Source organism: Hordeum vulgare, chromosome 7H, assembly GCF_904849725.1.
Source record: "Hordeum vulgare subsp. vulgare chromosome 7H, MorexV3_pseudomolecules_assembly, whole genome shotgun sequence".
Taxonomy (NCBI): Eukaryota; Viridiplantae; Streptophyta; class Magnoliopsida; order Poales; family Poaceae; genus Hordeum; species Hordeum vulgare.
Genome location: NC_058524.1, coordinates 340,381,464 through 340,669,821, shown reverse-complemented (window position 1 = coordinate 340,669,821; position 288,358 = coordinate 340,381,464).

Genomic DNA, 288,358 nt, shown 5'->3' with positions numbered 1-288,358 from the left:
CGAGAGCAGCATGCAGTTCCACGGGGTCGTCCCTGGACGAAAGGCCAAGTCACTCGGCCAGATCGCATTGGACGTCGTTTTCGGCTCCGACAAGAACTTCCGCAAGGAAAAGCTGACATTCGAGGTGGTGGACTTCCAGAGTGCGTACCATGCGATTCTGGGACGTCCGGTGTATGCGCGTTTCATGGACCGTCCATGTTACGTGTATCTGAACCTGAAGATGTCGGGTCCCAAAGGTGTGATCACTGTCACAGGCAATCGACAGCGGGCCGAGGAGTGTCTGCACTAGGGGTCGAGGATTGCCGATCAGCAGATCGCTATCCTCGAGCTCGATGAGTACAAGAAGACAGCCGACCCCGCTAACGAGAAGACCTCGATGACGCCTAGAGGGGGGTGAATAGGCTATTTAAAAACTTCTTCAGATTTGGCTTGAACCTAATGCGGAAATAAACTAAGAGGGTACTTGTCAAGCACAAATCCTAAATGCACTAGGCACTGCAACGTGTATCAACAAGACGATCTACTAAGATGGGCACAATGCAGTTACTAACAAGCACAAGTAAGTTACACAAACTTACTTGAGCTATATCACACGAGAAGTAGGTAAATAACACAAGATACTAGATCACACTATATCACACGATATATCAAGGGCTGCAAGTATGTACGTGTGGATATAGAGGGTATGCTTGAATGATTAATCTTGTACAAGAAATGGCCAACACAATATAATGAGCACAAGCAATATGCAATGTATGTATGCTCAAATAACACAAGTAAACCACAAGTAAGGAGTTAGGGTTAAGGATAACCAAGGTCACTGAGACGAAGATGTATCCCGATGTTCACTTCCTTGGAGGGAAGCTAGTCACCGTTAGAGAGGTGGATGTTACCACGAAGGCACACCAATGCCACGAAGGCTCACCCTATTCTCCCTTTGAGATAACTCCACGAAGGCGTTTCTCAACCACTAGTGGTAAGCCTTTGAAGTGGCTTCCAAACCCTCACAAACTTTTCCGGGGGAAATCACACGGATTGATTCCTCTCCGAAGAACTCCTACCGCCTAGGAGTCTCCAACCTCCAAGAGTAACAAGATCACGGGGAATGCTCAAAACTTGCTCAAATCACAAATAGCTTGGGTTGAGAGAAGGAGAGGAAGAAGATCTATCTTTTGATTGGAACAACTCTCACAGGGACTCACAAATGCTCTTGGGATCTAAGATTTGAAGTGAGCAAATGTGTGTGAGGTGGAAATGTGTTCTTATGAGGATAAGGCTGTGTTGGGCAACCCTCTCACGAAGTGGGAGGGGGTATTTATAGAGTGGAGAGAAAAAGAGCCGTTGGGGACACTTTAAGTCACACAGGGTCCGGACGTCCGATAGTTGTCGGAGGTCCGGGCGTCTGTGAGGGTCCGGACGTCCGATAGGGGTCGGACGTCCGAGACCTGTAGGCATGACTGGAACTCTTCTGAATTCATCAGCGGCTGGACGTCCGACAGGGGTCGGTCGTCCGAGGCCTGTAGGTGTGCCAGAACATATTTGAATTCATCAGCATACGGACGTCCGGAGTGGCCTGGAAGTCCGTGTTATACAGCACAAGTTCTACTGGTGGTGGCTTCCGGATTTCCGATGGGTGTCGGACATCCTGTGCTCGGGCATCCGGAGGAAGCCGGATTTCCGAGATATAGTGCACACATTCTACTGGTGTTGACCTCCGGATTTCCGAAGCTTGGCCGGACGTCCGGCCCTCGGACGTCCGGAGGAAGTCGGATTACCGAGATATAGAACTCAACTTCTACTGGTGCAGACTTCCGGATTTCCGGGACTTGGCCGGACATCCGGGCCTCGGACGTCCGAAGGGAGCCGGAAATCCGAGTTAAATGGCTCTGAATTCGCTGGTATAGGATTCCGGATTTGCGAGGTAGTCGGTCGTCCGGTCCTCGGACGTCCGGAGGAGGCCGGATGTCCGAGGCACTGGTTCTGTTTACAGATAACAGCAGAGCAGTGGAGATGTGCACTGAACAGAAAGTGAAGATGTAGTTTGAGCAAGTTCATCGCAAAACCTGTGATCCCCTCTTAATAGTGTGGGATCCCTAAGGACTCAAGAATCATAAAAGAGTACTAATGATCCATACTTGAGTGTATACTTTTATTCGCTGATCATTACTCCGCACCACTAACGTCAAAGGAACTGATACCTTTGAGTTAGCCCTTTCACGTGAGCTTGATGTTGTTGTTCCTTCTTGGCTCAAGTTCAAAGCAAGACATGATGAAGTCTTCAAGTAGCTTTCCCATACACAATGTGGAAAGCCTAGCTTATGTATTCATCTTCATTTGTCCACCATGTGAACATCCACAAGAATCAAGCATGAAGTTCTCAAGAATGCTTATCTTGATCTTGTCCTTGTTAGCACATGAGGTTGTCCTTGTCAACACATGATCATTGACAATAGTTTCAATGATATATTCGTCTTGATCCGCTTGAACTTGCACACCACAATCTTGATGACGATCACCACTTGACGTCATCCTTCATGGGTTGTATGAGATCTTCCTTTTGACGCAAGCCCAATGGAAGCACACCTAACCCCCACATAGGAGTCTCACAAAGACCATGGGTTAGTACACAAACACGTAATGGACAATGCTTACCATACCATGGGATCACTTGATCGCTCTCGGTACATCTTGTACGCTTTGTGTGTTGATCATCTTGATTTACTCTTTGTCTGAGATCTTGATCAACCTAGTGTTTCTATGACCATTCTTTGGATAATACCTTGAATAACATCTTGGTCATCATATAAACTCCTTGAACCCAACAGATGGACTTCAACAAGTGCCTATGGACAAGTCCTATAAATATAACTTAAAGCAACCATTAGTCCATAGGAGTTGTCATCAATTACCAAAACCACATATGGAGATATATGCTCTAACAATCTCCCCCATTTTGGTAATTGAAGACAACACTGCAAGAGAGTTTATATAAGGAGATAAGCATAACCAAGCACACACATACAAGGTAATAATGCATGTGTGCAAGATGTAAATGCTTACGCAATAAAAGCAAAACCCTCTAAACATATCCAAAGTAAACTCTCTAAACTTCTCCCCCATTGGCATCGATTGCCAAAATGGACGACAAGTTTAGAAAGCCAAAATAGTAGGTGGTCCTCCAAAAAGTGTGTACTTCTCAGCAAATGAGTGCAGAAAAATACACAAATACAATGATAAGTAGTTGGAGGAAAACAAACTATATTGAGGACCCAAAGATTGCAAATAAAAGGATCGTATGCCACAAAGACATAGAAAGATGGAGGCAAGCAATCAAAGAATTCCAGATGGAACAAACAATCATATGGTCCTTCGAACCACATGAATAAAATATATTATGATAGAGGCAACATAGTGATTTATCAAAAACTAGAGAAGCTCCCCATGATTTGTGCACTAATATGAGATTTTTGTATTTGACACAGGTGCACAAAATAGGATCGTTGCTCCCCCAGAATTAATAGACACACACAACGAGTGCAAGAAGATAGATGAGACAATAGGAATATCAATTGCACAAAACTAATGGTTGAGCAACATGTAAAGGAAGCAACTTAAGAATAAGCTCAACCAAAGTAATGTGTGTGAGTCATGGCAAAGCACTTGAGAAGACTTAAGATAAGGATGAGCATTGGTCATCAACATAGTCTTGATGAATATGAGATACAAAGTGCAAGACATATCATTCCCACACACACATACTAGAAAATGGGTTCACAAGCTTACTAATAAACAAAATAAGAACCAACGCTTGTGACAACCCATTGTGAAGATAGGAAGTAAGAATCTTGTCAAGAGGAGGGATACTAATTGAAAATGGCAAAACCCTCATCAAGACAAGCATGAGGAAAAATAATCTTCACGGCCAAAGAGTGCACCAAGATGTAGGAAAATAAGATACGCACTCAAAACAAATCCTTTCACGTTGCCACCAAAACCGAAAAAGGAAATGCAGCGGTGGACGTGAAAGAAAAGAGGATATCAATTAGAGATGTAACTTCTCTCATGTGACCAAGATTCTAAGTAGAAGACAATCATGATGATATATATATCCACAAAGAAGGATGTACACACGAAATGGTTACAAGAAGGAAGAACACTAGATATCCAAAAAGGGAAGTCATAAATATATCAATGAGATCTTTTGCTTGGAAGCATAGCACATGGCCTAGTATTTTCTTATTGTATAATATGAACTTCCAACATACGAACATCAAAGACATCCCAACTAGCAGTAAGACATCATTGTTCGGATGCTTTCAGAAAGCAAACAAGTACTACGAGAACAAATCAAGAGATTCATGCCATGATGCAACCTGGAAAAGAAATGACAGGTTGGGTCCTTTGCAAGAAAAGAATGCATGAAGTGGATACTTGTTACCGAGACAACATTGGATTGATGTAGTAGATAGTTGTTCTTTGATCATCCTAACTTGGCTCCAATCAGCACATGGTCTCAACATCTTCCTTATAGGTGAGCCGAGCATCCAATGCATCTACAGTTGTTCCTGGAACAACAAAACAAACAAAATGGTGCCCAAACTCATTGGGACCAAAGAGTTAGAAAACCAGCAATACATAGGACAAACTCCACACACATATGTGCATATAGATATGAATTTGAATTTCATGCACACTTTAGCCAATTTATGACAGGGTGGAGTTTCCCTTATATATTGGGTCAAAGGAGGAAAGCAAGCAAAAGAAGTTGTCTATAGTAGCTAGATATGCAAGCTCAAGACTCTCAAGAATCAACTCAACACAAAGTTGATAAGTCATCAAAAGACAAGATATCAAGTGACAATAAGATCCTAAAACAAAAGAACTATCACTTGAAAGATATCAATTAAAAGATACATCAAGGAATGAGATATCCATTGACACATGTCAAATAGAAGGCAACAAGAAACCATTTGAAGGAAAACAAACAGAGGTATCTAGTTTCTAAGAGAGAGCTAGGTTCCAACAAACAAAGCCCTCTACAAATTTTCATGATGGCACAAAGCATCATAAAGAGCAAGACTTGCCTCCCATCAACACACACGTGATGGGGATCAAATGATTTTATGATGGGTGAATAAAGAGAGTGTTTTTAAAGGGAATAGGATAGCTCCCCCAAGGGACGTGCATTATATAGAATTTGCATTAGAATACAAAATGCACATGATGGGATCATCACTTTCTCTATATCTATAACCACACTAGACATGTTAAAAATAGATTCATAAGAGGCAACAAAGACAAACGAAACACAAAATCCTATGTAAAGATGATTATCAATTCCGATCATATGATGGGAATACCAATTGTCAAGGACAAGAAGTATTTTTGAAATGATACTCATTGGTAGCTCACAAATATATCCAAGATCATTTTTACCCATAGAACGCAAGCGAATGACACTTGTAGAGCTAACATGCCACCTAGGAACAAGATAGTTTACAATATCAACGCTAAGTGGCAATACGTCAAATGTACACATTTTCTAGGTTTGTAATATGCACATAGCATATTACTCCCCCATAATGTGATAAACCAATAACATTAACAAGTGGCAAATTAAAACCAACAAGAGATACTTAATGGACCATATAGAATTTGAATTTCTCATGAGTAAGACATACCACATAGACACTAGATAATCTTGAAACATCAAAACTAAGTGGTATTCCCCATGTATACACATTTATAGGATTGTGAGGTGTGCAAAGCACATCACTCCCCCATAATGGGATAATCCATTAATCTCTCACAAGAGCCAACAAAAATACAAACAAGACACAAAAGGATCAATACAAGACTCATATGTACATGATATGCGAACCAACATACCCATACTCGATTACTCAAGATAAGCAAGTTGGAAGCACAACATATACAAACGCATGCAAGGTACAAAACCACAACATGCAAAGGGGCAAGCACCTAACAATGTAAATAGTTTAAGTATAAGTTACCGTAAGGAGGCACATTGGATATAAGATAGAAACTCGATAATCCAAATGACTTGGCTTGAGATAATATGAATGATGAAGACCCCTTAATTCTTCATTATGTATCCAAGTCTCTAATGTCCTCCATAGACACTTATTGATCAAGTTTGAGCTTGTTGGTCCCCAACTACGTTGGGTCCTAAGAGGTTAATCACAATAGGCTTGGCAACCCAAATGGTTCTTTTCTTGACACCATTGTGAGTACCAACAAACTTGGCAAACACATTGCCAACCTTATCCTTCCCAAGGGAATATGTATCATCAATAGTGATTGGATTGGATAAGTTACCTTTCGTGCAAGACGAAGCGACGTGACCCTTCTCACGACATAAGCAGCAACATCTACCCTTTGTTTTCTTCCCAGTTGATTTCTCACCTTGGGGAGTGTTGGCTTGGGTCTTATTGGGAAGAGGCCTTCCTTCAACTTGTAGTTGAATATGTGATTGAGTTTGTGGCCGCTTCCCTTGTTGCTTGTGACTTTGAGACTTCGTCTTCAGAGGGCAAGATCTAACATGGTGCCCTTTAACTTTGCACTTGAAGCAAATGATTTTGGCCGAATTCTTGACTTGTTCTAGGCCCCTCTTGTTCTTGTTTGAGTTTACTCCAAACTCATTTTTGTCATTCGGAGATGTTTGCTCACACAGGACGTTGTTGAGTGTGGGAATCCCTTCATGACACTGTTCCAAGTCTTTCTTCAAAGAAGTGACTCGGGCCTTGAGCTCTTTGATTTCCTCTGCACGGTTAGTATCAATGAAAGTACTAGAGGAAGTGTAAGCTTCAATGTTAGAGCAACAAGGCAAGGAAAGTAATTCATCACACGAGGTAGCAACATTATGAGTAGACGAATTACGAGGACTAGCACATGGAAATATAGTACTTTGACTAGAAGTAGTGCCACTGTCCACATGAGGCTCTCTTGATGTTACCTTGGTGATGATAGCCTCATAAGCCAACTTTTGCACATTATGGGATGTTAGAAGATCGGCATGAGAGCTTGTGAGCATTACATGGTTTTCTTCCAACTTCCCATAATTGCTAGTTAGTAAATCAAGTTGAGCACGTAGCTCAACATTCTCCTTCAATGTTGATACTTCAAATGAGGTAGAGTTAGATGTACAAGTATCATCAACAATATGAGAGGAGTAAGTAGCAAATAGAGACTTCTCATGAGTAGATTGAAGCTCCTCATAGATCTTAGAGGTTTTGATGAGCTCTCCCTTGACATTATTGCATTCAAGGAGAAGGACCTCAAAATCCTTTTTAAGTTTATCATGAGCAACTTCAATCTCTCCTTTTGAAGATCTTAAGTCTCTACATGCTTGATGACTCTTCTCAAGTTCATGTTCAAGTTGTTCACTTTTAGCTTGTTCATGATTAAGTGAATCATTACAATTTTCAAAGTAAGCAAGAACATCTTGGAATCTTTGAAGAGCGTTATTTTTAGCTTTATGAAGAATTTTACTGATCACATAGATATTTTCAGTCAACTCATCATCATCATCCTCATCGCAAATATCATCGTTATTGCACAGGGAAGATGATACCTCATTATTACCTCTTGCCATGAGGCACATGTGAACTAGAGGAGTTGATGATGATTATTTTGGTGAATCAGATTCTTCATTAGTCAAAAGTACTTCATATTTCTTGATATCCCCTAAATGATTAGTCATAGAGCAACTAGGGAGAAACAAGATATTTTGATCAAGAGGACACGAGGAAGCAGGCATATCACCACAGACATTTGTCAAGGAATCTTTAGGTGAAATGCATGACCTATCAGCACAATAATTTACACTATGTGCGGTGCTAGATATGCTCGTGTCCATAGAGGCTATGACATTTTCATCAACATATATTTCTTCACTCACCATGTCATTACCTTGTGAGATTGAAGATGCTGAGGTGTGCAAGCAATCGGATATGGAAGTAGTGGTGGACTCTTTAAGATCGAAAAGAGTGAAGAGTTCATGCACCAACTCCTTCATCAGAATACCGTCTTCATCAAGATTGGACCCACCATATATATCTTCAAGTTTAGTCCAAACTTCATGAGCTGACTTGCAAGTCGAGATAGACTTAAACACTTCAGGACTTATGGTTCGATGAATGGCAAGAAAGGCCTCACAATCAAGATACATTTCATTAGTAGATGAAGATGCAGCATCCTTTTTGTCGGCAATCCCTACAAGAACAATTCGTAAAGTATTTGGGCCCATGGCCCGAAAGTGATGAAGCATACGAATTCTCCATAGGTTATAATTTCTGCCATCAAAGTCAAAGATGCCATTGTGCAGTAATCCAATAGTCGACATCGATACTCTCTAGGTCGTGAAACCTAATTAAAGAGAGACCTAGCTCTGATACCAATTGAGAAGACCTCGATGACGCCTAGAGGGGGGTGTGAATAGGCTATTTAAAAACTTCTTCAGATTTGGCTTGAACCTGATGCGGAAATAAACTAAGAGGGTACTTGTCAAGCACAAATCCTAAATGCACTAGGCACTGCAACGTGTATCAACAACACGATCTACTAAGATGGGCACAATGCAGTTACTAACAAGCACAAGTAAGTTACACAAACTTACTTGAGCTATATCACACGACAAATAGGTAAATAACACAAGATACTAGATCACACTATATCACACGATATATCAAGGGCTGCAAGTATGTATGTGTGGATATAGAGGGTATGCTTGAATGATTAATCTTGTACAAGAAATGGCCAACACAATATAATGAGCACAAGCAATATGCAATGTATGTATGCTCAAATAACACAAGTAAACCACAAGTAAGGAGTTAGGGTTAAGGATAACCAAGGTCACTGAGACGAAGATGTATCCCGATGTTCACTTCCTTGGAGGGAAGCTAGTCACCGTTAGAGAGGTGGCTGTTACCACGAAGGCACACCAACGCCACGAAGGCTCACCCTATTCTCCCTTTCAGATAACTCCACGAAGGCGTTTCTCAATCACTAGTGGTAAGCCTTTGAGGTGGCTTCCAAACCCTCACAAACTTTTCTGGGGGAAATCACACGGATTGATTCCTCTCCGAAGAACTCCTACCACCTAGGAGTCTCCAACCTCCAAGAGTAACAAGATCATGGGGAATGCTCAAAACTTGCTCAAGTCACAAATAGCTTGGGTTGAGAGAAGGAGAGGAAGAAGATCTATCTTTTGATTGGAACAACTCTCAAAGGGACTCACAAATGCTCTTGGGATCTAAGATTTGAAGTGAGCAAATGTGTGTGAGGTGGAAATGTGTTCCTATGAGGATAAGGCTGTGTTGGGCAACCCTCTGACGAAGTGGGAGGGGGGTATTTATAGAGTGGAGAGAAAAAGAGCTGTTGGGGACACTTTAAGTCACATAGGGTCCGACGTCCGACAGTTGTCGGAAGTCCGGGCGTCCGTGAGGGTCCGGACATCCGACAGGGGTCGGACGTCCGAGACCTGTAGGGATGACTGGAACTCTTCTTAATTCATCAGCGGCCGGACGTCCGGCAGGGGTCGGTCGTCCGAGGCATGTAGGTGTGCCAGAACATATTTGAATTCATCAGCATACGGACATCTGGAGTGGCCCGGAAGTCCGTGTTATACAGCACAAGTTCTACTGGTGGTGGCTTCCAGATTTCCGATGGGTGTCGGACATTCGATGCTCGGGCATCCGGAGGAAGCCGGATTTCCGAGATATAGTGCACACATTCTACTGGTGTTGACCTCCGGATTTCCGGAGCTTGGCCGGACGTCCGGCCCTCGGACGTCCGGAGGAAGTCGGATTACCGAGATATAGAACTCAACTTCTACTGGTGCATACTTCCGGATTTCCAGGACTTGGCGAACGTCCGGAGGGAGCCGGAAGTCCGAGTTAAATGGCTCTGAATTCACAGGTATAGGATTCCGAATTTCCGAGGTAGTCGGTCGTCCGGTCCTCGGACGTCCGGAGGAGGCCGGATGTCCGACGCACTAATTCTGTTTACAAATAACAGCAGATCAGTGGAGATGTGGACTGAACAGAAAGTGAAGATGTAGTTTGAGAAGTTCATCGCAAAACCTGTGATCCCCTCTTAATAGTGCGGGATCCCTAAGGACTCAAGAATCATAAAAGAGTACTAATGATCCATACTTGAGTGTATACTTTTATTCGCTGATCATTACTCCGCACCACTAACGTCAAAGGAGCTGATACCTTTGAGTTAGCCCTTTCACGTGAGCTTGATGTTGTTGTTACTTCTTGGCTCAAGTTGAAAGCAAGACATGATGAAGTCTTCAAGTAGCTTTCCCATACACAATGCGGAAAGCCTAGCTTATGTATTCATCTTCATTTGTCCACCATGTGAACATCCACAAGAATCAAGCATGAAGTTCACAAGAATGCTTATCTTGATCTTGTCCTTGTTAGCACATGAGGTTGTCCTTGTCAGCACATGATCATTGACAATAGTTTCAATGATATATTCGTGTTGATCCTCTTGAACTTGCACACCACAATCTTGATGACGATCACCACTTGACGTCATCCTTCACGGGTTGTATGAGATCTTCCTTTTGACGCAAGCCCAATGGAAGCACACCTAACCCCCACATAGGAGTCTCACAAAGACCATGGGTTAGTACACAAACACGTAATGGACAATGCTTACCATACCATGGGATCACTTGATCGCTCTCGGTACATCTTGTACGCTTTGTGTGTTGATCATCTTGATTTACTCTTTATCTGAGATCTTGATCAACCTAGTGTTTCTATGACCATTCTTTGGATAATACCTTGAATAACATCTTGGTCATCATATAAACTCCTTGAACCCAACAGATGGACTTCAAGAAGTGCCTATGGACAAGTCCTATAAATATAACTTAAAGCAATCATTAGTCCATAGGAGTTGTCATCAATTACCAAAACCACATATGGAGATATATGCTCTAACAACTAACTTGATGCATTCGAAGAAATCAGCTTCAGAGTCCGCATTCCAGTCAGCGGGAGACACGAAGAAAGTCAGCATCCACCCAACGGACGACACCGCCGCCCCGACGAACAACTCCACCACCCTTGATCCAAAATAGGAAGACGAGCTCATCCAATTCCTCCGTGAGAACTGGGACATTTTCGCATGGAAGCCCGCTGACATGCCAGGTGTACCCAGGGAGTTAGCTGAGCACCGACTGCATGTGGATCCTGCTGCTCGGCCCGTCCGAGAACGCGTGCGTCGGTCCGCCGCGCACAAGAGGAAGGCAATCGGAGAGGAGGTGGCTAAACTTTTGGCGGCCAACTTCATTCGCGAGGTACACCACTCCGAGTGGCTCGCCAATGTTGTCATGGTGCCCAAGAAGGACAAGTCTCTCCGAATGGGCATCGACTTCAAGCGTCTCAATAAGGTCTGCCCGAAAGACCATTTCCCGCTCCCCCGCATTGATCAAATTGTTGATTCGACTGTGGGTTGCGAGCGTAAGTCATTCCTTGATGCCTACTCGGGCTATCATCAGATCCGTCTGTATGGTCCTGATGAATTAAAAACAGCCTTCATCACCCCATTCGGGTGCTTCTGCTACATCACTATGCCATTCGGTTTGAAGAATGCAGGAGCAACTTTTATGCGCATGATCCAAAAATGCCTCCTTGACCAGATCGGTCGAAATGTGGAGGCGTATATGGATGATATCGTAGTCAAGTCACGCAAAGGTTCCGACCTGCTGACTGACTTGGCAGAAACATTCGCCAACCTTCGTAGGTACGATATCAAGCTCAACCCTGCCAAGTGTTCATTCGGTGTTCCCAGCGGAAAGTTACTCGGTTTCTTCGTTTCCGAACGAGGAATCGATGTTAACCCCGAAAAGATCGGGACCACCGTCCGAATGGAGCAGCCGGTCAGAATACATGATGTTCAAAGGCTCACAGGTTGCCTAGCGGATTTGAGCAGGTTTATCGCTCGACTCGGCGAGAAGGCGTTACCTCTGTACCGACTCATGAAGAAATCAGATACTTTCGAGTGGACAGACGAAGCCCAAATTGCATTCGACGACCTCAAAGCCCTGCTTTCCACCCAGGCGGTTCTTACTGCCCCGCTCAGTAAAGAACCCCTTCTTCTGTACATCGCGGCTACAAATCAAGTCGTCAGCATTGTTCTCACAGTCGAACGCGAAGAAGAAGGCAAAGCGTACAAGGTTCTGCGGCCAGTATATTATGTCTCCGAAGTCCTGACTCCTTCCAAGTAGAGGTATCCCCATTATCAAAAGCTTATTTATGGGATCTACATGACTGCAAAGAAGGTGACTCATTATTTCCAAGACCACTCGGTGTCTGTCATTTCTGATGCTCCATTGTCGGAAATCCTCCACAATCGAGACGCATCAGGCCGAGTGGCGAAGTGGGCAATGGAGATGTTATACTGCGACATCAAGTTCGAAGCCAAGAAGGCTATAAAGTCTCAAGCTCTGGCTGACTTCATAGCAGAATGGGTAGAAAAACAGCAACCGACTTACATCTACTCGGCTCATTGGACCATGTTCTTCGATGGGTCCAAGATGTTGAATGGCTCTGGCGCTGGCGTAGTGATCATATCGCCAAAAGGTGATAAACTTAAGTATGTGTTGCAGATACATTTCGATTCTTCCAACAATGAGGCAGAGTACGAAGCTCTCCTTTATGGATTGCGCATGGCCATCACACTCGGCGTCCGTCGCCTGATGGTCTATGGCGATTCAGATTTGGTGGTTAATCAAGTGATGAAGGAGTGGGATGTAAGGAACCCCACCATGACTACATACTGCAACGCAGTAAGGAAGCTCGAGAAGAAGTTTGAAGGTTTGGAACTTCACCATGTTCCGCGACTGAAAAACCAAGCAGTTGATGAATTGGCGAAACTTGGATCCACTCGGAGACAAGTCCTGAGTGATGTCTGCCTCGAGCACCTACATCTCCCCTCAGTAAAAGAGGATCCTTTCACAGAGGAACCAGTACAACCGAAGAGCTCAACAGATCCAACTGAAGTCGAGGTCCCTGCAGTGGTTGATTTGATCATGGAGATTCTTGCTCTCATCCCCGATTGGACTGTGCCATTCATTGCGTACATCCTGAGACAAGAATTACTAGAAGACGAAATCCAAGCTAGGCAGATCGTCCATAGGTCGAAGTCCTTCACCATCATTGATGGCCAGTTGTACAAGGAAAGTGTTTCAGGCGTCCTTCAGCGATGCATCTCCCCTGAGGAGGGACAGTTAATCCTGGAAGAAATTCATTCGGGAACTTGCAGCCATCATGCCTCCTCAAGAGCAATCGTCGCCAAAGCATTCAGAGCTGGCTTCTTCTGGTTGCAGGCGAATGAAATGGCAAAAGATATGGTCGACCGATCTGAAGGCTGTCAGTTCTATTCGAACAAGTCCCACAAGCCAACGTCTGCGCTGAAGACAATCCCTCTTGTTTGGCCGTTCGTAGTGTGGGGATTAGATATAGTCGAACCCTTCAGAATAGGCCAAGGGGGATTCACTCATCTGTTGGTAGCAGTCGACAAGTTCACCAAGTGGATTGAAGCCAAGACCATCAAGAAGCTCGACGCCCTTACGGCCATCAAATTTGTCACAGACATCATCGCCAGATTTGGGGTTCCACACAGCATAATCACCGACAATGGCACAAACTTTGACTCGGACAGATTCAAAGGTTTTTGCACAGGCCAAGGTATCCGAGTGGATTTTGCATCCGTGGCGCATCCCCAAACAAACGGGCAAGCAGAGCGGGCGAATGGACTTATTCTTCAAGGGTTGAAGCCTCGACTCCTGCGAGAAGTTGGACATGCTGCCGGCGCATGGGTCACCAAGCTGCCTTCGGTGCTGTGGGCCTCCGCACAACTCCAACTAGATCTACAGGGCGATCCCCGTTCTTCCTCGTTTATGGAGCAGAGGCAGTCCTTCCGAGTGACTTGCTTCACAACTCTCCACGAGTCGAACTCTTCTCCGAAGCCGAAGCAGAGCTAGCCAGGCAAGATGGAGTGGATCTACTAGAAGAAGAGCGCGAGATGGCACTGACTCGCTCAACGATTTATCAACAAGATCTCCGACGATTTCACGCGCGGCATGTCAGGAGTCGCACATTCCAAGCAGGTGACCTGGTGCTCCGAGTGGACCAGCAGAGGCCTCACAAGTTGGCTCCCGCCTGGGAAGGACCCTTCATCATCTCTAAGGTGCTGAACAAAAGAGCATATCGACTCTACAACCTCGACAGGGAAACGGACGAGCCGCGAGCATGGAACGGAGATCTCCTGAAGCGCTTCTACACGTGACCGCCGACGGAGGCAATGTAAAGAACAAGTATCATTGAAGTAATACAAAGTAGATTGATTTCTTGCAGGTTCAAAGTTCTTCCGCGTTTGCAGACTCCGGTCTAAAAAATTCGTTCCGAGTGCGTACTAAAAGCCGCACTCGGGGGCTTACCTGCGACCCAGAGTCGCCTAAGTAAAAACTCTCTCTCCGAGTGTGCACCAAAAGTTGCACTCGGGGACTTAGCTGCGACCCAGAGTCGCCTAAGTAAAAAAACTCGCTCCGAGTGTGCACTACAAGCCGCACTCGGGGACTTAGCTGCGACCCAGAATCGCCTAAGTACAAACTCTCTCCGAGTGTGCACTAAAAGTCGCACTCGGGGACTTAGCTGCGACCCAGAGTCGCCTAAGTAAAAAAAACTCTCTCTCCGAGTGTGCACTAAAAGTCGCACTCGGGGACTTAGCTTCGACCCAGAATTGCCTAAGTAAAAAACTCGCTCCGACTGCGCACTAAAAGGCGCACTCGGGGACTTAGCTGCGACCCAGAGTCGCCTAAGTACAAACTCGCTCTGAGGGCGCACTAAAAGCCGCACTCGGGGACTTAGCTGCGACCCAGAATTGCCTAAGTATAAACTCTCTCCGAGTGTGCACTAAAAGTTGCACTCGAGGACTTAGTTGCGACCCAGAGTCGCCTAAGTACAAACTCGCTCCGAGTGCGCACTAAAAAACGCACTCGGGGACTTAGCTGCGACCCAGAATCGCCTAAGTACAATCTCTCTCCCAATGTGCAGTAAAAGTCGCACTCGGGCACTTAGCTGCGACCGAGAGTCGCCTAAGTACAAACTCGCTCCGAGTGCGCACTAAAATTCGCACTCGGGGACTTAGCTGCGACCCAGAATCGCCTAAGTACAAACTCGCTCCGAGTGCGCACTAAAAACGCACTCGGGGACTTAGCTGCGATCCAGAATTGCCTAAGTAAAAAGCTTCCTTCGAGTGTATCCTAGAGATCCACTCGGAGGCTTAGCAGATCCATATTGAGGCTCATGTGGATGTGAAGACAACTGACAACTACATGAGTAGCAACTCGCTCCGAGTGCGAGCTTACAGTCGCGCTCGGGGACTTAGCTGCGATCCAGAATCGCCTAAGTAAAAAGCTGCCTTCGAGTGTATCCTAGAGATCCACTCGGAGGCTTAGCAGACCCTCATTGAGGCTCATGTGGATGTGAAGACAACTTACAACTACATGAGTAACAACTCGCTCCGAGTATGCACTAAAAGTCGCACTCGGAGACTTAGCCCCGATGAAGAGTCGCCTAAGTAAAAGCTCGCTCCGAGTACGCACTCGGAGACTTTGCACACCCTCATTGAGGCTCATGTGGATGTGAAGACAACTGACAACTACATGCTCCGCATGTTTGCCACTGGCTTCACCAAGAAACGCCAAACAAAAACCACGAGCCAAAATCGTGTCAACAAATTTTTTGGCGAAAGAAGAGCATAATATTCGATTCGAATTCAAAGTTGGATCTACGATAGTCGGCCCAGTGTGGATCAAGCTTATCCACACTGAACCACGAATGTGACGGCCAACAGCAGTGGCCAAAGTTTGATACAAATACCACTCGGCATACCGAGGTAAAGTTTTTCAAGCGTCACCAGGACTAGCACCGGGACTGGTAGGCTCCACAAAGGTGTCAAGGTCGATCCCGTCTGTGATGCGAGTGGCTGTCTCAAGGAAGGTCTCCATGAAATCTTCGAATCGAAGCTTCTTGGTGTTGGCGACCTACAATGCCTTCAGCTTTTCTTCGTGAGCTTCCTTGCAGTGCACTCGGACCAGCGATAGCGCCACGTCCGCACCACAACGAGCGGCAGACTTCTTCCATGCCTGCACTCTGTTCGGGATGTCCTCCAGCCGAGTCATCAACCCTTCTATTTCCCGTCGGGAATCGTCTTCGGGCCACAGCTCCTTGTCGACCCGGCCGATGACTTCTCTCAGGCGGCCAATGAAAGGTCCCACTCTGCCAAGGCGAATATGCGCCCGAAGCAAGTCCCGATTGGCTTCGTCACCGAGTGGAACGTTCGGAATAACCGACCGCTCAATGTCAGCTTCTTCAGCCTCAGCGTCCAGACAAAAATCTGCAAAGAAAAGACGAGCAGAAAGTAAGCGCAGAATGAACTACAAAGTCAAGAAGCACTCGGCAAAAAGCTTACCACCGAGCAGTGCAATCATCTTCCTTGCCCAGTCGCTGACGTACTTCTCCTGCGAAATGCACCGACTGTTCATCAACTTCATCTGACCCATCAGTTCAGTTCTTTGCTTTCCCATTTTCTCAATTTCGGCCAACAATGCCTTGTTGGTCTCTCGGGACTCCTCCAAAGACTTCTCTCAGTCAGCAAGATCCCCCTTCACACCAGCCAAGTCATTCACAGCCGCCTCCAATTCCGCGGCAAGCTGAATCTTTTCAGCCTTTAGAGCATTGTACGCGGATCCCATTTCGCAAGTCTTCTGCCAAATTAGGGCAAAGGGAAGATCAGACACATTCAACAAGGAAAACAATAAAAGCTCAAAGTTCTTCAGACCCCTGCCGACGCAAGCAGTCGACAGCGGTCCCGGGGACTACACCCAGTGGGTTCACTAAGAGTGACCCCACTGGCATGAAGCTCGAACAGGTCGGCCCTATTGAGCTACATGACAAACAGACAAGCCTATGAGACTACTATTACCCGACCTGAGTAAAACTACTCTCGGGGACTACATCCAGTGGGTGCACTCGGAGTGCCCCCAATGGTACCATTCGGGCAGATCAGCTCTGATCCGATCAAGTCACGGAAAATGCATATAAAGACAACTGCCGGTGCAAGCACTCGACAGAAGTCTCGGGGACTACACCCACTGGGTTCACTCGGAGTGAACCCACTACAAAATAATCCTACTTTATCCGAGTATATCACTTAAACCCCCAGTGGGTTACAAGAGGAAAGTAAACACTTACTAGCGCACTTACTCGGATATCGTCCCGGAGCTCCAAGCTTCTCTTGTACAAAGACGCGATGGAGTCGTACGCTCCCTTGGCATCACCCACCATCAACTCCACCTGCACCATGGCCTCCTTGGCGGCTCTCACTTGGTCTTCCGGGAGGTGTCGGACGTCGTACTGGACGGTCGACGGACCCGGCACGACAGAAGACTCCTTGGGCATCCCAAGTTCCGCTCCAGTCGGTTCCGCCGTGAGGGGCACCGCCTCAGTCAACGGCATCGTCTCGGTCGGTGGTGCATCCATGGTGGGAGCAGCAGTAGATGGAACAGCCTCAAGGACAGGCGCCAAAGTTGGCCCTGACCCCTTTTGGTCGTCCTCCTCGAGATGAATCACCTCCAAAGGAAGCCCGACTGAACAACATGAGATTAAAGAAAAAGGGCAAGATTAAAGACAGCACTCGCGAAACAATAATGCAAACTCTCGGAGTCGTCACAATGTACCTTGCTGGGATGTGGCAGCGTTATCCGTATCCATGGGATCATCGTCCTGGCGTGGCAGAGAGGTGGCGGAGGTGGCAGCTCTGTCGAGTAAAATCCACTCGACCAATAAGCATGAGTTCAATCAAATACTGAAAGAAGATAGGAGAACAAGACACTTACGCTGAGGCAACTGGAACAGCGATCCTCATCCGAGGCAAAGCTTTCCGAGGCTTGGACCCACTCGGTTTGGCCACCTTGGACGGTTGGTCCGTGGGCTCAGCAGCAGCGTCCCTAGTCCTCTTCACGCTCCGAGCACTCGGAGCCACGGGAGGAGCTGGCGGGGCACTCGGGGCCGCTGGAGGAGCCGAGGGAGTCGCGGGTTCGTGACGGCGCTTAGTTCGAGGCTCAGATGGTGGAGGTAGCGAGCTCTGCTCCCCAACCTCCCCCTCCTCCTCTTCGGTCTCCTCCTCCGTCTCCCCACTGTCGGAGACGTACTCGGCGATGTCCATGCTGCCCTCCTGGCTGCCCTCCTCTTCCTCAGCTGGATTCCCGTTCGAGACGGGAGAATACCAGTTGGTCCACTCCTGCACAAAATACAGTCGACAACGTCAGACGTCAGGCGGTGGTACAAGAAAAAGCGATAAATCTAAGAAGATTGAAAGCACTCGACAAGATGTGCTCACCTCATTCGGAGGAGGATTGTCAGCGCGGAAGGGCTTCACCCGCCGGGCTCCTCTGGGGTTATCGCAGGCGCCTGTGATGCCGCGGACCCACGCCGTCACAACCTCCCCGGTCACGCATTCTGGATGAGTCCGAGTGAAGTCCTCAGGCCCCGTGTAGTGCCACATGGCGTGGTGTCGGGATTGCAGCGGCTGGATGCGCCGACCCAGAAAAGTGTCCAGCAAATCCGTGTCGGTGACCCCCTTGCGGACGACAACAATCAGTGCGTCGACCAGAGGTTGGATCTGGATCTTCTCCACCTTTGTGAGTGCAAGCTGCCTGGGAGGGGCCGGACGGTCTAGGCTAAAGGGTGGCAACCCAGTCGTGGCATTCGGACAAGCTATGTCCTGGTAGTAGAAGCAGGTCGACTGCCAGTTCCTAACTGACTCGGACAACTGGAGAGAGGGGTAGCTACTCTTCGTTTTCTTCTGGAAGCCTAAGCCCCCGCAGAGCTGGAGGAGATGGGTTTTATCGTCCAACTGGCTAAGCTTTTTGATAGTCTGGGACCTAGCGGAGAAGATGTACTTAAAGAGCCCCCAATGGGGGGAACATCCGATAAAGCACTTGCAAAGGGTGACGAATGCGGCAAGATGGACTATCGCGTTTGGAGGAAAATGATGGAGTTGCGCCCCGAAGTGATTCATAATACCTTTGAAGAAGGGGTGGGGAGGCAAGGAGAAGCCCATGTACACGTGGCTGAGCAGCAAGACGCGCTCTCCCTCCTGCAGCGCCGGCTCCGTCTCGCCCTCCGCTGGCAACCTCCACGACTTGTTGGCAATCATGCCTTGCTCCACTAGCTCCAGCAAGTCACCCGCCGTCACCGTGGAGGGGAGGAAATCCCCCTGGATCCAACCCGCCGGCAGTGCCCGCTGTCGCCGCTGAGCAGGGGCCGCCGCCTTCTTCTTCTTCTTCTGCGACTCGAGCTTGCTCGTCTGCCCCTTCGTCATGGTGAAGGCAGCAGATCCGCAGAGGAGGAGAGGAAGGAGGAGGCTTGGAGCACGCGGAGAGCTACGGGAGAAGCAAGGCGAGTGCGAGTAACAAGGGTAGTGCAACAAGAAACCCCCGCCGGAGAGGCTTAAATAAGCTTCCGACTAGGTCACTAACAGGTGGCCCCGAAATCTTATCCCCCGACCGGCTGCTGCGATATTAGTGGAGAAGATAAAGGCACGGTAATCGAGGCGGCAGAAACTGCTCGATGACGATGTCTTCATCCCCGCTGAGCGCGCGGCAACCGAAATTTGAGGATCCCAGAAAATCTGCCGCTGTCAGTTGACCGGTCACATCGAAAGATTTCGCGAAAGCACTCGGTCCACCGGGCCGTTGTGAAGGGCAGCGCACTCTATATAAGCCGCCCTTCCCGACTGGTGCAGGGGCTGGCATTTACTGTAACCCTATATTCCACTCGACACTAAGCTCCCAAGAGCACTGAGACGTAGGGCTTTTACCTCCACCGTAGAGGGGCCTGAACTCATAAAACCTCGCCGTAGCTAAGTCTCTGCCCATCCTTTCGTACCCTACACATCTATTGTCACACTTATACCCACGACAGTGTATGTAATCCAAGACGAGACATTACCACATGCTGCGCCCTGAAACATGACCCCGCTCGACTTATTAATCGCTTAGTACTCGGTCCAGGAGTTGCAATTAGTTTCTGGTGTTTATAGTCATGCTGGAGGCCGTGCATAGTGCTGACCTGAGAGCTGGGTTGTGATGCGGTAGGCAGTGGCACGGTGTACCAAGTGGCACCCGGATGGTGGGCTTGGGAACCCTGCGCACATCGTTTGGGGCCGTGGCGGAAACCTCAGCCAGACTTCCGTGCGGGTTACCCTCAGATAGGCGATAAACCTGGACTAATTATTAGTGTGGTTAACGGTCGTGGCCGACTCCCTCGCTGGGCTTCCGCTTGAAGGTTGCCGAGGTGCATGACGTGCACATGGCGATAAGTGGCAAGAGCATGTGTGAAGAAGTACACCCCTGCAGGGTCATGATCTATTCGAATAGCCGCGTCCGCGGATATGGACTACTTGGAGACATATGTTGTTCATAGATAACTTCAATGGCTACTCATAAAATTGCCAAGATAAGCGTGAGTGTCGTGGACGGCATTTCCGTATGGAGACGGAATGATTGCACGATGGAGTATTGTTGTGGTGTTAGTGGACTCGTGTGCGAGAAATCAAGTTGTCAAAAAAAATTTAAAATGCAAGTTGTCTAGCCACGAGTCAAATGCTCGCTTTCCGCATGAAACCCCACAATACCGTATTGACACATAACATGAGTAGATAGTTATACTAAAGTCTTGCTGAGTACCTCCGTACTCATGTTTGCTTAATAATTGTTGCAGAGGTTGCTAATGACCCTAACGGAGGGTTCTTCCTAGACATCGACGACGACGAGTAGCTGGTGTCCTAGCTACGATCTGGCCCAAGGGTGGGTCTGTAGTATAGTCAGGCCACGTGCCTTCTAGTTTCATCTGTCTGTACTCAGACAGTTTAAACACTTCCGCTGGCTTGTAACTGAATGACTGTTATGATGGGTCGTGAGACCCTTACTGTGTAATAATATGTGTGTGACTCTTCTGAGCCTTTTAAATAAAGGTTGTATGTTTATGGTTATGTTGTGATGCCATCGATGTATCTATACATATTGGTATGCCATGCATACGTGTGTCGTACTTGATATGTATGGGGTTCGATTACCTAGCCGTAGACTTTAGTAGCATTCTTTACAGGGAAATGCCCATTTATGATCCAACGAGCCATGGTAGCTCGCTACTGCTCCAGACACATTGGTTGACCGGCGTGTGTCCTTCTTAGCTGTTGTGTCTGTCCCCTTTGGGGAAATGTCACGCGATGTAATGGAGTCCTTGTAGCTTGCTATGACTCATCTATATTCGGTGGTGACCGACACCTGCTTTGCTGGGCCATGTATGCATGTCCCTGTGCAGAACTGCCACTTTGGTTTATGACTAGACATGTCGATCCGGGTTCTTTGTCATTGGATTGCTAGCGACACAATTGCATACGTGAGTCAAAAGGCACAAACGGTCCCTGCTAAGGTAAGGCTGCAGCCGTGGGGTTAACCGTGCGTGAGACCGCAAAGAGATGCGATGTGTTACAGGCTGGATTCCTATGGCTTAGGATCGGGGTCCCGACATGGAGGTATGGACTCGTCAAGGGTAGGCACATAGTCATGTATGAGACCTTGCACCAAAGAAGAAGACACAATAGGAGTAGAGGTTAAGTTGTTAGAAATCATAGTGGCCTCATATGCCGTCTCAACTACCTCACTCACTATGTGTTGCGGCTGACTCGGTCCCTAAAGGATGCTCTCACTCATATGGTTAGTTGATTCACTCAAAGGGTGGTAATGGCTCTCAACCTCACATAGGATATTTGGCATATTTTCATGTATGGGGCTAGTGGTGCTCACTCTCATCCGATTTGGTAAAGGTAGCGATGAGAGGCCATGTAGGAGTACATGACGGGTTGTCTCATGGGGACCATCTTTAAGAACTAAATTTTCTGTATGTGATCCAAGACAGCTACTACCACACGTTGGGCCATGAAATATGACCCCATTTGACTTATTAATCACCTTGATCTCTCTCCAGGAGTTGCAACTATTTTTTGGTGTTTGTAGGAAAAGTGTTGGTGGCTGTGTTTAGTGTTGGCCGATGGGGTGGGCTTTTGTATGGTAGATGCACAGTGGCACGATGTACCAAGTGGCACCCGAATGGTGGGCTTGTGGAACCTTGTGCATCTCATTTGGGTCCATGGAGAAAACTTCGGTCGGACTTCCTCGTGTGTTCATGATAACCCACAAGTATAGGGTATCACAACATCTTCACGGGTAGTATGTCACCCTAATTTATTCATTCGACACAAGGGGAGCCAAAGAATATTTATTGGCCATAAAAGTTGAGTTGCCAATTCAACCGCACGTGGGATATCTCTCTGCAGCAAGGATTTAGTACAATAACAAATGATAATAGTAACTGTAACAGTGATAGCAGCAATTCTGGTAAAAGTAGTAATGGTAGTAATAGTAGAAATTGAGTAGCAGGTCTGGGAGCATCAATAACAGTAGTAACTTAGCAAGATTCAGTATATGTAAAACGTAGGCACGCGGATCAGTGATGAATAATGATTTAGATGACATTGATCATGTAACGGGTACACACTAGGGCGACGTAGAACTAACTCCAATTCATGAATCTAATGTAGGCATGTATTATGTATATAGTCATACGTGCTTATGATCAGGACTTGCATGACATCTTCTATCCTACCCTCCCATGGCAGCAGCGTCCTATTGGAAACTAAGGGATACTAAGGCCTCCTTCAATAGAGAACTGGAACAAAGCATTAATACATGGTGAATACATGAAAAACTACGGCAATCACCAGAAAGAATCAAAATTATTGATACCTTGGGGTATGCGGATCAAGACACATAATAGGTAACTACAACTTGCAAGATAGGATCCAAATCACACTCATATTCATGAAAACATAATAGGTTCAGATCTGAAATCATGGCACTCGGGCCCTAGTGACAAGCATTAAGCATAGCAAAGTCATAGTAACATTAATGTGAGAACATAGTAGACACTAGGGATCAAGCCCTATCAAACTTAACTCGATTACACGATCAATCTCATCCAATACCACTCCCATCCAGCAAGCCTACAAAGGAATTAGTCACTCCTGATGATGAGCATCATGGCGGTTTTTATGAAGAAGGGTTGGTGATGACGATGGCGACGAATCCCCCTCTCTGAAGCCCCGAACGGACTCCAGATCAGCCCTCCGGAGGAAGAACAGGAGGTGGCAGCGGCTCCGTCTCGTGACACATTATGAAAACTTTTCTCTATTTTTTTCTCCAAAGATGTGATTTTATAGGACTAGAATTAGTGTTGGAGGAGCCACGCGGGCTCCACAAGCCATCAGGGCGTGACCAGGGGCGCGCCCTGTTGGCTTGTGGCCCCTTGGCAACGTTTATCCGGCAGGTCTTCGCTCCATAAATCCTTACAAATGCCATAAATAATTCACAAAAAGTTTCGCCCGATTCTGTGCACTTTTTCTGCACAAAAATAACACCAAGGTAGTTCTACTAAAAACAACTTTAGTCCGTGTGAGTTTTCCTCAAATCATGCAACTTAGAGGTCAAAACCAGAGCAAAAGTTTTTTTAAAGTAGACACGTTGGCGACGTATCAACTCCCCCAAGCTTAACTCATTGCTTGTCTTTAAGAAATTCAGTTGATAAACTGAAAGTGGTAAAGAAAACGTGTACAAGCTCTTTGGTTCTCGTCATCATATATATGCTTAGCCGGTGTTCAGGTTTTCAACATAAATCATAAGTAAACACATCCATGATAATAATCCAAGCATCATATCCAACCATGGCAATACATAACCAACTAGTAAGCAATAATAAGATATCCCACATGCCAACAATTTGTCAAAACAATCACGATATAATACGGTGACATGGTATCTCGCTAGCCCTTTCTGAGACTGCAAAACATAAATGCAAAGCACCTTTGTGTTTCAAGTAGTGACTAAATATTATAATTTAGAATAGAAAGGATTGTAGTCATACTCATAACCAACATTGACTAGACTCAATGCATAAAAATGACAATATTGCACTCCGGTCTCGTGTTGTAAGTAAGAGGGTGATGACTCAACATAAAAGTAAATAGATAGGCCCTTCGCACAGGGAAGCATTGACTTGTAGAGGTGCCAGAGCTCCTCTTTTAAAGCAGGATTGAAAATATGATTTTGAGTGGTGTTCTTTAGTGTCAATGTTACAACAAAGGTTTTCAGTATACTCCATGCTAAACTCATCATCGGTGGTTCCCAAACATAATTGTAAAGTTTTACTCCCATCCACCATCCATACACAACCATGGCTATCTGAATTCACGCGTGCCCTCCAACATATCAACTTTCCCAAGGAGTTTTGTCTTAATTTAATTTTGATTAAGCAGGACTGGGAATCCTTGTTACCAACGTCTCTCGTGCAATAACTACAAATAAATGCCAGTCGTGAGAGTAACTTACTTAGCATGGAAGATACCGATTGACCCGTCGCTCCATGAGCGGTACGAGTGCACAAAACAAATGTTTTTTGAATATTTAGATGTGGCACATGCAAATTTACTTGGAATGTGATGAGGACATCAATACCATTGCTACACCCACAGCTCCAGCTGCTATACATACTGGACCAGTTACTAGAGCTCGTGCACGCCAATTGAATTACCAGGTACTTTCGTTTATTGGGAATACTTCTAATGTTCATGAACATATGATGCTGCCTAAGTTAGATACTTTTGTTGTTCTCATGAATGAAGGACCTAGCATGGACAAGAAGGATATCCGTTGGAGCGGGATGAAGCATGGCAAACAAGGGGCACGCGCGGGAGAGAACAATGGAGCTTCCCTTGGTGATTTCCGCACTTTAAAGCCACCATAAGGAGAGCATGAAGACTTTGGACGAAATATTCAAGACCCCACTTTATTAATTTCGTCCATAGGCTATTATAGGTGTTGCGCCACCTTATTTTTGGGCCAGGCCCATGTAATTTCGAAATACCATAATATAGGCTATTTTTAGAGTCCGTATGTGTGGGGAAACCGAGACTAGGGCTGTTTTCGGAACCCTTCCCCAAGGGTTACGAAATTGCCTCTCTTTTCCCTCATATATACAGCCCTTAGGGCACCGTTTAGACTTGGGTTTTGTTTAGATTTCAAGTTCGCCATAGCTGCAACTTCGCGTTCTTCGTTTGTGTTCTACGACCAGACAAAGACGTCACAGAACCCCACCTTCATCAATAAAGCTTCTCTCTTATATTCGCAATATCCTGATTGCAATCTTGGTTTCTTGCTTGTTCTTCGTTTGCGTGCAGGAAACAGACCCTCGTGGTCAGGTTGATCGTGCTCCGGCGTGATCAATAACCTCTCAGAGTTGGTTTAGCGATTGCTAAGGCGCGACGTCCTCACACGTTCGTAGTCGGATCGTCAAAGTCTATTCCATCTAAACGATATCCACGATCTCATCGAAAGACAGGGACAACTTCGCCTCTATCAAGTGGTATCAGATTTTCAGGTTGCTCGGTGAGATTCTACCAGTTTATCATCTTTAGATCGGATCTGTTCTTCATACCTATCGTCCACGAAACAGCCAAAAAAAATAGTAGGCTTAGATCTTCATATCCGAACCAATCTGAGCCTTTGCATAATCTTTTCAGTAGTTTGCTTAGTTGAATTTGCGGTTACATCGTCGTGTCGAGTTGCTGGTCTTAGTGTCTAGTTCTTTAGAGTTTCGAGTTCTGTTCATAGTTTGTCACGCCGTCACCGCATCGTATTTCATCATATACCACCACCACGCCACCATTATCCTTGCTGCCATATACCACCACCACGCCACCATTATCCTTGCTCCCATATACCACCACCGTATATCCATTACCATCCTAGTCTGTTTCGGTTTAGGTTAATTTCGAGATCTATTTGATTTCGATTTCGCGTTTCCTTACCTGAGTAGGTCTCGGGAAAAAAAAAAAAAAAAAAAAAAAAAGAGTCTGGCACGCTTTCCAGAGCACTTTTTAGGCCAAAATTTCGAGGGGTGAAAATTTTTTTTCCCTATCGTTTTGTTAGGTTTTTTAAAGAGTTTTGAGACCCTCGCCATCATAGTGATTTTTTCGCATTTTTTTGGCCGCCGCAGCCCCGCACCGCTACAAAAAAAAAAAAAAAAAGTGTCCACAAAAAATTTCGTCCTTATCCTGTTTTTAGTCCTTGGGAAGAGTTTTGAGCCACTCGCCATTATAGTGATTTCCTGAAGAAAAAAAAAAAAAAAAAAAACAGAGTGGCTCTTCCCTTGATTAGTACGTGTCGTCGTGACTTCGTTGGTGTTCTAGGCTCGCGTCTCTAGTACGATCTAGCCTAGGACCAGCACGGTACCGTCGTTGAGCGTCTTTTCAATTTTGCATCTCTGAACTGATTATAGCTGACCCTTCTTGCTACCATATTATAAGCCTTCCCAGCTCCACATACATCTACATCGTGTGTTTGACACCACCTGGCAATCGCTATATCCAACCTTCGAGAGTTTTGACTACACCGGTTGCCGATCGCCACCTGCTGCTGGGTAAGAATTTGTAAGAAATTGAGATTTGCTTGACAGATTTGTGACACACCACCACCACTTCCTAGTAGTCTGTAGGGTCATATTTTGCTGTGTTCCTATTGCTGCTAACCATGCCAGGATCACACGACGAGGAGATCGACTGGGAGAACCTGACCAACCAGGAGCTTTATGATAAATTTCAGCAAATGATGTCTCAGCAGGTACAGGGTTTCCTAACAACCTTTGGAGAGGCCATGGAAAAGCTGGACGGTATGGAGCAGAAATTCGACACCAAGATGAATGCCAAGTTCAATGAGGTGCTTGCCAGATTACCACCACCAGCTATAGCTTCTGTTCCCCTTCAACCACAACAACGGCGACGACCGGGACGCGTGCCTCTCGGCCACGTGCAGCCTTTTATTGGTCTTGATCCTCCCACTGCTGCTGCTGGTGCTGGTGCTGGTGCTGCTGCTGCTGCTGCTGAGGTTTCTACGGCTGAGCAGCATGATGATTATGATGATGATTACGATGGTGATTACGATGCTGAGGGAGAGCATGCTCCAGTTCAGCACGGGGAACAACAACCACCACCACGACAAGCCGCCGGTCGTCCACATGGATACAACCGCAACGGTAGGGATGCACCACACCCTCAGGTACGGGATCACGACCATCTCCCTAAAGTTAAATTGAATATTCCTAGTTTTGATGGTCGCTATGTTCCTGATCTATATCTTACTTGGGAGTTAGAAACAGAACAACGTTTTACATGCTTGCAATTTCCTGAAGATAGACGTGTGGCTGCTGCTGTTTGTTCTTTCACTAGTTTTGCTTGTATTTGGTGGTCTGAATATTGTCGAATACATCATGCTAATATTCCAGCTACTTGGGCTGCTTTGAAAACTGCTATGCGTACTCGTTGGGTTCCACCATATTATCAACGAGACTTACTTCAAAACTTGCAGCGTTTAAGACAAGGAAAAAAGTCTGTAGAAGAATATTATCAGGAATTACAAACTGGCATGATTAGATGTGGTATTGTTGAGGACAATGAAGCTATGCTTGCACGTTTTATGGGTGGACTAAATAGAGATATTCAGACTATTCTAGAATATAAGGATTATAACACTATCACTCGTTTATTCCATCTTGCTTGCAAAGCTGAACGTGAAGTGCAGGATCGACAGGCTTTGGCAAGAACTAACTTTTCTGTAGGTCGCACTTCCTCATGGACGCCACGAACCACGTCTACTTCAACACGTCCTCCTGCATCCGCACCACCTGTTTCAGCCGCCAATTCCACCAGAGATACCAGGAAACAGGCCCCTGCACCATCGTTCGCCAAGAGTACACCTTCTGGGCCCGCACAGAGTTCTTCTTCATCCACTGCATCTACAGGGCAAACACATGAGGTTATCTGTCGTCGTTGCAAGGGTGGAGGTCATTATGCGAGAGAGTGTCCATCCAAGCGTGTGATGATTATTACTGAGGATGGTGGATATGACTCCGCTAGTGATTATGACGAGGAGACTCTGGCTCTTATTGCAAGTGAAGAACGGGGTGTAGATGATACTGCACAAGAGACACAATACATGGCTGCTGACTACGCTGACAGGTATGAAAGCTTAGTTGCTCAACGTGTTTTAAGTGTGCAGGTAACACAGGTTGAACAAAATCAGAGGCACAACTTGTTCCATACTAAGGGAGTGGTAAAGGAACGTTCTGTTCGCGTAATCATCGATGGAGGGAGTTGCAACAACTTAGCTAGCATGGAGATGGTGGAGAAGCTATCTCTCACCACCAGACCACATCCTCATCCTTATTATATCCAGTGGTTCAACAACAGTGGCAAGGTTAAGGTAACACGTACTGTTCGTGTGCATTTTAGCATTGCTACATATTCTGATTTTGTTGATTGTGATGTGGTACCCATGCAAGCATGCTCCGTTTTACTTGGTAGACCATGGCAATTTGATAAAAATTCTGTACACCATGGTAGAACAAATCAGTATACTCTTGTTCATAAGGATCAAAATATAACTTTGCTTCCTATGTCTCCTGAACATATTATGAAAGATGACATTGCTAGAGCTAGTAAAGCAAAGCAAGACCTACATAAGAGTGAAAATCAGATTGTAGCAAAAGAATTTGAGCAACACAATAAGCCTAATAAATCATCATCTAGTGTTGCCTCTGAAATAAAACTGAACAGTGGTTGTTTACTTGCCACTAAATCCGATATTACTGATTTGGATATCACTACATCTGTTTGCTATGCTTTCGTCTGCAAAGAGGTATTATTTTCCTTTGAGGACATGCCATCCTCTTTGCCTCCTGCTGTCATTAACATTTTGCAGGAGTTCGCTGACGTCTTTCCACAAGACGTGCCGCCGGGATTACCACCTATTAGAGGGATTGAGCATCAGATTGATTTACTTCCCGGTGCATCGCTACCAAACCGTGCACCATACCGTACCAATCCAGAGGAGACGAAGGAGATTATGCGTCAAGTACAAGAGCTACTCGACAAAGGTTATATACGTGAATCTCTTAGTCCTTGTGTTGTGCCTATTATTCTAGTGCCGAAAAAGGATGGTACATCGCGTATGTGTGTTGATTGTAGAGGCATTAATAATATTACTATTCGTTATCGTCATCCTATTCCTAGGCTAGATGATATGCTTGATGAATTAAGTGGCTCTATAATTTTCTCTAAAGTTGATTTGCGTAGTGGATACCATCAAATTCGCATGAAATTGGGAGATGAATGGAAAACGGCATTTAAAACTAAGTTTGGATTATATGAGTGGTTAGTTATGCCTTTTGGTTTGACTAATGCACCTAGCACTTTCATGAGATTAATGAATGAGGTTTTACGTGCTTTCATTGGACGCTTTGTGGTAGTCTACTTTGATGATATATTAATTTATAGTAGATCTTTGGAGGACCACTTGGATCATTTGCGTGCTGTTTTTACTGCTCTCCGTGATGCACGTTTGTTTGGTAACCTTGGGAAGTGCACCTTTTGCACGGACCGAGTATCTTTTCTTGGCTATGTTGTTACTCCACAGGGAATTGAAGTTGATAAAGCTAAGATTGAAGCTATTGAGAGTTGGCCGCAACCCAAAACGGTCACACAAGTGCGGAGTTTCCTTGGACTCGCTGGGTTTTATAGGCGTTTTGTGAGAGATTTTAGCACCATTGCTGCACCTCTCAATGAGCTTACAAAGAAAGATGTGCCTTATTCTTGGGGTACTGCACAGGAAGAAGCCTTCACAGTTTTGAAAGATAAGTTAACTCATGCTCCCTTACTCCAACTTCCTGATTTTAATAAGACTTTCGAGCTTGAATGTGATGCTAGTGGAATTGGATTAGGAGGTGTGTTATTACAAGATGGTAAACCTGTTGCATACTTTTCTGAAAAACTAAGTGGGCCTAGTCTGAATTATTCTACTTATGATAAGGAATTATATGCTCTTGTTCGGACTTTGGAAACATGGCAACATTATTTATGGCCCAAAGAATTTGTCATACATTCTGATCATGAATCTTTGAAACATATTAAAAGTCAAGCAAAACTGAACCGTAGACATGCTAAATGGGTTGAATTCATTGAGACTTTCCCGTACGTCATTAAACACAAGAAGGGTAAAGATAATGTTATTGCTGATGCTTTGTCTCGTCGTTATACTATGCTTTCACAACTTGACTTTAAAATATTTGGTTTGGAAACCATCAAAGATCAATATGTGCATGATGCTGATTTCAAAGATGTGTTGGAGAATTGTAGAGAAGGGAGAACATGGAACAAGTTCATCATTAATAATGGCTTTGTGTTTCGTGCTAACAAGCTATGCATTCCAGCTAGCTCTATTCGTCTTTTGTTGTTACAGGAGGCGCATGGAGGAGGATTGATGGGACACTTTGGCGTAAAGAAGACGGAGGACGTACTTGCTACACATTTCTTTTGGCCAAGGATGCGACGGGATGTTGAGCGTTTCGTTGCTCGCTGCACGACATGTCAAAAAGCTAAGTCACGACTGAATCCTCATGGTTTATATATGCCTTTGCCTGTACCTAGTGTTCCTTGGGAGGATATATCTATGGACTTTGTTTTAGGTTTACCTCGAACAAAGAAGGGGAGGGATAGCATATTTGTTGTCGTGGATAGATTTTCAAAAATGGCACACTTTATACCATGTCATAAAAGTGATGATGCCGCTAATGTGGCTGATTTGTTCTTTCGTGAAATTATTCGCTTACATGGTGTGCCAAATACGATTGTTTCAGATCGTGATGCTAAATTTCTTAGCCACTTTTGGCGATGTTTATGGGCTAAGTTGGGGACAAAATTGCTTTTTAGTACTACATGTCACCCCCAAACTGATGGACAAACTGAAGTAGTCAATAGATCTTTGTCTACTATGCTTAGGGCTGTTTTGAAGAACAATCTAAAACTGTGGGAAGAATGCTTGCCTCATATTGAATTTGCTTATAATCGTTCGCTGCATTCTACTACAAAGATGTGCCCTTTTGAAATTGTGTATGGTTTCCTACCTCGTGCACCTATTGATTTGTTACCTATTCCATCTTCGGAGAAGGTTAATTTTGATGCTAAAGAACGTGCTGAATTGATATTGAAGATGCATGAGTTAACTAAGGAAAACATTGAGCGCATGAATGCTAGATATAAACTTGCTGGAGATAAGGGTAGAAAACATGTTGTCTTTGCACCTGGAGATCTTGTTTGGTTGCATTTGCGTAAGGATAGGTTTCCGGATTTGCGTAAGTCAAAGCTAATGCCGCGTGCTGGTGGTCCTTTCAAAGTGTTAGAAAAAATAAATGATAACGCATATCGACTTGAGCTGCCTGCAGATTTTGGGGTTAGTCCCACTTTTAACATTGCAGATTTGAAGCCATATTTGGGTGAGGAAGATGAGCTTCCGTCGAGGACGACTTCAGTTCAAGAAGGGGAGGATGATGAGGACATCAATACCATTGCTACACCCACAGCTCCAGCTGCTATACATACTGGACCAGTTACTAGAGCTCGTGCACGCCAATTGAATTACCAGGTACTTTCGTTTATTGGGAATACTTCTAATGTTCATGAACATATGATGCTGCCTAAGTTAGATACTTTTGTTGTTCTCATGAATGAAGGACCTAGCATGGACAAGAAGGATATCCGTTGGAGCGGGATGAAGCATGGCAAACAAGGGGCACGCGCGGGAGAGAACAATGGAGCTTCCCTTGGTGATTTCCGCACTTTAAAGCCACCATAAGGAGAGCATGAAGACTTTGGACGAAATATTCAAGACCCCACTTTATTAATTTCGTCCATAGGCTATTATAGGTGTTGCGCCACCTTATTTTTGGGCCAGGCCCATGTAATTTCGAAATACCATAATATAGGCTATTTTTAGAGTCCGTATGTGTGGGGAAACCGAGACTAGGGCTGTTTTCGGAACCCTTCCCCAAGGGTTACGAAATTGCCTCTCTTTTCCCTCATATATACAGCCCTTAGGGCACCGTTTAGACTTGGGTTTTGTTTAGATTTCAAGTTCGCCATAGCTGCAACTTCGCGTTCTTCGTTTGTGTTCTACGACCAGACAAAGACGTCACAGAACCCCACCTTCATCAATAAAGCTTCTCTCTTATATTCGCAATATCCTGATTGCAATCTTGGTTTCTTGCTTGTTCTTCGTTTGCGTGCAGGAAACAGACCCTCGTGGTCAGGTTGATCGTGCTCCGGTGTGATCAATAACCTCTCGGAGTTGGTTTAGCGATTGCTAAGGCGCGACGTCCTCACACGTTCGTAGTCGGATCGTCAAAGTCTATTCCATCTAAACGATATCCACGATCTCATCGAAAGACAGGGACAACTTCGCCTCTATCAGAATGGCAGTGCAATACCATATATAGGTAGGTATGGTGGAACCATGTGGAATAACTTGGCTTTAAGGATATTGGATGCACAAGCAACATTCCCGCTTAGTACACGTGAAAGCTAGCAAAAGATTGGAAGCGGCCATCTAGAGAGCAACAACGGTCATGAAAATGCATTGAAAATAATCAACTTTGTACAAAGCATAAGTAGGATATAAACACTCTGAATTTAAATATCATGAAGGCCGCATTGGTTTTGAATCAACTACATGTTTGCACATGGGCCAAGTCAAACCACTCGAATTTCTCTGAGGAAAATACCATACTACCATATCACATTGTAACCATTTGAATGCATGTTGACATGCAAGGTAAATCATTATAAACTCTCAGATATTTAAGAATGGCATGAAAAGCTGTGATCTCTAATTGCCATCACAAACATGTTCAGTCATGATATACTGAATCAAGGTTGAACGAGCCAACATATTTACAAAAACGAAAAGCAAGAAGAGTTCATACTCGTTTCCTTTGCCACTGTCACTTCATCAAATATCGTCATTATTGCCTTTCACTTGCATGATCGACTGTTGTGATAATAATAAAGTTGCAGTGGTGCCATGGACTAAGCTGGAACCTGCAAGGAAGTTTTAAAAGAGAAGACATGGTAATATTGGCTCTTCGTTAGATTAGCAACAAAGCATATGGGAGCCACTCATCATTTTCATCGTGGTCTTCCCTTTTCAAGACTCGTCGACAGGAAAAGAAATTCAAAGAAACACACTCAAATATTTTTGGAGTTTTTGTTTTTCTTGAGCAAGCAAAATAAACTAAGGGAATACAAAAAGGAGAAAAACTATTTACATGGGGAAGCTCCCGACAAGCAAAAGGAAAACTTTTGGGTCTTCTTCTAATACTATAGCTAACTAAACGGGAAAGAAATACCAAAAAGAAGCGAGAAATATTATTGGATTTTCAAAAGTTTTTCTAATGCATAAGAAGAAAGCAGAAAATATATAGCTAACATGGATATACAATGAAAGAGGATGAACACTGATAATTTATACGAAGTGTGTGAACATGAATGTAATGTCGGTGAGAAATACGTACTCCCCCAAGCTTAGGCTTTTTCCTAGCTTGGTAATCACTAGTGGTATTAACCATCAAGTCCATAAAAGTGCTCATGTGGTGGCACCTGAGTGTCCCAATCTTGGGCCTCGGCCTCCGCAGCAGCTAACTCATTTCGGTGTGCAATTATGTCCTCTGGCATGATGGTGTATCTGTTCCTGGCATGAAAGTTAAACAAATAGGGTGCATCCAACACAATAATATTGCGAGTAATCTTGTTGCGAAGTTATAATGAATGCCCTGCGGTATATGAGTTGCACGAGTGAAATGATGTTCTATCATAGATTGGTGGTCGAAATAGACTGGGGCACAAATAATTAGTGGGGCGTATAGCCACTTCAAAATACTTAGCCACGCGTGTGCCATAAATACAACCATGAATCTTGCATTTGCTTCGATTAAGATGCAAGCGGCGTGCGACAATAGCTCCTAGGATGTAGGTTTTATCACCATAAAGTGCGCATGGCAAAATAGGGAGAGTTGTGGCACCGATACCACCATGATGCTCCATAGCAGTTATGCACTTTCCTATAAATAGAGCAAAATAATGCACAGAAGGAAAATGCAAACTAGTGGCCCTGGCGTTTGATACGCCCCTAGTTTCCCTCACAGTTAAGGCGAGGAGGAAACCCTCAGATTCCTTAGGCTTAGGATTGTGTATCCCCCTGACAGAGGGAAGCAAACATATTTCACAAAATCTATCAAGAGGCAATTCATAGGTTGTTGCATACAGGTCAAAACATAATGTGGGAGCATCAGGCGTGTTTATAAAATAAAAGGGTTGTACAAATGAATTAGTAAGTAGCTAGTATTGATCACACTTATCTGTGAGGAAGTTAGTAAGCCCGGCATTTGCAACGAATTGCATGAATTCTTCATAAAAACCATCTTCACTCATGAAGGGTATATGTGGCCATTCACAAGGCCTAAACTATGTGTTTCGAGAGATCTTGACGGCACTATCCCGAGTCCTTCCTGCAACTCTCTTGGGACTCCATCTCGGAGATCCCTTCCTTGAGGAACATCTCCTTAAGAAGTTCATTTTCGTACACACAATTTCTAAAAAAATTGGTCCACAAAATTATGTCAATAAAACTTTATAAGAAAGATGGCAACTACTCATATGGGTACTTAGAAGCTATATCAAGCATTCTTGCTACTTGGAACTAAAATATTTTAACATGCAAGCTCATTTTCGGTAGCACCAAGTGCAGCAATTTATGCCAAATATAAAGCACTAAGGCAAAAACTAATTGGGGAGATGGAGGAGTCACGTACCAAGTAGAGATTTCCTCAAAATAGTTTCGGAAACACGTTTCCAAGCAAATAGATCAAAAGTTTCAGTTTCTGGAGGAAGAACACAAGAGAGAGAGCTAGGAAAATTTTACTACACGTAGGAGATGATGTGAGCTAAAGTGATAAGGAAGGGGGTTGTGGGTCCCACAAGCTATCAGGGCGTGACCAGGAGGGTCTTGCCTTGTTGGCTTGTGGCCCACAAGTGTGTCTCCCTATTGTTATTTTTATGCCAAAAATTCCCATCTATTCTAGAAAAAAATCAGGTTAAAATTTTATAGCATTCTGAGACTTTTTATTTCTCGATCATTTTTCTATGGTTCGAAAACTCAGAAAACAGGGTAATCATGGCATTCTATTTTTCTATAGCTAAGAGAACGGAGAATAAACTTGGGTTATAGAGAGTTCTGAATACTCAATTCATCAATCAAGTGTCTTTCGAAAAGGATTCCTTAATAAGGTTGATCAAGCCTTATTAATAATCGTTTTCGATTAGCATGAAATCAAGGAATTTTTGTATATCACTAGATTACCTCAATGGGGATTTGCATCTCCCCTACAGTAAGATTATAGTATTTCTTTTTCTTGGGAGTAGGTAGAGGGATTGCAAAATCTCCAATGATGACCGTGGGAATAAGCTCAATGACATTAGTATTGTTAACCATAGTTTGCTTCCTCGGAAAATGCTCCGTATGTTGCTTGCCATTAGGATGAAATGTGACCTTGCTTTTGTTGCAATCAATAACAGCCCCTGCAGTATTTAGAAAAGGTCTACCAAGGATGATCGACATATTGTCGTCCTCGGGCATATCAAGAATAACAAAGTCTTTTAAGTTAGTAACATTTGCAACCACGGGGACGTCCTCTAAAATTCTAATAGGTAAGGCAATTGATTTTTCAGCCATTTGCAAAGATATCTCAGCAGGCGCAAACTTATACAATTCAAGTCTTTTGTAAAGGGAGAAAGGCGTAACACTAACACCAACTCCTAATCACAGAAAGCAGTTTTAACATAATTTCTTCTAATAGAGCAAAGTACTGTGGGTATGTCCGGGTCTCCCAACTTCTTAGGTATTCCACCATAAAAAGAGTAATTAGCAAGCAGAGTAGCAATTTCAGTTTTGGGTATGTTTCTTTTATTGGTAATAATATCCTTCATGTATTTAGCACACATAGGCATTTTCAATATACGAGTCAAGCGAGTGCGTAAAAAGACGGGTCTAATCATTTCAGCAAAGCGTTCAAAATCTTCATCATCTCTACTTTTAGAAGACTTTTGAGGGAATGGCATGGGGTTTTGAACCCATGGCTCTCTTTCCTTTCCATGTTTTCTAGCAAAAAAGTATCTCTTATCATAACGTTTATTTTTAGGAGGTAGGCTATCAACACCCTCAACAGGTTCTATCTCAACATCATTATGATGATCCTTATTACTACGTGGTGGATCTTCTACCTAAACATCATTATTATCTTTATCATTATCATTATGTTCATGTTCAGTACTAGATTGTGTCTCAGTACCAGAAATAGAAACATCATTATGATTCTCAACACGCTTTTCAATAGCAGGTTCACTAGGGGCATGCAAAGTCCTATCATTTTCATTTTCTTTTCTTCTTAGTGGGACTCGGAGTTTCATCATTAATTCTCTAAGAATCCTATTCTATTCTTTTAGGATGACCTTCATGATAAATAGGATCCTGAGTCATTCTACCTCCTCTAGTCATCACTCTAACATCCTGATCATTACTATTATTCATCTCAACAAACAGAACATTTTGTGACTTAGCTACTTGATCTAGTTGGGTGTGAACCATAGAGGCATGTTTACCTAGACCTTTCATATCATTAGCAATTCTAAACATCAAGTCACTTAAGCGATCTACCACCATGGCATTTTTCTTCTATTGAGGCTTAACATAGTTATTGAAGTGTTCTTGTTTAACAATGTAATTATCAAATTCATCCATGCATTGATCACGAGTCTTAGCATAAGGCATATCATTTTTAGTGAAGGAACGGAGAGAGTTTACCTCGACTACCTGTGTCTGGCATCAAGTCCATGTGTTTCTTCAATCAGTGGTAATTTCTTGACATCCTCAATTTTAATACATTTCTATTTCATAGACCTTTTCGCTTCTTGCATATCTTCAGGGCCAAGGAATAAAATACCTCTCTTCTTTTGAATAGGTTCCGGTAGTAATTCCGGGAGTGTCTAGTCATCGACATTTTGCAATATATCATTTAATAACTTTCCAACTTGTGCAACTATTCTTTCCGTGAAAACACAACCAGCACAACTATCTAGGAAATTCTTAGAAGCATCGATTAGTGCATTATAAAATCAACAATTTCATTCTTCTCAAGTGGACAATCACGCAAATCTCTAAGTAGCTGGAGAAGCCTCCCGCAAGCTTGAAGGAGATTCTCTTCTTCCATTTGCACCAAGTTAAATATTTGTTGTAAGGTAGCTTGTTTCTTGTGAGCAGTAAAATATTTTTAGAGAAGTAATAAAGCATATCCTAGGGACTATGCATACAACCAGGAGCAAGAGAAAGAAACCATTCCTTGGCCTTGCCTTCCAGAGAGAAAGGAAAAAAGCTTAAGGATATAATAGCAGCGTATCTTTTCAACACTGGTGAACAAAGCAACAATATCATGTTGTTTCACAAGGTGTTCAACTACAGTTTGAATTTCATAACCATGAAAAGGATCACACTCAAATATAGGAATTAATTCAGGGTCTATATCGAATTCATTATCTTTGTCAGTGAAGAACATATGATAAGTAGCAAATTTAGGATCATGTTTCATTTTCTTCATCATCGATTTTTTTTCTTCTAGTTTGCATAGTAACCTTTTCAAGTCATCTCTATCATTGCAAGCAGGAAAGTCTCTAGCTACCTCACCATCCATAACATAACCTTCAGGTACATAAGATAATTCATATATATTAGGAGGACAAGGTGTAACAGGTAATTAAAGATCTTCATCAGCTTCAACATTTTCAAGTTCACTCTGGAAATATGAGCATGAAGTAATTCTCTTATTGGCACAGTTTCAGTTTCAGCATGTGTAGGAATAGTATCATGATTAATTTGAGAACTAGCATCATCAACATCAAGTTCATGCGACATTAGGATGATCAATAGGTGGTGGTGTAACAAGCTGGTTCAAAACAGTAGGTGAATCAAAAGCAGAGCTACATGGTAGTTCCTTACCTCCTATCGTGCAAGAGGGAATGATCTTAGTTTCATTATCTTTCAGATCCTCAATTCAACACAATAAATAGAGCTATGCTCCCCGACAACGGTGCGAGAAAAAAGTTTTGATAACCAACAAGTATAGGGGAGCGTGACATTCTTCACCGGTAGTATTTCACCATAATCTATTGATTCGACAAAAGGGGAGCCAAAGAATATTTGTTGGCTGTAGCAGTTGAATTGTCAATTCAACCGCACCTGGGATATCTCCCTGTAGCAAGGATTTAGTTGTGGGGACCCCGACTTATGAGTCGAGATCGCCGAATGATCGCGCTCAGTGATCCCAGAGATCAATGCTCATCGAACACACAGAAACTGAATAATAAGAGTCTTACATCCATACATACCGTTTGATACAGTAAATGACCATTGCGGTCGAGTCTTACATTTATAGGCCTTAAAGGCCAACACACCAAATTGGACCAATAGCGGAATTATTGGTTGAAAGCATGAACCCATGCCATTAGCCTTAACCTACATGCATTCTGATTGGGAAGCGTCCTAGCTCGCAAGAACGTCACCGAGTTACTCTTCACCATATCCTGTTCTTTTATACCTGGTCAATGAAATAACCAGTGGCAAGCCAATAAGTACTTTTGATTGTACTCACAAACATCCCATGACATGAACAATGAAAGTGAAGCATAACAATAACATGCATCTTTGGTGGAATTCAGCTTGGAGGATTGATCATGAAATATGCATCAAGTTAAAGAATTACTTTTGAAGAACAGGTTACAGATATCAATATATCTGTCGAGGGTTCAACCATCCGGGTTCACCATATATGCCAAGTCACCAAACTTGGTCATATCATTACTTCCATAATAACACCTTTTTCGTCACAACTCACTCACACTTGGTTTATGCGGAAACGACTGGACGTAGTTTAAGCAGCACCACCCAATTGTCCTTGACCGTGGACATGGCTATTCGAATAGTTTTACACTCTGCAGAGGTAGTATACTGGACCCATGAGAACCGGGAAACTTCCGTGTCAACCACGACTCGCGGTATATAACATACCCGAGGTAAGTACCCGATCAAATGCCTTTCCCCTAACGATACTAGACAAAGAGGTCCACTCGATTGGTACACAGCCCACATGTTGTACGTCTTACGAGCACCGACTCTGGACAGCATCAACCATGTGGGGACCAACGGTGTGCCTGGACCTCATAAAAATGGCATAGTCGTCCTACCTGGCACGACCCCATCACGAGAGTGAATACACATCACTCCCACTACTAGTAATGTGGCTCTTTGCTAGCACCGACCAGAGTAATCAACATAGCCCCGTCCCATAAGGGGTAACGTGGTCATACTGGTAAGGTTGGGATGGTCGACACATCATAAATCTATTCCCATTTCCGAAACCATACTCACTCAAAATACCCGGTACACCACTTCACCAAAAGTGGCCACCTAACTCATCACCACCCTCTGGCATTAGTGGCACCCGACGGGGTTTTCATAAACTCTTGATTAATACCAACAACATGCTCATGCTATTTACTCTAGCATTACTTGTCAATCATGATACTAACATGATCCTCAAGGCGTAGGATCAAGCTTAATTCATGTGCTCCGGAGGAGCCATCAGTAACATCACATCAAATGATTTACCAGCACTTATGATCATATGCAGCGGAAATACTTGCTATCTTAACATGCAATATAACATATGCTCAGTCATGGTCAAAGGGCTGCTTGCCTTTGCTCACATAAGTCCTCGGGTCTTTGAGTTCTTCCGCTCCAACTCTGAGTACTCCGTCTACCCGTCAACTATCGTCGGATACAACCACGATACGCCACACAGCAGGTAGAAATAAAAGTGCTACAAAGATAGAAGTTATATTTTCTTGGACCTCTCCGGTCATAAGAAAAATACCTGAAGCTTGCAATAGGAGGTTTGGATCATCAGGGATTTCTGAATGGAGGAAAGGAGGAGTAGGGGATTCTTTATGAATCCCACAGAAATTATTATGATATAAATGAGTGGAGGCACTCATTTAACAGAGAACAACCTTATAATTATATAAGAAGTTGTTTCACTGGATTTGGAGTTGAGATAAATATTCTAGGAATTTTCTAATGTGGAATAAATAGCAATAGGAAGCTATTTATTTGTTGCAACAGAAGTAAGTCACACAATTTTTTTGACCAAGGCTTCAAAAGGAGGGCATGATATTAGATGGCTCTAGAAATTCGAATCACTCCATTTGGAGTTGATTTGAACCCTATAGGATTTTACAAAGTGGAGGTTTAAATTATCCAGAATTGTATTTAAATAAAAACACCATGGAAATATTGCCTGGAAAAATGTGGAAGGCACATATTTGGATAGGTTTTAAATTTAGGAACCTGTAGAAATTTGAATCATTAGAATCAGAGCTAAAAATTCACTATAGATTTACTATAGATTTTTGAAGTTTCACAGAAAAATAAAGAAATCAAAAGGAGGGTCTACCAGGGAGACTATATCGCGCTCACGGCGATAGATGGCCACTGGGCCGACCCATCTGCTCGGTTCGCTAGAGAAAGGCCACGCCGAAGGCGTAATACGCCGGATACGGTTTCGCCTTACGGAAGCGGGTCTGGTTGGAGTTGCCTCCACTTACCCGAGCCTGGACCCACCCGTCAGTGCCCCGTTCCAGATGGTTGGCCGACAGGCGGGCCCTGGAGACAGGGCCTTCTTCATGCTCCCGACGAGGGGAGGCAGCGGGGTCTGGCGGTGGTTGCTGGTGCCTCCAGCCACCACTTCGGGCGGGCTGCCGACCGGGGTGCTTAGGGCGGAGAGCCTCACCCATCCTGGTGTCGTTTGCCCACCGGGTAGAGCCGCCATGGCGAGGGCTCCGATGGCGATGGGAATGGCCGTCGGACTCCGTGGTTGCACGCGCTAGGCGCCTTGCGCAGGAGCTGCAGCGAGGGGAAAAGCTTCGAGGTGACGAGGTGAAGGTGACAGGCAGTCCCTTAGGGAGAAGAACCCTGGGGGTTGAGAGAATTTAGGAAGGGGGCGAACGGTGACACGGCGACCATGCAAGAAATTCGAGCTTGGGAGCTCCAACTGCTGGGTCACAGGGGCCTCTGGGAGAGAGGAGGAGTTGCCGGGAGCCAGAGAGGGTTTGGATAGAAGAGATAAGAGAGGGGGAGGGTGAGAGAGCTCGGGAGCTCGAGAGCTGGGGATATTTGGCCGCTTCTGGGCGTCGGGGGTAGCTTGGACTGGTCAAGGGAAATCCAGTGGCGTGCTGAGACAAGCTGCAACGGTCGGATGATGTTTGGAAGGAGAAAACAATGAGCAGAGCACTAGGTTTGCAGGTCAGGGTGGTGGTCACCATGGCCACCTATGCCTACACGGCCCTAATGACCAGTCAAAGTTGTCTAGGAGGTGGGGCATGCTATTTAGAAGATGAGTGAGGAGTTTGGGTCTCTAGTGGAGTTGATTTGAATGGCTGTTGACTGAAGTTATGTTTGCAGCACCAAACTTAGGGCTAATGGTGAGAGCACTCACAGGAGAGATAATGGGGAAAAGACATGTGTAGCAGCCTTATGCATGGAAGGACCACATTTCTGCAAAGTTTTAGTTCAAGCAAGGAAGTGTAGCTAGCATTTGCTGTACAAAGCTACCTTTCAGCCAGAAATCAATATGAGGATGTGATGCTCATTTTATCCACATGAGCATGCCATCTCTTGGCTTGAAACGATGCCTTGGGGTGCTAGGAACCCTGTGGCAAGAGGTGGAGGCTTTGGCTTAAGAAGAAGTGGGGCAAGAGGGGTGAAGATGGTGATTCCAAAGGTAAAATGAGGAATAGTTACATGGAGCCTCTCTCCAATAATTAACCAGTGGCCATGGAAATGTTACTGGAGGTAAAATATAACTATATGAAGCAGTGGTAGAAAGTTGAGCTCAAGGGTTAAAGTGGAAGGGACCAAAGTAGCCAATAAAGTGAATGCACACAAGGTGTTTGAGAATTGGCAGAGCAATCAGATGGACTTCAATGGATATGAAACTTAACAAGATCAAATAATATATGAAAATAAGCTTGGACACCAAAATTGGGATTTGGTGGAGAAGGTTTCCAATGTAAACATGGAAAACCCTTGAAATGGGCAGAAATAGCTTTCTGCTTACAATTCCATTCAAATCAATTCCCACAAATCCAATATTTGGTGTGGGGGCATTATTTGAGCATTAAGGCATGCACAAAAAGTTTGGGGTCAATTGGAGAAACTTTATAATGTAAAGTTTCCCAAAGTCAAAAATCAACAAAGAGGGTTTTGAGGGGCTTGGGACAAGTTCTTATGTTTTCCTTGATGCACCACTTGGTGTGGATGTATTATTGGAGTATTAGAACATGTCCACCAAATTTGAGCACAATTGGAGGCACTTCACAATGTAGAGTTCCTCAAATTTGAATCTGGACAAATAGGGTTTTAGAATAATTAGGGGAGTCAAATCAACTTGTATTGAGATGAAACTTCGCAAGATCATCAAACCTATCATAGGTGACATGCTGTAATTTTACTGGATTTTATTGAGAATATTTCTTATAGAAATATTTCAAAAGCTTCAAATAGGCAGGAAGGGTTTTGGAGGGGTTTGCCCAATATTTTGAACATGACCATGTGTTGAAACTCATATATATGGAATAATTATATCCACTGAGTTTCCCTAAATTTTCTTAAATATTTTGAAGGCAATAAAAATAACTTTCCTTCATAAGAGACCATTTTTGGCCTCACAGAAAGGCACTTAAATAAATTAATAAACTAACTTTAAAATAATAATATTGTGATTTTTGGAAGACATTTTGATAATAGGTTTTAAATAAAATAATTGGTGCAAAATAAATTCCATAATTGGAGGACTTGTAGTACAAATCTCATCTCAAGGGTTTGAAAGTTTAATTCAAAGAAATGCTTTTTGGTGAAAATAATATTTGGTAAAAACAGATACTAGTCCTAAACACATGGCATGATAATTAGGCAGGAGAACATGGGCTAATGTGGTGAGTCTGGAGAATCGCAAAAATTATTGAGAATCAACACAAACATACGAGCAAGCAAGCAAACAACAGTAACTTCAAGCATCACAAGCATTCTCAAAAAAATTAAATTGGTCCTAATTTTTGAAATAAGTTAATTAACCAGGAAAGCTAAACACATGGTGTTACATTAGTAGAACAACAAATGATAGTAGTAACATTAATAGTGAGAGCAACAATTTCGGTAACAGTAGTAATGGTAGTAAAAGTAGCAATTGAGTAGCAAGTGTGGTAGGAGTAGTAATAGTAGTAACTTGGTAAGATTCAGTATATGTAAAACTTTGTCACGTGGATCAGTCATGGATAATGATTTAGATGACATTGATCATGTCACAGTTACACACTAGGGACACATATAACTAGCTCCAATTCATCACTATAATGCAGACATGTATTCCGTATATAGTCATACATGCTTGCGATAAGAACTTGCATGACATGTTTTGTTCTACCCTCCTGTGGCAGTGGGGTCCTATTGGAAACTAAGGGATATTAAGGCCTACTCTTAAAAGAGAACCGAAACAAAGCATTAACACATGGTGAATACATGAACTCCTCAAACTACGACAATCATCGGAAAGAATCCCAATTATTGTCACCTTAGGGTATGCGGATCAAGACACGTAACACGTAAATACAACTTTCAAGATAGGATCCAAATCACTCTCATAGTCATGAAAAAATAATAGGTTCAGATATAAAATCATGGCACTCGGGCCCTAGTGATAAGCATTAAGAATATCAAAGTCATAGTAACATCAATCTCAAAACATAGTAGACACTAAGGATCAAGCCCTATCAAACTTAACTCGATTACATGATCAATCTCATCCAATCCCACCGCTTTCCAGGAAGCCTACAAAGGAATTACTAACGCCCGATAGTGAGCATCATGGCGGCACTGATGAAGAAGGGTTGATGACGACGACGACGATGAATCCCCCTCTATGGAGCCCCAAACGGACTCCAAATCGGTCCTCCGGAGGAAGAACAAGATGTGGCGGCGGATCCGTTTCATGAAACGCGATGAAAAATTATCTCTAATGTTTTTTCTCCGGAGATATGATTTTATAGGACTCGAATTAGGGTCGGAGTAGCCACGTGGGCCCCATAAACCATCACGGCGAAGCTAGGGGGTGCCATGTTGGCTTGTGGCCCCCGACAATGTTTCACCGGCACATCTTTGCCACATAAATACTTATAGATGCTAGAAATAATTCACAACAAGTTTCGTTCGATTCTGAGAACTTTTATTTCTGCACAAAAATAACACGAAGGTAGTTCCGACGAAAACAACGTTAATCCAGGTTACTTTCACTCAAATCTTGCGAATTAGAGGTCAAAACTAGAGCAAAAGTGTTTGGAAAAGAGATATGTTGGAGACGTACATGTTTAGTCTCAAATATGCTATAAATAGGCGATAAACCTGGACTAAGGTCTTTTGTGGTTAATGGTCGTGGTCTACATCCACGCGACGCTTCCGCTTGAACGTTGCTGAGATACATGACGTGTATTTGGTGCTAAGTGGTGGAGACATGTGTGAACAAGTATACCCCTTCATGGTTAATTCATTTATTCAAATAGTCGTGTGTGTAGATATGGACTAATTGGAAAATTTATATGGTTAATAGATAACTTGAAATGGATACTCTAAAATGCATGAGATAAGTGTGAGTTCTATGGATGGCCTTCTCGTAGGGAGATGGGAGAGGATCCATAGTGGTGTACTATTGTGGTCAATATGTGGACTCGTGTGCACTCTCTCACTGCAAAGGAAGTACTCGTAGTCATAGTACAGGTTAGCCAAGAGTCAAAGCTACCTTGATGCAATAAACTCTACAACCTCCTTGTTGTTAATGATGCATTGTTGAGTACCTTTTTACTCATGGTTGTTAACTATGTTTTTGTAGATGAGACCTTAGTCTCACTAATGGTTTTCTATGCGAAGTTCGACATTAACCGGATTAGCTTGGGCGTCCCAGATAGACACTGGTGCAGCGACGTGTTATGCAGACAGTTTTTAACCCCGTTCCATGACGGCATTTTAAATCACCGCCTAATGAGTGTGAGAGATAGGGGGTCCTTTCCACACGTCCCAAAAACCGTCGGGGATAGGGAGGCATGATGGAGACGCGTTGCCAAATGTAATCGTATGCGATGCAGCAAAACATCGCACACACCACATTCTCGCATACGTGTGGGATTGGCTAACAAACATTTCTCAGGATGTAGTGAAACCAAACCGTGTTTCATACTGAACCGTTTGGGAAACAATATCTAAGGCACACAATATAACTTATAAACTGTGTGCGATATGTGCCCCATCGCACACGAGTTTTGTGCAGAACTCATGTGCCATGCATGACGCTATCGCACATGTATTTCGACAATCACCGTGTGCAATAATGTGTCATCACAAATGGTTCAACAACCCCTTTGCACACATACAAGTGCTACAGATCGTTTGTGATTTGTTGAGTATCGCCAACGGTTGCGGTATGAGTGACATGTGCTTTCCATTTGGGATCCCACACGTTTGCTAAAACATTTATGAGGGGATTCTATTTTACATTGGGCACAGTTTACTCTGAGCTCTCGTGTGCAATAATGTGGTATTGCAAAACGGTCCGGAACCCACCGACCACCCCCACTCCTAATCTCGACCTGCACATCCACCCACTCACATTCTTCGTCGCCCCCTCTACCGCCACAGCACCACCTCCATTCCCAACCACCGCACCACCTCCCTACCTTACCCCAGAGCCACATGTGGCGCCATTCTCCTGCACCCCCGCCCTTCACATGACCTTCCTCCCCTCGCGAGTGACCCACCTCTCCTCCAGCTGTCTCCCATGATGAGCCAGCATCGGATCCACACCAAGACTGCCCCGGGGACGTTCCTGCGTCGGATCCAGGCCACGGTCCCCCCCCCCCCCCGCGCGATGCACCATTGTTGGAGCGAGGTCGCGGTAGTGTCCTGCAACGCCGCAACCAACACCACGCTGATTTGCCTGCCTCTGCACTGCCCAAGCGATAGATCCGAGCTCTACCGCAACCCTACGACCTGTCGGTGACGCATTCGAGCTCCCTCGCCACCCCATGCAGAGCCGGCAACGGATCCGAGATCTGTGCCACCCTGCACCTAGCCAGCAACGGATCCAACCTCTCCCGCCACCCTGGGCCTAGTCAGCAATGGATCCGAGCTCTCCCGCCAACTCCAGCGACGGATCCAAGCATGCTCGGACACACCCCGCGGCCACATTCGCTGCAAGCGAGGGATCCCGAGCGGCTGTGCCTCATGCTCCGCCTAGCATCTTCGTCTCTTCTTTGGAAAAGGGCCACCCCATCGTATGGATCCTAGTCAGCGATCTCCTCTCCGATGAGGTAAACAACATTGACCCGCTGATGTTTGTTTTGGTCATCGTCTACCCCGTCCACAACATAGTGTGCTTCATCGGAGAGTGTAGCTCACTCCCTCTGGTGTTTTTTTGTTCAAATGCAAGTCACTTTGTCCACATCATCGGTTCTTTGACGCGTGACCTGTGGTTCACCCCCTTCCCTCGGCGGCCCAGTGGCCACCAAGAGCCGGCGACGCCTTATATGGTGCAGTTCATTTGGATTGATGTTGAAGCTCACATCCCTGGGTCTTGCATCCCTAGACGTACGATGGCCAGGCAGCGATCCAGATTGAGGTGGCTGGGCGAAGGTGATGCTAACACGAAGTTGTTTCACCTTGTAGCCAATGGCAGGAAGTTGAGGAATTTCATCCCTGCGCTGCATTGTAGAGACTCCATCATCACCGAGGAACGAGGCAAGGAGGATGCTTTCTTTCAGGCATACAAGGAGCTACTCGGCATGTAGCACACGTGGAACCAAACCATGGACCTTGAGTTCTTGGGAATCACCCCTATCGATCTAAGTGAGCTTGATGCCATATATACCGAGGAAGAGGTCCGAAAGGTTATCTATGACATGTGTGCTGACCGAGCACCTGGCCCGGATGGGTTCATTGGACTTTTCTTTCGCAAGGCTACGGAGGTAATCAAGGAGGACATCATGACAGCGATTCACAAATTTCACATTGGAAACGGCAGAGGATTTGGCAGGCTCAACCAGGCACTCATCACTCTCATTCCTAAAAAACAAGATGCCTGCCTTCTTGGAGACTTTCAACCCATCAACTTACAACATAGCATCCCAAAATCAGCTCGAAGCTGATGGCCTCGAGGCTGTGTCTATGCATGGGAGAGCTGGTGAATTCGAACCAGTCGACTTATATTAGAGGGAGAAGTATACATGACAACTTCATGCTGGTCCGTCAGGTAGCTCGAAACCTACATAAGAGTAAAGCCAAAGGCGTCATGGTCAAGTTGGACATCTTGCGGGCTTTTGATTCTATATCCTCGTCCTTCTGGTTTGAGGTGCTTCGAGCCAAAGGGTTCTCGGAGCTTTGGTGCTCGAGACTGGCGATACTCCTCGCCACTGCTAGCTCACGCATCACAGTCAATGATCGCCAAGGAAAGAAATGTATGCATGCGAAAGGGCTGCGCCAGGGAGATTCTCTATCCCACATGATGTTCTTCATTGCTATGGACACTCTCACAGCGTTGTTGATTAAGGCACAGCAGATGGAAGCGATCAGTGCACTGCGAGGATGCACACCGCTTCAGCGACTATCTAGATACGTGAATGATGTTATTCCTTTCATCAGACCAACGATCAGCGATCTGCAGTTTGTCAGGGAGGCCTTGCAGATTTTTGGAGCTGCCTCGGGACTTTATGTCAACTATGTTAAGTTTGCGGCAATCATGATTCGTGTGGACGATTTGGACAAGTCAGGGTTGCCCAGGCCTTGCCTTAGAGGCTGGAAACCTTCCCCTGCAAGTACCTGGGATTGCAACTGTCGATCAAGCAGCTTACTAGAGCACAATGCTAGCCGATGTTCGACCAAGTGCTCAACTTACTTCCGGGATGGCAAAGAGGGTTGATTACTAGACCGGGAAGATTGATTTTGGTCAACCACGTGGTTCGGGCTCGGCCAATCCATCATCTCATGGTTGCGTATGCACCCAAGTGGGTGATTAATCGCGTGGACAAGAGCTGTCGTGCTTTCTTTTGGGCTAGGTCAGACCACATCCACGGCGGTAATTGTCTGATTTCTTGGCAAAGAGTTTGTCGTCCGAAAAGCCTGGGAGGGCTCGAAATCCTGGATCTTAACAAGCAAGGTTTGGCCCTTAGACTGCGATGGGAATGGCTTATTCGCACCGACAGCTCGAGGCCATGGCAGGGTCTCTCAATGGTTATGGATGATGGTCGGCAAATCCTGTTTTGGAAAGACAGATGGCTTAATGGCTCGACAGTAACGGAGATTGCGCCAACTGTGAGATCGCAGGTGCGCACGCAAGTGGCAAACAAAAGGACGGTATCGGATGCACTCTCTTTGCATCATTGGGCAAATGACATTATAGGTGACATGTCGGCCGAGGGGATGGTGCAGCTAGTGCGACTCTAGGAGATTGTGATCACGATTCAGCTTGACCCCACACTTTCAGACACCCCTATGTGGAAGTGGAACAATCTTGGTTCCTACACCTCGCCTCCACCTATGCCATGCTATGCGAGGGCAGCATCCGGTTTGCTCCGGCACACGCCATTTGGAAATGTTGGGCACCTCTTTCTTGCAAGTTGTTCATGTGGCTGGCCACCCAGTATCGTCTATGGACCGCGGATTGTCAATTTAGGAATGGTCTCTAAGATCATAAATCACCATGCTACATTTGTTTGCACAAGGAGTACATGGTCGATCACATCCTACTGCAATGCGTCTTTGCGCGTCATGCATGGCACAACTGCTTTGCACAGGCCGGAATTGATCTCACCTCGATTCTGTCAGCGAAGGACTGCTTGGTAGAATGCTGGACGGAGCGGCGTGTTCGGGTGGTGTCAAAACAACGAAAAGGTTTCGACTCCTTGGTCCTTTTGATCTACTAGCAACTATGGAAGAACCGCAACGGTCTAGTTTTTGGCCGCCACACCCAGTGCACAATACCACAGTTTACCTCGGTGGTGTTTGACACGCTTCGTTCTTGGGTGTTGGTGGGATGTGATACGTCTCCAACGTATCTATAATTTTTTATGGTTTCATGCTATTATCTTGTCAAACTTTGGATGTTTTGCATGCCTTTTATTTATTTTCTAGGACTAACTTATTAACTCAGTGCCAAGTGCCAGTTCCTGTTTTTTCCATGTTTTTGACCCCTTTCAGAGGAGATTTTGAAAAAGAGTCCAAACGGAAGAAAATCCCCGAAATGATTTTTTCTCGAACAGAAGAAGATCGGAGGACTTGGGAGCCAAGCTACAAGAGCCCCAGGGGCCCCACAAGCCCCCACCCCGCGGCCAGGGGGGTCGCGCCATCCAGGCTTGTGGGCCCCCTAGAGGTCCTCTCACCTAGATCTTGCGCCTATATATTCCCAAATATTCCCAAAAAAATCAATAGACAATCGCAATTACTTTTCCGCCACCGCAAGCTTCTGTCTCCGCCAGATCCCATCTGGGGCACGTTCTGGTGCCCTGCCGGAAGGGGGATTCGGATAAGGAGGGCTTCTTCATCAACACCATGACCTCTCCGATGATGCGTGAGTAGTTCACCATAGACCTACGGGTCCATAGCTAGTAACTAGATGGCTTCTTCTCTCTCTTGGATCTTCAATACAAATTTCTCCATGATCTTCATTGAGATCTATCCGATGTAATCTTCTTTTGCGGTGTGTTTGTCGAGATCCGATGAATTGTGGATTTATGATGAGATTATCTACGAATCTTATTTGGGTTTCCTCTGATCTCTCTTATGCATGATTTCATATCCTTGTAATTCTCTTCGAGTTGTGGGTTTTGTTTGGCCAACTAGATTATCTACTCTGGACTTGACGAGATTCTCCTACTGGATTGATACCTTGGTTCTCAAAGTGAGGGAAATACTTACTGCTCCTGTGCTGCATCACCCTTTCCTCTTCAAGGGAAAAACCAACGCAAACAAGAGAAGTAGCAAGAAGAATTCCTGGCGTTGCCGGGGAAGGACTTTTGTTGCCATAGCAGAAGAATTTCTGGCGCCATTGCCGGGGAGGATCAAGTCAAGAACTCATCCAAGTAGGTGTCGCAAACTCATCTCTTGCATTTACTTTGTTTGCCAGTTGCCTCTTGTTTTCCTCTCCCCCACTTCACAATTTGCCTTTTTCGTTTGCCTTTTCGTTCGCCCTTTTTCTTGCTTGCTCTTTGTTCGCTTTTGTGCTTGCTTGCTTGCTGAAGTCACCATGAATGAAAACACCAAACTCTCTGGGTTCTCGAATACTAATAATAATGATTTTATTAGTACTCCGATTGCTCCCGCCACTAGTGCGGAGTCATACGAAATCAATTCCGCTTTGCTGAATCTTGTTATGAAAGAGCAATTCTCCGGCCTTCCTAGTGAAGATGCCGCATCCCATCTCAATACCTTCATTGAGCTTTGCGATATGCAAAAGAAGAGAGATGTGGATAATGATGTGATTAAATTGAAGCTTTTTCCTTTCTCGTTGCGAGATCGCGCAAAAACTTGGTTTTCTTCTTTGCCCAAAAATAGTATCGATTCTTGGGATAATTGCAAAGATGCTTATATATCCAAGTATTTTCAGCCGGCTAAGATCATCTCTCTCCGTAATGATATCATGAATTTCAAGCAACTTGATCATGAACATGTTTTACAATCTTGGGAGAGAATGAAATTGATTATTAGAAATTGTCCCGCTCATGGCTTGAGTCTTTGGATGATTATACAAATCTTCTACGCTGGCTTGAATTTCGCTTCTAGAAATATCTTGGACTCCGCCTCAGGTGGAACGTTCATGGAAATCACGTTAGGGGAAGCCACAAAGCTCCTAGACAACATCATGACGAACTACTCTCAGTGGCACACCGAAAGGACACATGCTAGTAAGAAGGTACACGCTATAGTAGAAATTAACTCGTTGAGTGCTAAGATGGCTGAGTTAATGAATTTGGTTGCTAGTAGAAGTGCTCCTTTAGATCCTATTGATATGCCTTTGTCTTCCTTGATTGAGAGTAGCAACGCTAGCTTGGACGTTAATTTTGTTGGTAGGAATAATTTTGGCAACAACAATGCTTTTAGAGGAAACTATGTTCCTAGGCCTTTTCCTAGTAACTCCTCTAATAACTTTGGCAACTCCTACAACAATACTCATGGAAATTACAATAGATTACCCTCTAATCTAGAGAGTAATATCAAAGAGTTCATCAACTCTCAAAAGATTTTCAATACGTCCATAGAGGAAAAGCTACTCAAAATTGATGATTTGGCTAAGAGCGTTGATAGAATGTCTAGTGATGTTGATGCTTTGAAAGTTAGATGTGCTCCTCCCAAGATCAATATGGATGAAACTATGAAAGCTATGTGTGTTTCCATGATTGAGAGCAAAGAAAGAACCGCCCAAATTCGTGCTAGACATGAATGCCTTAAAAGGCGTGTTCTCGTGATAAGAATCACGAAGATATTAAAGTGCTTGGTGTGACTCCCATTGAATCTTTGTTTTCTTGTGTCAAACCTAATGATGATGGGGCTGGATATGAATCCACTTTGGTTGAAAAGTGCCTCAATGATTCGGAGTCCATCTATCTTGATGCTAAAAGCATTGAAAGTGGAGTAGAAGATATTAAAACTTTGAGTAGTAATGAAATTACTACCATGGATTTCAAGGAATTCAATTATGATAGTTGCTCCTTGATTGAATGCATTTCCTTGATGCAATCCATGTTAAACTCTCCACACACTTATAGCCAAAACAAGGCCTTTACCGATCATATCGTCGAAGCTATGGTAAAATATCTTGAAGAGAAACTTGAATTGGAAGTATCTATCCGTAGAAAGCTTCGTGATGAGTGGGAACCTACCATCAAAATCAAAATCAAAAACTATGAATGCAATGCTTTGTGTGATTTGGGTGCTAGTGTTTCCGCGATTCCAAAGTCTTTATGTCATGTTCTGGGTTTTAATGAGATTGAAGAGTGTTCTCTTAATTTGCATCTTGTGGATTCTACTATCAAGAAACCCATGGGAAGGATCAATGATGTTCTTATTATTGCAAATAGGAACTATGTACCCGTGGATTTCATTGTGCTTGACATTGATTGCAATCCTACATGCCCTATTATTCTTGGTAGACCTTTCCTAAGGACTATCGGTGCTATCATCGATATGAATGAAGGGAATATTAGATTTCAATTTCCTTTAAGGAAGGGCATGGAACAATTTCCTAGAAAGAAAATAAGATTGCCTTATGAATCCATGATGAGGGCCACTTATGGTTTGAGCACCAAAGACGACGATACGTGATTCTATCGCTTTTATGCCTAGCAAAGGGCGCTAAACAATTGTGCTTGTTGGGAGGCAACCCAATGAATTTATCTTTTTTACTTTCTGTTTTGTTGCGTCCACACCATCGTAATTCTGTTGTGATTGTTTTTTTGTGTTTCCTTTTGTGTTTGAGCCAAGCAAAACCTTTATGACTAGGCTTGGTGATGGTTGTTTTATCCTGCTGGAAAAAGACAGAAACTTTTCGCTCACGAGATGATTTTTCATTTTTATTCCAAAAGAGCTTTTGAGTTGATTCGTTTTGCTGCTGGTTTATATGCCTTTTGCCCATGCATTCGTAATTTTTCAGAATTTGTGAGGTACGAGAAGTATCCGAAGTATACATATTACTACAGACTGGTGTGTTTTTGACAGATTCTGTTTTTGTTGAGTTGGTTGCTTGTTTTGATGAAACCATGGTTAGTATCGGGGGGACTAGCCATGGAAAAGTGAGAATACATTAGCCCAACACCAATATAGATAGAATTCAAGTTTGCTACAGTACCAAAAGAGGTGGTAGTTTGTTTTCTTGTGCTAATGTTATCACGAGTTTCTGTTTAAGTTTTGTGTTGTGAAGTTTTCAAGTTTTGGGTGATGTTCTCATGGAAAAAGAGATAAGGAGTGGAAAGAGCTCAAGCTTGGGGACACCCAAGGCATCCCAAGCCAAATTCAAGGACACCAAAAATCCTAAGCTTGGGAATGCCCCGGGAAGGCATCCCCTCTTTCGTCTTCAATCCATCGGTAACATTACTTGGAGCTATATTTTTATTCACCATATGATATGTGTTTTGCTTGGAGCGTCTTGTATCGTAGGAGTCTTTTCTTTTTGTTGTGTCACAATCATCCTTGACGCACAGCTTTTTGAGAGAGATAGACATGCACTCATCGTGATTTTGCTAGAATGCTCATAGTGCTTCACTTATATCTTTTGAGCTCGATAATTTTCCTCTATGTGCTTGACTTATATCTTTTAGAGCACGGCGGTGCGTGACTTGGTAGTTGGATTATGCTATGAAAGTAGTCCCAAAGGTGATAGGTACCCAAAGAGGATACACAAACCTCCATCTTCATGTGCATTGAGTAGAAAGAGAAGTCTTGATTCCTCTCAATTAGTTTTGAGACATGGATTCGGTAATATTAAGAGTTATGTTAGTAGGGTGTTGAGAATCTAGAAATACTTGTGTTGAAGTTAGTGATTCCCGTAGAATGCAAGTATGGTGAATCGCTATGTTAGGAAGTAGGAGCATAATTGATCTATTGATTGTCATCCTTTGTGTTGAGGTCGGGATCGCGCGATGGTTAACACCTATCAACCCTTCCCCTAGGAGTATGCGTTTAGCACTTTGTTTCGATTACTAATAAAAACTTTCGCAACAAGTATGTGAGTTTTTCATGACTAATGTGAGTCCATGGTATAGATGCACTTTCACCTTCCACCTTTGCTAGCCTCTCTAGTGCCGGCAACTTTCCACGGTACACAAACCCACCATATGCCTTCCTCAAAATAGCCACCATACCTACCTACTATGGCATTTTCTTAGCCATTCCGAGATATATTGCCATGCAACTCCCACCGTTCCGTCTCATGACTTGTGATGTCACTCTCATATTGCCATTGCATGATCGTAAGATAGCTAGCGAGATGTTTTCAACGTCATACTCCATGCTAGATCGTTGCACATCCTGGTACACTATTGGAGGCATTTCCTATAAAGTCATCATCATTTTGAGCTTTGAGCTGTGAGTAAATAAAAGTGTGATGATCATCATTATTAGAGCATTGTTCCATGTGAGGAAATAAATAAATAAAAAGAGCCCAAAGAGCCCAAACAAAAAAAGAGAAAAAAGAGAGGCCTAAGAGCCCAAATGAAAAAAAAAGAGAAGGGACAATGCTACTATCTTTTTCCACACTTGTTCTTCATAATAGCACCATGTTCTTCATGATTGAGAGCTTCTTGCTTTGTCACTACCTTATGCTAGTGGGAATCTTCATTATATAACTTGGCTTGTATATTCCAATGATGGGCTTCCTCAAAATTGCCCTAGGTCTTCATGAGCAAGCAAGTTGGATGCACACCCACTAGTTTTCGTTTTGAGCTTTCACATACTTATAGCTCTAGTGCATCCCTTGTATGGAAATCCCTACTCATTCACATTGATATCTATTAATGGGCATCTCCATAGCCCTTTGATACGCCGAGTCAATGTGACCATCTCCTCCTTTTTGTCTCACAACCACCACCATACTCTATTCCACTTATAGTGCTATATACATGGTTCGCGCTCATGTATTGCGTGATAGTTATAAATTTTTTGAGAAAGTAAAAGTGCGAAAACAATTACTTGGCCAATACCGGGGTTGTGCATGATTTACATTAGTTGTGTGAGGATGATGGAGCATAGCCAGACTATATGATTTTGTAGGGATAACTTTCCTTGGCCTTGTTATTTTGAAAGTTCATGATTACCTTGCTAGTTTGCTTGAAGTATTATTGTTTTCATGTCAATAGCAAACTATTGTTTCGAATCTTACGGATCTGAACATTCATGTCACGTGAAAGAAGTTGCAAAGGAAAACTATGCTAGGTAGCATTCCACATCAAAAATTCAGTCTTTATCACTTCCCTACTCGAGGACGAGTAGGAGTTAAGCTTGGGGATGCTTGATACGTCTCCAACGTATCTATAATTTTTGATGGTTTCATGCTATTGTCTTGTCAAACTTTGGATGTTTTGCATGACTTTTATATATATTTTGGGACTAACTTATTAACTAAGTGCCAAGTGCCAGTTCCTGTTTTTTCCATGTTTTTGACCCCTTTCAGAGGAGGATTTTGAACGGAGTCCAAACGGAATGAAACTGCCAAAAAGATTTTTTTTCGGAACAGAAAAAGATCGGGAAGCCGGAGAATCAGGGCAGGGGGCCACCAGGGACCCCACAAGCCCTCATGGCGCGGCCAGGAGGGCCCGTGCCCCCCTGGCTTGTGGGCTCCCTGAGGCTCATTTGCCCTAGGCTTTGCGCCTATATATTCCCATAAAACCCATAAAAATCAGGAGATCATCGAAAGTACTTTTCCGCCGCCGCAAGTTCCCATCTTGGGCACGTTCTGGTGCCCTGTCGGATGGGAGATTCGGATACGGAGGGCTTCTTCATCAACAACATGACCTCTTCGATGATGCGTGAGTAGTTCACCATACACCTACGGTCCATAGCTAGTAACTAGTGGCTTCTTCTCTCTCTTGGATCTTCAATACAAAGTTCTCCATGATCTTCATGGAGATCTATCCGATGTAATCTTCTTTTGCGGTGTGTTTGTCGAGATCCGATGAATTGTGGATTTATGATCAGATTATCTATGAATCGTATTTGAGTTTCTTCTGATCTCTCTTATGCATGATTTCATATCCTTGTAATTCTCTTCGAGTTGTGAGTTTTATTTGTCCAACTAGATCTATGATTCTTGCAATGGGACAAGTGCTTGGTTTTGGGTTCATACCGTGCGGTGACCTCACCCAGTGACAGAAGGGGTAGCGAGGCACGCATCGTGTTGTTGCCATCAAGGGTAAAAAGATGGGGTTTTCATCATTGGTTTGAGATTATCCCTCTACATCATGTCATCTTGCTTAAGGCGTTACTCTGTTTGTCATGAACTCAATACACTAGATGCATGTTGTATAGTGGTCGATGTGTGGAGTAATAGTAGTAGATGCAGAAAGTATCGGTCTACTTGTCTCGGACGTGTTGCCTATATGTTTGATCATTGCCTTAGATATCGTCATGACTTTGCGCGGTTCTATCAATTTCTCGACGGTAATTTGTTCACCCACCGTGATATTTGCTATTTTGAGAGAAGCCTCTAGTGAACACTATGGCCCACGGGTCTACTCCACACCATATTTTCAGCCTTACACTTTTTCTTCGTTGCACTTTCCGCCTTCAGATCTCACTTTGCAACCAATCTTGAAGGGATTGACAACCCCTTTATAGCGTTGGGTGCAAGCTATTTTGTGTTTGCACAGGTACTCTGGACTTGACGAGATTCTCCTACTGGATCGATACCTTGGTTCTCAAACTGAGGGAAATACTTATTGCTCCTGTGCAGCATCACCCTTTCTTCTTCAAGGGAAAAACCGACGCAGACAAGAGAAGTAGCAAGAAGAATTCCTGGCGTTGCCGGGGAAGGACTTGTGTTGCCGTAGCAGACCTCGGAGGCATGTCTTATCCATGCCTTGTGTTGTAACTCTCTGTAAATACATCTGCTTTCCATAAAGCTAAGGTACGCGATTGCGTACTCTCAAAAGAAAAAAAGAATTGATTAGCCCGTCCAGCCCTCTGTAAGGATGTGGGTTCCTTTTTTCACGCATCATCTCATAGTGCACTGCGTGGGTGTGTTGTGCATCTTGCGTTCTGATCCGGTTCACTAATGAGCCAGTGTACCTCGCATGGTTGTCCGATGCGGTTAATTTTCTTTTGTACTAGCTGATTTTGTATAAGTTATGTAGTGTTGCTAAATGGTTGTGTTGAAAGAGTTCTTTGTCAAAACATTTGTTTTTCACTATATGAGAAAAAAGCAACGATATAGTTTAGTGTGTATACGCTATGATTGGAGAAATATATAAAAAATAGGGCGATTCACTCATATCGTTCTTGAAGTGCAAAACATAATAAAAGATACACATATACAAAAGAAAAATATTAATGAAGCTTGGTAGAATGGATAAGGAGGTTCACTATCCGTAATGTCATGGTTCACTTATTCATAGTGCGTAATGCAGAAAAAAATATTACGAAAACATCAAAAAAGGTGATGTGGTTCACTTCTTGATACTATCACGGTTCAACTTCACCTTATATGAAATGCACTCCACTTCCCCATGTTGGAAAACTTACGTCTGACAAAAAATAATGAAGTTTGCTTGTCGGTCTGATGCGGTACGTTCTCTAGTCTTAAGCAGTGCGTTCTTCTGTCTCACGCTGTTCACGCGTCGATTTTGGTGTCGCGAAAAACAAAGGGTCCGCATTTTGGTAAATTGAAAATTGTTCTCAAACCGTAAGGAATTAGAGAGAGTGCTCTACATGAAAAAGTTGCGCCTTATCAATATCTTGTCAAAGTCATATCATTTGCATTATTTCGACGAGTGGTTTGGAAAAATTCACGAAAATACGTTCACTGCAACTCGTTGGCAGCGACCCCGTTTTCAAAATTCCTTTAAAACAACGAGGAATCTCAAGAAATAACCAAAATATCAAAGTTGCACCTATACCATAGCTTTCCAACGCCATATCACATGCCTCGCTCCAACAAACGGTTGAAAAACAACATCAAAATACGTACTGAAAAAATTGAAAAGTTGAATAACAAAATTTCGTGCTTTCGTAAATTTAAAATGTGCTCTTAAACCGTAAAGAATTAGAGAGAGTAATATACAAAAAAAAAGTTGTGCCTCGATGATATCTTTGCAACATAGTATCATTTTCTTCATTCCAAACTGCCCTTAAATCACGACGAATCTCAAAAAGTGTTCAACATGACGAAGTTGCACATTTTCTGTAGCCATCCAACGTTATATTATACGCCACGTTCCGACAAATGGTTTAGAAAATGGAGTGAAAATAGTGCCAAAAAATGTCTGCAGTTTTTTCTGATGACATTGCACTACTCCCTTGATAGGGATGGAGTGCACTCGTGTTAAACATGCAGCTCGGAAGTGGTGTCTGAATTGTTATTATGCACCCACTCTTAGAATAGACGGTCTATATATATTTTTCCATGGATAAATTTTTCCTACCACCCCGTGGTAGTTACCACCACTTCAATTTTTTTATGCTGTATGTAGTATCTATTAAATCGGAGAGTATGTACGTGTAGTATGTAATATATATAAGAATGTTGAAGGAGTATTTATACTACTTTTTTGGTAGTACGTTTGGTATTTTGAGTATGCTCCTTTTTACATACAAATATATACATATTTTGGAAATGTAATAAAACCATGTGCCAAGTTGCGATTTTTTCATGTAACTCACTTGAAAGTATGTTATATATATTATATAAACATACTTACAATTATAAATTAGTATATATAATATCAGATGATAGTATATGAAGCATGTGGGATAACTACCCCTAGGTGGTAGGATATATATATATACCGTCTATTCTGCTAATATAAGCAGAATAGTTATTCTGCACACACTCCCCAACTGCACACTCAATGTTAGTGTACTGCATCTCTATCAAACGAAACACTGCAATGTCACCAGAAAAAACTCCACGTGCTTTTTCGACACCGTTTTGCCTCCAGTTTTTAAATAGTTTGTCATAATGAGGCGTATAATATAACGTTGGATTGCTACAGAAAATTCCCAACTCCATCATGTCTAACATTTTTCTCGATTGCTCGCGGTTTGAGAGTAGTTCCGAAAATGGTGGGCGCATGACGGGCTACATCGAGCGTATTTTCACGATTTTTTTCTAAACTGCTCGTCTGAATGAAGCAAATGATATTTTTGTAAATTTTTCCAATCCGCTTGTCGAAATAATACAAACGATACGGCTTTGGAAAGATATCGACAATGCACATCTTTTTCATATACAACACTTTCTCTAATTCCTTACGATTTAAGAGCAGTTTTAAAATTACCGAAATGTGGACGCTGTTTTTTCGCGACACCCAAATCAACCCGTGAATCACATTGAATAGAATAGCGCACTGCTTTTTGATGGAAAACCTCACTGCATCGGACGGACAAGCGCACTTCATGTTTTTTCTTTTGTTGGACGTGAATTTTGCAAACAAGAAGTACAATGCACTTCACATCGGGCATAAGTGGACTGCGGCGGTATGGAGAAGTGAACCTCATTTTTTTCTCGTTATGTACACTTACGAGCTAAACAACATCAGACGTCCGACCGCACTGCTTCAAACTAAAAATTGCACTGCATTAAACGGCCAAGTGGACTACAAGATATTGTTTGTCCTTTCTCTAATTTATATTTTGTGAATGAGAGTCAACCATAGAGACGAGGACAAATGAACCGCATCAATTTTCAAAGGGCACCGCCAAGGGTTTCTCAATGAACTACATCAATATTTATCAATTTATAAACTATTCCATACAATTTTGCAAAAAAAATCCTCCAACAAATAATAAAATGTGGACTCCTCTTTACATACTTCACAATAAACCTCATTGAAACTGAAATCGGACTACACTACAAATAAGGCAAGTGGGCAGCATTAAAAATTACATTGCATCAAAAGACTGTCACCTTCGACCAACATTATTTTGAATAATTTGACAAACAAGTGAACCGCACAATGCATCCATCTCTTCTTTTACACAGCCACACCCACAAAAATTGCTAGGAGAAATGAACTGCAAAGAAGAATGCTCCAAATCGAAGTGTAGTGAGCAAAACTGAAAAAATGTATAGTCAGCCACCTGACTGGACGCACGAATTGAATAGCACCGCACTGCATTGGCCCTCGTCATGGACCGTGCATCACCCACCGATGGACTGCATCCCCTGGTGGACATGCCACTCCAACCCTCTATTTTTCCTATTCCTGCGTTTTTAAAACCTACAAATCAAAGAGGCCCTTAACTGGGCAGCTATGGCGGACTCATGCTCTGTTTGAGATTGCAATCTCTGAGGATTTTCACCGAGCAGCTATAGCCATATCTTTGCATTTGCAGCTGAATTCACCGGAGGAGGCGTTTTGGCTCTTTTGTCACTTGAGCCTCCCAATGCAAGTTGAAGCTCTTTCAGTAAAAATCGAGAATCATGACAAGAAGTATACTTTAAAACTATATCCGACCAGGATTTAGAGTACAATTATATTGGATTGGGCATTTTCTATGCCAGAGGTCTATTTCTCACTTGGAGGAGTCTTCAAGTTGAAGTCAGGAACAAGTAAAATTCAGTTCCAAGCATCAATTAGGAGCTCACTCAAAAATATGAAAAACTAGGAACAACAATATACTGTCAGGAAGGGACCTTATATGATCAGAAAGCAATGGCAATAAGCTTCACCATTTCTTGGATTGCATATGTACCAAAACTGGCGATTACTAAAAGCCATGGAGAAATGCAAGCCTCGCGAAGAAATAGGATCGCCCTCCTGTGGGGCTCCCGTGGGCGACAAAGGAGGCCACCAGACTCCATCGGCCCCGAGCCATCCTTGTCCTCCTCTCCCCTCACCGGCGCGTCGGTGGGCGAAACCTTCCTGGAGTGGGTGACGGTGGGGAGCCTTCTCCCTCTCGCGCGGCAAGATCGATGACCGGGCTTGGGCGGAGGCGTGGAGGGGAAATGCGGGGCATCGGCCAGAAGAAGGAGGATGCGCGACGGCCCCGGTCAGGACAAGGAGGCGGCGCGACGGCCCCGACCAGCGGGAGAAGTGGACGCGGCGGCCCTGGCCAGGGGAAGAAGGAGGTGTCATCGCAGATGAGGCATTTCGTGGGTGGATCCGATGCTGGGTAGGTATGGGAGGTCGACGATCGGATAGATCCGGCGGTTGGTCGACGCGACGGTGCAGGGAGGGAGGTGGGTGGCGCCGTCGCTGTAGGTGGTTCGTCGGGGTAGGAAGAAGGTGAGGAGCGGGGTGGTATGGCGCGTCACAGGGTGGAGTGGCCACGCGCGGGGTGGGGCGGGGCTTCGGCGGTGCGTGGTGGGGCGGGACTTCGGGCACATCAGGGGCAGGAGGAAGAAGGTGGAGTGGATCAGGAGGCGTTGGAGGGGATGGGTGGCTCGTGTGGTGGTGGGCTGGGATTTTTTCTTTTTTAATGCAGCTCGGGTGGGTTTGAGAAGTAGGTTCGGAGGATGAGTGTTTGAAGTGCGCAACTGTTAGCAGAATAAGGTTTAGTGTTAGTGGAATAAGGGTCTTAAGGGGAGTTAGCAGAATAGACTCATCCTCTATATATAAATTTTATATATTATCAGTGGTAGTTACCACCACTTGCATTTTGTATGTTGTATGTCGTATATATCAAATCAGAGAGTATGTACTCGTAATATGTAGTACTTCCTCTGTTTCAAAATAATTGACTCAACTTTGTACTAACTTTAGTACAAAGTTAGTACAAAGTCGGGTCACTCAATTTGGGACGGTGGGAGTATATAATAATGTTTAGATAGTATATATATTATTTTTAGTAGTATGTATCATATTTTTTGTATTCTCTTTTTTACGTACAAATATATATATATATATATATATATATATATAATAAAAACTATGTGTTAACTTGTAATTTTTTCTGGTAACTCGCTTTAAAAAATCTTATATATAGTATATGACATAATTAAAATAATAAATTAGTATATATAGTACCGCATGATAGTATATGGAACATGTGGGGTAACTATCCCTCAATGGAGACCTGAAACCGTGTCGCAACTACACGTGGGTGTTAGCAAGATCATTAATGTGTCGCTTTGCAAGTTTTCATTCATTGTCCAAGAAACGGGAAAGAAATTCAAACATTCTTTCGAAGAGTGCGGCCAGAGGCGTAGGCCTTGTTGATATTTTAATTACACGAAATACATATAGCGTTGGAATATCACGAAAATCGGTGTGTAACCCTCGCATGCCCTCTCGACCCCATGGAAAAAAATTGCTAAACTTCAGCACAAGTTTTAAAGCTCGCACCTTGGAAACGGGAGCATCTCACGATAAGGATCATAATTTTCAAAAGGAGACGCGGCACTTCAAAGTCCAATCGTCGGTGACTTCATCATTTCGCCTCGAAAAAGAATCATGGTAAACAGTCATCGATATATCCTTGGTTTGATTTTCTCACCCATTTCAGGTCTCGTCTGCTATATTTAAGAAATTTTTGCATTTACCTTGCATTTAGTGTATATAAAATAAGAACCCTTCTAGAACTACATGTGGGTGTTGGCAAAGAAGGTATAAAAATCATTTGTGTGTCGCTCTGCGAGTGTTCATCCATTGTCCGAGAAGCAGGGAGAAGTTTCAAACATTTTCGGCCGCAAGGTGCGGCAACCGATGCAGTCTTAGTTGATATTTTAATTTAGGCAATTTTGATGGATTCTAGAACATTACGAAATTGGTGTGTCACTCTGGCGTGCTCTCACGACCTTGCGGAATTTTTTTGGTAAAGTTTGGCACAAGTTTTGATGATTGCTCCTTGGAAACCACAACATCTCAGAAGAAGGATCACAGTTTTCTAAAGGAGACGTGTCAATTCAAATTCCAGTGGCGGGTGACTTCATCGTTTGGGCTCATAAAAATTTCCACGATACGCAATCACCATTATACGACGGGTTTGATTTTCTGGCGCATTTCATGTATCTTTTGTTATATTTAAGACATTTTTTAAATTTATCATGCATTTTATGCATATAAATCAAATCCCAACCGCAACTGCATGTGCTAATGAAAGGGATGAGGATTGTCGTTCAATGTGGGATCATCCAATGGTGGAGACGTACAGTTTGTGGGGTTTGGGTTCTCGCCAATCAGAACACACAACTACATCGCGCGCGCAACAGGGGAAGGGGGCATCAGCCACGGTTTTGTAGGCACGCGACTTTCGTGAATAAACCGTATGCTATTTGAAAACATGTGCAACAACTAACAACTTATTTTCGTTTCAATGAAAACATGAGTTCATTGTTTCGTCTCGAGTTGTTTTCCACGGTAAGCAATCACCATTGTATCCTGAGGTTCGATTTTCTGATGCATTTGGGACCTAGGCGCCGAGACTCTTCCTTTCCACCATTAGATTGCATTTAGATGCGTGTTGTTATATGGATAGTGAAGTTAATGGGTATATTTATTTGGAAACAGTTATAATGTTAATCATAAATGGATATTATGATCCCACGCCATGCATGGCAATAAATTTGTGGCATGCAAAATAAATGACATACATTCCATTCTTCCTTATATATAATTATGAGAGAGAAAAACTAGAAATTACTGCTTTATTATTGTATTCTAAACAGTTTGTATGTTTCTGATTTGCGATATGTCAATATACTTGGATATCTACAACATTTCCGTACCATTTATATAGTCGGGTATATATTAAAAAATGTAATCATACTTATAAGGGTAATTGAGTACATCAGTTTAAGTTTGTTATATATAGATAAGCTAATAATATGTACGTACTAATAAGTTTTTTTGCATGGACGTACTACTAAGTCGCATATACCCAAAAATATATTGGGTATAAGTATACCTGAGAATATGTTGGGTACTAAAAAATCACATATTCGTAAATATTATATTTATCAAAAATATACTCTTATACGAATATGTTATCAAGCATATACTTGTTCTCAAAATGAATATTAGATTTGTATACGGGTATTCAGATACTTATGGATGCCATAATTCACGTTGTCGGGTATGTATGTAGCCACATTTTATTTTATATACGTGTATGAAATACCTATAATAGTCTTCTACCTTTTTTTCATATAGCCGGGTATATATATGTGCACACACATTGGTTATATTGTTTTATTTTTTAGTTCATTGGGTATATACTAAAAGATTTATGTGAGCATGTCGTATAACATATTTTGGTATACTAAGAGTTCATTAGGTATATTTAACATAGCCAAGTATATGTGTAGCCATATATTATATGGCCTGGTATATACGTACCTGTGTATATACATAATTTTGTTACCAGATACCGAATACCAATATTAGGTAGTTAGGAAATAAATAAATTATTCGCTACATACAAACCCACGTATATACATTATTTCATTAATGGGTCTTCAATGCCCATATTAGATAGTTAGGAAAAAATGAAATAGTTCAAAAATATATTGAGTATATACGTTGGTAGGTATTAGATACTTGCATGTATTAGATATTTAGAAAACCAAACTATGCGTATTAGATAACCATAGCAGCTTAATAAAATAGAATATTAATACTATTTATTGTATGACAAGTCTTGCATGCCTAATAGTTAGGAAACAAAAACACAATCATAAGTATGGAAAGTCTTGCATGAGGAATAATTAGAAAATTATTAAATATACCACGGTTTCTCAAACAATCAAGGTGCCCACACACCTAGGTGTCCCTAAAATTTACGAGGGTTCAAAATAGTTTATTCTTCATCCGACATAATTCTACAATCAATTTACAAATAACTTACATTTAAAAGACAAATATTTACATTTTATAGTGAATCAACACGTAAAGTTTCACAACAGAAAAACAAAAATATAGGTCACAAGACAAGAAAAAAATTGAATTTATTTTATTTTTTGCATTATTTTTGTATGCTCATAATTTTATGTAACATAAAATATTTTTACGTTCATTATATTTTTATGATCTTTTTTGACGTATAAAATAAAATAAATTTTACGGAACATAAAATTACGGTGCATTGATGTTAAAATAGAGGGAGTGAAGAATATATATGTATATTATATATATATATATATATATATAGGGATTGACTATTCGTCACCCTCGGTTAGGAATAATAATTATTCTTCACCATGGATCAGGAATAATTATTCTTCACCCCCTCTATTTTCATATCAATGCACCATAATTTTACATTCAGTAAATTGTCTTATTTCATATAAAAAAAGAGACCGTAAAAATATATAGTCGCCGTAAAAAATATTTTATGTCACGTAAAATTACAAACACAAAAACATAGTGTAAAATATACATAAAACGACATTTTTCTAGTCTTATGACCTATATTTTTGTTTTTTATGTGAATCTTTATGTAGTAAATAAATATAAATTTAACTATTAGCATTTCAAATGTAATTTATTTATGAAACGTTTGTAAGATTATCTTTGGTGAAGAATAACTTATTCTGCATCATGGGTGATGAATAGACTTTATATGTATATATATATATATCACCCCGTCTATTCTGCTAATATTAGCAGAATAGTTATTCCGCACACACTTCCCAACTGCATTCTCAACGCTAGTGCACTCCTTCCCTATCAAAGGAAACAATACAATGTCATGAGAAAAAACTCCACGCGCTTTTTCGACACTATTTTGACTTTAGTTTTTAATTCGTTTGTCGGAATGAGGCGTATAATATATCGTTGGATCACTACAGAAAATCCCCAACTCCCCATGTTGAGCATTTTTCGCGATTCCTCGCGGTTTGACAACAGTTTTGAAAATGGTGTGCGCATGATGGGCAACAGCAACCCTATTTTCGCGATTTTTTCTAAACCACTCATAGGAATGAAGAAAACGATATGGCGTTGAAAATATATCATCGAGCTGCATCTTTTTCATTTAGATTACTCTCTCTAATTTCTTACGGTTTGAGAGTAATTTCAAATTTAATAAAAAAAGAATTCAATTTTTCAAAATTTTCGATTTTTCCGTGCGTTTTTTGCTCTAGTTTTTAAACGGTTCATTGAAACGAGGTGTATGTACAGTGTTGAAGAGCTATGGAATAGGAGCAACTTTCATATGTTGGTCATTTGTTGAGATTCTTCGTGGTTTCAAATAAATTTTGAAAACGGTGTCGCTCTCTACGAGTTGCAGCGAACGCATTTTCGTAAATTATTCCAAACCACTCGTCCGAAGAATGCAACTGATATGGCGTTGGAAAGATATCAACGATGCACATAGTTTTCATGTAGAAAACTCTCTCTAAATCCTTACAGTTTAAGAGCAGTTTCAAAATTACCACAACAAGCACACTCTGTTTTTCGCGACACCAAAATCGACACGTGAACCGTATTAGGCAAAATAACGCTCTGCATCGGACTGAAGACCACACTCCATCCTACACGCAAGCGAACTTCATGATTTTTTATCCGTTATCACACTATTTTTTGTGATGCATGATACGTCCATTTTACATCATGTTTTTATGTCGATAGTTATCGCTTTATGGGCTGTTATTACACTTCACGGTATAATACTTATGCCTTTTCTCTCTTATTTTATAAGGTTTACATGAAGAGGGAGAATGCCGGCAGCTGGAATTCTGGTCTGGAAAGGCAGCAAGTTTGAGATACCTATTCTGCGCAACTCCAAAATCCGTGAAAATCAACGGGGAATTATTTTGGATTTTATGAAAAATACTGGGCGGAAGAAGTACCAGAGGGGCACCACCAAGAAGCCACAAGCCTGCCAAGCCCGGCCTACCCCCCTGGCCGGGCCTGGGTGGCTTGTGGGCCCCCTGTTGCCCCTCCGGCGCTCATCTTTTGCTATATGGAGGGTTTCGTCCCAAAAAATCATAAGGAAGCTTTCCGGAGGAGCCGCCGCCGCCACGAGGCGGAACTTGAGCAGAACCAATCTAGAGCTCCGGCAGGGCCGTCGTGCCGGGAAAATTTCCCTCCCGAAGGGGGAAATCTTCACCATCGTCATCACCAACACTCCTCTCGCCGGAGGGGACTCATCTCCATCAACATCTTCATCAACACCATCTCCTCTCCAAACCCTAGTTAATCTCTTGTAACCAATCTCCGTCTCACGAATCCGATTTGTACTTGTAAGGTTGCTAGTAGTGTTAATTACTCTTTGTAGTTGATGCTAGTTGGATTACTCGGTGGAAGATTATATGTTCAGATCTTTGATGCTATTCATTACCTCTCTCGTCATGAATATAATTATGCTTTGTCAGTAGTCACTTTTGTTTCTGAGGACATGGGATAAGTCTTGCTATAAGTAGTCATGTGAATTTGGTATTCGTTCGATATTTTGATGTGTTGTATGTTGTTTTTCCTCTAGTGGTGTTATGTGAACGTCAACTACATAACACTTCACCATTATTTGGGCCTAGAGGAAGTCATTGGGAAGTAATAAATAGATGATGGGTTGCTAGAGTGACAGAAGCTTAAACCCTAGTTTATGCGTTGCTTCGTAAGGGGCTGATTTGGATCCACTAGTTTAATGCTATGGTTAGATTTGTCTTAATTCTTCTTTCGTAGTTGCGGATGCTTGCGAGAGGGGTTAATCATAAGTGGGAGGTTTTTCCAAGTAAGGGCAGCACCCAAGCACCGGTCCACCCACATATCAAACTATCAAAGTAGCGAATGCGAATCACATGAACATGATGAAAACTAGCTTGACAGAAATTCCCGTGTGTCCTCGGGAGCGCTTTACCTCCTATAAGAGTTTGTCCAGGCTTGTCCCTTGCTACAAAAGGGATTGAGCCATCTTGCTGCACCTTTGTTACTATTGTTACTTGCTACACGCTACGAATCATCTTACCACACAACTATCTGTTACCGATAATTTCAGTGCTTGCAGAGAATACCTTGGTGAAAACCACTTGTCAGATCCTTCTGCTCCTCGTTGGGTTCGACACTCTTACTTATCGAAAGGACTACGATAGATCCCCTACACTTGTGGGTCATCAAGACTCTTTTCTGGCGCCGTTGCCGGGGTGTGAAGCGCCTTTGGTAAGTGGAATTTGGTAAGGAAACATTTATATAGTGTGCTGAAATTTATTGTCACTTGTCACTATGGAAACTAATCCTTTGAGGAGCTTGTTCGAGGTATCTTCACCTCGAATGGAAGCACAAGGATTCTCTCCTCAACCTGTTGCACATACTGAAAATATTTGCTATGAAATTCATTCGGGTATGCTAGAGAAACCGTTGGCTAATCCTTTTACAGGAGATGGAACATCACATCCCGACTTTCATCTAATCTATGTAGATGAAGTTTGTGGTTTATTTAAGCTTGCAGGTTTGCCCGAGGATGAGGTCAAGAATAAGGTATTTCTCTTATCTTTGGGGGATAAGGCATTGACATGGTATAGGCTATGTGATGATACTGGATCATGGAACTACAACCGGTTGAAATTGGAATTTCATCAAAAAAATTATCCTATGCATCTAGTACATCGTGATTGGAATTATATTTATAATTTTTGGCCTCGTGACAGAGAAAGTGTAGCTCAAGCTTGGGGGAGGCTTAAGTCAATGTTATATTCATGCTCCAACCATGAGCTCTCGAGAGAAATTATTATTTAGAACTTCTATGCTCGGCTTTCTCATGATAATCGCACCATGCTGGACACTTCTTGTACCGGTTCTTTTATGAAGAGAGATATTGACTTCAAATGGAATTTATTGGAAAGAATTAAATGCAACTCTGAAGATTGGGAGTTTGATGAAAGTAAGGAGTCAGGTATGAATCTCAAGTTTGATTGCGTTAAATCCTTTGTTGAAACAAATACTTTTTGGGATTTTAGCGCCAAATATGGACTTGACTATAAGATAGTACCTTCATTGTGTGAATCATTTGCTGCTCATATTGATCTCCCTAAAGAGAAGTGGTTTAAATATCATCCTTCCTTAGAAGTCAATGTAGTTAAACCCAATCCAGTTGAAGAGAAAATCATTGCTTATAATGATCCTATTGTTCCTAGTGCTTACATTGAGAGACCACCTTTCCCTGTTAGAATAAAGGATCATTCTAAAGCTTCAACTGTGATACGTAGGTGCTACATTAGAACACCTACACCCCCTGAGCAAATTAGAGTTGAACCTAGCATTGCTATTATCAAAGATCTCCTGTACGACAATGTTGATGTCCATGATATTCACTTCTATGAAGATGCTGCTAGAATTGCTAAACCTCATGCTAGAGACAAACATAGGCCTGTTGTTAGCAAGCCTGTTGTTTCTGTTAAGATAGGAGATCATTGTTATCATGGTTTATGTGACGTGGGTGCTAGTGTTAGTGCAATACCTCAATCCTTATATGATGATATTAAAGACGATATTGCACCTATCGAGATGGAACCTATTGATGTCACTATTCAGCTTGCCAACAGAGATACTATCTGCCCTTTGGGAATTGTTAGAGATGTTAAAGTCTTGTGTGGTAAAACTAAGTATCCTGTTGATTTTCTCATTCTTGCTACCACACAAGATAGCTTTTGTCCCATCATATTTGGCAGACCTTTGCTCAATACCGTCAATGCTCATATTGACTGTGAGAAGCAAACTGTCACTGTTGGCTTTGAAGGTGTGTCATATGAATTCAATTTCTCCAAGTTTGGTAGACAACCTCATGAAAAGGAATCGTCTAGTAAGGATGAAACTACTTCCCTAGCTTCTATTGATGTGCCTCCTACTGATCCTTAAGAGCAATACTTGCTTGAGCATGAAAATGATATGCATATGGATGAAAGAAATGAGATAGATAGAGTTATCTTTAAACAACATCCTATCCTTAAGAATAATTTGCCTGTTGAACTGCTTGGAGATCCACCCCCACCAAAAGGTGATCCTGTGTTCGAGCTTAAACAGTTACCTGATACTCTTAAGTATGCTTATCTCGATGAAAAATAGATATATCCTGTTATAATTAGTGCTAGCCTCTCAGAGCATGAAGAAAAGAAATTATTGAAAACTCTGAGAAAGCACCGTGCTGCTATTGGATATACTCTTGATGATCTTAAGGGCATTAGTCCCACTCTATGCGAGCACAAAATTAAAACCGATCCTGATTCCAAACCAGTTGCTGATCATCAACGGAGATTAAATCCTAAGATGAAAGAGGTAGTATGAAAATAAATACTAAAGCTCCTGGAAGCACGTATTATCTATCTTAGGAAGGGAGGTATTACCGTTGCTCATAGTGATTGGGTGATTCCGGTGCATTGCGTCCCTAAGAAGGGAGGTATTACCGTTGTCCCTAATGACAAAGATGAATTGATCCCACAGAGGATTATTACTGGTTATAGGATGGTGATCGATTTTAGAAAATTGAATAAGGCCATTAGGAAAGATCATTACCCTTTTCCTTTTATTGACCAAATGCTAGAAAGATTGTCCAAACGCACACACTTCTGCTTTCTAGACGGTTATTCTGGTTTCTCCCAAATACGTGTTGCACAATCTGATCAGGAGAAAACCACTTTTACCTGCCCTTTCGGTACCTTTGCTTACAGACGTATGCCTTTTGGCTTATGTAATGCAACTACTACCTTCCAAAGATGTATGATGGCTATCTTCTCTAACTTCTGTGAAAAGATTGTTGAGGTTTTCATGGATGACTTCTCCGTTTACGGGTCTTCTTTTGATGATTGCCTCAGCAACCTTGATCAAGTTTTGCAGAGATGTAAAGATACCAACCTTGTCTTGAATTGGGAGAAGTGCCACTTTATGGTTAATTAAGGCATCGTCTTAGGACATAAAATTTCTGAAAGAGGTATTGAAGTCGATAAGGCTCAGGTTGACGCGATCGAGAAAATGCCATGCCCTACAGACATTAAAGGTATAAGAAGTTTCCTTGCTCATGCTGGTTTCTATAGAAGGTTCATTAAGGACTTTTCTAAGATTTATAGGCCTCTTACCAATCTCTTGTAAAAGGATGTTCCTATTGTTTTTGACGATGATTGTGAGGAAGCCCTAGAAATACTTAAAAAGGCTTTGATAACTGCGCCTATTGTTCAACCACCTGATTGGAACTTACCTTTTGAAATCATGTGTGATGCTAGTGATTATGCTGATAAGAAGTTGAATGTTATTCACTATGTTAGTAAAACTCTAGACAGTGCCCAAAGAAACTATGCTACTACTGAAAGGGAATTTTTAGCAGTCGTGTTTGCATGTGAAAATTTCAAGTCTTACATTGTTGATTCCAAAATCACTATTCACACTGATCATGCTGCTATTAAGTATCTCATGGAAAATAAAGATGCTAAACCTAGACTTATCAGATGGGTTCTCTTGCTACAAGAATTTGATTTGCATGTTGTTGATAGGAAGGGTGCTGAGAACCCCGTAGCAGATAACTTGTCTAGGTTGGAGAATGTTCTTGATGACCCACAACCTATTGATGATAGCTTTCATGATGAGCAATTGAATGTCATCAATGCTTCACGTAGTGCACCGTGGTTTGCTAATTATGCAAATTATATCGTTGCCAAATATGTACCACCTAGTTTCACATACGAGCAAAAGAAGAAATTCTTCTTTGATTTGAGACATTACTTTTGGGATGATCCTCACCTTTATAAAGAAGGAGTAGATGGTGTTATTAGACGTTGTGTACCTGAGCATGAAGAGGGATAGATCCTACAGAAGTGTAACTCCGAGGCTTACAGAGGACACCATGCGGAGATAGAATTGCACACAAGGTATTGCAATCAGGTTTCTATTGTCCCACTCTCTTCAAGGATGCTCGTAAGTTTGTCTTGTCTTGTAATGAATGCCAAAGAATAGGTAATATCAGTAAATGTCAGGAAATGCCTATGAATTACTCACTTGTTATTGAACCATTTGATGTTTGGGGTTTTATTATATGAGACCTTTTCCAAAATCCAACGGGTATACTCATACCCTAGTTGGTGTTGATTACGTTACTAAGTGGGTAGAAGATATCCCAACTAGTAGTGCTGATCACAACACCTCTATTAGGATGCTTAAAGAAGTTATTTTCCCTAGATTTGGAGTCCCTAGATATCTAATGACCGATGGTGGTTCACATTTTATTCATGGCGATTTCCGTAAAACGCTTTCTAAGTACGATGTCAACCATACAATTGCATTACCCTATCATCCTCAGTCCAGTGGTCAAGTAGAGCTAAGTAATAGAGAGATTAAACTAATTCTGCAAAAGACTGTTAATAGGTCTAGAAAGAATTGGTCTAAGAAGCTTGATGATGCACTGTGGGCCTATAGAACTGCTTATAAGAATCCCATGGGCATGTCTCCGTACAAAATGGTTTACGGTAAAGCATGTCAGTTACTGCTTATAAGCATCCCTAGAGCATAAGGCTTATTGGGCAATCAAAGAGATCAACTTTGATTTCAAACTTGCTGGTGAGAAGAGGTTATTCGATATTAGCTCACTCGATGAATGGAGAACTCAAGCATATGAAAATGCCAAGTTGTTCAAAAAAAAGTTAAGAGGTGGCTGCTATCCCACCGACAACAGCGCCAGAAATTGACACGTTGACAGAGGCTGGGCTTGCGTTGGTTCTTTCCTTGAAGAGGAAAGGGTGATGCAGCACAGGAGCAGAAAGTATTTTCCTCAGTTTGAGAACCAAGGTATCGATCCAGAAGGAGGGTCTCGTCAAGTCCAGAGTACCTGCGCAAACACAAACAAGCTTGCACCCAACACTACAAAGGGGTTGTCAATCCCTTCAAGATTGTTTGCAAAGTGAGATCTGCAACGAAGGAAAAAGTGTAAGGCTGAAAATATGGTGTGGAGTAGACCCTGGGGGCCATAGTGTTCACTAGAGGCTTCTCTCGAAATAGCAAGTATTATGGTGGGTGAACAAATTACTGTCGAACAATTGATAGAACAACACAAAGTCATGACGATATCTAAGGCAATGATCATGCATATATGTATCACGTCCGAGACAAGTAGACCGATACTTTCTGCATCTACTACTATTACTCCACAAATCGACCGCTATCCAGCATGCATCTAGTGTATTCAGTTCATGATGAACAGAGTAACGCTTTAAGCAAGATGACATGATGTAGAGGGATAATATCAAACCAATGATGAAAACGCCATCTTTCCCTTGATAACAACAACACGATGCGTGCCTCGCTACCCCTTCTGTCACTGGGTGAGGTCATCGCACAGTATCAACCCAAAACCAAGCACTTCTCCCATTGCAAGAATCATAGATGTAGTTGGCCAAACAAAACCCACAACTCGAAGAGAATTACAAGGATATGAAATCATGCATAAGAGAGATCAGAAGAAACTCAAATAAGATGCATAGATAATCTGATCATAAATCCACAATTCATCGGATCTCGACGAACACACCGCAAAAGAAGATTACATCGGATAGATCTCCATGAAGATCATGGAGAACTTTGTATTGAAGATCCAAGAGAGAGAAGAAGCCATCTAGTTACTAGCTATGGACTCGTAGGTCTATGGTGAACTACTCACGCATCACCGGAGAGGTCATGATGTTGATGAAGAAGCCCTCCGTGTCCGAATCCCCCCTCCGGCAGCGCACCAGAATGTGCCCAAATGGGATCTTGTGGAGACAGAAGCTTAGAGTGGCAGAAAAGTACTTTCGATGATCTCCTGATTTTTTCTCGAATTTATGGGAATATATAGGCGAAAGTCCTAGGGCAAAGGGCGTCCAGGGGGCGCCTGGATGGCGCGCCCCCTAGCCATGGGGTGGGGGCTTGTGGGTCCCCTGGGGCTCCCTTGCCTTGGCTCCCAAGCTCCCCGGTCTTCTTCCGTTCCAAAAAAAATCTTTTCGGGGATTTTCTTCCGTTTGGACTCCGTTTAAAAATCTCCTCTGATAGGGGTCAAAAACATGGAAAAAACAGGAACTCGCACTTGGCACTGAGTTAATAAGTTAGTCCCAAAAAATATATAAAAGGCATGCAAAACATCCAAAGTTTGACAAGATAATAGCATGAAACCATCAAAAATTATAGATACGTTGGTGACGTATCAGTGGCATGATAAAAGGATACACAAACGCGAGTTTAATGTAGGTGATTATGTCTTGCTATACAATTCTCGTTTAAGATTTTTTGCAGGCAAGCTTCTCTCTAAATGGGAAGGTCCTTACATTGTTGAGGAAGTGTATCATTCCGGTGCCATCAAGATCAACAACACGGAAGGTAATTTTCCGAGAGTTGTAAATGGGCAAAGAATCAAGCATTATATCACACGTACTCCGATAAATGTTGAAAGCAATATCATTAATACCATAACTCCGGAGGAGTACATAAGGGATATTTATCAGCCTGTTTCAGACTCCGAAAACGAAGAGGTATGTGATTCGATAAGTAAACCGACTCCAAAAGTTTTCCAGTAGCAATTTTCGCACGAGGAGGCGACAAGCCTGCCAGGCCCGGCCTACCCCCCTAGCCAGGCCTGGGTGGCTTGTGGGCACCTCTTGCGCCTCCCGGACTTTGTTTTCTTGCAGAGTACTCCGTTTGGTCGGGAAAATTTCATTATATATTCTCCCGAAAGGTCTGACCCTTGTATCATGCAAATTTCCTCTGTTTTCGTTTCGAGCTGTTGTGCACACATATCTAGATCGCTATGGCGTCCCCAAAAGCTTCGAAGGACAAGTTCTTCGAGAAGGTCATCAATCCCTACCTCGCGGGAGTGCTGCAACACCCTCAATCTATCGAGATGCGTGAGGGGGTGCTTCACATCTGTGATGTTGAGGGGCCCAAGAAGATCGGAAGCGTGGAGGCGAGGCTCGAAGCAATGGAGCAGCAAGTCTTCAAGTGCCAAGGGATGGTAGAACGTAGACTCAACGCCAACCACATGATGATCACGGAGTTCACCAACAAGCACAAGATCGATGCCAATGACATCGGGAAACACCTCTCCAGGCTCTATGACATAATTGATCACCTTCAAGCCCAGATCTATGACCTACAGAACCAAAACTGTGAGTATGAGTATAGATTTAAATCAATATGGTTGGCTGCAGATTTGAGGATTCCGGAGACTCGATCATCTTTCCATGATGGAGCACCTATGCCTTGGAAGACGGAGGATCAAACCCAGGTTGCAACAACTCCACCACCGTCACCTCTGAAGGAAGATAACTAAGCATGGGTATGGGCAATCCCCTTGGCTTGTGCCAAGCTTGGGGGAGTTCCCGGTATTGTATCACCATCACATCTTTTGCTTTTACCCTTTTCTTAGTTCAATCCTTTTTGTTTTTATCCTTTTCTAGTAGAATAAAAGTTCTTAGTATGATCTAGGCTTGGGTTTTGCTTTGTGTCACTCCTGATGTAATCGAGCTCGTGAGTCATATAATAGAGAGTGCTTTTAGTTAAGGGCCTTGACTATTGCCATGATCTAAAGAAAAGAATAACAAAAGAACAAGAGCATGAAAGATCATGTATTGATCTTATGGGAAGTGATGGCTTCACATATAAAAACAATGTTGATTGAAACTTGTTGCGGCTGGACAAACGTAGACCTTGGTCATTGTTGCAATTAATAGGAAGTAATAAAGAAAGAGAGGTTCACACATAAATATATCATCTTGGGCACCATCTATGATTGTGAACACTCATTAAACTATTACATGCTTAGAAGTAGATGTTGGACAAGGAAGACAACATAATGAATTATGTTTGCTTGGTTCCGAACAATGTTATATGACTAGAGATCCCTTAGCATGTGACGCTTGCTTCCACCTCATATAAGCCAAAACTTCTGCACTAAGTAGAGATACTACTTGTGCATCCATAAACCCTCAACCCAGTTTTGCCATGAGAGTCCACCATACCTACCTATGGATTGAAGAAGATCCTTCAAGTAAGTTGTCATCGGTGCAAGCAATAAAAATTGCTCCCTAAATAAGTATGATCTATTAGTGTGCGGAAAATAAGCTTTGTACGAACCTGTGATGAGGGAGACATAAAACCGATAGACTGCATAATAAAGTTCTTTATCACAGGAGGCAATATAAAGTGACGTTCCTTCACACTAAGAGGCCACACATCCAAACCTCAAAAGCGCATGACAACCTCTGCTTCCCTCTGTGAAGGGCCTATCTTGTACCTTTACTTTTTGTCCCTAAAAGAGTTATGGTGATCGACACCAATTCCTTATTTCGCCTTTATCTTGGCTAACGTCATGTGCTAGGGAAAGATCTATATTCATATGTAAACTTGGAAGTAAGTACTCATGAATTATTATTGTTGACATTACCCTTGAGGTAAGTAGTTGGGAGGCGAAACTATAAGCCCCTATCTTTCTCTGTGTCCAACTGAAACTTTGATCTCATGAGTACAATGTGAGTTTTAGCAATTGTAGATAACGGAAGGATGATTGAGTATGTGGATTTGCTTTACAAGCTTTTATTTGACTCTTTCCGATGTTATGATAAATTGCAAGTGCTTCAATGATTAAAGGCTATTGGATGTTAATTCTCAATAAGGTTCTTGATCCATACTTTACTTTGTGAAGGAATTGTCACTTTAGCATCAGAGATTATATGATGATATTGTTGTTCCAATTATGATCATGATGCATGCATGTCCGTGATACGTCCATTTTGCATCATGCTTTTATGTTAATATTTATCGCTTTATGGGTTGTTATTACACTTCATGGTACAATACTTATGCCTTTTCTCTCTTATTTTACAAGGTTTACTTGAAGAGGGAGAATGCCGACACCTAGAATTCTGGCCTGAAAAAGGAGCAAGTTTGAGATACCTATTCTGCGCAACTCCAAAAGCCGTGAAAATCAACAAGGAATTATTTTAGAATTTATAAAAAATACTGGGCGGAAAAAGAATCAGAGGGGAGCCACCAGGAGGCCACAAGCCTGCTAGGCGCGACCTACCCCCTGGTCGCGCCTAGGGGGTTTGTGGGCTCCCTGTTGGCCCTCTGGCTCCCCTCCTTTGCTATAAGGAGGGTTTCGTTCCAGAAAAAATTAAGAGGATGCTTTCGGGAGGAATCGCCGCCGCCACAAGGCGGAACTTGAGCAGAACCAATCTAGAGCTCCGGCAGGGTCGTCCTGCTGGGGAAACTTCCCTCCCGAGGGGGAAATCATCGCCATCGTCATCACCAACACTCATCTCATTGGAGGGGACTCGTCACCATCAACATCTTCATCAGAACCATCTCATCTCCAAACCCTAGTTCATCTCTTGTAACCAATCTCCGTCTCGCGACTCCGATTGGTCCTTGTAAGGTTGCTAGTAGTGTTAATTACTCTTTGTCGTTGATGCTAGTTGGATTACTCGGTGGAAGATTATATGTTCAGATCGTTGATCCTATTCAATACCTCTCTGGTTGTGAACATAATTATGCTTTGTGAGTAGTTACTTTTGTTCCTGAGGACATGGGATAAGTCATGCTATAAGTAGTCATGTGAATTTGGTATTCGTTCAATATTTTGATGTATTGTATGTTGTTTTTCCTCTAGTGGTGTTATGTGAACGTCGACTACATAACACTTCACCATTATTTGGGCCTAGAGGAAGGCATTGGGAAGTAGTAAGTAGATGATGGGTTGCTAGAGTGACAGAAGCTTAAACCCTAGTTTATGCGTTGCTTCGTAAGGGGCTAATTTGGATCCACTAGTTTAATGCTATGGTTAGAATTTGTCTTAATTCTTCTTTCGTAGTTGCGGATGCTTGCGAGAGGGGTTAATCATAAGTGGGATGTTTGTCCAAATAAGGGCAGCACCCAAGCACCGGTCCACCCACATATCAAACTATCAAAGTAGCGAACGTGAATCATATGAACATGATGAAAACTAGCTTGACAGAAATTCCCATGTGTCCTCGGGAGTGCTTTACCTCCTATAAGAGTTTGTCCAGGCTTGTCCCTTGCTACAAAATGGATTGGGCCACTTTGCTGCACCATTGTTACTATTCTTACTTGCTACTTGCTACGAATCATCTTATCACACAACTATCTGTTACCGATAATTTCAGTGCTTGCAAAGAATACCTTGCTGAAAACCACTTGTGAGATCCTTCTGCTCCTCGTTGGGTTCGACACTCTTACTTATCGAAAGGACTATGATAGATCCCCTACACTTGTGGGTCATCAGTTCGTACTTTGTTTTGTCGACACCTCTATCTCCAAACATGTGGGCATTTTTGTTGATCTCGGCTTCCGCTTGAGGACAAGCGAGGTCGAAGCTTGGGGAAGTTGATACGTCCATTTTGCATCATGCTTTTATGTTGATATTTATCGCTTTATGCGTTGTTATTACACTTCACATCACAATACTTATGCCTTTTCTCTCTTATTTTATAAGGTTTACATGATGAGGAGAATGCCGGTAGCTGGAATTCTGGTCTGAAAAGGGAGCAAGTTTGAGATACCTATTCTGCACAACTCCAATAGCCGTGAAAATCAACGGGGAATTATTTTGGATTTTATGAAAAATACTGGCGGAAGAAGTACGAGAGGGGCGCCACAAGGAGGCCCCAAGCCTGCCAGGCCCGGCCTACCCCCCTGGCCGGGCCTGGGTGGCTTGTGGGCCCCTGTTGCCCCTCCAGCGCTCATCTTTTGCTATATGGAGGGTTTCGTCCGAGAAAAAACATAAGGAAGCTTTTGGGAGGAGCCGCTGCCGCCACGAGGCGGAACTTGAGCAGAACCAATCTAGAGCTCCGGCAGGGCCGTCGTGCCGGGGAAATTTCCCTCCCGAAGGGGGAAATCATCGCCATCGTCATCACCAACACTCCTCTCGTCGGAGGGGACTCGTCTCCATCAATATCTTCATCATCACCATCTCCTCTCCAAACCCTAGTTCATCTCTTGTAACCAATCTCCGTCTCACGACTCCGATTGGTACTTGTAAGGTTGCTAGTAGTGTTAATTACTCTTTGTAGTTGATGCTAGTTGGATTACTCGGTGGAAGATTATATGTTCAGATCTTTGATGCTATTCATTACCTCTCTGGTCATGAAAATAATTATGCTTTGTGAGTAGTCACTTTTGTTTCTGAGGACATGGGATAAGTCTTGCTATAAGTAGTCATGTGAATTTGATATTCGTTCGATATTTTGATGTGTTGTATGTTGTTTTTCCTCTAGTGGTTTTATGTGAACGTCGACTACATAACACTTCACCATTATTTGGGCCTAGAGGAAGGCATTGGGAAGTAATAAGTAGATGATGGGTTGCTAGAGTGACAGAAGCTTAAACCCTAGTTTATGCGTTGCTTCGTAAGGGGCTGATTTGGATCCACTAGTTTAATGCTATGGTTAGATTTGTCTTAATTGTTCTTTCGTAGTTGCGGATGCTTGCGAGAGGGGTTAATCATAAGTGGGAGGTTTGTCCAAGTAAGGGCAGCACCCAAGCACCGGTCCACCCACATATCAAACTATCAAAGTAGCGAACGTGAATCATATGAACATGATGAAAATAGCTTGACAGAAATTCCCGTGTGTCCTCGGGAGCGCTTTACCTCCTATAAGAGTTTGTTTGGGCTTGTCCCTTGCTACAAAAGGGATTGGGACATCTTGCTGCACCTTTGTTACTATTGTTACTTGCTACCCGGTAGGAATCATCTTACCACACAACTATCTGTTACCGATAATTTCAATGCTTGCAGAGAATACCTTGCTGAAAACCACTTGTCACATCCTTCTGCTCCTCATTGGGTTCGACACTGTTATTTATCGAAAGGACTACGATAGATCTCCTACACTTGTGGGTCATCAATGCACGAGTCCGTAAATTTTACTTCTTCAGATGAAAAACAACACTGGATGCAACATGCGAGCGAACTTCATTTTTTTTGTCCTTTATCACTCTCTTTTGATGATGCATGAGTCACAACATACTGCATCATACTAAAAACATATTGCTTCATACTAAAAATTGCACTGCATCGGGGACTACTGAATTGCACAACCATGTTCCAACGCACTACATGGGCACATAAGTGCACTTCACGAATAATGCAATAATATTGAAAACACACACATAAGTGTACCGCAGTGCATGAAATTGGTCAAACAGAGAAATGAGCTTTACAAAATAAAACACATGCCGAAGTGCATGAAATTGGACAAACAAACAGATGATGCTTTCGGAACGAACATGCCAACGCACTGCACGAACACACATGCCGCACTGCAAGAAGATGCCTACGCACTACACAAAACGTGCACGCTGAACCAAACCGCACCCACCCCAATATGCCATGCAAGCGGAGTCATGGTGCACTACATCACCATGATTGTGCTGATTTAGAGGAGAAGGGATGGTGGAAGTGGGTTGTCAACGCTGGCAGCTTCGTCTCTGCGAGCACATCGAGGTTGTGGCTGCTCGCGTCGTGCCTCTGTTGTGGTAGTCCCGACGAAGTTGAATTGCCAGTCTGCTTGAACCACGCGCCACGAGCCTAATAATCACACGACGTCCGTACAACGTGCCGGATGGCGGATCTGGCTGTGGGAGGCAAGATCTGACGATAGAAGCATGGTGATGGATGGATCCAGAGCAACGACAAGGTAAGACATGGCCATGGCAGCACCTGTAGCATGAGCGCGGTGAGAGGGTGAGGTGAGGAGGAAGAAGAAGGAAAGCACAGAGAGGAGGGCGGATCGGATCCGACACTGCTTTGGCCGTCCGACGAGGTGGCGAGGCAGATCGGCGTCGGGTGTGGTGGGAGGTGTTGGCCAGGCGGTGGGCAGCGCAACCGGCGGTGGTAGCTATGCAGCGTTGTGGGAGGTGGTGTCGAGGCGGCGGGCTGCGTTGAGTGAGGTTGCGTCTAGCGGTATGGTGGGAGGTGGCCACCGGGCGACGGGCGGTGTGTTGGCTTCCGTTGGCTGCAATTGGGGTAGCCGCTGAAGCAGGGGGGTGTAGCGGGGATTGGGGCGGCGCGAGCCCAGGGCCGATGGCAGGGTGGGATCTGACGGTGGGGGGCCAAACACGGCCGGATCTGGTGGTGCTGGGCGTCACGGGTGGCGGCATGGGAGAAGATGAGGTGATCGGGGGTTTGGACGTGGAGGAGATAAAAGTGGGAGAGAGGTGGGGTTGACTCACGAAGAAGGTGGGTTAGGTGGGGCGGGGCGGCGGTGCTGCGCGGTGCGGGTCGGGTGGACGGTTATGAGAATAAGTTTCGTGTGTGTAGAATATGACTCTTAGGGGGTGTTTGTAGAATAGACCCACCCTATATATAGATATATATGGGAAAATACATCCTACCACCCAAGGGTAGTTACCACACATGTTCCATATACTATCATACGGTAGTATATATAGTAATTTATCATTTTAATTATATTCATAGACTATATATAAGATTTTTTTCAAAGTGAGTTACATGAAAAAATTACAAGTTAACCCATAGTTTTATTATATTTGTGAAATACACATATATTTGTACGTAAAAAACATAGAAAAAATATGATACATACTATCAAAAAATAGTATATATATACTACCTAATTATTATTATATACTACATACTACACGTACATATTCTCGGATTTGATAAATATTACATGCATCATACAAAATACAAGTGGGGGTAATTACCACCGGTGATAGATATAGGACATATTTTTTGTACAACCGGGTGTAGTTATGTAACGCCCAAGATGCGATCCTATCCTTATTTTGGCACGAAGGCCTCGACAAGGATAGAAGCGCATCTCGTCGTTTCGCAAGAATGGATATCGTTACAAGTACATGTACTGAAGAGAAGAGTATATGGAATTGGCTTACACTCGCCACAAGCTACATCAGTCACATCAGTACAATGCATAAATATCACGAAGAAGAGCGGGGTCCGACTACGGACAAAAACAAACAAGAAAAGAATGACGTCCATCCTTTCTATCCCAGGCTGTCGGCCTGGAACCCATCCTAGATTGATGATGAAGAAGAAGAAACTCCAAATTAACAATCATCGCGCTCACGTCAAAGTAACCTTTACCTATACCTGCAACTGGTGTTGTAGTAATCTATGAACCACAGGGGACTCAACAATCTCATTTCCAAAGGTATCAAGACTAGCAAAGATTAATGGGTGAGGTAAGATTAAGTGGTGAGGTTGCAGCAGCGACTAAGCATATATTTGGTGGCTAACTTACGAGTACAAGAATAAAGAGGGGGATGATCTACGCATAGCGGACTTGAACTACTGATGATCAAATGAATGATCCTGAACACCTACCTACGTCAGACATAACCCCACCGTGTCCTCGATCGAAGAAGGAGCTCGCGAAAGAGACAGTCATGATTACGCACTCAGTTGGCAAGTTTTAATTAAGCTTACTTCAACTTATCTAGAACCGGATGTTAAACAAAGTTTCCACGTTGCCACATAACCGCGGGCATGACTTTCCGAAAGATTGAACCCTGAAGGGGTGCTCCAACTAGTCCATCACAAACTACCACACGCTGCGACGGAATGACCTCGATCAGGGATAACCCATGATCTCCTCGGGTTCCTATTGAAAAAACTCAACCTCGAGTTAGCTCAAAGCATCCTCGGAATCCCTCGCACAAGACGCTCGATAAAGGTAAAACAAGTCCAGCAAGGCCGCCCGGCGTGTTGACAATCCCGATAGGAGCCGCGTATCTCATTCTCAGGACACGACGAATAAGCGAAGCGTACGGTAACCTCATAGACATCACTCGAGTTGCCCCGGGTTGGCCCGCACGGTGCTCTGTTTTGGACCAGCACCATCAGCACTGGCCCTCCCTGTATTATGTAGAATTACTCCTCAGGTAGCGCTAACTCCCTATGTTTTTAAGTATTAACAGAATTATTATGTTGGGCAAATATAGTACCAATGTTGGGCCTTGCCAGACGAGCTTTATCCTAGAACGAGAATCTAGGGGGTCCCCATAACAACCCCAAGCATGTTAGGAGCGCTCATTTATGGAACATAACACGAGTAGACGAAACTAAGGCGGCAAAGGTGGAACAAAACACCAGGCTAGAAAGGCCAAGCCTTCCACCTTTTACCAAGTATATAGATGCATTAAATTAAATAGCAATTAATAGGGTGATATAACAAGGAACCCATGTTATCACATGGAAGCAACTACACCTGCAACTAGCAATGCTACACATAGTTAAGCAAGCGATAACATAGCAAATCAGTGGTTTGCTAGGTTGTAGAAGGTTGAAGGTTTTCATGGCAATGTTGAGAGGCTGATATTTAACAGGTGGTAGGCAGCGAGACATAACGATAGAATCAAAAACAACTAGCATGGCAATGATAGTAATGGTATCTAGGGAAATGGTCATCTTGCCCGAGATCCCGCTTGGAAGAAGAACGACTCTGTGAAGCAGACGAACCGACGTAGTCGAACGGGTCCTCACTTTCCGACACGCATTGCGGAACTCTATTGAGACGAAGGAAGCTGGAAACAAGAATGAACACACGATATTCACCACATGATGCGCAACACATATGATGCAAGAACAGTTTCATTTACGCACGGTATGACATGGCAATTCACACAATCAACCACTACACATTAAGTGAAGTTCAATATGCAACGAGTTGCATATCAATGAAACTCCATCTTTAATTATTTAATTTAAACCCGATTAGGTACACGGTGATACGTCTCCGTCGTATCTACTTTCCGAACTCTTTTGCCCTTGTTTTGGACTCTAATTTGCATGATTTGAATGGAACTAACCCCGACTAATGTTGTTTTTCAGCAGAATTGCCATGGTGTTGTTTTTGTGCAGAAATAAAAGATCTCGGAATGACCTGAAAATTTATGTAGAATTTTTCTGGAATTAATGAAAAATACCTGCGCAAAGATCCACCGGAGGGGGTGAACCAGTGGGCCACAATCCCACTGGCCGCGGCCACCCCCCCCAGGACGCACCAACCAGGCTTGTGGAGCCCACGAGGCTCCACCGCCTCCAAACTCAGCTCTATATATTCTGTTTCGCCCGGAAAAAAATCAGGGAGAAGGATTCATCCCGTTTTACGATACGGAGGCGCCGCCACCTCCTGTTCTTCACCTGGAGGATAGATCTGGAGTCTGTTCTGGGCTCCGGAGAGGGGAAATCGTCGCCATCGTCATCATCAAGCTTCCTCCATCGCCAATTCCATGATGCTCTTCACCGTTCGTGAGTAATCTCATCGTAGGCTTGCTGGACGGTGATGAGTTGGATGAGATCTATCATGTAATCGAGTTAGTTTTGACGGGGATTCATCCCTAGTATCCACTATGTTCTGAGATTGATGTTGCTACTACTTGGCTATGCTTAATGCTTGTCACTAGGGCCCGAGTGCCATGATTTCAGATCTGAACCTATTATGTTGTCGCCAATATATGTGTGTTTTAGATCCTATCTTGCAAGTTGTAGTCACCTGCTATGTGTTATGACCCGGCAACCCCGGAGTGACAATAGTCGGAACCACTCCCGGAGATGACCATAGTATGAGGAGTTCATGTATTCACCAAGTGTTAATGCGTTGGTCCGGTTCTTTATTAAAAGGAGAACCTTAATATCATGTAGTTTCCATTAGGACCCCGCTGCCACGGAAGGGATGGACAATAGACGTCATGCAAGTTCTTTTACCTAAGCACGTATGACTACATACGGAATACATGCCTACATTAGATTGACGAACGGGAGCTAGTTACTTATCTCTCTGTGTTATAGCTGTTACATGATGAATCACATCCGGCATACTCATCCATCACCGATCCACTGCCTACGAGTCTTTTACTATTGGTCCTTTCTACGTTACTTTAGCGCTACTGCTATTACTGCTACTGTTGTTACTCTGTTGCAACTGTTGTTACCCTGCTGCTACTGCTGTTCCTTGCTACTGCTGTCGCTGTTGTTGTCACTACTGCTGTTACTTGCTACTTTGTTGTTACCTGCTGCAATACTTTTACTGGCGCCATTGATACAACAAGTCAGGAATAGTATGCCGTCAACACACCTTTTTCTGGCACCGTTGCTATCATACCACTTTGCTACTGATACTTTGCTTGCAGACACTAATCTTTTAGGTGTGGTCGAATTGACAACTCAGCTGCTAATACTTGAGAATATTCTTTCGCTTCCCCTTGTGTTGAATCAATAAATTTGGGTTGAATACTCTACCCTCGAAAATTGCTGCGATCCCATACGCTTGTGGGTTATCACACAGCAATATTAAATGTGGTTAAACATGGCAAGCGGTGAAGCGTAATTGAGCTACCTATCTAGGCATTTTAAATGAGGTCGGAAACGACTTATAACATCTCCGAACTGACCTTGTACATTAATTTATAATTCTGTACAGATCTGAACTAACATGTTTTAATATTTTTTAAATAGCAAAATAAGTAGGTTCACATGATTCTACACGTCGTTCCAATCAATTTACACATAGAGAACATTGCAAACGGAGCTACGGTTCAAAAGATATGATCACCTCAAGATATGATGCCATGAATGTAAAATGTATGCAATGGCAGTCACAAGCATTCCAATGCAAGAAGGCAGCAACATAATATGAACCTACACGAGATTCTAAGCAAGTTTCATGTAGGACACGATCAAAACGGAGCAACGGTTCAACAACTACAAGCTAAACAAGAAATAGCTACAATCTCCTCAAAACAGCAACATGTCATTTTCTACACCCCAAAACAACAAGCTACATAAATCTAAAATGCTCAAACAAGGCATGAGACAGTAGTAGTCAATATGCACTACAAAATCCTACTAATAACATTTATCATGGCAGAATGGATCACTAGGAAAAGAACTCGCAAAATTGTTGGGGAGCGTCGCATGGGAAACAAAAATTTCCTACGCGCACGAAGACCTATCATGGTGATGTCCATCTACGAGAGGGGATGAGTGATCTACGTACCCTTGTAGATCGTACAGCAGAAGCGTTAGAGAACGCGGTTGATGTAGTGGAACGTCCTCACGTCCCTCGATCCGCCCCGCGAACAATCCCACGATCAGTCCCACGATCTAGTACCGAACGGACGGCACCTCCGCGTTCAGCACACGTACAGCTCGACGATGATCTCGGCCTTCTTGATCCAGCAAGAGAGACGGAGAGGTAGAAGAGTTCTCCGGCAGCGTGACGGCGCTCCGGAGGTTGGTGATGACCTTGTCTCAGCAGGGCTCCGCCCGAGCTCCGCAGAAACACGATCTAGAGGAAAAACTATGGAGGTATGTGGTCGGGCAGCCGTGAGAAAGTCGTCTCAAATCTGCCCTAAAAGACCCATATATATAGGAGGAGGGAGGGGGACCTTGCCTTGGGGTCCAAGGGATCCCCAAGGGGTCGGCCGAGCCAGGGGGGAGGACTCTCCCCCCCCCCAAACCGAGTCCTACTTGGTTTGGTGGGAGGGAGTCCTTCCCCCTTCCCACTTCTTCCTTTTTTTTTTCTTTCCTTTGATTTTTTCTCTCTTGGCGCATAGGGGATTGGTGGGCTGTCCCACCAGCCCACTAATGGCTGGTGTGACCCCCCCAAATGCCTATGGGCTTCCCCGGAGTGGGTTGCCCCCCTCAGGTGAACTCCCGGAACCCATTCGTCATTCCCGGTACATTCCCGGTAACTCCGAAAACCTTCCGGTAATCAAATTAGGTCATCCTATATATCAATCTTCGTTTCCGGACTATTCCGGAAACCCTCGTGACGTCCGTGATCTCATCCGGGACTCCGAACAACATTCGGTAACCAACCATATAACTCAAATACGCATAAAACAACGTCGAACCTTAAGTGTGCAGACCCTGCGGGTTCGAGAACTATGTAGACATGACCCGAGAGACTCCTCGGTCAATATCCAACAGCGGGACCTGGATGCCCATATTGGATCCTACATATTCTACGAAGATCTTATCGTTTGAACCTCAGTGCCAAGGATTCGTATAATCCCGTATGTCATTCCCTTTGTCCTTCGGTATGTTACTTGCCCGAGATTCGATCGTCAGTATCCGTATACCTATTTCAACCTCGTTCACCGGCAAGTCTCTTTACTCGTTCCGTAATACAAGATCCCGCAACTTACACTAAGTTACATTGCTTGCAAGGCTTATGTGTGATGTTGTATTACCGAGTGGGCCCCGAGATACCTCTCCGTCACACGGAGTGACAAATCCCAGTCTTGATCCATACTAACTCAACGAACACCTTCGGAGATACCTGTAGAGCATCTTTATAGTCACCCAGTTACGTTGCGACGTTTGATACACACAAAGCATTCCTCCGGTGTCCGTGAGTTATATGATCTCATGGTCATAGGAACAAATACTTGACACGCAGAAAACAGTAGCAACAAAATGACACGATCAACATGCTACGTCTATTAGTTTGGGTCTAGTCCATCACATGATTCTCCTAATGATGTGATCCCGTTATCAAGTGACAACACTTGCCTATGGCCAGGAAACCTTGACCATCTTTGATCAACGAGCTAGTCAACTAGAGGCTTACTAGGGACAGTGTTTTGTCTATGTATCCACACAAGTATTGTGTTTCCAATCAATACAATTATAGCATGGATAATAAACGATTATCATGAACTAAGAAATATAATAATAACTAATTTATTATTGCCTCTAGGGCATATTTCCAACAGTCTCCCACTTGCACTAGAGTCAATAATCTAGTTCACATCACCATGTGATTCCAACGAATTCAACACCCATATAGTTATGGGGTCTGATCACGTCTTGCTCGTGAGAGAGGTTTTAGTCAACGGTTCTGAAACTTTCAGATTCGTGCGTTCTTTACAAATCTTTATGTCATCTTATAGATGCTGCTACTACGTGCTATTCGGAAATGCTCCAAATATCTACTCTACTATACGAATCCGTTTCACTACTCATAGTTCTCCGGATTAGTGTCAAAGCTTGCATTGATGTAACCCTTTACGACAAACTCTTTAACCACCTCCATAATCGAGAAAAATTCCTTAGTCCATTAGTTACTAAGGATAAATTTCGACCGCTGCTAGTGATTCAATCATGGATCACTCTCTGTACCTCTCAACATACTTTGAGTCAAGGCACACTTCAGGTGCGGTACACAGCATGGCATACTTTAGATTCTACGGCTAAGGCATAGAAGACGACCTTCATCTATTCTCTTTATTCTGCCGTGGTCGGGTTTTGAGTCTTACTCAAATTCACACCTCACAACGTAACCAAGAACTCCTTCTTTGCTGGTCTATTTTGAACTCTTCCAAAAACTTGTCAAGGCATGCATCTTGTTGAAACTTCTATTAAGCGCTTTCAATCTATCTCCATAGATCTTTGATGCTCAACGTTCAAGTAGCGTAATCCAGGTACTCCTTTGAAAACTTCTTTCAAACAACCTTGTATGCTTTACAGAAATTCTACATTACTTCTGATCCACAATATGTCAACCACATATTCCCATCAGAAATTCTATAGTGCTCCCACTCACTTCTTTGGAAATACAAGTTTCTCATAAACCTTGTACACACCCAAAATCTTTGATCATCTCATCAAAGTGTATATTCCAACTCCGAGATGCTTGCACCAGTCCATTGAAGGATCACTGGAGCTTGCATACTTGCTAGTATCTTTAGGATCGACAAAACCTTCTGGTTGTATCACATACAATGTTTGCTCAAGGAAACCATCGAGAAAACAATGTTTTGACATCCTACGTGCAATATTTCATAAATAATGCATCAACAACTAACATAATTCTAACAGACTTTTAGCATCGCTACGAGTGAGAAAGTCTCATAATAGTCAACTGTTTGATCTTATCGAAAACATCTTTGCGACAAGTCGAGCTTTTCTTAATAGTGACTTATCACCATCATCGTCTGTCTTCTTTTAAAGATCCATTTTTATTCAATAGTCTTATGACCATCAAGTAGTTCTTCCAAAGTCTACACTTTGTTTTCATACATGGATCCTCTCTCGGATTTCATGGCTTCCAGCCATTTGTCGGAATCTGGGCCCACCATCGCTTTCTCCATAACTCGTAGGTTCACTGTTGCTCAACAACATGACCTCCAAGACAGGGTTACCGTACTACTCTGCAGCAGTACGCGACCTTGTCGACCTACGAGGTTTGTAGTAACTTGATTCGAAGCTCAATGATCACCATCATCAGCTTCCACTTCAATTGGTGTAGGCGCCACAGGAACAACTTCCTATGCCGTGCTACACACTGGTTGAAGTGATGGTTCAATAACCTCATCAAGTTCTACTACCCTCCCACTCAATTCTTTCGAGAGAAACCTTTCCTCGAGAAAGGATCTGTTTCTAGAAACAAACACTTTGCTTTCGGATCTGAGATAGGAGATGTACCCAACTGTTTTGGATATCCTATGAAGATGCATTTATCCGCTTTGGGTTCGAGCTTATCAGACTGAAACTTTTTCACATAAGTGTCGAAGCCCCAAACTTTCAAGAAACGACAGTTTAGATTTCTCTAAACCTCAGTCTATACTGTGTCATCTCAACGGAAATACGCGGTGCCCTATTTAAAGTGAATGCGGTTGTCTCTAATGCATAACCCATAAACGATAGTGGTAATTCGATAAGAGACATCACAGCATGCACCATACTAAATAGTGCGTGGCTTATGACGTTCAGACACATCATCACACTATGATGTTCCAGGTGGCATGAACTGTGAAACAATTTCCACATTGTCTTAACTGTGTACCAAAAACTCGTAACTCAGATATTCATTTCTATGATCATATCGTAGACAGTTCATCCTCTTGTTATGACGAACTTCACTCTGAAACGGAATTGAACTTTTCAGTATTTCAGACTTGTGATTCATTAAGTAAATACTCCTGTATCTACTCAAGTCGTCAGTGAAGTAAGAACATAATGATATCCACTGCGTGCCTCAGCACTCATTGGACTGCATACATCAAAATGTATCACTTCCAACAAGTTACTATCTTGTTTCATCTCAATGAAAACAAGGCCTTGCTCATGTGGTATGATTTGCATGTCACTAGTGATTCGCAATCAGGTGAGTAAAGATCCATCAGCATGGACCCTCTTCATGCAATTTATACTAACATGACTCAAGCGGCAGTGCCACAAGTAAGTGGTACTATCATCATTAACTCGTATCTTTTGGCACCAATGTGTAACACTACAATCGAGATTCAATAAACCATTGAAGGTGATTATTCAAGCAAATAGAGTAACCATTATTCTCTTTGAATGAATAATCGTATTGCAATAAACACGATCCAATCATGTTCATGCCTAACGCAAGCACCAAATAACAATTATTTAGGTTCAACACCAATCCCGATGGTAGAGGGAGCGTGCGACGTTTGATCATATCAACCTTGGAAACACTTCCAACACGTATCGTCACCTCGCCTTTAGCTAGTCTCCGTTTATGTCGTAGCTTTCATTTCGCGTTACTAATCACTTAGCAACCGAACCAGTATCCAATACCCTCGTGCTACTAGGAGTACTAGTAAAGTACACATCAACATTATGTATATCAAATATACTTCTCTCGACTTTTGCCAGCCTTCTTATCTACCAAGTATTTAGAGTTGCTCCGCCTCAGTGACTGTTCCCCTCATTACAGAAGCACTTAGTCTCGGGTTTGGGTTTAATCTTGGGTCTCTTCATTAGCGCAGCAACTGTTTTGCCGTTTCACGAAGTATCCCTTCTAGCCCTCGCCTTTCTTGAAACTTAGTGGTTTTTCAAACCATCAACTATTGATGCTCCTTCTTGATTTCTACTTTCGCAGTGTCAAACGTCGCGAATCGCTCAAGGATCATTGTATCTATCCTTGATATGTTATAGTTCATCACGAAGCTCTCAAAGCTTGGTGGCAGTGACTTTTGGAGAACCATCACTATTTCATCTGGAAGATTAACTCCCACTTGATTCAAGTGATTGTCGTACTCAGACAATCTGAGCACACGCTCAACGATTGAGCTTTTCTCCTTTACTTTGTGGTCAAAGAATCTTGTTGGAGGTCTCGTACCTCTTAACAAGGGCACAACCATGAAATCACAATTTCATCTCTTTAGAACATCACTTATGTTCCGTGACGTTTTACAACGTTTTAGGCGCCTTGCTTCTAAGCCATTAAGTATTTTTGTACTAAACTATCGTGTAGTCATCATAAACGTGTATGTCGGATGTTCACAGCATCCACAGACGACGCTCGAGGTGCAGCACACCGAGTGGTGCATTAAGGACATAAGCCTTTTGTGCAGCAACGAGGACAATCCTCAGTTTTACAGACTCAGTCTGCAAAGTTTGCTACTATCAACTTTCAACTAAATTTTCTCTAGGAACATATAAAACAGTAGAGCTATAGCGCAAGCTACATCGTAATTCGCAAAGACCATTAGACTATGTTCATGACAATTAGTTCGATTAATCATATTACTTAAGAACTCCCACTCAAAAAGTACATCTCTCTAGTCATTTGAGTGGTACATGATCCAAATCCACTATCTCAAGTCCGATCATCACGTGAGTCGAGAATAGTTTCAGTGGTAAGCATCTCTATGCTAATCATATCAACTATACGATTCATGCTCGACCTTTCGGTCTCATGTGTTCCGAGGCCATGTCTGCACATGCTAGGCTCGTCAAGCTTAACCCGAGTGTTCCGCGTGCGCAACTATTTTGCACCCGTTGTATGTGAACGTTGAGTCTATCACACCCAATCATCACGTGGTGTCTCGAAACGACGAACTGTAGCAACGGTGCACAGTCGGGGAGAACACAATTTCGTCTTGAAATTTTAGTGAGAGATCACCTCATAATGCTACCGTCGTTCTAAGCAAAATAAGGTGCATAAAAGGATTAACATCACATGCAATTCATAAGTGACATGATATGCCATCATCACGTGCTTCTTGATCTCCATCACCAAAGCACCGGCACGATCTTCCTGTCACCGGCGCCATACCATGATCATCCATCAACGTGTTGCCATCGTGGTTGTCGTGCTACTTATGCTATTACTACTAAAACTACGTCCTAGCAAAATAGTAAACGCATCTGCAAGCACAAACGTTAGTTATAAAGACAACCCTATGGCTCCTGCCGGTTGCCGTACCATCGACGTGCAAGTCGATATTAACTATTACAATATGATCATCTCATACATCCAATATATCACATCACATCGTTGGCCATATCACATCACAAGCATACCCTGCAAAAACAAGTTAGACGTCCTCTAATTTTGTTGTTGCATGTTTTACGTGGTGACCATGGGTATCTAGTAGGATCGCATCTTACTTACGCAAACACCACAACAGAGATATATGAGTTGCTATTTAACCTCATCCAAGGACCTCCTCGGTCAAATCCGATTCAACTAAAGTTGGAGAAACCGACACTTGCCAGTCATCTTTGAGCAACGGGGTTACTCGTAGCGATGAAACCAGTCTCTCGTAAGCGTACGAGTAATGTCGGTCCAAGCCGCTTCAATCCAACAATACCGCGGAATCAAGAAAAGACTAAGGAGGGCAGCAAAACGCACATCACCGCCCACAAAAACTTTTGTGTTCTACTCGAGAAGACATCTACGCATGAACCTAGCTCATGATGCCACTGTTGGGGAGCGTCGCATGGGAAACAAAAATTTCCTACGCGCACGAAGACCTATCATGGTGATGTCCATCTACGAGAGGGGATGAGTGATCTACGTACCCTTGTAGATCGTACAGCAGAAGCGTTAGAGAACGCGGTTGATGTAGTGGAACGTCCTCACGTCCCTCGATCCGCCCCGCGAACAATCCCACGATCAGTCCCACGATCTAGTACCGAACGGACGGCACCTCCGCGTTCAGCACACGTACAACTCGACGATGATCTCGGCCTTCTTGATCCAGCAAGAGAGACGGAGAGGTAGAAGAGTTCTCCGGCAGCGTGACGGCGCTCCGGAGGTTGGTGATGACCTTGTCTCAGCAGGGCTCCGCCCGAGCTCCGCAGAAACACGATCTAGAGGAAAAACTATGGAGGTATGTGGTCGGGCAGCCGTGAGAAAGTCGTCTCAAATCTGCCCTAAAAGACCCATATATATAGGAGGAGGGAGGGGGACCTTGCCTTGGGGTCCAAGGGATCCCCAAGGGGTCGGCCGAGCCAGGGGGGAGGACTCTCCCCCCCCCCAAACCGAGTCCTACTTGGTTTGGTGGGAGGGAGTCCTTCCCCCTTCCCACTTCTTCCTTTTTTTTCTTTCCTTTGATTTTTTCTCTCTTGGCGCATAGGGGATTGGTGGGCTGTCCCACCAGCCCACTAATGGCTGGTGTGACCCCCCCAAATGCCTATGGGCTTCCCCGGAGTGGGTTGCCCCCCTCAGGTGAACTCCCGGAACCCATTCGTCATTCCCGGTACATTCCCGGTAACTCCGAAAACCTTCCGGTAATCAAATTAGGTCATCCTATATATCAATCTTCGTTTCCGGACTATTCCGGAAACCCTCGTGACGTCCGTGATCTCATCCGGGACTCCGAACAACATTCGGTAACCAACCATATAACTCAAATACGCATAAAACAACGTCGAACCTTAAGTGTGCAGACCCTGCGGGTTCGAGAACTATGTAGACATGACCCGAGAGACTCCTCGGTCAATATCCAACAGCGGGACCTGGATGCCCATATTGGATCCTACATATTCTACGAAGATCTTATCGTTTGAACCTCAGTGCCAAGGATTCGTATAATCCCGTATGTCATTCCCTTTGTCCTTCGGTATGTTACTTGCCCGAGATTCGATCGTCAGTATCCGTATACCTATTTCAACCTCGTTCACCGGCAAGTCTCTTTACTCGTTCCGTAATACAAGATCCCGCAACTTACACTAAGTTACATTGCTTGCAAGGCTTATGTGTGATGTTGTATTACCGAGTGGGCCCCGAGATACCTCTCCGTCACACGGAGTGACAAATCCCAGTCTTGATCCATACTAACTCAACGAACACCTTCGGAGATACCTGTAGAGCATCTTTATAGTCACCCAGTTACGTTGCGACGTTTGATACACACAAAGCATTCCTCCGGTGTCCGTGAGTTATATGATCTCATGGTCATAGGAACAAATACTTGACACGCAGAAAACAGTAGCAACAAAATGACACGATCAACATGCTACGTCTATTAGTTTGGGTCTAGTCCATCACATGATTCTCCTAATGATGTGATCCCGTTATCAAGTGACAACACTTGCCTATGGCCAGGAAACCTTGACCATCTTTGATCAACGAGCTAGTCAACTAGAGGCTTACTAGGGACAGTGTTTTGTCTATGTATCCACACAAGTATTGTGTTTCCAATCAATACAATTATAGCATGGATAATAAACGATTATCATGAACTAAGAAATATAATAATAACTAATTTATTATTGCCTCTAGGGCATATTTCCAACAAAAATGGCATCTCACACACAATTTCAGACTTAAAGAAAATAACAGTTTTTGACATTGCAGTTTTTGATCTGACGGCATACTGACAGCAGCAAAACTATATGCTACGGGGCACCGAATGACATGAAAATTTACAGGATGTTGGAGAATATTAAGGACTACAACTAACTCCATTCCACCAACCCCAAGGGAGTTGTAGATCACTAGCAAAACTCATGACAAGACAACAAAAAGAATAACAGATTTCAGACTTAGAAACATTACATCATCTCCAAATCAGCACTATATATGCGAGAATAAGTCCTAAACACGATATAGCAAACTAGGGACGGAACCTACATGCAAAAATGCGAAAAACTACTCTAAAATACATGGCAAAGTGTCACGCACATCGTGAACGTTTTATCTATGGGATTTGAACAATCCGGGCGCGCACCAAAATAACTACGCAACAAATAACCTATTAGGACAACACGCTATTCTAGGCAAACGATGGGTCAAACTACTTCAAACATGCATGCAGGTTGTAAAATATGAATATACGCAAAAAACTACACAAGATACATATTTAAATCATCGCGATCCGACGCACGGTTAATTATCTACGGGCATTTGAAAATTGGATCTAATCCTGAAATTAATAAATCCGAAAATCCTAGAAAAAATACTACCGGACATAATTTGACATTGGGCTGAATCTCGCAATGAGCGCAAGATACTATATAGTGCACCGGGAGCAAGATAGTGGGGTTGACGGGGTGGCTCACCTTGGGTCGGTTGGGCCGGATCTGGGAGGAGAGGAGGCAAGCCTGGCCGGAGGCCGAGCTGGGCCTTGGGGTCACGAGCTGGGCTGGGGCAGGCCGGTCCAGGTGAGTGGCCTGGTCAACGCGGCACTGGGTTGCTGACCATCGTCTTCCTCCTGTGCTCCTGCACGAGCACGAGGCATGGCGGCGGCGCTGTCGGGGTCCGGCACGACCTGCGACGAGGAGGCAAACGGAGGCTCGGAACGAGGAGATCGGGGCCGGGGCACTCCATTCCCGCGGACGAGGTGCTTGTCGGTGCTGGGGTCGAGGAGATCAGGGCAAGAGCGACGAGCACTGGCCTGGATCTATTGGTTGGCGGTGGCGGCGGCTCACCGGCGAGGACCGAAGGTGGCGGCAGATTGGGGCAGCTCCCCGTCGGCCTCGGGCACGATGTGCCATGGCTGCAGGCGGCTCCGGGGCGTTGCTGGCTGTGGCTACAACTGCTCGGCGGCTGGCTCCTTGGGACCGACGCGGGCAGAGACCCGCGGGAGGAGGCAGGGGCGGCTGCGGGCGAGCGGCGGCGCGATCGGCCCGGGGAGGGCCGGCGATGGGCTCAAGCGGGCCCTATCGACGGCTGAGAGGAGAAGGGAGGCTGAGAGGATTAGGGTTTCGCATGGGAAACGAGGGGGATTAGGTATCTAGCTGGCTATTTATAGAAAACGGGCTAGGGTTATCCGAATCCGGCTCCGTTTTCGACCACAGGATCGCGATCGGACGGCCACGGTCGCGGGAATGGCTAGGTGGGGTTGTGTAGAGTGGCTAGCCGGAGATGAGAGGGAAAATGGGCACCCGAAAACGTATTTTTTAAACACCAAAAAACGTCCGACGATAACCGAATACGGTGCCGCTACAGTCGACCGTTCGGATATCAAACGGACTCAGATTGCGACGAAAATTGGTAGGCGGCCTACCTATATTAAAATAAGACCGCACGCTAAGTTTCAACCCAATCGGAGAAAGTTTTATACACACTTTTAAAAACAAGGTTTGACAATGCCGCGGGTGCATGCGTGTGTGGTCGGAATCAAACGGCAACGACGAGAACGGAGAGAACCGGCAACTAATAACGGATGCAAGTTTTAAAAACTGGCGGCAAGGGGATGCCGATCCAATGCGGATGATGCGAATGATTCGATGATGAACGCAGCAAACAAAATAATAACACGGCGACAACGTAATAAAAGGGGAATCTTCTGGGGCGTCGGTCTCGGGTTGTTACAAGTTACCCCTGCCTATATGGCTGCCATCTGTCCACTGGCCTATTGGGTCAGTGGATAGGAAACTATCCATTACGTCCACAGCTTTCATGAGCTAAAGTAATGGGCGGTTAGTTCACCAGCTTTGCTATTTTCTTGGCCATGTGCATTCGGTCATTGCAAGGTTAAGTAGTACTCCCTCCGTCCTAAAATTCTTGTTCTAGATTTATTTAGAAATGAATATATCTAAATACTAAAATGTGACTATATACATTCATATTTAGACAAACATAAAACAAGAATTTTGGGACGGAGGGAGTAGTTACCAAGCCTAATCATGTACCTTCATATATTACTTGAGCAAGTCGTGCTATGCATGGTCCGTGGTTTCAAAAAAAAAATAGTATTTCTTTTTTTCATGCTTCCAAAACAATCATAATATACATACGTAGATTGCAGTAGTATGTAGATTGCAGTAGTATGTTTCTGGATGTGTGAGGTATAGAGTATGCAGTACATACTAGTTTTGATTGAAGTATATAACATTTTTATTTTCCTTTCCGGGTAGAGTATGGAGTATGTTGTATGTAGTATGTAATGTTTTTCGAATCTGATGATGTACATATTAGTTTTGATTAAAGTATGAAGTATTTTCTTGACAGGTGGAGTATGAAATATGGAGTATGAAGTATGTACTTCTTTTTAAACTTGACTATGGAGTATATGTAGGTATATCATGACCTTTAGCGTCTAGAGTATATGTAAGTCTGCACATAATTAATATTGTACTCCCTCCGTTCCTAAATATAAGTCTTTGTAGAGATTTTACTAGTGGACTATATAGACATATTTTAGAGTGTACATTCAATCATTTTGTTTCATATGTAGACACCTATTGAAATCGCTTAAAAGACTTATATTTAGAAACGGAGGGAGTATATAGTATGGGGTATAGTAGACATGGGTCGCAGGTGGCCGGGTCACCTTTCTGCAATAGATCGCGATTAATCTAGCTGCCGTGCTATTAGCCAGGTCACCTTTCTGCAATAGATCGCGATTAATCTAGCTGCCGTGCTATTAGCCAGGTCATTAGAGATGAGGTAGATTTTTTGAACCGGGCTTCTCCCCTTTCCATTAAATGCATAACGGAAATACATAGATTTGTTCCGAGACCAGAGAGAAGAAGAAGGAAAAGAGAGAGAAGCGAGCTCGGAGCAATGCTAGGAAACCCACCGCCTTGCGCCTGTCATCAGGAACACAAGGCTATGGGGTGAAAACCTAGCATCACCCAAAACCCCGCCACGACTCTAGGGAGGATAGAGCAACATCCAGTACCGCGATCAGTTCGACCAAAACATGAACCAAAAAGGCGCTAGAACTACGACATGCCACGCAGGGACGAATTAGGGGTAAACACCACATCACCAGAATTTTCACACCCCGAGCGCATCGCCATTCGTCCCAGTTGTCGTCCCCCTCATCCTGCTTGCTGGTATCTGGCATTGGAGGCCCACAGAGTAGCAACATCTACGAAGCATTTGCTTTCAGCATCTCAGCACCTTTTTTCATCACCTCAGCCATCTCCGGCTTCTGCAACCCTATCGAGTATAATATAAAAGCACAAGCTGTGAACACGATTTCAAACGGATTATTAATCCATTTCTTTTCAAATGTAGCACGATTGCGTGCAAGCCATATTGCCCAGCATATAGCAGCCAGTCCAATAGTATATACATGAGGACAAGAAGGTAAGAAAGAGTTGATCCAAGCATAATATTGCCACATAGAATTAGGGACATATTCAGTGCCCAGCATCGAACCCACTGTCCTCTAGACAACTCTAGCAACAGGACAAAGAAACATAATATGTTGAGCAGATTCCTTCTGATCACAGAAAGAACATGTAGGATCCCCTTGCCAGTTTCTCTTTTTGAGATTGTCTCTCGTTAAGATAGCATCTTGGCACATCTGCCACATAAAGATTTGAATTTTTAAGGGCATCCTAGATTTCCAAATCCATTTATGATTAGACCCAGCCAAGTTTCTTTCTAACCAACGATACATAGATTTGGTAGTATATTCATGAGTACTATCTAATTTCCAGAATATTTCATCACTTTTCTCCCTGTCCAACTTACTTACAACATAATTTTTTAGCTCATCCCACCTCATTTGCATATCACTATTAAACCTTCTACGAAAGGAATTGCAAGGATTCATCGATTCAATTTTATCCAAAGTATTATTTTGCTCAATGCAAATCTCAAAAAGATCAGGAAACTTATCTTTCATACTAAAATTGTCACCCAGATCACCACACCAAAGACTGGCAACATCACCCTTATTAACCCTGATTCCCCTCCCAGCTATATAGTTTTCTCTAACTTTCAAAACAGCTTTCCAACAGGGGGAATCATTTGCTTTCTGTTTAACCATCATAGCAGGTGATTTTTTGAGATATTCAGCTCTCACTATGTCTTGCCATAGCCCCTCTTTTTTCTCTAATTTCCACCACCACTTAGTCAACAAACTAATATTTTCTTTTCTCAGATCTTTAACACCAAGACCTCCTTTATTTTTTGATCTACAGATTTTCCCCCATTTTACCATATGATAACCTTTTTTGTTACCATTACGATGCCAGAAAAATTTCCTTCTGGGCTTATCCCATCTCTCGAGGGTAGATTTATTGATAAAAAACATAGACATATAATAAGAAGGGATATGTGAAAGTACAACATTAACTTTGATAGGTCTACCCCCACTAGACAGTGTTTCACTGATCCATGATTCACCATGACTAACAAATTTATCATCCACAAACATTGAGTCACAACTTTTGAGACCAACATAGCTAACAGGAACTCCCAAGTATTTAATAGGAAAACTACCAATCTCACAATTGAACATCTCAGAGTATTTCCTCACAGTATCATCATCAGCCCCTATTGAGAAGATTTCACTTTTTAAGAAATTAATCTTCAAACGTGACATGATCTCAAAGAGATATAACAGGAGTTTAATGTTCAGCACTTCCCTAGAGTTATCTTCAAAGCAAAGAATAGTATCATCTGCATATTGCAAAATAGCAACCCCATGTTCAACCAGATCAGATGCCAGCCTTTAAAAAGGCCATTTTCCTGTGCATTAAGGACCATCTTGGTCAGGCAATCAACAGCTAGGTTAAACAAAAAAGGGGAGAGGGGATCCCCCTGCCTCACACCTTTAGCACTTTGAAAATATTCGCTCACTTCATCATTCAGTTTCACACTAACAGTCCCTCCTACCAAAATGTTTTTAATCCAGCCCACCCATTTGGGATTAAAGTTTCTCTTAACATGACATTCAAACAAGAAGTCCCAGTTGACTTTATCATAGGCCTTTTCAAAATCGAGTTTAAGCACTATCCTAGGTTTCTTATGACTATAAGAATAGTGTAGAATTTCATGGAGGGACATAATTTCATCCATAATATCTTTACCCTTAATAAAAGCATTCTGGTTTCTGCTGAACATCGTATCAACAAAAGGTTCAAGCCTGATGGTAAGCACTTTGGTGATCAGTTTATAAATGCATCTGAGCAAACAGATCGGCCTAAACTGCTGAATCTTATCAGCCCCAACCACTTTGGGCAACAAAGTAATAATCCCATAGTTGAGTCTTTCCACATCTATTTCATCTTTATAAAACCAATCAAAAAGCATTTTCACATCATCCTTAACTATACCCCAGTAGCTTTGGAAGAATTCAATTGGAATATTATCAGGACCTGGAGCTTTATTATGTTTCATAGAAAATAAAGCATCCCTGATCTCTAGCTCTGAAAAAGGTCTAAGTAATATGAAATTGTCAATATCTCTTAGCTTTTCCTGCTCTTTCCACATATTACTATCATTCCCACACATGTTCCCAGGGGCAGGGCCAAAAAGCTCCCTGTAAAAGTTTGTGGCATGTTTCAATAGATTCTTGTTCCCCTCAATAACAACCCCATCACAACAAAGAGATACAATAGTATTTCTTCTCCTCCTCCCATTCACCATTCTATAAAAATAACTAGTATTATTGTCCCCCTTCAATAACCAGTTTTCATGAGATTTCTGTATTCAGGAAATTTCTTCTTCCATCAAGAGATTATTCAGTTCTACCTGAAAATCTACTTTCTTCATATATAACTCTCGTGATAAAGTATCCGTCTCTTGCAACATTTCCAAGTAGCCAAGTTCCTCTCTCAGCCATTTCCTTCCCAGTCTTGCTTTATAAAAGATATTTGAGCCCCAACCTCTGAATTTTTTCTTAAACCTCTTCAGTTTGATATTAATGATATCAATAGGATTTTTAGAATGAACAGGTTGCATCCAAATTTGAGAGATGAGGTAGATATATGTTTATGCCTAAAAATTGGAAGAATCATTTTGTTAACAGACAGAGGAGATAAATCAGCTATTTCCAACCCACGGGGACACGTGGAGACCAACGAGGGCTGGGGTAATTACTCCGGGTAGTAATAAGTTTCCTATATATATTCTGATCGTAGGATCAGAATAACTCTGATGGCCGGCGCGCGGAGGTCCTCCCGAACCCACGGAGAAAAAAAAGTCCACGCCCACTCCCACTCCCACTCGTCCACCACCTCCTCCCCGATCTCCAACCGCTCCCGATCCAACGCCATCGAGCTCATGCCCCCTGCCACATCCTCCGCGCCGCGGCTTGGCTTCCGATCACCGTAGCGGCACCATCCCACCTGACGCGCCGCCGTCCCAGCTCCTCACCACCTCCCCTCGATGCGTCGCTCCGCCTCCCACAGAGATCCCCTCGCTCCGGATCCCGCCTAGTACCGCTGCCGTGCTCCGCCCCACCCGCCACGGTGCCACCGCAGTCGGCGAGCACCGCACCACCGAAGCCACACGAGCTTGCCTCCAAAGCTCGCGGTCTACAGAGCCACAGATAGCATCGGCCATCGACGTGGCTGGTCATGTGGATCGGACGCCTCCAGGGCCGACGCACCCTGAACCCTGAGAACGCGCCATGGATGCCCACACCAACCCACGTCCACACAAGGGGGCTCGTAGCAGAACCGTCGATGTGGATTGGGCGCTACCTGCAGCTGAAGGAGGCATCGACCTGCAGCTGGTGGAGGCATCGACCTGCAGCTGGTGGAGGTGTTGACTGGTCGCGGACACCACTACGACCAACTGCCATCGCGGTCCACCACCTACAGGGCTACAGCCAGCGCCGAAGCACGTAGGCCGTTCAACTATGCCACCTCAGGCCGTTCAACCCCACCATGTGCTCATCATTGATGACCCCGCCGTCGTCGACTCCATAACTTCCTTCCGTTGTACGCGGCCAGATCCATGAGCTACTCGCCTCTACTCTGTCAAGGGAACGCCTTGAGCTCGTCAGACTACGAGGCTCCTTGGATCCAATAGACTAAAACTAGTCTCTTTAAAACGCTAAAGTTCCAAGCACCGCTGACTAAAGAGAGGTTAAAACTAGTCTTGAAGCTAAAATCTTTTAGTCAGGGGTACCCCTACTAAAATGTGCATTAGTCCTCTCTCTCCTCATTTAACTCCTCATGTAAGTTCTGGATTGGAAGGTTTTGAGGATAATAAATGCTTATTAACTTGATTTTCGTCTCTTTAGTACTTGGATCCAAGCATGGATGAGGCTAGCAAGTTTTAGTCTCGTTACTTTTAGTCATAGGACTAAAACGTATCCAAGCACCCTCTATGGCTGCTTCTCTGCCGGTATATACTTCTCAGACCATGGTTAATAGTATAGCCAAATGTTGGCTATAAGCTATCTTATAGCCCATCTTATAGCAAACTTGTACAATAGTTAGCTATAAAAGAGTACTATTTTTATCTTATATGTCTCACCTTTCATTCTTGCAAAGCACCTAGGAGCATGTGCTAGAGCTGGCTCTTCACGAACAGCCCGTTTCTGTTCTCTCTCATCCAACTCAGCAGAAATATAGTATTTTAATTCTTAAAGCCTGTTGACTATACCTTAGGGTGTGTTTGGTTTGAGGATCAAAAGTCATGGAATGTCATGGTTCCATCCCAAAGTCATGGATTGGTTCCATCCTTGTATTCAGTTGATGATAAAAAATGTCATGTGTTGGTTACGTCCCGGTGTTTAGTTGAAGAGATGAAATGAGAAGAATCTGATGCCACTCACCTCTTCAATATAAATGGTGAGATTACATCTTCCAATAAATAGAGTTATTTGCATTTAACAAACCTATAATTTAAATTTTCAGCAACATTTTCTTTCTATTTTCAACACATGCAAATAAAAATATATGATCATAAGTACATATCAAATATTTACGAAAAATAATCACGAAAATGAAAAAATAACCATGAAAAATAATAATCACGAAACCGAGAAAAATAACCACGAAAAAATAACCACAAAAACTTTTGTTCGGGTGCGGGGGTGAGCGCGGTGAGAATTGCTTGGTTAATTCTTTTTTTTCTTTGCTTTTACGGACGAATAACGAGTCGATTCCTCCAAATCGATGGAATCAGTTGGTGAAGCATCTGGAGGGAATATTTTCTGCATGCGGATAACCCAATTCCTATTCCTAGGCCAACTAAACACGAGAACGGCTGCTAGGGATGGAACCAACCCGTGCGATTCCACCTCATCCTGAAACCAAACACACCCTTATTATACTTGCTCTTAGTTGTTCAGCTTAGTACGATGTTAAAAAAAGAATACGTAATGATTGGGTGTGCATTTGCATTAAAGAGAGTCCCTTCAGAGTTTTGATTCGTTAGTTCATTTCATATCTTTTTAAAAAGAATTAACCGTGTAGAATGTGAGGACTTGAGGTTAGTGTTCCTTTTTTGCTAAAATAAATAGGAGTCGTTCTTTATGTCAGCATGCATACCACTTGTTTATACTACAATATACTATTTATAGATAATACACAATATTTCACCATGTTTCTCGGTTATCAAAAATAAGTGTTCTCAATCGTTTTCATGAATGGCTTAATTAATGAAAAGCATGATGCTACTCCCTTCCGGTGCTATGTGTGTGGAAGAACATCTGTGTGCCTCACCTGTCTTAGTTGTTCACCTGCTCTTTAAGATATTATTTTAAATTTGTACTCCCTCTATAAAGAAATATAAGAGTGTTTAGATCACTACTTTAGTGATCTAAACACTCTTATATTTGTTTACGGAAGGAATACAACTTGTCAGAACAAATGAAATGATACTAATCTGAAGTTCAGAGATGATAAAGGAAGAAGGTGTGGATCTAGGATCTAGTTATTTCCAGTGAGATAAATTGCAGCAAAAACTCTACTTTGATTTAAAAGTTGTGAAGTATCACACCAGAACATTTGTTATCTCATAATGCATACAGTAAGGCTGCGTTTGGGACGTCCTATTTCTACCAAAACCGCTCCGTAAAAGTTATACCTGTAAAAAAATAAGGGCCGATGTCAAATCGTGTTTGGAACGTCGTTTTGCACAGTAAAAATTACACCGGTTTTCTCGGATACATCCGTATTACAACGGTATTTGACACACCACCCAGCACATATGTATTTTTCCTCTGTATTCTCTGTGCATAAGAAAAGTTGGCGAGGGAGCGAGGCGCCGGCGACTGCGACGGCGAGGAGGCGAGGCATCGTCGCCGGCGACCGCGACGGCGAGGAGGCGAGGAGCCGTCGCCGGCGACCTCGACGTCGAGGAGGCACGGCCGCGACGGGGAGGAGGCGAGGAGCCGTCGCCGGCGACCGCGACGGCGAGGAGGCACGGCCGCGACGGGGAGAAGGCGAGGAGCCGTCGCCGGCGACCGCGACGGCGAGGGGGCACGGCCGCGACGGGGAGGAGGCGAGGAGCCCTCGCCGGCGACCGCGAAGGCGAGGAGGCGAGGAGCCGTCGCCGGCGACTGCGACGGCGAGGAGACACGGCCGCGACAGCGAGGAGGCGAGGCGCCGTCGCCGGCGGCTGCGACGGGGAGGAGGCGAGGCGTTGTCACCGGCGAAGTCTCTTCCTCCAGCCTCCTCCCGACGGTGTTGAGCTGGCTCATCCTTCCAAACAGCTTTCGGTGGGATGAAGTTTACGGGCATAAACCACCTGTCATCAGTAAATTACGGATGTAAACTATTACAGCTGGAAATTTTTTATACTCCTAAGTTACAAGACGCTTCTAAATATTACTTTCTCACCCCGCAGGCTCGGATGACCTCCCGACACCGTACCTCCAGCCTGCGACTTCCCCTTCTACCACGTGTGCCACATCAGCAGGACGCCTCCTCCAGGTTCTGCCATTCGCCCTTCTTCCACCGACCGCGGTCGCCATCGCCATTAGTAAAGTTGTATTCCATGATCCATTTGTTTGTTGGACGCGCTTGATGCATTTGAGCGCCTCATGCTGCGCTTCAGGGAAGTAGCTGGGGCAGCAGCTGGCTGTGCACTCGCTGCTTTTGGCATTGCTTAGTGGTGGTTAACCAAGCTAGGCAGGCCATGTTTGTGTGAGCTAGAAGTAAGAGTGTGATTACTCAAAAAAGAAGCAAGTGTTTTACGTGGTACAGTGAGTGAGATGTACATGGATGGGACATGCCAGTGTGCTTTACTTATGAAGTACTCCGTATGTTAGTTGTGTCACCGTGTCATGTATGGTAACTACAAGCAAAACACTGATATTAGTCGTACGAGAACCTCCACGCTTGCGAGGTAAAACTTTACCCACTCGCACGGTGGTGATGTTGCATGATTGCTGATTCGTGTCCATGCATGTGCGCAAAACTGGCTGCCGAGGCAGGTGATGAGCGCGTGGCGCGCGGCGGGGATCGTGCACGCATTGGAGAAGTGGCCCGGGCACGAGTTCGGACGTCCAGATGGACGGTGACGTTGAGATGGCGTTGATGATGGAACTGGGTGGCTACTTCAGCTTCAGCTAGCCCGTGTACTGAACATGTTAAAAAGATATCTCATGTAACGGCAGCGGATGCATATGCTCGTTGTGATTGCTCTGCTCTACTTCCGGCCTTCAGATTATTGCAATGGCCCAGGTTGTGTGTTCAGAGATTGCGTCTTGTGTTGTGTCTTGTGTTGTGTATCTTTTGCAGAATATGTGATGAAATGTTGACGGTCCCTGTGTATTTTTGATTCCACACTTCTAACCCCTACTTAGCAAAACAGCATATGCGCAAGCTCTAAAGTTTTACAAGTTAAAAGTTCAGGAAAAACATAATTGTGGAAGTGCAGATACGAGACTGCATGATGTTCAGATATAGAAAAAATGACCTTTTTTTTCTTCGAAAATATTACTTGACATGCTTTGACCAGATGATTCTGGTGTTCTGTAGAAGACTTAGACAAAAGTAATGAAATATGTTTGCAAACCATCCTGTTTTAAAAAATGCATGCAACATGCGTAATGAAAAAAGCAAAATGTGAGATGAGTGATTTTGTTATCTTCAATCTTAGCTAAAATGAGAAAGAAAATTTTCAATCACTCTCTTTCTAAAGTTTACATATGAAATGTCATGAGAAGTTTAAGTATAAAATAAGCATAAGTTCATATATAGTAAAAAAATGGTGCAATTAAAAGCAAAATAGAGCATGGAATTGTTACAAAAAATAGAGCATGGAAGTTCAAATTAAAAGCAAAAAAGCGAACATCTTGAAGACAAAAAAAAGTTAGATGTTTATAAAAAAAATGAGAATTTTCTCGTTTAAAAATAATTTAAAAATCAATAAGTTCGGATTTTAAATAGAGGAGTTCAATATTTTCTAACAAAACATATTTTCGCAGTTCTAAAAAAAGGTCAATTTTAGAAAATAGAGAAGTTCAAGGAAATTTATAATGTGAACTAGATTTCGCAGTTTATAAAAAGGGAGTAGAAGTTCAATTTTAAATTACATGGCGGTTCAATTAAAATAAAGGGCCAACTAAAAAAACTTCTAAACCGCCAAGAATTAGAAAAACTTCTCAACACATAAAGTTGTGCCTTTTTGATGGATTCTAATGGTTATTTTAAATAGTGTTTTAGAAGTTCAAATTGAAAACAACCAGCGGTAACTACTACATAAAGTGTGTTTCATATAAGAAATAGAAATAAAAAGGCGAAGGCTAATAGAGTTTTGCTAGAAGTTCACATGGTCCGCCTAGGAAGTTCACAAATTCTTGTGAAGGAGGTTCACATTGTATTTACTTGTGCAAATAAACACGAAAATGGTGAATAAAAATGCAAGGTTCAAATTTTTTGTTGTTATAAGTTCAAGTCCTCGGTCGGAGAAAGTTAAAAAATTATTGTGAGAGAGGTTTGTTCAACAAGGAATATCATTTGTGTAACACCCACGAATTGGTGAGAAATTACAAACGAAAATACGTGACAGAAGGTCAACGCGAAAACAACGGGAAGGTCAACTACTACACTGCATGAATATGAGCCAAAAATCTTTTAAATGGTCGCGACTATGAAAAAAAAGCATCAACACGGAAAAGTTGCATGTTTACAGCGGCTATTCATCGATATATCATTTGCTCAATTCCGTTGAGTGGGTGGAGTGTTACTAGTAAGAACAGCACGTGAAAAAAAGTGAAGCTCAAGTGGGCATGGCGAGAAGGTCAAGTTCACGCGGTGCATTTTCGAAAATCTGTTTCGCGATAAAAGCAGAACACATGATCTTGTTGTTTTCGAGATTGCTTGAAAACGGCTAGGAATCAAAGAAAACTATCTACATGAAGAAGTTTCGCATTTTCCATAGCTTTTGAAAAGTATATTATTCACCACATTCCGATAAAGTTTGTAAAAACTACAGCCAAAAAACATTTTTAGCCATTTTTAAAACTGACTTGAAACTGTAAGGAATCAGAAAAAACAATCTACATATAAAAGTTCACATTTTTCAAGTTTTTGAACGCCATATCATTTGCTCCATTCCGAGTAACCATTAAGAAATTAACGCAAAAATACGAACTCGGTACAACTTCTACCGTTTTCGAAATAACTTTTAAACCGTAAATAGTTGGAAGATTTTTTTATGAAAACTGCGCATTTTCATAAGCTTTCCAACACCATATCATTTGCGTCGATCGGACTAGCCGTTTTCAAATTAACCCCGGAATACGAACCCAGCTGTTCGGTTTCAGAAATTATGCTACTTTTGAAATTCCTCCAGAACCGTAGGGAATTTGGAAGAACTTTGAACGTATGAAATGAGGGGATTTGCAGCAGCTATTCAATGCCATCTCATTTGCCTCATTCCGACAAACGGTTTAAAAACAGGATCAAAAACACGATTCACGTTTTTTGTATGAACAAAACGGTTTTCAAAACTGCTCTTAAAACGTGAACATTTTGACAAAAATTCACCCTAGGCTGTTACCACGATATCCATAGCTTTCAAACGGTATATCGCAAGCCCGATTTGGACAATATTAGCGGAAGTTTAACCTAGCAGTCGGGGAAGGTCAACTACACTGCATGACTGTCGGATGAAAATCTTTTAAACCATTGCGGGTATGAAAAAAAGCATCAACACGGAAAATTTGCATGTTTACAGTGGCTTTTGTAGGTATATCATTTGCTCAATTCCCATGAGTGGATGGAGTGTTACGAGCAAAAAAAGCACGTGCAAAACACAGTGAAGTTCAAGTGGACATGGCGAGAAGGTCAAGTTCTTCACACGTTGCATTTTCGAAGGATGTGTTCGCGATAAAGGCACAACACATGATCTTGTTGTTTTTGAGATTGCTCGAAAACGGCTAGAAATGAGAGATACCTATCTACATGGAAAAGTTCCACATTTTCCGTAGCTTTTGAACGATATATTATTTGCCCCATTGTGATAAAGTTTGTAAAAACTATGGCCGAAAAATGTTATAGCCATTTTTAAAACTGACTTAAAACCGTAAGGAACTGAAAAAAACAATCTACATATAAAAGTTTCGCATTTTCTCAAGCTTTCCAACGCCATATCATTTGCTCCATTCCGAAAACCATTGAGAAATTAAAGAGAAAATATGAACTTGGTACAACTTCTGCCGTTTCCAAAATTACTTTTATACCGTTAATAGTTGGAAGAAATTTTTTATATGAAAAACTGCGCATTTTCATAAGATTTCAAATGCCATATCATTTGCATCGATTGGACTAGCAGTTTTGATATTAACCCCGAAATACGAATCTGGTTGTTCGATTTGAGAAATTCTGCCTCATTTGATATTAACCATAGGGAATTCGGAAAAACTTTGAACATATGAAATGAGTGGACTTGTATTAGCTATCCAACGCCATCTCATTTGCCTCATTCCGATAAACGGTTTAGAAATACGATAAAAAATGTTTCACTTTTTTTGTATGAACAAAAACGATTTTCAAAACTTCTCTTAAGACATCAATATTTTGATAAAAAATCAACATAGGTCGTTACCAGGGTGTCTATAGCTTTCAAACGGTATATTGCAAGCCCCATTTGGACAGTTTTCACGGAAGTTCAACCAAGCACCCCGGGAAGTTCAAGTGCTACCACTCGAACGAGTCAGCGTGGGATCAGAATAGTGTTTATATATATATATATATATATATATATATATATATATATAGACACACACACACGTCATTTTTTCAAGCAACAACACAACACTACAAATGCGAGTGCACTTCCCGTCGCCAAAAAACTGCACGCATGTTTTCGACACCGTTTTCGCTCTAATTTTTAAAAAGTTTGTCGTAATGAGGCGTACAATATACCGCTCGATAGCTACGGAAAATTTCCAACTTTATCATGATAAAATCATTTCGAGATTCCTCACGGTTTGAGACCAGTTTCGAAAATGGTGGGCGCATGACGGGATACGGCGAGCGTATCTCTTGATTTTTTCTAAGCTGCTCGTTGGAATGAAGCAATGATATGGCGTTGGAAAGATATCATTGAGCCCCAACTTTTTCATGTAAATTACACTCTCTAATTCCTTACATTTTGAGAGTAATTACAAATTTACTAAAAACAAAATTGTGTTTTTCAAATATTTTGTTTTTTTTGTTATGTTTCCGCTTCAGTTTTTAAACCGGTCATGAGAACGAGGCGTATGATACAACATTGAAAAGCTTTGGAATAGGCACAACTTTCATATGTTGGCCATTTGTTGAGATTAGTCGCGGTGCTAAATGAATTTTGAAAATGGTGTGGCTGCATACGAGTGGCAGCAAGCGTATTTTCATATTTTTTTCCAAACGACTTGTAGGAACAATGAAAATGATGCGGTTTTGGAAATATATTTACGAGGTGCGTCTTTTTCATGTAGAACACTTTCTCTAATTCCTTACGATGTAAGAACATCTTTGAAATTACCAAAATGCGGATACTTTATTTTTCACGACACCAAAATCGACGCGTGAACCACATTAGAGAGAAGACCGCACTCCTTCAAACGAAAAACTACACTACATCAAACGGACAAGTGAACTTCATTTTTTGTTGTTAAACATAAAATTTACCACACGAAGTGAAGTGCGCTTCAAATTGGACGTTAGTGAACCACGACACTATTGAAAAGTAAACTATAACTCTCTCAAAAGTGAACTGCATTATTTTCTTTTCTAGTGACCTTCTCAGCATTTGTTTCAATCATGCCACAAATGAAACAAACTGCATTTGAAAAAGAAGCGAACCTCTCATGGGAATTTTTTCTGTTTTTTACAAGAGTGAACCACCAACAATGACAATATGGACAACAACATATTTTTTCTCAAAGTATATAGCCTGAAAAGTCATGGAAGGAACTGCACAATAGTCTGGAACATTTTTTCTAGACCAAATATGTACTGCAAAAAGAGCTATAGTGGCTGATTGTACTTCACGTCCGCGCAAACTATACTTCATTTTGTACCGCAACATACAACAAGAAGATGTAACTAAAAAAAGTATAAGTCCAGCAACCCTAGTGCAGTCTACTTCTCTCCCATGGCCGATGAACATCAATTATCTAAGGAGAGGGCAGCTTCTGGAATCTGGAGGCTCGTTGACGCCGGTCGATGCAACAGCAAATGACACTTCACACACTAGGGAGAGAACTGCACCAACTAGGTGTGGTTAACATTTTTGCTTTTTGATGATAACCCCTCCTTCACAAGGAGCAAAACTACATCGCTAAAATTGCACACATAAGCTTCCCATCGAGTGGATCACATCGGCGCCGCCACCGACTATACCAAGGAGTGCTCGCATCGCATGGCATTTGTCGAAAACTGCACAAACTTCATTGGTGGGCTGGCCACGACACCTCCAAGGCTGGTACATGATAGAGGAGTAAAGGCCCTTAAGCTATGTGAGGTGAGGTAGCATGACCTACATCTGGTTCTATGGTCGATGCAGTTTTAGGGTTGCATGCTCGCTCGTTCCGAGCTGCAAACCGCACACAACGGACTGCACTACCCATGGAATCGACCTGCATCGAGAGCCTCGACCGTGTTCAAGCCAGCTCGTGATACGTCCCAAACGTATCTATAATTTCTGCTTGTTCCATGATCTTTTGGGTGACATTGTTATATGTTTTGCTACACTTTTCTATCTTTTTACACATATTTGGACTAACCTACTAACTCAGTGCACCCAGTGTAAGTTCCTGTCTGCTGATGTCTTCTTTTTTGCTCGGGCTTTTACCCGATTTTCCGAAGTCCCAAAAATCCCGAGAAAAATATATAACAAATCAGCATACCGGAAGCTTCCAGATCACCGAAGATGGGCCAGGGGCCGTCCAGGCGACCTCCTGGCGCGGCCTACCCCCTAGTCGCGCCCACAGGCCATCTGGGTGGGTCCCACCTCCTCCGGTGCCCTCCTTCGGCCTATATTGACCTCTCCGAGAGGAAACCCTTCGAGGAGATCCAGAATTGTGAATTTCTCCATCGTTCCACCATCGCAGCGCTTCTGAGATCGGGAGCGTCAGGAGACTTCTTCCCGGCACCCTACTGGAGGGAGGATTGACCTCCGGGAGCTTCTCCACCGCCATGGACGCTTCCCGGACATGTCGTGAGTAGTCGTCCTTGGACCATGAGTCCATGACTAGTAGCTATGTGATGTCTTCTCTCCAATCTTGTGCTTCAATGGTTAGTCCTTGTGAGTTGCCCTATATGATCAAGGCATCTATGTAATTCTCTTGCTATTGCTATGCTCGGTTTGTTGGGATCCGATGGATTCTGAGATTATGTTCAGATTGTTATGAGTTATATATTTCATTATCCTTTTATATTACGTTCCTTAGTGATTCATGCATGTTCTCTGTTGCTATTTATTGCTTTGGCCGAGTAGTAGATTGTAACTCCAAGAGGGAACCTTATGCATGATTGTGGGTTCATGCCCCTCGATGTCTAGCTTGAGTGACAAAAACATGAGACTAGGGGATGTGCTATTGCCACCAGGGAGAAAACAACGGTGCTTGTGACCACGGTTGCAAGGATTGTTTACCTTACGCATGGTTCATTAATGCAGTTGTCTGTTGCTTTAAGTTTACACTTTGGGTGGGGCTCACAACTTACCGGCGAGATGTTCTGGATAGATATCTCAAGGTGTATGATTAGTAATTAGATGCTGATGAATAAATGATCTACTTGTTTTGGCGTACTTCCCATTAGTATTGAGCCTCTAACTTTCAAGCAGCATAATTAGCATTGCGGTGCGTTCATAATTCCGTCAATTGCCCAACTATAATTTGTTTACCCAGGCATAGTTGTTTATCGTCTTTTGGGAGAGAGACATCACTAGTGAACATCATGTGACTCCGATCCATATCACCACCATTGCGTACACCTCCATCATTTACCACTTTATTTACTTTTCCGTTGCAATCACTATTACTATTCCCGCTTGTGTTTTGATCCTTTGCAAATTACAAGGCCGGAGAGATTGAAAACCTCTCTGTACTCGTTGGGAGCAAAGTTATTTGTGTGTGTGCAGGTCCACGTCTTCTGCTAGCGCCAGGGTGGGAGACACCTACTTGTTGATCCTAGGAGTCCTCCTGGTTCGATAAACCTTACAATCTTCGTGTAAGGGAAAACTTGATGCTGACTACATCTCAACCTTCCACGTGGGGTAACCAACGAGGAGCATGAAGTATATACATCATATCGTCATCAAGCAAAGTTTTCTGGCGCCGTTGCTGAGGACTCCAGTCTTCAAGATAGGGGAGTTGCACGCTATCCTTTACCTTTGCCTTTTAGTCTTGTTAGTTTGCTTTCTTGGTTTTGCTTTAGAATCTTATACCAAAAACCACAAAAAAATAGTTACTTTGCTTTGTTTAGTCCGTATGTCTAAGTCTTGTGCCTTTTGTGTTGCACCCGAAGGACATATTCTCACCTTCAAACAAAGGGTGGGAGAAAGTTTGAAAGATGCTTGGTATAGAATTAAATATTCTCTAGATAGAGCCACCAAGAAGCAATCCATCACTATTTTGCTTAGAAATGTTTATGTTGGTATTACTTCTTGGAATAGGTTTGTTCTAGACATGACAATAGGGGGGAATTTCTTAGAAGCTCCCGTCTGGGAGGCTCTTAACGTTATGGAAAATCTTGTTGGAATCCCACCTATTGTTAACATAAAGGATGGTATCACTTTAGCTCACATTATGAGTAAACTTGAGAATATAGAGCTAAATATGCCAAGCATGGGTAAAATAAATTAAGTAGACTCAATAGCTCCATGAACAAAATTCACAAAACTTTGGAGACCCTTAAATCCCATGATGTGGATCCTTCTAGGATTGATAAGATCGAGGATATTATTGAAATTCTAGGAACTACTCTATCATCCATGAAGACTAAAAAGTTAGAGAACCCCGCAAGGAAGGGACCTAAGTTCCTTCATGAACCCAAGGTTCCTCAACCCAAAACAAATATACCTATTGCTAGGGGTGTTGAAACTGTGAAGACCTTGGAAGAGATACCTCTCTTAAATAGAATTAGAAATGAAATTCCAATTGGTCTTACTACCTCTGCTTTTGTTCCCAGAAGTGTTGCCACTAAGCCTCTCTTTGAGAGTCCTGTTAAGACTAGTTGTACTATTGAAGAGCTTTTTGATGATTTTTGTGATGGTCCAATTGATAAAACTTGATCTTCTTGCATTATGCCTAGCTCAAAGGCATAAAAGAAAGCGCTTGTTGGGAGGCAACCCAATTTGGTTTACTTCCAGTTTTAGTGGTCTTGATGCTTGTTACTACGGTAGCAACATCATTGTATCTTTATTTTTAAGCTTTGTGCCAAGTTATAGCCTCTGATTGCAAGAAAGTTCAAAAATTGTAACATGTTGTCCAGAAATAGATTATGTTTGCTTGACGGAACAATTCGCCAAAAATCACTAGATCATCATTTTGATATGAATTTGTTTGATAGAATTCTCTATATAATTGCCTTTCTCGCATCTGTTCTAAGTTTTTTGATTTGGATTCCAGAAGCACCCCGAATAAATTATTTACTACATGTTGTTCTATTCTTCATAGATTCTACCATGTTTTGCGTTTTCATCATTTTGTGAATCTTAAGCTTGCTTTTCCTCTGCAAAAACCTTTTGGCAATCATGATAAACAGTATCTATTCATGAAAATCATTATTTCCAGTAGGAGATGAATTATTTTATCATGGGTACTAACCACTCTAATTAGCTTATAATGAGTTTCGTATGAAGGGAGTTTTCAAGTATGCGATGAGAGATGATGAAAGAAGATATAGGAGTGTCAAGCGCTCAAGCTTGGGAATGCCCCCATGCACCCCAAGAAATATTCAAGGAGACTCAAGCGTCTAAGCTTGGGGTTGCCCCCGTGCATCCCCTTCTTTATCAACAATCATCAGTTCGTCCATCTCCATGCTATATTTTTATGTTATATGCTATGCTTGGAGCGTCCCGCTCTTTACATTTTAGTTTGTTTTAGTTTTTCTTTCTGTTCATAACAAGACGGAACCTAGACTACCTTGTTTGGGAGAGAAACACGCTCCATTCCACTCTAGAACACAACATAGGTTTTCATGCTTATCATTTTGGTGTGTTCTTTATCTTTTCATAGCTGTTGGCATGCTTATCTATTAGTTTTCATGCTATATCTTTTTAAGAGCTTTATTTAGGTTGATTTTGGAACTCTCTTGAGTTATCATGCTTATCTTGTCTAGAGAGTTGGCTTGTTGCACTGAGTTGTGTGTCTTGCATGAGTAGGTAATTAAGATTGCTATTTAAGTATAGTAGTAGCTTGCAATAGTTTTGAGGTATTGATTTGAGTAATGTTTGGACTATCGATGACAAGAGCTTGATCCTATTAGTGATAGGTGTCGTATTTTGGGAAACCCGTGTGTTTTTCAAAAACTAAAAAGGAGTTGAGACTCTAGCTACTATATTGATCGCTAACCTCTGGAGGGGTTAGAATATATAGAGTACCCTCACGTTACCATGGGTCGAGGATGCGCAAGGATAATCAAACCCCAAAACACTCCTCCTCGGGGTACTTGTCTCTTTGTGAATTTCCTAATTAGATAGAGAGTTACAGATAATAAGCGTATGAGTTCTTCGGACTAATGTGAGTATTCGATTGTTGGCACTTCCACCATCCATATTTTGCTAGCCTCTTCGGTATCGTGCATTTCCCTTTCTCATCTTGAGAGTTTGTGCAAACTTCGCCGATGCATCCAAACCCATGACATGATACGCTCTGTCATACATAAGCCTCATTATATCTTTCCTCAAAACAGCCACCATACCTACCTATTAAGGCTTTTCCATAGCCTTTCCGAGATACATTGCCATGCAACATCCACCATCTCATGACTTGATCTTCATGTAATCCATGATTTTTCTTGATCATAGAGCCGCGTGCTAGTTGGGCCTTGCCCTTATTATTGCTACATGCCACGCTAGTATCATTGCATATCTTGCTACACTGGCAGAGCCGTACATTTGCATACATTATGATAATTTTCACTAGTCTTTATGTTGAGTACTTCTTATAAAGTGTGATGGTCTTCTTTTTATTCATGTAAAACATAGAGTGTTGCCCTTAAGTGAGGGAAAGATCCCAAAGAGGACAAAACAAAAGATCCCAAAGAGGACAAATGAGAGATAAACAGAAATAGCCAAAGAGGCCACAAAAAATAAAAAAATAAAAAGAAAAGAAAAGAAAAATAAAAAGAGAGAAGGGGGCAACACTACTATTCCTTTGAAAGATCCACACTCGTACTCCATTGCTATATTTGTACTACATAGAGATTATAATTCATGCATAACTATGTGGGGACCCTTACACTATACAACTTGGTTTGCATATTCCAACGATGAGCCTCCTCAAATGAGCTCTAGGTCTTCATGAGCAAACAAGTTGGATGCACCCCACTAGTTCCATCAGAGAGCTTACCTTAGCTCATATGTGCATCAGTTACATGGCAATCCCTACTCCTCACATCATATCTATCATTTGGCTTTCTCTCGCCTATGGTTCTCCTCATTGATGTGAGCCTTTCACACCTTTTTGTCTTCCTTCCCCATCATTATTCTATTTTCCATCCTAAGTGCGAACATATCTTGCTTACGCTCATCCATTGCATGAGTGCTCAAAGTCGAAAGCGAGAGGATCATTTTGACTTGTGCCTGACTAGTGGTCTGGGGATGAGTCAAAATAAGATTTTGAAGGAGACCAAGTGTGAATTTTAGTAGATTGAGTTCTCAATTGAAAAAACATTTTATGATCTCAACCCTTCTCCAACTTCTTGCATGCAAACACCATTTGGAGACATTTGAGTCACGGACAGCGAGAGCTCTTGCACCTTTATGTTCTTACTTTGCTAATTCAATACTAGATATAGAATCTTGCTTGTTATTGTCTTGACTTGAATTGCATATCTTACTTGCTTTACTTTGAAGTTCTTATATGTGTGTTAGTATGTCACCACAGAAATTATTTGTGTTATCATTTATCTAATCGAGGAGGAGCAGGAATTAAGCTTGGCGATCTTGATATGTCCCAAACGTATCTATAATTTCTGCTTGTTCCATGATCTTTTGGATGACATTGTTATATGTTTTGCAACACTTTTATATCTTTTTACACATATTTGGACTAACCTACTAACTCAGTGCACCAAGTGCCAGTTCCTGTCTGCTGATGTCTTTTTTTTGCAGGGGCTTTTACCCAATTTTCCGAAGTCCCAAAAATAGCGAGAAAAATATAGAAAAAATCGGTGTACCGGAAGCTTCCAAATCACCGAAGATGGGCCAGAGGGGGCCACAGGCTGTCCAGGCGACCTCCTGGCGCGGCCTATCCCCTCGCCGCGCCCACAGGCTGCCTGGGTGGGTTCCACCTCCTTCGGTGCCCTCCTTTGGCCTATATTTACGTCTCCGAGAGGAAACCCTTCGAGGAGATCCAGAATCGCGAATTTCTCCATCGTTCCGCCGCCATAGCGCTTCTGAGATCAGGAGCGTCAGGAGACCTCTTACCGGCACCCTGCCGGAGGGAGGATTGACCTCCTGGAGCTTCTCCACCGCCATGGACGCTTCCCAGACGTGTCGTGAGTAGTCCTCCTTGGACCATGAGTCCATGACCAGTAGCTATGTGATGTCTTCTCTCCAATCGTGTGCTTCAATGGTTAGTCCTTGTGAGCTGCCCTACATGATCAAGGCATCTATGTAATTCTATTGCTATTGCTATGCTCGGTTTGTTGGGATCCGATGGATTATGAGATTATGTTCAGATTGTTATGAGTTATATATTTGATTATCCTTTTATATTATGTTACTTAGTGATTCATGCATGTTCTCCGTTGCTATTTATTGCTTTGGCCGAGTAGTAGATTGTAACTCCGAGAGGGAACATTATGCATGATTGTGGGTTCATGCCCCTCGATGTCTAGCTTGAGTGACAGAAACATGAGACTAGGGGATGTGCTGTTGCCACCAGGGAGAAAACAACGGTGCTTGTGACCACGGTTGCAATGATTGTTTACCTTACACATAGTTCGTTAATGTAGTTCTCTGTTGCTTTGAGTTTTCACTTTGGGTGGGGCTCGCAACTTACCAGCGAGATGTTCTGGATAGATATCTCAAGGTGGATGATTAGTAAGTAGATCTTGATAAATAAACGGTCTACTTGTTTTGGCGTACTACCCATTACTATTGAGCCTCTAACTTTCAAGTAGCATAATTAGCATTGCTGTTCGTTCATAATTCTGTCAATTGCCCAACTGTAATTTTTTTACCCACGCATAGTTGTTTATCGTCTTTTGGGAGAGAGACATCACTAGTGAACATCATGTGACTCCGGCCCATATCACCACAGTTGCTTACACCTCCATCATTGACCGCTTTTATTTACTTTTCTGTTGCAATCACTATTACTATTCCCGCTTGTGTTTTGATCCTTTGCAAACTACAAGGCCGGAGAGATTGACAACCTCTCTGTGCTCGTTGGGAGCAAAGTTATTTGTGTGTGTGCAGGTCCACGTCTTCTGCTAGCGCCAGGGTAGGAGACACCTACTTGTTGATCCTAGGAGTCCTCCTGGTTCGATAAACCTTACAGTCTCAGTGTAAGCGAAAACATTTGCTACTGACTACATCTCAACCTTCCACTTGGGGTAACCAATGAGGAGCAAGAACTATATACATCATCTCGTCATCAGCTTGTAGTAGGGAAGGGGATGCTGGAGAGCTCGTCGAAGGGGAGGAGAGGCAGGAGAACATGCCAGAGGGGATCCAGTAAAGGAAACCGATATACCACCCGATCCCCCGACATCTTGTGATGGCGGTGCTATCCAGCAGCAATGGTGGACATCGGGGTGCATGTGCAGGAGATTCGGCGACCTAGGTATGAAGGCCACCGACATCACCACCGTGGAGATCGGAACCCGTGGCCCCCTGTCCTTGCTTCATCCGCCAAATTGTGTCATCTCCGACGAGTGTATGAGATGGAAGGGGTGGAGGTCGGATCTATCGTGGGTGGAGCACGTGTGTTGGCGTCAAAACCGGCGGATCTTGGGTAGGGTCCCCCGAGCTTTGTCCTTTGATCTATGGGTTGCACGAGGCAAAGGAGATGATGTTTACCCATGTTCAGGCCCTCTTGATAGAGGTAAAATCCTACGTCCTTGTAACGCCCAAGATGCGGTCCTATCCTTATCTTGGCACGAGGCCTCGAGAGGGATAGAAATGCATCTCGTCGTTTCGCAAGAATAGATATTGTTACAAGTACATGTACTAATAAGATGAGTATAAGGAGTTGGCTTACATTCGCCACAAGCTACATCAGAGTACAACACATACAATCATCATGAAGAAGAGCAAGGTCCGTCTACAAACAAAAACAAACGATAAAAGAACGACGTCCATCCTTGCTATCCCAGGTTGCCGGCCTGGAACCCATCCTAGATCGACGACGAGGAACAAGAAACTCCAAATAACAACAATCATGCTCATGTCTTAATATCCTTTACATGTACCCGCAACTGGTGTTGTAGTAATCTGTGAGCCAAAGGGACTCAACAATCTCATTTCCGAAGGTATCAAGACTAGCAAAAGCTTAATGGATGAGGTATGGTTAAGTGGTGTGGCTGCAGCAAGCGACTAAGCATTTATTTAGTGGCTAACTTAGGAGTACAAGAATAAGAGGGGGGTGATCTACGCATAGCGGACGTGAACTACCGATGATCAAATAAATGATCCTAAACACCTACTTACGTGAGACATAACCCCACTGTGTCCTCGATCGGGAAGGACCTCACGAAAGAGACAAACACGGTTACACACTCAGTTGGCAAGATTTAATTAAGTTTACTTCAAGTTTTCTAGAATCGATGTTAAACGAAGTTTCCACGTTGCCACTTAACCGCGGGCACGACTTTCCAAAAGATTTAACCCTGCAGGGGTGCTCCAACTAGTCCATCACAAACTACCACACGCTGCGACGGAACGACCTCGATCAGGGAAACCTGTGATCTCCTCGGTTTCCTTTTGGAAAACTTCAACCTCGAGATTGTTGGAAATATGCCCTAGAGGCAATAATAAATTAGTTATTATTATATTTCTTAGTTCATGATAATCGTTTATTATCCATGCTATAATTGTATTGATTGGAAACACAATACTTGTGTGGATACATAGACAAACCACTGTCCCTAGTAAGCCTCTAGTTGACTAGCTCGTTAATCAAAGATGGTCAAGGTTTCCTGGCCATAGGCAAGTGTTGTCACTTGATAACGGGATCACATCATTAGGAGAATCATGTGATGGACTAGACCCAAACTAATAGACGTAGCATGTTGATCGTGTCATTTTGTTGCTACTATTTTCTGCGTGTCAAGTATTTATTCCTATGACCATGAGATCATATAACTCACTGACACCGGAGGAATGCTTTGTGTGTATCAAACGTCGCAACGTAACTGGGTGACTATAAAGATGCTCTACAGGTATCTCCGAAGGTGTTAGTTGAGTTAGTATGGATCAAGACTGGGATTTGTCACTCCGTGTGAACGGAGAGGTATCTCGGGGCCCACTCGGTAATACAACATCACACACAAGCCTTGCAAGCAATGTAACTTAGTGTAAGTTGCGGGATCTTGTATTACGGAACGAGTAAAGAGACTTGCCAGTAAACGAGATTGAAATAGGTATACGGATACTGACGATCGAATCTCGGGCAAGTAACATACCGAAGGACAAAGGGAATGACATACGGGATTATATGAATCCTTGGCACTGAGGTTCAAACGATAAGATCTTCGTAGAATATGTAGGATCCAATATGGGCATCCAGGTCCCGCTATTGGATATTGACCGAGGAGTCTCTCGGGTCATGTCTACATAGTTCTCGAACCCGCAGGGTCTGCACACTTAAGGTTCGACGTTGTTTTATGCGTATTTGAGTTATATGGTTGGTTACCGAATGTTGTTCGGAGTCCCGGATGAGATCACGGACGTCACGAGGGTTTCCGGAATGGTCCGGAAACGAAGATTGATATATAGGATGACCTCATTTGGTTACCGGAAGGTTTTCGTGCATTACCGGAAAAGTTTCGGGCTCATCGGTAGTGTACCGGGAGTGCCGGGAGGGGTGCCGGGGACCATCGGGAGGGGTGTCACGCCCCAAGGGGTCTCATGGGCTATGGGAAGAGATAAACCAGCCCCTAGTGGGCTGGAATAAGTTCCCACTAAGGCCCATAAGGTTTGAGAAGGAAAAAACACAAGGTGGAAAGAGTTTCCAAGTGGGAAGGTGGAATCCTACTCCAAGTAGGATTGGAGTAGGACTCCTCCACCTCCAATTTCGGCCAAACCTTTAGGTTTTGAGGCTGCCTCCTCCCCTCCCTCCCACCTATATATACGGAGGTTTTAGGGCTGATTTGAGACGACTTTCTCACGGCTGCCCGACCACATATCTCCATAGTTTTTCCTCTAGATCGCGTTTCTGCGGAGCTCGGGCGGATCCCTGCTGAGACAAGATCATCACCAACCTCCGGAGCGCCGTCACGCTGCCGGAGAACTCTTCTACCTCTCCGTCTCTCTTGCTGGATCAAGAAGGCCGAGATCATCGTCGAGTTGTACGTGTGCTGAACGCGGAGGTGCCGTCCGTTCGGTACTAGATCGTGGGACTGATCGCGGGATTGTTCGCGGGGCGGATCGAGGGACGTGAGGACGTTCCACTACATCAACCGCGTTCACTAACGCTTCTGCTGTACGATCTACAAGGGTACGTAGATCACTCATCCCCTCTCGTAGATGGACATCACCATGATAGGTCTTCGTGCGCGTAGGAAATTTTTTGTTTCCCTTGCGACGTTCCCCAACAGTGGCATCATGAGCTAGATTCATGCGTAGATGTCTTCTCGAGTAGAACACAAAAGTTTTTGTGGGCGGTGATGTGCGTTTTGCTGCCCTCCTTAGTCTTTTCTTGATTCCGCGGTATTGTTGGATTGAAGCGGCTTGGACCGACATTACTCGTACGCTTACGAGAGACTGGTTTCATCGTTACGAGTAACCCCCTTTGCTCAAAGATGACTGGCAAGTGACTGTTTCTCCAACTTTAGTTGAATTGGATTTGACCGAGGAGGTCCTTGGATGAGGTTAAATAGCAACTCATATATCTCCGTTGTGGTGTTTGCGTAAGTAAGATGCGATCCTACTAGATACCCTCGGTCACCACGTAAAACATGCAACAACAAAATTAGAGGACGTCTAACTTGTTTTTGCAGGGTATGATTGTGATGTGATATGGCCAACGATGTGATGTGATATATTGGATGTATGAGATGATCATGTTGTAATAGAAATATCGACTTGCACGTCGATGGTACGGCAACCGGCAGGAGCCATAGGGTTGTCTTTATACTAACGTTTGTGCTTGCAGATGCGTTTACTATTTTGCTAGGATGTAGCTTTAGTAGTAATAGCATAAGTAGCACGACAACCCCGATGGCAACACGTTGATGGATGATCATGGTGTGGCGCCGGTGACAAGAAGATCGTGCCGGTGCTTTGGTGATGGAGATCAAGAAGCACGTGATGATGGCCATATCATGTCACTTATGAATTGCATGTGATGTTAATCCTTTTATGCACCTTATTTTGCTTAGAACGACGGTAGCATTATGAGGTGATCTCTCACTAAAATTTCAAGACGAAGTTGTGTTCTCCCCGACTGTGCACCGTTGCGACAGTTCTTCGTTTCGAGACACCACGTGATGATCGGGTGTGATAGACTCAACGTTCACATACAACAGGTGCAAAACAGTTGCACACGCAGAACACTCGGGTTAAGCTTGACGAGCCTAGCATGTGCAGACATGGCCTCGGAACACATGAGACCGAAAGGTCGAGCATGAATCGTATAGTTGATATGATTAGCATAGGGATGCTTACCACTGAAACTATTCTCGACTCACGTGATGATCGGACTTGAGATAGTGGATTTGGATCATGTACCACTCAAATGACTAGAGAGATGTACTTTTTGAGTGGGAGTTCTTAAGTAATATGATTAATTGAACTAATTGTCATGAACGTAGTCTAATGGTCTTTGCGAATTACGATGTAGCTTGCGCTATAGCTCTACTATTTTTTTATGTTCCTAGAGAAAATTTAGTTGAAAATTGATAGTAGCAAACTTTGCAGACTGAGTCTGTAAAACCGAGGATTGTCCTCGTTGCTGCGCAGAAGGCTTATGTCCTTAATGCACCACTCGGTGTGCTGCACCTCGAGCGTCGTCTGTGGATGCAGTGAACATCCGACATACACGTTTCTGATGACTACACGATAGTTCAGTGCAAAGTACTTAATGGCTTAGAAGCAAGGCACCGAAAACGTTTTAAACGTCACGGAACATAAGTGATGTTCTAAAGAGATGAAATTGTGATTTCATGCTTGTGCCCTTGTTAAGAGGTACGAGACCTCCAACAAAATTCTTTGACCACAAAGTAAAGGAGAAAAGCTCAATCGTTGAGCGTGTGCTCAGATTGTCTGAGTACGACAATCACTTGAATCAAGTGGGAGCTAATCTTCCAGATGAGATAGTGATGGTTCTCCAAAAGTCACTGCCACCAAGCTTTGAGAGCTTCGTGATGAACTATAACATATCAAGGATAGATACAATGATCTTTGAGAGATTCGCGACGTTTGACACTGCGAAAGTAGAAATCAAGAAGGAGCATCAATAGTTGATGGTTTGAAAAACCACTAAGTTTCAAGAAAGGCGAGGGCTAGAAGGGATACTTCGTGAAACGGCAAAACAGTTGCTGCACTAATGAAGAGACCCAAGATTAAACCCAAACCCGAGCCTAAGTGCTTCTGTAATAAGGGGAACAGTCACTGAGGTGGAGCAACTCTAGATACTTGGTAGATAAGAAGGCTGGCAAAAGTCGAGAGAAGTATATTTGATATACATAATGTTGATGTGTACTTTACTAGTACTCCTAGTAGCACGAGGGTATTGGATACTAGTTCGGTTGCTAAGTGATTAGTAACGCGAAATGAAAGCTACGGCATAAACGGAGACTAGCTAAAGGCGAGGTGACGATACGTGTTGGAAGTGTTTCCAAGGTTGATATGATCAAACGTCACACGCCCCCTTTACCATCGGGATTGGTGTTGAACCTAAATAATTGTTATTTGGTGCTTGCGTTAAGCATGAACATGATTGGATCGTGTTTATTGCAATACGATTATTCATTCAAAAGGAATAATGGTTACTCTATTTGCTTGAATAATCACCTTCAATGGTTTATTGAATCTCGATTGTAGTGTTACACATTGGTGCCAAAAGATACGAGTTAAATGATGATAGTACCACTTACTTGTGGCACTGCCGCTTGAGTCATGTTAGTATAAATTGCATGAAGAGGCTCCATGCTGATGGATCTTTACTCACCTGATTTCGAATCACTAGTGACATGCAAATCATACCACATGAGCAAGGCCTTGTTTTCATTGAGATGAAACAAGATAGTAACTTGTTGGAAGTGATACATTTTGATGTATGCAGTCCAGTGAGTGTTGAGGCACGTAGTGGATATCATTATGTTCTTACTTCACTGACGACTTGAGTAGATAAAGGAGTATTTACTTAATGAATCACAAGTCTGAAATATTGAAAAGTTCAATTCTGTTTCAGAGTGAAGTTCGTCGTAACAAGAGGATGAACTGTCTACGATATGATCATAGAAATGAATATCTGAGTTACGAATTTTTGGTACACAGTTAAGACAATGTGGAAATTGTTTCACAGTTCATGCCACCTGGAACATCATGGTGTGATGATGTGTCTGAACGTCATAGCCACGCACTATTTAGTATGGTGCATGTTGGGATGTCTCTTATCGAATTACCACTATCGTTTATGGGTTATGCATTAGAGACAACCACATTCACTTTAAATGGGGCACCGCGTATTTCCGTTGAGATGACACAGTATAGAGTGAGGTTTAGAGAAATCTAAACTGTCGTTTCTTGAAAGTTTGGGGCTTCAAAACTTATGTGAAAAAGTTTCAGTCTGATAAGCTCGAACCCAAAGCGGATAAATGCATCTTCACAGGATATCCAAAATAGTTGGGTACATCTCCTATCTCAGATCCGAAAGCAAAGTGTTTGTTTCTAGAAACGGATCCTTTCTCGAGAAAAGGTTTCTCTCGAAAGAATTGAGTGGGAGGGTAGTAGAACTTGATGAGGTTATTGAACCATCACTTCAACCAGTGTGTAGCAGGGCGTAGGAAGTTGTTCCTGTGGCGCCTACACCAATTGAAGTGGAAGCTGATGATGGTGATCATTAAGCTTCGAATCAAGTTACTACAAACCTCGTAGGTCGACAAGGTCGCGTACTGCTGCAGAGTAGTACGGTAACCCTGTCTTGGAGGTCATGTTGTTGAGCAACAGTGAACCTACGAGTTATGGAGAAAGCGATGGTGGGCCCAGATTCCGACAAATGGCTGGAAGCCATAAAATCCGAGAGAGGATCCATGTGTGAAAACAAAGTGTAGACTTTGGTAGAACTACTTGATGGTCATGGGACTATTGGGTAAAATGGATCTTTAAAAGAAGATAGACGATGATGGTGATAAGTCACTATTAAGAAAAGCTCGACTTGTCGCAAAGATGTTTTCGACAAGATCAAACAGTTGACTATGATGAGTCTTTCTCACTCGTAGCGATGCTAAAGGTCTGTTAGAATTATGTTAGTAGTTGCTGCATTATTTATGAAATATTGCACGTAGGATGTCAAAACATTGTTTCCTCGACGGTTTCCTTGAGAAAACATTGTATGTGATACAACCAGAAGGTTTTGTCGATCCTAAAGATACTAGCAAGTATGCAAGCTCCAGTGATCCTTCAATGGACTGGTGCAAGCATCTCGGAGTTGGAATAAGCACTTTGATGAGATGATCAAAGATTTTGGGTGTGTACAAGGTTTATGAGAAACTTGTATTTCCAAAGAAGTGAGTGGGAGCACTATAGAATTTCTGATAGGTATATGTGGTTGACATATTGTGGATCAGAAGTAATGTAGAATTTCTGTAAATCATACAAGGTTGTTTGAAAGAAGTTTTCAAAGGAGTACCTGGATTATGCTACTTGAAGGTTGAGCATCAAAGATCTATGGAGATAGATCGAAAGCGCTTAATAGAAGTTTCAACAAGATGCATGCCTTGACAAGTTTTTGAAAGAGTTCAAAATAGACCAGCAAAGAAGGAGTTCTTGGTTGCGTTGTGAGGTGTGAATTTGAGTAAGACTCAAAACCCAACCACGGCAGAATAAAGAGAATAGATGAAGGTCGTCTTCTATGCCTTAGCCGTAGAATCTAAAGTATGCCATGCTGTGTACCGCACCTGAAGTGTGCCTTGACTCAAAGTATGTTGAGAGGTACAGAGAGTGATCCATGTTTGAATCACTAGCAGCGGCCAAAATTTATCCTTAGTAACAAATGGACTAAGGAATTTTTCTCGATTATGGAGGTGGTTAAAGAGTTCGTCGTAAAGGGTAACGTCGATGCAAGCTTTGACACTAATCTGAATAACTATGAGTAGTGAAACGGATTCATATAGTAGAGTGGATATTTGGAGCATTTCCGAATAGCACGTAGTAGCAGCATCTATAAGATGACATAAAGATTTGTAAAGAACGCACGGATCAGAAAGTTTCAGAACCGTTGACTAAAACCTCTCTCACAAGCAAGACATGATCAGACCCCATAACTATATGGGTGTTGGATTCGTTGGAATCACATGGTGATGTGAACTAGATTATTGACTCTAGTGCAAGTGGGAGACTGTTGGAAATATGCCCTAGAGGCAATAATAAATTAGTTATTATTATATTTCTTAGTTCATGATAATCGTTTATTATCCATGCTATAATTGTATTGATTGGAAACACAATACTTGTGTGGATACATAGACAAAACACTGTCCCTAGTAAGCCTCTAGTTGACTAGCTCGTTAATCAAAGATGGTCAAGGTTTCCTGGCCATAGGCAAGTGTTGTCACTTGATAACGGGATCACATCATTAGGAGAATCATGTGATGGACTAGACCCAAACTAATAGACGTAGCATGTTGATCGTGTCATTTGTTGCTACTGTTTTCTGCGTGTCAAGTATTTATTCCTATGACCATGAGATCATATAACTCACTGACACCGGAGGAATGCTTTGTGTGTATCAAACGTCGCAACGTAACTGGGTGACTATAAAGATGCTCTACAGGTATCTCCGAAGGTGTTAGTTGAGTTAGTATGGATCAAGACTGGGATTTGTCACTCCGTGTGAACGGAGAGGTATCTCGGGGCCCACTCGGTAATACAACATCACACACAAGCCTTGCAAGCAATGTAACTTAGTGTAAGTTGCGGGATCTTGTATTACGGAACGAGTAAAGAGACTTGCCAGTAAACGAGATTGAAATAGGTATACGGATACTGACGATCGAATCTCGGGCAAGTAACATACCGAAGGACAAAGGGAATGACATACGGGATTATATGAATCCTTGGCACTGAGGTTCAAACGATAAGATCTTCGTAGAATATGTAGGATCCAATATGGGCATCCAGGTCCCGCTATTGGATATTGACCGAGGAGTCTCTCGGGTCATGTCTACATAGTTCTCGAACCCGCAGGGTCTGCACACTTAAGGTTCGACGTTGTTTTATGCGTATTTGAGTTATATGGTTGGTTACCGAATGTTGTTCGGAGTCCCGGATGAGATCACGGACGTCACGAGGGTTTCCGGAATGGTCCGGAAACGAAGATTGATATATAGGATGACCTCATTTGGTTACCGGAAGGTTTTCGTGCATTACCGGAAAAGTTTCGGGCTCATCGGTAGTGTACCGGGAGTGCCGGGAGGGGTGCCGGGGACCATCGGGAGGGGTGTCACGCCCCAAGGGGTCTCATGGGCTATGGGAAGAGATAAACCAGCCCCTAGTGGGCTGGAATAAGTTCCCACTAAGGCCCATAAGGTTTGAGAAGGAAAAAACACAAGGTGGAAAGAGTTTCCAAGTGGGAAGGTGGAATCCTACTCCAAGTAGGATTGGAGTAGGACTCCTCCACCTCCAATTTCGGCCAAACCTTTAGGTTTTGAGGCTGCCTCCTCCCCTCCCTCCCACCTATATATACGGAGGTTTTAGGGCTGATTTGAGACGACTTTCTCACGGCTGCCCGACCACATATCTCCATAGTTTTTCCTCTAGATCGCGTTTCTGCGGAGCTCGGGCGGAGCCCTGCTGAGACAAGATCATCACCAACCTCCGGAGCGCCGTCACGCTGCCGGAGAACTCTTCTACCTCTCCGTCTCTCTTGCTGGATCAAGAAGGCCGAGATCATCGTCGAGTTGTACGTGTGTTGAACGCGGAGGTGCCGTCCGTTCGGTACTAGATCGTGGGACTGATCGCGGGATTGTTCGCGGGGCGGATCGAGGGACGTGAGGACGTTCCACTACATCAACCGCGTTCACTAACGCTTCTGCTGTACGATCTACAAGGGTACGTAGATCACTCATCCCCTCTCGTAGATGGACATCACCATGATAGGTCTTCGTGCGCGTAGGAAAATTTTTGTTTCCCTTGCGACGTTCCCCAACAGAGATAACCCAAAGCATTCCCGGAATTCCTCGCACAAGACTCTCGAGAAAGGTAAAACAAGTCCAGCAAGGTCGCCCGACGTGTCGACGAACCCGATAGGAGCCGCGTATCTCGTTCTCAGGACACGACCGGATGGGAAAGCCTACAAGTAAAACTAAACCTCGACTTTCCTCGCGGTGGCCCCGTAGTCTGCCCGTTTGGGACCAACACCATCAGCACTGCCCCCTGTATTATGTTGAGTTACTCCTCGGGTAGCGCTATCTCCCTTTGTTTTTCAGTATTAACATAATTATTATGGTGGGCAAATATAGTACCAATGTTGGGCCTTGCCAGACGAGTTTTATCCCAAAACAAGAATCTAGGGGGTCCCCATAACAACCCCAAGCATGTTAGGAGCGCTCATTTATGGAACATAACACCGTAGCCGAAACTAAGGCGACAAAGGTGGAACAAAACACCAGGCTAGAAGGCCGAGCCTTCCACCTTTTACCAAGTATATAGGTGCATTAAATTAATTAGCAATAATATGGTGATATAACAAGGAACCCAGGTTTTTCACATGGAAGCAACTGCACCTGCAACTAGCAACGCTAACACAAGGTTAAGAAAGCGGCAACATAGCCAATCAGTGGTTTGGTAGGTTGTGAGAAGGTTGAAGGTTTCCATGGTAATGTTGGGAAACTGATATTTAACAGGTGGTAGGCAACGAGACATAGTGGTAGAAACGATATAACTAGCATGGCAATGATAGTAATAGTATCTAGGGAAATGATCATCTTGCCTGAGATCCATCTTGGAAGAAGAACGACTCCGTGAAGCAGATGAACCGACGTAGTCGAACGGATCCTCACATTCCGACACGCTTGCAGAACTCTATCGAGACGAAGCACCAGAAAAAAGAATCAACACACGATGCACTTCACATATGATGCATGACCAGTTCAATTATGCAAGGCATGGCATGGCAATTCACAGACTCAAACGCTACACATTAAATGAAGCTCAATATGCAACGAGTTGCATATTGACGGAACTTCACGTTTAATTATTTAGTTCACTCCTGTTTATTAACACGACAATATTAAATGTTGATAAACATGGAAAGGGGTGAAGCACAAATTAAACTAGCTATCTAGGCATTTTAAATGAGGCCGGAAACAACATATAGCATCTCCGAACTGATCCCATGTGTTAACTCCTAAATCTGTCCATATTTGTCATCATCATATTTTATGTTTCTTCACGTGAAAATACATGTCATTCTAGTCCATTTACATATATGGCTCGTCTCCACCGGAGCTACGCTTAATTAACTACGACCTAAACCATTTTTTGTCGCGTCGACACACAAACCGATGCAAACAACATGCTAAATAGCTTTCGTTATGCATGAGAGTTCAAAAATATTAATCTACGCGAAATTCTAGCCAAGTTACATATACAACTTGTCGCGAACCGACGCGCGGATTAAAAGCTACGACGTTTTTAAAATAATGCTATTTTTCTGAAAAAGAATAAATAGCGGGTACTAAAAAATAGCATTGGGCCAAATCTGACTGGACCAATAGTGCTCAGCTGGCGGCATTTAACTATACTGCGCCACGGGCGGGAATTAGAGGCTCGGGGTGCTCACCTAACTGGGCTCGGCCAAGGTGGAGGAGGTGGCTCGGGGCAGAGGCGGGGCTGGGCCGGCTCTGCTCGGGAGGCCGGCTAGGCCACGCGCTGGCGGTGGGCCTTGGCGAGGCCTGGAGTGCGGTGGGCCGTGCACTGGACCAGCTGGGCCGGTGGCGCTTGGCCGGTCGCTGGCATCCACGGCGGCCAACGGGGCGCATATCCATCCTCTCGCAGGGACAACATGAACCACGTCCATGGCGGGATCAACGACGGAGCTGACGATATGGGGAGACCTTGGGGAGGATCCTACGAGGCGGCCCCGGAGCTGGCCAGATCCAGCGGGGTCGAGGCTCCGGCGGGGTGAGGAACCGACGAGACGGCTGCGCAGGGCTGGCTCGGGAAGTCAGCTGCTCGGACAACGGCTGCCACGGTGTGCGGCGGCGGCTCTGGTGGTGGGCACGGCTGGCGGGGCTCCGGCGAGCTTCCTCCGGCGAGGAGGCAGGGGCTCCAGCTGCACGGACGCAGCTGGCTCGTGGGCTCCTCCCCTCGAGCTGCTGGCTTGCGGCGGCGGCTGCGTGGCCCGGATCGGGCCCGGGCGGGCCAGATCTAGGCTCGCGGGCCCGGCGGCTGGGGTAGGTGGAGCTGGTGGGATAGCTGTGGGGCTAGGGTTTGGTCTGTGCGCGTCCCGAGGCAGGGACTCGTTGTCCAAATTGGGCACAGAGGGGCTGTTTAAATAGGGAAAGGGTGGGTCAGGGTTAGGGGATTTAGACTATTTTCGAGCCGTTGGATTGCGATCCGACGGTCCGAAATAGAGGAGTGGCTAGGTGGGAGATGATGGGCTTTGTAGAATAGGTTAGGTGGGAAGAGAGGGAAGACAACACCCGGCAACAGAGTTTTTAAAACACCGAAAACGTCCGACGATAAACCAACGAGGGTGCCACTGCCGTCGACCGTTCGGGTATCAGACGGACTCCGACTGCGACGACATTTGGCAGGCGGCCTACCTACACTAAAATAAGACCGCACGCCAAATTTCGATCCAATCCGAGAATATTTTATGAACACTTTTAAAAACAAATATTTTAATGATGCCACGGGCGCGTGCGTGTGTGGTAGGTCTCAAAACGGTCAACAACGATAACGAAGAGAACCGACAACTAATAACGAATGCAAGTTTTGAAAACTGGCGGCAATAGAGTGCTGATGCAATGCTGATGATGCGAATGATGCGATGATGAGTGCGACAAACAACTAATCGCACGGCGGCAACAGAATAAAAGGGGAATCTTCTGGAGCGTCGGTCTCGGGCTGTCACAACTCTCCTACGCTACAAGAGGATCTCGACCCGAGATCCAAGAAGGATATGGGGAAGAGGATGAGAAAGAGCGAGAGGTAAAACTTAATTGCTTCTTTGACAAACGAGTGAAGCAAACGAATCTTGAAGGTTGCAAGGATATGAAGAATGATAAGAGAAACAAGCGAGAATTCAAACAAAATTTCGGCAGCACTTCGGTAGGAAATTGAGGACAAAAATTGATAAAATAGAAAGATCTTGAGAAGATTCACAACAAACTACTAGATTGAATAAGCAAGGCGAGAACATGATCTTGAGAGAACAAGATAATAGATTGAACAGAGCAACATCACCACAACTCCGGAACAAGAGAATAGAAACTAGATATTCGAGAAGAATAGAATGAAGAAGAGAATGATAACTTCCATGACAATTGAATTTGACAAGCAGCCTTCCAAGAAGAACTGAACGGAGTTGTTGGCAAACCAACAATGGAAAGAATAAGCTTGTAGTGGACTTATGAAAACCATCTCAAATAATGAGGTGACAACCAGCCACTAACAGAAACAAGGATTGATTGCTTGGGAGCAACAAGAGAGGCAAACCTTCTTACACCAAGAGGACATATTGAGAACTTGGATCAACGATAATCACCATAATAGCTAGAATCCTCAGAAAAGCTTTAGGCGAAATGTAATCCAAGATAACTCAATGAAGAAATCATGGGTTAAAATAACTCATGATCAAGGAATTGGTGGATTTAAATATCTCTTTCTTGAAACAACTTGTTTCCAAGGCTCCTCCACTAACAAGAATGTTATAACACCACCTCAAAGGATAAGGAAAGAAAAGATGGAGCAGTTGGGAAAACAATTGATATCATGAGCCACTCCGGAAGAAGAATTGAAATCACTATGAAACAAGAATAAGGATTATGTTATACCTATCCTTCATCAAGTTAAATTGATGACAAACAACAGATTTCGCATACCACTTATTCTTCTTGAAATGACTGAGGGGAGATATGAGCACAAACTTGAAGAAGTCTTGAAGAAGACACCAAAAAGAATTGGAATGAATGGGGATACCAAGAATGAATGAATATACATGGAAACGAAGAGATGATGAGCCACATAAGATAAAAACTTGAACAAGGCACCAGAATAATTGAGAGATGAACGAAGAGACAACAATTTAGGAGAATTTGAGAATGAAAGCTGAAAGCTGAGAACAAAGAAATCTTCTGAAATGACGGCCTTCGAAGGATCAAGAAATGAAAAAACTCAGAAATGCACCGGATAGCAAGAAATGGATTACTTATGATTGAGAACAATTCAAGATGATAACACAAAGCTGAAATGATGATTCTTCAAAAGAATGGACAAGATTTGAGAGAAACACTCCTTCAGTCTTCCAAGCTGCAAAAGATGAGGAGAACACCACCAAGAATAACTAAGACACTCCGGAATAAGAAGATGAAAAGTTGAGTCAATGATGAAATAATTCAGATGGGCATTGAGGTAGGAATATGACTGATGGAATTCATTCTTATGTCATACTTAAAAAGAAATAGAGATCTCCGGGAAAAGATTAGAATAGCCAGGAAGATCCGAGGAAAGAACCTGTGGGTTATGGCCCCACTGAAAAAGAACACTTGATGAATGAATTGCTAAGAAAGAGAGATATTGCACCAGTACAGATAAGAACTAGATGAGGTGGGACCTCGAAATAATTGAAATGATTGAAAACAGAAGCTTCTGAGACATCTTCAGCACTCCGGATAGAATGGAGAGAGATGAAAGAAAAACAAGAAAGACTTGAATACAAATTTTCAACATGGGAAAGAATTAACAGGATGAAAAGGATATGAAGGACACCGAGAGCTAGAATTGAATCCACCGGGTAAGAAAAACAAGAACAAAGCATGATGAACTCAAAACTCCTGAGAATCTTCACAATGAATCACCAGATAAGAGAAAAAGAAAAGACAGAGAAAGCACCAATGCACTTGGACGATAACTGAAACATTGAAGAAAAAGGGAGGCATGGCGGGGAAAACAAAGACAACTTGGGACAGATGAGATGAACTCCGGAAAGAAATGAGAGATTGATCTTACAAATTTTTTTAAAAGGATAGACTTGACTTGAGGAGAAACACAACGGATGAAAAAGAATTGACATGACCACTCCGGTTTGAAGAGAATTGAAAAGACAACTTGATTGAACAGAAGATTTAGCATTCCCATCAAAATATGAGAACACCTCTTAGAAAAGATATGAAATCACCACTTGACATCGAAGCAACTCGAATTACCATACTCCATCAAAACAAAGGGTGCGGCTTACGAAACAAGCCAGAACAAATTCATGACAGAGATTTCGTTTGATATTTTCGTGGATAGGGTCGCACGGGCTCGATCTTACAGTACCATCTTGTACAAGGAAGTGCACACGACATATGAAGTGTCCCCGAGTCGTTGCAAGCTACAAGGACTCTTTAAGACACAACGAGAACCGCTGTAAGATGACCATGAACAAACGAACCCACTAGATGTCAAACCCCAACCTCACATCATGCAACTATTGGAAGATTGTCCTATAGGCGACTACTTGAATTCCCACCTAAGAACTCCCGAAATTTTCTGGTCATGCAATTGGGTCCACGGATACAAGAAGTAAAATCCATCACTCAACTCCTAGCAATAACACTACCCATCCAGTGTATCACACCCGTCAGCACATAACCAGAGATCTCGGAAACTCATCTATTTCAGAACCTCGTAATCACAATGATACTAAGTATGGCGATACATCCGGACCTATCTGCACAAGTACTGGGGAAGCCGGACTCCTCTCGCCACTACTAGTATTGAAGCAATTTTGAACATCCTCCATCCCGAGATACTAAGAAATCTGAATGATAACGACGTGCTCTAGAATCCCTTGGAGCTCAACTCCCCGGAAGAAATCAAGTTAGACAGGAGGCACCAAGACAGAACTCCGTCACATCGACATCATATAGATTCCAAAAATATCTCCATGATCCTAAAAAAATTGAGTGAGAAGAGGAATAGAATTGAAATTATTACGTCAAGATTCCTCACCACAACATATAAGAGGAGAAAAAAGAATCCTACTCTCTAATATATAACTAGACTCAAAGAAGATTTTTACTAGACTCGACTCGGCCAAGTTTGATCAATCAAGGGGGCTCCTAGGTTGGTACTGCTCTGGTACCAACTTGTAACGCCCAAGATGCGGTTCTATCCTTATTTTGGCACGAGGGCCTCGACAGGGATAGAAACGCATCTCGTCGTTTCGCAAGAATGGATATCGTTACAAGTACATGTACTAATAAGATGAGTATAAGGAGTTGGCTTACACTCGCCATAAGCTACATGAGAGTCACACCAGTACAATACATACAATCATCATGAAGAAGAGCAGGGTTTGTCTACAGACAAAAGTAAACGATAAAAGAATGACATCCATCCTGTTGGGGAACGTTGCATGGGAAACAAAAAAATTTCTACGCACACGAAGACCTATCATGGTGATGTCCATCTACGAGAGGAGATTCAGATCTACGTACCCTTGTAGATCGCACAACAAGAAGCGTTTAAGAAAAGAGGTTGATGTAGTGGAACGTCTTCACTTCCCTCGATCCGCCCCACAAACCGTCCCACGAACCGTCTTGCGATCCGTTCCGATCTAGCGCCGAACGGACGACACCTCCGTGTTCAGCACAAGTACAGCTCGACGATGATCTCGGCCATCTTGATCCAGCAAGCAAGACGGAGAACTAGATGAGTTCTCTGGAAGCGTGATGGCGCGCCGGTGGTGGTGACGATCTACTCCTGCAGGGCTCCGCCCGAGCTCCGCGGAAATCCGATCTAGAGGTAGAACTATGTGGTCTAGGGTTGAGTTGCACGTGGCAAAAGCTGTCTCAAATCAGCCCTAAAACACCACTATATATAGGAGGGAGGGAGGAGGAGGCTTGCCTTGAGGGCCAAGCCCTCAAGGGGTGCGTCGGCCAAGGAGGAGGAGGACTCCTCCTCCAATTCGGTTTGGGGAAGGAGGAGTCCTCCTCTTCCTTCCCACCTCCCAATTTCCCCTTTTGTTTTTATTTTCTTTTGGAATTTCTTTAAGTGGCACCATGGGCTCTGTGGGCTGACTCCACCAGCCCACCGGGGACTTGTGGCGCCACCCTATGACCTTGGGCTCACTCCCGGGTGGGTGGGCCCCTCCCGGTGAACTCCCGGAACCCATTCGCCACTCCCGGTACACTCCCGGAATTGCCCGAAACTTTCCGGTAACCAATGAAACCATCCTATATATCAATCTTCATTTTCGTACCATTTCAGAAACCCTCGTGACATCCGTGATCTCATCCAGGACTCCGAACAACATTCGGTAACCACACATATAACTAAACTATACTAAAACATCATCAAACCTTAAGTGTGCAGACCCTGCGGGTTCAAGAACTATGCAGACATGCCCCGAGGCACTCCTCGGTCAATATCCAATAACGGGACCTAGATGCCCATATTGGATCCTACATATTCTCCGAAGATCTTATCGGTTGAACCTCAGTGTCAAGGATTCGTATAATCCCGTATGTCATTCCCTTTGTCCTTTGGTATGTTACTTGCCCGAGATTCGATCGTCGGCATCCGCATACCTATTTCAATCTTGTTACCGACAAATCTCTTTACTCGTTTCTTAATACAAGATCCCATGACTTACACTTAGTCACATTGCTTGCAAGCCTTGTGTGTGATGTTGTATTACCGAGTGGGCCCCGAGATACCTCTCCGTCACACGGAGTGACAAATCCCAGTCTTGATCCATATTAACTCAACGGACACCTTCGGAGATACCTGTAGAGCACCTTTATAGTCAGCCAGTTATGTTGTGAAGTTTGATGCACACAAGGTATTCCTCCGGTTCCAGTGAGTTATATGATCCCATGGTTATAGGAACAAATACTTGACACGTAGAAAACAATAGCAATAAAACGACACGATAAAGATGCTATGTTCATAGTTTGGGTCTAGTCCATCACATGATTCTCCTAATGATGTGATCGAGTTATCAAGTGACAACACTTGCATATAGCCAGAAAACCTTGACTATCTTTGATCAACTGGCTAGCCAACTAGAGGCTTGCTAGGGACATTGTTTTGTCTATGTATCCACACATGTATCTATGTTTTCATTCAATACAATTATAGCATGGATAATAAACGATTATCTTTAAACAGGAAATATAATAATAACTATTTATTATTGCCTCCAGGGCATATTTCCAACAGTCTCCCACTTGCACTAGAGTCAATAATCTAGTCCTCACATCGCCATGCGATTTACATTGTAATAAATCAAACACCCATACAGTTCTGGTGTTGATCATGTTTTGCCCATGGAAGAGGTTTAGTCAGCGGGTCTGCTACATTCAGATCCGTGTGCACTTTGCAAATATTCACGTCCTCTCCTTCAACGTAGTCGCGGATGAGGTTGAAGCGTCGTTTTTATGTGTCTCGTCTTCTTGTGAAACCTTGGTTCCTCTGCTAAGGCAATGGCACCAGTGTTGTCACATAACAGAGTTATTGGATTTAGTGCGCTCGGCACAACTCCAAGATCTATCATGAACTGCATCATCCAGACACCCTCCTTTGCTGCCTCCGAGGCAGCCATGTACTCTGCTTCACATGTAGAATCTGTGACGACGCTCTTCTTGGAACTGCACCATCTTACTGCACCCTTTTAAGAATAAATACGTATCCGGTTTGCGACTTAGAGTTATCCGGAACTTGCGTCGATGTAACCTTTTACGACGAGCTCTTTGTCACCTCCATAAACGAGAAACATTTCCTTAGTCCTTTTCAGGTACTTCAGAATATTCTTGACCGCCGTCCAGTGATCCACTCCTGGATTACTGTGAAACCTACCTTCCATACTTATGGCCAAGCTGACGTCTCGTCTAGTGCACATCATTGCATACATGATAGAACCTACGGCTGAAGCGTAGGGGACGGAAGTCATTTGTCATCTATCTTCCGCAGTTGCTGGGCACTGAGTCTTACTCAATTTTATACCTTGTAACACTGGCAAGAACCCCTTCTTGGACTGATCCATTTTGAACTTCTTCAAAACTTTATCAAGGTATGTGCTTTGTGAAAGTCCTATCAGGCGTTTCGAGCTATCCCCATAGATCTTAATGCCTAGAATGTAAGCAGCTTCTCCGAGGTCCTTCATAGAGAAACTTTTATTCAAGTAATCCTTTATGATCTCCAAAAGCTCCATGTTGTTTCCAATCAGCAATATGTCATCCACATATAATATTAGAAACGCCACAGAGCTCCCACTCATTTTCTTGTAAATACAAGATTCTCCAACCACTTGTATAAACCCAAATGCTTTGATCACCTCATCAAAGCGCTTATTCCAACTCCGAGATGCTAGCACCAATCCATAAATGGATAGCTGGAGCTTGCACACTTTGTTAGCATTCTTTGGATCGACAAAACCTTCGGGTTGCATCATATACAACTCTTCCTTAAGAAAACTATTACGGAACGCCGTTTTGACATCCATCTACAAGATTTCATAATCGAAAAATGGAGCTATTGCTAACATGATTCGGATGGACTTAAGCATCGCTATCGGTGAGAACGTCTCATCATAGTTAACTCCTTGAACTTGTGAAAAACCCTTTGCCACAAGACGAGCTTTATAAACGGTCACATTACAGTCTGCGTCCGTCTTCTTCTTAAAGATCCATTTGTTCTGAATAGCCTTGCGGCCTTCAGGTAGTACATCCAAAGTACATACTTTGTTGTCGTACATAGATCCTATCTCGGACTTCATGGCCTCTAGCCATTTGTTGGAATCCGGGCCCACCATTGCTTCTTCATAATTCGCAGGTTCATTCTTGCCTAACAACATAATTGATAAGACAAGATTACCGTACCACTCAGGAGAAGTACATGATCTTGTCGACCTGCGAGGTCCGATAGGAACTTGATCTGAAATCTCATGATCATCATCATTAACTTCCTCCTCAACCGGCGTCGCAGTAATAGGGGTTTCCCTTTTCCCTACGCCACCATCTAGAGGGACTAGAGGTTCAACAACCTCATCAATTTCTATCTTCCTCCCACTCAATTCTTTCGAGAGAAACTCCTTCTCAAGAAAAGCTCCATTTTTAGCAACAAACACTTTGCCCTCGGATTTGAGATAGAAGGTATACCCAACTATCTATTTTGGGTAACCTATGAAGACACACTTTTCTGCTTTGGGTTCCAGCTTTTTGACATAAGCATCACATCCCCAAACTTTAAGAAACGACAACTTTGGTCTTTTGCCATACCACAGTTCTTATGGTGTCGTCTCAACGGATTTTGATGGTGCCCTATTTAAAGTGAATGCAGCTGTCTCAAATGCATAACCCCAAAACAATAACGACAAATCGGTAAGAGACATCATAGATCGCACAATCTCTAATAAAGTACGATTACGACGTTCGGACACACCATTACGCCGTGGTATTCCAGGCGGTGTCAACTGTGAAACAATTCCACATTGTCTTAAGTGAGCACCAAACTCGAAACTCAGATATTCACCCCCACGATTAGATCGTAGGAACTTGATCTTCTTGTTGTGATGATTTTCAACTTCACTCTGAAATTGCTTGAACTTCTCAAACGTTTCAGACTTGTGCTTCATCAAGTAGGCATAACCATATCTACTCAAATCGTCAGTGAAGGTGAGAAAATAACGATATCCACCACGTGCCTCCACACTCGTCGGACCGCACACATCAGTATGTATGATTTACAACATGTCACTTGCACGCTCCATTGTTCCGGAGAACGGAGTCTTAGTCATCTTGCCCATGAGGCATGGTTCGCACGTGTCAAGTGAATCAAAGTCAAGTGACTCCAAAAAAGTCCATCGGAATGGAGTTTCTTCTTGTGCTTTACACCAATATGACCTAAGCGGCAGTGCCATAAAAACATGGCGCTATCATTGTTAACTCTAACTCTTTTGGTCTCAATGTTATGTATATGTGTATCATCGCTACCAAGATTCAATTTGAACAATCCTCTCACACTGGGTGCATGACTGATGACCCACAAGTATAGGGGATCAATCGTAGTCCTTTCGATAAGTAAGAGTGTCGAACCCAACGAGGAGCAGAAGGATCTGACAAGTGGTTTTCTGCAAGGAAATATCTGCAAGCACTGAAATTGTCGGTAACAAGTGATTGTGTGGTGAGATGATTCGTAGCAAGCAACAAGTAACACAAGTAGCAACGGTGCAGAAAAGTGGCCCAATACCTTTTGTAGCAAGGGACAAGCCTGGACAAAGTCTTATAGGAGGAAAAACGCTCCCGAGTACACACGGGAATTTATGTCATGCTAGTTTTCTTCATGTTCATATGATTCGCGTTCGTTACTTTGATAGTTTGATATGTGGGTGGACCAGCGCTTGGGTAATGCCCTTACTTGGATAAGCATCCAACTTATGATTAACCCCTCTCGCAAGCATCCGCAACTACGAAAGAAGAATTAAGACGAAGTCTAACCATAGCATTAAACTAGTGGATCCAAATCAGCCCCTTACGAAGCAATGCATAAACTAGGGTTTAAGCTTCTGTCACTCTAGCAGCCCATCTTCTACTTACTACTTTCCAATGCCTTCCTCTAGGCCCAAATAATGGTGAAGTGTTATGTAGTCGACGTTCACATAACACCACTAGAGGAAAAACAACATACAACACATCAAAATATCGAACGAATACCAAATTCACATGACTACTATTAGCATGACTTATCCCATGTCCTCAGGAACAAAAGTAACTACTCACAAAGCATAATCAGATTCATGACCAGAGAGGTAATGAGTAGCACCAAGGATATGAACATAAACTCTTCCACCAAGTAATCCAACTAGCATCAACTACAAAGAGTAATCAACACTACTAGCAACCTTACAAGTACCAATCGGAGTCGCGAGACGGAGATTGGTTACAAGAGATGAACTAGGGTTTGGAGATGAGATGGTGCTGATGAAGATGTTGATGGAGATGAGTCCGCTCCGATGAGAGGAGTGTTGGTGATGACGATGGTGACGATTTCCCCCTCCGGGAGGGAAGTTTCCTCGGCAGGATCGTCCTGCCGGAGCTCTAGATTGGTTCTGCTCAAGTTCCACCTCGTGGCGGCGGCGAAACCACAAAAAAGCTCCTCTCTGATTTTTTCCTGGACGAAACCCTTCATATAGCAAAATAGGGGGCAAGTGGGCCTGTAGGGTGCCCACAAGCCCTCATGGCGCGACCTGGGGGGTGGCCGCACCGTGCAGGCTTGTGGCCACCTGCACGCCCCCCTTTGGCACTTCTTCAGCCCAGTATTTTTGATAAATCGGGAAAAAATCCTCGTTGATTTTTATGGCGTTTGGAGTTACGCAGAATAGGTATCTCAACTTTGCTCCACTTTTAAGCCAGAATTCCAGTTGCCGACATTCTCCCTCTTCATGTAAACCTTGCAAAATAAGAGAGAAAATGCATAAGTATAGTACCGTGAAGTGAAATAACAGCCCAAGAAGCGATATATATCAACATGAAAACATGATGCAAAATGGACGTATCAACTCCCCCAAGATTAGATCTCGCTTGTCCTCAAGCGAAAGCCGATCTCAATAAATATGTCCACATGTTTAGGGAGAGAGGTGTCGACGAAACGAGATACGAACATGCATGCATCATGATCAAGATCAGAACAACAGTACCAACATATAATCTCTCATGCTAAAGTGATAATTCCTTCACAAAGTAAGGCATGGATCAAGAACCTTACCGAGAAGTATGATTGCAATTTATCACAACATCAGAAAGAGTCAAATAAGAGCTTGTAAAGCAAATCCGCATACTCAATCATTCTTTCGTTCTCTACAATTGCTACAACTCACGTGGTACTCATGAGATCAAAGTTTCAGCTGGACACAAAGAAAGATAGGGGCTTATAGTTTTGCCTCCCAACTGCTTACCTCAAGGGTAATGTCAACAATAATAATTCATGAATACTTACCTCCAAGTTGACATATGAATATAGATCTTTCCCAAGCATATGATGATAGCCAAGACAAAGGCAAAATAAGGAATTGGTTGAGATCACCATGACTCTTTCAAGGGAAAAAGTAAAGATACAAGATAGGCCCTTCGCAGAGGGAAGCAGAGGTTGTCATGCACTTTTGAGGTTTGGATACGTGTCCTCTTAGTGCGGAGGAACGTCACTTTATATTGCCTCATGTGATAAAGAACTTTATTATGCAGTCTGTCTCTTTTATGTCTTCCTCATCACAGGTTCGTATAAAGCTTATTTTCCACACACTAATAGATCATACATATTAGCGAGCAATTTTTATTGCTTGCACCGATGACAACTTACTTGAGGGATCTTATTCAATCCATAGATAGGTATGGTGGACACTCATGGCAAAACTGGTTTGAAGGTTTATGGATGCACAAGTAGTATCTCTACTTGGTGCGAGATGTTTTGGCTAATATGAGGTGGAAGCAATCGTCACATGCTAAGGAATCTCTAATCATATAACATTGTTCAGATCCAAGCAAACACAATTCATTATGTTATCTTCCTTGTCCAACATCTACTTCTAGGCATGTAATAGTTTAGTGAGTGTTCACAATCATAGATGGTGTGAGAGATGATATATTTATATGTGAACCTCTCCTTCTTTATCACTTCCTATTAATTGCAACAATGACGAAGGTCTACGTTTCCCTACCCTCAACAAGTTTCAATCCTCATTCTTTTTATATGCGAAGCCATCACTTCCCATAAGATCATTACATGATCTTTCATGCTTTTGTTCTATTCTCACTGTTTTGATCATGGCAAGAGGCAAAGCCCTTCAACTAAGACACTCTTTATTATATGGATCACGAGCTCGAATACATTGAGGGTGACACAAAGCAAAACTCAAGACTAAAACACTAAGACTTTTAATCTAGTAGAGAAAGAGAAAACTAAAAAGGAACAAACTAAAACAAAGGTGAAGGCAAAAGATGTGATGGTGATACGATACCGGGGCAACTCCCCCAAGCTTGGCACAAGCCAAGGGGATTGCCCATACCAATGCTTAGTTGTCTTCCTTTGGTGGTGATGGTGGTGGAGTTGATGAAGAGGTCTTGAGTTTGTTTAATTTCCACTTGAGCATAAAATTCTGCTCCCTCAGATCATCATTTTCCTCTTCAAGCTTCAACACCCTTTGGCATAATTCCTGCTTACTCTCCTGCAAGAAACGAGAAGGGATAAACAAGGTCTTAGGCTTCTTCCTTGAGTCAGGGAGGGTCGACTTCTTGAACTCCACATGAGTGTTTCCAAGTTGAGGTAGAGGAGCCTCCTCTTCATCGAAACTTGTTTGTTCCTTCCCCTTCGGATCATAATCTTCTTCCTCATCAGTGGTCCAGCCATAAGGATCCAAGTCCCCATATACCTTGGGATTAGCAAGGTAATCAGTCACATAGCTCTCCCCCTATGAATCCTGAGGAGACACCTTGACCTAGATCTGCGGCAGAAAACATGCTCGAAACGAAAAACAGAAGAGATCTGCGTGATGCAGGGGTCAGACCAAACAGGAGTATATATAATGATTTTTTTTCAGACCTGAAGGAGTACCCCGCACGAAAATGGAGTCCGGGAGGCGCACGAGGTGGCCACAAGCCCTCACGGCGCGACCAGGGGGTGGGCCCGTGCCGTGCAGGTTTGTCGCCTCCTCCCGCACTTTCCGGACTACTTCCATTTTTTGTATTTTTTCAAAAATTCCAAAATGGAGAAAATTTCCTACTTGAAAAGTTTTGGACTCTGTTTTCTTACCGAAACACATACCTCTTCGTTTTCGGAGTCTGAAACAAGCTGATAAATATCCCTTAGGTATTCTTCCGGAGTTATGGTATTGATGATATTGCTTTCAACATTAATGGGAGTACCTGAGATATAATGCTTGATTATCTGCCCATTTACCACTCTCGGACAATTACATTCCGTGTTGTTGATCTTGATAGCACCGGAACGATATACTTCCTCAACAACATAGGGACCTTCCCATTTAGAGAGAAGCTTGCTTGCAAAGAATCTTAAACGAGAGTTATATAGCAAGACATAATCACCTACATTGAACTCACGCTTTTGTATCCTCTTATCATGCCACCTCTTAACCTTCTCTTTGAACAGCTTGGCATTCTCATATGCCTGAGTTCTCCACTCATCAAGCGAGCTAATATCAAATAACCTCTTCTCACCGGCAAGTTTGAAATCAAAGTTGAGCTCTTTGATTGCCCAATAAGCTTTATGCTCTAGATCAAGAGGTAAGTGACATGCTTTCCCATACACCATTTTGTACGGAGATATGCCCATGGGATTCTTATAGGCAGTTCTATAAGCCCACAGTGCATCATCGAGCTTCTTAGACTAATTCTTTCTAGACGTGTTGACAGTCTTTTGCAGAATCAGTTTAATCTCTTTATTACTTAGCTCTACTTGACCACTGGACTGAGGGTGATAGGGAGACGCAATTCTATGGTTGACATCGTACTTAGCAAGCGTTTTACGGAAAACACCATGAATGAAGTGTGAACCACCGTCGGTCATTAAATATCTAGGGACTCCAAATCTAGGGAAGATAACTTCTTTCAGCATCTTGATAGAGGTGTTGTGATCAGCACTACTAGTGGGGATAGCTTCTACCCACTTAGTGACGTAATCAACAGCAACTAAGATGTGAGTATACCCATTGGATTTTGGAAAAGGTCCCATATAGTCAAAGCCCCAAACATCAAATGGTTCAATGACAAGTGAATAGTTCATAGGCATTCCCTGACGTTTGCTTATATTACCTATTCTTCTCCATGAGGTACTTAATAGCAGCATGATGAGTGTGAATAGTGACTTTGGAATCAACTATGTAAGACCTGAAATTTTCACATGCAAACACGACTGCTAAAAATTCCTTCTCTGTAGTGGCATAGTTTCTCTCGGCACTGTCTAGAGTTTTACTAGCGTAGTGAATAACATTCAACTTCTTATCAACTCTTTGCCCTAGAACAGCACCAACAGCATAATCACTAGCGTCACACATGATTTCAAAAGGTAAGTTCCAATCAGGTGGTTGAACAATAGGTGCAGTTATCAAAGCCCTCTTAAGTATTTCGAAGGCTTCCTCACAATCCTCGTCACCAAAGGAATATCCTTTTGCAAGAGATTGGTAAGAGGCCTAGAAATCTTAGAGAAGTATTTAATGAACCTTCTATAGAAACCAACATGACCAAGGAAACTTCTTATACCTTTGATATCTGTGGGGTATGACATTTTCTCGATTGCATCAACCTTAGCCTTATCGACTTCAATACCTCTTTCAGAAATTTTATTCCTAAGACGATGCCTTCATTAACCATAAAGTGGCACTTCTCCCAATTCAAGACAAGATTGGTGTCTTTACATCTCTGTAAGACTCAATCAAGGTTGCTGAGGCAATCATAAAAAGAAGACCCGTAAACGGAAAAGTCATCCATGAAAACCTCGACAATCTTTTCACAAAAGTGAGAGAATATAGCCATCATACATCTTTGAAAGGTGGCAGGTGCATTACATAAGCCAAAAGGCATACGTCTATAAGCAAAAGTGGTTTTCTCCTGATCAGATTGTGCAACTCGTATTTGGGAGAAACCAGAATAACCGTCTAGAAAGCAAAAGTGTGTGTGTTTGGACAGCCTTTCTAGCATTTGGTCGATAAAAGGCAAAGGGTAATGATCTTTCCTAGTGGCTTTATTCAATTTCCTAAAATCGATGACCATCGTATAGCCAGTAATAATCCTATGTGGGATCAATTCATCCTTATCATTAGGGACAATGGTAATGCCTCCCTTCTTAGGGACGCAATGCCTCGCTATGAGCAACATGATAGATAATACCTGCTTCCAGGAGCTTTAGTATTTGTTTTCTTACTACTTCTTTCATCTTAGATTTAATATCCTTTGATGATCAGCAACTGGTTTGAAATCAGGATCAATTATAATATTGTGCTGGCATAGAGTGGGACTAATGCCCTTAAGATCATCAAGAGTATATCCAATAGCAGCACGGTGCTTTCTCAGAGTTTTTAGTAACTTCTTTTCTTCATGCTCTGAGAGGCTAGCACTAATAATAACATGATATATCTCCTTTTCATCAATATAGGCATACTTAAGAGTATCAGGCAACTACTTAAGCTCAAACACAGGATCACCCTTTGGTGGGGGTGGATCCCCAAGCAATTCAACAGGCAAGTTATTCTTAAGGATAGGATATTGTTCTAAGACAACTCTATCTATCTCATCCCTTTCATCCATATGCATATCATTTTCATGCTCAAGCAAGTATTGCTCTAAGGGATTAGTAGGGGGCACGGCAATAGAGGCTAAGGCAATAGTTTCATCCCTACTAGCAACTCCTTTTCATGAGGTTGTCTACCAAACTTGGAGAAATTGAACTCATGTGACACTTCTTCAAAGCCAACAGTGATAGTTTGCTTCTCACAATCAATATGAGCATTGACAGTATTGAGAAAAGGTCTACCAAATATGATGGGACAAAAGCTATCTTGTGCGGTAGCAAGAACGAGGAAATCAGCAGGATACTTCGTTTTACCACACAAGACTTCAACATCCCTAACAATTCCCACAGGGCAGATAGTATCTCTATTGGCAAGCTGAATAGTGACATCAATGGGCTCTATCTCAACAGGTGCAATATCATCTTTGATTTCATCGTATAAGGGTTGAGGTATTGCAATAACACTAGCACCCATGTCACATAAACCATGATAACAGTGATCTCTAACTTAACAGAAGCCACAGGCATGCGAACAACATGCCTATGTTTGTCTCTAACGTGAGGTTTAGCAATTCTAGCAGCATCTTCACAGAAGTGAATATTATGTCCCTCAACTTCTTCAGACAGAAGATCTTTGATAATAGCAATGCTAGGTTCAACTCTAATTTCCTCAGGGGGTGTAGGTGTTCTAATATAGCCTCTACGTATCACAGTTGAAGCTTTATAATGATCCTTTATCCTAACAGGGAAATGTGGTTTCTCAATGTAAGCACTGGGAACAACAGGATCATTATAGGCAATGACTTTCTCTTCAAGTGGAGTGGGTTTAACTACATTGACTTCTAAAGGAGGATGATATTTAAACGATTTCTCTTTGGGGAGATCAATATGAGCAGCAAAGGATTCACACAATGAAGCTACTATCTCAGAGTCAAGTCCATACTTAGCGCTAAAATCACTAATGGTATTTGTCTCAACAAAGGATTTAACGCAATCAAACGTGAAATTCATACCTGAATCCTTACCTTCTTAAAGCTCCCAATCTTCAGAGTTGCGTTTAATTCTCTCCAATAAATTCCATTTGAAGTCAATATCTCTCTTCATAAAAGAACCGGTACAAGAAGTGAATATAGCATTGATTTAAGCCTCCCCCAAGCTTGAGCGATGCTTTCTCTGTCACGAGGCCAAAAATTATAAATATAATTCCGATCACGATGTACTAAATGCATAGGATAACTTTTTTGATGAAATTCCAATTTCAACCGATTGTAGTCCCATGATCCAGTATCATCACATAGCCTATACCATGCCAACGCCTTATCCTTCAAAGATAAAGGAAAGACCTTCTTCTTGACCTCATCCTCGGGCACACCTGTAAGCTTAAATAAACCACAAACTTCATCTACATAGATTAGATGCAAGTCTGGATGTGATGTTCCATCTCCTGTAAAAGGATTAGCCAGCAATTTCTCTAGCATACCCGAAGGAACTTCATAATAAATATTTTCAGTAGGTGCAGTAGGTTGAGGAGAAACTCCTCGTGCTTCCGTTCGAGGTGAAGATACCCCGAACAAGCTTCTCAAAGGATTAGTTTCCATAGTGACAAGTGACAATAAATTTCAGCACACTATATGAATGTTTCCTTACCAAGTTCCACTTACCAAAGGCGCTTCACTCCCCCGCAACGGCGCCAGAAAAGAGTCTTGATGACCGACAAGTATAGGGGATCAATCGTAGTCCTTTCGATAAGTAGGAGTGTCGAACCCAACGAGGAGCAGAAGGATCTGACAAGTGATTTTCAGCAAGGAAATATCTGCAAGCACTGAAATTGTCGGTAACAAGTGATTGTGTGGTGAGATGATTCGTAGCAAGCAACAAGTAACAAAAGTAGCAACGGTGCAGCAAAGTGGCACAATCCCTTTTATAGCAAGGGACAAGCCTAGACAAAGTCTTATAGGAGGGAAATGCTCCCGAGGACACACAGGAATTTCTGTCATGCTAGTTTTCATCATGTTCATATGATTCGCGTTCGTTACTTTGATAGTTTGATATGTGGGTGGACCAGCGCTTGGGTACTGCCCTTACTTGGACAAGAATCCCAATTAAGATTAACCCCTCTCGCGAGCATCCGCAACTACGAAAGAAGAATTAAGACAAAGTCTAACCATAGCATTAAACTAGTGGATCCAAATCAGCCCCTTACGAAGCAACGCATAAACTAGGGTTTAAGCTTCTGTCACTCTAGCAACCCATCATCTACTTACTACTTCCCAATGCCTTCCTCTAGGCCCAAATAATGGTGAAGTGTTATGTAGTCGATGTTGACATAACACCACTAGAGGAAAAACAACATACAACACATCAAAATATCGAACGAATACCAAATTCACATGACTACTATTAGCATGACTTATCCCATGTCCTCAGGAACAAAAGTAACTACTCACAAAGCATAATCAGATTCATGACCAGAGAGGTAATGAGTAGCACCAAGGATATGAACATAAACTCTTCCACCAAGTAATCCAACTAGCATGAACTACAAAGAGTAATCAACACTACTAGCAACTTTACAAGTACCAATCGGAGTCGCGAGACGGAGATTGGTTACAAGAGATGAACTAGGGTTTGGAGATGAGATGGTGCTGATGAAGATATTGATGGAGATGAGTCCCCTCCGATGAGAAGAGTGTTGGTGATGATGATGACGACGATTTCCCCCTCCGGGAGGGAAGTTTCCCGGCAGGATCGTCCTGCCGGAGCTCTAGATTGGTTCTGCTCAAGTTCCGCCTCATGGTGGCGGCGAAACCACGAAAAAGCAACTCTCTCTTTTTTTTTTCCTCGACGAGACCCTTCATATAGCAAAAGAGGGGGGGTAAGTGGGCCTGCAGGGTGCCCACAAGCCCTCATGGCGCGGCCTGGGGGTGGCTGCACCGTGCAGGCTTGTGGCCACTTGCACGCCCCCTCTGGCACTTCTTTGGACCAGTATTTTGGATAAATTGGGAAAAAAATCCACGTTGATTTTTACGACATTTGGATTTGCGCAGAATAGGTATCTCAACTTTGCTCCACTTTCAGGGCAGAATTCCAGTTGTCGGCATTCTCCCTCTTCATGTAAACCTTGCAAAATAAGAGAGAGAAGGCATAAGAATAGTACTGTGAAGTGAAATAACAGACAAAGAAGCGATAAATATCAACATGAAAACATGATGCAAAATGGACGTATCAATGACCATAAAAGATATTACTCATAGAAATAGAACAACCATTATTCTCTGACTTAAACGAGCAACTGTCTCACAATAAACAAGATCCAGATATAATGTTCATGCTTAACGCATCACTAAATAACAATTATTTAAGTTCATAACTAATCCTGATGGTAACTGAAGTGAAACTATGCCGACGATGATTGCATCAACCTTGGAACCATTTCCCACGCGCATCGTCACTTCATCTTTCGCCAGCCTTCGCTTATTCCGCAGTTCTTGTTTCGAGTTGCAAATATGAGAAACAAAACCGGTATCGAATACTGAGGCACTACTGCGAGAGTTGGTTAAGTACACATCAATAACATGTATATCGAATATTCCTGATTTTTCCTTTGCCGCATTCTTATCAGCCAGATACTTGGGGCAGTTGTGCTTCCAGTGACCCAGACCCTTGCAATAATAACACTCCATTTCAGGCTTAGGTCCATCTTTGGGGTTTCTTCATCGGATTGGCAATAGGCTTGTCGCTCTTCTTGGAATTACCCTTCTTTCCTTTGTCGTTTATCTTGAAACTAGTGGTATTATTCACCATCAACACTTGATGCTCTTTATTGAGTGCTGACTCTGCGACTTTGAGCATCGCGAATAACTCGCGGGTTGACTTGTTCATCCCTTGCATGTTATAGTTGAACACAAATCTCTTGTAGCTTGGTGGCAGTGATTGAAGAATTCTATCAGTGATAGCCTCTTGTAGGAGTTCAATCCCCAGCTCAGTTAGACGGTTTAAGTACCCAAACATTTTGAGCACATGTTTACTGAGAGACGAATTCTCCTCCATCTTGCAAGCATAGAATTTATCGGAAGTCTCATACCTCTTGATCCGGGCATTCTTCTGAAAGATAAACTTCAACTCCTTGAACATCTCAAATGCTCCATGACGCTCAAAGCGACGTTGAAGTCCCGGCTCTAAGCCTTACAAAACTGCACATTGAACTACTGAGTAGTCCTCCTTGCGTGTTAACCAAGCGTTCTTAACATCTTAGTCAGCATCGGCGGGTGGTTCGTCTCCTAGCACAACATTAAGGACATAATCCTTCTTTCCAGCTTGCAGGAGCAACTTAAGATTACGAGCCCAGTCTACAAAGTTGCTTCCATCATCTTTCAACTTAGCTTTCTCTAGGAACGTAATAAAATTCAGGGTGACTGTCGCGTGAGGCATTGATCTACAACACAAATATTTCAAAGTGGACTTAGACTATGTTCAAGAGAATTAGAGTTTAACTAATCAAATTACTTGCTAAACTCCCACTCAAAAAGTACATCTCTCTAGTCATTTGAGTGGTACATGATCCAAATTCACTAACTCAAGTCCGATCATCACGTGAGTTGAGAATAGTTTCAGTGGTAAGCATCTCTATGCTAATCATATCAAAAATACGATTCATGCTTGACCTTTCGGTCTCATGTGTTCCAAGGCCATGTGTGCACATGCTAGGCTCGTCAAGCTTAACACGAGTGTTCCGCGTGTGCAACTGTTTTGCACCTGTTGTATGTGAACGTTGAGTCTATCACACCCGATTATCACGTGGTGTCTCGAAACGACGAATTGTAGCAACGGTGCACAGTCGGGGAGAACACAATTTCGTCTTGAAATTTTAGTGAGAGATCACCTCATAATGCTACCATCGTACTAAGCAAAATCAGGTGCATAAAAGGATTAACATCACATGCAATTCATAAGTGACATGATATGGCCATCATCTTGTGCTTCTTGATCTCCATCACCAAAACACCGGCACGATCTTCTTGTCACCGGCGCCACACCATGATCTCCATCATCATGATCTCCATCAACATGTCGCCATCGAGGTTGTCGTGCTACTTATGCTATTACTACTAAAGCTACGTCCTAGCAATATACTAAACGCATCTGCAACCACAAATGTTAGTTTAAAGACAACCCTATGGCTCCTGCCGGTTGCCGTAGCATCGACGAGAAAGTCGATATTAACTATTACAACATGATCATCTCATACATACAATATATCACATCACGTCATTCGCCATATCATATCACAAGCATAACCTGCAAAAACAAGTTAAATGTCCTCTAATTTGTTGTTGCGTGTTTTACGTGACTGCTATGGGTATCTAGTATGATCGCATCTTACTTACGCAAAAATCACAACGAAGATGTGCAGATTGGTATTTAACCTCTCCAAGGACCACCTTGGTCAAAACCAATTCAACTAAAGTTGAAGAAACCGACACCCGCCAGTCATATTTATGCAACAAGGTTGCATGTTAGCCGATGAAACCAGTCTCTCTTAAGCGTACGAGTAATGTCGGTCCGGGCCGCTTCAATCCAACAATACCGCCAAATCGAGAAAAGACTAAGGAGGGCAGCAAATCGAACATCACCGTCCACAAAACCTTTTGTGTTCTACTCGAGATAACATCTACGCATGAACCTAGCTCATGATGCCACTGTTGGGGAACGTTGCATGGGAAACAAAAAATTTCCTACGCACACGAAGACCTATCATGGTGATGTCCATCTACGAGAGGAGATTCGGATCTACGTACCCTTGTAGATCGCACAGCAGGAAGCGTTTAAGAAACACGGTTGATGTAGTGGAACATCTTCACGTCCCTCGATCCGCCCCATGAACTGTCCCACGATCCGTCCCACGATCTGTTCCGATCTAGCGCCGAACGGACGACAACTCCGCGTTCAGCACACGTACAACTCGACGATGATCTCGGCCTTCCTGATCCAGCAAGCAAGACGGAGAAGTAGATGAGTTCTCTGGCAGCGTGACGGCACGCCGGTGGTGGTGACAATCTACTCCTGCAGGGCTCCGCCCGAGCTCCGCAGAAATCCGATCTAGAGGTAGAACTATGTTGTATAGGGTTGAGTTGCACGTGGCAAAAGCTGTCTCAAATCAGCCCTAAAACACCACTATATATAGGAGGGAGGGAGGAGGAGGCTTGCCTTGAGGGCCAAGCCCTCAAGGGGTGTGCCGGCCAAGGAGGAGGAGGACTCCTCCTCCAATTCGGTTTGGGGAAGGAGGAGTCCTCCTCTTCCTTCCCACCTCCCAATTTCCCCTTTTGTTTTTCTTTTCTTTTGGAATTTCTTTAAGTGGCACCATGGGCTCTGTGGGATGACTCCACTAGCCCACTGGGGACTTGTGGCGCCACCCTATGACCTTGGGCTCACTCCCGGGTGGGTGGGCCCCTCCCGGTGAACTCCCGGAACCCATTTGCCACTCCCGGTACACTCCCGGAATTGCCCGAAACTTTCCGGTAACCAATGAAACCATCCTATATATCAATCTTCGTTCTTGGACCATTTCGGAAAGCCTCGTGACGTCCGTGATCTCATCCGGGACTCCGAACAACATTCGATAACCACACATATAACTCAACTATACTAAGACATCATCGAACCTTAAGTGTGCAGATCCTGCGGGTTCAAGAACTATGCAGACATGCCCCGAGGCACTCCTCGATCAATATCCAATAGCGGGACCTAGATGCCCATATTGGATCCTACATATTCTACGAAGATCTTATCGGTTGAACCTCAGTGTCAAGGATTCATATAATCCCGTATGTCATTCCCTTTGTCCTTTGGTATGTTACTTGCCCGAGATTCGATCGTCGGTATCCGCATACCTATTTCAATCTCGTTACCGACAAGTCTCTTTACTCGTTCCGTAATACAAAATCCCGCAACTTACACTTAGTCACATTGCTTGCAAGACTTGTGTGTGATGTTGTACTACCGAGTGGGCCCCGAGATACCTCTCCGTCACACGGAGTGACAAATCTCAGTCTTGACCCATACTAACTCAACGGACACCTTCGGAGATACCTGTAGAGCACCTTTATAGTCATCCAGTTACGTTGTGTCGTTTGATGCACACAAGGTATTTCTCCGGTGCCAGTGAGTTATATGATCTCATGGTCATAGGAACAAATACTTGACACGCAGAAAACAATAGCAATAAAACGACACGATCAATATGCTATGTTCATAGTTTGGGTCTAGTCCATCACATGATTCTCCTAATGATGTGATCCAGTTATCAAGTGACAACACTTGCATATAGCCACAAAACCTTGACTATCATTGATCAACTGGCTAGCCAACTAGAGGTTTGCTAGGGACATTATTTTGTCTATGTATCCACACATGTATCTATGTTTTCATTCAATACAATTATAGCATGGATAATAAACGATTATCTTTAAACATGAAATATAATAATAACTAATTATTATTGCTTCTAGGGCATATTTCCAACACACCCTTGCTATCCCAGGCTGCTGTCCTGGAACCCATCCTAGATCGACGAAGAAGAAGAAGAAACTCTAAATAACAATCATCGCGCTCACGTCTTAATATCCTTTAACTTTACCTGCAAATGGTGTTGTGTGAGCCCAACTGACTAAGCAATCTCATTCCCAATGGTATCAAGACTAGCAAAGTTTAATGGGTGAGGTATGGTTAAGTGGTGAGGCTGTAGCAAACGACTAAGCATTTATTTAGTGGCTAACTTCTGAGTACAAGAATAAGAGGGGGATGATCTATGCATAGCGGACATGAACTACTGATGATCAAATAAATGATCTTGAACACCTACTTACGTCAGACATAACCCCACCATGTCCTCGATTGGAGAAGGAGCTCATGAAAGAGACAATCACGGTTACACACTCAGTTGGCAAGTTTTAATTACGCTTACTTCAAGTTTTCTAGAACCATATGTTAAACAAGGTTTCCACGTTGCCACGTAACCCCGAGCATTGATTTCTGAAAGATTTAACCCTGCAGGGGTGCTCCAACTAGTCCATCACAAACTACCACACGCTGCGACGGAATGACCTCGATCAGGGAAACCCATGATCTCCTCGGGTTCCTTTTGGAAAACCTCAACCTCGATATAACCCAAAGCATCCTCTGAATCCCTTGCACAAGACGCTCGAGAAAGGTAAAACAAGTCCAGCAAGGCCGCCAGACGTGTTGACGAACTCGATATGAGCCTCGTATCACGTTCTCAGGACACGACCAGATGGGAAAGCCTACGAGTAAAACCAAACCTCGAGTTTCCTTGCGGTGGACCCGCAGTCTGCCCATTTGGGACCAACACCATCAACACTAGCCCCGTGTATTATGTTAAATTACTCCTCGGGTAGCGCTAACTCCCTATGTTTTTCAGTATTAACATAATTATTATGTTGGACAAATATAGTACCAATGTTGGGCCTTGCCAGACGAGTTTATCCCAAAACGAGAATCAAGGGGGTCCCCATAACAACCACAAGCATGTTAGGAACACTTATTTATAGAACATAACACTAATAGCTGAAACTAAGGCGATAAAGGTGGAACAAAACACCAGGATAGAAGGCCGAGCCTTCCACCTTTTACCAAGTATATAGTGATATAACAAGGAACCCATGTTTTTTATATGGAAGCAACTTCACCTGCAACTAGCAACGCTAACACAAGGTTAAGCAAGCGGTAACATAGCCAATCAGTGGTTTGCTAGGTTGTGAGCAGGTTGAAGGTTTTCATGGCAATGTTGGGAAGCGGATATTTAACAGGTGGTAGGCAACGAGACATAGCGATAGAAACTATATAACTAGCATGGAAATGATAGTAATGGTATCTAGGGAAATGATCATCTTGCCCGAGATCCCTCTTGGAAGAAAAACGACTCCGTGAAGCAGACAAACCGACGTAGTCAAACGGATCCTCACATTCCGACACGCTTGCGGGACTCTATCGAGATGAAGCAAACTAGAAACAAGAATCACCACACGATATTCACCACAACACATGCACAACACGATGCACTTCACATATGATGCATGACCAGTTCAATTATGCAAGGCATGGCATGGCAATTCACACAGTCAAACGCTACACATTAAGTGAAGCTCAATTGACGGAACTTCATGTTCAGTTATTTAGTTCACTCCTGTTTATTAACACGACAATATTAAATGTTGTTAAACATGGCATGGGGTGAAGCACAAGTTAAACTACCTATGTAGGCATTTTAAATGAGGCCAGAAACAACATATAGCATCTTCGAACTGACCCCATGTGTTAACTCCTATATGTGTCCAGATTTGTCCTAATCACATTTTATGTTTGTTAAACGGCAAAACAAAGTGGTTCACGTGAAAGTACACGTCGTTCTAGTCCATTTACATATATGGCTCATCTCCAACGGAGCTACGGTTAACTAACTACGACCTAAACCGTTTTTATCATGTCAACATGCAATCTAATGCTAACAGCATGCTAAACGGCTTTAAATATGCACGAGAGTTGTAAAATATTAATCTACGCGAAATTCTAGACAAGTTACATATACAACTTGTCGCGAACCGACGCGCGGATTAAAAGCTACGACATTTTTAAAATAATGCTATTTTTCTGAAAAAGAATAAATTGCGGGTACTAAAAAAATAGCACTGGGCAAAATATGACTGGCCCAATAGTGCTCAGCGGGCTACATTTAACTATACTGTGCCTCAGCGGGAATTACAGGCTCGTGGTGCTTACCTAACTTGGCTCGGACCAGGTGGAGGAGGTGGCTCGGGGCAGAGGCGGGGCTGGGCCGGCTCTGCTAGGGAGGCCGGCTGGGCCAGGCACTGGCGGTGGGCGTTGGCGAGGCCTGGAGTGCGGTGGGCCGTGCACTGGACCAGCTGGGCCGGTGGCACTGGGCCGGTCGCTTGAATCCACGGCGGCCAACGGGGCGCATCTCCATCCTCTCGTAGGGACAACAGGAACCACGTCCATGCCGGGGTCAACGACGGAGCTGGCGCCATGGGGAGACCTTGGGGCGGATCCCGCGAGGCCGCCCCGGAGCTGGCAAGATCCGGCAGGGGCGAGGCTCCGGCTGGGCGAGGAACTCGCGAGACGGCGACGCGGGGCTGGCTCGGGTAATCAGCTGCTCGGACGGCGGCTGTTAGGGGGCACGGCGGCGGCTCCGGTGGTGGGCACGACTGGCGGACTGCGGAGACGGTCGGCGGCGGCATGGCAGCGGAGCTGCTAGAGCTCCAGCCAGCTTACTCCGGCGAGGAGGCATGGGCTCCAGCGGCAGGGTCGCAGCTGGCTCGGGGGCTCCTCCCCTCGAGCTGCTGGCTGGCGGCGGCTTCCTGGCCCGGATCGGGCCTGGGCGGGCCAGATCTGGGCTCGCGGGCCTAGCGGCTGGGGTAGGTGGGGCTGGTGGGAGAGCTGTGGAGCTAGGGTTTAGTCTATGCGGATCCCGAGGCAGGGACTGGCTGTCCAAATTAGGCATGGAGGGGCTGTTTAAATAGGGAAATGGGGGGTTTGGGTTAGGGGATTTAGCCCGTTCTCGAGCCGTTGGATTGTGATCCGACGGCCCGAAACAGAGGAGGTGGCTAGGTGGGAGATGATGGGGTGTGTAGAATAGGTTAGTTGGGAAGATAGGGAAGATGGCACCCGACGACAGAGTTTTTAAAATACCGAAAACATCCGACTATAAACCGATGATGGTGCCGCTACGGTCGACCGTTCGAATCCAATTGCGACAAAATTTGGCAGGCGACCTACCTACACTAAAATAAGACCGCGCGCCAAATTTTGACCCAATCCGAGAATATTTTCCACACACTTTCAAAAACAAATATTCTAACGATGATGTGGGCGCGTGCGTGTGTGGTAGGTCTCAAAACGGTCATCGACGATAACGGAGAGAAACGGCAACTAATAACTAATGCAAGTTTTGAACGGAGTGCCGATGCAACGCTGATGATGCGATGATGAGTGCGACAAACAACTAATTGCACGATGGCAACGAAATAAAAGGGGAATCTTCTGAAGCATCGGTCTCGGGCTGTCAGAGTCCTCCTCTTGTTTATACTGACGATGGAGTATCGAGTACAAAGTTGAACGAGTACGAAAAAAGATTGGCCTAAGCATTTCAGAAAAGCGTTCAAATTCTTCATCATCTTTATCTTAGTTGGTTTTGGTGGATAAGGGTTTTTAACCCATGGCTCTCTTTCTTTGCTATGCTTTCTAGCAACAAAATCTCTTTTATCATAACATTTGTTCTTAGGTTGTGGATTATCAAGATCAACAACGGGTTCTATCTCGACATCATTATCTGGTTCTTTATCATTGTTAGGTTGAGCATCTATATGAGCATCATCATTATCATTTTCATTATCACTAGGTGAATGCTCACTACCACATTGAGTTTCAGCATCAGAGATAGATATATCAGTAGCATTTGCAGAAGGTTTTTTACTTCAGTTTCACTAGAAGTATGCAAGGTCCTATCATTTTTCTTTTTCTTTTTATTCCTAGAAGGACTAGGTGCATCAATATTAATTCATTGTGAATTTGGTTCAGTTTTTTTTAGGATGACCTTCTGGATATAGTGGATCTTGAGTCATTGTTCCTCCTCTAGTCATTACTCTAACAACATGATCATTCATATTATTAGTCATTTCATGAAGTAGCTCACTTTGGGATTTAGCAACCCGTTCTAGTTAGGTTTGAACCATATAAGCCTGTTTTTCTACACCTCTTAGATCATTGGTGATTCTAAATATCAAGTCACTTAAGCAAGCAATCATATCAGAGTTTTGTTTCAATTGTTTCATGACATAAGAGTTGTAATAATCTTGCTTTATAATATAATCATCAAACTCATATAAGCATTGACTAGGATGTTCGTTGTAAGGGATGTCACCTTCATCAAACTTTAAAAGAGAATTTACCTCCACCACCTATGGTGGTGTTCTTGAGACCATAAATTTGTTCGATAGGTGGTAAATTTTAACATCTTCAACTTTAATGACTTTTTTTCCTTCAAACATTTCTTTGCCTCTTGCATAGTTTTTGGACTAAGGAATAAGATATCTCTCTTCTTTGGAGTGGGTTTAGGCGGTGGTTGAGGAAGTGTCCGTTCATCATAATTCTTCAATATATTAGTCAATAATTCCTCAGCTTGTTCGATAGTTCGTTCCCTGAAAGCACAACCACAACAACTATCTATGTGGTCCCTAGAAGCATCGGTTAGTCCATTATAAAATATATAAAGTATTTTAATTTTCTTAAGAGCATGATCACGCAAAGCATTAAGTAATTGGAGAAGCCTCCCCCAAACTTGTGGGAGACTCTCTTCTTCAATTTGCACAAAGTTAAATATTTCATGTAAGGCAACTTGTTTCTTATGAGCAGGAAAATATTTTTCAGAGAAGTAGTAGATCATATCCTGGGGACTACGCACACAATCAGGAGCAAGAGTATTGTACCAAATCAAAGCATCACCCTTTAATGAGAACGGAAATAATTTGAGGATATAGTAGTAGCGAATTTTCTCATCATTAGAAAATAGGGTGGCTATATCATTTAGCTTAGTGATATGCGCCACAACAGTTTCATTTTCATAGCCATGAAAAGGATCAGATTCACCCAAAGTAATTATCTCTGGACGGACAAAGAATTCATAATCCTTGTCGGTAACAAATGTAGGTGAAGTAGCAAACTTAGGATCATATTTCATTCTGGCATTCAAGGATTTTTCTTTCAACTTGCATAGTAGTTTCTTAAGATCTTCTCTATCCTTACAAGAAATAAAGTATCTAGAAATTTCTTCATCCATGACATAACCTTCACGTATTTCAGGCATTTCAGTTCTAGGATAGTCGTGTCTAAAAGGTATTTCAATATTTTCAGTTGCAAAGACTTCATCAGTTTCAATAGTATGCTCAATTTCTTTAGCTCTAGCAAGTTGTTCATCAAGAAATTCACCTAGTGGCACAATATCATCAAGGAAGGTACTAGCATCATCATAAGCATCATTCATAGTAGAGGAAGCATCATCAAATCCTTGCAACATATCAGGATTAATAGCATGTGGTGGTGGTGTTGCAAGTCTATTCAAAACAGAGTGTGAATCAAGTGTAGAGCTAGATGGCAGTTCCTTACCTCCCCTCGTCTTAGAGGGAACGATCTTGATTCTTAGCTCTTTTAGATTCTTTGTAGTGATCAATAAATAGATATCCCAGGTGACTCAACAAATATAGCTATGCTCCCCGGCAACGGTGCGAGAAAACGTTCTTGATAACCCACAAGTATATGGGATTACAATAGTTTTCGAGGGTAGAGTATTCAACCAAAATTTATAGATTCAACACAAGGAGAGCCAAAGAATATTTACAGGTATTAGCAGCTAAGTTGTCAATTCAACCACACTGGGAGATGTATTATATGCAGCATAGTGATCATTAGCATAGTAATATGATAGTTTTGATAGCAGTGGTAACAGTAGCAGCACTAACATTAACAGTAGCAGCAGTAATGGTAAGAGTGGTAGTAGTTTTTTAGTAGTTGTAACAGCAGTATTAACAGTAGTAACTTAGCAAGAACAATATGTGGAAAACTTGTAGGTACTAGGTAGGTGATATTGCTGGATAATATTCATCATATAACAGTCACAACATAGGGCGACACAAAACTAGCTCCCGTTCATCGATATAATATAGGTATGTATTTCGTAAATAGTCGTACATGCTTATGGAAGAGAACTTGCATGCCATCTTTTGTTCTACCCTCCCATGGCAGTGGGGTCCATAAAGAAAATAAGGGATATTAAGGCCTCCTTTTAATAGAGAACCGGAACAAAGCATTAACACATAGTGGATACATGAAATCCTAATACTACGGTAATCACCGGAAAGAATCCCAATTATTGTCACTTTGGGCTATGCGGATCCTAACACGTAGTAGGTCTTGCAAGATCGGATTAGGAACATAGATATAATGGTGAAAACATAGACGGTTCAGATCTTAAATCATGGCACTTGGGCCCTAGTGACAAGCATTAAGCATAGCAAAGTCATAGCAACATCTATCTTTGAACATAGTGGATACTAGGGATCAAGCCCTAACAAAACTAACTGGATTACATGATGAATCTCATCCATCTCTTCACCGACCAATTGCTCACTTCCGATGGAGAGCATCATCCAATTGCTGATGGAGGAGGGTTGCTGATGACGAAGACCGAAGATTCCCCTCTCTGGAGCCCCAAAGAGACTCCATATTAGGCCTCTCAATGAAGAACATGAGGTGGCGGCGGCTGAGTATTATGAAACACGATGAAACTTCCTCTCTGATTTTTTTCTCCGAAAATAGGATTTTTATAGCGCTGGAATTAGGGTTAGCGGAGCCACGTGGGTCCCACAAGATGCGAGGTCGCGCCAGGGGGGTCTGGTGCGCCTTGATGTCTCGTGGGTGTGTGTGGACTCCCCTATGGTGGGTCTTGGTTCTAGTATTTTTCATTTATTCCATAAAATATCTCCAAAAAGTTTTGTTCCATTTCGAGAACTTCTATTTCTGCACAAAAATAACACCACGGTAGTTGTGCTGTAAATGGCGTTAGTTCGGAATAGTTTAATTCAAATCATGCAAATTAGAGTCCAAAAAAAGAGGAAAAGCATTAGGAAAAGTAGATACGATGGAGACATATCAAGCTTCAGCACTCGGTTACACCATATCGGCATATAGCTAGCTACCCCATTACACAACTACACCAGCACCAATTTTCACATGCAACATCTATAACCTTTCGAAATTAGCATCACATATGGTAGATAGACATGTGAATCTCATCTAGAAAATTGCTAGAGCGGAAGGCGAATACTGAGCCTTCATTGATGTTGAAGGTCTTTGCAACTTTAGGCCAGTGCCTATGGATGATTGACCATCCATCCTTCATCCTCTTTAGGAAGACTTCAAGATTGTACCACAGGTGTTGTATGAACACCTTCCTCGCATCCTGACCATACACGTGGTGTGAGAGGTAATCATTAGTGAACTGCTTTGGAAAGGCCTGAAAACAAGCATATGCATAAATATCTTCTTTAGATTTGAAATGGTGCAAAGGAATAAAAAAGACAATGTATAATAGTTAATACCACCGTGTAGTGCACTCATGTCTTCTTCATTGTGGAGATAAAGATCTTGTTGTTTTTTGTCGCTAGTTTCTTTATCCTAACAATCTTTCTGAGTTTCTTGATTTGACTATTATTCATGGACAACTCATTTCCCCGTATGCAAAAAGGATCGAACAGTGGGTCAAAGCCTCTGATAGCACGACCTACATGTGCAAGACCAAATTATTCAAAACCTAAATATTAGAATGGTTCCTGGAATTGCACAATAATTTGTTACTTTTAGATAAAGGACCATGCATGTGCAACGCTAGATTGTAAACCTCAGTGCTTCCCATTATTTCCCTGCAACACATATAAGGTAGTTATTGATCAGGTTAAGTGAGGGTTGGCATGCTATCAGTAAAACATGTTGATTAAAAATAAACACATTGCAGATTCAGCAGTATAATTCGAGCCACATGGAAAAGCCATTTATCCAAACCAAGCATGATTAAGAACTAGGAAATATAGCAATTGTATATGTTTCTCATGTATTAAGTGCAGCCAAATTTGATTTATTCCTCACATGCATAACAACACAAGATTGTACCCACAACAATTGGACATGGCATTACAGAATTGAACCAAGCTGTTAACTAACACCACAATAAATCAACAAAACATTAACTCAGCACCACATTGCACAATATAACATACTCCTAATAGAAGATTAGACATTTAACTAAACCAACCATGCTTAACAACCTGGAAATATAGCAATTGTATTTGTCAATCATGTATTTAGTACTACCAAATTCGATTTATTTCTCACATGGTAGATAATAAAAAAATGCACCAACAACAATTGAACATCACATTCAAGAACTGAACCAAACAGTTAACTAAACACCACAACAAATGAATCAAACATTAACTGAGCACCACATTGCACAATATATAACATACTAGAAGATCTGATAGTCAACCAAACCAAGCATGCTTAACAACTTGGAAATATAGCAATTGTATTTCTTTCCCATCTATTTAGTACAACCCAATTTGATTTATTCCTCACATGGTAGATAATAGAAATGCGCCAACAACAATTGAGCATTGCATGGAAGAATTAAACCAAACAGTTAACTAAACAACATAATAAATGAATCAAACATTAACCGAGCACCACATTGCACAATATATAACATACTAGAAGATCACACAGTAAAACAAACCAACCATGATGAACTACTCATATGTGATAGCCTGGCTTATTAGGGATGATAGACTACTCATATCAATAAGGAATCCCTTCTTTTCCGGGAGCCCATTTGAACAGAACTCTGAGGTTAAGCGTTCTCGGCTTGGAGTAGTTCTAGGATGGGTGACTCGACTTGGAGTAGTTCTAGGATGGGTGAATGACCGGGAAGTTGATCCCGGGTGCGCATGAGTGAGGACAAATTGCGCAAACCAGGAAGTTGATCCCGGGTGCGCATTAGTGAGGACAAAGTGTGCACAAAAGACTAGTATTGATATGTGGGGCCAGTCTAGATCCCGCCAGGAGTAACGACCGCCGGCGGGTGTGTCCGGGGCGTTACATTTGTACAACCAAATTTGATTTATTTCTCTCATGAATACAAAACAAAATTGCACCAAGAAGAATTGAACATCACATTGCAGAATTGAACCAAAAAGTTAACTGGACACGACAACAAATGATGATGATTGCCTCCTTGGAGATGGAAGAGGGCTCAAAAGGGGATAGAGGCGCATCTAAGTGTCTCGCAAGGAGGATAAACATCGCCATACATTATGTAAGGAAGAGTAATAAGATTTGGCTTACACTCGCCACAAGCTCAATTACAGAGCCACACAGTCATACATTATTCAAATGGAAAGCAGGTTCCGTCTATGGACAAGATAAATGACAAAATCGGATGCTATCCCGCCTTGCTAGTCCCACGATCATGACCAAGTGCATCTAATCCTTGGGATACGTCACGTACAGTCTGCCACTGTCCTCGTCGAACTCCCACCTCAGCTGGGTATCCTTGGGAACGTCTGCATCTGGGGTACCTATACCTATGGGTGGTTGTAGTAAACTGTGAGCCACGAGGACTCAGCAATCCCATGACCTTTGTATCGAGTCTAACTAAGTTAATAGGTGAGGTTGGGGTAAGTGTTTGAGTTTGAAGCATCCTAAGCATATGTGGTGGCTAACTTACGAAGATCAGAAATAAGTTATGGTGGTCTACGTAAGATGGTCGAGATCTAAGAATGATCACTAAGTGATCCTGAATGCCTACTTATGTCATTCATAACCCCACCATGTTCTCGACCAGAGAAGGTATTCCGAAAGAAACAATCACGGTTACGCACACAGTTGGCAAGTTTTAGTTAAGTTACTTTAAGTTATCTAGAACTGGATTTTAACAAAATATCCATGATTGCTAGATAACCACGGGTACGGATTTCCGAAAGATTTAACCCTGTAGGGGTGCTCCAACTAATCCATCGCAAATTACCATAGGGCCGCAAAGTAATCCTCGATCACGAAACTCGCCAACTCGTCCGATTCCTTAGAGGAAAACCTCAACTCTGAGAAGAACTCAAAGTCCCACCGGAATCCCAATGCACAAGATATATCGCTAAGGTAAGACAAGTCCAGCAAGACCTCCCGATTTGTCGACGAACCCGATAGGAGCTGCATATCTCATTCTCAGGACACGATGGATGAGCACTATGTACAGTGGCCGGATAGATATCCCCCGAGTTGCCCTAGGTGGCCCCAAATGTGGCTCTGTTTTGGACCAACACTCATGAGGAGCACTGGCCCGGGGGTTGATTAGATTCCTTGGGGTAGCTATTCCCTATGCTTTTTATCAAGTTGTTAGCAAATTAACACCAAAGTTGGGTCTTGCCAAACAAGCTTTAACACTAAGCGATTTATCAAGGGGGTCCCCTTAACAACCCCGAACGTGTTAGGAGCGCTCAGTTATGGAATAAACCACCGATAGCCGAAACTAAGGCGGTAATAGCGGAACAAATCACCCGGCAAAACGCTAGGCCTTCCGCTGTTTACCAAGTATATAGGTGCATTAACTAAATATCATTTAAAAATAAGATGATATCAAATGGCCATGTTATCACATGGACCAGTTGGCACCTGCAACTAGCAACGCTAATAATAATGGTTGAGCAAGCCTAACTTAGCCAAACAATATTTGCTAGGAGGGGAGGTGTTTGGGGTTTCATGGCAATGTTTGATGGCCTATATATCATGTGGTAGGCAGCGGAGATATAATGGCGGAAACGAATCAACTAAGCATAACCAAGCTAGAAACGGTGTCAAGGTCACGATCATCTTGCATGTGATATCTTCAGAGTGGAAGTGTTCTTGATCTTCCTGCACGAACTCACCGGTCTCCTTGAACTCATTTTCGGACCCAGTAGCTACCCAAAAGAAACAATCATCCAATAAACACCAACAAGAGATTATGCAACAATCAAAATGATGCATGCATGCACGAACTCTAAATATGCACACAAACAATCCTACTCCAATAACCAAGTGCCACCTCATCACAAAGTGACACTTGTGCAGAAGTGCTGAAATACGGAATCCAGTATCACCATTGGATTCGTGAGGTTTTTCTACCCCAAAACCATATATTATACTACTATATATGCATGCATAAAAACAACACAAACAGCAAAAGAAATACTACACGGGATCACATTCTGCTATTGTCCAGAACAGGAGTTGTTCTTGAACCTGCCCAATTGGGTATATTCCTCTTCTGGAAATATTCCACATTTGGAAATTCATCACAAACACACACAAAAACAACACATACTCATCAGGGGAGGGTCCGAGTGGTCATACTCACCAGGGCTCCCTAGAGTATACCAAGTGGGACCTGGGTCCACCAGACACACATACAACACACACACACACACAAAGGAAAAGAAAATGGGGCTTGGTAGGGATCGAACCCTCCACATCACCCACACATAAACAACACCCTGCTATTGGGCTACCGCAGGCTAGCTGCACTAACACGGGAAGCAGAACAGATAATCTGGCTCTGCCTCCCTAACAGGAGGGAAAATCCCAACAAAATAAAAGAGGCGCAAGGGGGACTCAAACCCACCACCTGCTGCGCGAGAGATGGTTTGGTTGCCACTGAGCTATCGAAGTGCATCTGCTCTAATTAGAGCAACAAGGAGGATGAGCCCGCTCTGCTCTCCACACTACCACGGGATAAAATCAAAAAGGATGGTTTGGTTGCCACTGAGCTATCGAAGTGCATCTGCTCTAATTAGAGCAGCAAGCAGGATGAACCTGCTCTGCTCTCCACACTACCACGGGATAAAATCAAAAAGGATGGTTTGGTTGCCACTGAGCTATCGAAGTGCATCTGCTCTAATTAGAGCAGCAAGCAGGATGAACCTGCTCTGCTCTCCACACTACCACGGGATAAAATCAAAAAGGGAAAACAGAGGGGGCGCAGGGATCGAACCCACGACCTGCTGGTCGGTGCGCAAGCATCGGATCAATCGAGCTATGAAGGGGATACTAACAGAGGAGGGCTCCAGCCGAGGTGGAATAACCCCGGGCGTCCTCTGTCTAAAAGAAGAGGAGCACCGGCGACGTGCTGCCGCTCTACGATCTGCAGCCGCCGCTACTTCTGCGGCGCTACGAACTGCTGCTGCTGCAAGCTACTACATACTTCTACTGCTGCAAGCTACTACCTACAGCTATCGCTGCATGCTACTACCTACTGCTGCTGCTACAACTACTACCTGACGGTGCAACTTCGGCAATCCTACGGACATGACACAACTATGACGGTTACTACTGGAGAGGGGAGCAGAGAGGAACGGACTGCGCTCACCTAGGGTGCAGAAGAGGAGGGCCCGCGCGATGAGGACGAGCGACGCGCAGCTGCAGTCGATGACCCATTGCAGGAGGAGATCGCCGGAGAGGAAGAAGAGCCGCTCATCGTCGGGCGTCATGGCGTCGACCTTGACGTTTGGTTGCCGCTGGAATGGAACCCCGCGGCCCTCCACGAGCTCTTGGTCCATACGGGGAAGAGGACGGGCGTCGATTTGCTGCTCCTGTCGAGCTCATGAGGAGTTGTTCATGACGACGACGACGTCGGGTGGCTCACCCCGACGATGCTAGGAGGAAGGGGACGAGGAAACCTAGACATGGGGCATGGACAAATAGGTCGGAGGGAGAGCCCTGTTGGCCACCTGATGGAGGAGGAGGTTGATCCGGTGGCGCCCATGGAGTCGTACAGCTAACGCACGCGAGGTGGAAGAGAGGGACACGCTCTGGGCTGGTTGGGCCGAATCCACAGAAGCTGGGCCTAGTTCTCCCTCTCTCTCTGAAACTCTTTGCAAATAAAAAATACAGAGGTTTTTTATTAAAGGCAAGAGGTTAAAAGAAAAGGAATAAAACAAAAATAAAAATACTTTTGGGCTCCTGAAAACATGCTCCAATTTATAAAAATAAATTGGTCATTTTTGAAGGATAAAAATAAAACCCTTTTATGTAAGATTGGGCTCTGGTTTTTAAATAAAACAAAAGGAAAATAAAAACTAAAACCGGAGGGGTTGCCTCCATAATTATCAAAAGGATATTTTGGAAAAGAGGAACTTTTTATTGGGTCAAAACAGAAGGTTTTGAACTGCCACAAATAATTGGAAGGGGAGTTTTGAAGTCATGGTGGAACAAGGGTGTTTTGAGATGATCCTTGTTACATCCACACCACATAACCACTGCATGCCACTCTCATTCTTGCACTTACTCAATCACCAAGGAGCAACAAACCACACAAGACAAAACAAAAGGGAAAAGATGCAAAGCATGATGCCATGATGCACATGAAATGATGTCACCAAAACTCATACCACTTAACATAACATCACAAGGTTGTCTTACAAGGAAAGATTACAAGGGGGGGGAAGAATTACATTGAGGCTATCACAGAGGCCTCCACATCATGGGTGGCCTCCTCACAAATGGAGGTAAGCATGGGTATGCTGAGAAAACACCTTGTAGTCTTCATCGAAGGCACCGACGGTGGCCTCGAGAAAACACCATGAGATGTGTGTTAAAGCAACCAACCGCGTCGCTGCATTGGCGCGCGAGGCATCGACAGTGGCCTCGACGGTGAGGTGCTCCTCCAAGATCTGCGGGTCGACATGAATGGCAGCCATCATGACCTCATCCGCACGTGGAGTTGCGATTTGCTTCTCCGCTGACAAATGCTCCATGAGCTCCTCGCTATATGATACGTCCCAAACGTATCTATAATTTCGGCTTGTTCCATGATCTTTTTGGTGACATTGTTATATGTTTTGCTACACTTTTATATCTTTTTACACATATTTGGACTAACCTACTAACTTAGTGCACCTAGTTCCACTTTCTGTCCGTTGATGTCTTTTTTGCACAGACTTTTACCCCAATTTACAAAGCCCCAAAAATCCCGAGAAAAATATATAAAAATCTGCGTGACGGAAACTTCATGAGCACCAAAGGTGGGCCAGGGGAGAGCCAGGGCCTGGGCAGGCGGCCACCCTGCGTGGCACCCTCCTGGCCACACCACCAGGTCGCCTGGGTGGGGCCCACCCCCTTCTGGTGCCCTCCTTCGGCCTATATTTACCTCTCTGATAGAAAACCCTCGCAGGAGATCCAGAATCGTGAATTTCTCCACCGTTCCGCCACTACAACGCTTCTGAGATCGGGAGCGTCCAAAGACCTCTTCCTGGCACCCCGCGAGAGGGAGGATTGACCTCCGGGAGATTCTCCACCACCATGGACGATTCCCGGACGTGTCGTGAGTAGTCCTCCTTGGACCTTGAGTCCATGAACAGTAGCTATGTGTTGTCTTCTCTCCAATATTGTGCTTCAATGATTAGCCCTTGTGAGCTGCCCTACATGATCAAGGCATCTATGTAATTTACCTGCTGTTGCTATGCTTGGTTTGCTGGGATCCGATGGATTATGAGATTATGTTCAGATTGTGATGAGTTATATATTTGGTTCTCCTTTAATATTATGTTCTTTAGTAACTAGTGCATGTTCTCCCTTGCTTTTTATTGCTTTGGCTGAGTAGTAGATTGTAACTCCAAGATGGAGCATTATGCATGATTGTGGGTTCATGCCCCCTGATGTCTAGCTTGAGTGACAGAAACATGAGACTAGGGGATGTGCTGTTCGCACTAGGGAGAAAACAACGGCGCTTGTGACCACAGTTGCAAGGATTGTTTAACTTACACAAAGTTCGTTAATGCATTTGCCCGTTGCTTTGAGTTTACACTTTGGGTGGGGCTCGCAACTTACTACCAGCGAGATGTACTGGATAGATATCTCAAGGTGGATGATTAGAGAGTAGATGCTGATGGATAAACGGTCTACTTGTCTTGGCGTACTGCCCTTTACTTTTGAGCCTCTAACTTTCTTGTACCATGATTAGCATTACGGTGCGTTTATAATTCTGTCAATTGCCCAACTGTAATTTGTTTACCGAGCATAGTTGTTTATCGTCTTTTGGGAGAGAGACATCACTAGTGAACATCATGTGACTCTGGTCCATATTACCACCATTGTTTACACCTCCATCATTTACTGCTTTTATTTACTTTTCCGTTGCAATCACTATCACTATTCCCTCTTGTGTTTTGATCCTATGGAAACTACAAGGCCGGAGAGATTGACAACCACTCAAACCTCGTTGGGTGCAAAGTTATTTGTTATGTGTGCAGGTCCACGTCTTCTACTAGTGCCAGAGCAGCAGACACCTACTTGTTGATCCTCGGAGTCCTCCTGGTTCGATAAACCTTATGGTCCCTATGTAAGGGATATCTGCTGCTGACTACATCTCCACATTCCACTTGGGGTAACCAACAAGGGGCGAGAAGTATATCCATCAACTCGTCATCACTATACTGCATGCACCATGGCTTAGGGCGGCGCTTATTTGGAGTAGGGATCGGTTTTGGGTGCAAGGTGTCGTGTGGGCGGTTGGGGGATGTGGCATGTAGAAGGAGGAGGTGGATGGAGGTCGGGTGTGGATTACATGCTTGGATCGATGAGGCCAAGCAGCGTGAAGGAGGGTCGTCGACGAGGAGGCAGTGCTGCAAGCAAGGAGTGAAGGTTTGAACTTTGAAAGGAAGGCGGGAACAAGGGAAATGTGGCTTTTGGTAAGGTGGCGGGGAGGTAGATATTTCCGAGGAAGCCAAAAAATTTGGCTGGGTGAAGCAAAAAAACTGGCACACAAGGACATCACAAACAATTCATATAGCTTACAGCGTGTGAGTGTTGGGGAACGTCGCATGGGAAACAAAAATTTTCCTACGTGCACGAAGACCTATCATGGTGATGTCCATCTACGAGAGGGGATGAGTGATCTACGTACCCTTGTAGATCGTACAGCAGAAGCGTTTAGAGAACGCGGTTGATGTAGTGGAACATCCTCACGTCCCTCGATCCGCCCCGCGAACAATCCCGCGATCAGTCCCACGATCTAGTACCGAACGGACGGCACCTCCGCGTTCAGCACACGTACAACTCGACGATGATCTCGGCCTTCTTGATCCAGCAAGAGAGACAGAGAGGTAGAAGAGTTCTCCAGCAGCGTGACGGCGCTCCGGAGGTTGGTGATGATCTCGTCTCAGCAGGGCTCCGCCCGAGCTCCGCAGAAACGCGATCTAGAGGAAAAACCATGGAGGTATGTGGTCGGGCAGCCGTGAGAAAGTCGTCTCAAATCTGCCCTAAAAGCCCCATATATATAGGAGGAGGGAGGGGGACCTTGCCTTGGGGTCCAAGGGATCCCCAAGGGGTCGGCCGAGCCAGGGGGGAGGACTCTCCCCCCCAAACCGAGTCCTACTTGGTTTGGTGGGAGGGAGTCCTTCCCCCTTCCCACTTCTTCCTTTTTTTTTTCTTTCCTTTGATTTTTTCTCTCTTGGCGCATAGGGGATTGGTGGGCTGTCCCACCAGCCCACTAAGGGCTGGTGTGACCCCCCCCCCCCAAATGCCTATGGTCTTCCCCGGAGTGGGTTGCCCCCCTCCGGTGAACTCCCGGAACCCATTCGTCATTCCCGGTACATTCCCGGTAACTCCGAAAACCTTCCGGTAATCAAATGAGGTCATCCTACATATCAATCTTCGTTTCCGGACTATTCCGGAAACCCTCGTGACGTCCGTGATCTCATCCGGGACTCCGAACAACATTCGGTAACCAACCATATAACTCAAATACGCATAAAACAACGTCGAACCTTAAGTGTGCAGACCCTGCGGGTTCGAGAACTATGTAGACATGACCCGAGAGACTCCTCGGTCAATATCCAACAGCGGGACCTGGATGCCCATATTGGATCCTACATATTCTACGAAGATCTTATCGTTTGAACCTCAGTGCCAAGGATTCGTATAATCCCGTATGTCATTCCCTTTGTCCTTCGGTATGTTACTTGCCCGAGATTCGATCGTCAGTATCCGTATACCTATTTCAACCTCGTTTACCGACAAGTCTCTTTACTCGTTCCGTAATACAAGATCCCGCAACTTACACTAAGTTACATTGCTTGCAAGGCTTGTGTGTGATGTTGTATTACCGAGTGGGCCCCGAGATACCTCTCCGTCACACGGAGTGACAAATCCCAGTCATGATCCATACTAACTCAACTAATACCTTCGGAGATACCTGTAGAGCATCTTTATAGTCACCCAGTTACGTTGCGACGTTTGATACACACAAAGCATTCCTCCGGTGTCAGTGAGTTATATGATCTCATGGTCATAGGAATAAATACTTGACACGCAGAAAACAGTAGCAACAAAATGACACGATCAACATGCTACGTCTATTAGTTTGGGTCTAGTCCATCACGTGATTCTCCCAATGACGTGATTCAGCTATCAAGCAACAACACCTTGTTCATAATCAGAAGACACTGACTATCATTGATCAACTGGCTAGCCAACTAGAGGCATGCTAGGGACGGTGTTTTGTCTATGTATCCACACATGTAAATGAGTCTTCATTCAATACAATTATAGCATGGATAATAAACTATTATCTTGATACAGGAATTATAATAATAACTATACATTTATTATTGCCTCTAGGGCATAATTCCAACAGTCTCCCACTTGCAGTAGAGTCAATAATCTAGCCCTCACATCACCATGTGAATTACATTGTAATAAATCTAACACCCATACAGTTCTGGTGTCGATCATGTTTTGGCCGTGGAAGAGGTTTAGTCAGCGGGTCTGCTACATTCAGATCCGTGTGCACTTTGCATATATTTACGTCCTCCTCCTCGACGTTGTCGCGGATGAGGTTGAAGCGTCGTTTGATGTGTCTGGTCTTCTTGTGAAACCTTGGTTCCTTTGCTAAGGCAATGGCACCAGTGTTGTCACAGAACAAGGTTATTGGATCCAGTGCACTTGGCACCACTCCAAGATCCGTCATGAACTGCTTCATCCAGACACCCTCCTTAGCCGCCTCCGAGGCAGCCATGTACTCCGCTTCACATGTAGAATCTGCTACGACGCTTTGCTTGGAACTGCACCAGCTTACTGCACCTCCATTAAGAATAAATACGTATCCGGTTTGCGACTTAGAGTCGTCCGGATCTGTGTCAAAGCTTGCATCGACGTAACCTTTTACGGCGAGCTCTTCGTCACCTCCATACACGAGAAACATCTCCTTAGTCCTTTTCAGGTACTTCAGGATATTCTTGACCGCCGTCCAGTGATCCACTCCTGGATTACTCTGGAACCTACCTGCCATACTTATGGCCAGGCTAACATCCGGTCTAGTGCACAACATTGCATACATGATAGAGCCTATGGCTGAAGCATAGGGGACGGAGCGCATATGCTCTCTATCTTCATCAGTTGCTGGGCACTGAGTCTTACTCAATCTCGTACGTTGTAACACTGGCAAGAACCCTTTCTTGGACTGTTCCATTTTGAACCTCTTCAAAACTTTATCAAGGTATGTGCTTTGTGAAAGTCCTATCAGGCGTTTTGATCTATCCCTATAGATCTTAATGCCTAGAATGTAAGCAGCTTCTCCTAGGTCCTTCATAGAGAAACTTTTATTCAAGTAACCTTTTATGCTCTCCAAAAGCTCTACGTTGTTTCCAATCAGTAATATGTCATCCACATATAATATTAGAAACGCCACAGAGCTCCCACTCACTTTCTTGTAAATACAAGATTCTCCAACCACTTGTATAAACCCAAATGCTTTGATCACCTCATCAAAGCGTTTGTTCCAACTCCGAGATGCTTGCACCAGTCCATAAATGGATCGCTGGAGCTTGCACACCTTGTTAGCATTTTTAGGATCGACAAAACCTTCGGGTTGCATCATATACAACTCTTCCTTAAGGAAACCGTTAAGGAACGCCGTTTTGACATCCATCTGCCAGATTTCATAATCGAAAAATGCAGCTATTGCTAACATGATTCTGACGGACTTAAGCATCGCTACGGGAGAGAAAGTCTCATCGTAGTCAATTCCTGGAACTTGTGAAAAGCCCTTTGCCACAAGTCGAGCTTCATAAACGGTCACATTACCGTCAGCGTCCGTCTTCTTCTTAAAGATCCATTTGTTCTGAATAGCCTTGCGGCCCTCAGGCAGTGTCTCCAAAGTCCACACTTTGTTCTCATACATGGATCCTATCTCGGATTTCATGGTTTCTAGCCATTTGTTGGAATCTGGGCCCACCATTGCTTCTTCATAATTTGCAGGTTCATTGTTGTCTAACAACATGATTGATAAGACGGGATTACCGTACCACTCTGGAGCAGCGCGTGATCTCGTCGACCTGCGTGGTTCAACAGAAACTTGAACTGGAGTTTCATGATCATCATCATTAACTTCCTCCTCAACCGGCGTCGCAATGACAGAGGTTTCCCCTTGCCCTGCGCCACCATCCAGAGGGATGAGAGGTTCGACAACCTCGTCAAGTTCTATCTTCCTCCCACTCAATTCTCTCGAGAGAAACTCCTTCTCGAGAAAAGTTCCGTTCTTAGCAACAAACACTTTGCCCTCGGATTTGAGATAGAAGGTGTACCCAACTGTCTCTTTTGGGTAACCTATGAAGACGCACTTTTCCGCTTTGGGTTCCAGCTTTTCAGGCTGAAGCTTTTTGACATAAGCATCACATCCCCAAACTTTAAGAAACGACAACTTTGGCCTTTTGCCATACCACAGTTCGTATGGTGTCGTCTCAACGGATTTCGATGGTGCCGTATTTATAGTGAATGCAGCTGTTTCTAATGCATAACCCCAAAACGATAACGGCAAATCAGTAAGAGACATCATAGATCGCACCATTTCTAACAAAGTACAATTACGACGTTCGGCCACACCATTACGCTGTGGTGTTCCAGGCGGTGTTAACTGCGAAACAATTCCACATTGTCTTAAGTGAGTACCAAACTCGAAACTCAGATATTCACCCCCACGATCAGACCGTAGGAACTTGATCTTCTTGTTACGATGATTTTCCACTTCACTCTGAAATTGCTTGAACTTTTCAAATGTTTCAGACTTGTGCTTCATCAAGTAGACATAACCATATCTACTTAAATCATCAGTGAAGGTGAGAAAATAACGATATCCGCCGCGTGCCTCCACGCTCATTGGACCACACACATCGGTATGTATGATTTCCAACAAGTCACTTGCACGCTCCATTGTTCCGGAGAACGGAGTCTTAGTCATCTTGCCCATGAGGCATGGTTCGCACGTGTCAAGTGAATCAAAGTCAAGTGACTCCAAAAGTCCATCAGCATGGAGTTTCTTCATGCGCTTTACACCAATATGACCCAAGCGGCAGTGCCACAAAAATATGGCGCTATCATTGTTTACTCTAACTCTTTTGGTCTCAATGTTATGTATATGCGTATCTCTATCAAGATTCAATATGAACAATCCTCCCACATTCGGTGCATGACCATAAAAGATGTTACTCATAGAAATAGAACAACCATTATTCTCAGACTTAAAAGAGTAACCGTCTCGCAATAAACAAGATCCAGATATAATGTTCATGCTCAACGCAGGCACTAAATAACAATGATTTAAGTTCATCACTAATCCCGATGGTAGTTGAAGTGACACTGTGCCGACGGCGATTGCATCAACCTTGGAACCGTTTCCTACGCGCATCGTCACTTCGTCTTTCGCCAGCCTTCGTCTATTCCGCAGTTCCTGCTTCGAGTTGCAAATGTGAGCAACAGAACCGGTATCGAATACCCAGGCACTACTACGAGAGCCGGTTAAGTACACATCAATAACATGTATATCAAATATACCTGATTTTTCTTTGCCCGCCTTCTTATCTTCCAGATACTTGGGGCAATTGCGCTTCCAGTGACCCATACCCTTGCAATAGAAGCACTCTGTTTCAGGCTTAGGTCCAGCCTTGGGTTTCTTCGGCGGATTGGCAATAGGCTTGCCGCTCTTCTTCGAATTGCCCTTCTTGCCTTTGCCGTTTCTCTTGAAACTAGTGGTCTTGCTCACCATCAACACTTGATGCTCTTTACGGAGTTCAGACTCTGCGACTTTCAGCATCTTAAACAACTCGCCGGGAGACTTGTTCATCCCTTGCATGTTGTAGTTCAACACAAAGCCTTTATAGCTTGGCGGCAGTGATTGAAGGATTCTATCAGTGATAGCTTCTTGCGGGAGTTCAATCCCCAGTTCAGCTAGACGGTTTGAGTACCCAGACATTTTGAGCACATGTTCACTGACAGACGAGTTTTCCTCCATCTTGCAAGCATAGAATTTATCGGAGGTCTCATACCTCTCGATCCGGGCGTTCTTCTGAAAGATAAACTTCAACTCCTGGAACATCTCAAATGCTCCATGACGCTCAAAGTGACGTTGAAGTCCCGGTTCTAAGCCATACAAGACTGCACATTGAACTATTGAGTAGTCCTCCTTACGTGCTAACCAAGCGTTCTTAACATCCTGATCAGCCGTAGTGGGTGGTTCATCTCCTAGCGCAGCATTAAGGACATAATCCTTCTTTCCAGCTTGTAAGATTAGCTTAAGATTACGAGCCCAGTCTACAAAGTCGCTTCCATCATCTTTCAACTTAGCTTTCTCTAGGAACGTATTAAAATTCAGGATGACACTTGCGTGAGCCATGATCTACAACACAAATATATTCAAAGTGGACTTAGACTATGCTCAAGATAATTAGAGTTCAACTTAATCAAATTATATGCTAAACTCCCACTCAAAAAGTACATATCTCTAGTCATTTGAGTGGTTCATGATCCACTTACACTATCCCAAGTCCGATCATCACGTGAGTTGAGTATAGTTTCAGTGGTAAGCATCCCTATGCTAATCATATCAACTATATGATTCATGATCGACCTTTCGGTCTCATGTGTTCCGAGGCCATGTCTGCACATGCTAGGCTCGTCAAGCTTAACCCGAGTGTTCCGCGTGCGCAACTGTTTTGCACCCGTTGTATGTGAACGTTGAGTCTATCACACCCGATCATCACGTGGTGTCTCGAAACGACGAATTGTAGCAACGGTGCACAGTCGGGGAGAACACAATTTCGTCTTGAAATTTTAGTGAGAGATCACCTCATAATGCTACCGTCGTTCTAAGCAAAATAAGGTGCAAAAAAGGATTAACATCACATGCAATTCATAAGTGACATGATATGGCCATCATCACGTGCTTCTTGATCTCCATCACCAAAGCACCGGCACGATCTTCTTGTCACCGGCGCCACACCATGATCATCCATCAACGTGTTACCATCGGGGTTGTCGTGCTACTTATGCTATTACTACTAAAGCTACATCCTAGGAAAATAGTAAACGCATCTGCAAGCACAAACGTTAGTATAAAGACAACCCTATGGCTCCTGCCGGTTGTCGTACCATCGACATGCAAGTCGATATTTCTATTACAACATGATCATCTCATACATCCAATATATCACATCACATCGTTGGCCATATCACATCACAATCATACCCTGCAAAAACAAGTTAGACGTCCTCTAATTTTGTTGTTGCATGTTTTACATGGTGACCAAGGGTATCTAGTAGGATCGCATCTTACTTACGCAAACACCACAACGGAGATATATGAGTTGCTATTTAACCTCATCGAAGGACCTCCTCGGTCAAATCCGATTCAACTAAAGTTGGAGAAACCGTCACTTGCCAGTCATCTTTGAGCAAAGGGGGTTACTCGTAACGATGAAACCAGTCTCTCGTAAGCGTACGAGTAATGTCGGTCCAAGCCGCTTCAATCCAACAATACCGCGGAATCAAGAAAAGACTAAGGAGGGCAGCAAAACGCACATCACCGCCCACAAAAACTTTTGTGTTCTACTCGAGAAGACATCTACGCATGAACCTAGCTCATGATGCCACTGTTGGGGAGCGTCGCATGGGAAACAAAAATTTCCTACGCGCACGAAGACCTATCATGGTGATGTCCATCTACGAGAGGGGATGAGTGATCTACGTACCCTTGTAGATCGTAGAGCAGAAGCGTTAGAGAACGTGGTTGATGTAGTGGAACGTCCTCACGTCCCTCGATCCGCCCCGCGAACAATCCCACGATCAGTCCCACGAGCTAGTACCGAACGGACGGCACCTCCGCGTTCAGCACACGTACAGCTCGACGATGATCTCGGCCTTCTTGATCCAGCAAGAGAGACGGAGAGGTAGAAGAGTTCTCCGGCAGCGTGACGGCGCTCCGGAGGTTGGTGATGATCTTGTCTCAGCAGGGCTCCGCCCGAGCTCCGCAGAAACACGATCTAGAGGAAAAACGATGGAGGTATGTGGTCGGGCAGCCGTGAGAAAGTCGTCTCAAATCTGCCCTAAAAGCCCCATATATATAGGAGGAGGGAGGGGGACCTTGCCTTGGGGTCCAAGGGATCCCCAAGGGGTCGGCCGAGCCAGGGGGGAGGACTCTCCCCCCCCAAACCGAGTCCTACTTGGTTTGGTGGGAGGGAGTCCTTCCCCCTTCCCACTTCTTCCTTTTTTTTTCTTTCCTTTGATTTTTTCTCTCTTGGCGCATAGGGGATTGGTGGGCTGTCCCACCAGCCCACTAAGGGCTGGTGTGACCCCCCCAAATGCCTATGGGCTTCCCCGGAGTGGGTTGCCCCCCTCCGGTGAACTCCCGGAACCCATTCGTCATTCCCGGTACATTCCCGGTAACTCCGAAAACCTTCCAGTAATCAAATGAGGTCATCCTATATATCAATCTTTGTTTCTGGACTATTCCGGAAACTCTCGTGACGTCCATGATCTCATCCGGGACTCCGAACAACATTCAGTAACCAACCATATAACTCAAATACGCATAAAACAACGTCGAACCTTAAGTGTGCAGACCCTGCGGGTTCGAGAACTATGTAGACATGACCCGAGAGACTCCTCGGTCAATATCCAACAGCGGGACCTGGATGCCCATATTGGATCCTACATATTCTACGAAGATCTTATCGTTTGAACCTCAGTGCCAAGGATTCGTATAATCCCGTATGTCATTCCCTTTGTCCTTCGGTATGTTACTTGCCCGAGATTCGATCGTCAGTATCCGTATACCTATTTCAACCTCGTTTACCGACAAGTCTCTTTACTCGTTCCGTAATACAAGATCCCGCAACTTACACTAAGTTACATTGCTTGCAAGGCTTGTGTGTGATGTTGTATTACCGAGTGGGCCCCGAGATACCTCTCCGTCACACGGAGTGACAAATCCCAGTGTTGATCCATACTAACTCAACTAATACCTTCGGAGATACCTGTAGAGCATCTTTATAGTCACCCAGTTACGTTGCGACGTTTGATACACACAAAGCATTCCTCCGGTGTCAGTGAGTTATATGATCTCATGGTCATAGGAATAAATACTTGACACGCAGAAAACAGTAGCAACAAAATGACACGATCAACATGCTACGTCTATTAGTTTGGGTCTAGTCCATCACGTGATTCTCCCAATGACGTGATTCAGTTATCAAGCAACAACACCTTGTTCATAATCAGAAGACACTGACTATCATTGATCAACTGGCTAGCCAACTAGAGGCATGCTAGGGACGGTGTTTTGTCTATGTATCCACACATGTAAATGAGTCTTCATTCAATACAATTATAGCATGGATAATAAACTATTATCTTGATACAGGAATTATAATAATAACTATACATTTATTATTGCCTCTAGGGCATAATTCCAACAGTGAGATGAGTTTGAACGTGCAAATTTTGGTCCGAATTTCGCTTGTTAAAGTGGTCCTCCACGTCATTGCATAGTTTGGGTACTCAAAAGAGCCTACAGCGCACCCACACTTCTTGATCGAGTAAGTCCAGCAATTAAATAGAGCTAGCTAACCTAAACATTGCAATTATTCAGGGTTTGTTTGGACATTTTTATACATTAACTTGGTTTTCTAGGCATTTTAGGTGCACAATTAAAAACTAAACTACATGCAAATGCTCCGATGCACCAAAATGGATTGTAAAATCATATATGTGTCCATGGGTTAATGCTTATGCCTCATGCAAAAAAATGGGGATGGATTTCAAACACATCGGCACCGTGGCTCGCCGTCAAACATTGAGATACTTGGTTTTGAAATTCTAGTAAATTCATAACTCGTGTGAAATTCATGAACATTGGCATGCTATCATGGAATGGCATCAACATGTTGTGGTAAAAAAATTGTCGCATTTGGGGCAGGTTTTGGTATAAGCTTCTCACAAACCAAAGCTTCTCAGAAGAAGCCTCATGGTTCAGGTTGGGAACGTGTCACCTTTGTGGACAAAATGATATTCGTTGCCTCTTTTTGCTTTCAATTTTTTTTCTGCTATCAACGTAGAACAACATGAATGTCGTGTTAAATTTTGGAATTTTTGAGGGTTCATTTTGACATTTTTATTCATTAACTAAGTTTCTAGTCATTTATGTGCACAATTCAAATCTAAACTATAGGCACATGCTCCTGTGCATAAAAATGGGTTAAAAAAATCAAATGTTTGTCCTTGGTTGCATGCTTAGGTCCCATGCAAGAAATGAGAATGAATGACAAACACCTCGGCACCATCGCTTGGCCGGAAACATTGACACACATGGTTTTCAAATTCAACTAAATCCAAAACTCGTCTGAAATTCCTGAAACTTGGCATGCAATCATGGAACAGCAGCCACATTATGTGGTAAAATAATAGTTCCATTTGGGGCAGGTTTGGACATAAACTTGTTTAGGATGTGAAGTATGTCTAGAGGGGGTTGATTAGACTACTTGACAAGATAGAAACTTATCCTTTTCCCAATTTTAGTTGTGGTCCAGTTTTAGTAATTATGACTAATCAAGTTCACCCTACACATGCATATCTAAGAGTTTAGCAGCGGAAAGTAAAGACATGCAAATGTAATGTAGAGGGTAAGGAAGGAAGATCAAACGCAAAGGTTGACATGGCCATTTTTGGCGTGGTTCCGATAGGTGGTGCTATCGTATATCCATGTTAGTGGAGACTTTAACCCACGGAGGGTAAAAACTGAGACAGTCCGCGGAGGGCTCCACCCACAAGGGGCCCATAAAGAAGCAGCCTTGTCTATTCCACCATGGCTTACGTCCACACATGACTAGCCTCACTCACGGTAGATCTTCATGAAGTAGGTGATCTCCTTTCCCTTACAAACTTCTTGGTTCAACTCCACAACATGAAGTAGGAGGCTCCCATGAGACACCTAACCAATTTAGGAGGCACCACCCTCCAAAGGGTAATAGATGTGGTAGAACGATGAACTCCTTACTCCCGCGCTTCAAAAGATAGTCACCTCAACACTCAATCACTCTCTCATAGATTTGGCATGGGTAGGAGAGATTGATCTTGTGGAAAGCAACTTGGGGAGGCTAGAGATCAAGTTTCAAATGGTTGGATTGGAATCTCTTTATCTCAACACATGAGTAGGTGGCTCTCTCTTAGAAAAATGGATCTGGCAAGTGTGAGTGTGTTCTGAGTGCTTCCTCTACGAATGAGAGGAGGTGGAGGGTATATATAGGCATCCACCAAAATCCATCAGTTACAACATTACTGCCCAACTCGGTGACACCAGAATGAATCTCAATGATACCGAGTTGAACTAAATGTGGCAACTTTTGAATTCTGGTGAGACTAATATATAAATCTCGGTTATACCGATAAGATGACCTAGACCAGTTTCCAAATCTCAGTGAGACTGATTGCAATCTTAGAAATTCGTATTGTTGGAATTATCTCAACAAAAAGTTGGTCACTAATCTCGGTGGCACCAATACGAAAGTTGGTGGTATTGAGATGCTAGGGTTTGGCATAGGATATGTGTGGTTGAAAATTGGTAGGGCTGAGTGGAAAAAGGTCGTGGCACCGATTTTGCTGGTTTGGCTATGGATAGAGATATTTTGTGGGAGAATGAGTGAATATTTTTGGTGGCTATCTCTAAGCACTTGAGCAACCAATTCATCATAATACATCCACCCCTTTTAATGGTATTCACTTTCCTATGGACTCAAAAGTGATTTCTCACAAATGTGAAATGTAGAGTCTTCTTGCTTGAAGCTTGAGCCAATCCTATTCCTTTCCTTCATCAAGGGGTTTCCCCTCACAATCCTATGGCCAAGGCATCTTTGAACTTTCCTAAAATATACTTGGATAAAATCATTTGTCCAATGATGCATATGTTGTGATCAATTATCAAAACCACCTTAGGGAGCAATTGTGCTTTCAATCTCCCCTATTTTGGTAATTGATGACAACATATAGATCAAAGCTTGGAATAAAGATATAGTCAATGATTAGCATCGACACTTTGAGAAGTATGTGTAAAACCAGAGCTCCGCCTAAATTTGTGCATTATTTAATAATTTGTGTTTGAATGCAAATGCACAATCGATTAGGATCATCGATCACTCTTCCATGTTACATACAACTTGGTGGTGCGCATAAATGATATGAATGAATAGTAATGCACATAACACCAAGCAGGAAAGTAAATGATCATCATGTAGATATCTCAAAGGTAATAATGTGGTAGCATCAAACAATCAAAGTGTATGATCAAGCACTTCTCTCAACAGATAAAGTCATACAAAACACCAAATGTTTTGAAAACCGAATGAAAGCAAATAAAAAGCAAAAAATCTCTCTCGAAGCCCTATTTGATCTATACACTTCGCCCCCTTTGGCACCAAGTTACCAAAAAGTTGAAAGGTCTAGAACTAATTCTCTCTGTGGGCTCGATCTCCTCTGGTAGCTGACGATGGAGTGGACACGAGAGAATCGACGAAGGCTTCTACACATGTTCGTGGAGCTCAAGGTGTAGACAGTGGAGGTGCAGGAGCGGGAGCTGAAGGTGAAGGTGCTGAAGCTTGAGCTGATGAAGTTGGTCTTGCTTCTGAAACTAGAAAAACTGCTGACCTAGACTGGGTCCTAAACTGAGTAGTAGTGGGAAGAGGAGACTCTTCATCATCACTGCTAGAGCGGAATATATGCACTGAATCAACTTCATGCTGGAGCTGCTAAATAGTGGTAGTCAACTCTATCACCTTAACATCCAGGTCATGGAACTTTGTTTCCAGATTCCTCTCAAGACTCTTCTGGATCAGAAAAATCTTAGAAAATTTCTTCTCCATCCCTTGGATGGTGCTGACTAGGAATGACATCTGCTCCTCTCTGGTTCTGAGCTGTGGAGCTGGAGCTGGAGCATTCCTAGATGCCTCTGCCTCCGCTGCCTGTGTTGCCTCTCGAGCTGTAGCTGAGCTGGGATGGCTTGAGTCCATCACAACTTCATTATCTCCAAACTCTGGCTAAATTTATAGGTGGGGAAGATCAAGTAGATATGCATGCTTGCCAATCTTGGCATTGATGAGCATTTGAATATATGGAGCATATCCACATGATCTTTTCTAATCTGCAGCAGTCCTCCTGACAGTTTCAACTATCAAGTCCATCACTCTGAACCGGGTGTGCGTGTCTAAATGATGCAGCATATTGATGGAATAACCTCTAATCAACTTATCATCTCCTGATTTACGCATCAGGGTGTGTCTCATTATGGTGTTCATAGTAGATATTCCTGCTTGCAAAAAGTAGACACAACCAAACTTGTGCGGCTGCACATACTTATGGGGCATTGGCTTATACATGTTTTAGATGGAGTTATGATTCATCTTAGGTTCTGAATGCACATCCAAGTCTCCCTCTTGTGCCTTTGGGGCACCAATGATAGTGGCCCACTCATCAATTGTGGCCTCATACCTATGACCTTCCATCATCATACAGTTCTTCCATCAGAATAAAAATGAGCGGTTGAATGGAATTGCATGATCATCTCATTGCGGCAGGCAGTCATCTCTCTGCCAACAAAATCTTCTATGTCAACTAGCCTGAAGTTTTCTCTCGCATGCGGAAAATAATGTTCATTGGCCTTGAAATATTCCCAATCAACATATCTCACGTCACCGACAGCAGGACCCTTGTCAAGCAACACAGTCTCATAGAAATTGTGTTTCTCCTTTGTGTGTAAGTGAGGGTCAATAGCATTTCTCCTTCTAAAAGCATAAGTATCATCTAACCTCCACTTTATCAGTCCTTGATCCCTTCTCTTCTTCATGTCCTCAGCAACTGGATGAGAAGTATTGTGCGCTGGCATATGAGATCTCAGCTTCATTAGCACATGTGCATCCTCTTCTTTCTGTGCAGCAAATTCTCTGGATGTAGAGCATTTGTTCTTCTTTGTTGCAGGAATGTCCTTAGTAGTACTCTTGGGAGCTAAAGACTTCTAAGGAGCTGAAGGCTTCTTTGGCATAGCATCATCCATAAGCTTCTTCTTCTTTGAAGGAGGGGCCTCAGCTGGAATTTCTTCCTCCTCATCATCAGCAGCTTCTGCTGGGTCCTCATACATAGATCTTGGCCTACCAAAAACGTGCACCACTCTCTTTCTGGCTCTTTTCTGACCTGGCTTCTTTGCAAGCCTGGTCTATGGAGCTTTCATATCAGCTGGTCTGGCATACTCCTTCCTCATTGTCTTGTAAATTGTGGTCTTCTCTTTCTGCTTCTGAGGAATAGTTTCCTTTGGGATAAAGTCAACATCTTCTTCATCTGAAATTAACTACCTCTTGGAGCTGCTAGCTGCCTTGGGCAAGCCATGGGAGCTAGTTGTTCCTGGGTTAGAAGGTGTCCTCTCTGGACTAGTGCCCGATTCCATGTCAGCACTGGGCTCACTGAAGTTGTTCTGACTATCCTATGATCCCGACATTCTGTCAAACAGCCAAACAGACAAGCACACAAGCAGGCCGAATGACATAGAAGAGCTGGAATGTATGAGCATCACAAAATTCAGAAGTTTTGAAAGATTTGAACTCTGAAAAGTTAGGTTTAACATTCAACAAATAGGTATTTCGGTTCCATCGAGTCAAAACATTCGGAGCCACCGAGACTTACGTTCTAATTAACAGAAACTCGGCACCCTTTTTGGTTTCACCGAAAAGGAGAACTCAGATTCACCGAGAACGTTCTCAGTAACCGTAAAACAAAATCGGTAAGACTGACTTTTCTGAATTGGTGGCACCAAGATTCAATATTGTGGATGGCTAAACCTAAGATTTCCATTATTCTCTAATCTACGAGGTCTTTCTTCTGGTTGGGATGATTGCAGAAGTGGACATATTTCATAAAAGCCTATTTGCGCAAGAATGCAAATTGGAGCGCAAAAACGGGCCGGATCCATACCCTAGCTCGGTGACGGATCCGCTATGGTGATGACAATGGTGAAGATTCTCGTCGATGGCGAAGACTCCGCTGGCACAGGCGCACAGGAGATTCAAAGGGATGTCCAGAGGATTTGGGCGCGACAACGAGGAGGTGGGGAGGTGACGTTTGAAGAAGTTTTCCAACCATCAGGTCCACGGGATATATATACGTCCTACCTGTCGATGACATCGAGATGGGATTTTTGGTGCCACCAAGTTCTGTAACTGTCATCACACAATGAAACTCGGTGGGGCCGAAAATAACAACTCAGTGGTACCGAGATAAGAAAACCTGATCAACCCTAGGCTTCGGTGGGACTAAGATTTTGAAGTTGGTCACACTGAGATGCACTTTGGGAGGTTTTGGAATTCAGCCCTTGTCGAGACGAATCTCCGAGTGCTCCTCACACAGAGTGTCTGTAAAGTGCTTGCTCAAATTTTGTGATGTAGCATGAATAGAATTTGAGACGAGAAAACATAGATAGCTAGAGAGAGGTACTTAGGCATTCTTGTATATCATATTGGCCAAACAAAATAGAAAGCCAAATAACATCAATTGGATATCCTTGAATGAGTAAAGTATGCATACCAACATGCTCACACAATAAAATGTCAAATAAAACATTATGAACATGCACAAACACTCTAGCATCTATCAAGCACTTTGCCGATGACGAAGTCATCTATATATGAGTATATTAACTTAGGAGCCAAGTAAGAATACTTGATCATAGGTCATACTCACAGTTTAAGCACAAGCGGAGCTACCACTTTTGCATAAATCATTAATTTGTTCACATCTTTAGAAGATCATCTTGAGTTGGGAGCAATCCTTGTTGTTTATTAGTCTTTTCACCTATATGGGTTAGTCCAAAGCACAAGGAACATACACAAGGATATCTATGGACATGGAATGAAATACATGTGAGATGATGTCCGAAGATACATTAATTACCTTGTCCCTTGCTTACCTTTGAGGGAATGTGTGACTCCTTGAACTGAGGCATATGGTTGGAGTTGTTTGCATATAGTTCTTGCCAAAATGAATAAGATTGAATTTCATTGGTGGAGCCACCCCTCAAGAACTTTTATAGTTGTTCCTCTTGGGGATCCACATCAACTTTATGGGGATCCTTGGAGTTGTGGTAGCACTAGATGAAGTAGAGATAGTAGTGTCCTTGGGAATCCACTCGACCTTGGTTTGGGGTTCTTCCTCAAATGAGCCAATCTCCTCTTGAATCTTGCCCTTGCACTTGTGGTGTTGTGGAGGAAGGTCATATTGAGAACTTGTTCCCTTGGGGAGAGTAGGATCATACTTCTCCTCTTGAGGAACAAACTTCGGGATGGGATATGGACCTTCTTACCATTCAAATCCATTAGCATTGAAGTAGCCAATACCTTGCTTCTTTCGATGTCTTCCTTGCTTGCGCACAATTTCCTCGAACTGCTTACTTTCGATAGGACTCTTGAAGACATCTCTCTCTATAATCCCTTCCAATAAATCATTTTCTTGCTCAAGTGTAACTTGGCTAAGACAAACATTAGTGGAATCAAGATAACTACTAGTAACAAGATCATTTGATTTAAATTTAGCATTGTTGTTACTAGATGAAGAAACTTTCTTACCTTTGTTAATAGTGTTCTTAGGTTTAACTTGTGGAATAAAAGTAGACAAGAGTAATCATTTGGCTAGATAATAACAACTCTTCTTTCGAAGATCATCATTGACTCCTTTCAGAAACTCACGCTCTTGCTCTAAATTTAGCTTCTCGAAGCGTAGCTTCTCATGAGTTCTTGCAAGTTCTCTATGACTTCTAGAGTAGTTTCATGAGCTAACTTAAGAGTGTTTAATTCGTTAGTTAGTCGTTCAATTTCTCTCTTAAGATCAACAATCGATTCCTCCTCACTAACATGATAATTAGCAAGTTCATTTTCAATGTTATCACTAGTATTATCAAATAGCAAGTCATCTTCCCCTAACAAGTCATACTCATCGATACCTTGGGGCCTTTAGCCATGAAGCACTTTCCAAGCCCTTCATTGTGTGAATCAAATAACTCGTATGAGTTGGAGGAAATAGGTGCAATGCCGGCAACACATTCATCTTGACTGTAGTTAGAGTTGGAGTGGTAGCTTCTCTTAGATTGGTTATCAGACTCGGAGCCAGAAACCCATTCACCATCGTGAGCTTGATGCCTTCTTCTTGAAATGCTCTTGGTGTAGTTATTCATCTTCTCCGGTTCATTTCCTCTCCGGTAGTGTCTTCATTCATAATAATATTCTCTACACCTTCTCTCTATGCGAGGTGACTCATCTCTTGAGCTTCATCTTCTAGGTGACTCTTCTCTTTGTTTGTGCGAAGCCAAGCACTCATTTGAGAAGTGTCTGGTGTTTCCACAGTTGTAGCAGTCTCGGTCATGACTAGATGAACGCTTCTCATCTTATCTTGAGCTTGAGTTTCTCTCTTTGCCTCTACTCTTGTAGAAGTTGTTGAATTTTCTGACCATGAGGCTGATCTCTTCATTGGTAACAAGGTTGTCACTTGAAGTAGCGGGAGCATCGACTGAAGATTTGTAAGCACCACTTGACTTGTTGTGTAACTCATCTTTGTCTTCGAGATACATTTCGTGAGCAACAATCCTTCCAATGACTTCAGTGGGCTTGAGATCTTTGTAATTTGGCATTATTTGGATTAATGTGCACATAGTGTCATATATTCCATCCAAGGCTCTAAGTATCTTCTTGATGATAATTTGTCGGTCATCTCTTCACTTCCTAATCATGCACTCGCATTTGTGATGAGAGATATCCTAGAATACATATCAGCGACTCCTTCACCATCCTTCATCATGAACTTGTCAAGCTGACTTTGCACCACATCCAACTTAGATTCTCTGACCGAATTAGTACCTTCGTGCATATCAATCAAAGTATCCCGAATTTCCTTAGCATTCTCAAGGCGACTGATTTTGTTGAATTCTTCAGGGCACAAGCAGTTGAACGGGATGTCACAGGATTGAGCATTGTATTGCAAAATCTTCAATTCATCCGTTGTCGCATCAAGATCTGGTTCTGTTCCTTCTCCGAAGAAATCACCATGCACACCAACACGAACAACACCCCAAACGACAGGATTATGACCAAGAATATGCATTTTCATGTTATGCTTCAAACTAGCAAAGTTTGTACCATCAAAATATGGACCTCTATGGTGATAATTTCCCTCACTAGATGCCATACTCTCCAAGGTTGTGAAACCAATGCAATGGAGATCAAAGCTTTGATAAAACTTGTAGGATCCGAAGTATGTCCAGAGGGGGGTGATTAGACTACTTGACAAGATAAAAACTTAGCCTTTTCCCAATTTTAGTTGTGGGCGAGTTTTAGCAATTATGACCACCCTACACATGCATATCTAAGAGTATAACAGTGGAAAGTAAAGACATGCAACTGCAATGTAGAGGGTAAGGCAGGAAGATCAAACACAAAAGTTGACACGACAATTTTTGGCATGGTTCCGATGGGTGGTGCTATCGTACGTCCACATTAGTGGAGACTTCAACCCACGAGGCTAACGACTGCGAGATTCCATGGAGGTCTCTACCCACAAGGTGACAACAAAGAAGACGCCTCGTCGATTCCACCATGGCTTACGTCCACACATGACTAGCCTCACTCACGGTAGATCTTCACGAAGTAGGCGATCTCCTTGCCCTTACAAACTTCTTGGTTCAACTCCACAACACGAAGTAGGAGGCTCCCAAGTGACACCTAAACAATCTAGGAGGCACCAGCCTCCAAAAGGTAATAGATGTGGTAGAATAATGAACTCCTTGCTCTCGTGCTTCAAAAGATAGTCTCCTCAACACTCAATCACTCTCTCACAGATTTGGCATGGGTAGGAGAGATTGATCTTGTGGAAAGCAACTTGGGGAGGCTAGAGATCAAATTTCAAATGGTTGGATTGGAATATCTTGATCTCAACACATGAGTTGGTGGCTCTCTCTTAGAAAAATGGATCTGGCAAGTGTAAGTGTGTTCTGAGTGCTTCCTCTATGAATGAGAGGAGGTGGAGGGGTATATATAGGCATCCCCCAAAATCCAACCGTTACATAATTATTTCCCAACTCGGTGACACCGAAATGAATCTCGTTGGTACTGAGTTGCACTAAATGTGGCAACTGTTGAATTCTCGGTGAGACCGATATATAAATCTCGATTGTACCAATACGATGACCAAGACCAGTTTCCAAATCGTAGTGAGACCGATTCCAATCTCGGAAATTCCGATTCTTGGAATTAGCTCAACAGAAAGTTGCTCACTCATCTCGGTGGCACTGATATGAAAGTTGGTGGTACCGAGATGGTAGGGTTTGGCATAGCATCTGTCTGTGGAAAATCGGCAGGGCCGAGTGGAAAAAGTTGGTGGCACCAATATTGTTGGTTTGGCTTTGGATAGAGATATTTCGTGGGAGAATGAGTGAATAGTTTTGGTGGCTATCTCTAAGCACTTGAGCGACCAACTCATCATAATACCTCACGTACTTTCAATGGTATTGGCTTTCCTATGGACTCAAAAGTGATTTCTTACAAATGTAAAATGTAGAGTCTTCTTGCTTGAAGCTTGAGCCAATACTATTCCTTTCCTTCATCATGGGCTTTATCCTAACAATCCTGTGGCCAAGGCATCTTTGAACTTTCTGAAATGTACTTGGATAAGATCATTACTCCAATGATGCATATGTTGTTATAAATTATGAAAACCACTTTAGGGAGAAATAGTTCTTTCAGATTCCCACAAAACAGAGCTTCTCAAAACAAGGCTCATGGTTCTCGTAGGGAAGGTGTCACCTTTGTGGACGAAATGATATTCGTTGCCTACTCTTGCTTTCAAAAAAAATTCTAGTGTCAACATAGAACAACATGAGTGCTTTGTTAAAATTTGTAATTTTTGGGATTCATTTTGACATTTTTATACAATAACTGAGTTTTCTATGCATTTATGTGCATAATTCAAATTTGAACTACATGCACATGCTCTAGTGCATATAAATGGGTTGAAAAATCAAATGTGTGTCCTTGGTTGCATGATTATTAGGCCCCGTGCAAGAAATGAGAATGAATGTCAAACACCTCGACACCATCGCTTGGCCGCAAACATTGATATACATGGTTTTAAAATTCTAGTAAATCATCATCCCGTCTGAAATTCATGAAACTTGGAATGCTACCATGGAATGACATCAACATGTTATGGTAAATAGTTTGTCCCAGTTGGGGCGGGTTTAGGTATAAGCTTCTCACAAACCAGAGCTTCTCACAAACCAGAGCTTCTCACAATAAGCCTCATGGTTCCGATAGGGAATGTTCCTCCTTTATGGATGAAACGATATTCCTTGCCTCTTCTTTCTTTCAAATTTTTTATTGGAAACATAGAGCAACATGAGTGTCTTGTTAAAATCTGGAATTTTTTGGGGTTCGTTTGGACTTTTTCTATACATTAACTCAGTTTTCTAGGCATTTTATGTGCATAATTCTAATTTGAACTATATGCACATGCTCTAGTGCAGAAAAAGGGTTGCAAATCAAATGTGTGTCCTTGCATGCATGCTTAGGTCCATGCAAGAAATGGGAATGAAGTTCAGACACCTCGGCATCCTGCCTCGGTCGCAAACATTGAGGTACTTGGATTTAAAATTCTAGTAAATCCAAAACTCGTCTAAAATTCATGAAACTTGGCATGATATCCTTGAATGGCATTAACATGATGTGATAAAAAGTTTGTCCCATTAGGGGCAGGTTTGGGTATAAGCTTCTCACAAACCACAACTTGTCACAACAAACCTCATGGTTCCGGTAGGGAATGTGCCTCCTTCGTGGATGAAATGTTATTCGTTCCCTCTTCTTGCTTTGAAACTTTGTTCCTAGTGGCAACATTGAGAAACATGACTGCCATGTTAAAATTTGGAATTTTTCGGGGTTCGTTTGGACATTTGTATACATTAACTAAATTTTCTCGACATTTTATGTGCATAATTCAAATTTGAACTATATGCACATGCTCGAGTGCAGAAAAAGGGTTGATAAATCAAATGTGTGTCCTTGAGTGCATGATTAGGTCCCATGCAAGAAATGGGAATGAAGTTCAAACACCTCGACATCCTGGCTCGGCCGCAAGCATTGAGATACTTGGTTTTAAAATTCTAGTAAATCCAAAACTCATCTGAAATTAATGGAACTTGGCATGCTATCATTGAACGGCATCCACATGATGTGGCAAAAAGTTTGTCCCATTCGGGGCAGGTTTGGGTATAAGCTTCTCACAAACCAGAGATTATCACAACAAGCCTCATAGTTCTGGTTGGGAATGTGCCTCCTTCGTGGATGAAACGATACTCGTTGCCTCTTCTTGCTTTCAAATATTTTCCTAGTGGCAACATAGAGCAATAGAGTGTATTGTTAAAAGTTGAAATTTTTCGGGGTTTCTTTGGACATTTTTATACATTAGCTGAGTTTTCTAGGCATTTTTTGTGCATAATTCAAATTTGAACTACATGCACATGCTCCAGTGTAGAAAAAAGGGTTGAAAAATCATATGTGCGTCCTTGGGTGCATGCTTAGGTCACATGCAAGAAATGGGAATGAACTTCGAACACCTCGGCATCGGGCCTCGGCCGCAAACATTAAGATACTTGGTTTTAAAATTCTAGTAAATGCAAAACTCGTGTGAAGTTCATGAAACTTGGCATGCTATCATGGAATGGCACCCCACACATTCTTGTATTTTTTGTGTACAATTTGAGAGTAGGCGCACTCAAATCAACGGCCAACAAAGGCATTTTGAAACAAATAGCTGCCACCTTATCATCTCAAACATTTGTATAATTTGAACCATGTGTGTTCCGTTAACCATCCATGTGACACCATGCGTCACACTTTTAATGGCTATGAGATGTTGTACGAACAACTTCTTGAGTAGACAGGAGGCGTGCGAGGGAAAATGTGCCGCACGGGTTTTGTGCAGCTCTTCACCGCAAATGTTTTGAATAGAACACCTGTATGCAAAGTGAGAGCTATGGTCCTTCCCTAGAAGCCAACCTAAAATTTGTCGCACGGGATTTGTGGATCTCTTCATGGCAAACAGTTAAAATTGAAGACGGTATGCAAAGCGAGAGCTATGGTTCCTTCGTCGCTAAGCTAAGATAAAATCTGGCATGAATTATTGGTACACCCTTCAACGCAAACAATTTGTTCAGATGACCCGTGTGCAACCACGTATAAAAAATTTGGTAAGATTTGCATCTGCCATATTGGGCATATTGCCATTTGTGAAACTGGAAAGATGGACATTTGTCAATCTAGTAACATTGTCCTTTGTCAACCTTGTAACACTGCCATTTCTGAAAATTTGCAGCTAAAAATTACTAGAACTATCTAATTTTTGCAACTAAAATTAAGTAAGCATAGATTTCATTCAGAGATTGAGCAAACATTCGTAATACAAACAGTTCAACTCGACACCTGAACCGACCAAACTTTTCCCCAATTATTGCCAACCACATACTAAAATGGCTAGTTCAATTGTATATACTAGCTAATTTTAAGTACGTTGTACAGTTCAACCACATTTATAGTCAGATGAACTGAACAAAATAGCCCCTAAATAGTACAACTATGAAGGGGATTTGTACTACTTCTAGTAGCCTCTTCTATGTCGAGCGTGCTCGGTAAGAGGCAGAGGAGGATGATCCTACTGACGAGTCGGACAACTACAATATGGTGCTTGTCGCTGTTGCACCTTTAGCGGTGCTCACCTCGAATGCCCTCTGCCGCTCCAGACGCCCCATCATGAAGTGGCAGGACTCCTAGTATATCTCATAATTCCGTGCATCTGTGGCGGCGTGTGCTACGGTGACGACAGCGGTAACATTCTTTGCATGCTCGATCAGGTGCTCCTCCTCCTCCCGCGGGAACTCGATGTAGCATCCAAGGTCGCTAATGCACATGCGGGGCTCTACCTCCCTCCTTCGGGCGGCGGTGGCAGAGCCGATGATGACCCCGACGGTCAATGGTGGGGTGGCGGGCATGACTGTCACCTCCTACTTTCGGGCTGCGCTGGCAGAGCGGGTGATGGCCACAGTAGTCGATAGTGGTGTGGCGGCCACGACGGCCACCTCCTCTCTTCAAGCCGTGGTGGCGAAGTGGGCGACTGCGCGACATTCTACGGTGGTGTGGGGGCCACGGCGGCTGATGGTGGGGTGGAGACAATGGCGACCGGCAACAGCTATCGACGGGGGGAGCGGTGTAGCGTGTGGTGGGTGTTGCGCGCACACCCAACACGGACGCCACACATAGTACACTACACCTTGGACTGCGTTGCCGCCACGGTGTAGCCTCCCATCTGGAGCTATCCTCTCATGATGGTGGAGTGGCTGAGCGACGATGATGGACCGGTGCCATTGGCGATTGTGGGAGAAGCAGATGAGATAAGCTACAGGGAGGGAGAGGAAAATGTGACGCAGGACTCGCCGGTCGTGAGGGTTTATATAGCAGGCCGTTACACATTGGTATTTGGGGGATTTCGTTGAGTCACGTGGGAAGCTTGTGCGGCAAAGCACGGGAACCTGTGTGGTTGCACGGGAATGATCTCATCGACGATTCATTGGCGCCACTTCGATCCACCGCTTGGCCAAAGTGTGCACGGTTCTCAAGCTTGCGCTCGAGGCCATCTATGACAGTGGGTGACAAATGACACGACATGCGAGAGGAGGACGAAGCGACACATACACAAACGGTGAATAAAAGAACATCTGCGATTTAATGACCTACTACCTCCGCACTAGTTTATAAGTCCTCTTTGTATTTTTGTGCCAAATTTTGACTAGATATTTAACTAATAAAATACGAATGCATGTCGCCAAAAATTATATCATTCGATTCATATTTTAACATAGTTTCCAATTATATTACTTTTATAACATGCATTAAACTTTTGTTAGTTAAATTTAAAGTGAAAATATGGCACAAAATATAAAGGGGGCTAATAGACTAACACAGAGGTAGTAGCACACGTCAGCTCTCTACGAAGTGTCATGAATGATTGTTCGACCATCGTGTGATGTGGAGCGCGACGTAGTTTCACATCATGCCGCTAGCTCACAACTATCGTCCGGCTTGTAGATGATCATTTCCCGCGTGTTCAACTGCTCTATGCATGTGGTTGCTCATGGTTGAGGCGGTCGCGACGCTCTAGTCACGTCTGGCCTCTCGCGCTCTACTCTCGCATCCCTCCGCACGCTCTGCCCGCATCCCTCGAAGTGCATTGTCAATGTTTGGGGTTGGCGCATCATCACGTATGTTCGTGCTACCATTATTCAGGCGGTTGCGCCGGGCACGGCGCCACGATGCAGTAACCCGCTTCAAAAGATGTCATGCGGATATGCCAAGAATCCAGGTCGCCCGGCCCCCATTTGTTCCCGCGTCCATTTACCTTCATCTCTCGAGTCACATGACACAATAAGCAAACCCACGATGACACATACAGAGAGGATATCCAATGGTCCCAATGGCGCTCCCCATGGCTCCAATGGCGCTCCCAGCGACCCTCGACGACAACGGGGGCAGTTCTCCATGCATCACGTAGTGGACACCCACTTGAGGGGTAAGGACCTCTCGGTGGTGTACACAAACAAGCCGGTCTCGGTGGAGAGCTCCATCCAAACTCTTGAGCAATTGCTTGCTGTGGAGAAGTACCAGGTGGTCGGCTTCGTCCTCGAGTACACCAGCGCTCGTGCCGGGCAAGATCAGAAGGTTGTCACCGCCGAGTTATGCATGCGACATGACATCCTCATCTACCACTACCACCTGGCCATAAGGCCTTGCGAGCGTTTCGCCAGGTTTATCAACAGCCCCGACTACAGTTTCGCTATGGTGGACATCATCAACGATCTAAAAGCACTTAATGTTTCGGGCTTGACCTACCAGAATCTTGTAAACATACATGATCACTAAAAGGTTTGGGGTAGCACCAGTAACAAACAAAACTCCCTGTTGAGTTTGCCTCGGCCATCATCAACCCCTACTACATGAAGATGAAGGATGAGAGCAAGAAGGACAAGAATGCCTGGCAAAGTTCCTAGGATCAGAGACTGGATGAAGAACATGTCAAGTCCGCAGCCAAAGACGCGTACACAAGCGACGAGATGTATAGGCAGATTGTTGACATGAGTAAGTGTCTTAATCCAACCCGAGATGAGGGATTGAGCCAGACAACAGTGGTGGCAGCGTTAGAGGAGGTAGATGACTAGATGATCATTTCTCCTAGTTTAGAATGCATGCAATTGTTTATTGAGGTGTGTGCAAATGATTTGTATAGTCACTTATGTAATTGGATGTTTATTTTAGTTATATATATGTTCTTCTTCTGTAGACAAAGCAAATCAAACTGCTTATTAGCAGCAATCATATGTGTTATTGTCGGTCTTCGTACACATTTCTGATTACGGACCTGTTTGCAGTGTATCACACACATCTTGTTTAGTTGAACTATTTATGTTGTCTTGGCTCATCGCAAACAGTTCATCCGAGTGAACTATTTGCCCTCCATCACAGACACCTTGATCTGGCTGACCGTTTCTCTTGTGTTGCCTAATCGCAGATTGTTCATCACAGTGAACTATATGATGTATATCGCACACACACTCATCTGGCTAACCATTTCTATTGTTCTGTATAATCACAAATAGTTTGTATAGATTAATTGTTTGTCACGCATCCCACATGCAACTCTGATCTGAATCATGTTTGATGCCCGTGCCATCGCAAACCGTTTGTATCATTTTTCACGGCTTTCTTACAGCACCGTTTGCGATTAATGCATTGCATACAGTTTCATCGAAGGGTCTCTGATTGTAGTGTCGTGTTTGGACCATCCTGCACTAGTGTGTCTGTGCCCATGCAATCCAAAGCAAACATCCCTTAATAGGGGATTGCACACATTTAGGGCGAGCTTGTATTAGTCATGTATCTTTCAAAGTTGTCATATTCTAATGCATATATCTATTTGAAGCTTTGATTGTATGTTGTCATCAATTACCAAAGAGGGCAAGATTGAAAGCACATATGCTCCCTTGGTTGTTTGGATAATTCATGACAACATACATTGTCTCTTGGGCTAATACTTTTACCTAGTATATTTTAGATATAGTCTACGGAGAGGATTTGCTAAGGATCGTGAGGAGTAGCCCGAAGGAAGGAAAGGAATAGGATTGGCCAAGCTTCAAGCTTTAAGACTCTACATTTTATATTTTGTGAGAAATCACATTTGAGTCCGTAGGAAAGACAATACTATTAAAAGGGAATGAGGTGACTATGATGATTTGGTTGCTCAAGTGCTTACAGTTAGCCACCAAAAATACTTATGAAATTCTCCCACAAATATTTTGTCCAAATCTTAAATGTCCAAAATTCAGCACCACCAACTTTCCATTCGGGCCTACTGAGTTTTACATCAAACACATCCCATGCCAAACCCTAGAGTCTCGGTACCACCAAGTTCCATTTCAGTGCAACAGAAATCAGTGCCCCTAGCTATGTTAACCAACTTCTCAATCAAAATTTCTGACTTTAGAGAATTGGTCTCACCGAGTTGAGGAAACTGACTAGGCCACCCAAAATCGGTACCATCGAGATTGGTACATCGGTCTCACCAAAAACACAAAAGTTGCGACATTTTGCACTAGTCGGTGCTACCAAGTTTCACTTCGGTTCCACCGAGTTACGCAATAATGTTGTAACGGTTGGATTTTTGGAGATACCTATATATATCCCTGACCACCTATCATTCCCAAAGGAAGCACTAAGAATATACAAACACTTGCCATATACATTTTTCTGAGAGAGAGCCACCTGCTCATGTATTGAGATCAAGATATTCCATTCCTACCATATGAATCTTTATTTCTAGCCTCCCCAAGTTGCCTTCCACACAATCAATCTCTTCTACCCAAGCCAAATATGTGAGAGAGTGAATGAGTGTTGAGGAGACTATCTTTTGAAGCAGAAGAGCAAGGACTTCATCATACTACCGCATCTATTACCTTTTGGAGAGTGGTGTCTCCTAGATTGGTTAAGTGTCACTTGGGAGCCTCCTACTCCATGTTGTGGAGTTGAACCAAGAAGTTTGGATGGGAAAGGAGGTCGCCTACTTCGTGAAGATCTACCCCGAGTGAGTCTAGTCCTTCGTGGATGTAAGCCGTGATGGAATAGACAAGGTTGCTTCTTCGTGCACCCTTCATGGGTTGAGCCCTCCGTGGACTAATGCGTCCGTTACCCTCCATGGGTTGAATCCTCCATCAACGTGGACGTACGATAGCACCGCCTATCGGAACCATGCCAAAATTCACCGTGTCAATCTCTGCATTTGATCTTCCTAATCTCTACTCCTTACTTTCCATGTGCATGTCTTAACTTTCCGCTACTATACTCGTAGACTTGCATGTGTAGGGTGTGTTTGACTTGCTATGAATGCTAAAATTTGCCAACAATTAAAATTCATAAAATGCTAGGTTTTAATTTGTCAAGTAGTCTATTCACCCCCCTCTATACACCCCTTCTAGTGATCCCACAGCCGCCGACGTGGTGCAATGTCCCAGCTGGAGTTGTCCTCCAGTGGAGTGGTGGAGAAACAACGACGGAGAGGTGCCATTGGTGATTGGGGAGAAGCAAACTAGGGAAGCTATGGACAGGGAGGGGATGAATGCAATGTAGAATCTTTGAGCATGAGGGTTTATAAATCATGTGGCCAAGCACAGGGGGTTTGAGGGATTTCGGTGAGAAGGGCAGGAAGCTTGTGTGGGAACCTACACGGTTGCTCAGGAACGGGAAGGCCAAAAGAAACGCATGCGTGATCCCAAAACATGCACTGGAATCCTCGGGCAGCAACGGCAGTGACAAGATGGGATGGAGGAGGGAGAAATGACAAGTACACAAACGGTTAATAATTATTTTTTTTGGTTTTATTACATAGAAAACGAATGTTCTGTACGCACCATCACAAACTGCTCTACGCATGAGGCAGTGGAGGCGGTCGCGATGCGCTCTGCTTGCGTCCGTTCGCATACGCCCTGCTCGGGATCCTCCATGCGCGAATGAACACATACGTTTGGGGTGTCATATGCATGCAGTTGCGCTGCACCCGGCACCATGATGTAGTTATATGTGTGTCACCATGGAGTTAAGCGTGGTAAAAACTATCATGCGGACGTGCTAAAATTATAGGTTGTCCCGTGCCCACCATTTATTATTGCGACCATTTACCATCATCTATCCCACCTTCCCATCATGCCACACAACACAAGAAGGACAACCACGACAACAAATAGAGAGAGGATGCACATCTCTTCATCGCTTCAACCTTCCCGCATGGATCCAATGGTGACTGCCGGCGTCGAGCGGTAGATTGTCATTATTGTCACCCACAACAGGAACAGGGACCTCGTGTTGGTGTACACCAATTACCCAGTCGTGGTTGAGAACTCCATCAACACTATGGAGCGACTGCTTGCTGAGGATGACAAATACAAAGTCGTCAACTTCGACCTCAAGTACACTGACGGTCATGTCGGTATGATCATAAGGTTGGCGCAGCCTAGTTGTGTGTGCGCCATCACATGCTCGTTTACCACTACTACCTAGCCACAAGGACTTGCAAGCATTTTGCCAGGTTTGTCAATAGTGCCTACTACAGGTTCGCAATGTTGGACACCACGAACGATCTAAAGGTGCTCAAGACTTCGGGCTTGTCTTGCCGGAAGCTTGTCAACATTCAAGGTCAGTACATGGCCTGGGCAGCGAGAAGAAGATGTAGAGGACTCCCTGGTTGACCTCGCCGTGACCATCATTGACCTCTACTACAGAGACATGAAGGTTGAGTGCGACAAGGACAAGTCTATCTGGCACAAGGCCTGGGTGAACGAACTGTATGAAGAACACATTAAGTATGTGACCAAGGACGCGTACACAAGATACGAGATGTACAGGAGGATCATTGACATGAGGAACTACCTCCTTCCTGCAGAAGGCGAGGGATAGCCACAAGCAAAGCGGGGATGGCAATCGTCGTCAGAAGAACAATATGATTCGATGATCGTCTACCTCTTGTAAATTTATATTAAGGAATATTCATGTGTTGTCTAGTCACTTATGTAATGGGATGTTCAAGTTGGTTATGCAACAATGTTGGTGTTCTATAGACAGAGCATAGATGTTGTGCAAACAGAGAAAATCACATTCCATACAATTTCTTAGCAACAACCATCTACCCACAACACGCACAGCTTGTCAGGATGGATCATTTGCGTTATTATTGGTCTTCCCACACAATTTTGTCGAATGAACAATTAGTTGCGTATCACACACACCTTATTATGATATATCGTTTGTGTTCTGTTGGATCAGCAGAAACAGTTTATTCGAGTGAACTGTATGTCATACTTCGCACACATATGTATTTTCTTAACCATTTGTGTTATCTTGTCTAATCGCAAACACTTAATAAGAACCAATTGTATGCCATGTATCGCACATGTAAGTACTTTCTAAATCGTATTTGATGGATCTGCCATCGCACACAATTCTCGTTATTGGCGATGGAGCTAGAACTATACCGTTTGTGGTTGACGGATCCCACACGGTTTGCTCGAAGGGTCTCTGGTCGATGTGTCATCTTAGGGCCTTCTCGCGGTAGTGTATGCAAAATGGCTCAATGCCATTGCTAGTGCTTACAAGCTCTACTGTATCACATCTTCTGCTTAAAAGCTTTTTCTTCTTTTTTCCGCTATGCTTGATTCTCGAATCAAGATATGAGACAGTATGTTTGATATGCACGAGAGAGACTTATGACACAATGTAGATAGCAAGATGTTTGCACACTAAAAGTTGCGGTATATATAAGCGTATCACTATGTTGCACAAGTAACATGGCCTAAAAATTCTCAACTCGTAGTCTCAATGGCAAGGTATGCAATAAGCTCGGGATGATCAATGTAATGGCAAGAAAATAGACAATGATGTCGTCGAGATTACTATCCTTGCTTACGATTGAGGTGCCAAAAAGAAAAGTGGCCGTTGTCGATGTCCAGGCTGAAGTGATGCTGAGTAGCAGCATTGTCGATATCAACCCATCCCTAATTAGCTGAAACACCTTAGGAAATAGAAACTAAAATACAAAATCTCAAACAAAATTGGGTTAAGGTGGCGGAAGTTCATGGAGGGAAGGTTTTGCGGAAGTTATGGTGGAGGCCTAGGCAAATAAGCCCAAATAATTAAAAAAATTGACGGAGTCAAATCATGATGAAACCTATCTATATGGATGGGGGATGTTAATAGCTATCCAACGAGCTAAAGAACGTCAAAATCAGGCTCTAGATGTGAAAGTTATGGTCAAACAGTGAAATGTTGGTGGCTAAAATCTCCATGGGTCGGACATCGAAGGATAGACCAGATTTTCATGGCCCGATATCCAGAAACTTGCGCAATTTTGCCCTCCATGACCAGGATGTCGGGTCGAGGACCCGGATGTGTGGCCCAATGGCCATATGTTTGGCATGTGGCTTGGATTTTCAGCCCGACGAATCCAGCTCTCGATTTGGATGGAAATTTTCGATCTCGTGGGTCAAAATTTATGGGCAAAAGAAAAATTTGTGGTGGATTTCGTGGTGGTGAGGTGGGGAATGCCAAGATCCACTTTCCAAACAACAAATTAGGGAATCAAACACAACAAAAATCTCACAAGAACCAACAAACTACAAAAAAGTTGGTGAGGCTATTATTGATGAGGATTTTTGAATTGGAATAAAAAATGAGGCTAGAAAATGAAGGGGAGGACTCCAAATTCATGTCAACCAAATCTCCCACCAAATATGTTATGGGTTCTAATCCCTAGATATTGATCTTTCATGAATTGGAGGCGGAAACCTCGAAGAACACAGAGAAAACGAGGAAGAATGGGGAGAAATCACACCAAGAAACACTCAAGAACAAGTCCAATCACATATCCACTAGACTCACACCACACAAGATCCACACGGGTACATGAACAACAAAGGGAAAGTAACGTTCATGGTAAAGTTCATCCCAAATACCGTAGGAAGATGAGGTCTAGAATCCACTAAGGATCTGTTGGGGAACGTTGCATGGGAAACAAAAAAATTCCTACGCACATGCAATACCTATCCACGGCAATGATCATCTACAAGAAGGGAGAGTGAACCTATATACCCTTGTAGATCGCTAAGTGGAAGCATGTATAACGCGGTTGATGTAGTGGAACATTTTCGCGATCCGAACTGCAGCCCGTCCCGTGATCTCATCATGATCCGTCCCACGATCTCATCACGATCCACCCCGATCTAGTGCCGAACGGACGGCACCTCTACGTTCAGCACACATATAGCTCGATGACGATCACCGCCTTCTTGATCCAGCAAGAGGGGCGGAGAGGTAGATGTGTTCTCTAGCACGGCGGCGTGGTGGCGGTGGTGGTGAACTAATCCAGCAGGGCTTCGCCTAAGCACAACCGAGCTAGACTAGAGGAGAAACATATCTAGAGGGAGAGAGAGGCAGCCGTGGCTGATTTCCGTGTGTACAAAAACTCTCAATACCTCTAGTATATATATAGGAGGAGAGGAGGGAGTCCGGCACCATATGGTTTCCCTTTGGGTCGACCGAAGTGATGTGGAGGGGCGGAGTCTGCCTCGAATCCTAGTAGGATTAGGATTCCTTCCTTCCCACTTGGAAACTCTTTCCACCTTTGGATTTTTGCCTTATCCTTCCACTGCAGCCGCATGCGCCCTTAGGGGAGGCTTTGGCCAGACCACCAGGGGCTGGTTTGCCTCCTCTCACAGCCCATGAAGCCCTTGGGTCATCACACCCTGTGGGGACCCCGACTTACAAGTCGAGATCGCCGAATGATCGTGCTCAGTGATCCCAAAGATCAATGCTCATCGAACACACAGATACTAAAATAAAGAGAGTCTTACATCCGAGTACCGAATGATTACATCACATGACTGAATGGTCAAGTTCACAAGGTTGGGCCTAAGGACAAATCATACTGATATAACTAATACCGGAAAACATAGGGCTAAGCGGGTGCCCATGCCATCAAGCCTACACCGACAGGCATTCTGACTCAGAAGTGTCCTAGTTCGCAGGGACGTCTCCAAAGACGTACTCATCTCCAAACTCCGGTCCTTCCATGTCTGGTCAATAACATAACCAGTGGCAAGCCAATGAGTACTTTGAATGTAGTCGCAAACAACCCATGACATGAACAATGAAAGTGAAGGATAACAATAATATGCATCTTTGGTGGAACTCATCATGGTGGATTGATCATGAATATGCATCAAGTTAAAGAATTACTTTTGAAGAACAGGTTACAGATATCAATATATCTGTCGAGGGTTGAGCCATCCGAGTTCACCCTATATGCCAAGTCACCAAACTGGGTCATATCATTACTTCCGTAACAACACCTTTTTATCACCACTCACACACACTTGGTTTATGCGGAAACAACTGGACATAGTTTAAGAAGCACCAACCAACTATCCTTGTTCGTGGACACGGCTATTCGAATTGTTTTACACTCTGTAGAGGTAGTACGCTGGAGCCACGAGATCCGGGAAACTTCCGTGTCATCCATGACTCGCGGTATATAACATACCCGAGGTAAGTACCCGATCAATGCCTTACCCCCGACGATACTAGACAAAGAGGTACACTCGATTGGTACCCAACCCACATGTTGTACGTCTTACGAGCATCGACTCTGTACAGTATCAACCATGCGGGGACCAACGGTGTGCCTAGAACTCATAAAAATGGCATAGTCATCCTACCTCGCACGACCCCATCACGAGAGTGACCACACATCACTCCCGCCACTAGTAATGTGGCTCTTTGCTAGCACCAGCTAGAGTAATCAACATAGCCCCGTCCCATAAGGGGTAACGTGGTCGTACCGGTAAGGTTGGGACGGTCGACACATCATAAATATATTCCCATTTCCAAAACCATACTCACTCAAAATACCCGCTGCACCACTTCACCAAAAGTGGCCACCTAACTCATCATCACCCTCGGGCATTACTGGCACCCAACGGGGTTTTGATAAACTCTTGATTTATACCAACAACATGCTCATGCTATTTACTCTAGCATTACTTGTCAATCATGATACTAGCATGATCCTCAAGGGGTAGGATCAAGCTTAATGCATATGCTCCGGAGGAGCCATCGGTAACATCACATCAAATGATTTACCAACACTTATGATCATATGCAACAGAAATACTTGCTATCTTAACATGCTATATAACATATGCTCAGTCATGGTCAAAGGGCTGATTGCCTTGGTCAGCTAGGTATCCGAGGTCTTCGAGGTCTTCCGCTCCGATTCCCTCGTCACACGGATTTTCAGTCGTCGATAAGAGAACAAATAAGAATTAGCTCACTCAGAAACAGATCACAAAGTTATTTTAAAAATATTATTTATTACTGATAAATCTAAGTTATCTTTTTGAAAAGTATTTGCCTCAGATTTTCATGAAGGAATATTCTTAAAATTGACGAAACAGAAGCAAAACTATTCAAATTTACTCCTTTTTAATATTGCAAACAGAATAGTTGTTTGAAAAATTCATCCAATCATCTCATTAAATACTACACATTTTTAGCAGAATAACAATGGAAACATCATATTTTTACACTGGTTAAATATTATTATAAAAATCTTTGCAATCAGATTTTAAAAATAACGAAAAATGGGCTAAGTCCCTGGCCTGGCTCAGCCTGGAACTGGGCTGGCCCATGGCCAGCCGATAGCCTGCCCAGGCACGCGCCCCGTCAGGTTCGAACCTGACATGCGGGGCCCTACGGTTAGCGGCTGCGGGCAGCGCAGGGGAGGAGGTGGGGCCACCGATAGGTGTGGCACAGCTGTCGGGGTCGTCTCCTACCTCTGGCCAGAGAGGAGGAGGAGCACGCCGGCGAGGCTGCCAACGTTCTCAAGCCACAACAAGGACATGAATGGGTTCGGCATGATGTCGCCTAACTGTTGGTGGTCGGACCAACATCGGAGAGGCAGGGGTTGGCTGGCAATGAGAAGGCCGCGGTGGAGGAGTTTCGAGAGGTGGTCGAGGAGGTAGCTAGGGGCACGAAAAATGCTCGGGTGAGTTGGGGGAAAGCTTCCTGGGGTTGAGGGGATCAGTTTGGTGGGTCGAGAGGCGCATGAGCCGTCGTGTAGCCGGAGATCCACCGGAGCACCGAGGCGGAGGGGCCTTGGTCGATCTCGAGCCCCGGGGCTCTTCTAGCTTGCCGGGGTGGCTAGGGAGGTGCTAGTGGTCGTGGTGAATCTATTTAAGGGGTGCATGAGCGAGGGGGGGGGGCTATAAATAGGCTGAGCCGATTCGGGAGCGCGGGTGACTCACCGTGGCGCGCATGGGGGTGCAGAGAGGGGCTGGGGTCGAAACCACGGTCTCAGGACATGGTTTTGGACTGCCAGAACCATCTGCTACAGCGGGAGAGAGGGAGGAGTCGAGCATCCGTGGCCGCACAACCTTTGCCGGTTCTGGTGCACGCGGGCACGCGTCGCACGAGCTCTAGTGCGAGAGAGGAGGGGCCCTGATGGTTGCTCGACGTAGAGGGGTTGTTGGGGAAAAGGTTGGACACCTCGGGGGAGGCTGGAACTGGCCGAGAGCGTCGCCCCACCTCGGTGGCTTCCTGCAAGGCACCCAGAGCGCAGTTTCGGCATGCCACGGCATGCTGGTGCGCTCTGAGGCACTTTGGATGTGTCTAGCATGTCCTGGCACTGGCTGGGAGTGTGTCTAGCCGTCTGGGTCTCGTGCGAGCTTCGGTTGGTCAAGGGAGACAAGAAATACTGGTGTTGTCAGCCTTGAACTGAAGCCTAAATTAGGGTTTTTGGCCTTTCCACTTTGAACCAGTGAGGGGCCACTTGACTCGGGTTAGATATAGATACTGGCCAGCTAATCTATGAGTTTGGAGCAAAGGGGTTGGGTTTAGCTGTGGCTAAGAGAGCTTTTTTCCATCTGTCAAAAGGTGCTCGACGGTGGTTTGAGGGGGTTGCACCCCACCACTAGTGCTGCAACTTAACAGGTTTGGGTTTGGTGCTAAAACTTGGGGTTTCACCAAGTTTGAGCTCCATTGGACAAGTTTAGCTTTGTAAACTTGAAATCACTACCATATGACCAGATCTGTCCCTTCCAAAGAGACTCTGGGCAAACTAAGTCCCACAAACCCCATTTTTGGTGTGGAACCCTCATTTGAGGTGTTCGGCATTCGTGCAAAGTTTAAACATCATTGGACACACTTTTCTATGTAGATTTTCTCTAACTTCAATTTGGACAGAAGGGGTTTTAGGGTTATTTGGGGTCCTTAATCACCTTGGATCAAGGTGAAGCTTTATGTGGACACCAAATATGGCTTAGGGATACCAGTGGAATTTCCTGGGATTTTATTGAGAATATTTCCTTTAGAAATATTTCAAAAGTTCAAAAGAGACAGAAATGGTTTCCAGGGTTTTATTCAATTAATTATAATATAAAATAGGGTTAAAAATCTTATGTATGGAAAATATATGTCCTTCTGATTATCTCCAAATTTAATCATATTTTTCTAAGGCAGAAAGATATTTTTCCATGTAGGAATACCAATTCTGGCCTCATAAATGGACATGCAATTAAATTAGGAAAACAATTATGAAAATAATTATTTTTGTGGTTTTGGAGTATAAAGATAAGTTAAAATCAGATCACCAACTTTGAGTAGAAACCAACCTTGCCATCAGGGACAAGTAGTGCAACTCAAAGTAGGGTTTTACCTTGATCATAATCAAGTAAAGGTTTTTAGAAATAATTCAATATTGTGAAATGGGGCTTTTATCATCACATGATCACACACAAGCCTACAATGACAATCATGGCACTCACATCATTAGTTTTGAAAAAGTTTTAACAAGCTCAAATTTTTGCATTACATAGAATGTGGTAGAAAAAGAGGGTGTGACACACCTATCCCCCTTACAAGAATCTCGTCCCCGAGATTCCTAAGCTAGGTGCTAAAAAGGTCCGGAAACTCAGATCGGAGATAGTCTTCACGCTCCCATGTTACTTCAGCTTCGGTGTGGTTACTCCATTGAACCTTGAAATACTTAATGGTGCGACTTCTGGTGCAACGCTCAGCTTAATCCAGAATGCGGATCAGCTTCTCGCGGTAGGTGAGATCAGGCTGAAGGTTAATGGCCTGATGGTCAATGTCCTTGTAAAGATCGGGACGATTTGGTGCTTGAAGACACTTCCGAAGTTGTGACACGTGGAAGACGTTGTGCACACCTGAAAGTTAAGGAGGTATCTCTAACTGATTAGCAACTTCTCCATGCCTTGCCGTGATCTTAAAAGGTCCAATGAACATTGGAGCGAGTTTCCCTTTAACATGGAAACGCTTGGTTCCCATGAGAGGTGTGACTCGGAGGTACACCTGGTCTTCAAGGTTAAACTCCATTTCCCTGCGGCGAGAGTCCGCATAGCTCTTTTGTCGCGACTTGGCTTCCTTTAGATTCTCTCGGACAAGTTGCACCTTCTCTTCTGCCTTGTGCAAAACTTCTGGCCCGAAAGTCAGCCCTTCTCCGGTTTCGGACCAGTTGAGCGGGGTGCGGCATTTTGGTCCGTACAACACTTCAAATGGGGCCATTTGGAGACTGGACTGGTAGTTCTTGTTGTATGAAAACTCAGCAAATGGCAGACAGTCTTCCCATTTGGCACCATGTGCAAAGAAGCAAGCGTGGAGCATATCTTCGAGTATCTGATTCACTCTTTCTGTTTGTCCGCCCGTTTGCGGGTGGAAAGTGGTGCTGAAAGAGAGCTTGGTTCTGAGGGCTTCTTGAAACTTTTTCCAAAACCTTGAGGTGAACTGCGTGCCTCGGTCAGATACAATCTCCTTGGGAACTCCATGAAGGCTCACGATACGATGGATGTACAGACTAGCCAATTGGTTTCCATCGTACGTAGTGTTGACTGGAATGAAATGGGCCACGTTAGTCAGGTGGTCGATAATGACCCATATGGAGTTGTGCCCTTTGCTGGACCTAGGCAATCCAGTGATGAAATCCATGCCAACTTTGTCCCACTTCCATTTTTGTACTTGGAGTGGTTGAAGCAATTCAGCGGGTCGCTGATGCTCAGCTTTGACTCGATGGCATATGTCGCACTTGGCAACATAAGATGCCATTTCCCTCTTCATGCCATGCCACCAGAATCTCTCTCGGAGGTCTTGATACATCTTGGTACCACCGGGGTGAATAGAGTAGAGTGTATCATGTGCTTCTTGTAGGATCATGTGCTTGAGTTCAGCTTTGTTGGGTACCCATAAACGTTTCTCAAACCACACTACTCCTTGCTCATCCACCAAGAACCCTGGGGCCTTGCCTTATTGAATCTTCTTCTTGATGCCTTCAATCCTCTTATGGCCCTTCTGGGCCTCCTTGATGTCATCCTCCAGCGTTGGTTTGACTTCGAGGTTAGCTAGGAATCCTGATTCTACTAGCTCCAACCCAAAGTTCTCCAATTCTTCATACAAGGCAGGTTGCCTTTCCTTGAGCATGACGTTCAAGGTGCTGGCCTTCTGGCTTAAGGCATCAGCCACTACATTGGCCTTACCGGGGTGATATTGAATGCTGAGGTCGTAGTATTTGATTAACTCCAACCATCTCCGTTGCCTCATATTCAATTCCCTTTGGGTGAAGATATACTTCAGACTTTTGTGGTTAGTGTATATTTCACATCGCTTCCCCAGAAGGTAATGTCGCCATGTCTTCAGGGCATGCACTACCGCTGCCAATTCGAGATCATGGGTGGCATAGTTCTCCTCATGCGGGCGCAGTTGCCGTGACAGATACGCCGCGACTCTACCATTCTGCATTAGAAACCCTCCGAGCCCGGTCCTAGAAGCATCACAATATATCACAAACTCCTTACTAATATCTGGAGTGGCCAATACCGGTGCGGTAGTTAATCTCTTCTTCAATTCTTGGAAGTTTGCTTCACACTCCGGCGTACATTCGAACTTCTTGCCTTTCTTCAAGAGCTGAGTCATAGGTCGAGCGATGCGGGAGAATCCTTCTACGAACTTGCGGTAATATCCCGTGAGTCTGAGGAAGCTCCTGACTTCCTTCACATCAATTGGCGATTCCCAGTTGGTTATCGTAGTAATCTTGGAGGGTTCAACTGCCAATCCACTTGCTGTCATGGTATAACCCAAGAATCCAACTTCGTTCAACCAGAATTGGCACTTGCTGAACTTGGCATATAGTTAGTGCTCTCGAAGCTTCTCCAACACTAACCTCAAGTGTTGCTCATGCTCTTCTTCGGACTTGGAAAAGATTAATATGTCATCGATGAATACGACGACAAACTTGTCCAGGTATTCCATGAAGACCTTGTTCATTAGGTACATGAAGTAAGTTGGGGCATTAGTCAACCAAAAAGACATGAGAGTACATTCATACAGACCGTACCGGGTCACGCACGCAGTCTTGGATATGTCTTCGGGTCGGATCTTCAGTTGGTAGTATCCAGATCGGAGGTCGATCTTGGAGAATACCTTAGCTCCATTTAGCTGATCAAACAGGTCTTCAATCTTGGGAAGTGGATACATGTTCTTAATCGTGACCTCCTTGAGAGAACGGTAATCGACGCAGAGTCTGATAGTCCCATCCTTTTTGGACACGAAGAGAACAGGTGATCCCCAAGGGGACGCACTCGGACCAATAAACCCTTTCCTGAGTTGCTCATCCAGCTGCTTCTTCAACTCCGCCAGCTCTTCGGATCCCATCCTGTAAGGCTTCTTATAGATAGGCCTTGATCCAGGCATGAGCTCAATGATGAACTCGACGTCTCGGTCAGGAGGCATTCCTGGCAGCTCGTCAGGAAAGACGTCCTGGTACTCACACACTATTGGCACTTGATCGAGTTCTACCTCTGAGAGGCTGTTAACCCGTGGTTGTCGAGCGGCAACTGGCTCAGAGACAAACTTGACTTTGACCCCTTGGTCTCTTGTCATGGTAATGGCCCTGTTGGCACAGACCAAGATGCTTTGATGTTTGACCAACCAATCCATGCCGAGAATTACTTCTAGGCCTTGTGACTTAAGCACAATGAGATCCGCTGAGAAGCTCGTCCCATTGATAACTATCCCGACCTTCCTACACCCTAGGTTGGTCCTCAATACTGCTCTCGGGGTTTGAATTGCCATATGGCCATGAAGCAAGGTAGGTTTTAAACCACATTTTTCCACAAATCTTTGCGTAACAAAAGAATGCGAAGCACCACAATCAAACAATACTATTGCTTGGGTAGAGTTGACGAGGAACGTATCCAGAATGCAGTCCGGGTCTTCCTGTGCCTCTTTTGCAGAAATATGATTAATCCGCCCCTTGATGTGATACTGCTGATTGCAGGGAGCCTGATTCCTGCCTGGTGCTCCTTGGCCTGGACTTGCCGCATTGGGGCGCGGTGCATCGAGCTTCTTATTGGGGCACTGCCTGGAATAATGCCCTGTTTGTCCACATCTGAAAGAGGTAACTTGTGCTGGAAGATTGGTCTTGACTGCACTGTTGTTCAGTGGATTGATTATTGGCTTGGTGTTGACTTGCTGCTGAGGCTGGTAGTTCTGGCGAAATGTTGGATACTTGTACTGCTGGTGCTGATAGTTGGGTCTTGCTGGAGCTGACTACCATGGGCGTGGCTTCGGGTTACTTGCTCCTCCACTACCCATTAGCTTGCGCTTACGGGTGTCGTCCATAGCACGACGCTTGTCTTCCAACATAAGGGCCTTATTAACCAGATCGCTGAAGGTCTGGCATTCACAAACAACCAGCTGATACTGGAGTGACTGCTGCAGTCCTTCCATAAAGCGTTCCACTTTGGCGGCCTTAGTGTTGACCTCCTCAGGTGCGTATCTTGAAAGGAGATTGAACTTCTGTAAATACTCCTTAACGGATCCACTTCCTTGCCTTAAGGCTCGGAATTCCCGCTTCTTAATGGTCATCATTCCTGGAGGAATGTGAGCAGCGCGTAATCCATCTTTGAACATAGACCAAGTGATGACTTGTCCTGCTCGCATGATTTGAAATCCATCCCACCAAGCTCTGGTTGTGCCACCAAGACAGTGAGAAGCATAGAGGACCTTCTCATGATCATCAGTGCATTTGACTAACGCGAGGAGGTCTTCGATAGCACGGATCCAGTCATCGGCATCACATGGTTCAGTCGTCTTCGTGAATATGGGTGGCGTAGTTCGCATGAACTCAAAGAGAGTAGAGCGACCATTGCCATTCCCGTTCTGCGGTGGGTTGTTCACCAAGGTTTGAGCCAGTTGTTGAATAGTGACATTGTTGGCTTGATGTTCCTCTCGAAGATCTTGAAGGAACTGAGCCATAGTCAAGCTTTCGGGAGGAGGAGGTGGCGGTGGAACATCGCCTTACTGCTCGTGGTGATCTCCAGCTTGACTTTCCCCTCTGGTTCCCTGATGCTGACCTGAAGAGGCAGAGCCGTGGTTGCCGAAGGTGCTCTTGCGAGTAGCATTCACCATCCTATCAGGGGAGTAGACAGGTCAATTTGCCGAACTGGCGGAATCATAAGGGATGATATTCTAGTAAAGAGGGGGTCTGTTGTTGTGCTAGTGTGAAAATTTTAAGCCAAAGGTTTTGAAAGAGCTAATGCATTAGATTAAAACAGGCGATGCAGTCGCTCACAAGCTGCCTAAGGAAGAATGCGACTTGCATCATGCTTATACAACACTAGTGGTTTAGTCAACCGATACATGAACTCCTACGCTCTAGGAGTAATTCCTAGTTGCCTACGCCACTAATGCTAAGCGGCAGACTGCACGGTCTCATAAGTGGGTTCTGCGGGATCTTCGTCTTCATCTTCATATTCATCAGTGCTTCCCTTCTTTAATGCCTAAACCAAAAACGGTAGTGGTAATTCGATAAGACACATCATAGTATGCACCATATCCAATAGCGCGCGACTATGACGTTCGAACACACCATCACACCATGGTGTTCCAGGTGGCATTAGTTGTGAAACAATTTCCACATTGTCTTAAATGTGTACCAAACTTGCAACTCAGATATTCATATCTACGATCATATCCTAGATATTTTATCCTCTAGTCACGACGATCTTGAACTTCACTCTGAAATTATTTGAACCTTTCAATAATTCAGACTTGTGTTTCATCAAATAAATATACTAGTATGTACTCAAATCATATGTGAAGTAAGAACATAACAATATCCACAGCGTGCCTCAACACTCATTGGACTGCATACATCAAAATGTATTACTTCCATAAGTTACTATCTTGTTCCATCTCACTGAAAACGAGGCCTTCAGTCATCTTGCCCATGTGGCATGATTTGCATGTCTCAAGTGATGCAAAATCAAGTGAGTCGAAACGATACATCTGCATGGAGTTTCTTCATGCGTTTACACCGATAGACATGGTTCGCATGTCTCAAATGTTTCAAAAACGAGTGAGCCCAAAGATCCATCAGTATGGAGCTTCTTCATGCGTTTCATACCAATATGACTCAAGTGGCAGTGCCACAAGTAAGTGGTACTATCATTACTACTTTATATCTTTTGCCATCAATATTATGAACATGTGTATCACTACGATCAAGATTCAATAAACCATTGAAGGTATTTCTTCAAGAAAATAGAATAACCATTATTCTCTTTAAATGAATAATCGTATTGCAATAAACACGATCTAATCATGTTCTTGCTCAACGCAAACACCAAATAACACTTATTTAGGTTCAACACTAATCTCGAAAGTAGAGGGAGCGTGCGATGGTGATCACGTCAACCTTGGAAACACTTCAAACACACATGGTCACCTCGCCTTTAGCTAGTCTCCGTTTATTCCGTAGCCTTTATTTCGACTTACTAACACTTAGCAACCGAACCGGTATCTTATACCCTGGTGCTACTCGGAGTACTAGTAAGGTACACATCAATATCATGTATATCCAATATACTTTCGGCGACTTTGCGAGCCTTCTCATCTACCAAGTATCTAGGGTAGTTCTGCTTCAGTGGCCATTCCCCTCATTACAGAAGCACTTAGTCTCGGGTTTGGGTTCAATCTTGGGTTTCTTCACTAGAGCAACACTAGTTTGTCGTTTCATGAAGTATCCCTTCTTTCCCTTGCCCTTCTTGAAGCTAGTGGTTTTACTAACCATCAACAATTGATGCTCCTACTTGATTCTACTTTCACGGTGTCAAACATCGCGAATAGCTCAAGGATAATCATATCTATCCCTGATGTATTATAGTTCATCACAAAGCTCTGTAGCTTGGTGGCAATGACTTTGGAGAACTATGTCAATCACCATCTTATCTGGAAGATCAACTCCCACTTGATTCATGCAATTGTAGTACTCAGACAATCTGAGCACATGCTCAACGATTGAGCTTTTCTCCCTTACTTTGCAGGCCAGAAACTTGTGGGAGGTCTCATACCTCTTGACGTGGGCACGACCTGAAATCCCAATTTCAACTCTGGGAACATCTCATATGTTCTGTGATGTTCAAAACGTCTTCGGTGCCTCAATTTTAAGACGTTAAGTATTACGCACTGAACTACCACGCAATCATCAAAAACGTGTATGTCAGATGTTCACAACATCTACAAACGTTGTTCGGGGTTCAGCACATCGAGCGGTGCATTAAGGACATAAGCTTTCTGTGCAACAATGAGGACACTCCTTAGTTTACGAACCTAGTACGCATAATTTCTACTATCATCTTTCTACTAAGTTTTCTCGAGGAACATATCAAAAATAGTAGAGCTACAACGCAAGCTACAAAATAATTTGCAAAGACATTTTGACTATGTTCATGATAATGAGTTCAGTTAATCATATTACTTAAGAACTCCCACTCAAATTGACATCCCTCTAGTCATTCGAGTGTCGCATGATCCAAATTCACTAACCCAGGTCTGATCATCACGTGAGTTGAGTTTAGCATCAATGGTGAACATATCCATGTTGATCATATCCACTATATGACTCATGATCGTCCTTTCGGTCTCATGTGTTTCAAGGCCATGTCTGTACATGTAGGCTTGTCAAGTTTAACCCGAGTGTTCTGCGTGTGCAACTATTTTGCACCCATTGTATGTGAACGTTGAGTCTATCACACCCGATCATCACGTGGTGTCTCAAAATGACGAACTGACGCAAAGGTGCACATTCGGGGAGAACACAATTTTATCTTGAAATTTTAATGAGGGATCACCTTATAATGCTATCGTCATTCTAAGAAAACAAGGTGCATAAAAGGATTAACATCACATGCAAATCATAAGTGACATGATATGGCCATGTACTTGTGCTTCTTGATCTCCATCACCAAAGGCACCGGCATGATCTCCATCGTCACCGACGCCACACCATGATCTCCATCATTGTGCTGCAATCGAGGTTGTCGTGCTAACTATGTTGTTACTACTAAAGCTACTGACTAGCGATAAAGCAAAGCATATCCAAGCGCAAAATAATTAAAGACAACCCAATGGCTAGTGCTGGTTGCCGTAGCATCGACGTGCAAGTCGATATTTAACTATTACAACATGATCATCTCATACATCCAATATATCACATCATGTCTTTGGCCATACAACATCACATGCATACCCTGCAAAAACAAGTTAGACATCCTCTAATTTGTTGTTGCATGTTTTACGTGGCTGTTATGGGTATCTAATATGATCACATCTTACTTACGCAAAACCACAATGGTGATATGGAAGTTTCTATTTAACCTTATACAAGGAGTGCCTCGGTCAAATCCGATTCAACTAAAGTTGGAGAAACAAACACCCGCCAATCATATTTATGCAACAAGTTGCATGTTAGTTGATGAAACCTGTCTCTCGAAAGCGTACGAGTAATGTTGGTCCGGGCCGCTTCAATTCAACAACATGTGAATGAAGAAAAGACAAAGGAGGGCAGAAGATTGAACATCAACACCCACAAACTCTTTTGTGTTCTACTCGAAATATCATCTACGCATGAACCTAGCTCATGATGCCACTGTTGGGGAACGTTGCATGGGAAACAAAATATTTCCTATGCACACGCAATACCTATCCATGGTGATGATCATCTACGAGAGAGGAGAGTGAATCTACATACCCTTGTAGATTGCTAAGCGGAAGCGTATATAACGCGGTTGATATAGTGGAACATATTCGCGATTCGAATCACAACCCTTCCCGCGATCTCATTACGATCCATCCTGATCTAGTGCCGAATGGACGGCACCTCCATGTTCAGCACACATATAGCTCGATGACGATCACTGCCTTCTTGATCCAGCAAGAGGGTCGGATAGCTAGATGAGTTCTCCAGCACAACGTGGTGGTGGTGGTGGTGAACTAATCCACCAGGGCTTCGCCTAAGCATCGCCGAAGTAGACTAGAGGATAAACAAATCTAAAGGGAGAGAGAGGCAGTCGTGGCTGATTTTTGTGTGTATAAAAACCCTCAATACCTCTAGTATATATAGGAGGAGAGGAGGGAGGCCGGCTACCTAGAGTTTCCCTTCGGGTCGGCCGAAGTGAGGAGGAGAGGAGGAGTCCGCCTCCAATCCTAGCAGGACTGGGATTCCTTCCTTCCCACTTGGAAACTCTTTCCACCTTTGACTTTTTGCCTTATCCTTCCACTCCAGACGCATGGGCCCTTCGGGGAGGCTTCGGCCAGCCCACTAGGGGCTTGTTTGCCTCCTCTAACATCCCATGAAGCCCTTGGGTCGTCACAACCCTCCCGGTGGTCTCCCGGTACCCTCCCGACACTCCCGGTACACTACCAATGAGCCCGGAACCTTTCCTGTGACCAAAACATTACTTCCTATATATCAATCTTTACCTCTAGACCATTTTGGAGCTCCTCGTGACGTCCAGGATCTCATTCGGGGCTTTGAACAACCTTTGGTCACCAACACCTATAACTCAATACTACCGAATCGTCACCGAACCTTAAGTGTGCAAACCTTGCGGATTTGAGAACTATGCAGACATGCCCCGAGACACTCCCCAGTCAATAACCAATAGTGGGAAGTGGATGCCCATATTGTCTCCTACATATTCTATGAAGATCTCTATCGGTTGAACCTCTATGTCACGGATTCATTTAATCCTGTATGTTGTTCCCTTCGTCATTCTGTATGTTACTTGCCCAAGATTCAATTTTCAGTATCTCCATACCTAGTGCAATCTCGTTACTCGCAAGTCCCTTTACTTGTTCCATAATACAAGATCCCATGACTAACTCCTTAGTCACATTGCTTGCAAGGCTTGTTGTGATGTTGTATTACCGAGTGGGCTCCGAGATACCTCTCTGTCACACGGATGACAGATCCCAGTCTTGATCCTTGCCAACCCAGTAACATTGTGACATTTGATACACACCTGGTATTCCTTCAGTGTCTGGGAGTTGCATGATCTTATGGTCATAGGAACAGATACATTGACATGAAGAAAACAGTATTAATAAACTGACACGATCATATGCTACGTTTATAGTTTGTGTCTTGTCCATCACATCATTCTCCTAATGATGTGATCCCGTTATCAAGTGAAAACACTTGTCTATGGCCAGGAAACCTTGACCAACTTTGATGAACGAGCTAGTCAACTAGAGGCTCACTAGGGACGATGTGTTGTCTATGTATCCACACATGTATTTGAGTTTCCAATCAATACAATTCTAGCATGGATAATAGACGATTATCATGAACAAGGAAATATAATAATAACCAATTTATTATTGCCTCTAGGGATATTTCCAACACGATCCTCCATAAGAAGGGTGCTTAGCAACCACTAGGGTTGTTCTCTCATGGAGGTCATCCCATGGGAAAGGAGGCAATGGAAGGAGCAATGCTCAACTACAAATGATATAAACCATTGCTAACCCGGAAAAAGAGAAGGAGGTGGTATATTTATAGTACAAGGAGAGATGGAGGTAAGAGAGGGGGATACACGGCCTGTTGGCCATGGCTACACGCAGGTGCCAGATGTCCAGCCCTTCAGGAGAAGCCGGATGTCCGGCGAGAGGCTGGCCTGATTTGTGTAGGCTTAGTCTTCGTGCCGGATTTCCGTGCGAAGGGCCGGATTTTCAAGCTGGGTCAGATGTACGGGTGGAGGTTGGACGTTCGGCTGCTGTAGCGCCTCATTGACTCCTCGCCTGCGTCCGTGGTGGCTTGTCCTTCACTCCGAGCGCCTACATGGGCGTATTGTTTGTATCGGAATATGCACGACGTCCTCGTTTGAGGTAGCATCAGGTATGGAGTGAATAGAATGGAAGTTCAATATGGAAAGAAGTCACCTCAGTTCCATTAGCTTGTATGTGCGCTCTCTTCATCGCTCCACTTGGTGGTTGAGGTGATGAAGGCATATCCATGGGGATGACCGTAGGATGCTCCGCATCAAAACATATATGTGCCCCTCTCTAACAAATCCCTCATGCAGGAGGTATCATTGTTATCTTTAATGTGCTTAACTCCTTGCTCATTGATTTGCATTCCTCGCTGGAACATATATGTTTTCACTTTTCCTGCACTCTCATACCCCACCTCCTACACCAAATCTTACAACATTGAAAATGTAGTGTCTGAAGCATCACAGAAATTGAAATAGGCCTTTTTCACTGAGGTACGGCCTATTAGGTCCACTTCCAAAAAATATACATCATAAACAAGCTATACGATGTAGAAAACACTGGCTTAATCTATCACATAAATAAAAATTGAATTTTTTTAATACAAGTAGTCGAAACCCTAAGCAACAGAGCAAACCCTAGACATACATGCTATAATCGACTATGCATGTTGGTAATAACTAAACTAAAGAGGACAAATGCTCTAAATTGAGCTCCAAGTGAACGAAATCGACGGATTTGAGTTGCATTGGATCTTATCGTACTGCAGGTGGGTAAAAGCACATATGCTCCCTTGGTGGTTTTGATAATTTATGACAACATACATCATCTCTTGGACTAGCACTTTTACCTAGTATATTTCACGTATAGTCCACAGAGAGATTTGGCTATTGGATTGTGAGGAGATGCCCTTTATACAAGGAAGGAATAGGATTGGCTCAAGCTTCAAGCAAGAAGACTCTTCATTTTATAGTTTGTGAGATATCACTTTGAGACCATTGGAAAGCAAATACTATTAAAAGGGGATGAGGTATTATGATGAATTGGTTTCTCAAGTGCTTAGAGGTAACCACCAAAAATACTCAGTCACTCTCCCACAAAATACCTCTGTCCAAACCCAAACCAGCAGAATCGGCGCCACCAGCAATTTCCTTTCGGCCCTACCGATATTACACTTGACAGAACCTATGCCAAACCCTACCATCTAGGTACCACCAACTTTCATATTGGTGCCATCGAGATTCAATGACCAACTTTCTGTTGAGAAGATTCCACAAATCGGAATTTTTGAGTTTGAAATCGGTCTCATCGAGATTTGGAAACTGGTCTAGGTCATCGTATCGGTACCACCGAGATGCCTATATCGGTCTCATCGAGAATTCCAAAGTTGCCACATTTAGTGCAACTCGGTACCACCGAGATTAATTTTGGTGTCACCGAGTTGGTAAAAAATGTTGTAACGTTTGGATTTTGGGGGATACCTATATATACCCCCACCTACCTCTCATTGATAAAGGAAGCACTCAGAACACACACACACACACTTGCCGGATCCATTTTTCTAAGAGAGAGCCACATACTCATGTGTTGAGACCAAGAGATTCCATTCCAACCATTTGAACCTTAATTTCTAGCCTCCCCAAGTTTGTTTGCACATGATCAATCTCTCCAACCCCTGCCAAATCTGTGAGAGAGTGGTTGAGTGTTGAGGAGACTATCTTTAGAAGCACAAGAATAAGGAGTTCATCGTTCTACCACATCTATTTCCTTTTGGAGGGTGGTGCCTCCTAGATTGGTTAGTTGTCGCTTGGGAACCTCCTACTTCATGTTATGGAGGTGAACCAAGAAGTTTGTATGGGCAAGGAGATCACGTACTTCATGAATATCTACCGTGAGTGAGGCTAGTCCTGTGTGGTCGGAATCCGTTGTGGAATAGACAAGACTGCTTCTTCATGGACCCCTTGTGGGTGGAGCCCTGTGTGGACCCTCAAAATCGTTTCCCTCTGTGGGTTGAAGTCTCCACTAACATGGACGTACGATACCGCCACCTATGGGAACTAAGCCAAAATCGCCATGTCAACTTCTTCGCGTTTGATCTTCCTAAACTCTACTCCTTTCTACATGTGCAAAGTCTTTACTTTCTGCTGCCATATTTGCTGACTAGCATGTGTAGGGTGCACTAGACTTGTTAGAATCACTAAAATCTACCAAGCATTAAATTACGAAAAGGCTAGGAATTCAATTTATGCAAGTACTCTATTCACCCCCCTCTAGACACCTCTTCTATCAATCTCACAATTGGTATCAGAGCAAGGTCTCCAAAACCTTGGTTTAAACATCATTGGAGAAAGATGGGTGTGCCTAGTTTGGCGAATAATAGTTGTGGAGTGCATATTCTTGATGGGGAATATTTTAGATAATGGAAAGATGAAATGCTTGATATATTTGATAAATTCCATTTGCACAAGAATGCTAAGTATACCTTTGAGCCTCCCATTGATCCCTTACATCCTTCTCATGATGAAGAATTTGATATGCTTGGTAATCTCAAAATTGTAAATCTAATCATTAGAGGACTACCAAGAAATGTGCTTAATCAATTGACTAGTTTTGAGTGTGCTCACACGTTGTGGAAAAACTTAGAGAAAAGATATACCGATTATTCAATGAAAAATCTTGAGATCATTTTCTATAAATGCATTGCCTTTCACAAAATAAAGCCAACCGATCCTAATTTTGATTAATGCCTATTTGAGCTTCGTGACCTCATGCGTGCTAAAGGAGATGTAATTACCGTTAACAATGTCATTGTTGAAGCCATTCGCATGCATAAATATGAACATTTTCATAGTCAAAATTCTGATGAAATTCTTGTTTCCTATGACGAGGATATTTCGTTCGACAACGCCAATGTGGAGCATGGCTACTACGATGAAGATGAAGAGTTTGACATCGAGTATGAGAATACAATGAGTAACCTTAGTCTTATGGCGAACCTTAGAGACTACATAACCGGAGGAAAGGAGTGGTTTCTTGACAGTGGATGCACCGATCACATGATCGAAGATAAATACATGTTCCATGAGATCACACCAAACCGTGGACCTCGAAGGTATGTGACCTTTGGAGACAACTCCAAGTGTAAGGTACTTGGTGTTGGTAAGGTGGCCATATCTCATGATACCTCCATTCAAAATAACATGCTTGTTGAATCCCTTGGCTACAATATTCCTTCTGTATCTAGACTAGCAGACTTTGGTTTTAATGTGCTATTTACGAAAGTTGACTACAGAGTGTTTCGTAGAGACAATCATCACTTGGTATTTACTCGTTTCCGTAGAGGTGATCTATACATTGTCGATTTCACCAAAAAATCCAAACCTCATACATGTCTTATTGCAAAATCTTCTAAAGGTTGGTTATGGCATAGAAGGTTAGGACATGTAGGTATGCGTAACCTTGACAAGCTTATCAAACGTGATCATATTCTTGGTGTTAGAGATGATATCTTTGACAAAGATAGACTTTGCCGTGCTTGTCAAGCAGGAAAGCAAGTCGGTGGAAGTCATCCCATGAATAACATCATGACTACTAGAAGGCCACTCGAGCTGCTTCACATGGATCTTTTTGGTCCCAATTCTTACAAGAGCCTCGGTAGAAATTCTTTTGGTTTAGTCATTGTCCATGATTTTTCCATATTCACGTGGGTATTCTTTCTTGATGATAAGTCGCATGTACGAAAGATATTCAAGAGCTTCACTCGGAAAGCTCAAAATCAGTTCAATGTGAAGATCAAGAAAGTTCAGAGCAATAACAGAACAGAGTTCAAGAACACTAAAGTGGATACTTTTCTTGATGAAGAAGGTATCTCACATGAGTTATCGGAGACGTACACACCTCAACAAAATGGTGTTGTTGAGAGGAAGAACCGAACTCTCATAGAGATGGCCAGAACGATGCTTGACGAATACAAGATGCCAAGACACTTATGGGCAGAAGCCGCGGAAACAACTTGTCATGCCATAAACTGACTCTTCTTCTAGAAGCTTCTCGATAAATCGGCATACGATCTACTCATCGGTAACAAACCCCAAGTTGGATACTTTCAAGTATTCGGCTCTAAGTGCTACATTCTTGATAAGCATTGTCGCACCAAATTTGCTCCTAAATCTCGTGAAGGTTTCCTACTCGCTTACGGATCAAACTCTCACACTTATCGTGTCTACAATTGCTTCACTCGAAAAGTTGAAGAGACGGTAGATGTGAAGTTTGATGAAACTAATGGTTCGCAAGTCAAACAATTGCCAAATGATGTTGGAGATAAGGAACCTTCGGAAGCCATCCAAGATCTACCTATCGGCAAGATTCGTCCCATGGAGGTGAAGGAAAGTACTTCATCAATTCAAGTGGAAGCTCCCACTTCGCGTCAAGGCGAATAACAAAACGACATGGAGGCATCCAGAACCGGTACACGACATGATGAAGAAGAGAAGAAGTACATCGTGATGATCCACCTCAACCTTCCTCACCACCACCTTAAGGGGTTGACACCGTCAACGACAACATGCAAGAAGATGATGATGAAGAAGCTGCACCATCCAGCAAGAAGAAGCTGTCACGAGTTCGAGAAGAGTGGACAAAGATCATCCGATGAATCAAATCTTTGGTGACATACAAGCCGGGAGAATGACTTGCTCTGAATCTTATTTAGCTAACTTTTGCGAGCATTATTCTTTCATCTCTAACATTGAGCCTTTGAAGGTAGAAGAAGCCCTTCAAGACCCGGATTGGATGAATGCCATGCACAAAGAGCTACACAATTTCGAGAGAAATAAAGTGTGGACACTTGTTGAAAGGCCCGAAGACGATCACAACATCATCGGTACAAGATGGGTGTTTCCGAACAAGAAATATGAATATGGAAAAGTTGTACGCAACAAGGCGTGTCTCGTAGCCCAAGGATACACACAAGTCAAAGCTATGGACTACGGTGAGACTTACGCCCCCGTTGCTAGACTTGAAGCCATTCGCATCCTTCTCGCTTATGCCAATTACCATGATATTACTCTTTACCAAATGGATATCAAAAGTGCTTTTCTAAATGTTGAAATTTAGGAGGAGGTTTATGTCAAACAACCTCTTGGCTTTGTGAACCACAAGAAATGTAATCATGTTTCTAAACTTCGTAAAATTTTATATGGTCTTGAACAAGCCCCTAGAGCTTGGTACAAATGCCTAACGAAGTTTCTCATTGAAAAGGGTTCTGAAATTGGTAAAATTGGTGCAGCCTTATTCACTAAAAGAGTTAATGGAGAACGATTTGTGTGCCAAATATATGTGGATGATATTATCCTTGGTTCTACTAACCCACATTTTAGTGAGAAGTTTGGAAAGTTGATGTCAGAGAAATATGAGATGTCAATGATGTGAGAGCTGAAATTCTTCCTTGTATTGAAAATCAAACAATCGAGAGAAGGTATATTTATCTCTCAAACCAAGTACACCGAGGACTTAATCAGGAAGTTCAATATGCAAGAGTGCAAAGGTATGAGGACCCCCATGCCTACTAGTGGACATATTGACCTCACTAAGGAGGACAAACTGGTTCATCAAAGAGTTTATCTATCAATGATTAGTTCATTGCTATATCTATCTGCCTCCCGTCCTAATATCATGTTGATTGTTTGAATGTGTGCCAGATACCAAGCGGCACCTAAAGAGTGTCATCTATTGGTTGTTAAAAGAATCGTGAGATACCTAATGCATACACCAAACTTTGGCATATGGTATCCCAAGGGATCTTGTTTTATTAGTGTTAGCTATTCCGACTCGGACTATGCCAAAGACAAGGTTGATAGAAATCCACCATGGTACATGTCAATTTCTTTGGAGATCTCTTGTGTCTTGGTCATCCAATAAACAAAAGTCAATATCTTTATCTAGTGCCAAAGTTGAATATATAGGCGTCGGATCACGTTGTGCGCAATTACTATGGATGACTCAAACTCTTAAGGATTATGGCATCCATGTTAAAAAATGTTCCATTATTATGTGACAATGAAAGCGCTATTAAAATTTGCTATAATCCTATGCAACATTCTCGAACAAAACATATTCAAGTGTGACATCATTTCATTCGTGATCATGTTGGTAAAGGCGATATAGATCTTAAGCATCTTCATATCGACAAACAATTAGCTGATATCTTTACCAAACCACTTCATGAGAAATTATTTTGTCATTTGAGGACTGAGTTGAACATCATTGATGCTTCAAACTAGAGCTAGACTCACTCGGATGCATGCAAGGGCATGAGCTTGATTGACAATTCCTTGATGCTATTGATATGACACTATCTTATATCTTGGAAACTATGCTCTCTTGTATTGCATCTAACCTTTTTGTAGGTACTTGGAAGAAATACACTTCACAAGATTGCCATCAACTCACATCAAAAGCAATCTTGACATGTCCAAGTATCAACAACCCCTTGTTCGGAGATGGATGAAGAAGACAACAAAATCATATCCTTGACACCTATATGATAATGAAGTTCACACATGTCATTTGGATAAAATATGTTCTTCCTTGCATGACTAACCATTGTAGGTGAAAAGTGAATCAAAACGACATGGATGGCTCCTAGCTCAAGATGATCTTCATCAACATTGAGCATCCACGACAAGTTCATGTACATGCCATGTCATCAACATCATTCGAAGGTATCTATTCATATCCTTGATAAAGCTTTGCACCAAGTCATGAGGTAAATCAACTCAAGTGATATGAAGACATTAAAAGCTTAATCGAAAAATGGTAATCCCATTTTGTGTTTAACGATGAGTTTGACCTATGATCAAGCATTCTTGCTTGACTACTCAAGTCAATATACTCTCATTTAGGTGACCTAGTCACTGCCCCACATCTAGATGGAGAATCTTGTAAAGTTCACATTTTCATTGCATACCTTCTTGGAACCATACAACTCTCATCTATATGCATGTATAATTTTTCAAAAACACAAAAAAATGTTTTCTCTTATTTCTTTTTATCTTTGGTTATTTCCCTTTACAAAGCTTGTGGATATTTTATGTCTATTTTCAATTAAGGAGTTGATTTTCAATGCAACTCGGTTTCACAGATCTGGGAAACTCGGTCCAATCGATATCTCCGAGAGGCCTCCTGTCATTCTCGGTTCTACCGAACCATATTGCCTCGGTGACTCCGAAATGTACCACTGCCTTTGATTTTGTGATAGTTTCTACACTTTTGCCTTGGGGGGAGAAAGAATTTCAATGATCCCAAGTTTCATTTGTTGGAGAATATTGCATGGGAAACAAAAATATTCCTACGCACATACAAGATCTATCCATGGTGATGACCATCTACGAGAGGAGAGATTGAATCTACATACCCTTGTAGATCGCTAAGCGGAATCGTTAAAGAACGTGGTTGATGTAGTGGTACATCTTCACGATCCAATCATGAACCATCCCGCGAACTCCCGATCAAGTGTCGAACGGCAGCACCTCTGCGTTCAACACATGTACAGCTTTGTGATGCCTTCACCTCCTCCATCCAGCGAACGATTGTGAGGTAGCAGCTCGAGTCCTCCGAGAACACGACGGCGTGGTGAGGTGTTGGTGGTGACAGCTCAGCACGGTTTCATCGTGCGGTATATGGAGGAGAGAAACTACGAGAGAGAGGAGGAGCAGCATCGCGGCAAGTTGTCATGTGGCTGCCTTCTCTCTACCTCTCTATATATAAGGGGAAGGGAGAGGGCAGGGCACCCTAGGGTTTCCCCTAGGGGCCGGAGGCCAAAGAGGGTGACGGCTAGGGTTGGTAGCCCCTCTACTTGGGTGCCTTGCCACCCAAGTTGGGCTGGCGGCGCCCTAGGAGGAGGCCTCCTCCCCTTCAGTCGAAGTGGGCACGGGTGAGGGGCTACGCCCAACCCCCTGGTGGGCTGCGGTGCCCCTTCTCCTTGGCCCATGAGCCACCCCAAAAAAAATAATTGTCACGGCCTCCCGAAACCCCTTTCGGCACTCCGTCATTCCCTCCGTGCACCCCGGAACACTTCCGGACTCCGTTGACCTTCATCCTCATATCAATCTTCACCTCTTAACCATTCCGTAGTTCCTAGTCACGTCTGGGATCTCATCCGGGGCTCTGAAGAACCTTCGGTCACCAACACACTGACTCAATTATGCCTATATCATCACCAAACCTTAAGTGTGTAGACCCTGCGGGTTCGAGAACTATGCACACATGACCGAGACATTCTTCAGTCAATAACCAACAGCGGCACATGGATGCTCATATTGGATCCTACATATCTTACAAAGATCTTTATCGGTCGAACCTCGATGTCAAGGATTCAATCAACCCCGTATGCTATTCCCTTTGTCCATCGGTATGTTACTTGCCCGAGATTCGATCGTCAGTATCTCCATACCTAGTTCAATCTTGTTACCGGCAAGTCTCTTTACTCGTTCCATAATACAAGACCCCGTGACTAACTCCTTACACATTTCTTACAAGCTCATTGTGATGTTGTATTACCGAGTGGGCCCAGAGATACCTCTCCGTCGTACGAAGTGAAAAATCCCAGTATCGATTCACGCCAACCAACAGACACCCATGGAGATACTTGTATAGCACCTTTATAGTCACCCAGTTACATTGTGACGTTTGATACACACATGGCATTCCTCCAGTGTCCGGGCGTTGCATGATCTCATGGTCATAGGAATAGATACTTGACATGCAGAAAAATAGTAGGAGTAGACTGACACGATCATATGCTACGTTTATAGTTTGGGTCTTGTCCATCACATCATTATCCAAATGATGTAATCCCGTTATCAAATGACAACTCATGTTTATGGCCAGGAAACCTTGACCATCTTTGATCAACAAGCTAGTCCTTTAGAGGCTCACTAGAGACAGTGTGTTATCTATGTATCCACACATGTATTTGAGTTTCCAATCAATACAATTCTAGCATGGATAATAAACGATTATCATGAAAAAGGAGATATAAAATAATCACTTTATTATTGCCTCTAGTGCACAATTCCAACAGTCTCCCACTTGCACTAGAGTCAATAATCTAGCTCACATCAATATGTGATTTACATTGTAATGAATCTAACACCCATACAATTATGGTGTTCATCATGTTTCGCTTGTGGAAGAGGCTTAGTCAACGGGTCTGCATCATTCAGATTCGTGTGCACTTTGCAAATATACATGTCCTCCTCCTCGATATAATCGCGAATGGAATTGAAGCGTCGCTTTATGTGTCTGGTCCTCTTGTGAAAATTATTTCCTTGGCTTGAGAAATGGTACCAGTGTTGTCACCGAACAGAGTCATTGGATCCAGTGCACTTGGGACAACTCCAAGATCTATCATGAAGTCCTTCATCGAAACACCTTCTTCAGTCGCCTCCGAGATAGCTATGTACTCCACTTCGCATATAGAATCAGCTACCACACTTTTCTTAGAACCGCACCAGCTTACCGCACCCCCATTGAGAATATATACGTATCCGGTTTGCGACTTAGAGTCATCTGGATCTGTGTCAAAGCTTGCATCGACGTAACCCTTTATGACGAGCTCTTGATCACCTCCATACACGAGAAACATTTCCTTAGTCCTTTTCAGGTACTTCAGAATATTCTTGACAGTTGTCCAATGTTCCATTCCTGGATCACTTTGAAACCTTCCTGTCATACTTATGGAAAGGCTTACATCAGGTCTTGTGCACATCATTGCATACACGATAGAGGCTATGGCTGAAGCATAGGGGATGACACTCATCTTTTCTCTATCTTCTGCGGTCATTGGGCATTGTGTCTTACTCAACTTCACACCTTGCAATACGAACAAGAACCCTTTCTTAGACTAATCCATTTTGAACTTCTTCAAAACTTTGTCAAGGTATGTGCTCTGTGAAAGTTCTATTAAGCGTCTCGGTCTATCTCTATTGGTCTTGATGCCTAATATGAAAGCAACTTCTCCGAGGTCCTTCATTGAAAAACTCTTATTCAAATAATCCTTTACGCTTCCCAAAAATTCTATATTGTTTCCAATCAGCAATATGTCATCCTCATATAATATTAGAAACGCTATAGAGCTCCCACTCACTTTGTTGTAAATACAAGCTTCTCCATAAACTAGTATAAACCCTAACGCCTTGATCACCTCATCAAAATGCCGATTCCAACTTCTAGATGCTTGCACCAGTTCACAAATGGATTGCTGGAGCTTCTACACTTTGTTAGCACTCTCTGGATCAACAAAACCTTCCGGTTGCATCATATACAACTCTTTCTTAAGGAAATCGTTAAGGAACACTGTTTTGACATCCATCTGCCAAATTTCGTAATTGAAAAATGCAGCTATTGCTAACATGATTCTGATGGACTTAAGCATCGCTACGGGTGAGAAAGTCTCATCATAGTCAACTCCTTGAACTTGTGAAAAACCTTTTGCCACAAGTCAAGCTTTATAGACGTTGATATTACCATCAGTGTACGTGTTCCTCTTAGAGATCCATTTATTCTGAATGGCCTTTTGCCCTTCAAGTAAAACTTCCAAAGTCCACACTTTGTTTTCATACATGGATCCTATCTCAGATTTCATGGGCTCTAACCATTTGTTGGAATCCAGGCCCACCATCGCTTCTCCATATCTCACAGGTTCATTGTTGTCTAACAACATGACTATTACGATAGGGTTACCATACCACTCAGGGGCGATGCGTGCCCTTATCGACCTACGAGGTTCGATAGCAACTTGATCTGAAGCTTCATGATCATCATCATTGCCTTCCTCTTCAACTAGTGTATGCTCCACAGAAACATCTTTATGCGTTTCCCTACTCTCAGGTTGAAGTAAAGGTTCTACAACCTCATCAACACTACAGGAATCGGGCTTTTTGCCGTCGGGACGCTAAAGACGGCAAAGAGAGAATTACAGACGGCAAAATTTTTGCCGTCAGCCCATGACGGCAAAAAATGTCGTCAGACCATGTGCCCGCAAAGGGTAATTTTGCCGTCAGCATTTTTTTGGGCAGACAGCAAAATTTTTGCCGTCATCTATTATGAGGCAGACGGCAAAAAACCTAACAGAACCACCCGGACGGTGTTAACTCTTTGCCGTCATCCAGTTATTTTTACAGACGGCAAAATATTTTTTCACTCACGTCCGTGCGTGGTGGGATGGGGTAGCCTGGTGTGTCTCAGATCTTGCCACGTCATCGGTCCGCGTGATCGATCCGTGTGTTGTGCTTCTTCTTTGTCGTCATCACTTTCTATTACAGGCGGCAAATTATGTCTTTGCCGTCATCCGCTTATTTTTACAGACGGCAAACTAATTTTGCCGTCTGCAATTTTTATTATAGACGACAAAATATGTTTACGCCGGCAGTCATTCTTTGCCGTCAGCAGCTGACGGCAACTGACGGCAACAGTGCTCTTTGCCGTCATCCACGAAGAAAAGCTGACGGCAAAGATCTTAAGAGACGGCAAATTACCTGATTCCCGTAGTGCAAGTTGTATCTTCCTCCCAGTGAATTCTTTTGAGAGAAACCCTTTCTCAAGAAATGTTCCGTTTTTAGTGACAAATTTTTTTCCTTTGGATCTGAGATAGAAGGTGTACCCAACTGTCTCTTTTGGGTATCCTATGAAGACACATTTCTCCGTTTTGGGTTCCAACTTTTTTGGCTGAAGCTTTTTGACATAAGCATAAAATCCCCAAACTTTAAGAAATTATAAGTTTGGTTTCTTTCCAACCCACACATCATATGGCGTCGTCTCAACGGATTTTGATGGTGCCCTATTTAAATTGAATGCAACTGTCTCTAATGCATAACCCCAAAATGATAATGGCAAATCGGCAAGAGACATCATAGAACGCACCATATCCAACAAAGTACGATTACGACATTCGGACACGCCATTTTGCTTTGGTGTTTTAGGCAATGTCAACTGTGAAACAATTCCACATTGTCTTAAGTGAGTGCCAAACTCATAACTTAGATATTCTCCTCCTCGGTCAGATTGTAGGAATTTGATCTTCTTGTTACGATGATTCTCCACTTCACTCTAAAATTGCTTGAACTTTTCAAATGTTTCAAACTTGTGTTCCATTAAGTAAATATAACCATATCTACCGAAGTCATCAGCGAAGGTGAGAAAATAATGATATCCACCGTGCGCCTCAATGCTCATGGACCACACAAATTAGTATGTCCATTGTTCCGGAGAACGGAGTTTTGGTCATCTTGCCCATGAGGCATGGTTCACATGTGTCAAGTGATTCAAAATCAAGTGACTCCAAAATTCCATCAGCACGGAGTTTCTTCATGCGCTTTACACCAATATGACCTAAGCGGCAGATCCACAAGAAACCGTTACTATCATTATCAACCCTACATCTTTTGGCATCAATGTAATGAACATGTGTGTCATTACTATCGAGATTCAATAAGAATAAACCCCTCACTTTGAGTGCATGACCATAAAAGATATTACTCATATAAATAGAACAACCATTATTCTCAGATTTAAATGAGTAACCGTATCGCAATAAAGAAGATCTAGATATAATGTTCATGCTTAACACATGCACTAAATAACAATTATTCAGGTTCATCACTAATACCGATGGTAATTTAAGTGAGAGTGTGCCGACGGCGATCGCATCAACCTTGGAACCATTTCCCACGCGCATCATCACTTCGTCCTTGTGGGGACCCCGACTTACGAGTCCAGATCGCCGAATGAACGTGCTCAGTGATCCCAGGGATCAATGCTCACCAAACACAGAGATACTGAATATTAAGAGTATTGCATCCATACATACCGTTTGACACAATAACTGACCATTGCGGTCGAGTCTTACATATATAGGGCCTTGTGGGCCAACACAGCAAACTTGACCAATAGCGGAAATATTAGTTGAAAGCGTGAACCCATGCCATCAGCCTTAACGCATTCTGACTCGGAAGCGTCCTAGCTTGCAAGAACGTCACCGAGTTACTCTTCACCAAATCCTGTTCTCTCATACCTGGTCAATGAAATAACCAGTGGCAAGCGAATGAGTACTTTGAATGTACTCGCAAACAGCCCATGATATGGATAATGCAGTTGGTACGGTAACAAGTAATATGCAACATTGGTGGATAGCGGCTTAACTGTAAATAAAAATTATCATAGATGGATGTGCTTCAAAACCTAGATGGTATTTAGAAGAACAGGATACATATATCAATATATCTCTCAAGGGCTGAACACTCCGGGTTCATCCGATATGCCAAGTCACCAAACTTAGCCATATCAACTCTTTCTCAGTTAACACCATTAAACACACACACATACTCACACTTGGTTTATGCACAAACGACTAGACGTAGTTTAAGCAGGATTACTCAACTGTCCTTGACTATGGACACGCCTATTCGAATAGTTTTACACTCTGCAGAGGTTGTACGCTATACCCACGAGATCCGGGAAACTTCCGTGTCATCCACGACTCACGGTATATAACATACCCGAGGTAAGTATCCGATCAATGCCTTTCCCCTGACGATACTAGACAAAGAGGTCCACTCGATTGGTACCCAGCCGACATGATGTATGTCTTACAAGCACCAAATCTGGACAGTATCATGCGGGGACCAACGGTGTGTCCAAAACACGTAAAATGGCATAGTCGCCCTTCCTGGCATGACCTCGTCACGAGAGTGACCACACATCACTCCCGCCACTAGTAATGTGGCTCTTTGCTAGCACCGACCAGAGTAATCAACAAAGCCCCGCCCCATAAAGGGGTAACAGGGTCGCACATGTAAGGTTGCGACGGTCGACACATCATAAATCTATTCCCATTTATGAAACCATACACACACAAAATAGCCGGTGCACCACTTCACCAAAAGTGGCCACTAACTCATCATCACCCTCGGGCATTAGTGGCACCCGATTTATACCATCATCATGCTCATACTTCTACTATGCTTAGCTCTACTTGTCAACATGATATTAGCGTGATCCTCATAGATTGTAGGATCAAGCTTAAAATGCAAGTGCTCCGGAGGAGCCATCGGTAATATCACTTCAATGATTACCGATACTTATGATCACATGCAACGGAAATATTTGTTCTACTTATCATGCAATATAACATATGCTCAAACATGGTCAACGGGTTGCTTGCCTTTGCTCTCATATGTTATCGGGGTTTTCGATGTCTTCCGGTCCAACTCCGACTACCCGTCTACCCATCATTATTGTCGGAAACAACTATGGTAAGCCACACAGCAAGCAGAAACAAAAGTTCTATAAAACTGGAAGTTATATTTTTCTTGGACCTCTATGGTCATAAGAAAAATACCTGAAGCTTGCCATAGGAGATTTGGATCATCACAGAATTTTGAATGGAAGAAAGGAGGAATAGGTGATCTTAAAGGAAGTCTACAGAAAGTACCATGATAAAAATGAGTGGAGGAACTCATTTAATAGAGCATAACTTTAGAAATATTCAGGAAGTTGTTTTACTGGATTTGGAGTTGATATGAAATTACTAGGGATTTTCTGATATTGGATAAATAGCAAAAGAGGGCTATTTATTTATTGCAACAGAGCTATGCCATATAAAAATGTTGGCCAATGCTCTAAAAATAGGGTATGATATAAGAAGTTTGTTGAAATTGGAATCACTCCAGTTAGAGTTGATTTGAACCCTATAGGATTTTACAAAGGTGGTGTTTACAATACCCAGATTAGAATTTATACAAAAACACCACAGAAAGATGCTCTGGAAAAATGTAGGAACCTGCAGAAATTTGAATCACAAGATTTGGAGCTCAGATGAATTTAATATAGATTTTTGAAGTCTTACAAAAAAAAGAAAAAGGTAACAGACGACTACCAAAGGGGTTATGACATGCTCAGGCGCTAGATAGGCGGATGGGTCGGCCTGGGGCAACCTGCCCACGCAAGAGGCGTATTCACGTGAATATGCCTTCGACACGGGGAATGCGTAACATGACCCGGGCGTCTCCACTTATCCACCTGGGCCCGGCTCGAGAGAGGCTTACAGGAGGGCCCCCCCTTGTCACGCCCTTCTCTTTCCTCCCGCTCGTGCAGGGGAGAGGCAGGGACCGATCCAGACGGAGCTTGTGCCGCCTCGGCTGCCACTTCTGCTCCTAGCGATGGATGATGCCCATGCTAGCCTAGGGGGGTCGCACCGCTCCTGTCCCATGGCCTGGGGCGTGAGGGAGAGGGCCGGAGGTCTCTGGCGATGCGACTGCGGAGGAAGCTGCGCCCGGCTCAGCCTCGGCCATATGACACCATGGGGGCCTCGGGAAAGAAGCTGACGGAGAGAGGGAAGAGGCTGAGGGGAGCTCCGCGCTAGCCAGAGAGGAGGAAGGGCCCGGAGGGCATGAGCTCGACCGAAGGCTGGCAATGGAGCTTCGGCCATTTGAGGGGGTAGGAGGAAGAGGAGGCTTGGGAGGAGAGGAGGGCTCGAAAGGGGAAGCCCTGGAGATGCACAAGTGAGAGCGAAGCAAGAGAAACTCGGGGGAGAGGAGATAAGAGAGGGGGAGGGAGAGAGAGCTCAGGATCTCTTTAGAGCTTCCTGGTGCATGGATGCCACGCACCCCAGAGGGAGCTTGGAAGCTATCTGGTGGGTGGAAGCACTTGGAACGGTTAAAAGGAAGGGCTGAGACATGCAGATACATGGAGTGGATGCTTGATTTGAGTTGTGGGGCAAGGTTAAGGTGCACATCACCAGTTTTGCATGCCAGGGTGGTGTTCACCATAGCCACCTGTGCCTACACCAGTAGCTTGACCAGTGAAAGGTGTATGGGATGTGGGGCATGTTATCAGGAGGGTGAGTGAGGAGTTTGGTCTCTAGTGGAGTTGGTTTGAATGGCCTTTGACTGAGGTTAAGTTTGTAACTTCAAATTTAGATCTAATAAAGTGGGTCTGAAATGGGGAGTTTTGGGTAAACATTATGTCTGGCAGTGTTAGCTATGCAAGTACTATAACATTGCCAAGTTTGAGCTCAAGCAATGAAGGGTAGGTAGTACTTGCTGTACAAAGCTACAATTCAGCGAGAAATCAACTTGTAGATGTGCTGCTCATTTTTCCTACATGAGCATGTCATCTCTTGATTTGAAATGATGCATTGACATAATAGAGGTACCCTCGAAGAATGTGGGGGCTTTGGCTTAAGCAGAAGTGGGGCAAGAGGAGTAAAACTGATGACTCCAAGGGTAAAATGAGAAGTAGCTACAGGGGGTCTCTCTCCAATAATTGACCAGTGGCCATGGCAAAGCTACTAGAGTAAAAAGTTAACTATGAGAGGCTGTGGTAGGAATTTGAGATCAAAGGTAAAAGTGGAAGGGGCCAAAGTGTTGGAAATATGCCCTAGAGGCAATAATAAAATTGTTATTATTATATTTCCTGTTTCAAGATAATCGTTTATTATCCATGCTATAATTGTATTGAATGAAAGCATAGATACATGTGTGGATATATAGACAAAACAATGTCCCTAGTAAGCCTCTAGTTGACTAGCCAGTTTATCAAGGATGGTTAAGGTTTTCTGACCATATGCAAGTGTTGTCACTTGATCACTTGATAACATCATTAGGAGAATGATGTGATGGACAAGACCCAAACTATGAACGTGGCATGTGATCGTGTCATTTCGTTGCTATTGTTTTCCGCATGTGAAGTATTCATTCCTATGACCATGAGATCATGTAACTCACTGACACCGGAGGAATACCTTATGTGTATCAAAAGTCGCAACATTACTGGGAGACTATAAAGGTGCTCTACAGGTATCTCCAAAGGTGTCCGTTGAGTTAGCATTGATCAAGACTGGGATTTGTCACTCCGTGTGACGGAGAGGTATCTCGGGGCCCACTCGGTAATACAACATCACATATAAGCCTTACAAGCAATGTGACTAAAGTGTTAGTCATGGGATCTTGTATTATAGAACGAGTAAAGAGACTTGCCGGTAACGAGATTGAAATAGGTATAGGGATACTGATGATCAAATCTCGGGCAAGTAACATGTCAAAGGACAAAGGGAAGGCTATACGGGATTATATGAATCCTTGGCACAGAGGTTCAACCGATAAGCAATGTGACTAGAGGTTTTACGGTTTTTGAGACACAACTTTGCCACGTGCGACTCAAACCTATACCTCGTAGTTCTTCCTCTAGATCGGTTTTCTGCGGAGCTCGGGGGAGCCCTGCAGGAATAGATCATCACCATCACCGGCACGCCGTCACGCTGCCGGAGAATTCATTTACTTCCGTGTCCCTCTTGCTGGATCAAGAAAGCGGAGATCGTCATCGAGCTGTACATGTGCTGAACATGCAGGTGCCGTCCATTCAGGTGCCGTCCATTCGGTGCTTGATCGTGGGACGACGGTGATTTGAATCACGAAGTTGTACCACTACATCGACCGCATTTTTTAACGCTTCTCGCTGAGCGATCTAGAAGGATATGTGGATCTGATCTCCCTCTCGTTGATGAACATCACCATGATAGGTCTTCGTGTGCGTAGGAAATTTTTTGTTTCCCATGCAACGTTCCACAACAGTGGCATCATGAGCTAGGTTCATGCGTAGATGTAATCTCGAGTAGAACACAAAAGTTTTTGTGGGCGTTGATGTTTGATTTGCTTCCCTCCTTAGTCTTTTCTCGATTCGACGGTATTGTTGGATTGAAGTGGCCCGGACCAACATTACTCGTACGCTTACAAGAGACCGGTTTCATCGACTAACATGCAACTTGTTGCATAAAGATGACTAGCGGGTGCCTGTTTCTTCAACTTTAGTTGATTTGGATTTGATCGAGGCGGTCCTTGGAGAGAGGTTAAATAGCAATTTGCACATCTCCGTTGTGGTTTTGCGTAAGTAAGATGCGATCATACTAGATACCCATAGCAGCCACGTAAAACATGCAACAGCAAATTCGAGGACGTCTAACTTGTTTTTGATGGGTATGCTTGTGATGTGATATGACCAAAGACATGATGTTATATATTGGATGTATGAGATGATCATTTGTAATAGTTAATATAGACTTGCACGTCGATGCTACGGCAACCGACTGGAGCCATAGGGTTGTCTTTAAACTAACGTTTGTGTTTGCAGATGCGTTTACTATATTTCTAGGTTGTAGTTTTAGTAGTAATAGCATAGATAGCATGACAACCTCGATGGAGGCACTATGATGGATATCATGATGTGGCACCGGTGACGATGAAGATCATGCCGGTGCTTTGGCGATGGAGATCAAGAAGCATAAGATCATGGCCATATCATGTAACTTATGAATTTCCTGTGATGTTAATCCTTTTATGCACCTTATCTTCCTTAGAACGACGGTAGCATTATAAGGTGATCCCTCACTAAAATTTCAAGATAAAATTGTGTTCTGCCCGACTGTGCACCATTGCGACTGTTCGTCGTTTCAAGACACCACGTGATGATCGGGTGTGATAGACTCAACGTTCACATACAACGGGTGCAAAACAGTTGCACACGCGAAACACTCGGGTTAAGCTTGACGGCCCTAGCATATGCAGACATGGCCTCAGAACATGAGAGACCGAAAGGTCGAGCATGAGTCGTATAGTTGATATGATTAGCATATAGTTGTTTACCACTGAAACTACACTCAACTCACGTGATGATCGGATTTGAGTTAGTGAATTTGGATCATGCCACACTCAAGTAACTAAAGGGATGTCTATTTGAGTGGGAGCTTATTAGTAATTTGATTAGTTAAACTCTGATTATCTTGAACATAGTCTAAGTCCACTTTGCAATATTTTATGTTGTAGATCAATGGCTCACGCAGTAGCAACCCTAAATTTCAATATGTTCCTAGAGAAAGCTAAGCTGAAAGATAATGGTAGAAACTTTGTAGACTGGGCTCGTAATCTTAGGCTCATCCTACAAGGTGGGAAAAAGAATTATGTCCTTGATGCTACACTAGGAGATGAACCACCCGCTACGTCTTACCAAGATGTTTTGAACGCTTGGCAATCACGTAAGGATGACTATGATATGTCTCCAACGTATCTATAATTTTTGATGGTTCCATGCTATTATCTTGTCAACTTTGGATGTTTTATATGCATGAACATGCTTTTTTTTTCTTTTTTGGGACTAACCTATTAACTCGGTGCCAAGTACCAGTTTCTGTTTTTTCTGTGTTTTTGACCCTTTTTCACAACGGAGTCCAAATGGAATAAAACTTTACGATGATTTGTTTTGGACCAAAAGAGACCCCCAAAGCTTTGGAAGAAGGCCAAAAGAGCCACGAGGGAGTCACAAGCCCGGGAGGCGCGACCACCCCCCAGGCCGCACCTACCAGGCTTGGGACCTCCTCGTGGGCCCAACAGACGTAATTCCACCGCCATAAAATCCTATAAATACAGAAACCCCCAAAAGAAACCTAGATCGGGAGTTCCGCCGCCGCAAGCCTCTGTAGCCACCAAAAACCAATCTGGAGCCCGTTGCGGCACCCTGTCAGAGGGGGAATCCATCTCCGGTGGCCATCTTGATCATCCTGGCGATCTCCATGACGAGGAGGGAGTAGTTCTCCCTCGGGGCTGAGGGTACGTACCAGTAGCTATGTGTTTGATCTCTCTCTCTCTCTCTCGTGTTCTTGAGATATGTTGATCTCGATGTACCGTGGGCTTTGCTACTATAGTTGGATCTTATGATGTTATTCCCCCTCTCCCTTCTTGTAATGAATTGAGTTTCCCCTTTGAAGTTATCTTATCGGACTGAGTGTTTGAGAACACTTGATGTATGTCTTGCGCATGTCTATCTGCGGTGATCAACTTGCGGGTTTGTGACATTAGGAACCTATGCATATGGGTTGGCACACGTTTGATTCATGTGAGTACTCGATGTATGTTTTGGTGATCAACTTTCGGGTTCGTGACATTGGGAACCTATGCATAGGGGCTGGCACACATTTTGACTCTCCGGTAGAAACTTTGGGGCACTCTCTGAAGTTCTATGTGTTGGTTGAATAGATGATTATGAGATTATGTGATGCATACCGTATAATCATGCCCATGGATACTTGAGTTGAAAATGGAGTATCTAGGTGACATTAGGGTCTTGGTTGATATGTATCTTAAGGTGTTATTCTAGCACGAACTCTATGAAAGATTGAACGGAAAGAATAGCTTCATGCTATTTTACTACGGACTCTTGAATAGATCGATCAAAAAGAATAAATTTGTGGTGGTTTCGTACCCGACAATAATCTCTTCGTTTGTTCTCTGCTATTAGTGACTTTGGAGTGACTCTTTGTTGCATGTTGAGGGGTAGTTGTATGTTATAATTGTTGAGAGAACTTCACTAGTGAAAGTATGAACCCTAGGTCTTGTTTCCATGCATTGCAATACCGTTTTTGCTCACTTTTGTTACTAGTTACCTAGCTGTTTTTGTAATTCCAGATTACAAAGACCTATATCTAACATACATTTTGCACTTGTATCACCATCTCTTCACCGAACTAGTGCACCTATGGAATTTACCATTCTATTGGGTGTGTTGCGGACACAAAAGACTCTTTGTTATTTGGTTGTAGGGTTGCTTGAGAGAGACCATCTTCATCCTACGCCTCCCGCGGATTAACCTTAGGTCACCCACTTGTGGGAAAATTGCTACTATCCTACAAACCTGTGCACTTGGAGGCCCAACAACGTCTACAAGGAGAAGGTTGCATAATAGACATCAAGCTCTTTTCTGGCGCCGTTGCCGGGGAGGCTAGGTAAGCGGCACTAACATCCCATCAACGAAGCTCTTTTCTGGGGTCTTTGCCAGGGAGGTTAGCGCTTGAAGATATATCTTTAGATCTTGCAATCGAATCTTTTTGTTTCTTTTTCTTTCTCTAGAAAACTACAAAAAAATGGAATTGAGGATGCCTCATATGCTCCATCTTTTCAATGTCTTTCGTGAGCATGATGGGAAGGAAAATTGTGCTCAAGTGCTAAAAGAAGAATTACATAGAATGCTTGGCATAGAATATGTGAATGATGAGCATGATTGCAATGTTGTTAGCATGAATTCTTTGAATACCCATGATGCTAATGATATGCAAAGCCACAAGCTTGGGGATGCTATATTTGATGAAGGTGATCTTTTTAGTTCTTCCACTTTGAATGATCAAAATCATTTTGATGAAAGCATGCCCCCTATCTATGATGATTATTGTGAGGATACCTATGCTATAAAGAAGAGGGATGATAAAACTTGTCATACTGTCGAGAACCCCTTTGCTAAACTTTGCTTTTTCATTGTGGACACAATTTGTAGTGCTCAAGTCTTTTACGATACTCCCACTACTATTCTTGAGAATAGATTTCCTTATGTGGAGAGTAGTAAAATTCTTATGCTTGTAGATCATGAAAAGAAAGCCTTAGGTGCTGGTTATATTGTTGAATTCCTTCATGATGCTATTGAAGATTACTGTGAGAGAGGATCATATGCTTCTACTTGTTGCAATAGTATCAAGCTTCTTGTCCATGTGTTGAAATTTTTGAAGCTATGCTTGTTTTGCCTTCCTATGCTAGTTGATTCTTGCTCCAACGAGTTGTTTGTTCACAAAATCTCTATGCTTAGGAAGTGGGTTAAACATAAATGTGCTAGCCATATGCTCCATGATGCTCTCATTGTGCTTCAATCCTTATCTTCTATGTGAGCATCATTGAAATCATCATGCCTAGCTAAGGGCGTTAAACAATAGCGCTTGTTGGGAGGCAACCCAATGGATTTTTTTTTGCTTTTTTGCTTTCTATTTTGTTTTTTCCACACCATCATAATTCTGTTATGATTGTGTTTTTTGTGTTTTAATTTGTGTTTGAGCCAAGCAAAACCTTTATGACTAGTCTTGGTGATGGTTGTTTGATCCTGCTGGAAAAAGACAGAAACTTTTTGCTCACGAGATTATTTTTCAATTTTATTCAGAAAGAGATTTTGAGTTGATTCTTTTTGCTGCTGGTTGATATGCCTTTTTCCCAGGCAGTCGTAATTTTTCAGAAGTTTTGAGATAACAGAAGTATACGAAGTATACAGATTGCTAGAGACTTGTCTGTTTTTGACAGATTCTGTTTTTGTTGAGTTGGTTGCTTGTTTTGATGAAACTATGGATAGTATCGGGAAGTACTAGCCATGGAAAAGTGAGAATACAGTAATCTAACACCAATATAAATAGAAATCAAGATTTCTAGAGTACCTAAAAGAGGTGGTAGTTTGTTTTCTTGTGCTAATGTTATCACGATTTTCTGTTTAACTTTTGTGTTGTGAAGTTTTAAAGTTTTAGGTGATGTTCTCATGGACAAAGAGATAAGGAGTGGAAAGATCTCAAGATTGGGGATTCCGAAGGCATCCCAAGCGAAATTCAAGGACACAAAAAAGCCTAAGCTTGGGGATGCCCCGGGAAGGCATCCCCTCTTTCGTCTTCAATCCATTGGTAACATTACTTGGAGCTATATTTTTATTCACCACATGATATGTGTTTTGATTAGAGCGTCTTGTATCCTAGGAGTATTTTTTTGTGTCACAATCATCCTTGCTACACACCTTTTGAGAGAGACATGCACTCATCGTGAATTTGCTAGAATGCTCATTGTGCTTCACTTATATCTTTTGAGCTAGATAATTTTGCTCTTTGTGCTTCACTTAGATCTTTTAGAGCATGGCGGTGCGTGACTTGGTAGTTGGCTTATGCTATGAAAGTAGTTCCAAAGGTGATAGGTACCCAAATAGGATACAAAACCTCCATATTCATGTGCATTGAGTAGAAAGAGAAGTCTTGATTCCTCTCAATTAGTTTTGAGACGTGGATTTGGTAATATTAAGAGTTATGTTAGTAGGGTGTTGGGAATCTAGAAATGCTTGTGTTGAAGTTAGTGATTCCCGTAGCATGCACGTATGGTGAACCCTATGTTAGGAAGTCGGAGCATAATTGATCTATTGATTGTCATCCTTTTTGTTGAGGTCGGGATCGCGCGATGGTTAACACCTACCAACCCTTCCCCTAGGAGTATGCGTTTAGCACTTTGTTTTGATTACTAATAAAAACTTTCGAAATAAGTATGTGAGTTATTCATGACTAATGTGAGTCCATAGTATAGATGCACTTTCACCTTCCACCATTGCTATCCTCTCCAGTGTCACGCAACTTTCGTCGGTACACAAACCCACCATATGCCTTCCTCAAAACAGCCACCATACCTACCTACTATGGCATTTTCATAGCCATTCCGAGATATATTGCCATGCAACTCCCACCGTTCCGTCTCATGACTTGTGTCGTCACTCTCATATTGCCACTGCATGATCGTAAGATAGCTAGCGAGATGTTTCAATGTCATACACCAAGCTAGATCGTTGCACATCCCGGTACACTGCCGGGGCATTTCCTATAGAGTCATCATCGTTCTAAGCTTTGAGCTGTGAGTAAATAAAAGTGTGATGATCATCATTATTAGTGCATTGTCCCATGTGAGGAAATAAAAAAATAAGAAAAAGTGGCCAAAGAGCCCAAATAAAAAAAAGGGGAAAGAGGACCAAGAGCCCAAATAAAAAGAAGAGAGAAGGGACAATGCTACTATATTTTTCCACACTTGTGCTTCATAATAGCACCATGTTCTTCATGATTGAGAGCCTCTCGTTTAGTCACCACCATATGCTAGTGGGAATCTTCATTATATAACTTGGCTTGTATATTCCAATGATGGGCTTCCTCTAAATTGCTCTAGGTCTTCGTGAGCAAGCAAATTGGATGCACACCCACTAGTTCTCCTTTTGAGCTTTCACATACTTATAGCTCTAGTGGATCCTTTGTATGGCAATCCCTACTCATTCACATTGATATGTCTTAATGGGCATCTCCATAGCCCTTTGATACGTCGAGTCAATGTGAACATCTCATCCCTTTTTGTCTCACAACCACCACCACACTCTATTCCACCTATAGTGCTATATCATTGGCTCACGCTCATGTATTGCATGATAGTTATAAAAAGTTTGAGAAAGTAAGAGTGCGAAAACAATTACTTGGCCAATACCGGGGTTGTGCATGATTTAAATTTGTTGTGTGAGGATTATGGAGCATAGCCAGACTATATGATTTTGTAGGGATAACTTTCTTTGGCCTTGTTATTTTGAAAGTTCATGATTACTTTGCTAGTTTGCTTGAAGTATTATTGTTTCCATGTCAATAGTAAACTATTGTTTTGAATATTACGGATCTGAACATTCGTGCCACAAGAAAGAAGTTACAAAGGACAAATATGTTAGGTAGCATTCCACATCAAAAATTCAGTCTTTATCACTTCCCTACTCGAGGACAACCAGGAGTTAAGCTTGGGGATTCTTGATACGTCTCCAACGTATCTATAACTTTTTATGGTTCGATGCTATTATCTTGTCAACTTTGGATGTTTTATATGCATGAATATGCTATTTTATATCTTTTTTGGGACTAACCTATTAACTAAGTGCAAAGTGCCAGTTTTTGTTTTTTCCGTGTTTTTGACCCTTTTTCAGACGGAGTCCAAATGGAATAAAACTTTACGATGATTTTTTTGTACCAAAAGAGACTCCCGAAGCTTTGGAAGAAGGCCAGAAGAGCCACGAGGGAGTCACAAGCCCGGGAGGTGCGGCCACCCCCAGGCCGCACCTACTAGGTTGTGACCTCCTTGTGGGCCCAACCGACGTAATTCCACCGCCATAAGTTCCTATAAATACAGAAACCCCCAAAAAGAAACCTAGATCGGAAGTTCCACCGCGCAAGCCTCTATAGCCACCAAAAACCAATCTGGAGCCTGTTCCGGCACCCTGCCGGAGGGGGAATCCATCTCCGGTGGCCATCTTCATCATCCCGGTGATCTCCATGATGAGGAGGGAGTATTTCTCCCCCGGGGCTGAGGGTATGTACCAGTAGCTATGTGTTTGATCTCTCTCTCTCTTGTTCTTGAGATGTCTTGATCTCGATGTACCGTGCGCTTTGCTACTATAGTTGGATCTTATGATGTTCTTCCCCCTCTCCCTTCTTGTAATGAATTGAGTTTCTCCTTTGAAGTTATCTTATCGGATTGAGTCTTTGAGAACACTTGATGTATGTCTTGCACATGTCTATCTGCGGTGATCAACTTGTGGGTTTGTGACATTGGGAACCTACGCATATGGGTTGGCACACGTTTGATTCATGTGAGTACTTGATGTATGTTTTGGTGATCAACTTGCGGGTTCGTGACATTGGGAACCTATGCATAGGGGTTGGCACACGTTTTGACTCTCCGGTAGAAACTTTGGGGCACTCTTTGAAGTTCTATGTGTTGGTTGAATAGATGATTATGAGATTATGTGATGCATATCGTATAATCATGCCCACGGATACTTGAGGTGACAATGGAGTATCTAGGTGACATTAGGGTCTTGGTTGATATGTATCTTAAGGTGTTATTGTAGTGCGAACTCTATGAAAGACTGAACGGAAATACTAGCTTCGTGCTATTTTACTACGGACTCTTGAATAGATCGTTCAGAAATAATAACTTTGTGGTGGTTTCGTACCCGACAATAATCTATTCGTTTGTTCTCCGCTATTAGTGACTTTGGAGTGACTCTTTGTTGCATGTTGAGGGCTATTTATATGATCTAATTATGTTATCATTGTTGAGAGAACTTCACTAGTGAAAGTATGAACTCTAGGCCTTGTTTTTGTAATTACAGATTACAAAGACCTATATCTACCATCCATTTTGCACTTGTATTACCATCTCATCGCCGAACTAGTGCACCTATAAAATTTACCATTGTATTGGGTGTGTTGGGGACACAAGAGACTCTTTGTTATTTGGTTGCAGGGTTGCTTGAGAGAGACCATCTTCATCCTATGCCTCCTGTGGATTGATAAACCTTAGGTTACCCACTTGAGGGAAAATTGCTACTGTCCTACAAACCTCCGCACTTGGAGGCCCAACAACGTCTACAAGGAGAAGGTTGCGTAGTAGACATCAGACTACTCAGTAGTTCAATGTGCAGTCTTGTATAGCTTGGAACCGGGACTTCAACGATGCTTTGAACGTCATGGAGCATATGAGATGGTCCAGGAGTTGAAGTTTATCTTTCAGAAAAATGATCGGATCGAGAGGTATGAGACCTGTGATGAATTATATGCTTGCAAGATGGAGGAGAATTCGTCTGTCAGTGAACATGTGCTCAAAATGTGTGGGTACTCAAACCGTCTAGCTGAGCTGGGGATTGAACACCCGCAAGAGGCTATCACTAACAAAATGCTTCAATTACTGCCACCTAGCTACAAGAGCTTTGTGTTGAACTATAACATGCAAGGGCTGAACAAGTCACCCGGCGAGTTATTTGCGATGCTGAAAGTCACACAGTCAGAACTCCGGAAAGATCATCAAGTGTTGATGGTCAATAAGACCACCGGTTTCAAGAGAAACGGCAAAGGCAAGAAGGGTAACTCCAAGAAGAGCGACAAGACTGTTGCCAATCCGACGAAGAAACCCAAGGCTGGACCTAATCCGGAAACAGAGTGCTATTATTACAAGGGGATGGGTCACTCGAAGTGCAACTTCCCCAAGTATTTTCCTGATAAGCAGGTATATGTGATATACATGTTATTGATGTGTACTTAACCAGCTCTCGTAGTAGTATGTGGGATTTGAGACCGGTTCTGTTGCTCATATTTGCAACTCGAAGCAGGGACTACAGAACAAACGAAGGCTGGCGAAGGATGAAGTGACGATGCGCGTGGGAAATGGTTCCAAGGTTAATGCAATCGCCGTCAGCACAGTGTCACTTGCATTACCATCAGGATTAGTTATGAACTTAAATAATTGTTATTTAGTGCCTGCATTAAGCATGAACATTATATTTGGAACTTGTTTATTGCAAGACAGTTACTGAATTAAGTCAGAGAATAATGGTTGTTCTATTTTTATGAGTAATATTTCTTATGGTCATGCACCCAATGTGAGGGGTTTGTTCACATTGAATCTTGATTGTGATGACACACATATACATAACATTGAGACCAAAAGATGTAGAGTTAACAATGATAGCGGCATGTTTTTGTGGCACTGCCGCTTAGCTCATATTGGTGTAAAGCGCATGAAGAAACTCCATGTTGATGGGCTTTTGGAGTCACTTGATTTCGAATCACTTGACACGTGCGAACCATGCCTCATGGAGAAGATGACTAAGACTCCGTTCTCCGGAACTATGGAGAGTGCAAGTGTCTTGTTGGAGATCATCCATACTAATGTGTGCGGTCCGATGAGTGTGGAGGGGCGCATCGGATATCGTTATTTTCTCACCTTCACTTATGATTTGAGTAGGTATGGATATATCGACTTGATGAACCACAAGTCTGAAACGTTTGAAAAGTTCAAGCAATTTTAGAGTGAAGTTGAAAATCATCATAACAAGAAGATCAAGTTCCTATGATCTGATCGAGGGGGTGAATATCTAAGTTTCGAGTTTGGTGCTCACTTAAGACAATGTGGAATCGTTTCACAGTTGACACCGCGTGGAACACCATAGCGTAATGGTGTATCCGAATGTTGTATCGTACTTTGTTAGATATGGTGCGATCTATGATGTCTCCTACCGATTTGTCGTTATCATTTTGGGGTTATGCATTAGAGATAGGTGCATTCACTTTAAATAGGGCACCATCAAGTAGATATAGGTCAAACATACGGTGCATACATGCATTCAACTCATACAACACATGCATTCGTTACACGACACGTCTCATCGGTATACCTTCGACGCGTGCGATTCGAAGCGGATCGGTTCGTAGCGGACGTCGTGGAAGTCGTGGATGTAGTCGTACACGTTCTCATCGACGGTAGTCGTTCGGTCGGCGTCGGTGCACGGTCTTCGGTGTCGGTGGTCGAACACGTTCCGAAGATGGTCGGGGTCGTCGAGGACGTCGTGGTTCTGGTGAACTTGTCGACTCCACGGCAGCGGGGATGGTGCACACGGCCTTCGGCGACTACAGCACAAGCAAAGGCAAGCGGAGGCCACGGCTACAAGCGGCATCAACTAACATCTAGCAACTAGCAACTAACGGCAAGCTACGGCAGGCAACCACAAGCAGCCATAGCTAATAGCATCAGGCAAATAGCAAGCAGCAGCAGGCAGGCAAGGCAAGTTGGCAGCAACAACATCTAAAACAAGGTAGCAACCGAGCAAAGCAACTACACCTAACAACACCAGCAGCATGCAACACACTACGACAACAACAAGGCAGCAGCATGCACAGCAACAGCAACCTGCAGGCAACAACCACGACAGCAACAGCAACAGCATAAGCTCGGCAGCGGCTACAACATCAGGCAATAACGGCTATCGACAGTGCAGCATCCATCAACAAGGCACGGCAAGCAGCGAAATGAGCAACGGCGGCAACACCTTGGCATGGGCGCGAGCACGGCGGGCTCGGCAACCGGAGGCGGGGCCGGACCTGGCAGGACGGCGGCGCGGGGACCAAGGGCGGCGCAGCCCGAGGGGAACGGCGGGGATGGAGGTAGGCGGCTCCGGAGGACGGCGCGGCCGGCGCGGCGCAAGAGGCCAGGGCGGACGGGCAGGGCACCGGCGGGGGAACCTCAGGCCGGGTCCTGTCAGCGGGCATGGCGGCGACCACCGCGGTAGATGAGGCGGCGCGGGCTCCGGCAAGAGGAGGCGAGGGTGAGGGCTACAGAGGCGACCACAGCGGGGCGCGCGGGGGCAGCTCGTGACGAGGGGGAGGAGAGGAGAGGACGAGGGGAAAAGGAGGAAGGAGGCGCACGGGAGGGGCGAGGGGCTCGAGGGGACGAGGCCATGGCGACGCTTGGGGGAAGGAGACGCTGGCGGCGGGCAGGAGACGAGAGGGGGAGGAATCGGGCACAGGAGAGAGCACGGGGACGAGGGGGCTGCGGGCTCCCTCGCTAGGGCAGGGGGACTTGGGCCGACCAGCTGGGCCTTGCCGGCTGGGCTCCCTCTCCCTCTGTTTGCTTTTTCCCTTTTAAAAAAAACAGAGAAACACACACACACAAAATAATAATAAAAGGGTTTAACAAATACAAAAAAACCATCTTGCTCCTTTTAAAACCTCACCCCAACTATAAGAAATAGTTGGGTATTTTAAAACAACTAAAAATAAAACCCTTTTGAAGAATAAAATAAAACCTCTTCTATTTAAATAGTAAAATAAAAGTGCTTTAAAAGAGAAAAGAAAAATGATGAGGATTTAAAAGAGAAAAAAAAAGGAGAAAATAAAGAAAGCCGGAGGGGTTGCCCCCACATTTAATAAAATGATTTTAAAAGAAGACGATTTTTAAAAGGGGTTAAAACGGAACTTTAGCAAAACCACAAAAAAATGAAATAAGAGGGGAGAGGGGGAGCTACTATCGCTCTACGACTCGGTGATCACTCGAAGCACAACACTCAAAACCACACGTGACAGACGCTGCAAGATGCCACGCATGATGCGACGATGCAAACTAAATGATGATGCAACAAATAAAAATAAGCACACGGCGGAAACGAAAATAAAGGGGGAATTTTCTGGGCGTCGGTCTCGGGCTGTCACAACTCTCCTACACTACAAGAGGATCTTGCCCCGAGATCCAAAAATGAAAGGGGTTGAGGATGAGAAAGAACAAGAGGTAAAACTTAGTCGCCTCTTTGCCAAACGAGTGAAACCAACGATCCTTGAAAGTTGCAAAGAGATGAGGACTGATAAGAGAAACAAGCAAGAATTCAGAGAAAATTTCGGCAGCACTTCCGTAGGAAAATGGGACAAAAAATTCGACAAGGTGGGAAAAATAGACAATATTCACAACAAACAAGTAAATAGAGCAAGGGAACACCATGATCTTGACAAAACAAGATAATAGACCCAAAAGAGCAACATCACAATGCCTCCAGAACAAAAGAATAGGAACTAGCTCATACGGAAGAACAGAATGAAGAGAGAATGACAACTACTAACTCCAATGAACTTGGCAAGCATCCTTGCAAGAAGAATTGGACGGAGTTGTTGGAAAAACAACAACGAAAAGAACAAGATGGTAGTGGGCTTATGAAAATCATCTAAACAAATATGAGGTGACAACCAACCACTAAAAGAAACAAGGGAAGAAGAAAGCAAAGATATCAAAACTTCTTACACCAAGAGGACTTGGATTAATGACAAGCACCATGATAGCACAATCCATAGGAAAAGCTTTAGGTGAAATCCAAACCAAGATAGCTCAATGAAGAAATCATGGGTTGAAAATATCTCATGACCATAGAATTGGTAGGTTTAATTATCTCATACTTGAAAGGAAACTCTTCGAGGCTCCTATACTAACAAGAATGCTATAATACCACCTCAAAGGATAAAGGAAGAACAAATGCACTTGTAAATGCAAGAGAAGAAAACTTGAGGTTCTCCAACAAGAATCTTGAAGAACACTTGAGAATGGATTGAAATCTTGATGAACCACCATAAAGGACCACCGTATACAAATGAATGATGCAAAGATATGAAGGTAGAAAGAATAAGATTATGAGCTTGCCAAGATTTAGATGAAGCCTCACAAAGAGATACTTAATAGAACTTGGAACTCCGGAAAAAGAATTCAGATTACTATGAACAAGAATAAGAATTATGTTATGCTAATCCTTCACCAAGTTAAATTGACGAGAATCAACGGATTTAGCATACAACTTATTCCTCTTGAAAGAATCTTGAAGAGACAGAGAGATAAACACCACTTGAGGCATGATTGAAGGGCGCACCGGTAAGAATTGACAACTGAATGGAAATTCCAAGAATGCATGGAAACACATGAGAATGAATAGATCATGATCCACCTAACAAAAAACTTGAATAAGGCACCCGAATAATCGAGGGACGAACGAAGAGGCAACAATTGAGAAGAATTGAGGATGAAGCTGAAAGCTGAGAACGAAGAATCTTCTAAAATGGTAGCCTTCGGAGGAACGAGAATGAAAACAACTAGAAATGCATCGGATAGCAAGAAAGAGATTACTCATGATTGGGAACAAATAAAATGACGACACCAAGCTGAAATGATGAATCTACAATAGAATGGACCAAGATTGAGAGAAACACTCCTTCGAATTGCAAGCTAAGAATGATGACGAGAACAACACAAAGAATTACTGAGACACTCCGGAATAGAGAAAAAAACAAAAGGTTGAGCCAAATATGAGAACTAATACAAATAGATCTTGAAGAAAGGATATGACTGATGAAATCATACTTACGTCATAGTTGAAAAGATTTAGAGATCTCCGGGAAAAATTAAAAGAGTCACGAAAGATCCTGGGAAAACCTGTGGGTTATGGGCCCACTCAAAGAAACCACCTTAGAAAAGATTGCTTAGAAGAGAGATATTGCACCGGTATGAAGAGAACTAGATGAGGTTGAGAACCTCGAAATAATGAAAGATCTGCAACAAGAAGCTCTGAGATATCTTCACCACTCCGGATAGAAAAGAGAGAAATAAATACCAAGATAGGCTCATAAAAATTTCCGACATGGGAAAGAATAACAAGGATAAATAGGATATGATGAACACGGACAACTGAATTAAATTCACCGGAAAAGATGACAAGAATGAACAAATATGACACGAATCTCCTGAGAATCTTCACAATGAACCACCGGGTAAGACAGAAAAGAACAGACAGCGGAAGCATAATGAAAACAAAACTCTTGGATGAAAATTGAATCACTGAGAAAAAGGGCGGGAGGGTGGGGAAAAACAAAGATGACTTGGGACAGATGAGACGGACTCAAGATGAAATGAGAGAACGATCTTGCAAAATTAGAGAGGATAGACTACACTTGAAGAGAAGCACACCGGTTGAAAGGAATTGATACGATGACTCCGGTTGAAAGGAATTGATAAGACAATTGACAGAGAAAAAGAATTAATACTCTCATAAAAATATGAGAACACCTCTTAGAAAAGATCTGGAATCACCACTTGACATCGAAGCAACACAAATTACCATATTCCAACAAAACAAAGGAAGCGGCTTACGAAACAAGCCAGAACAAACTCATGAGAAAGATTTCGTCCGATATTTTCATGGACAGGACTCCACTAGATGTCGAACCCCAACCTAACATCATGCATTTGTTGGAAGATTGTCCTATAAGCAACTACTTGAATTCCCACCTATGAATTCCCGAAATATATGGTCATGCAATCTGGTACACGGATACAAGGAGTATTTCACACAACTCCTAAACTAACCCGTCACCTGTATCACATCCGTCAACACACAACCAGAATCTCGGACCTTCATCTACTACAGACCCTCGTGATCACAACGATACCAAGTATGGCAGTACTCCCGAACAATCTGCACCAGTACTGGGGACATCGGGGTTATCTCGCCACTACTAGTATTGAAGCAATTACGAACATCCTTCGTTCTGAGATACTAAGAAATCTGAATGATAACGATGTGCTCAAGAATCCCCTGGAGCTCAACTCCCCTGAAACTCAAAGCAGATAGGAGGCACCAAGAGAGAACTCCGTCACATCGGCATCATATAAATCCCAAGAATATCCGCGTGATCCTAAATTTTTTTTTGAGTGAGAAGAGGAGTAGACTTAAATTATTACGTCAAGATTCCTCACCAGGGCATAGAAGAGGAGAAAAAAGAATCCTACTCTCTGATATATAACTAGACTGAAAGCATTTTTCACTAGACTCGACTCGGCCAAGTTCGATCAACCAAGGGGGCTCCTAGGTCGGACCCTAGCTCTGATACCAACTTGTCACGCCCAAGATGCGACCCTATCCTCAATTTGGCACGAGGGACTCGTCAGGGATAGGAGCGCATCTCGTCGTGTCGCAAGAATGGATATCGTTACAAGTACATGTACTAAAAAGAACAGATATACAATAGAATTGGCTTACACTCGCCACAAGCTACATCAGAGTCACATCAGTACATCACATAATCATCAAGAATAAGAGCAGGGTCCGACTATGGATGAAAACAAATGACAAAAGAAGAACGACGTCCATCCTTGCTATCCCAGGCTGCCGGCCTGGAACCCATCCTAGATCGATGAAGAAGAAGAAGAAGCAACTTCAAATGAACAATCAACGCACTCGCGTCAAGTAACCTTTACCTGTTCCTGCAACTGGTGTTGTAGTAATCTGTGAGCCACACGGGACTCAACAATCTCATTTCCAAAGGTATCAAGACTAGCAAAGCTTAATGGGTGAGGCATGGTTAAGTGGTGAGGTTGCAGCAGTGGCTAAGCATATATCTATGGTGGCTACCTTACGAGTACAAGAAATAAAAGGGGGAAGACCTACGCATAGCGGACGTGAACTACTATTGATCAAATAAATGATCCTGAACACCTACCTACGTCAGACATAACCCCACCGTGTCCTCGATCAGAGAAAGAACTCACGAAAGAGACAGTCACGGTTACGCACACAGTTGCCATATTTTAATTAAGTTAACTTCAAGTTATCTAGAACCAGTGTTAAACAAAGTTTACACGTTGCCACATAGCCGCGGGCACGGCTTTCCGAAAAGATTTAACCCTGCAGGGGTGCTCCAACTAGTCCATCACAAATTACCACAAGCCGCATAGAAATCCTCAATCACGAAGCTCGCGATCTCGTCGGATTCCCTAGTGGAAAACTTCAACTCTGAGATTACCCAAAGCATCACCGGAATCCCGATGCACAAGATATCTCGTCAAAGGTAAAACTAATCCAGCAAGGCCGCCCGACGTGTCGACGATCCCGATAGGAGTCGCGTACCTCGTTCTCAGGACACGACGGATGAGCGATGGTTACCACGCCAAACGCCGAGTTGCCCCGAGTAGCGTTAATAAGCTGCTCTGTTTTGGACCAACACGCATAAGGAGCACTGGCCCGGGGGTTGATTAAATTATCCTCGGGTTAATTACTCCCTATGCAGTTCATTTGTTATTAGGCAAATGTAGTACCAAAGTTGGGCCCTGCCAGACCAGCTTTAATCTAAAACGAATTATCAAGGGGGTCCCCATAACAACCCCGATCGTGTTAGGAGCGCTCGTTTATGGAACATAACACCGGTAGCCGAAACTAAGGGGGCAAAGGTGGAACAAAACACCAGGCTAGAAAGGCCGAGCCTTCCACCTTTTACCAAGTATACAGGTCCATTAAATTAAATAGCATTAATATGGTGATATAACAAGGAACTCATGCTTTTGCATGGAAGCATCTGCACCTGCAACTAGCAACGCTAACAACAGGGTTAAGCAAGCGGTATCATAGCCAATCAGTGGTTTGCTAGGTTGAACAGGTTGAAGGTTATCATGGCATTGTTGAGAGGCTGAATTTAACAGGTGGTAGGCAACGAGACATAAACGATAGAAGCGATAAACTAGCATGGCAATGATAGTAATGGTATCTAGGGAAATGGTCATCTTGCCTGAGATCCCGCTTGGAAGAAGAACAACCCCGTGAAGTCGGCGAACCAACATAGTCGAACGGGTCCTCACATTCCGACACGCTTGCGGAACTCTATCGAGACGGAGCAAACCGGAAACAAACATCAACACAGATATTCTCCACGGCATATGCAAGACATGATGCACACGCTAATATGATACATGATCAATTCAAAATGCAAGGGATGGCATGGCAACTCACCTCACGCAAACACTACACATTAAATAAAGCTCGACATGCAACGGGTTGCATATCGACGAAACTCCACGTTAATTATTGAGTTCACTCCTGTTAATTTACACGGCAATGTTTAAGTTGTTGTTAACATGGCAAGGGGTGAGCGAGTGATTCTACATGTCATCCTAGTCGCTTAACACACGGGACTTAGAACGGAGCTACGACACAAGAGACATGCAACACAAGATATATGCCATGAATGCGTCATGCATGCGAGTTCATAACACCACGGCAAGAAGAGAAGGAAACATGTGTCGCCACGGCGAGCGAGAGGGAACCATGGTGGCAAGATGGAAACGATGCCACGGCAACGTTCCTATCCCGACAACTCGTCGAGATATCGTAGCCATGAATAGGGAGCGCGTGCAGGAACATCAAATAAAGATGGGGTGATCCCGTATCTCGGGTTCCCATGTGTCGGGCACAACATAGAGGGAAAACGTGCAACGGTCAAACATACGGTGCATACATGCATTCAACTTATACAACACATGCATTCGTTACACGACACGTATCATCGGTATACCTTCGACGCGTGCGATTCGAAGCGAATCGGTTCGTAGCGGACGTCGTGGAAGTCGTGGATGTAGTCGTACACGTTCTCGTCGACGGTAGTAGTTCACTCAGCGTCGGTGCACGGTCTTCGGCGTCGGTGGTTGAACACGTTCCAAAGATGGTTGGGGTCGTCGAGGACGTCGTGGTTCTCGTGAACTTGTCGACTCCACGGCGGCGGGGATGGTGCACACGGCCTTCGGCGACAACAGCACAAGCAAAGGCGAGCGGAGGCCACGGCAACAAGCGACAGCAACTAACATCTAGCAACTAGCAACTAACGGCAAGCTACGGCAGGCAACCACAAGCAGCCACAGCTAATAGCATCAGGCAAATAGCAAGCAGCAGCAGGCAGGCAAGGCAAGCTGGCAGCAACAACATCTACACTAAGGTAGCAACCGAGCAAAGCAACTACACCTAACAATACCAGCAGCCTAGCATCTACAGCAGCATGCAACACACTACGACAACAGCAAGGCAGCAGCATGCACAACAACAGCAACCTCTAGGTAACAGCCACTACAGCAAGAGCAACAGCATAAGCTCGGCAGCAGCTACAGCATCAGGCAATAACGGTTATCGACAGCACAACATCCAGCAACAAGGCACGACAAGCACCGAAATGAGCAACGGCGGCAACACCTTGGCATGGGGGCGAGCATGGCGGGCTCGGCAACCGGAGGCGGGGCCGGACCTGACAGGACGGCGGCACGGCGACCAAGGGCGGTGCAGCCCGAGGGGAACGACGGGAATGGAGGTAGGCGGCTCCGGAGGATGGCGCGACCGGCGCGGCGCAAGAGGCCAGGGCGGACGGGCAGGGCACCAGCAGGGGAACCTCGGGCCGGGTCCTATTGGCGGGCATGGCGGCGATCACCGCGGGAGATGAGGCGGCGCGGGCTCCGGCAATCGGAGGCAAGGGTGAGGGCTACAGAGGCAACCACAGCGGGGGGCGCGGGGGCAGCTCGCGACGAGGGGAACAGGAGGAAGGAGGTGCACGGGAGGGGCGAGGGGCTCGAGGGGACGAGGCCATGGCGGTGCTTGGGGGAAGGAGACGCTGGCGGCGGGCAGGAGACAAGAGGGGGAGGAATCGGGCAGAGGAGAGAGCACGGGGACGAGGGGGCTGCGGGCTCCCTCGCTAGGGCAGGGGGACTTGGGCCGGCCAGCTGGGCCTTGCCGACTGGGCTCCCTCTCCCTGTGTTTGTTTTTTCCCTTTTAGAAAAAACAGAGAAACACACACACAAAAAATAATAATAAAAGGGTTTAACAAATACAAAAAATCCATCTGGCTCCTTTTAAAACCACACCCAACTATAAGAAATAGTTGGGCATTTTAAAACAACTAAAAATAAAACCCTTTTGAAGAATAAAATAAAACCTCTTCTATTTAAAGAATAAAATAAAAGCGCTTTAAAATAGAAAAGAAAAATGATGAGGATTTAAAATAAACAAAAGGAGAAAATAAAGAAAGCCCAAGGGGTTGCCCCCACATTTAATAAAATGATTTTAAAAGAAGACGATTTTTAAAAGGGGTTAAAACGGAACTTAAGCAAAACCACAAAAAAATGAAATAAGAGGGGAGAGGGGGAGCTACTATCGCTCTACGACTCGGTGATCACTCGAAGCACAACACTCAAAACCACACGTGACAGACGATGCAAGATGCCACGCATGATGCGACGATGCAAACTAAATGATGATGCAACAAATAAAAATAAGCACACGGCAGAAACGGAAATAAAGGGGGAATCTTCTGGGCGTCGGTCTCGGGCTGTCATATGGTCGTTCTTGGCTGTCGTTGACTGGGTCTTTTGATGTATTCATAATCCTGCCATTGTCTTCTTGGCTTCCAAGGCGTCGAGAGTTCTGAGTGGACAACTTTTATGCAATGACATCAACAAGGCATGTTAGAGATCTGACCTGTCTGTCATTTGATCACAATATCGACTCCTAGAGCTAGGGATGAAGAGAACCGTTTTCCTGCTCACTAAGTTGAGGCGTACCAAATGGCGAGGTTCTCATCCACCGGTGGTGCTCGACACAACCTTGATATTGACAGGGTCGCTTTATTAGAGATGCAGATCATGATCTTGCACATAACATGTCCTGATCATCGTAGGTGAAGGTGGCATCACTCTCGAACAATGCCGAGGGTGCCGCCATCTTCTCGGTATCGATGTCCATGTTCCTCATGGAGGTACTTCTGTTGGTGTCGTCTCGTCATAGCTTTTCATCCTTGTCCTTCAGTACATGGATGGTTGCTTGGAAAGATTGCTTCCTTCCAAGTTACCCAAGAGGATTTTAAGTAATCCTGTGGTCAGGCATAAGGGTGCTAGCGGCCATTTGCAGGTTTTGAAGAAGCAGACTAGGAGTGTCAAGAAAATAAGCGTGGGAGTGCTAAGGCAAAACCATGCTCCCTTTGAAAATTTAGGAGAGGTGAGAAGATGCATGTTTTGCAAGTACTTTTGGAATGGTCTGGAAAACAGTTTTATCCTAACTAACGTCCATGCTAACTAAGGGCTTCCTACAGTCATGATGGCTCTGATGCCAGCTCTGTGGGGACCCCGACTTACGAGTCGAGATTGCCGAATGAACGTGCTCAGTGATCCCAGGGGTCAATGCTCACCGAACACACATATACTGAATATTAGGAGTTTTACATCCATACATACCGTTTGATACAATAATTGATCATTGTGGTCGAGTCTTACATATATAGGGCCTTGTGGGCGAACACAGCAAACTTGACCAATAGCGGAAATATTGGTCGAAAGTGTGAACCCATGCCATCAGCCTTAACCTACATGCATTCTTACTGGGAAGTGTCCTAGCTCGCAAGAACGTCACCGAGTTACTCTTCACCAAATCTCATTCTCTAATACATGGTCAATGAAATAACCAGTGGCAAGCCAATGAGTACTTTGAATGCACTCGCAAACAGCCCGTGATACGGATAATGCAGTTGGTATGGTAACAAGTAATATGCAATATTGGTGGATAGCAGCTTAACTATAAATAAACATGATCATAGATGAATGTGTGTCATAAGCTAGATGGTATTTAGAAGAACAGGTTACAAATATCAATATATCTGTCAAGGGCTGAACACGCCGGGTTCACCCGATATGCCAAATCACCAAACTTAGTCATATCAACTCTTTCTCAGATGACACCATTAAACACACACACACTCACACTTGATTTATGCGGAAACGACTCGATGTAATTTAAGCAGGATTACCCAACTGTCCTTGAGTGTGGACACGGCTATTGAAATAGTTTTACACTCTGCAGAGGTTGTACGATGTAACCACGAGATCCAGGAAACTTCCGTGTTATCCACGACTCGTGGTATATAACATACCCGAGGTAAGTTCCCGATCAATGCCTTTCCCGTGACGATACTAGACAAAGAGGTCCACTCGATAGGTACCCAGCCCACATGATGTACGTCTTACGAGCACCGACTCTGGACAGTATCATCCATGTGGGGACCAACTATGTGCCCGGAACACGTAAAAACGGCATAGTCGCCCTTCCTGGCACGACCCTGTCACGAGAGTGACCACACATCACTCCCGCCACTAGTAATGTGGCTCTTTGCTAGCACCCACCAGAGTAATCAACAAAGCCGCGTCCCATAAAGGGGTAACGTGGTCGCACTTGTAATGTTGGGACGGTCGACACATCATAAATCTATTCCCATTTTGGAAACCATACACAGACAAAATACCCGGTGCACCACTTCACCAACAGTGGCCACCTAACTCATCATCACCCTCGGGCATTAGTGGCACCCGACGGGGTTTTCATAAACCTTCGATTTATACTATCATCATGGTCATGCTTCTACTATGCTTAGATCTACTTGTCAACATGATATTAGCGTGATCCTCATAGATGTTAGGATCAAGCTTAAAATGCAAGTGCTCCGGAGGAGCCATCGGTAACATGACTTCAATGATTACCGATACTTATGATCACATGCAACGGAAATATTTGTTCTACTTATCATGCAATATAACATATGCTCAAACATGGTCAAAGGGCTGCTTGCCTTTGGTCTCATAAGTTCTCGGGGTCTTCGAGGTCTTCCGGTCTAACTCCGAGTAATCCGTCTACCCGTCACTATTGTCGGAAATAACCACGGTAAGCCACACAACAAGCAGAAAAAAAATGGAAGTTATATTTTTCTTGGACCTCTATGGTCATAAGAAAAATACCTGAAGCTTGCCATAGGAGATTTGGATAATCAGAGAATTTTGAATGGACGAAAGGAGGAATAGGTGATCTTAAAGGAAGTCTACAAAAAGTGTTATGATAAAAATGAGTGGGGGCACTCATTTAATAGAGCATAATTTTAGAAATATTTATGAAGTTGTTTCACTGGATTTGGAGTTGATATGAACATACTAGGGATTTTCTGATATTGGATAAATAGCAAAATAGGACTATTTATTTATTGCAACAAAACTATGCCATATAAAAATGTTTTGTAACGCTCTAAAAATAGGGTGTGATATAAGAAGGTTGTGTAAATTGGAATCACTCCATTTGGAGTTGATTTGAACCCTATAGGATTTTGCAAAGGTGGTGTTTAGAATACCCATATTTGAATTTAAATAAAAACACCACATAAAGCTGCTCTGGAAAAATGTGACATGCACATATTTGGATAGTTCTTGAATTTAGGAACCGGTAGAAATTTGAATCACAAGATTTGGAGCTCAGATGAATTTAATATAGATTTTTGAAGTCTTAAAGAAAAAAAGAAGAAGGCAACTTAAGGCTACCAAAGGGGTTATTACGCACTCGGGTGCTAGATAGGCGGATGGTCCGGCCCAACAGCTCGTCCTGGGGCAACCTACCCATGCAAGAGGCATATTCACGTGAATACGCCTTAGACATGGGGAAGGCGTAAAATGGTTGTGGCGTGTCCAATTATCTGCCTGGGCCTAGCTCGAGACAGGCTTACAGGAAGGGCCACCTTGTCATGCCCTTCTCCTTCCTCCCGCTCGGGCAGGGGCGAGGCAGGGCCCGATCCGGCGGAGCTTGCGCCGCCCCAGCTGCCACAGCTGCTCCTTGCGACGGCCGATGCCCCTGCTAGCCTAGGGAGGTCGCACCACCCCCGTCCCATGGCCTGGGCCGCGAGGGAGAGGGCCGCAGCTCTCTGGCAATGCGGCTACAGAGGAAGCTGCGCCTGGCTCGGCCTCAGCCATATGAAGCCATGGGGGCCTCGGTAAAGAAGCTGAGGGAGAGAGGGAAGAGGCTGAGGGGAGCTCTGCGCTTGGTAGAGAGGAGGAAGGTCCCGGAGTGCACGACCTCGCCGAAGGCTGGCAATGGAGCTTCGGCCATTGGAGGGGTAGGAGGAAGAGGAGGCTTGGGAGGAGAGCAGGGCTCGAAAGGGGAAGCCCTGGAGATGCACAAGTGAGAGCAAAGCAATAAAGACTCGGGGGAGAGGAGATAAGAGAGGGGGAGGGAGAGAGAGCCCAGGAGCTCTCTAAAGCTTCCTGGTGCATGGATGCCACACACCCCAGAGGGATCTTGGAAGCTAGCTGGTGGGTGGAAGCGCTTGGATAGGTCAAAAGGAAGCGATGAGACATGCAGAGACATGGAGTGACTGCCTGATTCGAGCTGTGGGGAAAGGTTAAGGTGTAGAGCACCAGTTTTGCATGCCAGGGTGGTGGTCACCATGGCCACCTGTGCCTACACCAGCAGCTTGACTAGTCAAAGGTGTGTGGGATGTGGGGCATGTTATCAGGAGGGTGAGTGAGGAGTTTTGTCTCTAGTGGAGTTAGCTTGAATGGCCTTTGACTGAGGTTAAGTTTGTAACAGCAAAGTTAGAGCTAATGAAAGTGGGTCCCAAATGGGAAGTCTTGGGGAAACATTATGTGTGGCAGTGTTAGCTACGCAAGGACTACAACATTGCCAAGTTTGAGCTCAAGCAATGAAGGGTAGCTAGTACTTGTTGTACAAAGCTACAATTCAGCCAGAAATCAACTTGTAGATGAGCTGCTATTTTTTCCTACATGAGCATGCCATTTCTTGGTTTGAAATGATGCATTAACATAATAGAGGTACCCTAGAAGAATGTGGGGGTTTTGGCTGAAGCAGCAGTGGCGCAAGAGGAGTAAAAATGATGATTCCAAAGGTAAAATGAGAAGTAGCTACAAGGGGTCTCTCTCCTATAATTGACAAGTGGTCATGGCAAAGCTACTGGAGTAAAAAAAGGTAACTCGGAAAGGTTGTGGTAGGAATTTGAGATCAAGGGTAAAAGTGGAAGGGTCCAAAATAGCGACCTTAGTGAGTGCACACAAGGTATTTGATGAGTGTCAGGGCAACCAGATGGACTTCAATTGATATGAAACTTAACACGACGAAGTAATAGATGAAAGTAAGCTTGGACACCAAATTTGGGATTTGGTGGACAAGGTTTCCAGTGTAGACTTGGAAAACCCATAAAATGGACAGAAATGGCTTTGTGCTCACAAAAATATTCAAATCAATTCCGACAAATCCAGTGGGGGCATTATTTGAGCATTAAAGCATTCCCAAAAAGTTTAGGGTCAATTGGAGAAACTTTATAATGTAAAGTTTCCCAAAGTCATAAATCAAAAATAGGGTGTTAAGGGGATTGGGACAAGTTCTTCTATTCTCCTTGATGCACCATTTGGTGTGGATGCACTATTGGAGTATGAGAACATGTCTACCAAATTTGAGCACAATTGGAGATACTTGGAGTGGTAGAGTTGCTCAAATTTGGATCTCGACAGATAGGGTTTTAGAATAATTATGGGAATCAAATCAACTTGGATTGACATGAAACTTGGCAAGATCATCACATATATCATATGTGACATGCTAGAATTTTAGTGGAATTTATGGAGAATATTTCAATATTCCAAAAGCTTGAAATAGGCAGGAAGGGTTTTGAAGGGGTTTGCATAATATTTTGAACATGACCATGTGTTGAAACTCATATATATGAAATATATATGTCCACTCAGTTTCCCTAAATTTTCTTAAATGTTTTTAAAGCAATAAAAATAACTTTCCTTCATAAGATACCATTTCTGGCCTCACAGGAAGGCATTTGAATAAAATAGTAAAAAAAGCTTTTAAAATAGTAATATTGTGGTTTTGGGAAGCCATTTTGATAATGGGTTTTAAATAAAATAATTGGTGCAAAACAAATTCCCTAATTTGAGGACTTGTAGTACAAATCTCATCTTAGGGGTTTGAAAGCTTAATTCGAAGAAATGCTTTTTGGTGAAAATAATATTTGGTAAAATAGTTTGTGGTCCTAAACACATGGCATGACCATTAGGAAAGAGTTTTAGGATAAGGAGGTGAGTCTGGAGTGTAACAAGAATTATTGAGAATCAAACACAAGCATACGAGCAAGCAAGCAAACAATAGTGAGTCCAAGCATCACAAGCATTCACAAAAAATTAATTGGTCCTAATTTTTGAAATAATTTAATTAGCCAGGAAAGCTAAACACAGGGTGTTATAGTCCTTCGCCAACCTCCGTCTATTCTGCAGTTCCTGTTTTGAGTTGCAAATGTGAGCAACCGAACAGTACCAAATACCCAGGCACTACAATGGGAGTTGTTGAGGTACGCGTCAATAACATTGTATATCACATATACCTTGTTTGGCGTTGGTCTTATTCTTGTCGTCTAGATACTTGGGGCAGTTCTGCTTCCAGTGACCATCCCCTTGCAATGATAGCACTCAGATTCTGGCTTGGGTCTAACCTTGGGTTTCTTCACGGGAGGGGCAACAGCTCTGCCACTCTTCTTGAAGTTACCTTTCTTGCCCTTATCATTTTGCTTGAAGCTGGTGGTTTTATTGACAATCAACACTTGATGTTCCTTCTGAATTTTTTACTTAGCGACTTTCAGCATCTGATACGTCCCAAAAGTATCTATAATTTCTGTTTGTTCCATGATCCTTTGGGTGACATTGTTATATGTTTGGCTACACTTTTATACCTTTTTACACATATTTGGACTGACCTACTAACTCAGTGCACCCAGTGCCAGTTTCTGTCTACTGATGTCTTTCATGCACGGACTTTTGCCCCAATTTAGAGAGCCCCAAAAATTCTGAGAAAATATATGAAAATCAGCGTGACGGAAGCTTCACGAGCACCAAAGGTGGGCCAGAGGGGATCCAGGGCTCGCCCAGGCGGCCACCCTGTGCGGGCCACCTCCTGGCCACACCACCAAGCTGCCTCGGTGGGGCCCACCCCCAGTGGCACCCTCCTTTGGCCTATATTTACCCCTCGGAGGGAAAACCCTGAAACGAGTTCCAAAATCGCGAATTTCTCCACTGTTCCGCCGTCACAGCGCTTCCGAGATCAGGAGCGCCAGAAGACCTCTTCCTGGCACCCTGCCGGAGGGAGGATTGACCTCCGAGAGCTTCTCCACCACCATGGACGCTTCCTGGACATGTCGTCAGCAGTCCTCCTTGGACCATGAGTCCATGACCAGTAGCTATGTGATGTCTTCTCTCCAATCTTGTGCTTTAATGTTTAGCCCTTGTGAGGTGCCCTACATGATCAAGGCATCTATGTAATTTACCTGTTGTTGCTATGTTGTGTTTGCTAGGATCCAATGGATTATGAGATTATGTTCAGATTGTGATGAGTTATATATTTGGTTCTCCTTTTATATTATGTTCTTGAGTAATTCATGAATATTCTTTGTTGCTTTTTATTACTTTGGCCGAGTAGTAGAATGTAACTCCAAGAGGGAGCGTTATGAATGATTGTGGGTTCATGCCCACCTGATGTCGAGCTTGAGTGATAGAAACATGAGACTAGGGATGTGATGTTGTCACCAGGGAGAAAACAACGGTGCTTGTGACTGGTTGCAAGGATTGTTTACCTTACGCATAGTTCGTTGATGCAGTTCTCTGTTGGTTTGAGTTTAATTACACTTTGGGTGGGGCTCGCAACTTAAGACCAGCAGGATGTTCTGGATAGATATCTCAAGGTGGATGATTAGATAGTAGATGTTGATGGATAAACGGTCTACTTGTCTTGGCGTAGTGCCCATTACTTTTGAGCCTCTAACTTTCTAGTAGCATGATTAGCATTGCAGTGCGTTTATAATTCTGTCAATTCCCCAGCTGTAATTTGTTTACCCAACTTACTTGTTTATCGTCTTTTGGGAGAGAGACATCACTAGTGAACATCATGGGACTCTGGTCCATATTACCACCATTGTTTACACCTCCATCATTTACTGCTTTTATTTACTTTTCGGTTGCAATCACTATCACTATTCCCGCTTGTGTTTTGATCCTTTGCAAACTACGAGGCCGAAGAGATTGGCAACCTCTCTGAACTCGTTGGGAGCAAAGTTCTTTCTTGTGTGTGCAGGTCCATGTCTTGTGCGCGCGCCAGAGCAGCGGACACCTACTTGTTGATCCTCGGAGTCCTCCTGGTTCGATAAACCTTACAGTCCCCGTGTAAGGGAAATCTTCTGCTGACTACATCTCCACCTTCCACTTGGGGTAACCAACTAGGGGCGAGAAGTATATCCATCAACTCGTCATCAAGAAAATTTCTAGCGCTGTTGCCGGGGAACTCCAGTCTTCAATATAGGGGAGTTGCACGCTACCTTTTACCTTTGCTTTTTAGTCTTGTTAGTTTGCTTTCTAGTTTTTGCTTTAGAATCTTATACCAAAAACTACAAAATAAAAGGAGTAGTTACTTTGCTTTGTTTAGTCAGTATGTCTAAGTCATTTGCCTTTGGTGTTTCACCCGAAGGAGAGATTCTTACCTTCAAACAAAGGGTTGGAGAAAGTTTGAAAGATGCTTGGTATAGAATTAAAGATTCTCAAGATAGAGCCACCAAGAAGCAATCCACCACTATTTTTCTTAGATATTTTTATGTTGGTATTACTTCTTGGAATAGGTTTGTTCTAGACACAAAAATAGTAGGGAATTTCTTGGAAGCTCTTGTTTGGGAGGCTCTTAACGTTATGGAAAATCTTGTCGAAATCCCACCTATTGTTGACATGAAGGATGATATCACTTTAGCTCACATTATGAGTAAACTTGAGAATATAGAGCTATAGATTCCAAGCATGGGTAAAATAAATGAAGTAGATCATAGGATTCAAGAGAACCTAAATAAACTTGATAGCTCCATGCACGAATTTTACAAAACTTTGGTGACCCTTAAATCCCATGATATGGATCCATCTAGGATTGATAAGACCGAGGATATTATTGAAACTTTAGGAACTATTCTATCCTCCATCAAGAATAAAAAGGTAGAAACCCCCGCAAGTAAGGAACCTAAGTTCGTTCATGTACCCAAGGTTCCTCAACCCAAAACGAGTATACCTATTGCTAAGGGTGTTGAGACTGTGAAGACCTTGGAAGAGATACCTCTCTTAAATAGAATTAGAAATGAAATTCCAATTGGTATTGCTACATTTGCTTTTGTTTCTAGAAGGGTTGACACTAGGCCTCTCTTTGAGAGTCCTCTTAAGATTAGTTGTACTATTGAAGAGCTTTTTGATGATCTTTGTGATGGTTGAGTTGATACAACTTGATCTTTTTCGCATCAGGCCTAGCTCAAAGGCATAAAAGAAAGCGCTTGTTGGGAGGCAACCCAATTTGTTTTTTTAATTTCATATTTAGTGGTCTTGATGCTTGTTACTACTATAGCAACATCATTGTATCTTTATTTTCAAGCTTTGTGCCAAGTTTTAGCCTCCGATTGCAAGAAAGTTCAAAGGTTGTGACATGTTGTCCAGAAACAGATTATGTCTGCTTGACGGAACAATTCGCCAAAACTCACGAGATCATCTTTTGGATATGATTTTTTTCCAGTATGATCTATATAATTGTGTTTCTAGCGTCTGTTCTGAGTTTTTTGATTTGAGTTGCAGAAGTGCCCCGAAACAATTATTTACTACATGTTGTTCTGTTTTTCCCAGATTCTGCCATGTTTTGCATTTTCATTGTTTTGCAAATCTTGAGATTGCTTTTCCTTTGGAAAAACCTTTTGGCAATCTTGAGAAACAGTAGATCTTTATGAAAATCTTTATTTCTAGTAGAGAAATTATTTTATTATGGGAACTAACCACTCTAATCAGCTTATGATGAGTTTCGTATGAAGGGAGTTATCAAGTATGCGATGGAAGATGATGAAAGAAGATCAAGGAGTGTCAAGCACTCAAGCTTGGGGATGCCCCCATGCAACCCCAAGAAATATTCAAGGAGACTCAAGCGTCTAAGCTTGGGGATGCCCCCGTGCATCCCCTTCTCCATCAACAATCATCAGTTCGTCCTTCTCCATGCTATATTTTTATCACTTCATATGTTATGTGCTACGCTTGGAGCATCCCACTCTTTACTTTTTAGTTTGTTTTAGTTTTGCTTTCTGTTCATACCAACTTGGAACCTAGCCTTCCTTGTTTGGGAGATAAACATGCTCCACTCCACCCTAGAACACAAAATAGGTTTTCATGCTTATCTGTTTGTGTGTTCTTTATCTTTTCATAGCTGTTGTCATGCTGAGCTCTTAGTTTTCATGCTCTATCTTTTTAAGAGCTTTATTTAGGTTCCTTTTGGAACTCTCTTGATTCATCATGCTTATCTTGTTTAGAGAGTTGGCTTGTTGCACTGAGTTGTGTGTCTTGCATGGGTAGGTAATTGAGGTTGATAATTAAGTATAGTAGTAACTTACAATAGTTTTTAGGTATTGATTTGAGTAATGTTTGGACAATTGGTGTCAAGAGCTTGAGCCTATTAGTGATATGTGTCGTATTTTGGGCAATCCGTGTGTATTTTCAAAAACTAAAAAAAATAGTTGAGAATTCTAGCTACTAGATGGATCGCTAACCTGTGTAGGGGTTGGAATATATAGAGTACTCTCATGTTATCATGGGTCGAGGATGCGCAAGGATAACCAAACCCCCAAACACTCCTCCTCGGGGTACTTGTCTCTTTGTGAATCTCGTGACTAGATAGAGAGTGAAAATAAGTGCATGAGTTCTTCGGAATAATGCGAGTATTCGATTGTTGGGACTTCCACCATCCATATTTTGCTAGACTCTTCTGTACCGTGCATTGTCCTTTCTCATCTTGAGAGTTGGTGCAAACTTAGCCTATACATCCAAACCCTTGGCATGATACGCTCTGTCATCATAAGCCTCATTTTATCCTTACTCAAAACAACCACCATACCTACCTATTAAGGCATTTCCATAGCCTTTCTGAGATACATTGCCATGTAACATCCACCATCTCATGACTTGATCTTCATGTCATACATGCTTTTGCTTGATCGAGGAGCCACATGATAGTTGGGCCTTGCCCTTATTATTGCTACATGACACGCTAGTTTCATTGCATATCCTGATACACTCGGAGAGGCATATATTTGCATACATCATGATAGTTTTAATTTGTCTTTATGTTGAGTACTTCTTATAAAGTGTGAAGATCTTCTTTTATTCTTGTAAAACATAGAGTGTTGCCCTTAAGTGAGGAAAAGATCCCAAAGAGGACAAATTAGAAGATCCCAAAAGAGGACACATGAAAAGATCCCAAGGAGGACAAATGAGAGATAAATAGAAAGAGCCAAAGAGGCCCCCAAAAAAGGAAAAAAAAGAGACAAGGGGGCAACACTACTATTCCTTTTGAAAGACCCACAATCGTACTCCATTGTTATATTTGTACTCCATAGAGATTATCATTCACGCAGAACTATGTGGGGACCCTTACACTATAGAACTTGGCTTGTATATTCCAATGATGAGCCTCCTCAAATCAGCTCTAGGTCTTCATGAGCAAGCAAGTTGGATGCACCCCCACTAGTTCCATTGGAGAGCTTACCTTAGCTTATATGTGCATCCGTTGCATGGCAATCCCTACTCCTCACATCATATCAATCATTTGGCTTTCTCTCGCCTATGGTTTTCCTCATTGATGTGAGGCTTTCACACATTTTTTTGTCTTCCTTCCCCATCATTATTCTCTTTGCCATCCTAAGTGCTAACATATCTTGCTTGCGCTCATCCATTTCATGAGTGCTCAAAGTCGAATGGGAGAGGATCATTTCGACTTGTGCCGGACTAGTGGTCTGGGGATGAGTCAAAATAAGATTCCGAAGGAGACCAAGTGTGAAGTTTTAGTAGATTGAGTTCTCAATTAAACTTTATAATATTTTTTATGCTCTAAACCCACATCCGACTTCTTGCACGCAAACACCATTTGGAGATAATCGAGTCATAGACAGCGAGAGCTCTTGCACCTTTATGTTCTTACTTTGCTAATTTCGATACTAGATATAGACTCTTGCTTGTTATAGTGTTGACTTTGAATTGCATATCTTACTTGCTTTACTTTGAACTTCATATATGTGTGTTAGCATGTCACCATAGAAATTATTTGTGTTATCATTTACCTATTCGAGGATGAGGAGGAATTAAGCTTGGGTATATTGATATGTCCCAAACGTATCTATAATTTTTGTTTGTTCCATGATCCTTTGGGTGACATTTTTATATGTTTTGCTACAATTTTATACCTTTTTACACATTTTTGGACTAACCTACTAACTCAGTGCACCCAGTGCCAGTTTATGTTTGTTGATGTCTTTTTTGCAGGGACTTTTACCCCAATTTACACAGCCCCTAAAATTCCGAGAAAAATATTTAAAAATCAGCGTGATGGAAGCTTCACGAGCACCAAAGGTGGGCCAGAGGGGAGCCAGGGCTCGCCCAAGCGGTAACCCTGCGCGGGCCACCTCCAGGTCGTGCCACCAGGCCGCCTGGGTGGGGCCCACCCCGCTGGCGCCCTCCTTTGGCCTATATTTACCCCTCGAACGGAAAACCCTGAAATGAGATACAGAAACGTGAATTTCTCCATCGTTCCGCAGCCGCAGCGCTTCTGAAATCGGGAGCGCCACAAGACCTCTTCCCGGCACCTTGCCGGAGGGAGGATTGACCTTCGGGAGCTTCTCCACCACCATGGACGCTTCCCGAACGTGTCGTGAGTAGTCCTCCTTGGACCATGAGTCCATGACAAGAAGCTATGTGATGTCTTCTCTCCAATCTTGTGCTTCAATGCTTAGCCCTTGTGAGCTTCCCTACATGATCAAGGCATCTATGTAATTTACCTGTTGTTGCTATGCTGCGTTTGCTGGGATACGATAGATTAGTAGATTATGTTCAGATTGTGATGAGTTATATATTTGGTTCTCCCTTTGTATTATGTTCTTGAGTAATTCAAGCATGTTCTCCGTTGCTTTTTATTGCTTTGGCCGAGTAGTAGATTATAATTCCAAGAGGGAGCGTTATGCATGATTGTTGGTTCATGCCCCCTGATGTCTAGCTTGAGTGACAAACATGAAACTAGGGGATGTGTTGTTGTCACCAGGGAGAAAACAATGGTGCTTGTGACCACGGTTGGAAGGATTGTTTACCTTACGCAAAGTTCGTTAATGCAGTTTTTCGTTGCTTTGAGTTTACACTTTGGGTGGGGCTCGTAACTTAATACCTGCGAGATGTTCTGGATAGATATCTCAAGGTGGATGATTAGATAGTAGATTTTGATGGATAAACAGTCTACGTGTCTTGGCGTATTGCCCATTACTTTTGAGCCTCTAACTTTCTAGTAGGATGATTAGCATTGCGGTGCGTTTATAATTCTATCAATTGCCCAGCTATAATTTGTTTACCTAGCATAGTTTTTTATCGTCTTTTGGGAGAGAGACATCACTACTAAACATCATGGGACTCTGGTCCATATTACCACCCTTGTTTACACCTCCATTGTTTACTACTTTTATTTACTTTTCGGTTGCATTCACTATCACTATTCCCGCTTGTGTTTTGATCCTTTGCAAACTACAAGGCCAGAGAGATTGACAACCTCTCTGAACTTGTTGGGAGCAAAGTTACTTGTTGTGTGTGCAGGTCCACGTCTTCTGCTAGTGCCAGAGCAGCGGACACCTACTTGTTGATCCTCGGAGTCCTCTTGGTTTGATAAACCTTACAGTCCCCGTGTAAGGCAAATCTGCTGCTGACTAGATCTCCACCTTCTACTTGGGGTAACCAACAAGGGGCGAGAAGTATATCCATCAACTCGTCATCAGCATCGCAAGATGCTCGGCGACTGATTTATTCATCCCTTGCATGTTGTAGTTCATCACAAAGCTTTTGTAGCTAGGTGATAGTGATTGAAGAACTCTGTCAGTGATCGCCTCTAGCGGGAGAACGATTCCGAACTCAGCCACACGGTTGGAGTACCCACACATTTTGAGTATGTGCTCACTGAAAAGCTCGTTCTCCTCCATCTTGAAAACATAGAACTTATCAGAGGTCTCATACCTCTCGATCCGGGCATTCTTCTCAAAGATAAATTTCAAATCCTGGAACATCTCATATGATCCATAACATTCAAAATGTCCTTGAAGTCTCGGTTCTAAGCCATACAAAATCGCACACTCAACTACTGCCACACGTTCAAAACGTCCTTGAAGACGCGACTACCACACGTTCATAACGTCTTCAGCCGCCGGGAAGGGGGTGCATCACCTAGCGGTGTATCAAGGACATAGATCTTTTGGGAAACCATAAGTACAAGCCTCACATTACGGGCCCAGTGTACAAAGTTGCCCACATCATCTTTCAGCTTGGCTTTCTATAGGAACGCATTATAATTTAGGGTGCTACTCCGTGAGCCATTGATCTACAACATAAATTGGCAAAGATTACTTAGACTATTGTTCAAGGTAATGAGTTTAGTTAATCATATTACTGAAAACTCCCACTCAAATTGACATCCCTCTAGTCATTCGAGTGACACATGATCCAAATCCACCAACCCAAGTCTGATCATCATGTGAGATGAGTTTGTTTCAATGGTGAACATCTTCATGTTGATCATATCAACTATATGTCTCATTTTCGACCTTTCTGTCTCTTGTGTTCCGAGGCCATGTATGTAATGCTAGGCTCGTCAAGTTTAACCCGAGTGTTCCGCATGTGCAAAACTGTCATGCAGTCGTTGTATGTGAACGTAGAGTCTATCACACCCAATCATCACGTGGTGTCTCGAAACGATGAACTTTCGCAACGGTGCACACTCGGGGAGAAGAAAATTTTATCTTAAAATTTTGGTGAGTGATCACCTTATAATGCTATCGTCGTCCTAAGAAAAACAAGGTGCATAAAAAGGATTAACATCACATGCAAATCATAAGTGACATGATATGGCCATGATCTTGTGCTTTTGATCTCCATCTCCAAAGCACCGTCATGTTCTCCATCTTCACCCGCACCACACCATGATCTCCATCTTTGTGTTGCCAGCGAGGTTGTCATTCCAACCATGCTTGCTCTACTATTTCAATCGTTTAGCGATAAAATAAAGCATTACATAAGACTTAATGAGTGACACGAAGGTCATACAATAATTAAAGACACCCCTATGGCTCCTGCATGTTGCCGTAGCATCGACATGCAAGTCGATATTAACTATTACAACATGATCATCTCATACATCAAACATATATCATCATGTCTTTGGCCATATCATATCACATACATACCCTGCAAAAACAAGTGAGACGTCCTCTAATTTGTTGTTGTAAGTTTTACGTGGCTGCTATGGGTATCTAGTAAGAACATTTCTTACCCACGCAAAACCACAACAATGATATGCAAGTTGCTATTTAACCTTCTAAAAGGACCGCCTTTGTCGAATCGGATTCAACTAAAGGAGGATAGACAGACACCCGCGAGCCATCTTTATGCAACAATTTGCATGTCACTCGATTGAACCGGTCTATCATACATGGACGAGTAAAGTTGGTCTAGGTTGCTTCATCCCACAATTTCGCTGAATCAAGAAAAGACCAAGGAGGGAAGCAATCTGAATATCAACGCCCACAATATCCTTTGTGTTCTACTCGATATGGCATCTACGCATAGACCTATCTCTAATACCACTGTTGGGGAACGTTGCATGGGAAACAAAACAAATCCTACGCACATACAAGATCTATCCATGGTGATGACCATATATGAGAGGATAGATTGAATCTACATACCCTTGTAGATCGCTAAGCGGAAGATTTCAAGAACACGGTTGATGTAGTGGTACGTCTTCGCGATCCAATCACGAACCGCCCCGCGAACTCCCTATCAAGTGCCGAACGGATGGCACCTCTGTGTTCAACCAACGTACAACTTGGAAACACCTTCACCTCCTTGATCTAGTGAGTGAGGGTGAAATAGCAGCCCGAGTCCTCCGGCAGCACGACGGCATGGTGATGTGTTGGTGTTGATAGCTGAGCACGGCTTCCCCGTGGGGTATATGAAGGAGAGAAACTATGTGAGCGAAGAGGAGCAGCGCCGCAGCAAGTAGTTGTGTGGCTGCCCTCTCTCTACCTCTCTATATATAGGGGGAAGGGAGAGGGGAGGGCTCCCTAGGCCAAGGGGGCGGCGGCTAGGGTTGGTAGCCCCTCCACTTGGGTGCCTTGCCACCCAAGTTAGGCTAGCTACGCCCTAGGAGGGGGCCTCCTCCCCTTCGGCCGAAGTGGGCAGGGGTGAGGAGTTGCGCCCAGCCCCCTGGTGGGCTTTGGTGCCCCCTCTCCTTGGCCCATGAGCCCCCCAACAATTGTTGGGGCCTCCCAAAAGCCCTTTCGACACTTCGAGATTCCCTCGGTGCACCCCGGAACACTTCCGGACTCCGATGACCTTCATCCTATATATCAATCTTCACCTCCGGACCATTCCGCAGTTCCTCGTCACGTCCGGGATGTCATACGGGACTCCGAACAACATTCGGTTACCAACACAATGACTCAATTATGCTTATATCGTCACCGAACCTTAAGTGTGTAGACCTTGCGGGTTCGAGAACTAAGCAGACATGACCGATACACTCTCCGGTCAATAACCAACAGAGGGACCTGGATGCCCATATTAGCTCCTACATATTCTACAAAGATCTTTATCGGTCGAACCTCGATTTCATGGATTCAATCAATCCCATATGCTATTCCCATTGTCCATCGGTATGTTACTTGCCCGAGATTCGATCGTCGGTATCTCCATACCTAGTTCAATCTCGTTACCGGCAAATCTCTTTACTCGTTTTGTAATACAAGATCCCGTGTCTAACTACTTACTTATTGCTTGCAAGCTCATTGTGATGTTGTATTACCGAGTGGGCCCAGAGAAACCTCTTTGTCATACGGATTGACAAATCTTAGTCTCAATTCACGCCAACCCAACTGACACCCACGGAGATACCTGTATAGCACGTTTATAGTCACCCAGTTACGTTGTGATGTTTGATACACACAAGGGATTCCTCCGGTGTCCGGGAGTTGCATGATCTCATGGGCATAGGAATAGATGCTTGACATGCAGAAAAATAGTAGGAGTAAACTGACACGATCATGTGCTACGTTTATAGTTTGGGTCTTGTCCATCACATCATTCTCCTAATGATGTGATCTCGTTATCAATGACAACTCATTTCTATTCCTAGGAAACCTTGACCATATTTGATCAACGAGCTAGTCCTTTAGAGGCTCACTAGGGACAGTGTGTTGTCTATGTATCAACACATGTATTTGAGAATCCAATCAATACAATTCTAGCATGGATAATAAACGATTATCGTGAACAAGAAAATATCATAATAATCACTTTATTATTGCCTCTAGGGCATATTTCCAACATCATTACCTTATAAGATCTTATTGAACATTTTGGGAAATAAGAACGTGTTTCAGCAAAAATTTCAAGGGGGAGAAATCTGCTCTAGGGGGAGCAATCCTGAGTGATCCCATACAATATAAGAGGGAGAAACATCCACGATCCCTAACATATGGGAGATAGTTCAAGGAACTCTTATCAATTCTTAATGGGGAGAAAAGTCAAATTCAAGGAACCCTTATTGAAGAGAAATTTACCAAGGATCCCTTCTCTCAATGAGCCCTTACCCTCTGACCTTTTTGGAAATTAATGCCAAAGGGGGAGAAATATCAAAGCTTCCAACAAGCCTACATAAAGGGGGAGAACTATCAAAAGGGGGAGTTATATGTTCCTAATGGAAGGTCTGTATAAGGGGACATTTGCCAAAGGGGAGATGTATCAAACCTTACATATTAAGGGGGAGAGAGATAAAATTGTTTCAGATATATTTGTTTTTCACTATCTTTGGATTGAACTTCTCTCACCCTACCTACTCCCAATATATACATGCTATGATTCAGGGGGAGAGGTAATCTTACTTATTCATTCTCAAGGGAGAAAGTTATAAATTCTTTTGTAGACATATCTATCATCAAATCAAATTTCCCATATGTCTTCAATATCTTGGTACTTTTGAAGCTCTTTGCATCTTTACAATAGAGTATTCCTGCGTTGTCTAACATTTGTTTTCCCAGTTGTACTCCTACTGCTAAGTCGCTCAAGAACCTCAAGGTAAGTATATGCATCATATCCTTGTTCATGATGATCTCTTGTCTCTTGCACATATTGTTTGCAAGGGTCAGTCTTGTACATGGAAATTCTTCATTCACAAATGTTTGATGCATATAACCAAGATTTATAAGGCTTGTCTTGTCCTTCTACCTTGTGTGTGAGCATGTAGTCCAAAGCAACTATCCTCTAAAAAGGGACTGCACACATTTAGGGGGAGCTTGTACTAGTCATGTATCTTTCAAAGCTGTCATATTCTAATGCCTATCTTTATTTGAAGCTTTGATTGTATGTTGTCATCAATTACCAAAAGGGGGAGATTGAAAGCATATATGCTCCCTTGATGGTTTTGATAATTCATGACAACATGCATCGTCTCTTGGTCAAACACTTTTACCTAGTATATTTCAGGTATAGTCCACAGAGAGCTTTGGCTACAGGATTGTGAGGAGATGCCCTTGATGCAAGGAAGGAATAGGATTGGATCAAGCATCAAGCAAGAAGACTCTTCATTTTATACTTTGTGAGAAATCACTTTGAGTCCATAGGAAAGCCAATACTGTTAAAAGGAGATGAGGTATTATGATGAATTGGTTGCTCAAGTGCTTAGAGGTAGCCACCAAAAATACTAAGCCACTCTCCCATAAAATATCTCCGTCCAAACCCAAACCAGGGAAATCGGTGCCACCAAACAATTTCCATTCGTCCCTACCGATTTTATACTTGACAAAACCTATGCCAAACCCTACCATGTCGGTACCACCAACTTTCATATCGGTGCCACCGAGATTAAGTGACCAACTTCTGGTTGAGAAGATTTCACAAATTCAAATTTTCGAGTTTGAAATCGGTCTCACCGAGATTTGGAAACTGGTCTAGGTCATCGTATCGATACCACTGACATTCCTATATCGGTCTCATCGATAATCCAAAAGTTGCCACATTCAGGGGAACTTGGTACCACCGAGATTCATTTCGGTGTCATTGAGTTGGGCTATAATATTGTAATGGTTGGATTTTGGGGGATGCCTATATATACCCCTCCACCTACCTCTCATTCGTAGAGGAAGCACACACACACACACAAACACACACACACACACACACACTTGCCAGATCCATTTTTCTGAGAGAGAGCCACCTACTCATGTGTTGAGATCAAGAGATACCATTCCAACCATTTGAACCTTGATTTCTAGCCTCCCCAAGTTGCTTTTCACAAGATCAATCTCTCTTACCCCTGCCAAATCTGAGAGAGAATGATTGAGTGTTGAGGAGACTATGTTTAGAAGCACAAGAGCAAGGAGTTCATCATTGTACCACATCTATTACCTTTTGGAGGGTGATGCCTCCTAGATTGGTTAGGTGTTTCTTGGGAGCCTCCTACTTCGTGTTATGGAGTTGAACCAAGAAGTTTGTATGAGCAAGGACATCGCCTACTTCGTGAATATATACCGTGAGTGAGGCTAGTCCTATGTGGACGGAAGCCGTGGTGGAATAAACAAGGCCGCTTCTTCGTGGACCCCCTTGTGGGTGGAACCCTGCATGGACTCTCGGGGCCGTTACCCTCCCTGGGTTGGACTCTTCACTAACATGGAGGTACGATAGCGCCACCTATCGGAACCATGCCAAAAATCGCCGTGTCAACTTCTTCGTGTTTGATCTACCTAAACTCTACTCCTTTCTACATGTGCAAAGTCTACTTTCCACTGCCATATTTGTTGACTAACACGTGTAGGGTGCACTAGACTTGTGAGAATTGCTAAAATCTGCCAACCATGTGTAGGGAAAAGGCTAGGATTTTTAATTTATGCAAGTAGTCTATTCACCCCCCTCTAAACACCTCTTCTATCAATCTCACAGTGGGTGGATCCTCGGGTTGTTGTATCCCCATCACACGATTTGAGTTGGCGAGTGGCGAGAATGTAGCCCAAACCACAGTAGATGGCCCGCGCGCGAGACTATTCGCTCCAAACAACGTTGGCGATCAGCTCGCATTGTCACTCGATGTTGTCGTCTTCAAGAAAGACGAACTCGTCGTCTAAGTGGGGGTTAGGGAGGGGCGGCGAAATGTGCATGATATGAACAAACCAAGCAACAATTTGACACCGTTGTTGGAGAGGTGGAGTGCAAGTTACTATCATAAACGACAAGGGTGTGGCCGCAAAATGATTCTGACACGCACAGGTGTAGAGTGTTATGTATATGAACTGTAGTGTTACATATTTGCATGTACTTTCTCCGTTCCTAAATATAAGTATTTTTAGAGATTTCATGAAAGGACTACATATGGAGCAAAATGAGTGTATCTATACTCTAATGTATGTCTATATACATGTGTATGTAGTTTTTAGTGAAAAATTAAAAAAAACTTATAGGGGTATATAGGAAGGTAAATGTTTCCAGCCGGAGCACCGGCTGGAACGTCTCGCTGGACTCGCTTGGCTCGTTCAATCTAGTGCGATCCAAACACGCCCGCAGCGCCACGTGGATTGCTTTTTTTCACCTGCCCATCGATTGCTTCAACTGTTAATTTTCATCTCATCCAGTCGGCTCCATTTCGGACGACAGGGACGACTGCGGCTCGGGCAACTGGAGGGCGATAGGGCCGGCGGATCCGGCAACAGGGCCGGCAGCGGCGCTGACGGGGACGTTCTCCAGCGACCTATGGCTCCTCCAGAAGGTAACCTCTATTCTTCTCCCCAATTTCCCCCCTCTCCCCGAGGGTTTCACGGCATGTCGTCGATGGGGCTGCAGAGGAGCGGCGGGGTCTCTAAGGGGGACGCGGTGGTGGGCGCGGCCTTATCCCCCCACGGACACACCTTTCTTCCAGCCTGCTAAGGGCATGTGCAACTGTCTAGGCGACTCCTGTCTATAGGCTCTGTCCATGTCAGATTTAGTCTGCAATACATACATATACAACGCATTGTCTAGTAGTTAGTAGTGTGCATAGACTCTAGAATTACAAGAAAATGTGACCCGATCCTTGAAGGAAAAATGGCTGGTTGCAGACACCCATCATACAATGGGAGAAATGTCATCGTTAAGAAGCAATTTTCATGGTTTTAGCCGATCGGTAATTATACAAACGAACAATTTTTTTGCTCATGGAATCAGCAAAGCCGCGCGGGTGGGATGGGTAGATTCCCTTGAGGCATTCAGGCCTACTAGTTCATATTTGCTCTTGCTTTTATTTTGTTGTTGGTTCATGTTGATGTTGGTTCATAGTGCTGCTTCAGGCTTTAGTATCTCATGGTTTTTGCAAACAACAGATGCAACATTGACATTGTTGTTGGTTCCAGGACTTATTAGCATCTCAGGATCAACAAATTACTATCTGCTTCTGTATGTGACATTGCGATTTTTAATTCATGATTTTTTTTGTTGCTACCTACTATTTGTATGTCGCACATGTCTTTTAGTTTTTTAGCGCGTGCCTATTGGGGTATTTCCTAGCTATTGTTATGACGCATCATAGGTCATGATTGAGTTCTTTTTTCTCTCTTTTTTGCATTTGTTGCAGGCACCTCTGCTGAGAATGAGGGGAGTAAGAAGGTTAAGAATAAGAAGATCAAGAAGAATGAAAAAATTTGTGGGTTCAACATGAGGTTTAATTCGAAATAGCTAGGTGATCTTGCGCAACAGTTATCACCGGCGAAACAGGGTATCATTCGGAATGGCCTCTTTGGAAATTTTTTGGATATCAAGCCCTTCAAGATACCGCCTGCACTTATCGAGTTTGTGGTGATGCACACAAACCATGCACTTCTAGAGTTCAAATACAAGAATAAATCAATCAAGTTCAGCCAAAACATGGTGAAAAGGATTTTCGATGTGTCATCCGGTGATAGTCCTACGAAGCTTCTCAAGAAGAGTGATGAACATGACCTTCGCAGTATTTACAAGGAGGGGAATAGAGCGCCAATTGCCCATGTTTTCAAGTTGCTCAGAGATTGCAGCGATATGGACGAGGCTATGATAAAGAGAACATGGGCCCTCGTTGCGTTGGCAATAGTTGTTTTTCCAGGCACTGGCAACATGGTCAACCTTGAGTATCTTCCTTCCCTTGGAAACATGGATTTGGTGTACAACCTTGCCTGGGATGAGCACTTATTGACACGAGCTACGGAGGAGGTTGCAGTCTTTCAAGAGAAGAAGCGGGGCCAAGCAACAATTGAAAATCCAAAAGAATATCAGATCGGCTCATGTCTGCCCATGTTAGCGGTATGCAACATTTTCATGATGAAACACATCCTTTCCTTTTCATTGATGCACATACATCTGTATAGCTTTGCATTCATGTTTTTTTGTCGGTTGTTATGCAGATTATATACATGGATCATCTCGATATCCCGCCCGGCCTCCCAAATGAGCATGTCATAGATTATTCTATGCCCAGGATACGTTATGTTTGTCAAAAGGATTTCGATTGGGTGGATAAAGTTGACAAGAACAAGCTTACTCTTGTCCAACCTTTCTATGGGAAGCACACACAGGTATGTTTTTTCTTGATCCCATTTATGTTCCTTCGTGTCATATGTTTTGTTTGTCAATGAGCATGTCATAGTAATTCAACCTATGGATGCAAAGTATGGATGCAACAATTAGGATGCAGCATGTAGCAAATTAATATGCTGGTTGTAGGAAATGAACAATATGGATGCAACAATTAGGATGCAACATGTAGCAAATTAATATGATGGTTGTAGCAAATGAACAATATGGATGCAGCAATTAGGATGCAGTGATGTCAGTTGTGCTAATGCAAAAGACCTTCCAATGGCGCCAGAAATAGGTGTGTCGACGGCACACCTTAAGGGACTTCCTAGGAAAATATGCAAAGTATTTCCCCCGTGGCCTTGGAGCCTTGTGTTGGTGTTCCCTCGAAGCGGAAAGGGTGATGTAGCATAGCGATGGTAAGTATTTCCCTCAGTTTGGGAACCAAGGTATCGATCCAGTGGAGGAGTATCACAAGAACCTGCACAAACACAAAGAACCTGCTCCCAACGCTATGAAGGGGTTGTCAATCCCTTATAGATTGTTCGCCAAGTGAGAACTGAAAGCAACGAAGTAAAAAAGAAAAGTAAAAGCGGAGGTTTAAACGATAGATGTGAATAGACCCGGGGACGGTAGTGTTTACTAGTGGCTTCTCTCTTGAAAGCAAGTAGATGGTGGGTGAACAAATTATTGTCGAGCAATTGATAGAACCGCGCAAAGTCGTGACGATATCTATGGCAATGATTATATCTATAGGCATCACGTCCAAAACAAGTAGACCGATACTTTCTGCATCTACTACTATTAGTCCACACGTCGACCGCTATCCAGCATGCATCTAGTGTATTAAGTCCAAAAGAACAGAGTAAGGCCTTAAGCAAGATGACATGATGTAGATGGACAATCTCATATCAAAGACAGAGCCCATCTTGCTACCCTTGATGGAAACTACTTAATGTGTGCCTTGTTGCCCCTACTGTCACTGGGAAAGGTCACCACATGGTAGAACCCAAAACCAAGCACTTCTCCCATTGCAAGAATCATAGATCTAGTTGGCCAAACAAAACCCAAGACTCGGAGTGACTTACAAGGATATCAAATCATGCATATAAGAAATCAGCAAAGACTAAAATATATATCATAGATAATCTGATCACAAATCCACAATTCATCGGATCTCGACAAACACACCGCCAAAGAAGATTACATCGGATAGATCTCCATGAAGATCATGGAGAACTTTGTATTGAAGATCCAAGAGAGAGAAGAAGCCATCGAGCTACTAACTATGGACCCGTAGGTCTGAAGTGAACTACTCACGAGTCATTGGAGGCGCGATGATGATGATGAAGAAGCCCTCCAACTCCAATGTCCCCTCCGGCAGGGCACCGGGAAGGGTCTCCAGATGAGAACTAGCGGAAACGGAATCTTGCAGCGGCGGAAAAGTGTTTTCGTGGATCTCCTGATTTTTTGCTGTATTTTAGGGAATATATAGGCCAAAGATCTAGTCCAGGGGGCGCTCAGGGAGGCCACAAGCCCTGCCACCGCCGCCTCCCCCTTGGTGGCGGAGTGGGGGCTTGTGGCTCCCTGGAGCCCTCCTGGCTTGGTCCACAGGCCCCCTGATCTTCTTCCGTTTGGGAAAAATCATTTCGAGGATTTTATTCCGTTTGGACTCCGTTCCAAAATCAGATCTGAAAAGGGCCAAAACACGGAAAAAAGAGGAACTGGCACTTGGCAGTGAATTAATAAGTTAGTCCCAAAAAAGATATAAAAGGTACATAAAACATCCAAAGATGACAAGATAACAGCGTGAAACCATCAAAAATTATAAATACGTTTGAGACGTATCAAGCATCCCCATGCTTAACTCGTGCTCGTCCTTGAGTAGGGAAGTGATAAAGAATGATTTTTTTATGCTTTCATGCTACCTAGCATAGATGTCCTTTGTAACTCCTCTTATGTGACGTGAATGTTCAGATCCATTAGATTCAAAACAATAGTTTGCTATTGACATGGAGACAATAATAATTCAACAAACTAGCAAGGTAATCATGAACTTTCAAAATAACAAGGCCAAAAGAAAGTTATCCCTACAAAAGCATATAGTTTGGCTATGCTCTATCATCATTGCACAACAAATTTAAGTCATGCACAACCCCGGTATTGGCCAAGTAATTGTTTCACACCTTTACTTTCTCAAACCTTTTCAACTCTCACGCAATACATGAGCGTGAGCCATGGTTATAACACTATAGATGGTGTGGAGTGTGATGGAGGTTGCAAGACAAAAAAAGGAGAAGATAGTCACATTAACTAGGCATATCAATGAGCTGTGGAGATGCTCATCAATAGATATCAATGTGAATGAGTAGGGATTGCCATACAAATGATGCACTAGAGCTACGAGTATGTGAAAGCTCTTCAAAACTAGTGGGTGTGCATCCAACTTGCTTGCTCACGAAGACCTAAGGCAATTTTGAGGAAGCCTATCATTGGAATATACAAGCCAAGTTATATAATGAAAATTTCCCACTAGCTATATGGTGGTGACAAAACGAGAGACTCTCAATCATGAAGATCATGGTGCTTAATATGCACAAGTGTGGAAAAAGTGGTAGCATTAATAATGATCATCACACTTTCAACTCAAAACTTAGAGCAACTATGACTCTATATGGAATGCCTTCGGTAGTGTACCGTGGCAATGATCTAGCATGTCATAGACATTAATGGAAACATCAGGCTAGCTATCTTACGATCATGCAATGGAAATGAAGACGTGGTGGCACATGTCATGGTGGTAGTTGCATGGCAATATATCTTGGAATGACTTTGAAAAAGCCATAGTAGGTAGGTATGGTGGCTGTTTTGAGGGAGGCTAATGGTTGGTTTTGTGCACCGGTGAAAGTTGCACGACAGTAAGAAGATAGTGATGGTGGAAGGTAAAAGTGCATCTAAACCATGGACTCAACATTAGTCGTGAAGTACTCATATACTTGTTGCAAAAGTTTAATTTGTAACCGAAACAAAGCATTCAACGCGTACTCCTAGGGGAAGGGTTGGTACGTATAAACCATCGCGCAATCCCGACCGCCACGCAAAGGATGACAATCAATATACTAATCATGCTCAGATTTTATCACATAGCGGTTCACCATACGTGCATGCTACGGGTATCACTAACTTCAAGACAAGTATTTCTAGATCCACAACACCTTACTAGCAGGACTTCAGTATTACCATAACCACAACTCAAAACTAATTGAGATGAATCAAACTTCTCTAACTATTCAATGCACATGAAGGTGGAAGTTTTCTTATCCCTTTGGATAACTACCCCTTTTGAGACTACTTTCAAATCATAGATCAACTATCAAGCCACGCACCGCTGCACTCTAAAAGATATAAGTGAAGCAAAAAGAGCAAAAATATCTAGCTCAAAAGATATAAGTGAAGCACATGTGAGCTGAATTGTCTACCAAAAGATATAACTGAAGTCGACAAAATCACTATGTGTGCATGTCTCTCTCTCTAGGTGTGCAGCAAGGTTGATTGTGTCACAAAAAAAATAAAAGACTCCTACGATACAAGACGCTCCAAGGAAAAACACATAACATGTGGTGAATAAAAATATAGCTCCAAGTAACGTTACCAATGGATTGAAGACGAGAGAGGGGATGCCTTCCCGGGGCATCCCCAAGCTTAGGCTTTTACAGCCTCCTTGAATCTCTTGGTGTGCCTTGGGCATCCCCAAGCTTGAGATCTTGCCACTCTCTATCTCTTTGTCCATAAGAACTTCACCCAAAACTTGAAAACTTCACAACACAAAACTTAAACAGAAACTCGTGATAACATTAGTATGAGAAAGCAAACCACCACTTCCTTAGGTACTGTAGCAAACTTAAATTCTACTTATGCTGATGTTGGGTTACTGTATTTTCTATCTTCCATGGCTAATACCCCCCAATCTATCCATAGTTTCATCAAAATAAGCAACTAACACAAGAAAAACAGAATCTGTTAACAGCAGACCAGTCTGTAGCAATCTGCATATTTCGTATACTTCTGGTACTTCAAAAATTCTGAAACATTACGACAGTCTGAAGAATTTCCGTAGCAATCAGAATCAAAAAGAATCAACTCAAAAGCTCTTACATAAAAAAATGAAAATTCTTTTCGTGAGCAGAAAGTTTGTGTCTTTTCCAGCATGACCAAACGATCATCCCCAAGACTAATCATAACGGTTTTGCTTGGCACAAATGCAAAAAGAAACACAAAAAACACAATCATAACATAATTATGAAAGTGTGGAAAACACAAAACAGAAAGAAAAATGATAGATTCGTTGGGTTGCCTCCCAACAAGCTCTTTTGTTTAACGCCCTTAGCTACGCAAAAAGTGATGGAATCATGTATAGTCATCTTTGGTGCTCAAACCATAAGTCGTGTGATCATTTATCATCTTAAGATCTTCATCTTTATTGGATGACTCACCACTAGCTTTAGGAACAAAAACAGGTTTAAAGGTCTTTTTGAGAGTGAGATTTGGAGTATTTTGCACAGCGGCAAAAGCGGAACCCTAGTTGGTTATGACATCTTCCAATTTGCCAATTGTAGAAGAATCATTAACTATAAGTTCCTTCTACCTTAAATTTTTCAAAAAATTTCCCACTTTGGATCCGTACTGAGTAATTTGATTGTGGATCTTTCTATCCAAACCCTCAATAAGTTCAACTTTGGAAATTTTGCTTTCAATAGCGTCAAGCCTTTGCATCACGTGTTCCAAGGTCAAGGTAGTTCCATTAACCATGAGCGGGGTGAGCCTACCAAATTCGTGATAGCTCTATAGGAGTCAACAATATGGCTCCCCAAAAAGTTCCTGCCTACAATGGTATCAAGGATATACCTATTCCAACGAGAAATTCCAACATAGAAACTGCGAAGGAGGACGGTAGTGGATTGCTTACGACTAGATCTACTTTGAGCATTGCAAATCTTGTACCAAGCGTCCTTCAAATTTTCTTCCTCATTTTGCCTGAAATTGAGAGCTTCACTTTCAGGGGTGCCGTTTAGAGTGGTGGGTCTAGCCATTGATGGACTATCTCACACACAAACGAGCAGGAAGAGAGAGTGAAATGGGCAAAAGAAAACGGCAAATGAAAACGGAAAATATGAAGTGGGGGAGAGGAAAGCGAGAGGCAACTGGCAACAAAAGTAAATGCAGGAGATGAGTTTGTGAGACCTACTTGGATAGATCTTGATCTCTCCTCCCCGGCAATGGCGCCAGAAATACTTCTTGATGTCAGTTGTGCTAATGCAAAATACCTTCCAATGGCGCCAGAAATAGGTGTGTCGACAGCGCCAGGAATCCTTCAGCTACGGCTATGCCTTAAGGGACTTCCTAGGCAAATATGCAAAGGATTTCCCTCGTGGCCTTGGAGCCTTGCGTTGGTGTTCCCTCGAAGCGGAAAGGGTCATGTAGCGCAGCGATGGTAAGTATTTCCCTCAGTTTGAGAACCAAGGTATCGATCCAGTGGAGGAGTATCACAAGAACTTGCACAAACACAAAGAACCTGCTCCCAACGATATGAAGGGGTTGCCAATCCCTTATAGATTTTTCGCCAAGTGAGAACTTGAAAGGATCGATATGGTTGGCTAGAGGGGGGGTGAATAGACAATGACCACTTTTTAATTCATCTTAGCAAGTTAAGGTAAACACCCTACGGGTTCACAAATAATACGACAATGAGGTGAACCCTATAGAATCTGACAACGAGAGCTATTAACACAAGTAAGATATAGTCACAAGCATAAGAAAATACAAAGTAAAGGATAGAGATAACCACAAGTGGAACCGATGGAGACGAGGATGTGTTACCGAAGTTCCTTCCCTTTGACAGGAAGTACGTCTCCGTTGGAGCGGTGTGGAGGCACAATGCTCCCCAAAAAGCCACTAGGGCCACCGTATTCTCCTCACGCCCTCGCATGATGCAAGGTACCGTGATTCCACTATAGGTGCCCTTGAAGGCGGCGACCGAACCTTTACAAACAAGGTTGGGGCAACTCCACACAAAGCTTGGAGGCTCCCAACTAAACCACGAAGCTTCACCACAATGGAATATGGCTTCGAGGTGACCTCAACCGTCTAGGATGCTCAAACACCCAAGAGTAACAAGATCCGCAAGGGATTAGTGGGGGAATCAACTTTTCTCTTGGTGGAAGTGTGGATCTAGGCCTTCTCAACCAATCCCTAAAGAATCAACAAGTTTGATTGGCTAGGGAGAGAGATCGGGCACTTTTGAGCTTGGGGCGCAACAATGGAGCTTAGAGAGGTAAGAGATAAGGTTCCTCAGCTAGAAGAACCCTTTATATAGTGGGGGAGAAAATCAGACCGTTTTCCCACTCTCTGCCCGAGCTCCAGCGGTACTACCGCTGGCACTCCAGCGGTACTACCGCTGAAGAGGCGCGGTACTACCGCCGCCTGGCGGTACTACCGCTGGATGCAGCGGTACTACCGCTGGGACTCCAGCGGTACTACCGCTGACACCAGCGGTACTACCGCTGACCCTTTGGTAGTGCAAAAGCACTACTACCGCCAAGAAAGTCTTCGCAAAAAGGTCCGTCCACGAACTACCGCTAGGCAGGTGGAACAAAGCTCCCGGAGCGGTACTACCGCTGGCCAGGGGCGTTACTACCGCTAGCTAGCGGTACTACCGCTGGCTGCAGCGGTACTACCGCCAGCAATCCAGCGGTACTACCGCTAGAGCCAGCGGTACTACCGCTGGGGACCATTTTGCAAAGATGCGAGAAACAAGGTGGCGGGGGCCGCTCCAAAGATGAAGGAAAGGGAGAATGTGAAGTGTGCGTGTGCAAAGATAGATTCCACCCAAACCTTTCCACTACGGATCCCCTCTTAATAGTATGGCTTTCCTATGACTCAAATAAAGAGAATCATAGAGAGTGCCGTGCTTCCGTTCCACAAATGAGGAGACGTGTCGTCTTGTGCCGTTGACGTGTGTTATCTGAAACCTTAACACACACGGTTGGTCCTGTACGGTACTGTCATCAATCACCAAATTTACTTAGGCATAAACTATGCCCCAACAATCTCACCCTTTTTGGTGGATTGATGACAATACCGGATTTGCACAGAGAATAATATTAGAACAAAAGGATAGAGATATATGACAATACGGGGCATATGACTCACAGCATATGAAGGAAATAAATCTCTCATAAGTTCATGTCTCACAAGATAGCAAACTAAGCAAACCAAGTTCGAAGCAAACCATAAGAAATAAAGCAAAGCAACGCAAAGTTCGAATATGAAAGCAAATTCAGCTCCTAGACTCTCTCCCCCTTTGGCACAAGACACCAAAAAGGGGGCACACCTAATGCCACTGGTAGCTACTCCTCATCCTCAGCATCGCCAGACTCATCGGTCCCCTCCTGATCGGCCTGCTCCTCCTCTTCCGCCTCATCGGCAGACCACTGGTATCCTTGAGCCTGCATCCAAGTAGCCTCTGGAGTGATGTCGTCCTCTGAGCCACTGGATATGTCCACATCAAGAGTCCTGAGAACACGCTTATGCCTCTGGCGGCTCTCCTTCTGAGCCACGTGCGTCTGGTACTGACCCTTCGCCTGCATGCAGAATAGAGTCTTCATCTTGTCCTGTAGTTTGATGGCCCAAGATGGCATGGCAGAGGAGTGGGACTGAGAGGCGGTTCCTCTGTCAGCAACAGTTTCAGTGTCAGTATCCATGTGCTGAGAGGAAGTGGATGGGTTGGCCCATTTGTCCTTGACGCGAAGCTTGATCGGGTCGTGCACAATGTAGTCTGACTGAGCGTAGAGCACCTCCTCCGGAAAAGCCTCTTGCCACTTATGGCGAATATATGCGAACAAATAGGGCCCGTAGATGGGAACCTTATGCATGATGATGCAGTTCCATAGCTCCGTGAACATCACATGAGAAATATCCAGAGGGGCAGACTCCTGAGACATAGCCTCCTCACAAAGCAGCAGCATCTCAGCCAAGGAACCATGAACCTCGTCGAAGTTACCAATGCAAGGGAAGAGGGTGTTGCGAAGGATCCGGTGCATGATGTCCAGATGCTTGGGGAGCACACCCTTCCTCACATAGAGCTTCTGCAGTCTGTCCTTTGCGGGGGCCCTATCAGTGGGGGCTGTAGCATGAGAACGTAGCCCAAGTGGAGTGTCAGCTCCCTGGAAGTCAATGTTGAGGAATTGCATGAACTCACGCCAGGTACCGGTCATCTTCTGAGTCCCAGTCATCCACACCATAGAGCGCTCTGCATCAGGAGAGAAGTGGACCGTGACATAGAACTGAGCAACAATAGTGGGATCAAAATCTGTCTTGTATGTGATGATCTCCTTGATGCCCAGTTTGTCAATCAGAGAGAGGGCATCACCAAAATAGTCCAGGTTCTGCTAAAGATGGGCTAGGTCAATCCACTGAACGGAGACATAGTTTTTCTTGAAATGCGCAACAACATCCCGGTAGATCCTGCACTGATCCCTTGCCCAGACATGGTCGACATCCTTGATCACAGCCCTCTCGTTGAGATAGTGGTTCTGAGTGTAAAACTGCAGCAAGTCCTTGGGGGACATTGTATGGACATTGACCCTCTTCTCCTTGTGTGCGACTGTAACGACCAAGATGCGGTCCTTTCCGATCTGGGGGTCGAGGCCCCCGAATAGGAAAGAAGCGCATCAAAGTGTTTTGCAAGCAAGTAAACATATCACATAACAATAAATATAGTAGACAATCTGGGATTCAACTGTCTTCTTATTAAAGATACAGAGTACAACGCAGATACAACCAAAGTAGTTCCGGTACGGACTACAAAACAAGGGAAATGCTATGCTACCCGCTGCAGGCCCACGATCACGACCACGGCTCAGTCCTCTGGATAGTTCACGTAAAGGCGATCTGTCTCCTCGTCGTACTGCCACGCCAGCTGGGTGCCGTCGGGATCGTCTGACTCTGGGGTACCTGTACCTGCTGGAAGTTTCGGAGGAATCCGTGAGTCACGGGGACTCAGCAATCTAAGACCTTGGTGCCAGAACTAGTCATGTTATTGGGTAAGGAAGGGGTGAAGTGTTTCAGGTTGCTGCATCCTAAGATTGAATAAGTGGCTAGCTTACGCAAAGGAGAAGTGACAGCGTTCTATACTAACGATCGTGATTACTTGATCAGAAAGTGATCCTGAACACCTACCTACGGCATTCATAACCCCACCGTGTTCCCGATCGAAGAGCGATCTTCGAAGGGACAGTCACGGTTACGCACACAGTTGGCATATTTTATTAGTTTATGTTTAAGTTTTCTAATACCGGATGTTAACAAAATATTCCAAGTTGCCACATAACCGCGGGCACGGCTTTCCGAAAGATTAAACCCTACAGGGGTGCTCCAACTAGTCCATCACAAACGAACACAGGCCGCAAAGGCATCCTCTATCACGAATCTCGTGATCTCGTCGGATTCCTTAGAGGAAAACCTCAACTCCGGGGAAAACCAAAGCCTCACCGGGATTCCGTACGCAAGATATACCGCTAAGGAAAGACAAGACTAGCAGGACCTCCCGACGTGTCGACGACCCTGATAAGAGCCGCGTATCTCAGTCTCAGGACACGCCGGATGAGTCACACTACAGGTATACCAAACCTCAGGTTGCCCTGTGGTGGCCCCATAGTCTGCCCAGTTTGGACCAACACTCATGAGGAGCACTGGCCCGGGTTGTTGATTAAGAAACCTCGGGGTAGCTATTTCCTATGAAGCTTTTAATTAAGTGATTAGCAAATAGTACCAATGTTGGGTCCTGCCGGACAAGCCTTAACACAACGCGATTTATCAAGGGGGTCCCCATAACAACCCCGAACGTGTTAGGAGCGATCATTATGGAATCAAACACCGGTAACCGGTAACTAAGGCGGCAATAACGGAACAAGATACCCGGCAAAAGGCTAGGCCTCCCGTCATTTACCAAATTTATAGATACATTAATTAAATAGCAGAAATTAATATAATGATATCAAGCTCATGGCAACTCATGAGTTATAAACACCTGCAACTAACAATGCTAACATTAGTAGCTGAGCAAGCCTACCTAGCCATGCAAGTTTGCTAGGAAAGAGTAAGGTGTTTAGGCTCATGGCATATGAAGAGGCAATATATTTTCAGTGGTAGGCAGCGAGCAATATGACGTGGAATCGAAACTAACATAACAAGTCTAGATATGGGATCAAGGTCATGTCATCTTGCCTGTGATATCCTCAGCTTGGAATGGTTCTGGATCGTCCTGCACGTACTCTCCTGACTCCACGTATTCGGTCTCCGCTCCCGGTGCTACCCAACACAAGAAAAACATCCAATGAACAGCAGCACCACAAAATGCAACAATCACATGATGCATGAGATGAAAGTTGAGCATGCACCACTATTTCTAACACTAGCACAAGCAAGATAACTACAACAAGTTCCTGGACAGAACTTTGCACTAAACTATTTGGACATGCATGGTAATGAAATGAACAGATGCATCTCGTAAAAACGGTGCAAAACCATATAAAGAACTTTGCAAACGGAGCTACGGATCAACGGGAAACAACGAAACACGATATGAAGCCCTACGTGAAAGATTCATCACCACACACACAATTGGCACAAATCTGGTGTTCCCAGGTTGCCAAGACATATATGAACCCAACATGAATGAAATGGAGCAAGGTAGAACACTCCTACAACAATTAAACGCAAACTTTGAACAAAATGTCAAAACTACGCAATCTGCCAGTTTCTGCATCTTAGCTGTTTGAGAGCAACATGCAACATAGCTACAGGTCTTCAAACATGACAAATAATATATGTGGCTGTTGCCAACCAAGAACACTACCATATCCAGAAAGAATCACAGCAAAAGGAATTAAACTCTAGAAGATACAATGCCACAAACTTTCCCAAAACCATCAGTTCTCAGGGACTTAGTGAAAATTCCTGCACCTGAGTTTCTGTTTCTGTTCTGAAGCTTTTTTACAGCAATCAAAACACAATCTAATGGACTCCAAATGACTTGAAAATTGACAGGAAGCTTCACACACATACCAGGTTCAAAACACTAGCACTGAACTAAGTCCAGTTCTCAACATAATGACCAGCACAACCTTATCTACAGGGGAAGAAATTGTTTTCAGCATTCCAGACTTAGTGAAATTTTCAGAGTTCAAAATTCTGGAATTCTCCAGCCACATGCCCACTTTGTCTAGGCATAGTTTGCACACACAAATTCCCAAGAGGTGTTTGACACCACTATGGTATTGAGCACAACCCCTACAACTAACACACCAAGATCCATGCCTTTGGGCTCCATCTATACCATGGAGACAAAGCCCAAACTTTCAACAACATGAAATGCAAACCCATAAGGTATTCTTCTAAGATGACAACACATGGAGAGTTTCATGTGCACAATGACAAAGTGACATGGCGGTTTGAACCCCATGTTTGTGTCATGCACATCAACGACTCCAACACCACAATTCCTCTCAAGCACTAGCATCAAGCTCACACACAAGAAATCTTTATATAACAAGAGAGTATACACACCCCCCACATATGGGCATGTGATGGTGCCACTCTCACAAGCATCACTAGGATCTTCCTAGTATTCATGTCACCAACAATATGCAAACTACCACAACAATCCACACCCTCACATGCTAACATAAATAGCTATCTAGTGCTACTCCTCACCTCAAGACATGTGATGAGGGGGAGGCACCCTCACCCTACTATATCAAAGCAAGCTAACAAAACTACAATATCCCTTAGACCACACCAAGGTTCACAAGCTAGGGCTTTGCAAGAATAGCTAGGGCAACTAATCACCTCCAAACACTACACCCATATTTAACAAGGCATCTAGCATCATGCCCTCATCAAGGTTGGCTCCTCATCACCAAGGTACAACCACTATAAGCATCACCGGCTAGCAAAACTATTTAACACCCCTAGCATGTAAAACATTCTCACAACTAAATCTATACCACTATTCTAGCAGGAACAGGAGCAATCACCACTGCGTAGGAGTTTTTAAAATAAAAAAAACAACAGGGAACAAAACTGATAAGACACAAGTGTAGGAGTTAGGAAAACAGGAAATGAGTAGGCAGGAAAAAGAAAAGAATGCAAAAAAAATAAAAATAAAAAAAAGAAACAGGGCTGCTGGGATTCGAACCCAGTTCCCTGGTGTCCAGCACCACACACCCACGCCACGGCGCTACGGTGCTACTTGTTGACAGGGGAAGGGAGATATGCAAGGTAAGCTGCCTGCACTGCCATGACCCGAAATAATCAAGGAAAACAAACAAAAAGGCGCCGAGGGGGGGACTCGATCCCTAGACCTCTCAACAGGCGCATGCATGCGACCGAGAGACACTACCATCAGGCTACGAACCGGAGTCTGACTAACACTAGAAGGTAAAACAGAAGAACACGCCTCTCACGAGAAGCATCCCGCCGGCGGCCAGACCGGAGGACGCTGGCGGCGCCACTCCCGGCGACCACCAGCGGGGAGAACCAACGGCGGGGCCCGCGGGACTCTCGGGGGACTCATTTTCGCCCTGAGCGCGGGTAAAGGGCTCCGCTTGGCTTGCCGGAGCTGCAACTGCCGGAACCCTGCCCGCCTGGGAGCACGCGGCAGAGAACCTGACGGGTCTCCCTGCCGGCGCTGCCGAACTGCGCTACCGACGACGAGAGGGCCCTCTGGGCACGGCGCTGCTGCCGAGAGGGGGGGAGGAAGCCCTCTCGTACTTCCGCTAGACTACCTGCGAGCTGAACCTACAGGAACCACTAGCGCTGCCGACCTGGAGTTCCAACGGACAGAGCCCTCTGTCAGAGAAGGGCGCACGCCCTGCCGACGCGGCGGATCCTCGCGCTGGGAGGAGGAGCTGCTGCTGCTACTGCTAACCCTACCACTCGCAGCAATGCGGCACCAGTTCACCTCTTACTCTGCACCCGCTATCTAGACGACACACAGCAGCAGAGAAGGAACGAAGCTACTACTGCAGAACATGACCGAACCGCGGAGGAGGAGGCAAGGGCGGAGAACCTCACCTTGGGGAGAAGAGGGGCGTCGAACGGGGAGGAGGAGCGCCGGAGAGGAAGAAGACGACCAGACGAAGCCGAAGACCGAAGAAGAGGACGGACGTAGTTCGCCCGGTTCGTCCCGTTGACGAGGACGAGCTTGGCGGGGGGGGGGGGGGGGGGGGCGCTCCTCGGGGTCCTAGCGCCGGGAATGGGTCGCGGGGACTCACCCCGAGCCCCCGGACATGGCGCCCAGAGCCGGAGACGACGGATCGGCGGGTTGACGGAGGAGGCGCTGCACCCTCTCTCTCTCTGCTTCTCTCAGAAACTTGCCAGGGAAGAACGAGGGCAGGAGGGAAACTGGCGGCGCTGGGGAGGAAAGGAGAGGGAACCCTAGGGCGGAGGAGGAGGTCTCGGGCTCCTTTTAACGCCTCGGGAGGCGAGCTCGAGCCGCTGGATCACGAAGAGAGCGATCGGGAGGTTGAGCGCGCGTCGTACAGGAGGTGACGTCGGGAGGAAGAAGGAGCGCTCGCCAGTGGGCTCTATTTTCGCCAGGGGTGGAGTCTAACTGGGCCAGCATGGGAGAAGGCTCAATGGGCCAGGGAAAGAATAGCTACACAGGAAGTTTAACCAAATAGAACTACAGAGAAAGAATGCTTCCAGGGAAGAAAAATATTACCCAAGAAAATTACTGGGTTAAAAATTAAAAGGAAAAATCCTACTAGACATAAGAAATAATAGCCCAATAGGAAAAAAATAGGAATGCAATATTTGGAGATGTTTGAAATTAATGCAAAACAGTAATTTAAGCTACTGTTTTGAATTTATTTGCACCACTAAAATCAAAGAGTCAAATCAGTAAAATTGCACCCCCTCATAAGCACATTTAATCTACCCACTAGACATTTTAGAATCACCTTAGGGAAGAAGAAATTTTGGCAAGACTAAACATAGGAGGGAAAAGGAGTTTGAAAGCAAGAGCTTAAAAGACTAGCACTCACTCCTACTTCACACACACCAATATCACATGCATCACAAGGTAGTGCAAAACCACCACCTAATCCTAGCAAGATCACATGCACTCACAACACCACAACACTACTCCCATTAGACTCAAATGCAACATGATCATGGCATGCAAACGTAAATAAGGCAAGGGATCATATGCAATTCATGCATGCAAGGGAAGTAAGCACTAGGGAACACACATGGATTCAAAGCACGAAAGATATCCTCAAGATCTCTGACAAGGTGGCCCCACATGGAAGGTTACAAGAAAGGAAAGTCTACACTTGGGGCATTACAAACTCTCCCACACTACAAAGAAGATCTCGACCCCGAGATCTAAGACTGAAAGAAATCGGGAAATTCCGAACGGAGGTGATCCTCGCGTTCC